General features: G+C 38.3%; 1 protein-coding gene across 2 annotated transcripts; it reads left to right on the forward strand.

Annotated features, from left to right (window-relative positions):
• Positions 1 to 36504: 36504 nt before the first annotated feature.
• On the forward strand, positions 36505 to 201825 carry PLD5 (phospholipase D family member 5). 2 transcript variants are annotated; one of them, XR_008436271.1, is made up of 11 exons: positions 36505 to 36690; positions 104352 to 104488; positions 141794 to 141962; positions 149948 to 150062; positions 171016 to 171143; positions 190053 to 190250; positions 193482 to 193621; positions 195329 to 195494; positions 198950 to 199064; positions 200364 to 200994; positions 201664 to 201825. XR_008436271.1 is itself a non-coding variant. In XM_053973550.1 (10 exons), the coding sequence occupies exons 1-10, from the start codon at positions 36505 to 36507 to the stop codon at positions 200597 to 200599; spliced, it is 1590 nt and encodes a 529-aa protein (XP_053829525.1). In that variant the 3' UTR covers positions 200600 to 201593. The 2 variants fall into 2 exon arrangements, 1 of the variants encoding a protein (XP_053829525.1); XM_053973550.1 differs by lacking the exon at positions 201664 to 201825 and having other exon boundaries at positions 200364 to 201593.
• The last annotated feature ends 47566 nt before the right edge of the window (positions 201826 to 249391 follow it).

Consider the following 249391-nt stretch of genomic DNA (forward strand, 5'->3'; position numbering starts at 1 on the left):
CCTCTTTCTTCACCTTCCTTCATATTTCTTTACATATTATTTGCCACCCTTTGAATGTGCAATAAACTTCATCTATCACTTATCCAGCAGGATATTCAAGATACATACGTCTTGTATGTGTAACTTGCACATAATAGGAATCTTCAAGCAAGACGTGCAAATACAGCTGCTGGAAGAGCTTTATTACCATTAGCAGAACATTCACAAAACAATCATTACATCTTGGACTTTAAGGAAAACTTTCAAAGTATCATTAAAAGACAAGACTAAGAATCGAAACCCACAGCTTTAATCCACAAAAAAAAAAAAATAGTATAATGAGATCAAGACTTTAGAATTTCCCTTGTGCCAAACATCGCTCCTACCTCATTGCTGCATAGGAGATAATTACTTCTTTTTCTGTATTCTCACAGGAGCTACTGAACTTCTCTCCTCCTCCCTTTGCTAACATATCACCCTATCTTACGACTACTAACTCCTACCTCTTTTTTTTTTTCATGTTGATGATTGATGATAATTAAACTGAGATCAATTTTCATAAGCTGTTTGAAGTGTTTTGCTTCTGTTATCTTACCTGAAAAAAGTCTGTGCAAAAAAGCTTGCCTATTTTTCCATCTGTATCAACTACTCTAAAAAAATACACTTTTCATTCAAACTGTGATCACCATATTTGCTGCTAATGGAGATGTTTTCACTGATTTTGGTAGCAATGAGATGACATTTTTTGCCTTCATGTAGTTATGACCATATAAACCAGGACTCTTCAGTAGGATGCCAGCAACATAATTCCACTTGGTCTGTCTTTTTCCATTAATACTTGACATAACCTCTAAAGATTTATTTGCCATCTGGTCAATGAGTAAGCTATCAGAATACAACCTGGCATCCAGTTTGTAATAAACTGGGCAGTCCTGCAATACTAAGTAGATCTTAGAGCAAGACTATGACCTAAAAAAAGGAGAGAGGTATATTGTGGGCACAGGTATGAAGCAGCAGCATCCAGTCATTACTGCTTTCAGTTGCAGAAGAAAGCCTCAATGGAAATTGAGCTCCTGGAAAATTCAGCACTTTTTTCACCCATAGGCTATACATGTATGTTTAAGCATGAATGTAGCATAGACTAATTTGACAGAAGTGTTGAATGAAAGAATGAAATGTCTGTCTTGGGGTCACTTGTAGCTTTGAGGAGCCATAAGTGTGAGAATGTATCATCATGGTGGATTAGATTATGTCTGTAAAGCACTGTGAGTCATATGAGCTGAGCTCACTCCATAGGGGAACAAATAATAAAGGCAATAATAAAAAATATCTATACAGTGAAATCCAAAAAATTCAGAATAATGTCCTTGTCCCTAAAGCTAATTTGTGCGCATGTGCCTATGCCTTCATTGCTTCTGGCTGGTTCCTTCTACAGCAGGGCAGCTATTTACCACATGGCTTACACAGTATCCTGTAGCCCTAAAACACAATTACTTTTATGTTTAAAGTGCTTGAAATATTGTGAGGAATGTTCTACATTCCACCAAAATGTCTTTATCATCTGGCACTGACTTTGTTTATGGCACTGACTTTGTTATGACAGGCCCTAGGGTTCTTTGGTTGTTAAGGATGGGGTGGTGAAGAATTGTACAGGGTGGGGAGAGCTGACAATGTTGCAGTCTTATGATCACTTTTTTTCAGTGTAATCCCTGATGTGAATCATCCCCAGATGAAGTGAGGACGCTTTGGAGAAAACTGGTATGAACCATCCAGGCAAAGCCTGGGAGAGAAGGAACAACTGAACATTGCACTCAGCCAGGGGTCAAGCACTCAGGCTTGATTCTTTTCATTTTACCATTGTGTACATCCTTGAGGTTTCACTGCTAAGCAATTTTTCAGACTAACACTTTTGAAAACAAAAGGTCACTGTGAGAAAAATCTATTGTAGTAAGGCTTTGCAAAAGAAGACAGGAAAAGGGCTGTGTTAGAAGGAAAAAAGAAGATAATCTGGAGCACAGGAAGGAGAGCCTTATTCATTTTGAAAGAGTGTAAATAGAAGGCAGGAGGAAAAGAGCTGAAGAGAGAGACAAAGGTAAAGAGAGAACCAGGCCAAATAGATTGTATAAGAGACATGTGCAAATAAGAGCACAGAAGGAGGAAATCCAGGCAAAATTAATCAAACTGGGAGCAAAGTGGAATCTAGCTGTAAAAGGTCACAGCAAAGTGTGCTCATGGGATTGAATCAGGTTTTAAAGGAGGCAGGTGAATCAATCTTTTAAAAAAGTTGCAGATGACTGCAGGAAGATGAGAATTTAATCCACAGGAGAACTGGGATAGAGTGAAAGCAGCATGTTTAGGAGCAGTAAGATAGAGGTAGCTCCGGTGTTACTTTTTTAATGACAATTAATAAAGGTATCTTGGGTTTGAAGTGGGCAAAGTGAAAATATTGGTAGTTAGCTGTAAGTAGCTATTGGCCTCATTTGGTCTTAGTACTAACCAGATGTACGTGATACATGCTGTAATGGCTTTCTTCCTCTCTTACAAGTTTTACTTTGTCTATGGAATTCAAGTTATAGCTGATGTATGAGCTTGGGAACAGAGGCACAGGGCCTACTCTCAGTATGATCTCTCTTCAGGGAGTGCCTGAAACCCAAGCTGAGGCCACTAAAAGAGCAAGGGTAGACATGAGTCTTTAATTTTAAGCATCAAACTTTCAAGTTGCAGATGAGCTAAAGTCAGAGTCCTCTGATTCAACCTGGAGATTTCCACCACTTGGATAGCTCTGGTGCTCCCCAGAGCCAACTTCTAATCACTCCGGCTGACCCTGCAGCATTTGCTAACATCCTTGAAACTAGTCCGAAGTCTCATCTGACTCTTCAAGCAAATGACAAGAAAACAAAGTTTCTACTAAAAAGATCTTCCAATAAGATGAGGGCATCAGGATGGCTGGATGACTCAGTGTAAACACACCACCCTCAGAAATAATGCTGAAATCCCAAACTCATTGTAATCTTAGAGAAACACTGTTCAGCACAGGAAATTAATAGTACAACAGAAGAGGTTTGGATTAGTCATTAACTGGCTAGACAGATATATAACTTGATGACAATCTCTTCAGTCAGAATCACAAAACATATGGTCGCTTCATTCTCTTTATTTCAACTTGTCAATCACAGTTGTGAAAGATCCCCATCTTCCACCTTTCTTCAAAATTAGTATTGGGAATAAGCATAGACACTGTGCTTTGTTTGGTCATAGAGGAGATCACCACCCCAATTCTATTACTACTAGTTCATTTTGAGGACAATTATTAAAATGTGAAAGGAAGGTGAACTAAGCTATATATAAGGAGAGGACAGACATATGGAAGTATTCCCAGGATTCACCCTGCCCACCCTATGACTGATACAATGCACATAATGCTTGTTTTGCTCCTCATATGCATTTGTCACACTAAATTGGATGACGAATCTGTTGCTATCTCACAATATACTCCAAACAGCCTTGTCTCCAACTCCTGTGCCAAGAGGCTGCATTCTTCATCACATCCTTTTATTACGAATAGAATTCAGCTATGTGTCCAAAGACACATCAAAATTGAAAAGTTGAAGGAAATGGATTATTTTGGCAAGCAAGAGATTACATTTGGCTTGTTGCTGGTTGCATGCAACTGCAGGTATTAGCAAGAAGTGCAATCCAACAAGAACCGGTGTGTAGGGAGAAGCAGTTGATGCAGGCGATGCAATGGCCAGTGCTGGGGTGCATTGGAGGGCGTATTTCAGTTCAGTTTCCAACAGGAAGTGTCTTGTACATAATACAGCTTCTCTGTGATGTGAACCAACCAATGGTACATAGAGCATGAAGAAGGGATTGATTTCAAAAGCACACTCTTAAGCCAAATTCAGATGTGAATGTGAACAGGCCCAATGTGTGCTGAGTGACTTCACAATGCCAATGAATTTACAGGACACAAGAACAAATAAGAAAATGGGATGTAGGTAATTGAAGACAGGAAGAAGAGAGCAAGCAGTTGTAATTGAGACAAGGAAAAACAAAAATTCTTAAAGAGCAGCTGTCTGATACATGATAGAAAATTTTGCCAATTGCAATTGTTATTCCTGTTCTTACACTGCTGTTATTTTTTTTTTTCTTCTGCATCTTGTGATTATATATTGTAAGCAGAGAGGAGGATCTCTGAATCTATAACATACATTGAGCCACTGCCCAGAATAAAAGGATCCATGCAGTGGTGGGATAAAAATTGTATCTGGTAAGGTTCCAAAGAGGAAATTATCTATATTCTCTTTTCAAACACTTTTGCACAGCTGTGAATGCCTTGACTCTGATGGAGTTTCTCCTGGCTTTCATTGTTTTAAGAAACAGAATATCCAAAAGTGTCTTCATGTTAATGTCAATCAAATTAATACCTATCTTCTGTCTGTTATTTTACTTAGGAGACATTGTAAACCAACATCTTATTCTGTTTATAGTATAAACAAACACTGTATGGAAGTTAACTTTAATTTTTAAAATAATTTGAATGTGTTTGGATTTTAAAATCAACTCTCCAGATTTAATAATGCATAGATTTTGTGCACAAATAAATTCTTCCACCTACTTAGAATCTGAGAATACCATTAATGAAAGAAGGTGCCATATAGGCCAAAAGTAATTATTGGAAGTTAGCTAAAATATTATTTACCATTTATGACTGAAATCACAATCATTCACAGTTTCATTTAACTTTTCTATTGCTTAAGAATTTATTTAACTCCCTTTACCATTTAATTTTGCATATGTCAAAATACTAAACACTTAGACTTCTACATATAGATGACAATACCAGCCAAATTAAAAAATCTTTTTTTAGTATATTCTCTTTCAGAGATGATAATCTTTCTTCTATATTTACATTACATATAGAGGGCAATCCAGTCAATCATTGTGAAAATGTAAGGATTTCTATACAAATTTTATGGCCAGAAGAAACAATTACTCTGATTTATGACCAGAAAAAACAGTTGCACCACTACCCTCTGGTAGGTAGCTAATTTAAGCTATTTAATACAAAGGATATTACTTACTCATTGCCTTTTTAAATACCAAAGCACAATTTTATGTGCTGCTGAATAATACCTAGTGGGAACATTGACAGACAACCTTCCAGAGCTGTTGTGAAACCTCTTTTATGTAACTGTAATATAATTTTGCAATTTTAATTTATTTTTGCTTTGGAGAGTAAGTATCCATGTGACTATACTCCATCTGAAATCTTCAATGCCTGCTTTTATGTAGAATAACACAGAGGAGAGGAAAAACTGTTCTATACAAGTACATATTTTATTTGGTCATTCTTATTTCTCATCTTCATTAATCTGAGATTTGAGTTTTTAACCAAATATATTGGTTACTTTTTGATAATACAAACCACACTAACTAGTATAAATAATGTTAAAATAAAATTTAATTCAATTTTATTGATGTCAATTTTTAATAATGCGTGCCATTTCAATAGCATTGGTGATTTTCAGACGTCTTCTGAAAAAGATTTTTTTCTGGCTTGTTTTGGCAGGTCAAAAATTCTTTGTATGAGATCAGTATTATGCCAGAAGAATTCTGACATGACTGTATTGAATTGTCAGGAGACTGTTAACAGTTTGCTGTAAGTTTTATTAATCTTCATTTTCTTCTAAGAGTTTTCTAATATCAAAAGGCCCATTCTATATGATTGAAACGAAAAGTTAGCTAATGTTTGTTAGAGGTAAGTAGTCCTTTTGCAAGCTTTACTCTTCTTTTCTGAGCAAAACTACAATGCTCTCTTTGCAATGCTCAGATTGACTTTTCTAAGCTCTGAACTGCTGATGGTTATCAGTACATTCAGGGCACTAGTAACAGTACTACTGAATGGATAAGTTACTTAATACCCAAGACACTTATCACAGAGAGGTCAAAGTCATCTTTATCAAGGTACTTTCCCCACATATTAGAGACAGCAGTAAAATGAACTGAATCATTGAATCTTCCACATGTTTCAGGTAACCTGATTATCTCCAAGTTTAAAACATGTATTTTGTTAGTGTTGGTTTTTGAGCTGTTAGTTCATTTATTTCCCTTTATCTCCCTTAGTACTCAGCTCTGAGAATTAAATTCATATTAGACATTCTCCATTCATAGGTGGTAATTCCTTCTAGTTAAGTCCAATTTCTTACTTTCTTTTTGTTTATCTCACGTATGTGTAACTAAGTACTCCAGATCCCCTGGCAGCAGCTTTCCCAGTTTTCCAGCAGACAGTTTGGAATCCAACCAAAGCAGCATTTTGTTTTATAGAGCAAAGCATAATGAGTGCACTTTAAGTCCAAAAGGTGAGTTGGGTGCAGAGTGGCCCCATGGTGCTCTGTGACTGACTGAGAGCATGGTACTGGAGCATGATTAGGCTGATGGAACTCATTAACTGTAGTAGCAGAAATGTAATAAAACAAAAAATAGTTTGCCTCAACAATAACAAGTGCTCATTTGAATGATAAAAACCTCAAATGCTCAGTGATTTGTTTTGTTCTTTATGTTAACTATTTTGACAGGTTAGGATGACTTAAGATAGCAAATAAACCAATGCTTACTGTTTTCTGAAACTTGGGATCTACTATTATTCTTAAATAAAACAACTTTCCAAATATTTGCCTGCATTATAAAAGTATAATTTTCAACAGATAACATCGATCCATGTGTTCTGAGGGACTTAGACTTGCTTATAATTGTCTAGAATCACACTAGTAATATTGATGTATTGACTTACCTATAAAATTGAATGAAATTTTATTCTAACATTATTTACACTAGAGACTGGTGTCTAGTGCACAAATGTGTACTTCCTATATGAATTAAAGATCATATATAGCAAAAAATTCACCTATTTTTGACTAGATACTCTGGTTTCTTCTAGTTCCATTCTTCTGTCATTGCAAAACAGGAGTCTCTTCTGCTTTTAGAGATAAAAGCTGCATGCATAGCGTCATCTGACATTTGCTTTAGTTCTACTAGAAGCTTTTTCATTGGTTATGGTTTTTTGCATCATCTAAGATAAAAATTCTGCTCTCTTTCTAGTTAACTGATGATGTAAAATTTCTAGGTTTTCATTAATATGGATGAATTTTTAAAGCAAATTTAGGTGTGCAGAGTTTTTTACTTATTTCACAAATATTTATAACCATATATTTCAAATACAGGGATTTACATTATATATGTTCATATTTGTGCAGTATCTAATTTTTAAAAACCCAAACCTATCCAGACTATTCATTTTATCACATATCTGGTGACACTGTTCCCAGCAGTGCTATCGCTCTTCACAGAAGATCATAAATTTGTGCAGTCATTGTATTTCTCATCATTCTGTGGTGAAATAAATCCCTCTCTTACATTGCCCATCTTCTCTAAAAATATGGAAAGATCCACTGGGGAACCAGAGAACTGCTTAAAGTATGACTCACACGTAAAGATGGGTCAGTCTTTGGTCTGACTTTGGAGGAGAGTTAGAAAAGTGAAAGAGGTGGGAATTTCACTTACTTTCATTTGCAGAGTTCTGCTTTTAAAAAATAAGAAATACTGATGTGAAACAGACAATCACTGTTTCAAGTTATGCCAGGAATTTTCAAATGAAAATAATTTTAGGATTTACTTTTATAAGCAAAAACCTTGAAGCACAAAAGTAATGTACTCGGTCTTATAATTAATTAAATAGGATTGGTTTATATGTACTCACATATTAGTATTTATATGTTTATATACATAACTGTGGAAAAACAGCTTAGTAACTATAGTAAGGATATAATTAGGTCTTAATTTCTTAAAGTTAATATTGAATATTGTTGTACTAGGGCTTGTGGAGCAAGGGAAAATCAAAGACTGCTCAGATTAAGTTTTTTACCTGGTAGAGTTTGACTCCTGCAGATAAGGTTTTGGTTAGCTGTGGGCTTGTTTCTGGACGATGATATTATGCTTTGACAGGCATCTTTAAAGAATGGATAGCACAAGTTAAATCCTTGGTGCAAAGTATCTGAAATTGATGTCGGTTTTTCTGAAAATATGCCAAATAAATAATTATCCTTTATTTTTGCTGAGTGCAAAGAGTGCAAGTCTAGGAAACCAGAAGTCTCAATCACATCTTTGTGTCTTCAAGTTGTATTATTAGGAATTAATCATTGATTTGCAATGAAATACTACAGCAGTGGTATTGTGAGCTTGGAATTTTTCCATGTTCTTCTTTAGCTTTTTCTTGGCCCTTCGCTTCATCTCTCATACACAGAATTGTATTCTACTCTAAAGACAGTGAAGAAATTCCTTAAGTGTTTCTTTTCTTACTTACATTTTCTAAGTTCTGTGGAAAACTCATGGGGTAAATATTCTGAACGCTCTCTCAGTCTTCTGATTCAGCATCACTTTGCATGCCTTCACAATTATTTGTCCTCTCTCTTCTGTATTTCAATGGCTCCACTTTCAACATATTAATTTCTACATAATATATATTGAATTCCCTTGAGGCTTCATGAATTCTGAAGGAGCTCCAACCATTACTTATTTTGACTATTGAAAAGAAGTAATTTTGTGTTTAATGTTATCCAGCTTTACCTTCCAGTCTTTGAATATTCTTATTCTGTCATCTGCTAGGGTAATGATGTCTTCAAAAGTATTTCTCAGAAATATAGTTATACATTGTATAATCATGTCATATTTTGATTGAAAATGTCAAATGCTTACAATCCCTCATTGTCTCTGGTGCCTGCTGACTTTTGTATCCCAGTTTGCACTGCACTTCAAAACCTACTACTGAGTTGCAATTTATTTAGCATATCTTTATGTCTTACTTTTTTTGTGAGACCAGGAAATCAAGATGCCTCTTTCTTTTTCCTTTTGTCCTCTAAAGGTTAAGTTAAAACACAAACAAGCTCTAGTTCTGTCAGATAATTATTGGAGCACTGCATAACCAATTAAAACACATTCTCTAATGAACACTGGTAAATATAAAGGAGATTGAGAGATTATAATATCACATAGTCCATGTCTTCACAGAGATTTATTTAAGAGATTTTTATTTCCATAAAAAAGAAAATAAAAGGTAAAAAAAAATAATTTCAGATATATGTGCAAGTTTTTCACATTTTACATGGTCTGAAACAACAAATTTTTCATTGTTGTCCTTACATACACAGAGAAGCATCTTGTTTGAGTAAAATGATTATGGGTGATACAAAATAAACATTAAAGCAACCAAGATCATATATACATGAACTCTGGAGAGCATCATCTCTCAGTGTTATGACATTTTAATGAATTACTTAAGGTAATTGATGCAATTAAAACATTTCAGCTTGCTCTTTTCTGTTCGGGTAATCTTCAGTTTAAAAATACCTAATGCAATTGGGTCATTTTTGATCAAGGGCAAGTGTTGGATTCTACCAGCATTTTGAGGTTAATCAGATGACCAAGCTTTCCTCAAAAGAGAAACACAAGTCTTGATAATTTTTTTAAACAGAAAGATTCTAGGCATATTTTTCTGCAGATCATAGAATCATAAAAACACGGAATGGCTTGTTTTGGAAGGGATCTTAAAGATTTCTAATTCCAAACCCCCTGCCATGGGCAGGGACACCTCCCACTAGTGCAGGCTGCCCAGATGCTGCAAAGGAATCACAATTTAGATTATACTGTGTTTCTATATTTTGGAAGTTGGGTGCAGATAAAGTGCCTCTTCTCAGGCTTCTGTGAAATATGCTCAACCCTGTATATTATCAGGTCCTTTGCTGCAGTTAATTAGTCTCGAAGTCCTGTCATTTTTTTGCTCTTTTGAGGATGTAAATACAGCCTGATTTACATAAAATACAGCAACATGTAAAGATGTTGATATGAATTACAGAGATTAGTCTTATCCAAACTCCAAGACTCTGTGGTTTTAGACTTTTTTTTTTTAATGTACATCTCATGTTTTAATTAACAGTATTGAACAACAAAACTGTTAATTGAAATCTGTAAATTCCCATTGGTGCCAGAAAAGATGCTGTAGTCCTGTGAATTACATTGCTATGTTGTATTTAAAAAACAAAGCATTAATATTCTGGTAAGTTTATTCTTTTCTTCGCCATTCTAACAGTTATTTTTCATTGTGCAATTATGGTTTAATTACTTTCTAACACTTTAATCTATCAGTGTTTTGGAAGGGTTTGAATTTAGTGAGGAGGAGGTACAGCTGTTAATACATTCATGGCCAGTTTCAGGGAGATCATTACATTACAAGAATAGCCTCTAATCATTTCTAAGCACTGAGTTCTCCTGGGCATGCATGGACTGCAACCACATTTTTAAATCCCTTGCTACACTTCTCAAGGAACTTGCAAGCAGCATTGCATTAGATTTTGCAAAAAAATATCCTCGTCCCTCAAATAGTATAGTTACAGAATCTTTTGGAATTTTTACTCTAAAATTGTAGTTCTTCAGTGTAGATCAACAAGCCTTTCATGGAGAATAGGACTTTCAAACACTAAGCCAGAACTGTAAGTGCTGAATAGCTTCTAACAGGTTTGCTACCAAAATCCCCCTTGTTTCTACAAGAACAATGGGACAAATTTAGCCAGAGTATAGTCTAAACTTCACAAACTTCAGAATTCAGACATTTTACAATAAGGCTGAATCTTGGTCAAAGTGGTATTTTCAGTACCTCTTCTAAGATGCTAGTTTGAAAAATGCAGAGAGAAAGTTGTGCTGAAACTGTACATGTCCTACAGGAATTTAAGCAGGATGAAATAGCAGGTTAGCAAGGTTCACAATATAAGCCACATCCTGGCTTCAGAAGTAAGAGTTTTTTACCTATTGTCAAGATTTTTGTTTTAGCAAATTGTGCCAATATTTTGGTATTAAATACATTGATAGAGTAAAGACTGTATAAAATACAAGTTCCATGCTTACAGTCAGCAAAAATCAAAGTAACTGCTTTTGCCAGCTTTCTGTGCTCAGTGATATTGCAAAGTTCAAGGAAAAGTAGGTGACAAAAAAATGCAATGAACTCTCAAAGTACTGGCCTCCACACTGCAGTATGTACTTTTCATTATGAATGTTTTATACAGGAGATGTTCAGCAGCATGGCTGCTTCATTAGCCTTGGGTTGTGCAATCCCCAAGTATAAAGTTGGCCTCATTTTCATAGGTGCTTACAGCTCATTATCAAGTCTGTGTAGTCTTACATTTGCTGTACTGCTCTGTAAATCAGGCCAGCATCTTTCAGTAGGGGTAGTAATTAAAAAGGAGATGTGATGTTCAACTTGTGCGATAAATAAGACTGAATGTAAGTAGAACTTATTTATCACACACAGTAGGGTATATTCATGTTGTTAAATGGTTCTAGCAACTGTTGACAAGCCTAGTAAAAGAAAATTATATTCTGTAGAAAACATAAGGAAAAATATATTCATGTATGTACACAAATACACATGCATATCCTCTAGCCCCAGTGCAGACTCCACCTGTTAATCCACCATCCCAGCATTTTATCTTCTCTCTCTTTAACCATTTTCCTCCAAGTTTCCACTCCATAGTCCATAGTCACTGGTAATTCCCTGTATTTCTATTGTACATCTCTGCTTTCCTTCCCCAAAATAAGACCTGACCCTCAAGTCCTTCAGCTACTTAAGGCACATAGTATCTCTACAGTCCTGTGGTGTGTACATCACTATTACCCTCCTTCTATGTCTTGAAGTCAGGCATTTTCTGAGCTGCTTATATTCCTGCAGAAGCAACACTATGAGCTCTTTAAAAGATGTGTCCCAAAGCAACAGCTGCAACTTATCACTGCATTCACAAACAGTTTTAGAATTTCCCTCCCTTACAATGACTCCAGTTCTCACATCATCCTGGCAGAATATTTCTTATTCAGTGAAAGAAGCAAACTGTTTGACTTACCCAGTCAATGAGATGTGGGTTATTACTGGGTGGGAGCTTGGTATGCAAAGTGGCTGCAGTTTTGCTCCTCAGGAAGTGCTTTGCTGCCACTGCTCCATGGGGTTTTCATTGCCAGTATTACTAGAAGAGACAACCCCAAAAGGTACCGCGATGCCTGTGTGGATTGCACTCCCCCTGCCTGGAGAGCTCTGGTATGATGGCAGTGAAGTAGCAGTAGTCAAAGTCACACTTCCATTTTCCAGTTTCACAGACACAAAGAGTATGTCTTGCTTCTAAGTGTGCTGCCAGCTGCTTCAGGAAACTTTTCCTTCAGACAGACGAAGAGTTTGTTTGTAATTGCCATTATTTTAATTGTGTGTCATTTGCTTATGTAAAATCCTAATTGGGAAAAGCTCACATTATTTTGGAAGCACTGACGATTTAAGAGTCATATATATATTTTTGATACATACATACATATATATATTTTATATATATATATATATATATATATATAGTCTTGGTTTTGAAGAGGCAGTTCTCTTAACAAGAAAATATTCTCATGATTTGTAGAGCATTATAAATAGTTGAAAAAAGAAAAAAAAAAGTGGTAAAGAGTTAGATAATAATTATTTCCTAACAGGAGCCACCATAAGTTGTATTGATAAACAGTGACCTTGTATTTGTAAAAATTCTTTAGAATTTAGAAAAAATTTAGAAAATGTTAGAAATATATTATTATAAGTGTATAAGAAAAATAGATAGTTTACATTTATTCAAACTTTGATTTCATTTTGTTCAGTTTGCTGATGTCCCAGTTATGCACTGGCAGGAGATTCAAGCCAAAAATTTAGAGATTCTGAGCTGAGACAGAACTCTACAAGGAAAGGATTCTCTCCTAATGTCCAGGTCAGACACCTCTTTGCTTCTGATCCTATTTTGTTCAACACTACCAGTGTCTGGGGGATCATCCAGTTTCATAAATTACTGTGAAAAACTCTCTGGTAGCCAACTCAGACAAACGTCTCCAAGGATCTCCCTTGTTTCCAGTCAAAGCAATGTATAATTGCAATAGTTACACACCTTTTATGAACTAGAATTTTCCTGTTGTATCCAAAAATTTGTCCACTATTCCAGAGCCAACCGTTCAGAGAGAACAAATGATCCTGCTGAAGACTGGGATCATAGAGGCCACACAATAGGAGGTGGCTCTGCCCACATGACATTGCAAATTAAAGACTTATGACATGAGTCTGGATGTCTGTCTGAAGTGGATATGGAGTGGGAGCTACCAGCCTGGAAGGAGAAGGTGGGGAGAGTTTAGGGGTCAAATGTATCTGCTAAACTCTTTTTGCTGTCTGAAAACGAAACATGGATTGGGAGGTAACAAAATGGTACACTTTTCAATACTTGAAAAGAAATTTTAATTACTGGATAGCCTGGAGCTATGCATGAAGTTGCTACCCAAATTTAATAATCTAAATTAGGAGGTTAGTGTGGAATTCATCTCACCAACTTCCGGCATTTACAACATAAGCTGAAGGCATATGCACTTAAGTAATTTGAGTCTTTTCAACAGGTAGAAGCAGAAAGTGATTCATTAGACCTATTACAGACATGCAATTTAAAGAAGCTATTTTTCCCTATTTTTCCCACTGACCTTGAAAAGAACCCTCAAGTGACGAGTACAGCTCTTCATATCTGCATTTGCTCAGGCAAATGTCATTTTTAGGCTCCCTGCATAGACAACTTCCAGTAAAAAAATTGAAGGAGAAGCCACCTTTAGGTACTTTGAACTGTCTTCTTGCTCACTACTGACCACAAAAGAACACCAGGGACAACTAGATTTAGCATTGCAGTTACATACTTACAGATTACACATCAATAATTCTTCTGCCCTCATTTTTCACTGTTTATTTTTGCCATTGGTGACAATCTGAGAATTCAGAATGTATTGCATAAGTTGGTTGAAGATGTAGATGCTGTTTACATTACTTACAGCTAGAAAGGAGAGGATTCAAAAAGATTTAAACAAAATATACAGACTGGTAGTGTGACAAGCAGAATACAAGAACCAGGAATTCTGGAGAGTTTAAACATTAACATAATAAAATATAGATTTTATTACAGGTATTAATAACTTTGAAAGAGCAAAATGTAGAGAATGGCATAAACTCCCTGTGTAACCAGTGCCATCTTCCTGTCTACGAGGTCAGCTGAGGTTAAGCACAGCTGCCTTAGTAAGAAAAACACAGATTTGGGGTTTTTTTGTAAGGATGCAAAGATTTAGGTAGAAAGGTACTCATTAGACTGTAATCTTGATATTTAAGGGTAGGTGAACTTTTAAAAGAAAATTCTTAAGATGAGAGGAGTGGTAAATTCCCAGCTTCTCTTTATGTGAAAAGGAATTTTATAAGGAGTGGAAAAGTGAAATCTAAGCCTATGGTGAATACAGTAGAAAATTCCTGTAAGCTGCTCTTCTTATATACATGAATAGGTGCCCATGGCAAAGACACCAATTTCTTTGAATTTAGAGGTGCTCTGAAAAGGTCAAAGTCATCCTCCTGAACTTGAACCTGTCAAAGGAGATAAAAGCTCTCCAATCCATAATAAGATTGAAACCTTGATGGATGCCTGTCCTTTGGGAACAGCTCACAGGAATCATGATTTTACAATGCTGTAGAATAATCTTTTTTGCTGTCAGACAAAGGGATGATAAAACAGGGTTATGCTCATATTTAGTGTATTCCCTTGATGCTTCAAATTGTCTTTGTGTACTACAGGCTGTAGAGTCTTCTAGACTAAACAAGTTGCATAAATTAGAATATAAGAATATAGAATATTTTCTCCCAACGAAAAGGCTTTTGAACTGAATCAGGCTAAATCTAGGTCAGTGCCTGAAAAGAATCTGTCAGCACTCCACATACTTCTAATAGTTATCAGCAAAAAGTGTAAAAGCTTGGCCTACAAAACCACAGTCCAGCTTCCAGCTGTGACCACAATAAAAGCACTTAGAGGTTGAAGCTTTTTTTTTTAATAGACCCATTTTGATCACATCCTCCAGATGGAGAATGTAATGTATGTGCTGCTTTTTCCTCAAGCTTGATCCAAAGTGTTTTTTAAGGATCCTTACACCTCAGCAGGTGGCTTTTGTGACTTGCATCATCTGAATAGTTCACCTGTCCCTGAGCATTTTCAGTGAGATGACAGCTTGAACTGATGTAATTTGATAAATTAATTTCCAGTTATCTCTGCTGTTCTCTACATATATTTTAAAACAGTTTATCAGACACTTTATTTTATAACCACTGGATCATGTTTACTGCAATTCTTATTAGTATAAAGATTTTTAGCCTAAATATACCTATTTTACAACATTAATTACAATTATCCAATATAATTATCTAATTTCTTTTGTTTTCTTTTTAGGGGCACGTATAAAACAAAAATCTTTAGAGCAGAAATTGATTTTGTCTTTTACTCATTCATAAATGTCCTGTTACATGAGTTAGATTTTTCTGCTATATATATATAGTAAAAATATTAAAAGAATTCAAAGTCAGAGAAATATTTAAAATGTCTGTTTGAACCCTTAGATAATATTAATATTGAATTGCTGAGAGTCATTGCTACATCTGACTTGCAAAATCCTCATTTGAGTGAATCTTTTAGAAGGACATCAATCCTAACTGAAGGTGATGAAGAATTCGTCATGTTCCATGATGTACACCCTCACTGTCTCACTACTAAATATGACATAATTTTTGCAGTTTGAAGTCTGCTAAGTTCTTTCAGTTATTCATATATTCAGATAATCAGATTAAATTCTGATTATCTGTAAAATCCCTTAATCCTTTTCTTGACATCATGATCTTGACACTTTTTAGGTGACAGAGCAGTTGAGGGAAGCAGAAGGCCACTGAAATCTGTTTGTATCTAACAGGTGATTTGATCCTAAGCATCCCTGTTTTGACTCCTGGTCTCAGTCTAAAATGAAGCCACTTCCTTCCCCTCATCTGGAAATAGCAATAACAGTGGTTTTAAGTCACTGTTTTGGCAAACCCAACTTTCTGTTTCCTCCAGGCATTTATTTGTTCCATTTTTTGATGCCATGGAAAATAATTTATCCCATTGCCATTTAATTGTTCTTCTCATGGGACTAGACATAATATAGATTGAAATTCATTCTCTGCCATGAAAATACTATTTAATAAAATAAGACTAACAAAAATAGTGACAAATTCTCATGTGGGCGTACAACTGTTCAAAATCAGATCCTAAAGTACACACTACAAATGACTAGTAGTTTTTTACATCTAAACTCCATTCGAAAATAGTATCAAAGAATTTTCCATTTATGTTCACATACTCAATGTGTGGGAGATGAAATTTTATTTCAGTATTTTAAAGTATTTTAAGCCAGTCTGTTAAAAAAACACTAACCACACAAAATCAATACAAAATCAAAACCCAGAAGAATAGCAATTATGTTCTACTATTCAAAAAGTTGCCAGTTACACCACATGCACATTTCATCATTTGCTACATGCCATATGATAGCAACTTTCTGTTTACTGTAATATCACAGAAGGCTGATAGTTTGCTGATGAGTGTTTGTCCAACTCCTAAATTCTTTAGGAAAAAACTCATGAATATAGAAAGAAACTGCCTCACTTAAATTCCACTATTGTTGTATGTCTGTTTTTTCTCTTCTTTCTCACTAAGATCTTATGTACCGTTTACATACACATACATATATATACAAATTTCACACATTCTTATTTTTTTAACTAAAAGATAAATTCAAAGAAACAATTATCACTGAAAATGGTACACCAATATGTGACTTTGTGCTTAACTGTAAACATATCCTTATGCTGCATTTCTTTCAGCGAAATGTAAGCATTGTTAAGGTGCTGTTGTAGAACAAAGATCCAGTGAGGGCAATGCTGGCCTTAGTGAGAGATTAAAATCAAGGCCTTATCTAGGTTTCAAGAAATAAGTCAATAAAGTTTCTGAAAGGAATGAAAGACACCAAGACCAAATTCTGCCTCAAATATTGTAATACTGTTACTCTGCTTTTCATACCTGAAGGAAGAAAATTCAGAATTCTAAGCAAATGCTTATAAGTTTAGACTAAATTAAGATTATTGAGCTAGCATTAAAAAAAAAAAAAAAAAATCTGAATTGCAATTCCAATAACTCTGGGTAAAACTTGGTCTTCTTCAGTGTCTCCAAATTTTGCCAGTACTCCATATATTATTCATTCTTTATTAATATTCATTTATGAATGTTTCCAATGACATTTTCATCCTACATTGCTATTAGAAGCAGCCCAGAGACTGGATAAATTTTTCAATAGAGCTGCATACACATGTTACAGAAATGCCCAGGTTTTCATCATTGTTCTTACTCATGCTTCAAAATGCAGACTTGCTTACCTCCAAGGATTGCCAGAGAGCTTCAGTTCTTGTGGATTCATGATTTTCAGAACAGACATCCTGAAAACATTAGAGTTCCTAGAAAGCACAGAGATTCTATGATTCCTTGAAGAGATGTGGCCAAACCACATTCCTTTGAGTGAAAAGTGGCTCCTGGTGAGACAAATATATTCTCAGAGCACTTGATTTTCCTCATACTCTCTAAGAGCAATGAGAAGAAGAGAAGGCATTCTTTCAATTTTTTTTTTTTTTTTTTTGAAAGAGCTGCAGAAATAGACTTCTTTTCTTCTTTTTGGCCTTCTGGCCGTGCTCAAATTTGCAGCAGCAATATTGAATAGATCTCTTTTGAGGATTAGATACTACTGCTGAGGTGACTTCTCCGATTAAACTGCCTCCTCCTTCCCTGACAACTTTGGTCTTTGAAATAAATTGTAATATTTGGGTTTGCTCCAGTTGACATTCCATTTGTATTATCACATCCCAGATTAACACTTACTCAGAAGTTATTGCTAGGAAGGGAGTTGTGACTGATAAGAAATGAAGCACGCTGATTGTAAATACAATTAATGCCAATAGAACATTAAGGAGCAAAAGGTTTTTTAAGTCCAGTTCTGTACAGTACCATTAGTGGTCATATCAGAAGAGATACAAAGAAAATCCAGATTATTAGCCATATAAAAGAGAGAGAAATACATTGAGAAAATATATCTTTAGTCACAGTGGACCAGATTTTGTTGAGTCAGAATACTTGTACTTATTCTTATGTATGCTTAGAAGATACTGGGTAAACAATCAAAATCTATTACTTATGGAGCATTTTTATTCATGGTCGAGAATATTTAATCAGTTTTAAGCAAGGAAAAACATGTTAAGAATACTCTGTAAGAGATTTATTTATGATAGCAGCATAGTATATGCAGCCTAAATAATGGTGCATATATTTTTACATCCATGTCAAAGTACTGGCATTATACTATGGATAAAAACTGATGTAATACGTTTTGGCCTTTATTTCTGAGAGTAATTTTAGTATTAGCTTTAAATAGCATCAATCTATAGGAACTCACATTGGTTATTGTGATTAATATAAATTCTTTCAAGCTATTTCTCCTGACCCTAGGGTCATGGAGCAGTTCAGAGTAGCAATAAGAAATATTTTAATGGATTTGTGTTGTTTTACATGTTTCCTGAGTGAATTTTTAAAGCCTAATGTTTTTATTTATTTTACTGATAATAGTGGCAATCTCAAAGTCTGTATTATAACAAATGTGGTAAAAATTTGTTTGGCTACACAAGAACAAAGAACTACCCAGGAAGCTTGCACAGCTTTTTGACAGTGCCCAAATGCCTCTCTCAGCTATGAAGCCTGTTGGTTTTCCTGTCTTCCTTTGTCAAAATAGATTGCAGGAAGGCAGAGAATAATCTTGAATGGTTTCTGCACTTATGCACTGATGGTATCTGCAGTCGAGAATAACCAATTAATAGACTTGAGAATTACTAAGCTCCTTATTTCCCTTGTGTAGAGGGAAGATGTAGAGATTGTCTTGTATGAATGCAAAATCCAGCCCATCACAGAATTTAACAAATTAGCAATGTCCATAGAAACAGCAAGAAACTTCCCACGTAATCCCCAATCAGATTCTATTATCTATCTTTTTGCCTGTATGACGTTTTTAGATTGATGTGGCTGCTGGCATTAATATAAACAGAAGCTTGCAATTTCTTTCTGAATTTCTCCATTATTACTTAATCTAGTATGATAAAGAATTTGTGTATCTCTGCGGACTTTGGAAAGGTTACTAAGTTACTAAACAGAGATGAAATAGCAGCAAGGGGAGATAAATTGAAGGGCCAGAACCTTGGTGTTCATTATTTTCTATTGTTTAAATGTAAGTTTCAGGTACTGAAAGAGAGCCTTCTGTCCTAGCCGATGTGATGAATAAGTGCCAATGTTGTGGCTACCACTCATCACCAAGGAGAAAACCCAGTACTATCAGATAACGATTATATACTCTACCTTCTCTGGATAAAATTTTGAAATGCTTTTGAAAATGTATTTCACACTATTGTGGAAACGTAGGTGTCAGTCTGTTGCTGATGCTTTTGTATTCTACAGCTTGCATGCTTTTTCTGACAAAAGGCACAGTTTTTCTCATTGTAGTGGCCTGTGTCTTCTGTTGTGTTGTCTGGTTTTGCAGCCAGCAGCTGGAAAAGTTGGGCTGTTCTTAGTAAAGAGTGCAATTTAGGGCATTCATTTAGTACTGTCTTGTACAACTACAGTTCTTACAGCCTTGTTCCCAGCTTGTGATAATGCCTTAAGGCTTGATTAGTGATGAAAATACCATAAGGCTTTGGAAAAATGAAAGTGACTTTACAATACGTACTCAGATGTTTTATAAACAAGGATGAGCCTCCAAACAGGAGCACTGCTGTAATTGACCATACAGGACAGAAGTAGTGAGGAAATTGGCATGCTGCCTTGATGTTCTGGGGGTGGTTTATTTGCTTTGCATTCATTTTTGTTGCTCAAAATAATAATCAGAACAGCAATGTTAGAAAAAAATCTATGCCCTGCAATTTTTATTCAGTTGTACTGTAGCAAAAATATAGAAGCATTTGCATACATAACCATCAGAAAATATGAAGAGAAAAAGTTTTTCACTGACAAAAACTCTCTTCACCTCATCATTATTGGTTTCATTTTCAGAAAATCTGGTTTTGCATCTTTTGTAACATGCTCTTTTCTCTTGGTCAAGAGAAACAAGGGGTTAATTTTACTGTGAAAGATATTTATGTGTTAATTATGTCGAGCAGGCAAAGGACTTTAAGAAGGCAGGCTATCACAAAATGCATAGTTAAATGGCTCAGTTCAGCATTTTATGTAAAATCTGTCCAAGTAAAATTGTGATATAGCTTTAGAGTTTCCTTTTTTCCCTGTGAATCTAAGAATGAGCTTCAGTACTTGTGGTGTTTCTGAATGTCATAGAAACCTATAGACAATAAAACTGAGAATCAGTTTTTTGAACTATCCGTAATTGTTGCTTTTCAGCTTGTTATGTAGATACTGTGCTCTCAGGTATGCAAAGCCAGTCAGGGAGAAATTAGCAAAAATACCATAGAATTATCCATGATCTTTCTAATGTAGCACTTCTCTGGACTTAGAGAAACCAACATGCTTTTTAAGCAGGTTTTTATAAAGTTTCATAATAATCATTAATGAGAAAGAATAAAATATCTAGTATCTAGCTCCAGAGGTACTTACAGGACTACAGAAAATACTCGGTACGTAATTTCTAATATACAAGAATTTATAAAGTAACACTAAATTTTTAACGTTCACTAAAGTAAAGCATTAATAATATGCACAAGTAATTATATCATGTCATTCTATTTTCTTCTCCATTTTTGTTGTTAATTTCTCATAAGTTTCACAAGTCAGCAATGAAATCATGCTTATTACAAATTAGTGGTAATGTGCAAGTCAGTAAATAAAGTGTTAAAGAACCTCCATGCTGTCAGCATCCTGAATTAACTAATATATCTCTTTAGTGAATATTTTGCTACCTTTTTTTTCATCCATCAGGGAAAAATGCCTAAAAACCTATTGAGATATAGTGTACTATGCATGAAAGAAATCAACAACACATTCATTGGCCTTTTAATTCAACCATGTTTATGAAGCTAGTATTACTCAATGTTGCACTTGAATGTAGTTTATTAATATTGTTTCAGCTAGCTGGAAATTGAGCTTTACCTAGTCCCATATAGAATTGGAAAAACTAGAACCGTCTTTGCAATTTACTTTTAGACAATCACCTCAGTTATGGGTTGGGTTGTTTGGGATTTTTTTGACTGGGGAACTAAAACTGTTGCCCATGCAATATTAACTACCTTTTCCAAATGCATGCTGTGATGGTGGTGGAGAGGGGAACATAAGGGACATCAACCTTTCAATGATACATGACCAGAAACACATGGGACAATGATAATGTGGAGGCTGTGGACATGTCAGCCATTCCTGGTTCCATCACTTCTTCAGCACAACTTGTGTTAAGTGGGAGAATTTTTTTTTTTTTTTTGGTGGACTTAGACATATGATTGTGAGTTAGAATAATAATTTGCCCATCATAAGAGGTGACAAAACAATTGCAGTTTTGATAGTTCCCTCAAAACCACTATTCTTTGGAAAATGTCAGGAAGAAAAAAACGAGGAGATTTAACTTTGTATATTCCCTGCTGATTAATCTAGGGAGAGACAGACTTTTAATTTTTTTGTATCTGTCTTTGGAATTGTATGGATTAAATCAGGATGCTGCCCAGCAATTCAAAGAAAATACAGGCATATTCTTTCAGAAAATTACAAAATGTGGTTAGCAGAATGCAAAACAGTTCATAAAACGTTCAACTACCTTCAGTTTAAACAACGAATATTTCTTTTGATTTTTATTGCACATGAGTCTTTTTGATGATACAAAAAATATTTGACATTTAAAAATCACATCTTCAGAGACTTTGAAGATAATATAGAAAGGCAGTAAATACCTGTTTGTACTGATCTCCATAAAAATAATCGTGCTTCATTCTCTATAGGAATTCTTTCCCTTGTGAACTGGGAGAGAATACTGTTAATCAAATATGAAAAAAAAAAAAAGTCTGGTGCTTGATGCAAATAAGATTGCATGATTTTCTCCCATTTTTTCCCACCCAGCATAATTTATATTCCTGTGCAATCTCAGTGAAAGAAGGTTAAGAAAATTTGGAGTTGAAATCTCAACTGCTCTGAGTTGTGGAAAATGTAATTTTCATTTTTATATCATGAACCAAGAGCAGACCCAGAAAAATAGATTGCTTAGAACTTAGTAATTCTAACTAACCTGCAATTGTTTGTTTGCATTTTAAAACTACCTCAGCATTTCTTTAAGTATAGTGTAGTGTGTTCATTAGTCATTGATCATCAATACTAGTTATAAAGCACCTGTTTAAAATAATTTTTGTGGAATTTATTAAGCATGAAAATAATAAGATTTCCAACACAAAGTCACTGAAGAAAACTGCAAGGACAGATCTCCACCATCTTTATTTCATTTTGCTTGCAAATTTCATTTTAAATGTGTTTATAGAGATTTCATTTACTTTAGTATAGCAATGATCACTTAGAGCATTACAAGCTCTGACTATTTAAGAAGTGGACAGAAGCTCAACTTCTGCAGAAAAACCTTTCCCCTTTCTGATTGTAAACTGAATGAAAATGAATGAAGAGAAGAATGGGAAAGTGTTGCCTTACTTGCAGGATTGTCAACAATCTATTGTTTCTGTAGAAAAATCTCACTTACTTTGAGCTTTTGCCTTTTGTCCTGTGAAACTATGTCCTACTTCCTCTTATGAGTCTTCAGGTCACCAAAAGACACCAAAAATGAGACAAGAACTTGGGTGTATACAGTAAAACCAGTGTGTTAAAATTAATGGGCTTCACAGAAAGGAAAAGTGTCACAAGCAGCAATGGGAATAAAAGGCCATTTGCTTTCCTTTTGCAGGAAGAGAAGCCCTGTAGCCTAAAAAATGTGCTGCTGCTGCTGCTTTTCTTTATATCCTTTTTTTTTCTCCTTTTTTTTCTTTGTCCTTCTCCTCTGTGGGAGGCCAAGTGGCCACAAGGTAGAATGTTGCTCCAGAGTAGAGGAGTCATGCTGGGAGTTCAAGGAGAATTCTTAGTCCATGCATAGTAGTGAGACCATCCATATTACTGTTTCTCACTGGGAGCAGCTGGAAAGGTAGACAGAACTACAGTATATAGGCCTATTTTGAGACAAGCATACAGTGCAGTGACTGCTCCTATGCTCTAGGCTATTGATTAATCCACTCTGTTCTTTGTACATGTCTAGAAATACAGAGGAGTCCAATAAATACCTGCTTGCCTTCCCTTCTTTCCCCTCTTTCCCCTTCCCTTGCTTTGCCTTCCCTGCCCTATTGTACAGAAGGAACTGGAAACATGGAAAATAATGAAAGTTATTGCTGTCCCAGACAGCAATTTGTATCAATATCCTAAATTCCAAGCTTTTCTGCCTGGTTTCTTTTCTATTTTCATGCTCTTCCTGTTTGTTTTTCAGTGTGTTGTTTTTCCTCTCTGATACCAAATGTCCAATAATACCAAGCAGAAGACTGGCAAATGTTTCAGCTTTTAAGGCAGGCTCTGTAAAAATGTATTAGCTGTTCTTGCCCCACGATACAAAACTACAGACTCTATAGTTATGTACTGCAGCCACAAATATTGTAGCTGATTTCCAAGCCCTAATGATAAGCCAATCCATGAATTACAAAAGTAACAGCATTTTTCCTCACTCCTAAAACAGACAGTCTGGGAAACCACAAATCACCTCCTCAGGAATTGCTGTCAATGGCCTAATTAGTACAAAAGCAAGCAACTGAAGTCTGTAAGGTATCCAGGAAAAAAATCCCCTTGTATAACATTATTGACACAGTCAATAATTTAAAGAGGATGAAACATGATATATCCCCAAATGCCAAAATCATTTGCAATATTGATCTTTTGTATCTGCTTTCTTTTTCTTTAAGACCATGAGGAGCAACTGGGTCATATTTTCAGGGTTTCTTCTACTAACCTAGGTTACTCCCCTCCCCTAAATATGCAACATGCAAAATTCTCGCTTCTTTGCAGAAAATATTTTGCATTGGATTCTTTGCTTGGTTGTTCTTTTTTAACTGAATATTTTTAATGGCATTAGATGGTCTTCCAAATTATCATGGGTTAACCAGCTGTTTGATGATAACCTCCTTAGGCTGAGAAATAAAGCCATGATATGACTATGGGATATGCTTGTATGAGATACAGTGGCCCCTGTAGTGTGCTCTGGGAATCAAGGACAAGCCTTTCCTTTTTTTTTAAATTAATTTTGAAATTTTTATATTTGAGTTTCAACAGTACATAGTGAATGATGGTTCTAAATAAGAGGGCTGGGTAGAGCAGCTGTTCACAAGGTAAGGAGACTGCATTCTGCAGTTCAGGTTAAGTCGTTTTGCATAAGGTCTTGGCATTTCTGCATAATCTAGCCTGAAGGTAATGGAAGATGCTCCAGATCTTCCTCACTTTTTAACTGGTACCGGGGTTATTTCACCCTGAATGTCTTCTCTGCCAAGCCCTACCCACACCAGTGTTTCTTCTTTTGTTTGTGAAAATATCTGGAGGCACATCCCACTGCTCTTTCAGATGAGCTACATCAGATATCTTTCCCAGCCAGTTATTTCAGTTCTTTAAAAGATATGTTTGGGAAGAACACTGAAGGAATATCAGTTCACAGTGACTGGCCCTTTGCTCATAAGCAGTATGTCAGGTGGTTAGTGTTTAGAGAGTAATTTTTACCTTTTCTATTATGCTTTTCTTGTCTCCATTTTGAACTGCTTTACAGCTTGTATTACAAGAAGAAATTATATAGGTTTACTGCTTTATTAGATTTGGAAGACATATTTATTATTATTAATAATCTAATTAAAAAAAAATATTCTGTAAAGAATTGTTCAAAATGGATTCCCTTAACATATTCATAAATATTAAAGTTTCCTTCCGTACATTTCTAGTAGAGAAAAGTAAATATAAAACTTTTACAGAATTTAGTTCTTCCTTTTGAGATTATAATGCTAAAGTGTATTAGAAAAGTGTTGAAGGATATTTCAAAATCAAGTGTAAGTAGTGATATTCTCATCTTGAATTGTGAATCCCTCATAGTGGACTCAAAAAAGTTTAATTACAGTTTGAATAAAGAAACTCTGCTTATGGAGATCGTTACATTGCAGGCACACAGCTAAATGCTAAACTTTTTTCCCAGCCTCTCTGTTCACTCCTTAGTCCATTCTTCTCAGAATCCAGTTACCAGGTTCTATAATGTTCAATTCTCTTCAGGCTAGTCCATCCTCTTTGTTTGTCATGCTCAGACTGGGCATTAACAGACTTGATAATGACTTCAGGCTCACTTCAGTTAAGACACACCCTCAAGGCAGGCAGCAAAGAAGGAAGTGTTGATCTCTCTCTGGTGACCAGCATTAGGACACAAAGAAATGGAATGAAGCTGCATCAGGGTAAATTCTGACTGGATATTAAGAAAATGTCTCACCCTGGCTGTGAGAGGGTGAATCACCAGGCTTCCCAGGGAAGTGGTGACAACAAGAAGCCTGCCAGAGTTCAAGGTGCAGATGGATGACACTTAGCCATACTGTTTACTTTTAGGTAGTCCTGCAAGGAGCGGGGATTTGGACTTGATGAGCCCCATGGGTCCCTTCCAACTCAAGATATTCTAATATTCTATATAATACTGAGATTAGTTTATTGATTTTGGTATGGTGCTAGCCAGTCAGTACCACATTTGCCTAAAGTTAGAGTTACAGGGAAAGCTATTGAAGAAGTAGCCATGGAATCAACAGAAGGAACTTTTGTTTGAGCAATACTTTGATGGATGTAGCATTTATGGGATAACCTCAAAACTAGGTACTGAATTGCAGAAAGACAAGCCTATCTTCTCTAAAAGCAAACTCTTGTCTCTTCTGGTGAAAGCCCAATGACTGCCCTCATTCTCAGAAAGTCAGTCCTAATTAACTCCCACTTTGCAGTTCCCATTATCAGAAATCATATTCCATTTCTAAACTTCCTTTCCTTTTTGAATGGACTCTTCTGTCTTTTATGCCTTGCTGTTAAGACAGAGGTTCTAGAAAAGAGAATCTTTTCTAGTTCTGGTTCCGAACCCCACAGAAGAAATACAGACAGAAGAAGCCTGTGAAAACTCTGCTCAGTATGTGATATTCAGGTATTCTGTACTTATCTAGCTGCTTAGAATTTCATGTGAGCTCTAAGAAGTACATAATGAGCAAACTGTGTGAATTAGAAGTACAACATGGTCAGTTGTGGATGGATTTTTACAAGAATGGAGGAAGCACAATCCTGGTACAAAATCAAACCCTTGTAAATTCTACTTCTCTACCAAAGCATGGAGCATATTAAAGCTCTTAAAAGAAGATCCCTAAAGTGGCCTTACTTTGATTTCTTATAACGTTTCAAGAATTTGAATTTGTAAATTTTAGAACACCTGATAAATTTGGTTGATTGGTTTAAGCATTTATGTAACTGCTTCAGGTTTTTCAGCTTCTAACTTTCATTACATAAGGGTAATTAAATACTTTATAGAAGGGAAGTTGAGTGCTGCAAATTAACTGGAAAACAAACAGCAATAACCCAGTATACCTACTAAATACTGAGATACATTACACTGCATCAATCTTTTCTACTTTTTCCTCAGGACTGTCACAGTTGCAAATGTTTTCTGCATGAAAAAAATCTTAGTGAGGCATTTAGGGATTATCTGAATCCTTCTTGTGCAGTATAAAAAGGGATCATATGCACCACAACAATTTTCAGGAAAGGGTAATACATACTTCAACATTCAATAGCTTGAGCATTTACAGTAATTTCTAGGCTTTGCAGATAATCAAAATTCCACTTTGAAAAAAGCTCTAATTATTTTTAATTTCCAGTCCCCTAAAGAAATCTGGATTTTTTTCCTTTCTAGAGTAGAGTACACAAACTGTGATGACTGCAGTCCCTCCTTTGCCAGTTTTCCGACTTCACAAGAGTTTTAATATTTCATTTCAAGAAGATTTGGTTTAAGCCATTGAGAGTGTTCATGAGGAAACAAACTCTTCCCTTAGAATACATTTCCTATGGATTGTATTAGAATGAAACTCATTTTGTACCAGAAGTCAGCAGAGTTCAGCAGGAGCACATCTCACATGTCTTACATGTGGCTGTGATAGGTTGGAGCTATGGCAATTCTGCCTGGCTCTGCATACAATGGCCTAACCATATGATACAATGGAGGAAGCACTGCTTGCAGAGGTAATATCCATGCTCCCTCATTCAGCTTTTGTCTTCCAGTATAACCTCCAAGTGAGGGTACAGCTAAGTGAGCATGACCTAAGACCCTTTCTTTGAAGCTGTGGCTCTAAAGGCAAATGTATTGGATCTATTTATGTTAATCTGATCCCAGAAGTTCATAAAAGGTAAGACTATCCTATATCCCAAGGATCTCAGACAGATTCAGCCCTTTCTGAATCACAGTCATCAATGATTCAGCAAAGTGTTGGTCACTTTGGTCACATTAATACAACTGCACAGTCAGTGCATATTCAGATGGGCAAAATTAGGTATGAACCAACAGATTTTCTGGCCAGCTCCAGAATGTACCCTTTTGAATATGTTAAATATAGCAGAAATATATGTATGAGGAAGAAAAATAGTTTTGGGGCAGAGAAAAAGACTACATCATTCATCTTTCCCCATTTTTCTTAAATGTAAGACACTATACACATATATGTTTCAATCTTCACATCAACTACTGCTTCTTGAGGTGAAAAAGTTTTTCAGAGACATAATATTGGCAGCTTTGACTCCTGTCCCCTAATATAATCAAGAAACAAAGCTGAGCCAGATGAGATCTACACCAAAGAAAAACCTAACCCTTACTGTTGGTATTTGTTGCCTCCTTTGAACTAATTTATCTTGGTAGAAAACCCCTCTCGTGTAAATCTTTTTGTGCTAGGAATCTGCTTCATTTTTGTTGTCAAGGTAGATGCACTTTCCTGAAAAAAAATTATTTTTGCCTTGTATTGTTACAATCCGCAAACTAGTACACATTGCTTGCTTTTTATCACCGTCTTATTACAAGTGGGTTTTTTCCTGTTAGCATTTGGCACCAATAGTTATTCATTTCCACCTCCTTCAAATAACAGTTGACATATTCTGCCTTTTTGTTTTTATGTACCTTAATTCTTTTTCACTCTGTGTTACTTTGTGAAACCTCATCAGGGTTGTAAAGTAATCAGGAGTTTGTAATGCAGCTGTCAACATCACATAATGAATTTGCCAAGTCCTGTTGAGGCTATACCTGTTTGACAGCACATCTATGGTATTTTCAGCACCCTTGCTGGTACTTATGTTAGTAAAGCCCTAGTAGAGAAACATAGTGAAATCCTTTACTGCATAACCACTGAGCTGAAATTTCCTCTGTAGTGTGTATTCATTAACATGAAACCATGGTGTATTTTCTGGCTAAAGAGTGGAACCAGTTCCAGGAGATCTTACCTCAATCTTTAGGTCTTTTACAGGCTACTTAATAATTTTGGCATGTCTTCTATGTATCTCAAATTTTATCTGCTAAAATGGAATAATTGCTTCCTTTCTTTCTCTGATCTCTGACTTGTTTATTCAGATAGAAAGCTCAAGAGGCAGGGGGTATCACTTATAATGTATCTATGCAAAACCTTGTACAAAGAATCCCAAGATCTCTTGTCACAGCAAATGTGAATGAGACAGTATTGTACCTGAGACATAATGTATGCTAGGCACTGATTAATAATAATCTTTAGAAAACTTGTCCTGAAATGTTAATCATGTAGGCAATCTTCTGGGTCAGTCAGGCTTTATACAAAATACACTTATTTGTAAGGACACGATTCTCTGTAACTCAAACCACTCTAAATCCAGGCTGCCACAGTCTATTCTTCCTCTCTCCTGCACCAACCATGTGAGAACACTATCCTACAACTCTGTTCTTCTGAGTGTAGCTGGTCTGATTCAAACACAATGACCCCAAATGCTGTCAGATCAGTTGGGCCATGGTATAAAGATAAGCTTGTAGTTAAAGAATATGTGTCATATTGCCTCATGGGTCTTATTTTATCTTGTTTTAGGTGCTGTCACACCAATAAACATCTTTCTGGTCACACAAGGAAGTCTGATGTTTGATGCAACACAACATAACTCTGGTGGGGAAAAAATGTCTTTTTGTGACATAACTTTCTGCTTTCTTTCAGTGAAAAATAGTTCAGTAAATAATGACCCTTTCACCTGTATTTCACTGGAAGCCACCATCCAAATGCTTATAAACACTTCAATGAAAAATGTTTTAAATCAACTATATCTACAGTAGAAAGGATGGTGCAAATACAAATGAATCACTTTTTCTTCTAAGTTTTATTGCAGTTAGAAAACACACTGGGTTAAAGCTTCTGATACTGTAGCTTGCAGTTTGACATTATTTAGAAAGTTTGGAGCTAATTTCTGAAAGGCAGTTATAATTTAGATAATTTTCTTAAGTTCAGAGTAATATCTTCAAAAATTAGGCAGAATATATTGAAAATTAAATTTCTATGTTAAAAAGTTAGGATTATTTGAAAGTATACTCCTTTTTATGGTAGATAAATATTTTGTAAGTAGAAAATGTCATATGTCTTTGGATAGTTCCTGTTTTAATACTTTTTGTGATTAAAATTTTGCTGAGTAAATGTAAACATACACTACAGAGCTACTCTGCTATTAAAAAGAAAAGAAAGAAGTCTTTGTGCTAATTTGTTCTTTTTGAAATACATTTCTGTCTTTGCACCATATTAATCCTTGTGAGAATATACTTATGGGAGGTTTCAGAGTGCTAATGTTAGAGTTTGTTCTTTCCTTACCAATTGCCCTACCAATCCTTCCTCAAAAGAATATTCACTAATGTTTCCTTCTCTTTGTTTTACTTCCCCCACTCCTAATTGAAGTTTCTTTATTTTCTCTATTTTTTTTTTTTTTTTGTTTATGTAGTAGCATTCAGGCATTGGAACAGACTGCTCAGGGAAGTGGCAGAATCACCATACTTGGACGTATTCAAAAGGTGTGTGGATGTGACACTTGGAGATATAGTTAAGTGGTGAAAAGCGTGTTAAAGGTTTGATTCTATTATCTTAGAGATCTTTTCCAGCCTTAATGATTCCATGATTCATGAAAGGTTGTTCAATTTTTTCTCTCCTGTTCCTCCCTACACCTCAAATTGTGCAGATGTAGAGAATATATCCCTTGTTATCAACAAAAATTTATGTATGTGTTGAAAATAGAAGTGAAAAAGCATTCCTCTATCCCTGAACAACTGTTAAAAACATTGTCCCTTACAGTGCTTTTTGTCTGCTAACTGCCACTTCTCTGGAACAATTTTAACAACTCACTTCAGAGCGAGACTCCTTGAGAGCTCCGATCTTGTCAGAAGTCTGCTTGTTGAACTTAGCTGCACCAACCAGATAAATTCAGCATGAAAAACCCAAGCTGTGATAGATGTGAACCTGCCCAGTAAACAGACAAAAAAAAGCCAGGACCCTTCACACAAATGTAAAGGCTCTCATTCTCATGGTAAATGGACACCTATTACTTGCTGCAGATTTATTTTAAAGAAATGTAGGCCAAATTTTGCCCCTTGGTCACAGGTTCATTATACAATTATTTTTCTTTCATTACTCCGGTGGGGACATAGAGGTGGAATAGAGGACAGAATTCAGCCCAATTAGTATGTGCCACTAATGAGTATTATTTTAAGGTGCAAGATGAAATCTTGTCTGGACCAGAACTGAAAATATTCTTTGGCAATGTATGGATGGGTGTGGGGGAAGGGATGAAGGAGAGTGGAAAGAGCAAAAGCAGAATTTGGTGGTGAGATAGAAGATACCATATAATATCTCACAATCCCTAGTGAAAGTGAGAGCATCCCAGTCCATGCTGGTATCCATGCAGCCCATGACAGATCGAAGGGGCCAGTTTAGCACCCTCTTAGGTTACATGGAGATAGAAAGGAGGCCACAGGAGAAACATTCTAGGCCTGGACTTCTAGGTGAAGTGGATATTTTGATGATACTTACAGAATAACATTTTATTTCAAATGGAAGATGGATTAGTTGATGTCTCAGGTATTTTTTATTTGGTTTCTAAAGGAAACAAAGTTTATATAATTATACTTTCTCTGTCAATCCCAGACTGTGTTCTGGGACATGCCTTATTTCAACCAAATCTGACAGACAAGAGATGTCTCAAGACTAATGATGTTCCTAACATGTGGTTGTTCTGTGTTAGGGTTTGTTATGTGTTTGTTTGTTTGTTTCTGGGGTTTTTGTTGTGTTTGTGGTTTTGGATTTTTTTTTGTTTGTTTCTGATTTTTGTTTATTTTGAATCAGAGATCATGAAAAGAAGAAAGAGTTTGAGGTTAAAATTTCATGCAAGAGACACAGAAGAGTTTGGTTAATAGTTGAATTCAGAAAGGGAGGGCTAAAGCAGGGAACATTATCAGTATTAGATGAGGTTTCCATGTTATTTCTGAGGTAGGTGTCTGATATGTTCATAACCTGAAATCTGAAGCACCTCCAACTCCAAAATTTCCCTTTAACTTTAGATTTGACCCTCCCATTTCATACTTATTACAGCAATTCTTGTCCAAAAATTGAAGATAAAGGTATAAAGGTGTCATATTGTGCTGCATAGGATTTGACAAAACAACAATGCACAAATTATTTATAAATCTCCATGTAGCAGTCTAGCTTTTTTCTTACTTTTTTCCTACTGCACATCTAGTGAGTTTTACTATTCTGACCTTGTGCTTGGCACTGTAGGACATTGCACTATAGGGAAAAAAAAATCTCTTTTTTCTTTCTTTATTTTTTTTCCTCTCCAGTCTTTCCCTATTGCAAACCCATGTTTCAATGATTGGCAGTTGCTTCCAGGATGTAGTAGCAGATAGGCTTGGAGACATGGCCAGCGTATCAGCATAGAGGAAACAGCCTGCTGTAATGGGTTTTTTCTCTGTAGCCTGATAGAATTTGGGGTGCTAGGAAGGAGCTGGTAATTCTAAAAATTGCTTGAAAGATGATTAATTTAATCTGGAACAGGCCAGTGTTATTGAGAGGTTAAAAAGATCTGCCCATTTGAGTGTTTTTGTCAATTCCTAGATGAGAAAGCAAGTTCAGCTGAGCTGGGTAAGCAGGTGACAGTTCCCTTCCCATCGGCTGCCAGGTCCAGCACTGCTGCTGGAGCTGGTGTCAGTCACAGCCCTCTGACTGGACAGCAGCTGAAGCCTGCAAGGCAATTGCTGCCTGCTGTTTTGGTCAGGTGTGGTACATTCTAAAAAGTGGGTCAGTACTTGTGTGCAGCCCAGCTTTGCATTAGAAATTAGTACTTTGTAAGGAGGCTTTGAATCTGTTACAGGTGCACACATGCAAGAATTGCTATGCAGCCAAAATAAAGTTTTGCTATAGGAGTTTTTATAGTTTTAGGTATATGCCATTTGCTGATAAAAGGTCTAAGGTTCTTGTAGATATGTTGAATTGCTAGAACCCCTTCATTAAAAAAGAATGTGTTTAGAAAGCTGGAGCACAGGGAGGAGGCCCTTTAAAACTTATCTAGATAAGATTTTTGGACGAAATAGAAGCTGTCTTTTTAAAAAAGTATATCTGTTGAAGCCCTACCTACATGTTTCAACTTATGTCCTATTTTTCTTTGTATTGGCCTGAGTTAACTCTGCCCCCTACAGCATTCATCCTGTTGGCATAGAAAATGGAAAATTCTGTAGATTGCTTTAAAGGAGTTCCTCTGAGTCTTGATAAGATGGGCAGCAAATTGAAGAAAATTGTAGCCTGAACCATGGTAAGGTAAAATCATATCATGATATGCATGACTTGCATCTATTGCTAATTATATAAGTGTGATGTTTGTAATTTCAGTCATCCTTGCTGCTGTAGTCATCTGGGTATGGAAGCAAGGGGCCTTGACAGGAGCAGGTGTTTGGGTAATTCTGAAAATTGCATGGAAGAGAAAGACAGCAGTTTAATCCAGCTCATACAGCCAATTGGAATTGCTGATCTACTGCAGAACTGATTGAATTTTAATGAGTTGAATTATCTTTGAATTAAGTTGGTTGATATGCTTGTGATTGTTTGAACAAAACTGGGGGGAGTTTGCATAGATCTAACCTGGAACACAAAATCTGGAAAACAGCTCTTTACTCTTTTCAAATTAGATTAATAACCATGTATTCACTAGGGACTGACATTGTATTCTTAGCTTATTACTTTGCCTGAGTAAAATTTTTAGGAAAACACAAGAATTTATAGTCATTAGATTATGTTTTCCCACTAGAAATCTTTTCTGCTTGGGGTCAGCAAGTGAGAAAGGCTTAGCAAGCATAGCTTGTTCACATGATTTTAACAGGCTTTTTCCAGGCTTCTTTTTTTGCCTTTTCTCTCTCATTCCTAGTGAGAGTAGGACTGGGATAATAATAATGTTGGCAGTAGTAGTAGTAGAAAGCAGCACACCTACATGTCAAAGAGGGTGTTTGGAAAGAGGCGCAAACTCTCTCTTTATAGCCTGGAGATTAAAAGCAGCTTTAGGACTCCATTATCTGGCTGTCCTGGATAGGCAGAAAGAAGTTCCTCTGGCAGTTGAGAAGGTCTGCTGGTAGTGTAGCTAGGGAAGGTAGAATGAATTAACCCTACCAAATAGCATATGTTTTAAGCAAATCTTAATGCAGTACGTATGGGGGAATGAGACAATGTCTTGTACTCAAGTACAGTGGCATATTGATTCTGTTACAGTGTTAAGGGATGGGGAGCAAAGCAGGTGGCAACTGCAGAGTGACACTAACAACTTTTCTTTATGAACATTTGCAAGCAGCAAAACCAAGACAGATCAGAAGGATAAAGAAAAGGTTGAAGTGCTTCATGTACTGCTAGAGAAACAAATTCTTATGCAAACACAGCATAAAGCAGGCTCTCCTGATTTATAGCACGTGCAGTTTTTCTAAGAACGCTATACACACACATATATATATATATATGTGTGTGTGTATGTATATGTACGCCTGTTGGGATATTATATATTTGAAGAAACACAAAGGCTCTTTTGTTTCCCTTCTCTTCCTTTCTTCTGACTGAATGATTGCATTTGTTCCAGTCCTTTGGGAGTAGGTGCATCTATGAGCATATAGAATTCCTAAATGGGCATTTGCAGCTAAAGTTCAGTTCAGCAGATCTCTACTCAAGTTATTCTGTGCGAGCTTAAAACTGCTGCAGCTGGGATGTGCCATAGATTAAATCTCAGTGCCTTCCAGTGTGTCCTGCATGCAGCAGGATCACATAGGTCTCATTCTTGATCCAGGTGTTTTGAGGCTGTATGGACAATCCTGGAAATACCTACATTTCCTAACTGAAGAAACTAGAAAGTTATTAGAAAGAAAACGGTAAGTCCTTTATACTGGTGAGTTAAAAGTATAAAATATTGAAGGTTCTGGTTGTTGGAATTTTGTTACACTCGTTTTTGTAGTAGTATTTAGGTAAGAATTTTGAAATTGTCTGTCTAGTTTTAGAGGAAGATGCTGTAATTTATGTTCCTACGAAACCTCTGCTACTGTTCAGTTTTTTTCCCCAGTATTTCACAAATATACTAGTATTATCTATTATAAATAATCCTCAATTATGAATTGTGATGTGAGTTTTGCCTTTATCTTCAGAATTTTGACAGGAAAAAATTAATTATCTGTCTGGTTTTTGGCCGTTATTTTCTGGCAGTAATACACCTTAAATCCAATCATGAGGATATTTCAAATTTGCCTTTTCATGGAAGTAGAGCTCACTGTAGATCAAGTGATTAGCCGAGGGCTCTTCTGTAATTTTTGCAGAAATTTGTCTGGTTGAACTTCTTTACCATTCAAAGGCTATTTTCAGTTAACTGCATTCAAGTGTAGACCTCTAGTTCAGCATCCCTTTATCAGAATAGCGACATCAGTGTAGTTGTGTAGCAGGGAAAAAAAAAAATCTGCAGATGCTGATGTATCAATCATACATGCTCATAGAGACACCTATTTCCAAAGGACTGGAATACATGCAAACACTTGCCTCATGACAAATATTGACCAGGAAACTGAAATGTTGTTCTGAGCTCCAGTAAATATTTCTTGATGCACAGTGTGAGAAAGTTTTCTTGTCTATGCCTAATATAGCTTTACAGAGTGTGTGGGCAATTAGCGAGGTGGCTTTTCATAGTGTGAAAAAGGAAAGTCCTTTTTTCTGCTGAAACACGTTTGAGCTAAATAGCAACACACATCAAGTTCTACTAAAAGAGGTGGCAGCGGACTATAGAAACCACCCTAGAAGGTCTTTTTATGAGAGAAATCCTAGATGCCAGCGATCTACGAATGTGGGCATCCCAGCGACTCTGTCCATCGGGACCACAGAAGAGAGTCGATTTCTGAGGTCTGGTGCTGGCTGAGCCGCTGCGGCGGCGGGGGCTTTCAGGCGGGACTCGGACCTGGACCGGAGCCGAGCCGCGGCTTTCGCCTCCTGGTCGGCGAGGTGCGCTCCTGGCTGCCCCGGTGAAAGGGCCGGCAGCTCGGTCTGGTTACGCTCGAGAGAACCGGGAGCCCCTGCCCAGGGAGGGAGGGAACGCGGTGACGGCGAGATGCTGCGGGAGAGGCCGGCGCGGTGGCCCCGGCGGCCGCAGCCCCGCATCCCCCGGCGGGCGCGGCGGGGCCGGGCGGGGTGAGGGGCACAGCCCACCCCGGGATGGGCTGGGCAGGGCAGCGGCGGCGGCCCCGGGAGCCTCCGCCGTGGGGAGATCGGACAAAGGCTTCCAGGAGAGGGAGTGGCAAGCGGCCGCCCAGCCCTCGGCGAGCTGCGGGTGGGTCGGTGCCGCCGGGACGAGGGGAGAGCAGACGAGACAACTTCCCCAGGGGCACGGGGGGCCCCTGGAGGGCGGCGGCGGCAGCTCCTGTCAAAAGGAAGGGGCTCTCCCGTGCCGCTGGCTGCTCCCCCGAAGGTGGCTGCGGGGAGGGGAGGCGGGGGAGGAGCCGGGCTCATCCCCGGGCGGGCGGCGGCCCCTCCACTGCGCCAACCTGCAGGCGGGCTGGAGGCGGCAGCCCCGCCCGGCCTCGGCTGCCGGGGCCGCGCCGCCCCTCGCCTCCGTCCCGGGCAGAGCCGCAGGCGGCCGCTTCCCGCTGCGTCGGTCCTGGACTGCAGCTTCCTGGCGGCCAGGGCAACAAGCAGCGGCATCTTGGAGCGTCTTCTTTCCCTAGTGCCCCTTCATCTCTCCCAGCTCTTGTACCTGCAGCCTTTCTTTCTCCCTCCACTCCTACCTTATTTCTGCTTATCCCCCCCTTCTCTTACCATTTTCTGGTTTTAGGGTTTTGTTTTTTATTATTTCCTTCTCTTTCTTCTTCCCCCGTCCTATTCCCTTTTGGACCATATTCGTTTAGTACCTCTTAATTTCTTGATTTCTTCTGATTTTTTCCCCTTGGACTTTGCCTTGTCATGTCAAGATGGAAGTCAGGCATGACTGGCTCTCCTCATCCCCCCATGAGGGCTTCGAGCAGATGAGGCTGAAGAGCAGACCCAGGGAGCCTTCCCCAAGCCTCACCAGAGTAGGTGCGAACTTCTACAGCACTGTCAAGCAGCAGGACTACAGTGCCAGTGTCTGGCTGAGGAGGAAAGACAAACTGGAGCACGTAAGCCAGCTTCTTTTTCCCTCCCCCCCACTTTTTTTTTTTTTTTTTTTTTTTTTTTTTTTTTTTTTTTAATTTCTAAACCTCTGTCTAGGTACTCTGTTAGGCTGTCTGCCAGCTGGGACTCCAGAAGAAAAGTGTTACTCCAGCAGTTGGGCATGGCATTTCCCAAATGATAGAGAAATTAGCTATTTAGAGGTCCCATGGTGGTTAGATCGTAGGTAAATGGGATGTCAGTACTGTTCCAAACTACATGCAAGTCTCCTAACTGGAAATATTTTTTAACATTCTTGGCTGATTCCTTCTTCTACTCTGGCAAATTCAGCACTGATGTGGGAGGAGAAAGATTGGGATGGTGCAGATGGACGTTAGAACATTTATCTCATGGTGATTACAATGTAGTTCTAGAGTAGCTAAAAGCAAATAGCTGGTGGATGGTTTTTTGTTTGTTTGTTTTGTTTTGTTTTTAATTTTAGATGTAATTTTCATTCTCTCTCTCCCCCATCTTTTTCTTCTCCATGCATGGGACTTTGAACATACTCTACCCTATGTGGGGGAGAGATTTCCTTCAAGACTTTTCTTGCTGCAGCAGTAGTACATGATGTAACTGTGTTTGAGACCACAATAGGACTGATACTGTGGATAGCTCTAGTGAATATTTTATGAGAATTTAAGGTGCTTCAAAGTGTTCCTATCTCAGATGATGTTTGAAAGCATTTTTCATGTTACTTGTAACAGCAAGGAAATGGATTGAGATGACCTGCATGCTATGTAAGTTTCCTGAATAGCTTATTAGGTGAAACCCATTGTTAGAGTGTACAGTACAATCAAGACAGGAAAGTAGCTGCATTTACAGAGCTGCAGAAGAATGTGGGTGAGCTTGCACAATGCAACAGTCTGCTATTCTTTACATTAGTGAGTAATTTGCAATCACAGTCACATTGACTTCAAGAGGCACAGGAAAATATTCCTTGTGGTACAGCCACCTCTTTGAATGGAAATGGTCCAATAAGAAGGGTAAATTGTCTTTATTACATGAAAATCCTAGATGGCATAGCAGAGTCCTTTGAAGATGAAACCTGAAATAAGGTCCTTTACCAAGCAGTTCTTAGACTGTAACCCTCCTTCCCTCTAACCTGCAAAGAGTATTTTATCCCTCTTAGTGAAATCTTAAACTTGAGTTGTTTATACTTACAGGGAAATGACAAGAACTGATGATCTTTTGGAAAGATCACATTCCAAATGTTGAGGCAGGTATTGAATTCTGTCTGCCTTTTAACACAATTTTGTGATTCTTCACGCTGACAACAAGGCTTCACAGTAGTAAGCTTGTAAGTGGAGTATTCTCCCATTGTCAATCAAGAATAAAGGTCAGTGCCTTATCTCAGTAGAGCTAAAACATCGAAAGCACAGAAATCTGAGCTGTGTCTTTTGTAAGAGATTTTGCTACATGTTGATATCTGTGATCAAATGAATAATTATTAATTGCAGGGGGGTTAATCTGTCAACGGTTTGATATCTGGTAGCTGAATGGTCAGATACCTGTATATTAAACCTTATCACAACATTAGCAGGAAGAAGGAAAATAGGCATTAACTTGTTTAAAGATTGAAAGTGCAAAACCTTTATTTTGTGTGTGATTTTGTTGCTGGGGTGGTTTTTTTTTTTTTTGGTTGTTGTTGTTCCTGGGGGTTTTTATTATTTTTATTAAGTCAGTATTTTGTCACAGTAGTAGTCTTCAATATCCCTGCAGCATTTGTGTGTAAAGCTTTCTCTGTAATCTGTAATGCATGTTCTTCTGGGGGTTTCCCTCTCATTTGATCCAGTTATTTTTACTCCCACAGCCTATTTGAACAATGTAAAGGGGAAAAAAAAATGGACCATTAATATCTCTTGTTTCCAATAAAATATTTATTTAATTAACATTTATTGTGACTACCCCAAAGTACAATGATATGCTAACAGTAGATACATGAAATACTTTGTTTTATGGTTTAAGGCAACTGCATTACTCATGAGTGTTGTAACAGACAGGCTATTGCATGAATATAAATAAAATGTCTATTTATTTATAAATTCTATTTTACATATACAGTTCTAGAGCAAAGATGTTCTTTTTTGTTTTCAGATGAATCTTTGAGGGTTTTGAGTGTTCTCTTGCTAAAGAAGTTATTTCCTGCACTCCACTCTTCCACTCCAAGGGACAAACCCATTACTTTGAGATGCATAATTTTGAATGGGATAGTCATTGACATATGATCACTTATGGCCAATAATGAAGATATTCATATCCTCCATCCACCTCACGAAGTTTGCATAACATTTCATTACAGCTCCCTCTGAGATAATCATGTTACTTGAAACCTGCAAAGAAAATCAAAATCCAAGGAGTGAGCATTTATGGAGGCACTGAATTTAAAAGTATATAATCACAGACTTGATGGTGTACAATGACAGGTTAGGCAGAAGAGGGGTATATAGTGAGTGCAAGTCAAGGTACACATGAACAGATTTTGAAGTTTCATATATACTCTTTCAGCATTGTGGAGGGGATTGAGTTTTGCTTCATTGAAATGATTTCTTAAATTAATTTCAGTTGTAACAGGGATAAAATTGGGCCAGCATATTTTGTTCATTACTTACAGTAAGGCTTTGTAGGCCACAGTAGGTATTTATACTGATTTTTTATTGAAGTGAATAGCCTAACTTAAGCATGTGCAACACTTACTAATCCACATAGAGTTTGATGTGTTAAAAAACATCTTGTGAAGCCAATTTGTATCAAATTTTTTATGTAAAAAGATTCTCAAATATAGAAACAGTTTGTTCTAGATGTCAAAACTGTAGCAAAGTTGTGGGTTTTGGTGTTGTGGTTTTGGTTTGTTTTAGGCTTTTTCTTATACAGATGTCAAGTTGAGGACTGTGGTAAAAAGGTTCAAGAGTATGGTAAAGAGGTTCAAAATTCAACTGTTTTATCTCTTCTGAAAGCACAGAACAAGTTCAGATGCACAAATATGATCGAGTTTCTTTAAAACTGATCAATATTTAATTATTGACTGACCACAGAGGAAGTAAAAATCTGTAACATCCTGCTGGTCTCTTGCTAATTAATTGTTCTTCAAATGGATCTTAATATAGTGTGGCTCATTGGCTAGCTGTTTTTGTAGGGTTTTCTTTTTCCAAGTGGCAGCAACACAGCTTGTACTATAAAAGATTTGAACACAACCCACCTCTGTTCTTTTGTGAACTCAGATGCTGTATTTAAGATTAAATGAATTTGCTGCAACATGTTTGAAGGCCCAGTGAGGAGTTTTTGCTGAAGTGAGGGCTCAGGGTACACGTATGCTGTACCCAGTGTGCTGAAGAGCCATACTGTTAATGGAGGAATTTTCAAGAGATACATACTCCAACACTGTAGGCCACAGTGATGTTGCAAATGCTTGCCTGAAATCCTTGCAGAGCTGAAATTGTTCCGATTCTATGCATTTGCTTCAGCTAGCTCCTGTGCCTCCTTGTGAAGTTGTTTGTCTGGTATTGGAAGTGTTGGAGAGAAAACATATGAGTGAAATATTCTTAAATTCTTCTTTGCATAGTGGTTTTTTTATTTGTTTGTTTCTTTCTCTTTGTCTTGTGTTGCCTTTTTAATTGAATGTGAATTCATTAAGAGGAAAAGGAGGAGGTAGGGATTGGGAAAAAGTAGCTAACCTGGTAAGCTTTAGCTGATAGGAGTTACTGGGTTGCAGCAGCTCTCCATCATGTCTCTGCATCCCACAGTAATGACAGTTATTGAACAGCTGCTTTCCTGGTACCTCAGTAAAGAATTCTAGAGAACTTAATTTTAAATAATGAAAGCTTCAAAACCAAACAGATTTCTTTCTAAGCTACAAGAGGTATGCTTCAAGCATAGATTTGTTTTTGATGAACAGGTATTCTGTCTCAAGGATGTAGTGGCAGTCTTTCTCTAATAACATCTAAATTTAATTATTTGCTTAATTATATTAAAAGATTTAAAAAATTCTCTTTCAATAAACTGGTTCAAAACTAAGTTTTGGGGAGACCTAACATCAGGAGGGTATTATTTCCTGGCAATCCTCAGTCTGTTATTTTTGAAGAATCATAGTTAGGAGAAGTTATTGACAATTATTGCATCATTTTTTTGATTTTTTTCTACTGAAGATCTGATCAGCAGCAAGGGCAATGTTGGGATTTTCAGATTCTGAGTGCTCTTGCTGTTACTTGACTAGTTGATGTTGTTGCTTAGCACACTGCTATGCCTTTGGCAGCATTGCTACCCAGGGAGAAAAGTGGCCATGAGGTACAGGGATAGCAGTGTCACTTGGCAGCAGAGGCAGATATCTAATATACAACTGTTAGGCTTAAGACAGTCTACAAAGGTGCCTGACAAGTGTGGCCAGAATATTTCTCTGAGCTGCATGAGCAAAACATAAATAAAATATAGCTTTAATTCACTTGTTATAATACCTTTATAAAAATAAAAAAAAAAAAGTAAAAAAGAAATTCCAAATCCCATTTTGCCAGTTCATTTTTATTATTCAAAAACTGGTAAGTCTGTTAGGCAGCTTTTGTTTTTCTCTTATTTTTTTTAAATGATATTGGAAATTCTTAACAAAAGCATTGTTGGACAGTTTCCAAGGGCATTTCTGCTCTTGCATTAAAATTAACTCTAATGTTAAAAGTCAGAAGGCAGATTTGTAATCTTCAGAAGGATGCAGAAGACACCATGTGCATAGCTATAGCCTGTGACGCCTAAACAAAGAAGGTGGACATAGCTTGATATAAAGCACGTAACAGGAGTAGAACCCTGTTCTCAAGCCAAGTCAAGCCAAATCAGTTGCTGGACAGTGGCAATGGCTTCTGTTTAAGGAAGAATAATGCAAGGATATAAATCAGAATTCAAAATCATTCCCATATTTCCAAAACAGCCCCAGTCTTGAAATAAATGCAAACACATGTCTTCTTTTGAGTTAAATCAGTTCATAGCATCACAGATTATCCTGATTTGGAAAGGGCTCACAGGAATCATGTACAAGTCCAACTCCTGGCCTGGCATAGGACACTCCAAGGATCACACCAAGTACCTGAGAGTGTTGTCCAAATGCTTCTTGAACTCCCTCAGGCTGATGCTGTGACTGCTTGTCTGGGGAGCCTGTTCCAGTGCCCAACTACCGTCTAGGTGAAGAACCTTTATCTAATATCCAACCTAAACCTCCCCTGACACAACTTCAGGACATTCCCTCAGGTCCCGTCACTGGTCACCAGAGAAAAGAGCTTGCTCCTTCCCTTTTTTTCATAAGGAAATTATAGATGGCTGTGGCATCTCCCCTCAATCTTCTCCAGGCTTAGCAATCCAAGTGACCTCAGCCACTTCTTTTATGGCTTTCCCTCCAGGCCTTTCACCATGTTCATTGCCCTCCTTTGGACTCACTTTAAGAGCTTTGTATCTTTCTTATATTGTGGCACCCAGAGCTGCACACAGCACTTGAGGTCAGGCCACAGCAGAGCAGGACAATCCCCCGCCTTCCCTGACCAGTGATGCTGTGCTTGGTGCAGTTGTCATAGTCTTTTGCACTAGGCAGGTATAAATAATTTGTCATCTGCAATAATGTTAGATACCAAAGTGAGTGGCTTGTGCCATGTAGGAAGGTACATAGATGGGGACAGTTCAGAGGGTTCTAGAGAGTTAGTTTGTAATATCTGAAGCTTTTTGATGGTTGCAGATTATAATTCCAAATATCTCTCTGGTCCTGGAGATAGATATTTGGAATATCTAGATAATAGATAATGTTTCATCATTAAAACCAAAGGAACAAACTCAATTAAATTAGAGGGATTTGGGCTTTTTCTCAACAGGAGACTGGTATGTGGATTGCCTGCCTGGAGCACTGGTACTTAGCATGAGTTATGATTCTTGCTGAAGTAGTAGCATGCAGTTTGCTTCACTGCTGACAGGCTGTCTGTGGAGGGGAATTTTTATGTCGAAATGCTGATTTCATTGCAGGTGTCTTTCTCCAATAATGTTTTGTAGACAAACATAATTAGAGAATATAAATGTTCAGAAAAGTGGAAAAAGGGGACCAAAATAATTGAGCAGCATTGGGAAAATACTGAATACAATTTTAGAGAAAAAAATATAAAATGTTTTCTTTTGAAAGCGGTATGGGGAATTTCAAATCCTGAGTAATTTATTACTGTTGTTAACATACACAAAAGTAATTTTGTATTGCAAAGCAGTGAAAATATGTTACCTAGTAGTTTTTTTTCTCCTTTTAGTTGTAGTGGGTTAACCTTGGTTTTCTGCCAGGTGCTCACCAAGCCACTCTCTCTCTCCCCCTCCTCAACAGGACAGGGGGAGAACATGAGATAAAACATATTTTAGCTTGAGGTAAAGATGGAGAGATGACCAATTACTGTCACAGGCAAAACAGACTCAACTTGGGGAAAATTAATTTCATCTCTTTCCAATTAAATATAGAATAGGATAGTGAGAAACAAGGACCAGACTAAAATCACCTTCTCCCCTCCCCCCATTTTTCTAGGCTCAGCTTCAGTCCTTTGTTCCTGAATCTTCAACCTCCTTCCCCTCAATCCCCTGAGTGGCATGGGCTATTGGTAAATGGGGGCTGCAGTGAGTTCATAACACTTTGTCATTCCTTCTTCTTCACAGTTCCCTGCTGTGGTATGGGATCCCTGCCACAGGATATAGTCTCAAACTACTCCAATGTGGGTCCTCCACACAAGCTGTAGCTCTTCAAACCTGTACCAGCATGGGTCCTCTCTATGGGGTGCACTCAGGAGTGGACTGCTCCAGCATGGGCGCCCGTGGGCTGCACTTCCTACTCCTTTGTGGGCTCTCCACAGGCTGCAGCTTCCTTCAGAGAAAATCCACCTGCTCTGGCATGGGCTGCAGTGTGGATAGCTGCTATAACTGCTCTGGCGTGGTCCTCCATGGGCTGCGAGGGGACAACCTACTCTTTTTGTGGGCAGCAGCAGAATCTCAGCTCCAGCACCTGGAATGCCTCCTTGCTGTTCTCCTTCACTGACCTTGGTGTCTGCAGGGCTGTTTCTCTTACATTTCTCTTGCTCCTCTCCCATAGCTCCTGGGCAGCAGGTTTTTTCTCCTTATATGTGTTATCGACAGAGGAACAAACCAGTCCTATTGATGGGCCCAGCTTTGGCAAAGAGCAGGTTTGTCATGGAGCCAGCTGGAACTGGCAGTGTCCAGCATGGGGCAGCCACTGGTCTCACAGAGGCCACCTCTGCAGTGGCCCCTCACCCCCCCAAAACCTAGCCATGTAAACCAAATACACTAATCCTAGGAGCAGCTCTTCTTTCTCGGGTGTGTGAGAAAATCATTGAACGTGGCATTAATCTAACACATCAGTTCTGATGATTTCAACATCAGTCACTTTCAAAGTCCAAATCTCTAAAGCTAAATTTAAAATATTTGAGAGGCATAGTCACTGTAACAAGCTTAATTTATAGTGTCTGACTTTATGTTGTTGCACAGGAATACAAAATAACTTGAAATTTCAAAGTTGCTCTAAAATTAAGTTATATATTCATATAAAAATTAATTTATAATTTAATTCAGCCCATTCAAGACTTCTTAGAAATTAAGATTTCTGGTTTCTGAAAAAAAGACATGTATCACAGTCTACATTTCTTCCAGATGTTAACTTCAGTGTAGGTATAGGAAAAGTGCTTTCCACTGCTTTGCTTGTCCTAATGCTACCAGCATTTTAAAGAAAATCCAAATTAGTTTTTTGCTACTGTCATCCTTTATTTTTAACAGCATTTACCATTCTTGTTTAAGCATTTTGAAAAAGGAGCTGCGGAAAACTTGCAACTTAATTTCCTTGTCTGTTACACAACCAAATACTCTGCAGTCTTCAGTGATTTGGTCTTGTAGCTGACCATTGACTGTAACACACTTAAGGGTAGTAGGAGTATTGAAAGCACTAGGAAGATTATGGTTCTTGACTATCTCCTCACAAACGCTATCAGTTCACTGTCTGTACACGATGCCCGAAGAAGCTAGTTGCTATGACTGGTTATGTGTTTAGCTTAGGCCTTCCATAACCAGGAATGGTAAAGTACTGAAGGTAAAATAACTTCACCAGACTATCAAAAGGATGGAAACAACTGGCCAGCTCATGCCAGTGATTAATAAACCCTGCTTTATTGCTGTTCACGACAGGAAATCAAATACTCTTCATTGTTCCTGAAAAAAAAAAGTCCTGTGCTGGCAGTAAACTCTAGATCTGTCTCCCCTGATGGAATGTGTTCTTGAGGCACAAGAGATGGGTTTCTAACAGCCCACCTCTTGCTTTGCTTTTTTTGTAACATTATTTCAGGTCTGATTTCCATGCCTTTTTATAGTTTCATTACTGAGAGGAAAAAAAATAGGCACCCTGCTAATGTCGTACAAGGTCCATATATGCATATATACCAAATAGCTCCTCTGTTGTATTGCAGAGTCTGAAAAGAGGTTTCTTAAAATGAAATTTGGATGCAATTTTTAAAGATTTTGCACTCCTAGATGACAGCTGGTAGAGCGAAAAAGTGTAACATTCATTTTCCCATGCAGTGACACTCCTCTAATGTCTGTAAAATTGTACAGTTTAGAGTGGACAATCAAGTTGTTTTCATCTTGCCCTTCACAGTTTCTGGGAACAAAAGTAGATTACCTGAGGATCTATCTCTGTTAGGCAATAAGTGTGTGCTGGGATCCATATTCCCTGAACAGCTAAATCCAGGTCGTGTGCTGCTGCTTGCTTGAGACCTGCAGGCCCGTGTGGCAGAGATGAGCTGGGTGTGTACCTAGGTGCTCCCTTGTCTGGTGGGGATGCAGTTGATCCATTCATTGAGAAATGAGGCACTTGCAGGTTCCCTGGTTATTTGTGTTTCAAGGGAAGGCAGTTAACCCACTGTCCCCTCAAGTGAGAATCACTGGGCTTCTTGCAGTTGCTTGTGGGCAAAGTGGCCACTCAGCTAAAGAAATGTATGCAGGGAGTTGGGAGAAACTCAGAAATTCAGGAGGGAGAAGAAAGGAAATGAATGATACATTGGAGCCTGTTAAGTGAACTGATTTAATTAGAAAATATTTTTTATTACATTGTAAACTTATTCCTAGGGTTTGTTTGAGTGCTTATCCATCAAAACTTAGTCTATTTTTTTTTTTCTTAATAGGATTTTCTCCTCAGAATTCTTTAACTTTTATAAAGACTTTCCAAATATAACATAGGATTTAAGTATTTTTATAGGGATTTGTCTTCTTTTGTTTTGATCAATGCGCTCTGAATTTGACTGTGTAGATAACATCTAGCCCTGGACAAAGAAATATCAGAGTGGTATTTTTAGTAATACTGCTTTGGCTTGCTCTCTGAAGATGAAATTTCCCTATTTTTCTCCACTTTTGCACAACCTGTAAAATCCTCTATGTGCAGTACTTGTAGGTGAATAAAGTGAATTTTATTAATTTCTCATCTTAAACCAAGATATTGAGAGAGCTTAGTAAGTTTCATTTTTGGCTGCATGATGTCAACACAATCAGCAGCTTGCTTTGTGACTGATAAAGTTGTTGTGGCTCATAAATAACAGTCATTCTATTTTTATTTTTGTTGCTATTCATGTATCTTTATTTGCAGTTCTAATTAAATGTTTAATGGAATAAAAAAGCTCATGTATTTGAGAATTGCTGCTAATAAAACAAATAGTGATTTAGATAATTCCTGGCATTCTGATACATTAAATAGGCTGGATTTCCCTAAGGCATTTTTAACTGTTTGGAGCAGAATCAAATATGGAGCAGTGATGAGATAGTGATAGTGACCAGCTTAAAATTTGTGATCCTGTTGTTACTGCACAAAAGGCATATGTACTTGGGGTTGTACTCTAATTTAGTTTTCTAAAAGCCAGTTTATGCTGTAAGAAGCCTGCCATAATGAGCAGATTCGTATTTGTTTTGAAATACAGGAATATGTAAAAGTTAATAAGGTCTTAAGCACTTCCAGCCACAATAAACATGCCTTACTCTGCTTGTCATATTACAGAAATTCTGCTGCTGTCCATTAAGTTTCATGACTGATCTTTTCTAGGCAGGGTTTTTTCTTGTTAAGGGAATATGCTTTGTGGGCTGAACAAACTTCAGGCGTTACCTCAGCTGAGACTGTTTGCTTCTGAGATGGTGTTTAAGGTGACACTATTTCCTAAATGCAGCTTGTGCACTTTTGTTTGATCTTGTTCCAAAACCATGATCCATTGACTTCATTACTATGGATTCAAGTTGTATATGAGCTCCTTGAGAGAAGACTGTAAAGACTTTGCATCAGCTTGGCTGTCATGGATTTGGAGCTAAAAACCAAGTTCAGTATCTCATGCTAAACAGCTGGAGGAAAAATCTGTCTTGGAATCCTCACCTTTTCTTGAGCTTTAAGTCTCTGGATCATCAGGCTGGTTGCTATGTAAATTATTTGGTTAGCACAGGGCTATCAGAAAAACAGAAGGCATCCTAATATAATAGAAGGGATGTAAGAAATTGTAATATCTATGTGAATATGAAAAAATTATATCAATCCAATTGTTCACCATTTAAGCCCACCTTAAGGTCTTTCAGAAGGGCGAATATACAAGGAAATCAGATGGGTGCAGGGTGCATTTGAAACTGCAATTATGTGCCAAGAGTAATGAATGGATATCTTAAGAAAACTCAGCAAAACAAAGCTACCTGTGAAATTATTTCTTTGTTCCCCAGTAAAATAGTTTTGTACTTCTTTAGAAAGTGTAAACGAGAAACAGTGCTGATCATGCTAAAAAGCAAATCAAACCTAAACTGAAATATAATTTCAGATTAATGATAGTAGGTATAATCTGTTTTCATGTTTTGTGCTAATTTAAGTGGAAGCAGGCACCTGCTTCAATGGTAATAATTGGGGGGAAAAAAGATAATGAAAACACCAAAACACCCTGTTGCCTCTTGGGAAAAATTACTTAGATAAGCAAATAGAAGAATGTCCATTGGAGTGGCTACAATAAAGATGGGGACTCATGTCAGGTTCTGCTATTTCCCCGTAGTTGTTTGCTGGAGAGGACCCATGAGCATTTAGAAAGGCTTGTATTTCTGGAATGTTAAAAAGAAACACAAGCGGTTTAGGGGCTTATAGGAATTCTTGTGACTTTCTGGCAGCTGCTGACATAAGTTAGCCTGTTTAGTCTCTTCCTGGGCAGTGATAAAATAGCCAACATAGAAAAGGTTGGGAAGATGAGTGAAATGGAATAAGTTAGAGCCAATGCTCTGTCAGTTTGCTCTAGGGCTGGAACAGCTCTAACAGCCTTTGCAGTACAGTGGGGATTTCTGTCTTCTGAAACAGAAGTTGATGTGCATTTGTAACCCTGTGCTGTCCATTTGCTATTACCTCATGGAACAAAGTGTTTCAAAGGTTTCAAGTCAATGGGTTGGCAGAGAGCACATTGTTTTCTTTCTTTCCCTGAATCAGTACATTCCATAACTTCCTGCTTATTAAAGAATTGCCTTAGGCCTACAGCTATGTGTTTAGTACTATCCTATAAGCTCTAATACTGAAGGCAGCTTTTTAATTACTTTTGTGATCTTGGGTGCCTTGTGGAAAAATAGTTTCCCTGAGTTTTCGACAGGATACATAGTGCTAAATTTGAGTAGGATAGTGATAGTCTTTGCATCATTTAGATGTGGCTTCAGTCATGGTTTAAAGTGTTTGCTAAACTGTACAAATTCTCTATGTATCTTTTCATGGAAAACCAGTATGTTGTGTGACATCTGACTTTTGCTATTGACTAGGTAGAGCTGCTCAGATTCATGCATGCAGTCCTGTGCATAAGTGCTGCTTAAAACAATATGGGATGAAGTATATTCAATTTGGCTTCTCTGTTGGAACTGTGCTGTTTACATCCTTGAGAAGATTTATCTTTTGAGTAACTTCTGTTACATCAATAAAGACTACATAACTCCCCTGGTTAGTGCAATGGATGACTTGAAAAGATGACTTGAAAATGAATTACTTAAAACAAGCAGACAGAAAGGTCACTGATGAATGAAACCCAAACAATTTTGAAACTATTTGCAATTTTAAACTATTTTTGAGTGACTTATTTGTAGAATGTGAACCAAATCTATGATGCTGAAGACTGATCAGTGCTTATTTGGGATGTTGTGAGCATCAAAATACATCAATACACCAAATGCTGTTTTCAGGCTTTTACAGTGTAAACAATTTATTGTTTGAATAACAATTCCTTTGTGTCTAGCATGAAACAAACCCCTTAAGTGTTTTGGAAAATGTTACCCTTTTGAACAATGCAATTTCCTTTGCCAGTGTGAGCTGCTGTCCCTGCAGACTTTTCTTTCAATTCCCCATTGGGCTTGTGGCAGGCAGCTAACCCCTTCTGTGTTACTTTATCCCATTTTCTGCAATATTGTTCTCTCTGAGCCTTTTTGTCATGGCTTAGCTGCATCAAACTCCTGCTGTGGAAAGCTGGAATGTGCCACACTGTATTCTCTGGCTCTGTGTATATGGACTTAATGCACATCAGCCTAAATCAATTTGTTTCTACTAACATATGACAGCTGAAACCTTAGTCTGCTGGAAATTTCAATTTTTAAAAATACTTTTTTTTGAGTTTGTGCACTTGTGGTAGCAGCTCTCTAGCCACAGAGAGCAGGCACAGACTTTCCCAGGCACTTTCCTGGGGCAGGCTGTGAGATCAGAAAAAAAGTATGAGAAACAATTCTTATCTTCACTTGTTGCACCTGCTGTTGTGCACATGTAGAATGTGTTATGGAGATTGGTTTACCAAAGGGTGATTTCTTAATTAGACACTGAATGGTGTTTAGATAGATTGACCAATTAAGTCAAAGCTGTATCAGACTAGCTATAAGTTACTGAGTTTCTTAATACGTATAGTATAATATAGGATAAGATGATACAATAAAGCAGTTAATCAGCCTTCAGCAATCATAGAGTCACTGCTAATTATTACCCATCTAGGAGCCTACAACAACATGCACTTTGTTCCTCTAGTGTGTGTCTGTGCTAGGGCTGTTACAGGCATTCTGTTTGTCATTAAATAATTGTTGCTCATATCCATTTTTTTGCAAGACACTGTGTTGCACAACTGTTTCCCTTTTTACTGCTTCAAGATTGGGTTTACCTACCCAAGGCTCTTGGTTTTTAATTATTTTCCTATTTATATCATCTCATCAATTCTTTCATGATGCTTTTTTTTTTTTTTTTTCTTCCCTTGTCCCCACGTTCTTGCTCTGTCATGCCAAACTCCTCTAGCAAATCCACAGCCTTGTTTTGGTATCGCATGCCATGTTCTGCAATGCACTTTGTGTGAAACACCCAGAGAAAATATGGTGAGCAAAATATATGTAGGATTTGCAAGAATGCACTTCTCTTACAAGGTTTACACATAATTTTTGTTCTGGCAGGGCAACACTTTCTGAAGTTCTTTAGTGATTTAAACTCATAATTCCCAAATATGCACTTCTGAAAACCCTGAAGTTGTAAGAAAGATGGAAGTTTCTGAGTTGTGAGTGTGAGTTGGCTGACAGCCTTGCAAGTGTGGTCTATGGATCTGGTAATGTAAAAGGCAATGATTACATGAAGAGCAATAAAACTTTTCACCACCAGTGTGACTTTGTCATGTCAGCCAACACCATGTTCTTTCAGAATGTCTTTTCTTTTAAGTAAATGAGGACTCTGAATTTTTTTTTTTCCGTGCAGAGAAATACAAGCCATTGTACTGTTGTGTCATGAAAGGGATGAAAAAACTGTTTATTTTTCTTATGGAATCTGTTTTTCAAGTGATTGCACATTCATTTCTGTTTTTCAGGAATAGATAACTGAGAGTGCATCTTTTCAAGTTAGTTTCTGCAGGTAGTAAATAGGATTTTCTCTGATCAAGTGAGAAATTTGTGGCACATGTAGAAATACCTGTTTATTGTAGAAGTACCACTTTATAGTAATACCATCTGATTTACAGGCCACAGTACCTAAGACATACATGAAGTACTTGAAATTTTTGTACGTTTTAGCTCTCAGGTTACCACTGTATGTTGTATTTTTGTTGTTTTGGGTTTTTTTAATACATTGCTTAAATAAGGGGATGAGGGGTATGGTTTTTTTGAAAGGCTGTAAGATCTCTTCCTGTTTGGACTAGATCTGGTTGTTGTATTTGAGCTGATGCTTTCTATGATTTCTTTTTTGCTAAAAGTCCCTCCCTAACAGCTGTTTGCATTTTGAATTTTTTCAATGTGTGTTTCTCCAGTATTTGCAAGATTAAAAATATTTTATAAGAACCTTTGGGAATACTTGTTGCTTTTTTTATTTACTTAATGATTCTGTGTGGCATCAGATGTCCTCAGTTTATTTCTGGCCATTATTAATTTTTGATGACATATCTGGCTAATTTATTCAGGCTAATAGTGTGGAACTCCTGACTTGAGTAGAACAGCTTGATGAGGAACCAGTTACTGATGGGTGTTGGATTGTTACCACCATGAAACACCTCCCCAAAACACCATTCTAGATAATAATTGCATGTCTAATTCGAGATACGATGATGGCAATATAGTCTGAAAACAGCAAAACTGCTGGTAGTGGCCTCTCTTCTGTGAGTTACTTTGGTTTTACAGTAGCTTGTTCTAGTGCTACTTAATTACCTTTAATGTCTATATATGTGTATACCTTTAGCTATATTATATTGTAACAGTTAGCTTTGTTTAGTTGTATTTATTGCACATTTATTATTCATTGCGTTGCTTTCTTCCTTTAAAAAGAAAAAAAAAAAAAAAAAAGGTGGCTTGGCAGCAGAGGAAAGGCTCTCTTGTTACATTGTGAAGGGAAAGATGAGTGATTTTTGAAAGCCAACTGAGCCATGAGGCCCAGAGAAGCTTTTAAGGTGGAGGTAGGACAAGCGGCGAGGGAGAGGAGCAATGAAGCTTGAAGAAAGTGAGGGAAACCATAGGCTGGAAAATTGCTGAAAGGAGCAGAGAACTTGCTTGTAGGAGTACACAGAGAGATGGAAGCTCTTTTAGGGTTCTGGAGTGGAAAACATGATTGTTGAACTCAGCCTTTGAAAGCTTTTGACTTGGGTAGCCAAATCAGAGGAGAAGACCTGCTGTGCAAGATGAAAGGGCCAGAATCTGTTTTTTTTCAGATCTTTCCATGCAGTAGGGTTGAGTTCTGGATTCTGTATTAGCTTAGTACTTTTGTGCAAGCAATTAGAAATAGAGTTCTGTAGGTTTGGTTTTTTTTCTTCCTGCTGTTTGGTTTTGTTTCTTCTTTTGCTATACTCACAATGTCAGACTTGCTGATTTCCCCTGGAGGCTCTCCCTGAAATGAAGCTCCATCACAAATCTCCACATACAAACTGGCCAAATATTGCAACAAGACAAGAATAGCAAAAGCATCTTTTGTGGTTGACTCCTTGGAATAGTGGGCTCTAAAAACATACATAAATGTTGATGCAGAGATTGATTTTCTTTTTTCACTGTAATTGGCATCATGGACACTAGCATTTTCCTGAGACATGTGGAGTCATTGGCTCATTGAACTAGCTTCTGTTGCCTACCTTTAAGTGAGGGATGTGGAAGCTACAGAAACCATCCAAAGGAGGAATATTAAGTATTTAGAGTGAATAGGAGTCACTTTTACTTTCTACAAGCTGGAGATATTCTAATTGTGAATTAATTTTATCAAAGTCGTAATGCCTTTGACAAGTTCTTTAGGATTTTCTGTTGGTTTAAATTATTTATTTGCAATTTGCTGTGTATGACTGGACACAAATAATAGTGTCTTCACCTTGCTCTCTATTTTTTATATTTATTTTCTGTTTGCAGAGAGGGCACATGAGTAATTTCTAGATGACCATATGAACGCTTTAGACATAAGTCTTTGCAAATGTACATTTGCACAAACATGTCTGAGGTGAAGTTTTTTTTCAACCCCAAAGAACCTCATTGCAATGTTTGTATGTATGGATGTCACCTGAAAACAGAGATAAAATATAATGGTCCCACCTGATTTGTTTAAACATACTTATTCTGAGATACAGGTTTTTGGTTTCTTGCTGTGGTCTTCATGTCAGGCAGGTTGCCATTTATTTATGTAAAGATTCAAGCAGTTTTCTTGCCACTTTGCAAAGAAAAACTACATTAGAAGTAGAATTCCTTCCTGAGGACTCTAAAGCTAAGATTACAGAAATGAAATAATAGTTTTTCTTTGTTATTGCCTACCATATAATCTGTAAGGTTGTGGTTCTACTTAAGCGTGTAGGAAGAACAATGCAGTCACTCCAGTCATGATTTTTTTCATGTCAATAACCCATTATATGCTATGACTAGTCTCCATTTGTCATTTGAGTGACAACATTGTCTTTCTGAGAGTTGAATTGCCTTCCTTTCTATTGTGTTTCATGAGCACTTTCACTTAATAAGGGAAACAGGAGTTGATGTTGATATTTCAGATAATCAGGAAGCTTTTATTTTCTTCTTTCGTCTCCTATATATTGTGGGACCGGAAGATATAAAGAGTACAGATAAGAACATCAGGTCTGATGGAGAAATATGTTTTATGACGTGGAGTTGCCTCCAAGTACAGTATCAATGCCAGGTATGGCAATAGCAAGAGTTTAAATTCTTACATTACTTTCACTAAGTTTGCATTTTCAATAAAATTGTTGGTTGCAGATAAAAATCATTGGATTGTTGGGAACTTGAAATAATACCAGTTCTTTCATTTCCTCTCAATCCTTAATTCCTATGTATGCATCCTAATGGACTAATTTCAGAGGGAGGGGAAGGTATTATTTAAAGTCCAACCTGTTTGCAAAAAGTTATTTAACACTCTTAGGAAGCTGCATTTTCCCTTATGTAATAAGGTTTGAGGGAATAAAGGTGTGGATTTTAAACTGGTCTTTTCCTTTTGTCTCGTCTTTTGGGATTTTAAACATAGGACTAGTTAATTTTCTTTCATATTCTAGAGGCAGTGGCAGAAATCTTATTCTTGGAGACCTCAAGAGAAGTTATATACCACTTGGAAAACCTGTTCCTGAGCTTTTTTAAAGTGTTTGTTAACTGATTTAATTTGGCATGACTTTTAGAGTCTATGGTGTTGTTACACCACTGCAACCTTTTATACTTGTAGGATTATAAGGGAGACTGCCAGAAGCCTTGCCAATGTCCAGCTATGCAATATGATTGCTTTCCTCTTGTCCACGGAGTTCACAGTCATATCACACGGAAGGTATTCAGGTTAGTTGGATACAATTTGCTCTTGGTAAATCCAGGTGATGTCCACATCATCTTCCTCACTTGTTGCCTCTGGCCTCTCAGTCTGGCCAATTCCTGAGCTTGACCTCACTTTGACTGTGGGAAATGTTTGCCATTTCCAAATCTAATAAAGAAGTGGGTGTAATTTCTGTCCTGCACCTGCTCTTGAGAGCACCTGGCTATTACATTTCTGGGATTACTCCTAAGGCAAGCTGTCTGCAGTTAGGCTGACTGTAACTTTGCTTGAGAGATTTCAGAACATATTTGTGACTAATTCTTTTTGTAGTAGATAAAAGAGTATCTAACAATAGGAGTACTTCTTTGAGAATCAAAATGTTGGCCTAGTTTCCTCATATGCCAGAAGTTTCTTATGTTGCAAAGTTAGCTTTGCTTACCTTCCCTGAATTTTCCAGGAAAATGGCTCGTCTTTGAAATACTGATGGAAATGAGCAGAGAAAGTATTACTCAATTTTCACTTCATTATGCTTTTATATTCCATTTCTAGATTCAGTCTCTTGAAGTTGGCCTAGTGTAAAGAAATGTTTTGGGCACAGACAAGGAATAAAATTCTCAGGACAGTATCTCAGGACTACTCCTTTTAAAGATAGAGTGGAAACAGGTTTTGTGTTTTTCTTGTCACCTTGGGCAAGGTACCATACTCTTACTGCAACTTGTTTCTCTCTATGTATAATGGACTAATAGCATTACTCAGCTTTCTATAAGGGTTCTGGGGATGTATCCAGTAAAGATGATAAAAGATACATGTAGACAAGCTGTAAACCATGTGTATAGTCACCAGCTCACCAGAATAAACGGTACACTGGAAATTTTAGATGCAGTTCTAAGCACATCTCCTCTGCGTGTTGATAGTGAAATGGGGTTAGTCACATTCCTTGTCTTGCTGCTGGTGATCTTGTGACCAGAGGCTAAGATGATCAATTTGCTGAGTTTTATTGGAAGTTTAAATAGTTTTCTTGCCAAACGGAATTGCTTACTTTCTTTCAGATAGATGAAATGATCTAGCATTCATGTTGCTGAAGAGTGAGCAAATTAGATGAAAAGAAGGGAGCAGGAATGTGAGAATAGGAGAGGAACCAATCATAAACCTCCCTTTTGATGGTTGGTTGAAATGCAAAGTAATTTGGCATCTTTAGAGATGTGTTTGACTTCATCTTGGCCTCATACAGAGTATGCTTTTTGGTCTCTTTTTTTCAGAGTAGGAACCTGGATGGATGGCTTTGGCAGGCTGTTGCAATACACAGTGATATTTGAGGACAAATTACTTCAATTACTTGTTTGTTCCATGTCAATATCAACATTAGCCATTAAGCAGTTAGCTTTCGTAAAGTGAAATTTGACTTACCCTAATCCAAAGCATAAATGGTAAAATATTTCCCAAAATGACAGGACTAGGTTATTTTTGTAGATCTGCCTATTGACTTTTGAGGTAGGGCTCTGATGCGCTTGAGACTTTTTGAATTTGCAAGATGTGTCCTCACTGCATTGTGGAACCTGGGGCTAAGAGCAATTTGAAGCATATAATTGTGTTCTGACAGGTGGAAACTTAAATGCTATCATAGTACATTTTAGCATTTTGCTAGGGCTCCTTCTTAGGCTTATTTATCTGAGCAAGGACTTTTGTTTGGCTTCAGGATAAAGGACAGTCTAGGTCCTAGTTTTGAAAGGCAATATTAATATGAACAATTCTTAATAACAGCTGCTTTGGAGAGCCTTAATGTGACGTTATGCAAGTTCAGATTTCTTGTCTTCTAGCATACTGATTTAGCTATTGTTTCCTGTCAGGAACGGTGAAACTTTGAGGCATGTGTAATTAGAATTTTTTGATTAAACTTGCATTGCTAGTACAAATTCATAATATTACTTGCCAGTCACTTCATTTCCCACATAAAGTGCTTCTTATCTGTCTTCTTTGAGGAGTGCACTTATTAAAACACAGGCATACAGGACACAAGGCTCCAATAACTTTTGTAGCATTTATTAGTATTTGCATATTCTTCTTCGTGGCCCTTTGCTTGACTCTCTCCAGTAGCCCCATATTTCTTGTGTACTGGGGAGCCCAGGACTGGACACAGCACTGCAGCTGTGGCCTCACCAGCGCTGTGTAGAGGGGCAAGATCCCCTCTCTTGACCTGCCAGCAATGCTCCTTCTGATGTAGCCAAGGGTACTGCTGGTCCTGTTTGCCACAAAGGCATCTTGGTGTCCATCAGCATCCCCAGGGCCTCTTCTGCAAAGCGGCTTTCCAGCTGACTGCCCCCAGCAGATACTGGCACAGGAACTGCTGAGGTTGTCCCTCTTCAGGCACAGGAATTTATTTGCAGTTCCTTTTATTGAACTTTTTGAGTTTCCTCCAGGCTGTCAGTGTTCCTCTGGATGGCAGCACAACCCTCAGGCATATCAGCCACTCTTCCCAGTTCTGTATCATCTGCAGACTTGCTGAGGCATACTCTGCCCTGTTAGCCACCACCGCTCTCTGGGCCTGACCCTTCAGCCACTTTTCAATCCTCATCCTTGTTTGCTCATCCAGCCCATATTTAATCAGATTCCCTACGAGAATTTTGCAGGAGACTGTGAAAGATCAAGCACCAAACCGTGTTTATTCTTGAACATATCTGTAAAATGGAAACAAATTACCAGCTCATTTCATTTTTCTCAAGTCATTGGAGCAATTTAAACCAACAGGTGGTCTTTGAGAGATAGTTATTAAAATATTTAGTTACATTTCTCTGTAATTTTATAAAATGCATTTTTTCATTAAATTGTAAGCTACATATGCAAACAGTGTGGCACAGAAACCTATTAACTATCAAGCTGTTGCACTGATAAAAGATCACTTAACAAAAATACATGTAATAGGTGTATTTTCTGAGAATATAGAGGTTTCTTTGCTGGGAAATGGAAAAGAAGAAAAATTGCATAATAAAATAATGTATATACTTTGTGTCAACTTTTACAATCATGTATGTTTTATAAATGGATCACTGGAAGCATGCCCAAGAAATATGTCCCTCTTTTAAGTAAATCATAAAAAACAAGACTGAAAGGAAGACCTAGAGTCACATAGTTCATGCTTATGCCTCTGGAATGCATTAGCTATAACTAAGTGTAATACTGAATGATGGATAAAATTATATTTTATCATCAGTGTAAAGACTTAATCATCAGGTTAAAGACTTAAAATAGTGGTTTCTTGTAAAAAAATATTTAGAACTTGGTATTCTTCCTTTTTTTGCCAGAGTTATGACTAATGTATCTAATCTTTTTCATTACAGTTCATATAAAAATGGTGATATTTTGTTCTTTGTTTACAAAACTACCAAGTCCCTGTAGGTTATAATACATTTATTATTTTTCATGTTTAATTTTATTGTTTTATCTTCAAATAAGCTGAAGATCTTCAGTTCAAAGAAACTGCTGCCTCTTGCACGCAAATGTAGCCTGCAGTATAATTGTATTAGGATTTTGAAATAAAGCAGGTGTGCAAATTGTTTCTCAGGAAATAAAGTAAGCTCATTCTTACTGTTAATGTGTTTTTCTGTTACCTTGTCTTATATTCCAGACTGCTTGTGCCTGCTTATTTCTCTAGGACATAACCCAAAGCCATTGAAAACTCTGCTAATTCCAATGAACTTGAGATCAAGGCCTTACAATTCTCAATTTTAAACTCTGTGGGAAGAAATTTTGATGGCTTATGTAGTGCTGATTACTGTGGAGCCTTTGTCTTGAGGGCTTTAGGCTGTGTTTCATTTCTAAGATTATATTCAGCACAGACACTGATTTGGTCTTTAATTTGTCATAGTTTGAAATGGAGTCCTCTTTGTGTGTTGCATTACAATTAGGGGTTGGAGCTTTGGTAGTGGTGTGCTTTTTGCTTTTGTTTGCTCGTTTGTTTTCTTGCTATTTGAACATGAATGAGTAACCCTGTTCTTAAAGTATACCTTTCCCCCGTCTATTAAAACACTTTAATAATAACAGAAAGCCAAATAAACACTTTAATAATAACAGAAAACCATGTTTTATGTGAGGCTGTAAACCAGAAACCTGACATACTACATTACCTATTTTAAGAAAATGAATCTTACCTTTATTTCATTTTAAAAAATGGTGCAAGTAGGGCATATAGTTTTAAGTACTTTTACACTTCTAAGAGTCTGTATGCTAAAGCAAGCAAATACTAATTTGTGATTTTAAAAAATAAAATTTAAAAAGATAACAAGATTACCTGTCCTGCCTGCCTAACACCTACCTTGAGCTCTTCAGGTGATTTATAGCCTGTTTACATTCTGCACTGTTTGCCATCTGGAGTCCCAGTGTTTCCAGTTTGGAGTACTTCAGAGTAGGGGGTTGTGGTGCAGTAGGTGAGGGACGGTATAAATCAGGCAGTATTCAAAGAACCTTTGTGATGGCTGCACTCCTATTCTTCAGAGAGATAATTCTGTTTATTCAATTTTTCAGAAAACTGAATCATTCAGTCACTTTTTAGTAAGATGGAATTTGAAAAAGCAGCTTGGTAAAAATGTATTGTTATCAATCAGCAATTGTAGTTTTTGTCTAAGTAAAAAACGGTAGAGACTAGGTAAAAATGCATGAGTACAGTAATTCAAAGAATGATTGACTGTCTTGGGTTACAGACTGCAACAAATACGCTTTGCTTACAAAATGTATCAGACAACACCTGTTTTATGTTCATTCTTATCAAACTTCTATTACAGAAATGGTGGTTTTTCACTTTTGTTGTTGGGATTTTTTTCATTGAAGACTAGTGATTTGTTTTACACCTCTGTAGACACATATGCTAGTTAAAACAAAAAACAACCATTCTTGTCTAATTTGATAATGCTGTCAGACTACTTCAGGTTACAGGCTTCCGTATTCTTCCCTGTTTTTTAAGGCTACATTTTCACTTTTATTTTTTTTAATGCCTGTTAAAGATATTTGTGCAGTAACAGAGAGTTTGACAGTTTTTTACATTGCTACAGATTTGTCTATGTTGTGGTAGATGTCCAAAGGATAATGTTACAAAAAAGGCAGAAAGGTATGAAAGCTATGCCTTTATTTTGGAAAGAAGGAGAATCTGAACAATTTCAGCTGATTGACTTTATCTTCACATTAAGAAAAGCCCCTTAGCTTGGGAGACTGTAATAGCCACTTCATACAATATTTAGTATGTATTCGGTGGTTGGAAAATGTGAAGGTTACCATTGAAGTATCTTCTTATTCTGTGATTTTTTTTCTGTTTTTTATTCAACTGCAAAAGTTGCATTGATTCAAACTGAGTGGTAAACCTGCATTTAATATACAAATTTGAAGATATGTAGACATCTGTCATCAATTTTGCAGTTCTAGTAGCAGTGAAGATGGAGGGACTTGGCTCTGAGATTATCTTTTGAACACATTCAGAGGTTTGGACTGGCTTCACAGGTCATAGCAACAAAGCTGGACAGGTTCCATGCTCACTGTATGACACAATCTTAATTTATGAATGTATGTATCCTAATCTCACAGAAATTGAATTGTGTGAAAGCATGTAGCGAAAGTTGGAGGTAACCTTTATCTTTTTAACAGCATATTGTATAATGTGGATTAGCATTCTGTACTGAGATTAGGTCCTTGTATGCAGTAATGATGTGCAAATGCCATGAGAGGACTTGTCATGAAGGCTGAGGAGGTGAAATAAAGGCAGAGAATGGCAATTTGTCTCAGTTTGTTGGTTTGGGATTTAAATTAGCTCTCTAGCTCCTAGATTAATGTCCTAGCCACTATATTTCACTTCTGGGCTTCTCTTTCTATATTGCAAGTGTCTGTAAGAAGAGGCACATTGCCCTCACTTTTCATCTGGCCCTGGCACTTGCACAGACTTATGTCTACAATCACAAATAGTACAGAGGCAATATAAAATTCTAATTAAGGTACACCCATCATTTAGCTATAAATAAACCTTCAGAAAACAAAGAGTTTGCATTTGCATAACATATCTTAAAATTTCAGTTCATGGGATTAAAGCTCTGGTCCTCGGATTGGGGGGGAATATGGTTTTGGCTTTTCCCACAGAAATATAGTCTTGTTTTCTTCCTAAATCAGGACTGAGTTAGCTGGAGACTCTCCTGTGTTCAGGGGGCTCAATAAAGTTTTGAAAGCAGCCTACTGAAAAGTGGGGAGAAGAGATTTCCACTGGGAGTATGTCCAAGTATAACTTTCTTTTCTGAGAGACTGGTTTTCATGAAGTAATGAACAACCTTGTTTTGAGAGAAAGATACAGAATGTAAAATTGGTGTCTATGACTCCCTTCAGATTATAAGAGTTCAGAATATAATCCAAATGTAGTTTGTTTAATTGTAAAGACATAGGAAAGAAAAAATTCAAATATTTAGATCTGCGGGAAGAAATTTGTAACTTAGACTAGTCTGATTTGTGGTTTTTAATAGTTCCTGTAAATTACGTGGACATGCTGTGGCTTTTTCTCCAATTAGTAGTCAAATTATTTATAGCAGATTCAAAGGCTGATAACTGTCTTAAGAAAATTTATATATACTGGAAGCTTTATTTTGTTGGCTACATAAAAATTACATATAATTCTTGTAAATAATGAAAATTATTACATTTTCCTCTCTCTCCTGCCCAAAAACAGACTTACCAAGATAGGGAGTATTATATATATCATATAGAGGGTATTAATTGATTTTAAAATTAAATCTGAGCATTGGATCTTTGAACTTCTTTATCAAGAAGATCCCTTTAGAGACAGGCTTCTCTGGGCTGTAAAGCAATGTGTGCAGCAACCAGGTGCAATGTGGATGTGTTCCCGTCACGTTTTTACTATTCAGATGTCTGACTTGTGGATTCCTCAACCCCTTGTGTGAGGTATTTGGGTCTGTTCCCATTGAAGCTTATCCAGTAGAGGCTGAAAAGACAATATTAAATAAATGTAATATTGAGAGCACTGCTGGATGCTACTTTAGTATGCTGTTAAATTTAGTAGTCATAGTTTGTGCATGTCATCAGGGCAGAATCTTCCAATACTTTGGAAGTAGTGGTGGCATTGCTCTTGCAATGTGTGGCATTCTCTCTGTATATTTCTCAGTCCTTAGTTTTTCAAAGGTTATTTTTGTTTTCCTGGCAGGTCACTCTTGATCTCACCAACCCCATATTTTTCAGTTCTGTAAACAATTGGAACATAGCAACAAGTGAAACATAGCCAGAACTACTGAGACTGTATATGCAATATGGCAGCAAAGAATTGGGCCAGGAAGAACACCTAGGCCTTAATTACCTCTGGATGCCTTAAAATCATTAGATGATTAAGCTATTAATGAACTTAAGCTGTGCCTTTGGTTCAGCTTGACCAGTAATAAGTTCATGAAGTTACTCATCACCCGACATTAAATTTCATCTACACTGCTAAAAAGTGGGTATTAATTTAAATTACTATAAATGCATATTATTCCTTTATTCCTCTGCCAGTACAGCGTAATGACTGTATGTACCAGGCACAGTATAATCTGGTTTTTATATATTCTTTATTTGTTTCATGCTGCACTGCAAATTTTTTTTTACTTTGCTACTCAACCACTATTCCACTGTCCAGTCACTTCCTGCTAGCTTGAAAAACACGGCCTTACAAGTGGTGATCACTTTTCATCTGGAAGATGTGTCCAGAGAAGTCAAGCAGCCTTGATTTTGGCTTTGGGTTTTTGCTCACTTTTCTTTCTCACTTTTCTTTGCTAACTGAAGCTCTTATGTCATCCTACCAGCTGACTCCAGAGAGCCATTAGAAATATTTCATTTGCAAAGTACACAATGCTTTGGCAACAAAGAGCAAGTCTGAGAATGTTCACGTATTAAGGTATATCTGATTTAATAATAATAATTTATTTCTCCAGAGAATCTTTTGGGTTGAACACCAACTTACTCTATTGTGGCTTCAGGCAGGTTGCAACATTCTCTCTTGTGTTAAGACCTGTTTAACACAAAGCTCTCCATATTATCCAGATTGTTCTCTTTTTCTGGTTGCCTGTCCCGACAGTCAGTTTTCTTGCAAAATAGTTTTTCTGTGTCCAGCCGGGATGTAATTATTTTTTTTTTCACAGTGCTGTGTGGTACTGTATTTTGGATACATGGTTAAAACAGTGTGGATAATGCACTAATTGGCTATTGCTGAAGAGTGCTTGCACAGCACAGAGATCTTTGTTTCTCCATCTCCCCTCAAATTCAGTAAAAAAGTAGGTGGGGAAGAGGTTGGGATGGGATACAACTATGACTGCTTTCTTGGCAATAGAAACTGGGGGTAGAAGAAGGAGAGTATGGAGGTGTGTGAGTATTTTCCATGGTGGTTGTTGCTAGAAGGGTATCCACACTTGTGGGAGGAAGTGAGTGACTTTGAGTCACTTGCTGCTTTGGGGGTGGTGTGTCCCCTCTTTCCTTAACCTGTTAAGCTGTCTTTATTTGATCCACAAGATTCCTTGCTTTGTTCTTTGTTCTGTCTCCTGTGTGCCGCTGAGGGGGAAAAGTGAGTGAGCAGCAGTATGGGTGCTGATCTTCTGACCAGGGTCATCCCCCCACAATAGTTTATGTAAGCATAAAGCAATTGCAGACCTGTGGTTGGAGCAGTGTTGCTCCCCAGGCACCTGTCTCTCGTGACTGTTAGGTCAAGAGTATCTGTGTGTAAGGAGATTGTCACTCTGATTTGTGTGTCTGTACTTTGAAGCTCTTGGCCATTGGACTGGCAGCTCTGTGCATTGTTCTCCAGAGTGAGATAACATATTCTTTCTCAGCAACTTCTTTTGTTTTAAAAACATAGATTTACAGAGTTTATTGTAAGACTCTTGACTTCACTTTTTCATAGGTCAGAGCCTCTTACCTCTCAGGACATGGAATAATCCATCTTGTGATCATATGTGAAATGGACAGGTTTTAAGTATGGTCAAATGAGTGAAAGATTTGGAATGTTGATCTCAACTGTATTTGGCCTTACTTAGTTTAGGGTAAAGCCATAACTCACTGTTCCTCTATGTTTTAAGACAGCAGTCCAATCAATTTTCTGCTTTTTGCAACATGGATAATATTTTGGTTAAAGAATTTCATTCAGAAGCTTGTGCAGAGTTTTTAGAATCTTTTCAAAGACCTTGCCACTAAAATCAGCTCTTCGCTATTCTTCTTTCTTGTATTCTTAGCACAAGTGGGCCAGATTGTCATCCACTGCTATCAGTTTTTCAAATAATCTGTCATTTCCAGAGATTGTTTCTGTTCGGCTGTCTGGCCACTTGCTGTGTCTTTTCACAAAATGCTATCAGGTAAGGGGGATATTGAGCTTGCATATGTCTTTCAGCACTGTGCAGGTCCATTTTTTGCTCAGCCTGTGCTGGAGATGCATATTGTGTACACCTACACTTCTCAAGTTTTCACAAATCTGTAGCAGTCATTTGCCTGCTTGATTTCTTCCTGATTTAAACCCACTTGCAAAGGAAGAGTCATGAGCATCACCTGCTTCTGTGTCTGGTACCTGAGCAAGTGGTGGTGCTCTTCAAAGACTTTTCATTTTTTTCTTAAGATTGGTCCCTTCCCTGAGAGCCACTTATGGAGACTCACGTGTTGCTTTTCAAAGTAGGTTTTATCTGTCACTGAGCTTTTTACACTGGAATAGTTTGGCACTCTCCTGGCCCTTTTGCTTGGGATTTGCCACGTCTCACACATACTGTGTCATACAGGAATATGAGCCTTAGACATCAAGTGCCTTTCTGAGCATTTTCTTGTCCATATGACTTTGCAGTAGTACTCTGCTGTGCCTCCCATTTAATCTGGAGTTTTCCAGAACTGTCCATCTCTAGCATGTGTGTCAGGCATTTGCTTGCTCAGGACAGTTTTGGAGAGGTGACACAGTCAAGGAAGTCCAACAGATATAGGTTGCCTTTATCTATAGTAACCCTGAGGTCACAAAAAGCCCTGAAAACCTCCTTGGGGGCTGCTCCGTTTTCTCCACTTCTGTATTTGACTGTTTCCAACTCAGTAGCACCTTTTCTCTTTCTGCCATTTCGTCCCTCTTCTACCAAAGTTTGAGACTAACGTTAGGCAGAGTATTGCAGCAGAACGAAATGTCTTTTATGGTCCAGTAAAATCATATTAAGTGTAATTTCACATGGAAACAAAAGGTAATTATATCAACACAGCTAATGCTGTTACACGGGAGGCCAAATACTAATTGGCTATTTTTAGTGTGTGCATTACGTAGGCTCTTTCCATAAAAACGCTGCCTTATGGAGCACTCGGGACAGCCTGCGTCGCGGCCGTTCTCGCTCAGGCCGCTGGAGTTCGTTCAGCAGCGCCGCGGCCCCGCGCTCGCCTCGCCCGCCGCCGGCAGCGCGCCCGCGGTGCTGCACCGCCCCCCGGTGGCCGCGCGCGGAGGCGATCGCGTCCGCTCCTGAGCTTCCCGCCTGGAATTCGGGCAAGGGCTCCTGCGGCCTTGGAAAGCTGTAAAGGGAAGCGCTGTCCTGGCAACCACATTTCTCAGGGACCGAAACGAATTGTTTGCTGAGTTACGCTGATTGTACTCTCAGTATTTAAAGGCTGTGTCCGATCTTCACTAATGATGAAAAAAAGCAATTTTTTTGTTCCCTTTTGCCTGAAATAATAGGATCATGCTCTTTGTACTTGGCTTTTTTTGTAGAAACATCTCTTGAGCTACTTTGTGATGGGAGGATTGCTGCAAAATTGCAAAATTGCAAAATAGTGATCTCTGATTAGTGCTCAAAATACCCTAAACTTCTTTAAATGGGGCTCATTCAACATCTGCTTTTGGCTTTAGAATATGATTACAGTGTGTGCTAATTTCAGTGATTAGATCAAGAAATGCTGTGCTGCTCTGAATAGTTTGGCCTGCAGAGAAAGGGTGGCATCGCCTCTGTTGACACTGATGACAGGAAGTGGAAGCTGCCCACCCTCTCAGAGCAGCTCTGCATCTTGCGCTGTGCCCCATCTCCCCCAGCATCTCCCTGGAGTGAAGTGGCTCTTATAGCCCACCTGGCTGCTCCAGGTGGAGGAGTGCTGGGAGACCGAGTCTCTGTGCAGCATTCTCAGGACCTGTGCAGAGAGAGGGTCTATTGACTCTGTTTTCCTTCATGAGATTTTGAGGGCAGGGATTCATGTGCATATGAGAGAGAGAGAGAATAATTCAGCTCTGTTTTGAAGCTGATACCTGTCTCTGCTTTTCAGGCAATACACAGGCCCGAGTTTATGTGTAACTTGAGCTGGGATGGTGTGACCCCCTCAGAACAGTGGCAGAAAGAGAATGTAGTTATTGTTTCTTGGCCCTTGGAGATTTTCTTGGCCACTGAATCACTGTAAAAATAGAAAGACTTGTTCCAGGCAGCTGGACTCTGGGAGGCAGCACTCATATGTTTTTTCAGCTGCATCTGATAGATAAGGAGGCTTTCTATTTCTCTGTCTTTTTTTGTCCTTTTTTTTTTTTTTTTTAATGCAATGGAATTTATTTTGCAACTGTTCTTACCTTTAATTCACACCTTCAGCTCCACAAAAATAAAGGGAAAATATTTCTTTGAAACATGTAAGCAATGTTCGTGCTTGATGGCAATGGCAGCACAGTATCCTCTGTGTATTGATACTGCCCATTTAAGTAGCTGCCACCTGCTCCAGTTAAGATCTGTGAGCTGGCACGTCAGTTTAGGGCTGGGTAATGTTAAACATTCAGGGCCATGTTTTAATCTTTGGTTACTGCTTGAGCAGAGTTTTAATTGGTAAGGAGCCTCTTCTATTCTGTAGATTTCATAAGATCTGAATGTATTTCTGCTGATTTGAAATTACATTCCTACTGTGTGAGGTCCAAAACTCTACAAGCAGAATTTTGCATAAAAGTTTTCTTTCCTGCAAGGCCAGTAGAATGTCTTAATCTTCTTCGTGCTCCAGAACATTATTTGAAGTATTTGAGGGTGTGCTTTTATAAGTCCTCCTGAAGAACAGGATTTTACCACTGGAAAGTTTCGTTGATATTCATATATGAATTGTGAGTGAGTGATTTCAGGATGTAGGTTATATCTGAGATTTTGGTAAAGCTTCTTGCAAGGTGAAATACTGCTGTGTTTGTGGAAGATGGTGGGGATATCAGTCTTTGATTTTTAGTGTTGTTGGTTGTTTTTTTGTGCTAGCTATTTATTTGTAGATCTAGCAAGTCTTGTAGATGGACCAGACTGAGATACTGTGAAGTTCTGTCCCTCTGTGCACCCTACACCACCTCTGCCAGCTCTCTTCTTCTGTCTTTCTGCTTTCTCTCTCTTTCTTTCCTACAACTTACATTTTTCCTGCAAATCCTATTGCTTTTCCGTGTTGCTAATGAAACTCATGAACAATGAAGAGCTGATACTGGCATTTATAATTGTGTCATTTGGTTTGGAGTTCCTGCTCTAGTTAGATTTTTGAAGGAATGGAGAATTTTTGTGTTCAGTTGACTTTTTTAGCCCTTAGAATTATGTGAATTTGCCAATTTATACTGAGTGCACTTAGGACGTATTCGCAGCAAAAAAAACCTCAAAGTCTTTTATTGATAAATTTCATGTTTTGTCTAGGTGCCTTTGAAGTTTTGTATCTGTTTTGGTTTGCTGACTTTTAGAATTCCTGCAGACATATATAATCTTGTTTGTCTTCATTGTGTGATGCCAAATAATATTGCATGGTTTTGTCTTACTACATATCAAACTGTCAACTATTTTTATCTATTTACAACAGATTGTTCATAGATACTTTCATTATTTTTTACAACTTTTGGGGAGAGAAGATGGTTCACAACTCTAGGGGCAATTTGGACAGATTTACAGAGTGCCCCAAGAGAGCCATAATTGCGTGTCCCTGAGGCTTTGTGGCATCTCAAGCAAATCCAAAACGACTCAACAATTCTGCATTTAAATTTATTAGGATTTTTCATTTAATGACTTCTCTCTGGACAACAATCAAATGCCAAAATAAGAGAAATTGTATCAGAGCAAAAATTCACTTCTTTGATCAGTTGCTTTATGTTTGGTACCAGTTAGTACAATCGTTCATTTGTTGCAGATTGAGGGCTCTAGTCTGAATGGTTACATGTTGCAAAGAACACTTGTGAAATAACTTTTATTGCCATATCTAACCTATTTTCATACAAAAGATAGATTACTTTTAATCCAACTTAAGTTTTTTCAGCTTTGTTGTGCATTCCTTGATCATTTAGAGCATTCAAGGACATCTTTATGTCATCTAAATAAGTGTTTAAATTATGTGGCCTGCTAACTACATTTCTACAGGGACCTAAAGAATGTTATTGGATGCCTTTGAGAGCTTTATTTTTATTTTTTAAATAGCCTCTGAAGCATGGAGCTCATGTTGGGAGTTAATATCCTGGGTAGAGTCTGGCAATAGGGTTGTAACCAGTCAGCAAGGATTAAATTACGGGTTTTAACTCAAATTTGGGAAGAAATTGGTTTCCTCATAAAAAGGAGAAATTCTGGACCTGTCTGGAAAATTTAAGCTCCCATTGCTTGTGGATCCTTAAACAATTGAAGGGAGAAAAAAAATAATCTTTAAGGTTTATAGAGGTAGAAGTTGGGAGTTCACATTTAAACTTTTGCAGTTATATCAGTACATAACTCCCTTGGTGGTCACTTCTTTTTCTGTATTAGAAGGAGTTCAAAGTAAAAGGAAAAGGTGGCTTTGTTTTGAAGCAGGTGTGCTAATGCTGAACTAAGCTAGTCAAGAAAAAACTTGAAATTTTTTTTCTGCCTGTATAGGTGCATGATAGCATTTTTTCTGTATAGAAATATCTTTTAGTTGAATTTAGGAGGCAATATTTGTGCTTGAATTTGGGAGGTGCATGTTTTAATTGTGAGAAGACTGTGACAGATTTCATTCTGAAATTTGTATGCATTCAATAATTGAATTACTTTTCAGTAAAAAATGGAAGTATTCTGGCTTCCTTGACTGAAAGGCAGAGTTGAAAATTGTTGCATGTATGCATAGGGCCATACTACCCTGTCCCATACATGTTTTGTTTAGAAACATGCAGGAGCACAAATTGGCTGCATGTCTCCATATTTGGCATCTGATCACTATCCCAGCAGATATCTTTGTGAGCATAAGGGTTTCATAAATTTCAAGGATTACAGGAAAGGTTTGTGTAGACTAGTAAGATGACTGAAAACTTTCTGAGGGAAAAGTTTTTACTTCTAAAAAGAGCAAGACCTCTGTAGCCAGATTGATTGCAATTGAATTGTTTTACAGAATTCTCTGCTGGGTCTCAGTGATGTTAAATGTAGAACCTCTCTGATGGGAATCCCATTAGCAGTGTGACTCATACAGCTGTGAGCTGTTTATGGACACTGCCCGAGTTCTGGTGTGGCACTGGGCACGGACCAATCTGTTCATCTTCTGCTCCTTCCATGCTGCTGATGTTGCTCAAGACAAGGTATCTGTAGACAGCTTTCTGGTCAAACAACGAAACTGGGGCTGTCTACTGATTTTCTTTGTTCTGTAAGCTATCTTTTATACTGCTGTCCATTTTTCTTCCTGAAAGTTTGTCCCTCTTGATTTCATAGAACCTGGTTTGCTTATTTTTTTACCCTTCTGTCTTCTTAATCAGCCTTTCAGGGCCTCTTTCCACTCCATCTTGCTATTTTTCTTAAGGATTGAACTGTGGTCCTTTTATTTACATCAGACAAGCTCATCTGCAAACACAAGTCAAATTCATCTTTGCCATGATGCCTTGCAGTTGAATTTTTTAGCTCTGGCTGAAGAAGAAGGGTCTGGAATTAAGAGAGCTTCTTGTGGCTGTTCAGCTAGACGTCAACAGTTCAACATGGCTAAAACAGGCCTCCTACAGACTCCCCTCCTGCTGCTTCCTTGTCATTCTAGAAAACAACCTAATCTTGCATGGTGTTCAAAACACATGTCATTTATTACTTCATTTTTCTCTAAGTTCAGAAACTACACTGTTAATGTTATTGATGATTAAATCTTATTTTTAATGTAATTTCTTAAAGTAAGTTCATTGCTGTTTCAACAAACAGTTGAATTTTCCATCCAGCTCTTCTTCACCCATTAAACAAGCTTGCCAATTAGTCTAGCATCCTTTTCCTTGCGTTCTTCAAGTCAGTCCTGCACTTTCATACCCATTCAGATTCAGTGAAAATCATTATTGTTTCATTTTGCAAACAGAATAGAAAAAACCCACAGGCATCTCTTCTGAATTTATTTTCCCCTCCTTGCACAGAACATGGTCTTCACTTTTCTAGACTTTTATAAACTCTCAGTTGTTGCAGAAGCATCACTCCATCCTCTTTCATTATTCATTAAAATTTCAGGCTCATTCTTACGCTCTCTTAGTACAGTATTATGCTATCTTCTTGAGAACATCTCCAAGGTAGTCTCCATAGCCTTTTGATAATCCTTTCTTTAAAACCCCTTTATTGTGAGGCCCAAAAAGCATGGAGATTATTCTAAGTACTTGTTAAACTAGCCAGTAATCTGACTTGGTTCCTTTTGCCTCCCTCTTTGTCACCTCTTACTGTGAGGTGTTACTTCATAACACCATGGAGTCAGTTCAGTTAGCCAGTTTAGTTAACTTTTGGGTTTGTGGTTTTTTTTGGTGTATTTTTGTTTGTTTGCTTTGGTTTTGTTTTGTTTGGACTTTTTTTTAAATTTTATTTTATCATACAAAACAGAAACATCCTGAGCTACAGTTGAGAACATTAAGATGGTTATAATGTTAACTGAGTAATTAATCATAGTTGTAGCATTGCAGGGAAATATGCTGGGAAATTTGCTGTGTGAAATTTGTTCTTGAGAGGAGTGGCAGTAGAAGTGCCAGTTGATCATTTCATCCCTTTGGAACTTACCACTTTATCTTCCCTAGGGAGAAAAGTGTTAAAAAAAAAGAAAAGAAAAGAAAAGCCAATAACAAGCAACCACGTTGCAAATAAAAGATGCTCTTAGCTAATCTGAAGGGGCATTTGGCTGCCTCACAAAAACACTGTGTATTTTGGCAGTTAGGAGCTTTGGCTTAGGAAGATCCATGTTTGGAATAACAGGGTGTGTTGCAAGTCAAAATTCAGGTATCTTGGCTGAGATGTATGCGTAATCTGGCATGATGCCCTTCTGCACTGTGCCTAGCTATAGCAAATGCCAAAGTCCCTTGTGAACAATATATGAATCTCATTTTAGGGAAAAAAAAAAAAGAGAAGGAGGGAAAAGGGAGCCAGGATTTATTTTAACATTTAGTGGATATAAAAAAACAAGTATCAAGAAGCAAAACATTTCCATGAAGCATTCACTGTGGAAATTCTGCAACTTCTTGTTGCAAACCTCTTTATCACTTGGATTGGCTGATTTCCAGAGCATCAAGGCTAGGAATTGAGGGACTGAAATATAATCAGTGGTGATACATTTTAACCACATAAAACATTCTGTGCTTCCAAAGCCTCCAGTGTCTCTAGTAAGCAGTGCAACAGCAACAGCTCCTTGCTGCTGAACATCCAGAGACGTGAAAAATACTGGATCAGGATGGTAAGAAGCTCTTTACTTTTTCACCAGATCAAGGTTATTACTCTGTAAAAAATGTTTAAAAGATGATGAAATTTGTAAAGGTCAGTATTTAAAACAAAAACAAAAAAAAACCAGTATGCAAGATGCAAAGGAATTATGATTTTTTCTGCAAGAGAACAGCAATGCAAGTTGGTGACAAATATATCTGGCACTGAACATGTTGTGCAGCTTATATAAAATCTTTTGAAACTGGGAAAGATTGCTGATGAGTATTTGATGTAAATTGTAAGTCTGTTAACTTGGTTTATTTCAGAAGGACAGCTGTATGGGCTTTTAAAATGATTTTGGATTAATAATCTCTGACATGGAGTTTATACCTAAAAATATAAATAAACCTATGCCAATCATTCATACAGGCTGTATGTTTATATGGTTTCTTTTGTAGGGATTTTCTTTTGTTTTTTAGAAAGAAGCAGATCTGCTCAGTACATGCCTTTGACTTTTAGGGAGCTATGAAGTTTTTATTTTTCTGGGTTTTCAATCCGTGAAAACCTGTTAATTACATTATTTCTCTAGTGCATTTATTTGGTGGGAAAAATAAGCAGGGAAAAGTTTTTAGAATAATGATTTTATTATTTGTACCAATTTAAATGTTCTGATCTAAACATTAAAACAATAGAATTAGAATATAAAGCACATAAATGTGGGATCTAAATATACTGTAAATTGATACCAATGCTATTAACGGTTTAAAAAATGCCTGAATAAAAATATGCATATTAGTATTTTTCTACATATTAAAGAATTTGAGGGAGGAACGTATCTTGGGAGTGTTTACTCCCAAGACTCATTGTCAAGACTGTTTTGTTGGGGTTTTTTGGGGGTTGGGGGTGGGTGTTGATTGAAATAAACATCAAACCCAATCTCCTGTATGGAAACACAGCTGTTCATTTTAAGGGCATACTAAGTCCAGGATTTTATTGATTAGGACATTACAGTACATCACAGTGAAAGGAAAACAAATCACTAAATAAGTCTGAAGAGCACTGAAATACATTAACTTGACAGTCCAGCTTAATGTGTAGGGAATTATTCTCTTTGTGATTCAAATGGAAGAGGAGATTTTTAGCAGAATAACTATGAGAGTTTGAAAAGTGTACAGCAAATATGAAACAACATTTGATTTATATTTTCTCTCTTTGTTGTGTATTTTGTTCTTCCTCAGCAGTACAAAAATTAAAAAACCTGAAACTATCACTAAATTCTTTCTGATCTTTTCATTTTCTAAGTGGATTCACTGAAATAAAAGTAATGAAGTCAATCATGTTATCATAGCTGTATGTCTCCTGTTAGACACTGCACTTTGATGTGTTAAAAATTTATGGTTTTCTTTGTCAGTATGCAGAATAGGTTGCAAAATCAATAACTGAATGGCAACCAGGCTGTAAGGTTCTTGGAAAGATGTTTAGTATGAATCTATGTGTGGTGGTTGTTGTTATTATTATCAATATTATTATTGCTTTTTTTTTTGACAAAAATCCCCTATGTTGAGTAACCATTAAACAGTACTGTTGTACTGAAGAGACTTGAATATATTGTTGTTTTTTGTCAGAGAATACTGTGCCCATAGTTACTTTTATCCTGCATCTAAATTTTCTTACAGGAAAATGCTGGAGGTAGGAGATCAGGCTGCATTTGCCTATTGTGATCACAGAACATAATTAATAGCAAATGATGTGACATATATTTCCACTTTTGTGATTGTCTAGTTCCTACATAAACCAAATGCAGATTATGCTTCTGTAACAGCAAGTTAATAAAAACATTGCCCTCTAGAAAAATAATGTTCATGTACTGCCACATACTTGGTGTTGATAAAGTTTTAGCCAAAGTAAACTTACACTGTGTCTTGCTTGACATGGATTAGTTCAGTAACTAAAGCAGTGAGTTTACAAGGGATCTATTTCTTTCCATTTGGATCGCCTGAGGAAGGATCTTGCATAAGTTGCTGAAGGAAAAAAAAAGAAAAAAAGAAAAGAAACATGCACCACACACATCCCCCAAAGGTGTACCCTTAACAGTAGTCAGCAATGTAATAAATTACATTACTAGTCCAGAGGGAACAGCCTCTCACTTAAAATTTTTAGATTATATGATGTCTTGTAGAATGTAAATAGTAAATGGTTTTAAGGAAGCCCAAATTGTAAGCTGTCAAATGCACTAGATATCAGGTTTAATTATTCAAAGTGTTTTTTCTAGTAAGTCTAAAGAACAAAAGTAAAATTGTAAATAATGTACTGACTTTACCAGAAAAACTAAGAAGTTGTAGACATGACTATTACAGTGCTAGATTCTAATAAAGTATAATTAGTGCAAGGGATATGTTTGGTATGGCAAAGTTCATTTGCAGTGTCTTCCTGTCTTTCCTGGTGCAGAATTTATTCAACAATTGGTTGTATTATTCATCCAGATGAATTTAGGCTAAACATTATTTTGTTTCGGTAACTAAATTGAAGTCTGATAATCTGCCTGAAAATGTAATCCTTATTTAAAGGGGTATATTATAAATATGTAAGCTGTGGACTTTATATGTAATATTAAATATGTTTGAGGAAAGGAAATATAGCTTTGCATCTTCTATGAACTTGATTCAAGACTTATTAATATTCTCAGGTTTTGTTCTTTTAGTACATTTTGCTTTGGTATTCTGTCAGTTTTCTGGTAAAAAATCAGTTTGTTCATTCATGCTGAAAGTAGTCAGAAGGAATCTGCTGCAGTATAGCTTTGTGTATGTGTTTGGTATTAACTTACATGTCCCAAGTAACTTTTGACACAGTTTGGCTTAGGTTAAAAAACTGCATGTCAGGCTGTTTACCACACCAGTAACTCTGGCACTCTTCTAGACTGAAATACACTCTTGCATGCTCCATAAATATTGTTTGTGAAGGATGAAAATAAACCACATTTAACTTTCATTGAAATGTAATGTTGAAATAACTCCATATATATATATATATATATATATATATATATATATATATATATGTATTAGCATTTACTTGTAATGAAATAAGTTTGTATTTTAAAATCTTAGCATCCATGTTTATGGATCCTGAATACTTTCAGTGAATAAAGTATGTCAGTAGGCAAGGTTTATGCAAGAAGAGTAGTTTTTTACGTGATGGAGGATTATGTTTTTAAGCCATTTTCCTTTTGATTTTACAATTAACCTAATATGCAGATCAGGTTTTGCTCTCTGAAATCTATCTTTTAAACTGTGCCATTACACTGGTAGTATAACTTAAAATGAGTTGCTCTCAGGAAGTTATAAATTATTTGCTGTGTTTTACATAATGTATTGCCATGCCCGCTGCATCTGTGTTCAAGACAGGGTTTTATTCCTTCAGCCATGGGATATATGAAGAAACTATTAAAAACGCTTTTAGCATTAGTCTGTCCTTTTGGCTTTGATCCTGTCATGCCATCAGAAATGAAGTTGATGAAAATGAAGGCAGGGAAAAAGGTCAGTCTGGTCTCTAGGTGAAATAATTGATGGGAGCAGCTTCCAGAGGAATACAGCTTTAGTGAGAAGGTGGCTGGATAATACATCTTTTTCTACATCTGCTTAATGTTTACATCATGGTGTTTGCAGTGTTTTGAAATATCAGGACAAAACTGTGTTTCCCATATATCTTAGGACCCTCATAGCAACATGATATTTTGCCTCACATAATTGTTCTTGTACTTCATGACTATACTGAGAATACTGAAAACAATTAAGGTTTAGACTTTCCACGGACCTTTTATGTAAAAGAAGTCTAGAGAAGATAAAAAGGTACTGACAACTTTATACCCACCTGATACTGTGCGGATGCAAGAAGAGCAAGTGATGGAGTTGTGCCCTGAAGGATGTGTTTCCAGCACTTGTACGAGGAATGAGCTCTAAGCAGAGCTGAGGATGGGTAATATGTAGTGATGGGTAATATGTAGTCATGGGAGACAGGGTGCAGTTTGGGTAGATTTCCTGGTTTGCTTCCCTACATAGAGTGCTGATGAGAAGCTGCCGAATTTTTAGTCTGCTGTTAATCTGTTGTTATGAATATTTCATTTAAATGTTTTTCAATGTACCTGGGGATACACAGCCCATAGTCAGCCCTATTATATCTTCTGATAATAAAGTTTCAGCTTGGAGGTGAGAGCTGTCTACTCCCCTGGCCCTGTGTTGGAGCACCACTTCACTCTTCTCACCAATATACACCTTGCATATCTGACTAGAGGTTTTTGGATTCATAAAGATTTTTTGAATGCACAGCAGAAGGTTGGTAATCTCTAGTGTTGATACTTATTCAGTCAAAGATGTTAGATAAATCTGCTGGTGAAACTCTCAACACTTCTGACTCCATTACCATAATAGGGTTCTTTTTTTTAATAGCCATGGCTTTAACTTTATACTGCTAACCTTTTGAATAGCTCAGAGAATTTGAGATCTTGTGTTGCAGTCTTTTTGCCCCTTTTGTGATGTGGCTTTCCTGACAGGATTTTTATGTGATAATTTTCCCTGTCACAGGACAGGAGGTGGTGCATGTGTGTCAGGCTACCAGACTAGAGGCTCTAGAGGCTGCTGACATGTTCTTCCTGTGACTGGACATACACATGTCCAGTAACAGAGAGAACTCTGTCTTAGCCATATAATGGGGATTTATTTGGTCAGGTGATGACTGAGACTACACAGTCATTTGGAAGAAATGGCAAGAAAGAGGATGTTATAAGACTACACCTCTGATTTAGCTTCTTTTCCTAGTAAATACCTACTTTTAGCAGTTTTTGTTGTGGTTTTTCCTTTTCAGAAAGAAAAAATCTGTCTAATGTGGTAGAGATTTTACCAGCCGTAATTCTAGAGATTAAGGTTTGAAAAAATATATACTTGATTTGGGACAAACACGCTGTCTGGGCCATTCGGTCTTGAGTAACTAAAGAGCTACTGCAGACCTCTAAATCATTCACATAAAAAATGATCTTCCAACAACTCAAACTGGTCTACAAAATTTATGTCAGAAAAAGAAATGTTCCTCATATAGTTTTTTTCTTTTCATTGAAGAAATAGAAGGGACTAATTTTAGAGAGTGCTTGATAACTTAAGAAAAGGTCTTTTAAGCCAAATAAACTTTTAGATTCTCTTCTGACTAAGCTTGTTGTATGCACTAATGTTAATTTTCTTATTTTTCTCTTTGAAGGATTGTTGAAAGTATTAGGCATGTTAAAAAACTTTTTTTTTCTGTCCTACTCCTCATTCCACTATTACAGAGGATCAATCACAAAATCAGCACTTGCATCTAATAATTCCTCTGCTATGGCAAAGGTAGAAGAAAAATGGTTTCCTTGTACATGCAAAGCATGAAAAAGTGAGTTCTGTGTGAAGGATGAATACAATACACTAGAGATGTTTTAGGCAGAATATATTAAGGTCTCTACTAGCATTTGTTTGCTGCAGAGATTGTTATGAAATAATGCTTGTAGCTAGCTGTTAACCTTTTTGCACACTGGGGCTGCTCATGGACTGCATTTCCTCTGCCCATCAGTGTTGGTGTGATCCTGTAGTCAGCATGTGGAGTTCCATGGTCTCCAGCTGTGCCTTGTGTTTGCCTTTTGTTTTCAAGCTTATTCATGTATTCATCATCCAAAACCAACTGCTTAGTTTGGTCTTCTAGGAAGTTGAAGAAGAGCTTAAAAGACTGAGTCCCAGAAGAGTTTTCTGTCTTAGTGATCCTGGTGAATTTGACAGGTTTGAGATTGACAGGTAATTGCAATGTTGCTAGGTTCCGAGAAAGGAGTCAGTCATAATTTTGGGTTTAAGTGTTTTAAAACAAACCAAAAAATTACTAGGAAACTGTTATTGTGGATATCGTTTTGTATATTACGGATTGAGAACATGTGCTCTGGGGTGGCAGCAGTTTAATCCTTTGGTGCTTGCAATAACAGCATTTGTTGTGTGCTGTATAACAAATGTGGTGCTTGTTCTTTCCTTTTGAAGAAAATAAAAACCAAGCACCTCCACAAGTTTAATATTTGTAACTTTCACCAAATGTGTATGTAGGTATTTTACTTCGGATAGGGAGTAATTCCACAGCCTAATAAGACACATTCCTTTAGAGTTACTTGCTTGGAAAAACATAAACAGATTTAAAAGTGTACCAGCATAAACATGAATTTTTCTACTGCATCAGTTTCAGAACTCCTTGAAGTCATGGCAAATGCAAGCCAACTGAATAAAAAAATTTTGATGTAGTGCATCATATCATAGAACATGCAATTTATAAACTGTTGTAGAAAGAAGTTTATTATACAGCATTTTAAAATTTCATATGACTTTGTGAGACATTAATTTTTGTAGCAGATTTTGGGTTGTCAGCATATCACAAGTCCCCCAAATGCTACACTTCTGTTATAAGTTTACTAATGGAGTTGGCTTCACTCTTGATTAGCGTCTCTTTTTAATAAAAAGAAATGTAAAAATACTTGTGGGAGAATCTAAAAGGTGAAAAAAAGTTAAAATAATCAATTCATATTCATGTATAGTGACCTTAATAGTTTTACCAGTTGTTTCAGCCTCATAGATTTTCTAGTCCAGGTTCATGGAAGTCGTGCATTTGCTGTGGATACTTTTAATGCTCCAGTGAAATATTCTCTCTGATCTGTGTCAGTGGGGGTAGGGAAGCACATAAAATATATGCTTCCAGTCAGTGATGAGAGAGTAGGAGGATTTTTCATGAACAATATAATTAAATTCATGCATGTAAAAGATACCTGCAAGATGCTGCTTGAGAAAGTACTTTATAGCAATAGATAATTATAGGGAAAAATTTACTTTCCTGGAATGATAGTATATAATACTAATACTAATTTATCAGTGGTATAAAGGTTTTCTAAGCAGTTTGTTTCCCATCTGTAACATAGCATTTTTTTCTAATAATCTTTGTCTTCAGCAAAGGAACTTCTGATCAAAATTTTTTTGAACATATTACACTGGAATTTTAATGCAGCCCTAATATAGGCCACCATTGTAAACATTTGTTTCATAGCTTTAAAGTTATTTGCTCTTGCAGAAGTATGAGAATCATGGAAATTCTCCAAAGTTTAGGTTTTCCTGTCTTTTTAATACAGTTTTAATTATGTGCATAGTTGCCACTGTTATGGATCATACCCATGTTTGTTTAAAGGTATCCAGAAGAGGTGATGATATTAATTCACCTGCTGCTAAATACTCCCCTACTTAGAAAGTAACTCAGCAGTGACTCAGACATAAGAAATGAAAACACAATCAGTTGCTTAGGGCTAAATCTCACAAGTGCTTACTGCTGGGTATGCTGTGTTGAGAGTTTTCTGGGATTAATCACATCCTAAGCCGACAAAAAAAAGAGTGTTCAGTTCCCCTCCTCCTCCCCACTACTTCTTTGTTTTCTGTGGGAAGAAAAAGGCTTCAGTGGATTTTGTTTTAGCTATCTCCAAACAAAGCTGTAGGCAGTGTGTGTGGTAAAGTTTGTTTGTAAGAATGGACAGCGTAGATACACCTGGAAATTCTTGGTCAAAAACATATGTTGTGGGCTGTGCTCTTAGTGTTGCCCAAAGAAATCCTTGATGTGAGGAGTTGGAGTCTGCTGGGGATGGTCTGTGATGCATTGACCCTCAGCTAGGAGCTCTGACAGGATATCAGGGGACAGGGCTGCCACTCTCTGCCCTGACCCTGCCTGGGCCCATGGCTGGGGCATCTTCACTAAGAGTTTGCTGTGGTTCTAGACCTGATTGAAGAAGTGCTGTGGAAAGTATATGGTGAAAAGTAATTGGCAGAGCAGTTAACCTTGGGGAAGATTCATTGAGAGATGTTACACTGAGTCAGCATTAATTTCAAGGAGGAATCCTGACCTGATATTTTTCAGGTATTAAGAAATTTTTCAAAACCTAAACCTATGTAACCATCTCACCTTAAAAAAGTCAGTGCTGTTGGGTTTAATGGTCAATGTGAGACCCACAGGTGAATATGGCAAACTTGGAGAATCTCTTCTATTTTCAGTAGTGACATGTGTATTTTCTCCTCAGTCTCTGATCTCAGACTACGTTGCATAAATGCAAATGTATTTTTTTAAAATCAAAAGCACAATTTCTGAATGGACAGTGTAGTCTAAGGAAATAGATATAGCAGAAGACCATGCTTAGCTTAAGATTTTTACTATCTTTAGGGTCTGGCACTCACTAGGCTGCAGTGAGAAGCATATTATTTTTTGTTATAAATACCCTTCTACATTAAATTCTAAAATAGTTGTTTTTCGGAGGAGGTTTGGAATAGAAACTGATGTACCTGATAGTTAATTAAAATTCAGTGTTGTTTGTTCTTGCTTAAATTAGTGAAAAAAACCCCAAACCTTAGAGGAAACACCACAGGAAATTACATTCTGAACATTTCAAATTATTTTTAAAGATGAGAATTCCCATGGCTCAATTCTTTAAAGAGCTGGAACATAATTCAAATGCTTCTTTGCCACCTGTCACTTTTTTTTTTTTCATTTTTAGCGTCTGTATTTTCTCTCATAGAGAAATAAAGGGAATGAACACCTCATTCCCCTTTTTACACAGGTTTTTTTCTGAATCCTAGTTACTGAACTACATGCACACATCGCTTCTATTATAACACTGTAAACCACCTGCACAAATTCATACCTAGCAGGAGACCAATTGTTTCATTAAGTTACACCAGAATCTGGCTGGTATTGTACAAACCAGAGAAAACCATGTGTAACTGGTTTTGTTTGCAATGCAATGTTACTGATTAGCCAGCTAATATCTTCTTTCCCATGCTCACAGCCTCCCACACACAGAAAGATGTGAAAAACTAGTATAAAAATAAGGTTTTAAGCTGTGACAATGAGATCTCCAGATGTCTGATTCCTTGGTTTAGAAAACTGCACAAGAGCTTATCTATTCCTGAAATAAAAATTATTTAGATAGTCCAAACCGTCTTTCACAGTTTCCCATCTGCTAGGGTGTGCATTTCATTTTCATGTAAATAAAATTTCTAAGTAATTCTTCAAATCTTTGCTGCACAGTTCATTACAAAGAGCTCATGCTTGCTAATACTTACTGCCAGAAGGCAAAAGGACTGATAAAGCATGGGGAGCACTCATAGGAGGCTTGCAAGGCAGGAATTCCCTCATGGAGAGGGGAATATTTCAGTGGATTTATGTATAGCATTAACCACTTCACCTGTATTATTCCCTGTTGTCCTTTTCAAGAAATGCAGATACCTAATGAGGGGGATGGTAAAGGAAATTTTCCAAGCTTCATTTTTGAATGTGTGCCATGAATTTCACTGCTAAATCAGACAATTGGATTTTAAGCTATCCTTTCATGTCATATACTCTCTCACAGTGGACTGGATTGATACCTGTGTTTAGGTGGGTAGACCACTAGTCTTAATACTTAAATTGAGAGTCTTAGATTGTTCAGATTTTTGAAAGGTCGCTTTAGCTTCAGTCTGACAGTTTATGGGTGCTGACATGTTGGCAAATCAAGCCCTTTTTGAACTTTATATTGAAGTCACAACCGGGGAAGAGGAAGAATCATACTGACATATTTCCAAAACCGGACTGACTGACTTACTTTGCGAGAGGTACAATTAATCAAAACAGCTGCAACTCAGAACACCTGGAAGTTGTGCAACTCTTAAATGTTTAAATGTAGATTTTAAGAATCTAATTTTAAGCAGGAAGATTTGATCAGTTTGCCCCATTGTTACCCAGGAAACCACTTAATTACTATGCCTTTGCTTCAGCCCTCTGCATGTAGCTTTTAAAAATTTTTGTTACAATTTTTCTTTTCTTTTGTCTTAAGCTAGTGTTTGTAGAAAGGGCTGGCTTGACAGCTCTGGCAAATGAAATAGTCTGCCTGCCCACGGAATACGTGCTCCCTAGGCAGTGGCAGTCCAAACTTCCACATGCTGTTTCAGTATGCTACAACTTTTCTTGAGGGAGTGGAGACAGGAAGAAGGAAGTAGGGTCCTTTTATATTCAGGTCTTTGCCACCAAAACATGCAAGTGTCATCGGGAAAAATGGCCTGCATTTTCCTTCTAGCACAGAAAACAGGCGGCTAAAAAATGGATGAGCTCAAGCATTGGAAAACCAATATGTAGTCTGTAAGCTATAGTCAAGATCACAAATTCAATCCTGCTGTGTTGCAGTTAGCGCTGATGACAGATGATCTTGTGAACTGGACAGAGTTTTCCTTGCTCAGTGCCAAGACAAAAGGATTTTTAAAGAGTTCTGAGTTCTGCTGAGCCTTCAACCAAAACTCCTGGAATGGTATTTGCATGGAAGTGGGAAATAGAGGAATTTAAAATATTAAGACTGCGTCTTCTTGTGTTTCCCTTCAAGAATGCTGATCTTAGCACATACAGTTCATTCCTTCAGTTTGTCTTGGTGATGACTTTTTTTGAGATACATGTATTAGATAAATTGTGGTAGCTGCGAATCACCTAGTGTTTCTAGAAAAATCACCCAAGACAGTCAGTCTTTTCAACACAAGACTGTGTATTTGATTTCCAAATGGTTTACAAGCCTCCTGGTTCATTTAGCTAGTAGCCTGAAAATAATGGAAGATCACTGACAGAATCATACGGATGTTCTTCAGTGATCAATGTGAATTCACAAATGTTTCAACAAAAATAGCAAGGCAGTATGAATTTAACATATCCATGACATCTTTTAATTTCAGAAATCTTTGCTCTACTATGACTGAAAATGGAAATACAGAAGGACCATTTACATCATCCAAAATAAAGCATCTGGCTTAAATAGCTGCAATACTTCATAATCACTGTTGTTCTCTGTAGTTACACAAGAGGTTATCCAGGAATTTGTCAAGACCACCTCTACTCAAAGCAGCTGAAATGATCCAATGCAGACTCATGTTGCTGCCATCCCCCAAGCCATGCAACCCCATCCTTTTCCTCCAGCCAATGCCATCGCTTGTAATGAACCAATTCCGGGAGCTGCTTGCTTGAAAACTAACCGTGAGGTTTGGACTTTTGGGGTGAAAGACATTGTCTGCTGTGAAGGGAGAGTTTTGCAGACTTTGATTTGGCAAGGAATCTCTGCTTGGGCTTGTAAAAGCGAGAGTATTGCTAAGCAGAAATGAAAATGACAGTATGTTAAGACTGTGAAAGCACAAAAGAAAACACTGGAATTTACTCTCTGATAATGAAAGCCACTTGGGGTACTTTTGTTCTCTGAATGCTGTTTTGACTTACAGAATCATTTCTCATAGTTTTTTGTGTCAGACTTTGCTAGCAGTCTGAGAAGCAGATGGACATTCTACTGGTTTTCCTTCTGCAGATGGTAAAACAAAGATGTTTAAATTACTGGTACTCTAAACTAATGAACCTTTTCAGCATCTAAGTCCAAGATTCATTGCTGCTTTTAATGTTACTCTAAGAAATTCATGGTTCATTTATATAACTCCAACTGTGCTATCAGCATTGGTCTCGCACATGCTGCTCTCCTTTAAATGAAGAGAAGTAGAAACAGTGCATAGGAGAAAATGGAACACATCTCACTCATCATCTGGATTAGAATACATAATTCCTACCTGAAGAATCAATATTTTAGAAGGCAAAGAACACTATGCTTTGCTGTCTTGATGCCTAGATATTGTTCTTAAGTTTTAGAAACCAGTAATCCAGAAAAGAACTACAGAGTGAGTTTGCATTTGAAGGTATAAAGAATATGGTTCTGTTGTGGATATGTTGGGATGTATTTATAAATAAGAATGGAGATCCTGCTTCGTAACACTAAAATTTTTCATTTTTCAAACTTAATAAACCCTTTTGTGTGTGTGTGTGTGTGTGTGTGCGCAACTGATTTTTAAATTTACATTTGTTACTTTTTTCCTGTTTAAATATCTTCATTTTTTACTGGTTCTCTGATTCTAAAATTGTGGCCATGTAAACTCTGAATTATTCACAGAATTGATGTAGATTGTGTATTTTTACTGCTGAGTGGTTTGCCTACTGTAAATACCCCTCATACCTGAACAAGGAAGAAAGAGACTAGATTTAGAGCATAGGAGTGCTGAAAAAATGCAGAATAGTCTAGAATATATTCTTTACATTGTTGAGATTGGCTTAAGAAATAGCCAGAAATTGTCCAGCTGTAGTGGATTGCCTGTATTTATTTCTCCTCTGTGTTGGTCAACCACCAGCAGACACATTTTACGGAGCCATACGATGGTGATGACAGTTTTCTTCCTTAGGCGGTTTATTAGTTGCTAATTCTGTTTAGTAGGAACTTGGATCAATTACAGCCTTGTCAAGTTTCCAGTGGGACTAGCGGATCTTTTTCATTCACTTTAATGATATTGACATAGTGAATTTTGTGCCAGTTTCATTAAATTCAGTGAAACTTGCTTTGCCCACTGACATTGAGTGTATGTTTTGTCCTATTTGCTGAGACATTTACAAGCCTTTCATAGTTATACCTGCTTAAGGAGCTTGAAACTTAGCCTTTTGAGTTTTTTTTTTCCTCGTAGAGATGAGTATCTCTTCCTTCTGTTATAATCAGAATCTATTCAAAATTAGCAAAACTGAATTCATAAAATGTGTGTTATAGGCAAAATAGAGATAATAGAGACTTCTCAGGTGACTGTGGGGTACTGCCAAAATTAATTAATCTTTTGTTATAATTTGGGAAAGAAGAGCAGGCCATATAGCCAAAGTACACATTACTTTTGTGTATGCAGTTATTGAGACTCATTTGCATTGCTGCTTGTGTTTATATGAAAGGTTAATATATGAAATCACACAAATCCATAGACATGAGAGGTGTTCTTATGGTGGACAACACTACTCTCAATAAACTTAATTCTTAAAATAGAAAGCAAGGAGAAAATCAGTCTGCTGTCTTCATGAATCTAATGTATTTGCTATCTGGAGGCTTTTGGCACAGAACACATGGCAGTGTGTGGCACTGGGGAGCTCCAAGGTCTCATAAAATAATAAAGAAAAAGTGTCCTCCTCTGAAGGCTAGGGCTAATACATTAGTAGCTGGATTTAGATTGATACCATTTCTTCTTTGATAGATGTTATCAGATGTTGTTTGCATTACATCAGACAGTGTTAATTCTAGCTTTATTTTTTAACATTTGAGCCAGTTTGTTGAATTCATGTTGGTGCTGTTTGTATGTAGTAATTACTGTTGTTTTTATTGAAGTCATAAACTTTAATGAACCCATACAACACTTGCCATAAATTAAATACAAATGGTCTTAAATTTTGACAGATTTATGTAAAGGAGTTTCTCTGTCTTCCTTGTCTTCCTATGTCACAAATAGAATTTACTGATCAGCCCTAAGTTTTAATTTTTTATGCAAGTATTACATCTCCTTTGTAATGGTGACTGGATAAAGGTGACAAGTTAAATTAATGTTCACTGTACAATGATGTGCAGGAGAAGTAATTTAAAAAATATTCTTCAGAATAGATATGCTGGAGGCTAGGAGAAGATATTTCCATGAAAACCTCCTGGACAGTGAGACTTCAGGCCCACAAAAAGCTTAACATACTGATACCTAATGAACACTCTGAAGTTGCAATAAATGCAAGAGAGTTCAACTAAACATTTTTTGCCATTTATTGCAATCTTAGGGCATAGAAGGAGTGTGACTTCATTGATGTGTTTAAGGCAAATGATTACAGAATCAGGTTGTATGGTCATTCTTCACTTGAAACGTTAGGACAGCTTACATGTCATCACTCAGCAGTGAGAACTCCGGGTCCCTAAAGCAGGAGCAGCTGAGACCTCACTGTCACTCATGACAGCCTGTGTGCAGTGCAGTGACCTCTCCCTTGTGCCTGCAAGAGAGTGTCCTCTGGTGCAGATTTTGAGGGACCAATGACTGCGTTGCCTTGCTGTGGGAGGTGTAGGCTGCTTTGTGCAGTGGGCACCACTGGCCAGGGTGCCACATACGCCAGGGGCACCCCTGGGAAGCAGAGTCCAGCAGGAGTGGGGCTCCTACTGGTGGGGTCTGTCAGGACAGGGCCTGATGACCAGACCCCGTTCCACCAGCCCAGCCAGGGAGGAGGGCACCTGGGGGGCAGCCCTGGTGCTCCACGTTGTGCTGCAGGTGGCCCTGGCTCAGCAGTGCCCCGGGCAGGGCAGGGCTGTGGGGAGCTGGAGCCCAGCCCTGCTGGGGCAGGGACTGACATCTCTGGGAGCTGGCACGGGCTTCTGGAACATGGGCTGGTAGGAGGAGCCGTGGGGTCTGGCTAGGACCTGTAATGTTCTGTTACATTCCTTGAAGCCTTTGAATGCAAACTGTAGAAAATTCAGTGTTTGTATTTTTTGCCATAAGTGACTGTGTTACTAATACTGAGCACGCAGTGTGTCTTATAACAGTATTGCCCTGAATCTTGGAATGTTAGCCAGTCTTGGAATGTTTAGCCAGAAAGAAAGTAAGTCATGGAATGTTTAGCCAGAGTTGTTCTCCAGGAAAGGAGTAACCAAGGACCTCAAGAGTAGCTGTATTGTTCAGGCTAAACATCTGACCAGCCTTGTATCCTGTCTTTGACAGAACCCTGGTAAAGTGGGGAGAAAATAGACCCAATCATGTAATTTCCAGTTCCTTGAGTTGGCATTTCTCTTTAGTAGCTCCCAGGGCTTTTCTCCATGTAGAAAACCCAAAGATACCCACTTTCAAATCTATGTAAGCTTCTATCACCTATGTGTCTCATGGTATGGGATTCTACAGCTTAACAGTGCCTTGAGTACCCTTTTTTGTTTGTTCATTCAAGCTTGCCAACAAAATTAATTTAATGCCCTCTTACGTTTTTATTGGAAGAGACAGTGAATAACTGTTTCATAGTCATCTTTTCCATGCTGCTTATGAATTTTTAGTTCTGTCACATTCCTCTCATGTCTTTTTCCAAACTGAAGATTACCAGTTTATTTAATCTTTCTTTATATAGAAACATTCTATGCTTTGATTGTCCTTTTTACCTATTTCTATATCTCTTCCAGTTGTTCTGTGATTTTTGAAATGAGTGAACCAGAACTTTGTGACTTTCAGGGTTTGGATCCACAAATGTATTAAAATTCACAATGTGAAGAAATTTTCTTTGGTGTTCTGCTCCCTTTCTAGTAAATTCAGCTTGCCTTTTTTACCTTCAGACAGTAAATTGATGTTTCCATAAGTTTAGATGCTAAATCTGTCATCTTGCTCATCGATGGTTATAGTTTAAAAATAATTTTGAGGCAAATAAAATCAGAAATGTTGTGTGCATTTTTCTGCACTGTAAGTATCATAGAGTGTTTCAATCTTGGACTGGTATTTTGGAGTTAGCTGTCACTGCTGCATAGTTTTTATATGTTATTATAGATGGAATAAATCATAATAAGAGCTATAAGAGCTGTGGTCATGGACTGGGACATGCTGAAACTATTGGAAGTTTCCAGGTGTTTATTGAAAATGACAGTCTAAAATGGTAGGTGGAAATTGCTTATGCTACTCCTCCTGTTTTGGCACTGTCCTGTATTCTTAGGGGACTTTGATGTTGTTTTCTGACACTTCTGACAGCAATCAAAAGATTTTTGTAGAACATACTGAAGCCTTCCAGGCTATTTAAGTGAAGGTGTTGAGGCATGCTACAAAGCCTCAATGCATCTTTATTCTCCTGTGCAAAGATAACTTTTCAGAGATGAGACAGGGAACTTGCTGGAATTGAGGGAGAATCAGTGAGTAGTAGCAAAAAGATAATAACATTGCAGAAGAAATAGCAAAATATACTGTGATGGTTAAATGAAAAGATTGGAATTTATTCCTTGGATGTGCCAGACACTTACCATTCTGAAGGTATATTTATAGAGGTATACCAGACACAGATAAGTGGAGGAAAATAGAAAAAAAAATTGAGCATAGCTTCTTTATGGAAGAATTCTTTGAATATCAGATGCAGCATGACAGGATTTTTTTTCCTTCATTATGCTCTATGCTCCAACATCAAGGCCATGGAGAGTGAGCACAGTTACAGTAGTTCCTGTGATAGTGCTGAAGCCCTCATCTTGGCTGTCCTTGAGGATACAAGCATGTGGCTTTACGTATTTTGCTCGATTTGCCTGCAAGACAATATATAATTTTCAGGGAAATTCAGCAACAAATACCAGTAGTATTTTTGTAGTGGTCATATTTTCACTTTTCTAAAAGTAGTTATTTAAATTACTTTTCTTATCACTGTAGTTAGTAAGCTCCAAGTTTTGTCTTCCTTTTCTTTTCTCCTCTCCTCATTCCATAGACCTGCCTCATTCTAATCCACAGGGCATTGTTCTGTCAGAGAGGCTGAAAAGGATGGTTTGGAACCTGTAATATTACATAAGGGAACCGCATTCTTGATTTTTCTGGCTGTGTGTGTACCTTGGAGAAATAAATAATAAAGATTTTTCTTTTTTTTTTTTTTCTTAGCAGCATTGGCTGTTACAGACAACCCACTGCCTCCCATCTCAGTTTTAATTGTCTTGTACAATAAGCCAAGATTATTGTTCAGAAAGATGGCCTTAAATGACTTCATTATCCTAAACTGCCTTTGGAATGCCATCATCCTAGTGAACATTAATTCTCTTTGATGGCTCTTTGGTGTTGCCCTATAGATGTTCCAGCTCTTTGAATAATGATGGGGTAGGGCTATTCACTTCCCCTGTTTTACCACAGCAGAGTGGCTTGGTTTATCTACGTATTAGGTACCCTCCTTGAAGTAGCCCTGTGAGCTTTATGACAGCTCAGCATGGAGGCTGGAGAGGAGACAGGGCTTGCTTTTCAGAAAGGGTGCCATCCAAATAATGAGTTAAATTTTAAAACAACTGTTGGACCACATGCTGTGTTCAGTCCTGTGATTAACTAAAGTAAGAAGATGACTGCAGTTTTTTTCAAACTGTTTCTTGGTTTTGTATTTTTTAAAAATTTTGTTAAAAGTTTTTTTTTAACCTTCAGACAGTTTCTTTTCTCTCTCAAATGTGTAGATTTTCATTTCAGTCAAGAAGGTTACCCAGGTGCTTTCTTTCAGCTTGTGATTCTTCAGAGTCTAATAGAGAACAGAGTACTGGAAAATTCTTGCATCAAGCCAAAAAACTTGAGATGCTTTTAGTGAAGTAATCATTTACAGTCTCTGAGCCCATTCTTACATAGCAAGGAGATAAATTGCCAGTCTTGCCATCTACAAAGCAATTTGCAGCTACAAAACATCAGAACGGGAATATATTAATTTCTGCAGATACAGCAAATAGATGCAATGTCCTTGGAGGGATCTCTGGATAAGCATGAGCATATTTATTGAATTTATAAATTGCTAGGTAATTTCCTTTAGTCTGAATTATTGTGGCTTTGATGGAAACTAATTATTTTTTCCCCTCATGTTTAATAAAATAGTTTATATGCTTCTCAGGCAGGACTGCTAAGCCTTCTAATAACCTTTTGCAAACTACTTCAGTTTATTATTAATATGTAGTTGAGATAGCAAGCTTAGTTAGCTTCCAGTTTACGATTTATTTTTTTTTTAATGTAAGAATTTAGCTGAAAGCCATGCAAGAAGCAGATAGATCAGAATGACATGTATTTGAATATTTTCATCTTTACTAAATAACTGTATAGAAGTTGCAGCCATGAAGGAACTAAGAACAAGGGCTGAATTCTGTTTATGTTTATATTAGCACAAATTTTGAAGACATTCCATGAACTTTGTAAGATTATTATAGCAGTACCTATATGATAGCAGTACACAGTTGCAAACAGGAAAAGAAGTTGCTGTAACACTTTATTGTTCATGTTGTTCACTTAGTAAAGAGCTCAGCAGCTGCATGCAAAGCTAATGTTTAGAAAGAAGTTGAGCCTTGCAGTCCTAGCAGACAAAGGGAATTGTTTAGCCATTTGGTGTTTCCCCAAGAGGAGCAAAATTATCATATGAAAAACAAAATCTAGAACTTTTGCATGTTGTGCAAAGTTCCCTAAAGAGTATAGAGAAGAAAGGGACAAAGAAAACGATAAATATGTTAAAAAAGTCTTAGCACCAAAGGAAAATGAAATTGCGATCTATTCTGGGTAATATGTCATAGGGTAAACATGTAATAGGATAGTATCTAAATATTCCATGAAATGCCAGATGCTTTGAAGCATCAATTAAATTTTGATCAAGTCTTTTGTATTCAAAGTATAAATCAAGCTGATGAATTTACACCATATCAAATAGTGTTTCTTTATATATTTAGTGTAATCTCAAAATGGGATCAAGAGGTTTGCCTAGCAGAGAGCCACATTAAACAGAAGTGTTTGAGCTATGAGTGTGCTACCTGCCTGTGTGATATGAATGTGGCAAAATGAATGTGGTAAATCATAGCCACAGTTTTGTGTCCTTGGCAAAATCTGAATTTGAGCTCAGTGACATGAATGAATTTTAGCTTGGGCATGTATCTTATTGTACATTTAGGCCCATAGGGAAAACTGGACTTTTCATAGACAGATAGAATAGACAGGAGAAAAGGCAAAGAATTTAAACAATGAATTGCATATTACTCCTGAAGAGGTTGTTTTGAATGAGTGACTTTTATGTGATCGTAGTCTGCATTTTAATGCCCCTGAAAAAGAAAAGCTACTGTTTTATTATTTGAAGGAAATTTATCACATTTTTATAGTGTATTTATGGCTTTCGCAATATAAATCCAACTGTATTCTTTCTGAAGGTTGAGCTAAGCCTTGTTCCTTTTAAAGACAGTGGCAAAATTGTTATTATACACAGAGGCTTTTTCAAAGACAATAGCAAATTCAATACAAAAGAAAGGTAGGTAGCCAAGAAAGGCAGGAGTAGGTGGGAAGTTTGCCATCAGTATAAAAATGGAGAACATGAGAAATGTCATAGATCATGGCTCATACTGTGTTAAATCTGCCTTGGGGGTGTGCTAGCAAGCATGGTGGCTGTTTAGTAGGTAAAGACAGCCTTTCAGAGCAGCCCTCTCCCCAGTGACTCCTTACTGAATGTAACAAGTGTGATGAGCTTGCTGCAAAGCAAGTGTCATTTTTAGTGGCAGAATATTTTAGTGCATTTGTGGACATTTCTGCCTGTAATGCATGCACATGCACGTCTTTAGGTCAATGCTGCTACAAAATTTTGTCCTTCAGTGTATATTTAGAATACATATTTCAAGCATCTTTACTGTATGTTTGGAGAGTTAGGTTGTAGTGAGGACTGTGCATCTTCCCCATATCTCTCTACTACAAGAAAAGGGAATTTTGACCCCAGATCATTAAGCTGTCTCTGTGAAATCTGTTAGGATGTAGTCTGGACAGCACTGATGACTTACAAAATTTATGGTAAGTGATCTCTAGCTGACCCCCTGAACTGTATTAAATGTTACTGCTTACTTGACTTTCATTGCAATTACAATTTTTTGATAAAAAAATAGTTGTGGGTTTCCATTGTAGCTCTTGATGTCTGGCAAGGTTTCAGTGACCAAGAAAGTTTGGGAACTATTACATGCTTTTGATAGACAATGACATTTGCCCAGAAATAAGCTCTGTAGGACATATATGTGTTCATGTACATATCTCTTACAAATGCCAGGAAAGATACCTATTGATTTGCATGGCTACCCGTAGTTCATTCAGTGCATGTCGGTCAACAAAATGAAACTTTTTTTTCATTTATGGGGCAAGGCTTTCTGTGTAACTCTTTTTGTGGAAATCTCTTAATAGATTAATATGGGAATAAATTCCTGTAATTAAAAAGTAATCTCTACATAGGTGTGAACATGGAGTATCAATCAGTTGATAATATGAGCACATATGGCCTTTCATATAGCTTCTGCAGTAAGTCTGTTTTTTCTTGTTCAAATGTTGTATATTATCTCAGAAAAAAATAAGAATCGTTTATTTTGAATGTGCTGTGGAAGGAGCTCGTATCTAGTGTGTCTATACCACTGGAGATTTTATTAGTTTTTTTATAAATAGCTAGGAAACTAAGAAAAGCAATTAGAGTTACATTTCCTGTACAGAGGGAATCTGCATGCGAAGAATTGTGGGAATGACTGTTGCCTCAACAAGTGTGTACAGGGACACATGGTGACACGGAATAATCTGGAAATGTTATCAGTTTATACTATCTGAGTTTGCTATTTTTGAGAAGTAGAGTATCTATGTACATTGCTTAAAATTATACTTGTTAAAATATTACACATTCAGAAAACAAATATGGACCAAATTTTATTTGAATTTCATAGGTTATTTTACCAGAATACCCAGTAAACACTATATTGATTTTTATTCATATGGAATATATTTAAGCCTTAATCAACACATGCAAAAATTATTAGGACTAAGGTTTTTTTGTAAGTACAATATGCATGTGTTGCACACAGCTACTGCTTTCAGGAAATATCTTAAAATACAAATTAATATGACAGTGTAAGATCATCTGCATATCTCAAATTACTTCCAAAATCCTTGAAATCAGTTAGCATTTTGCTGCTCTCTGAGAAATAAGGAAACTTCCTGAGAAATTTTGAGACCTCTTTGAACATTATTTTATGAACATTTCTGATAGTGTGGCAAAATAAATGCAGATGTCTGTGTAAATTTAATAGAACTTAACAAACTGACTGCTTTCTTCAGCGAGTGCTTCTAAAAAATTGTTGCTACTACTTCTAGATTGGGAATGAGTCTGTCACCCTGAGACTGAAATTTCACAGATAAATCTCTTTACCTTTCTCTGGATGCTTTGCTGTGTTAAGGCCTGATACTGTATTGAAAACTTAAGCTGCACTTTATTTTTCAGTTTAGAAAGAGCTTGTAAGGTATTGTAAGTCAAACCTGTGCCCATAATAATTTTCATCAGTTGATAGCCTGCCATAAGAGGCCTTTTTCCAGAAAATTTACTTTTCCTCCTAAGAAAGTATTCCCAAAGAAAGTTCATTGTCAAAACAGAAAGGGAGGGGAAAAAACACCTTTACCAGAGAAAAAATATTGTACTTCAGAGTAGGATGAAAGGTGATAATGGTTAGTGGCACTCTTTAGCATGCAGTCACTCTTTCCTGGAACTCTGTCTGGTCCATCATCATCTCTGTTGCTGAGGTGCAATACACCTCCTCTGCTTTCAGGAGCATTGAAACTTCACTGAGGTATTTGTACCACCACCATGTCAAATTGCAGTGTGGCTGTTTTATATTCAAGGTTCATCTTCATCTCTCTCACTATTTTTACCTTTTTGGGATTCTCTGCTACAGAACTGAGAATAAGAAGACAGAATTTCACTGTACCTTCATTTCATGTTTTATTATACAGAATGATTAAAATTCCAGATTGGCAGTCATTAAAAAAATCTGCAGTGATTGCCTACTTTAAAACAATAATAAAACTAGACACACATTCAGCTAGGCCAGAATGTTTTATGGTTTTCATGGAAACAGCCATGTCCCTGGATAGATATTTTAATTAATTTATTTGTAACCAGTCATATATGTTGGATATCATATTTCATCTCTAAGACTGTCTTCCTATTGAACTGAGACTTTTGTGGTCATGGCTGCGCATGTAAATATGTATATTCATGTGCATTCACGATTTTCCTTCTGAATAACTTCTAAATTCATAGGTTGACTTAAACCTTATGTAATACAAAGGAGGAGTTCTTCCAGATATTTTCAAGTCAGATGTCATGATATTTGAAGGTGAGACGAGGGAAAGAAATTCTCTGCCACCTAGTAATGGGAACTGTTTTACATAACTGGGCTCTGTTTTATCTTAAGTTTTTCGATTACTTCAATGCAAAAAACATTGAAGGACAAATAGAAAATACAGGAAGCCAAGTTAACATTTTCTACGTTTGCCCAGTCAGTTATGAGGTTGATAGACCATCTTTATATATCTTGTTGAGGAGATTTTTATTTATCCTATAAACAGACTAAGAAAGTAAAACTAAATATTTTGGCTAACTAGTAGAACAATAGGCAATGAGCCCAATTCAGTAGAATACTGTAGTAATATATTAAACAAAGAAAAGAGTAGGACAAAGCCTTTTCCACAAAGGTAGCAAATGAGAAAAAGAAGCTGTGAAATAAAACCTGACAAAATGCTGTAAATCAGGATACCTTGATATCTCAACATACCAGAGGGAGTCTGACCTTATTAATGTGGAGATAAAGCAGCACATGAACGGCAAACAGTGGGGAGCATTGCTGCTAGTAGAAGAAGTATCTGGTAATTCCAGTGAGAGGTGAAAAGTTAATCACAGTACAGTAGTTTTCACTCTGTTGCTGCAAGAACCTGGTTGCAGCTCTCTCTAGAAAAATAATCTCTCTGATTCTTCAAAACTAAATCCTGCTGGTACTGATTTTTTTGTTCTCCCCTCAAGATATCCATTATCTTCTGCTGGTTCTGAAACCTGGTGTCCATGTTGTGCAGCTTTTGTCTGCACTGTATGAAGGCAGAAACGTGTAAGATGGCAGAATAGAGTGGAGGTGTGTTAGCTGGAATGAGACAATGACAGTGATTAATTATTTTTTTGCTGTTTTGTGAAAAGGGAAAGGATTAATACAGTTGAAATAGTGAAAAAAGAAAACATCCAGGAACAATTTACATTGCCCAATTAACTTGATTCTCTTCCCTTTATCTCCTCCACCCATAGTGGTGTGTGTCAACTCCACTAGGAGTAGAAAAAATACTTCTACAACAATGAGGACAAATCTGGACCAGATATCACACAGAAGGAGTCTATGGTAGAGGGAAGTAGGAGATGAAGGTCTTAAATCCCTGCTGCTGTTTGTTTCTTGTCTTTATTTATCTTGGTGCTCTTTTTTGTTTGCTTGCTTGGTATATATTTGTGTGTGCTTATAAATTTATTGTATTTGTAAATATTCAAATATTTGTTCGTTTCTTGCGATTCAGGGAAGCTGAAGTCAATATGGCAGTACCATCTTTACTCATAATATTATGTATTACTCAGCCAGTAAAGAATTTTCAGTCAAGTAGAGTTACTTAAAATATAGTATGAACACTGTCATTTAATTCAAATACAGAATTCTGTAGGATAAAAACCATGGTACCTAAATTGCCTGTTGAGTCTTTCACAGGAAAGAAACCATAGATCAGATACACTTAATCACTATAATTAACTAGTTTACCTTTATATCTCTGATTAGCTGCAGATCATAAGCCTCTGTTTTCCTTTATCTCTCTTTACAGTAGAATATAATTCCTATTGTGAATGTCACATTGGTTGTGCTCTCTGTGACAATGGAATTAACTTCTTGGCCAGATGGCAAATCTATTAGTTCAACATGTACTTGCAGTGTAGTTAAAAATTCAGAATGAGCTAAAATTAAATGCTTCCCATATGAGATAATTTCTTTTCCTGAAATTGTGTTAATTTATAACAGAGGTAATAGAACTCTTTCTTTAAGTGTATCTTGTCAGAATGAATGAAAGCAAACTTTAAAAAAAAATAATTTGAAATCTTCTCAATTTGCTGTTTCCACTTTATGAAAGAGGAATGGGTAATTTGTAATTTAGGTAACAAAATTCATTAGTACATCCAGGTTCAGTTGCACCCCTGCCTTTGACTGTGGAATTACTGCTTTATATGAACTTAATGTGATAATGCTGTAATTGATGGTAGATACATTCTTAGCCTGTTCCAATCGCGGGATTAAATGCTAAAATCTCATTGAAAAGCTTTAACGTAATGTATTTTGCCTTGCTAATTTGGCTAAGAAGACACATGCTCCAGGTAGAGTGATGAATTTGTAATTCTACAGAACTGCACTTGAGCTCAAATTTGTGTCTAACAACCTTCCTGATGGAGTCTGTGTACCAGTAGCCACAACTTTTTATTTTTAGTCTTTTTTTTGGTCTTGTCTCATTTTGAAAGTATCTTAGCAAAACAAAGCTGTGTGTATGAAGCTTGAGCAGACTGTACATCTCATTTAATGTGCCAAAAAGGACGTATGCAAACACTGTGAATAAACTTACTTCATTGCTTTAAAATTTCACTTAGTTTCTCTTAAAGCTTTATTAGTAGCACTATTATATAAAACTCTTGAAAGAAAGTGACTTGTAGTTGAAGCTGTGCTGGCAGCATCTTGCATTACTTAACTAAGTACATTACTAGAATTTTTTTTCTACAATTACTAATCATACAAAAGTAAATTATAGTTAATTTTGAACCTAACAGAGACATTGCCATTTGTAAATTAGAGTATTGTAATGTAATGTAATTGTAATGTAAATTAGTGTAAATCAGCATATTCATCTGTATAGAGTCTGGTCTGCCTTTATGCTGCTGCTTCGCACTGCCTACTTCTAATTTCTCTTTGTGGTTTAGAAAGAGATTTATGTTGGATGTTAATGGTCATTATTACATGTCCGTTTGTGTGTATAAATATATATATTTAAGAATATCTAGATATACACAGACGCACACACACAAATTAGTAACTGTTCTGGAACAAGAATCTACATTACAAATGGTCACTGGAAACATGGCACACATGTGAGTAAGATGTAAAAACATACAGATGTTTTGGTGCTTTTTGGGTGCCTCAGTGATATGGAGTGATCTGTCACAGACACGTTTCCACTGGTATTGTTAGGTTTTCTGTATTTTCTTTTAAAAAGGTCCTTAGCACATAAAAAATTATTTATCCTATGCTCAGAAAATAGCTGCCCAACATTTTCCTGATCTCCTTTGTCAGGGAGTCTGAAACTCTTTGATGTTGCAATGGTAAATATCATAGTTTGCCAGAGCACACCCTTTCTTGTCCTCTGTTCCCAAATACTTCCTGTCCTGTATTCAGCCTGTTAAAATATACTGAATGTCTGGATGTTACCATCTAAACAGATTGTCTCTAGGCTGGAATGTGCCTTAATAGCATGACAGGGTTATCATTAAAATTTAGAACATTTATAGCTGTTATATATTACTCCTTTTGGAACCTTACCTGAAAAGCTAAAGCTGTCTTAGTTACTGCAGTCCTGCCTAGTTAGGTGTAGAATTATGCTGCCAGAACAACATGTATTAGACTGATGCAGTGGAATTGGGATGAAATCACTCTGGAGTTATTGTAGCCAAAGGACACTTCTGTGTTCTAGCTCACTTTTGTGTTCAAAAACGACTGGATGAAAATAAAAGCTGAAATAAAAGCATGACTTCAAGTACTTCAAATGTGGGATGTCCTCCCTTTCCTGGTGAGATATTTAGAATTAGTCTGAAATATCTAAGAGGAAAAGTTTTGAGCATGTTTAACCAGCAACTAAGAAAAAAATTACAATTTCCCCCTTCTTTTTAACTTAAAACATTCCATTTAACTTTAGTAGAAATATAATTAATCTTTAGATTAAAAGTTGAATATGTACAATAAACAATTCATTCTAGAAGAGATTTAAGAAATTCTTGAGTCAGAGTTAGTAGAAAAATGTGATTTTGATGAATGCAAGCAAAGTATGGAAAAGAGGGTATTTCTGTGGACTATTTTTTTCGCCTGTTGATTTTGAAAACAAGAGAGTTGTTGGCTAGAGACAGGTGCAATATGGCAAGTTACTGCAACTCCTTGTTTTGTGTCCATGGAAGATTCTGATTTTTAGAGATTCTGATATTTCTGTCTAGTTTTTCATTAGGCGTTAAGATTCTTAACATCAAAATTAAACTGGGTGATGAGAGAAGTAGGCCTACAATTCAGAGTAGGGCTTTCTAACTGCTTGGTTTGCATGCTGTAGTCTCCAGAAAGATACATAAAGGGTGTAAAATTTGAAAGAGCATTTTCTCCTAGAAATTGGACTTCTAGACTCTAGGCTAGCCTTTTAATCATCTGCTATATACCCCCCAGCCAGCTGTCCTCTGATGATTATAATTTATTTAAATGGACTGTTCCGCAGTACATTAATGGTTTGCATCTTCATGTAGTTATTAATTTAATTCTTTCTCAAAATACTGCCTTATGGGATCCAGCTCTTAAGGGGAAATAATAGACCAAATGTTTGTTTGCTCAGTTATTAGTGCAGTGTTTCACCTGATTTCTGAAGAGTTCAGTTTTTAATTATATTTGTGAAATAAAATAGTACATAAAAGATGTAATATATTAAAGTGCTGTATGTAAAACACAATTTTTTGGTGCTTTTTTTGTTTGGTTTTGTCCTGGTGAAGTAATAGCTTTAATGCTAGCTGTGATAGGAGTCCTTACTTAGATTTAAAGATGCACAGGTTTAAAGATGCACAAAGAGATATTGGAATATAGAAATCTTACTCGCACTGTTTGTTCATACTAATGAAGTATTAATATTCTTCTGAATTGGCTGTTCAGGCCAGGTTCAGATTGTTCAATATCTTATTTCTTTCTGTTTCTCTTTGCAGGAGACACTAGATTTGAGTAGAGTGTTATTTTTAGGGTAGACAATGGCCTTTTCTTGATGTTGCCAAATTATAATACTGCTTTGCATTATGCTGAAGGCTGAGTCGATATATCATGATGAGAAGTCAGGGCCCAATTTCAGGAAAATGGCACATGAATACTTAAATGTATTCAGGCTTTTCACCCCTTCTCTTATTCCAGTTTTGGTCGACAAATTGCATCAGAGGTTAGTTGGTTATGTGCTGGAAACCTTTTTTTCAGATGTCATGTTCTGAATGTTAATATATTTCTGCAGTATAGTACCCTGGTGTGGAGGAGGTCCAGATAAGAAACCTCTAAAGCCTTGGATTTCTTCCAAAGTGGTTTATTGGTTTTCTATTTATGGCCATGGGCCTGTCCATGTGTTATGTTCCTGAGCTCTTGGATCAAAGGTTTGTTCAGAGAGCAGTGAAGCCAAGGCAGCTGCTTCACTGGGTGTGTGCTCAGGGCACACCGCCTCCCCCCAGGGCAGGGATTCCTCCCACCCCTGTTCCACAAGGCTGCTTGCTGCTGAGCCCTGGGTGTGGGGGAAAGCAAAGCTTTGGATTGTCTTTCCCTCGGTAGAGGCACTTATTTGTGTCTTTCTGAGCCAAGTCTACCTGCATATGGATCTTCTAAAATTTTGGAGATAATTATATTATATTAATCTTTCTATCTAAATCAAATACAGATTCAAAAGAAACTGGGTAGACAGGGAGGCTGCTGGACAATGTGTCTTCTTGTTTGCTTGTAAAACACATTAAAGGATGTGTTGTTTGGAGAATTAGTTGGTGATTCTTTTGTTTCAGTGGGTAACTATGGGACTAAATATTTACTGTTGATTCTGCTTTAAACTGTCAGCATTCGGTCTTGAAAAGTAAACAAAATATGCCAACTTGAAGTAGAGGCTAAGGATTATTTTTTCCTTGCATGCAGTTCAGACATTATAGCAGGATTTAGACATCTAAGTCAATACAATGTGACATGATGTGACATGTGACAGGTTGTTCTCTGCTATCACTCTTGAGTCCTTCTGCGGAAAAATTGAACTATTTAAGAATGTAGAAAATACATTCTGCAGCTTGGACTCATGGTGTGTCTTAGTCCAGTACTGTGTGCCTACCAGTGGGCACTGGCATCTTTCCCATCGTCTCTAGCAGAGGGCACATCCCAGCCTGTTTTCTCTAGCATCTGATGAGGATGTATTTTTGAAAGCTTTGTCTAATCTCTTTTTAAACCTCCTGCTGCTGTTTGCTTTCATAGCCGTGTGTAGCAATTAATTCCAGATGCTTAATATCATAAAAAAGTACTTTATCTTTTTGAAACTTAACTCCTGAAGTTTCAATAAGCATCTACTATTTCTGGAATTGTAGTACTTGGTGGATAATTCTGCCTTCACTATACCTGATGTTAATGTGTAGATACTGTATCCCTTGGTCATATTTCTTCTCCTGTCCAAACTATGGAGTCCTACCCCTTTTTGGTCTGTCTTCCTAAAACATCTGTTCCACCCTGTTAATAGTTTTGGTTATTATTTTTTCTAGTGGTTTCTCAGTTTCTGTATATGTGCGATGGCTGGTCCTACCTGCTTGTAGCTCTTTTCCTTTATTGAAATTTATCTTATTTTTGTTGACATACTCTCTAAAGAGTCAAGAACATTTTTAAATCTTAACCTGGTCTTCAATTTGTACTGCTTTGGTTTTGATTGCAAACTTAATAAGCACCTTTCATTTCTATTCCAGAATTTAGATTATTAATGGAGACATGAGCAAAGCCAGATACAAAGCAGAAGCCTCTGAATCCATTCTCAATGCAGAATCCATTCTAAAATTTCCTCCCATTTTTTCAATGAGCTTCATTTTTCAACCAGCTTTATGCCTCTCCTGTGATAATCTGGACATAGCTGCTGTGGTTTGTAAGAAAGTTTTTAATAAGGGTGAGAGTATACATTATTTTCAGCTTCTCTGGCAGGACAATAGGGCTTGTGACTAGGAAAGATAGAAATCAGACTTGATCAATATGACTTTTGCATGACAGAGCTTCTTACCTTCTAGATATCTACATATTTTCTAGAGACTGAAGCTAGAATAACTAGCTTAGTGTTTCCCAACCTCTCCTGTCTGAGCACCATTTTTTCTTGAATATGGGTAATACTTTTGCTTTTTCCAGGCTTCTGATACTTCACGCAGGCTTGTGAGTTATTAGAGGTGAGTCCTAAAGGTTCTCTGCTAGTTTCAGCCACTGTCTTAAATGTCCAAGGATGAAACTAACTAGGTCCAGCCAATTTTAAAATATTTAACTTACCTTAGCAATCTGTTCCTTTTAAAGAGGATTTTAAATGTTGGTTGGCATTAATCATACTAGCTGAGAGATTCAAGGCTGCAGTGAAGATTATTACTGTATGCAGATTCCAGATTATAGTAATGTTTTTCTGTTACAAACACACATGACCAAGGGTAATCCAGAATGATTGCTAATTCTTGCAGTCCAGTTCCTTGCTATCTTTGCCAGGTGTATTGCAGCACCCCATAGAACCTGACTCATAAACAGCTCTTTAAGGGCTGTTGAGCAGTTACAGACATGTTGTAGACAAGTGCTTTTGTTGTCACATTTGTGTTCACGTGTGTTGCAGGAAAGAGCAGACTAATGAAATGACCAAAAATGTGGAAGCCTGCCTCTTAGAGCCTGTATTAGTGTGGTGTATAAGTATTGCCTTCTTCAGTCTGCAAATAGGTATAAAAAAAATGAAGCACAAGTTCAAAGCCTAACATGTTTTGTTATGCAGTCAGTTTTATCAGTAGATGCAGCATTGCAATTTCATGGCTCCTTTTTTGGGAGAAGACATTCTTGTACTGCATTGGAGAAAGAATAAATTCCTGATTAAAATCTCAGTCTCAAGGAAATGCCTGTTATTTATGAAAAAACTGAAAGCTTCAGGAGCCAGTAAAGTGTTCTTAGCAGCTTTTGAGCTATGTGAGTGCAGTAAAGATGGAGGACTTTTTTTTTGCTCTTATTCTCAATTCTGCATGGGTATCACAGGCTCTGATAAGCTTAATTGGCATAGGCTATCCTTTCTCATAATAATAAACAAGCAAGTCTGATTAAACTTTAGACTGAATAGTACTGTACTGAGTAACCATTGTGCAGCTTTTGACTTTTCTTCTCACTCTCTCCGTAGAGGTATAACAGCGTGAAAAAATTCCCATGCTTTGTTTTAGTAATGCAGTGTTTTCATGGATTTATTTTAACTTGGGTATTGTTTAAGCTAGTTGAACCAGGTGAAAGAAACACATTTTACTCACAGTATTTTTGATAGTCTTTGTTCCTTTAGGAGTTTCTTTCCCAATCTTCCTTAAGCCCTGAACAAATCTTTCTCTCATGCAACAGAATTTCTAGGCTTGCCCATCGGTACAGTCAAACTTGTAGGGGGTCTGGCCCCAGGCCTCTTGGCCTCTATAGCAGCCTTTAAATATGTAAAAGAGAGAATGAAATGCTCTGTTCACAGTTTTCCATGAGTACAGGAAGGAAAAAAAGAATTGTTGCAGCATAAGAGACTTAAGTTAGGCACCAATCAGGTGCTTAGATATGAGATGGGGTTGCCTGAAAAGACTACAGGATCTCTTTCAACTCTAGATTTTTGAGGACAGGCTAAACAAATATCTGTTGGGATTAATATTTGTACAAATTAACTATCTATATGGACAGATGGACTGCATAAGTTTTAGAGATGCCTGTATTCTGTAATTAAGGGTTGAAGACTGAAAGCTTGAAGGCTGAGGCATTTACTGGAGGAAACAGAAGGATGGGTCTGATAAGCTCACAGGGATCCCAGCTGCCAAGGGGATGTGCAACAAGACAGCATCAAACAAGCAGTCTGCCCAAGGCCACAGACACAGGGGTCTGAAGAGCAGCCTAGCAGGTCCCTTCTAGTCTGTCAGTGATGTGCGCTCTTTGATTTTGGATTCTTTCACAATGCCTGCTAGTACTTGCACATAGATGCACACAGAGGCATGCATGGATGGTATAATAGAACATGGATATGGTCTATCCTAGTCTGTTTCAATTAGAAAAGGTTTTTAGAAAATTGTCAGCATTATGGCTAAGTGTGTGAAAATAAAGACTTTTTACTGTTGTGAAAAGATAGGCTTAGAAGACTTATTTGATGCAAGTAGCTGTTTTTTATTCTTTCTTTTCTAGTATAAATATGAATTTCAATGTAAATAATTTCCAAACATTAATTCATAATGTAGTATATAGATTTAAAAGCAATGAAAACCCCACCACTCAGCAGGAGTAAGTTCAACTTGAACTGTGAAACTTTTTAAAATCCTCCTTACTGTCTTCATTTTTTTTTTTTTAGTGGTCTTTACTTGACCGTTCAGACCTGTGTCTGAAAATGTAGAGTTAGGAGAATCACAAACTTGGAATTTTTGCTACATTTTATTTGCTATTTTGTGCTATCCTTAGTTCAAAGATAAACTACTGTAGTCACAGGGGAGTTTTTGAATGTTGATTTAAAAGGTTCCCTATGCTATTTGTAACCATACTGTTAAGCTGGTACTTAAGAAAAAGTGAGATAATTCATCCATTATACTTGTCAAAGACAACTGCATAGAATAAAATATCTGTGAAATAAGGGTAGTAAAATAGGTTTGTGTGGTTCTGTCTTTATTTTCATGCTGGTAGAATAGCAGTGGTCTTACTAATGGTACTAAGTTTGTGCTGCCTACAGTGAGCAGTACTCACAAACTGCAGAGCTTGACAAGTTGTATCCATGAAAGAACAGGGATTTAAACTTCATACAGTTTTCAACTACAACACAGAAGTTAAGAAACCTTGAATATGTTCCCCAAAATTATGTGGAATGGAAATTAATGTTAGATTAGGAGGATCCATTCAGAATTATTTTGACTTCCCCTTTCCATAGTGCTTTAACATGAGCACCTAGAAATTGCTGCTGTAAGATTTCCTGGTATTTAACTTTAAGCATCTGTTGCAGCTGCCTTTTTTCCCCCCCATACTCCCTCCTCCTTGTGATACCATATTATTGTTGGTACTCTGTGGATTTTATATTGATTTGGCCTTCAAGCTTTAAGCAGGCTGAGAGGTTTCTAGAGGTGTGTTGTGGCTTACAACACACCTCCTTTCAGTGAAGCATCTCCTGCTGTCTCTGTGAGTACTGGCCCAGCCTCAAAGGCTGATGCAATCCCTGCTGGTCCAGTGATCCCACTACTCTCTGTGGTTGTTGTGCAGCTTGCATGGCAGCGTAATAAGAAGATGAAAGTTTCTCCCTGGAGCAATAGCATGAAGTCTTTCACACAGTGAGGCAGTAGGATGCTTGTGCTTCAAATTTATCCAGAGTAACTTAAAATTAGTCCCAGTGTGTAGAATGGTGGCAGTTAGCCTGATTTGGGAGGAAAAAGAGCCCTATGGTTGTGAGCCCTGCTGGGTCACATCCCCTGCTCCTAGGGACTAGAAAACAAGCTCAGGCTCTTTTTGGTGTGCTGGTTATGGGAGTAGTTTTGCTGCCTTGCTGCCATGGTGATACATTCAGCATCAAAGAGTTTCTGTGAATACATTTGCAGTACTGCAAAAAACTGTGTGAGACAATGGTCATCCTAACAACAGTCTGAAGTGTCCTGATGAAGAAACGGCATACAGCAGTGTCCCAGACCTGAATACCTACTTTTCTTTGGCACTTCTTAGTTTTTCTTGGTAGTAGTGTGAGGTAATGAGAATGTTTAACAATATTCTACTAAGTCCCACTGTGCAGCCTTAGTTCTGGACACCCAGGTGCAGTAATTTACAACTATTTTCAAATGTTGCCATGAGTCTACCTAGCAGCCGGAAAAAAAAAACTTTCCAAATTTATTTCTTTCATGGGTTGGCTTTGTTATGGCTGAAGAACATTTTCTTATGCTGCATTCTGGTAAGATTTTAGTTAATATAATAGAAATATGTATTTAAACATATATTTGAAATGTATAAAATTGTCTAATATGCATTATATTCAAAATAGGCTTATAACCTGAACCACACATTTGGTGTTACTGTTAAAGGCTACATTTGTCACTAAATTTCAGATGAGTTTTTCCTGTTTGTCTGAAGAAGTTGTTTGCTGTGTTTTGTATTTTCACAGAATGAAATAAAATTTTTATATCTGATTTATTCTGAAATGAAACATGAGCATGTTTCTCCTGAGAAGTGCACTAGCTGGGAAGTGTTGGATTTTTTTTAATTTAAAAAAATGTTAGACCTTTTTTTTGATGTATGGGAAAATGTTCTTATTACTCTGACACTTATTGCCTCTTAAACAAAATATCAGGAACAATGGAAATACTGTGAAATTGGTTATCAGCTGCAAGTGTGATGTTGTTTCCTTTCCCTTATATTTTTCATGCTTTCCCACTTTCCCATTCCTTTATGAGGCCTTTTCCTCCATGTGACATTGTAATTATAGAGCAATAATGAAAATTAAGAAAATTACTATTGCAACAGAAGTTAGACATTGATGTTTTTATATATGGATGTGGTCTTGTTTAAATTTACTTCAGTAGGAAAATGCACAGTATTTGAACATTTGGTTTCAGAATATAATATACTTTATGTTTATGCAGCTATGTAAATTGCATGTCAAGAGACTGTCTTTAGGAGGTTTCATATTCATCTAAGGCGCTACCAGGTGCATCTGATTTAGTACTGCAAGATTTCATAAGGTAGTGCTATGCCGTGTCATAATAATCAATCTGAGATGTGGAAGGCATTACCTGTCGTACTGAGCAACAGTCTCCCATTTTTTCCTTGACTCCCATTTATCATCTGTGAATTTGTGCTCATTATATTATAGATATTGTGGGGCAAGGACTTCCAGAGTGTCTGAGTGGCTGTGACAGTCATAGTGACAATGTCAAGTACTCTTTGTAGCGATAGAAAAAAAAAAGATTTTGCTCTTCAGTCTTCTTGCAATGACATTTTTTATTTCAACCAAACACAACAAAACTTTGTTTTAGAGCATGTACTTTACCTGTGAGCCACAATCAGAAAATATGTAGTTAATGTAGGAGTCATTATTTTAATGCATAATGCTTTCCTTGTGGTACAAACAGAAAGTAGTTTAAATTATGAATATTATTTGTGACATGAATCATTAAACAGTGTCTGAGAGATTTAAAATACATCTCAAGATGATACATGAAGGACAGTTTTGAGAGTGTTTACATCTTGAGGTATGTTTCATGTTGACAGCTATTGCAGTAAGGTCTTCAAAGAAATTTAGATCTTAAGTAAAAGTTTCAGAGTCTCAAGTCATTGACGAGAATGTGCTCATGCCATTAAAACTTTTTTAATCTTAATCTCTTTCAGTCCCAGCAAAGATGCATTGTGATCTTTGCACTGGTATGCTGCTTTGCAATTCTGGTTGCACTGATATTTTCGGCAGTGGATATTATGGGAGAAGATGAGGATGGACTCTCAGAAAAGAACTGTCAAAATAACTGTCGGTAAGAGGTAACAAACAAAACTTCTCTTTTGGGATGGAAAGGAACATATGTGTGTTATATAAGGGCATGAAGTAATTGCCATGGTCCTGTGGTGTCATTGGGAAGAGCAGCTAACACAGGAAGAAATGGTTTCTCATTTTGAATTTCTGGTTTCAGAGGTTAGTTTAACAAAGTAAAGCATACTTTCTGAAGTTATTTTTGGTGGTGTGTTTTGAGCAAGACCCTTGTGTTAGATCAATTATTTTGTAAGCCTGAGCCAAAGCCCATTAAGTTTCAGTAATTGAATAATGAGGTGGATCATGTAGTTTCCAATTCTTTCATGTCTATTTCTCATCAAGACCGCTTTTCTTTTTCCCTTCCCTTCCCTTCCCTTCCCTTCCCTTCCCTTCCCTTCCCTTCCCTTCCCTTCCCTTCCCTTCCCTTCCCTTCCCTTCCCTTCCCTTCCCTTCCCTTCCCTTCCCTTCCCTTCCCTTCCCTTCCCTTCCCTTCCCTTCCCTTCCCTTCCCTTCCCTTCCCTTCCCTTCCCTTCCCTTCCCTTCCCTTCCCTTCCCTTCCCTTCCCTTCCCTTCCCTTCCCTTCCCTTCCCTTCCCTTCCCTTCCCTTCCCTTCCCTTCCCTTCCCTTCCCTTCCCTTCCCTTCCCTTCCCTTCCCTTCCCTTCCCTTCCCTTCCCTTCCCTTCCCTTCCCTTCCCTTCCCTTCCCTTCCCTTCCCTTCCCTCCCCTCCCCTCCCCTCCCCTCCCCTCCCCTCCCCTCCCCTCCCCTCCCCTCCCCTCCCCTCCCCTCCCCTCCCCTCCCCTCCCCTCCCCTCCCCTCCCCTCCCCTCCCTCTCCTCTCCTCTCCTCTCCTCTCCTCTTTCTCCTCTTTTTCCTCTCTTTCCTTTCCTTCCCCTTCCCTTTCCTTCCCTTCCCCCTTCCCCCTTCCTTCCCCCTTCCCCTTTCAATCTAAGGGGAAGCTTTTCTATTTCCTGTCTGATGCATTCCTGTTATAGAGACAGTGGCTTACCTATGAACTGTAAAGGAAATTAGTGATACGATCAGAAAGATGAGTGTTGACAGTGCTGAATTACGATTTGCCTCAGACACCTGCCATGGTTGTATATATGTTTTAACTTTTGGTTCTATTAGTTTTAAGTAGGTGATTTGTTTTTTGGGCCTTTCATTTCTAGACTGTGAATCTCATTTTGCCGCTCCTCACTGTCAGCTTCCTCCATTAATCATTTCATTAGTGATGACCAGTGCTTCTCCTGGGTCATATTGTCCCAGGGCCTCTTCTGTCCACCAAGCTGATGTAAAAATCATTTGTAGGCTTCATTCCCAGTTGTATTCTGTTTGGGTTTTTATCAAGACTTTTAATTTTATACAGATCACCCTCTCTGATCACTGTTTGAAAAAACCCATAATTCTTAAATAACTTCACAGAAATCCTTTCTAATCTTATAATGGAATTGCTGGAGTGGAAGGGGCCTCTGGGCATCCTTCAGTCCATGACCCCAGTCAGAACAGTCAGCTCCAGCAGTTTGCTCAGGCATGTGCAGTCATGCTCTGTGTAGCTCTAAGGATGGACTCCACAGCCTTTCTGGACAGCCTGCTCCACTGTTTGTGCAGAACCTACCTGCCAATGGCTGGGTATACAGTGGGTAGGAGCTAACTGACATTTGCATTTTAGAATAATTTAATGAAAGATTAATGTTTCTTTGAACCTTTGATCCTTATTTCTGTTGTTCTTTGTTCATTTTGTGTGAAGATTCTTTTGGGACAGTACATTTTTATGCTGCACCTGTCACACTGCAGATAACACTAATTCAGAGTCCATAAAATTTTGTGGTTTTTCCATTTATAATGGGTTTTTTAAAATATTGTTTGCATGCTGCTTAAGAAACAAAAAACCAAAAAAACAAATCAAGAGGATTCTTGAAATCTGTATCTCCTTCCAAACGGAATATACTTGCAGCATCAGGTAGCTTTGTCCTGAAACCAGCTGTCCATCTGGCACTTTTTGCCATAATTGTTTTTAAGTTTGATTTTGTTCACTTCATTGTACTCCTACAGGTCTGGGCAGGCTTCTGATACCTTCTCTGAATTTTCTAGAGTTCAGCCAGCTTTCCTTTCACCATCAAAGTCTTAAGTGTCTTTCACTGTGAGGTGTTGCCTTCCAAAATTTTTGAAGATACTGCATGTGTCACCTCTACACCCACTGTCTCCATGTGTGAATCTTTGACAGAACTAGGTCAGATGAGGGGAAAATCTTTCTGCTCACTGGCTTCAGTGTGCTGCACACTACTTCAACACAGTCAGAAACTACTGCACCATGTTTCCTCTTAGTTGTATCAACTAATGGTTCCCATTCTGTTCTGTGTAGCTGTGTAGGCCTAGCTAAGGAAGGGCTTCAGCTTCTTCACATTTTATTCTTCAAAGGAGAAAAAATCAGAGTAGAAGTGATACACAGTACTAAGAAAAATGGGGATATTAATTTTTTTTCCATGTGAGAGATTGATTTCTTCTGTCTCTGTATGGGTTACAGCAATCTGCCTTTCCAAACAATGCTTACCTTTGCTCAGTGTTCTATTGGTTTACATGTGTCAGTCTTGACCCCTCCTGGATTGTGTTAGAGGAGCCTGAGACTAAAATCAGCACCTTGACTTTGAACACAGGAGTCAATTAAACTGGTCTGCGTTTACAGGGATAAAAGTGAACCCAGAGCCCAGCTCTATTTTAAGGTGCCTTTCACAGAGTGGTTCAAGTGTGTGATCTAGCTACTAATTCCTGAACCAGAAGGCACATAAATGCTGTGCGTATAAATTGCCTAAACCAGTTTTAATAACAGTATCCAAGTGCTGGCAACTGCTACCTGCTAACACTGAGTCCTTCTCTACACGATGAAACTGGGTCCTTTATGTGTTAAATACATGACAGAGTTAGCTGAAGTGTCACAAATCAATTGCTGCCAATTCCATATATTTAGTACTTGGGCTAAGCACTTTTAATAAGTAAGACAAGAGTTACTGAATTCTTATTTCTGCTGTGTGAATACTTTCCCTGACATTCAGGAAGAGGTGCTTATATTGCCAGGATGTGCTGAGACAGAATGGTAATAGATGATTTTTGAACTTTTTTCTAATGAAATGTGTGTCAAATATAAGTTTGTATGTATGCGCCTATAACTCTTTTTTGGTTTTAACTGATTGAATTTGTGAAGAATGTTGATGGGAAAGGATGCTGTGGATTTGAGAAGAACTTTGTTGATGGTTTTTAATAGCTGTTTTCTTTGGAAAATTTCATTCCTGTGTTTTTTGTTTTAAAGGAAAAAACACCTGAAATAGAACTGTGGTCTAGAAAAATTCTCTGGCTAGAAAGTTTTGGAGCTTGTGTGAAAAAATAGAATTCTTAAGAGAGAGAAAGTGAACGTAAGAAGAACTTATGTTTTAGAATCTAGAGCTTTTGCAAGTAGTGTTTTCCAGTAAAGCTTACATCTCTGTTGTTGTGATTGGATTGTTCAGGAACACAAATGCCGCTTTTTTGATCTGCTTGTAATTCATCATGAGGCTCCTCTTCTAAATCATTCCTTTAGCTCTTGTTACATGGGGAATACTTAGTGCATATGTTCCCAAAATGACCTTACTCTTTATTGATGTTTTTATTTCTCTTGGGGACTTTGTAACAAAAATAAGTCAAGGAATGGGAAATCAGGCTTTTTTGCATATCTTCTCTGATTGCTGGAGGGATTGATGCTACCCATCCTATTAAAAGGAATGTCAACTGATTGAAATTAAAGGAAAAAAAAGTAGCAGTGACTGTGAAAAGTTGAGGCTTTGCAGTTTGTGCTCGGTATGTGATGGAAATTATTCTCTTGAGACATCCACAGTAATGTTGTTTGGCAGCCCTGATGGATGAGACTGGTTAAGAGGATATGCTTAGCGGTCTGGGAATTTTGCCTGTCTTGCTGTGGGTCCATTAGACACTGAATCTATAAAATTAGATTATTTTAATTTGAAAATAGTACATTTTAATGACTGATCTATGTGGATAAGTCTTGGCTAGCCTCTGATGTAACTCTATGTCAGTTGAGAGTTACTTGACTTTGTTGGAATTGACTGATAAACTCTAAAAATGACAATTTAGGAAACAAGAAATTACAACTATCAAGAGATTGTCTCTGCTATCCAAACTATTTGAATTGAGGTTGTTTTTATTTACTAATGGTAACTTGAGCTGTTCAAGGCTCAACTTGAGCCTCTTCTCTTGCTTGTTGGTGCTGACAGCCATGCTAGGGATCCTACAGATTTTGCACATGCCCTTAGTTGTCCTTGTCTCCCTGGCTTTTCCAATATCCATTGAAGCAGTGGTAGCAGCTGGCATAGCTCCTACCTCTGGCTGTGGGTTTGGCCCTGTCTCTTGAGAGGGACTACAGAACAAGGTGGAAAGGGAAGCAATGGTAGCTACTTTCGATACTTACCAAGCTAAAACTGAAACTGTTGTCATGATATTTTTGTTCAATATTGCCCTTTCTCTGATGATAATTGGAAGGATTTTCTTGCTTTCTGTTTGTGTGTGTTTTCAAGGCAGATTCTGTCTTGCATTCTGTTCCAGTGATGCTGTTTTGATAATTTCTCTTCTCCTCAGAGTAATATATAATGAAGGGACTCGCTCTTTTGTGTTTGGATTTGTGTTGGAAGAATTTGCTGTTATTTGTGACAGGAGTAGCAAAGCTTAGGAGTAGCAAGTTCGCTTCTTGATTGTAGGGAGGCTTTGACAAGTGCTGCCCTATAACAAATAGGCAATGATATCTGAGCAGTGTTTGTGATTTCTTAGATATTGTTTGGATTGTTTGGGATAAGGATTGGTATCCTTGGAGAGGAGCTGAATCTTCCTGTTGACGTGCAAAGCTTTAGAATTCAACAGTACCCTGCAACACTGAATTTTAGAGATTAAATCTAGTTGCATACAATAATTACTTATATCGAACAATTACTGTGTGTTGCATGCATTGCTTTCCATTTCATTAGATGATTATTCTCTGGTTGTGAAAGAGGGCCCACAATTGATTTTTTTCTGTTGTTTTCTTTCAAGTACTCTGCTAATTCACTATGTAGGGTTTTGCAGCACTATTAAGTAAGCATACTGCAGCACATGCTTACATTCATTTACCTTGGAAGTGCTTTACCCCTGGTTTATTGTGGAGGAGATTTTCTCCGTGCTGCGTGGGTTCTGAACATAGCAAGGTTTATATTGACTGGTTTCTATTTAATAACAAACTATGACAAGCATAATAGTTAAATGTCTAAACAGAACAAGATGCTCAGATTTTGAAAAGCCTGTTAAAGAGCAACTGAAGATTTCTATTTACAAAACAACTACTCCACTTGGCATAAAAATGCTTTCTGTCAACATGATGGACTAGAGCATCAAGTCTACCCTCAGTCAGTTTGCAGACAGCACCAATTTGAGCAGGAGTGTTGATCTTCTGGAGGGTAGGAAGGCTCTGCAGAGGAATCTGGAGAGGCTGGATCAATGGGCCATGGCCAAAGGTATGAAGTTCACTAAGGCAAAGTGCTGGGTCCTGCCTTTGGGTCACAATAAGCCCTTGCAGCACTACAGGCTGGGGCAGAGAGGCTGGAAAGCTGCCCAGCAGAAAAGGACCTGGGAGTGCTGACTGACAGCGACTGAACATCAGCCAGTGTCTGCCCAGGGGGCCAAGAAGGCCGATGGCATCCTGGCCTGTACCAGCAGTGGTGTGGCCAGCAGGACCAGGACCGGGATCGTCCCCATTACTCAGCACAGGTGAGGCCTCACCTTGAATCCAATGCTCAGTTCTGGGCTTCTCAATTCAAGAATGACATTGAGGTGCTGGAGTGTGTCCAAAAACAGCTGGTGAAGGGTCTGGAGCACAAGTCTTGTAAGGAATGGCTGAGGGAGCTGAGGTAGCTTAGTCTGGAGAACAGGAGGCTCAGGGCTGACCTTATTGCTCTCTTCAACCACCTGAAATAGGCTATAGCCAGGTGAAGGTCAGTCTCTTCTCCCACGTGGCAAGTGGTAGAGGAAATGGTTTCAGGTTGTGTCAGGGGAGGTTCAGGTGGGATATTAAAAACTATTTCTTCCCTGAAAGGGTTATGAAGTATTGAAACAAGTTGCTTGGGAAAGTGGTAGAATCATCATCCCTGGAGGTATCTAAGAGATATAGATATGGGGCTCAGGGACATGGTTTAGTGATGAACAGGGTGGTGCTGGGTTAATGGTTGGACTTAGTGATTTTAAGATCTTTTCCAACCTTAACAATTCTAGGGTGACTGTTTTCTTCTTTATTTTGGGTGATATAGAGAATGAGCTATAAAACCTCCTATTTTTTCAGATGATCTCTATTTATGGTAATTTTTATTTTTGCATCCAAAGAAGGAATACACTTTCACTTGAAGTTTCTTGGCTGAGCACTGCAGAGGCCTGATGTACCTCCTGCAAAGTCCATTCAACATCTGAAGCCAGGGAGGGAAATCACTAATTCAACTTGCACAAGAAGTTCTACCTATCCTACCTTTTATTTTTCATTTTTTGAAATGCATTTCAATGGAAAAGATAGTGTATTAACAGTATAGTATAGTTACTCAGTACCTGTAGAGAATACAATTTTTTTCCTGTGTTTTGGTACAAAATACCAAAAGCAAAGGATAATTTTTTTTTTGTTTTGCATTTACTTTCAGCTATAGAGAGTGTGTTCACAAATAAAAAATGAGTGACAAAACTCATAATCTGTTTAGATCTTTTTCTTTCTGCATTACTCCCAGTAGATAGTTCATTGTTAATTACATTGAATCAAATAGGTCTGGGTTTCCACTCATTTATTCAAACATACAAACCTATTCTTTTTCCTACTCTTTGTTCCGTTAAATCTAATTATTTTCTGTGGAGTTTAGGACAGAGGGCTTTAGAGTCTCCTTAAGGCAGCTTTTCCTGCCATGATACGTGTTATTTAGGATGTAAGACCGAGATTGACATGTTTTGTGTTCTTGGAAGTTACCTTTTAAAGTATGTGTTTATTTCTCCTTTTATGACTTACAATTTGTGAATTGATACCAGAGAAAATGTTCCAAGCTAATACAAATCAAATACCAATTACTTTAAGGTTCCTAGATAATGCAGGTGGGATAAAGGAGCAATTCATGTGTTAGAGTATACTATCTCCTCTGTAGTTTGCTGGAGCTTCTCTGTGATAAAATCTCTTTATTTTCTCTTTTTTCCCCCCTCTCTTTCTCCCTTCTCAATTAGTTCTTTTCTCTTTTCACATTAATGTCTTCAGAAGACTGAAATTACTTCATCTGAGCAGAACTCAAAAGATTTCTGAGGTAATTTTCTATACCAGATTGTAAGGCTATACTAAACAGAGTTATTAAATCTAAAATTCCTGGTCATTCTTATGATCTTGAAAACCAATTTATGACATTTCAGAGAGGTTTTTATTCTGCCTGGTGAGAATAGCCACCCAGCTCAATAAAGCTCCCTGATAAATCGTTCTTCCTTTTGCTTGTGGGAAAGGCATTAAAAGTAGCTAAAAACCGTAGTAGAGTCTGTCTGAATTCATGCTCCATTTCAGGGTGACTTGTTCATTCACCCAGAGCTGACTTTGCCTCAGATCCTAGCAAGCACCTGTTCCAGTGACACCATTTATTTTTAATTGCTTCTCCACCCTCAGAGCAGTATTAGAAAAAGATACTTATTATCCTGTCAAGTTACATTAGATGTATTGGGTTCTGCAGCTAATCCTAGGATAGCACTGTGAGAGTCCTCTGGGCTAGCATGATTTGATACTCCTCAGGAGTGCAATTGTACGGTGCTGGATGATTTCTGTGACCTGCTGAGTAGGTGGCTGAGCCTGCTTGTCCAAGCGCCCGGGCAGTATCGCGCTTAAGAAGAAGCAGCTGTGGTGCCTGCTGAAGCCCAAAGCCTTGTGCAGAGCTGGTGGGTCTGGTGGGCTTGAGCTGACTCTCCTGTTCAGCCACGTGCAGCTCACTTGGCTCTGGTGGCCCTGAGCTTGCACCCCGAGGGCAGCGGCTCCTGGCGTTAATGCCCTGCTGGGAGGCATCAGGGAGAGCTGGTGGTTGCGGTTTGTTAGGGCTTGTTTTTCCAGATGCTCTTTACATATACAGGAAGACATCTTTTGGTGAAATGTTTGGGGTTTTTCTTTGTTATTCTGAAGATTTTATTCCTGGTTTATTTTCCTCTGAATACTTGGATGAAATCTAGGTGAAGCCAGAGTCACCTCTCAGTGGTCTCTGATAGGGTGTCCATATGTCCACATCTCTCTAGTTGGTCAGAGCATTGTTGTGAGTAACACTTCAGATACAGATTGCTCTTGCATGTTGGGCAAGATGTCAATAGCCTGTGTTAATCAGGAAAGTATGAATTTGCTTCCTTTATTCAACTTACCCACATCCAATTGTCTTGACCAAGGGTAAAAAATGCACTGGAGAAATGTTTCATTAGCATTAGTATTTTTTCATTTTATGTTTTAGGGTTTGTTTTTTTTTTCCCATAATTAATTTGCTTCCTGTCAACCAGACTGAAAAAAAAAATAATAACACGCAAAACCAGCTTTGGCATGTGCCAGATGCAGATCTATCATTTATTCTCTATTTAATGACCAGTCCTTTCCAAATAAGATTATTTCAAAATTATTATACAGTTGAGAGTTATTATGACTGACAGCATCAGTCCTACCAATGTGGTAGGTTTAAATCTGATTTCTTTACATACTAAGTGTTGAAATGGCTCTTCTGAGAACCAACCGTGATTTGCATGCCCTCTGATATGAGGGGAAGGATTCATCTTGCCTCAGACTAAACTTTTGATGGAAATTTGATAGAACATTGGAAGCACTGGCTTTGACTTTTTACTCTAGATCTGATTGTAACTCTTGGAATAAGTATGTGACACTCATATATGAGATCACATATGGTATCTGATATCTTCTGTCAGTTTGGTAGGCATAGAGTTAATTGATTTTCACTGATTTATCAAAATATTGCTTTAAAGAACCTGTTGGGGAAATAAAGTAATTTTTAAAAATTTTCTTTGTTGTCATTTATGAAATAGCTTCTCAAGTTAGCTGGGCTTGAATAAGAATAATTTTTAGAACTCTTCCACTGGCTGAGTATTGGAGAAAAATGCACTTTTACCAGTATTTTAGCAAAATATGAACATGCATAAGCTTCATTACTGATCATGACACTTTAAGGCAAGATGAATGTGTCACCAGCATCAAGCAGGCAGCCATGATTTGGATTTTGTTCAAACACTGTCAGAAACCCTAGGCCTTTTCTCAGCCAGTTTTGGGTCACTTGTATCAGCTTGGCAGTGCATGTTTTACAGTTCATTGCAGACGCTGGTGGAGAGTATGGTTCAATAAATGCATTAGAGGACACTTGAGGTGATGTATTTGGGCCAATGGAGACTGAAGTGCTGGACTAGTGGAAGTGTCCCCTCAATGACTCAGCCAGTGCCAGTGGGACAGTGACAGAATGCAAGAGCTGTCCCATCTGTGGTGTTTCATAAATGCATGTGAGCCACCTCAAAGATATCCCCATACACCTTCCAGTTTTGGGCCAAGACAGGCTGCCAAAACTGGAGGCAATCCTTCATTACAGCAGCTTTGGGGAATGGTGTGGGAAAGCAGTAGAGATGTAACCTCTGTATGACAGCAATCTATTATTTTCCCTAGTGGCACATCTGTTTGCATGTGAAAAGACTTCTTCAGGACTGACTAGAGAGGAGAAAACAGTGATTTTTTTCAGTTTGCTCTTGAGAAGAGTCACGCAAATACCTAAAATGGACAGCCAACTGATTCTGTGTCAGAGGTTCTGCTCTGGCCATGTACACATGGCAGAATTTCTACAGAAAAATGTGCTTCTGGTATTTGAGGGGGGCTTTATGTTTTGAGGCCTTTTTTGAGAGTCAGGATTTTGCTATTAAAATGTATTCCATAGGGTAAATACCAATAAGTAAGTTAATGCTTTCTATTAAGACCTAAAAAGATGTTTGGGGTTTTTTTGGGGTTTTTTTTCCCCCTTTGGTATTCTTAAAGCACTGCTTTATCAATGTAGATAGCTTGTGTCTGTTAGGGGAAGAGATTCCTGACTTTGTTCATCTTGGCCAGAAATGTACCCATCAATTTTCCTTTTTTCCCCCCGGTTTTAACTTGAATGCAACAAGTTTTAAAGATGCATTTTTAATCAGATGCAATTCTAGGTGGACCTAACTTAATTACTATTAAAAAAAACCCCAACAAACAAACAAACCCCACAACCAAAACCAAAATTAAACTAACAACAAAACAGAAATACAAATAGATACCACATAAAGCCATCTGACAGTAGTTAAACCTATCTTAGTACTCCTAAGGTGTCCTGGAATGTTTCCACAGATTTTTGCCTCTGTAATTTGAGCACTGCAGTGTCCTTTGGGAATGGATACTTTAGTTACTTTATTTTTTTTATCTGTGGATTTTTATTACCGTTCCTACCTTGACTATATCTGCTGAATTTGCAGTGCTGATTTCAAATAGTTGCTGACTAAAGTTTTTACCTTCAATTTTCCTTCGTTGTTTTGCAAAGCAGTTTTGTTTGTTCTTGCTGGACAGGAAGGACATTAATTAAGTTTAGGGTATTGTTGGATTGTATAAATGCCAACATCATAGAATATAATTTAATTTCTGTTCTGGATAAGAGATTTCTTATTTAGAAAATTCTCATTCAATAATTAACACCATAAAAGCATGCTTATTTATGAGGAAAAATAATATTTTGATTCTTGATTGGTTTCTACGACCATAAGCTAACACATTTATCCATTCCAAGTCATAGCAAGATAATCAGGGCCTTTTAGAAAGATGCAGGGCCTTTTAGGGCCAAAAGAAAAATAGTAGCAATCAAATTCCCACTTCTTGTGTATTGGTATGTGATTATTCAGTCCAAATTAATGTTGCTCTTTAAAGTACAAAGTGTTCATATGAGAAGATCGGAGGTTGTATGGAAGGAAATAAAAAGGCAACATAAATTCTGTTATTAAAACAAAAAAAAAGAAAAGGCCTAGTTTTGCCTGTAATAATTTGGCATATTCAAGCCTTCTAAAAAGGTTTAATATGAACATAGTCACAAACTAAATGTAGAAATAAAATAAAAACATCTGGTTAACTAATTAATGTGCATGAGAGGGGCTATTTATACAATATTTGTTGTTCTTCTGAGAGGCTTTTTAAAGTTGTTATATTAGGATATTTTAGTGTGTTTTACAGATGGGTGAACAGTGAATGGGCTGCTTAAAAGAGCTAAATAGGCATAACAGCTGATGAGGGGCTTGTGTGGCTGCTCTATGGCTTTGTACAGGACTGACTAAATACCTCAGCTGTTGAGTTTTACATAATTTGAAAGTCATGGTAATGGTATTTACTCAAAACTTAAACACGGTGCAAACAGAGGAAAGAGGCTGAGATTTTTTTCAGTGACTAAACAGGTACCAAGTGAGCACTTACTGTTGTGCTGGGAAGTCTCAGCTCCTGATTCCTGACTGAGGATATGCAGGGTGTTCCCTGAAGTGTGCAGCTGCGTTTCCTTAGCCATGTCAGGGGCAAGAATGGCTTCATGTAAGGAGGGCAGCGTGGCTGTCCTCATCTCTGTCAGAAGGAAGCTGCGTGCTGTGGGCTGGGGGCAGAGCTTCCCCAGCTGCTGTTTAGGTGCATTGCCTGGAGTCAGGAAACAGGCACTTCATATGGGGCAAACTGCTGTATGTTACTGTATTTGTAAGACTTTTTCTATAACATTTATAGATAATGAATCTTGAAAACATCAGCTTAGATTTAAGAATGTATGAACAAATAAAATGTTGATAAAACAAACTTGGTAGTACAAGGGGTTTTTTGCGTATAAACTGAGGATACATTAGAACTGTGGCATCAAACTGAAGATATTTAGAAGCACAGGAATAAAAACAAGGCCAGCCTTTCCATATTACTGATAAGGGGTCAAAAATCTAATGGGCAAAAAAAAATTAAATAAAATGAAAATTGGCTGGTTTTTTCTCAAAACTAAGGAGAAGGTGGGAGGGGTAAAATAGTGTGTTTGGTACCTAAAAATGGGGTTTAAAAAAAGTTTCTGTTCTGATGATGTCCTTGTCCTTTTGTGTCTAAAGATTAAACATGAACTTTTGAAAGATGTAGACAATGCAGTTGTGTGGGTTTTTCGATAAGCATATCCTGGAGATCTTCAATTACAGTATGGTAGTGAACAGAGAAAACTAAATGATGTAGTGTGTCTTGGTTAATGGTATATATGGCATTCTAGATAATAAACAGACATGATAGATAGATATCTTATTCTAAATTCAACAGAATTGGGTCACTGTTTCTTTTTTTTTTTTTTTTTTAGTAGAGGTTTTGCAAAATGTACCTTATCTTTTTTTCATTTCAATTCACCTCAGATCCTCAGGATTTTCATGTTTTTGTAGTTTATCCTTCAGTGTAGCACCTAGCTGTCTACAATGTGATAATGTGAGCTACAGATCTGCTTTTTACAAGGGTGAGGTTTTAATTTTTTTTAAGCACTGAGTGATGTAGCACCTTGATGTTATGAAAACGACAGAGGCACTGTGGCTGTCGCATAGGCAGGATACTGGCAAGCCTTAATGCAGGGAATACCATTCCTCTCATTAACATCAAACCTGAGAAGCAAGCTGGATTTCAAGAACTTTCATGTGTGTGTGGATGTTTTGAATAATGAATGGTGGTGTGTTAAATTGTTAATACTTTATCTACAAACTCTGACTTGAAGTAGTTCATCTCACTGCTTGTGTGTACTTCATTTTTCATGGCTTACACACTGATTAAATCTTGTCATGCAATAAAGATGTTTCCTTGTTGCTTTCTTATTTCTTGAGTGTTTTAAAATTTATTTTCCTTCCCCTTGACAAACATCTGTAACTTGTTTTCCTTCTCTCCTTCTTTACCTTGTTATTTGGGTTTGGCTTTGTGAGATTCTAACAGTGCTTGCCCTTCCCTTGGGCTTTTCATTACAGCCCTCTTTCTGGTCTTTCCCTATCCCCCAGTGGTTTAGAAAGTGGCATAAACTCCATTCCTTGGAATGTTTTCAGACTCCCTCCCACACACATGCATGTTCCCTGCCTAGATGAGCTATCTCGAGTCTATATTTGGAGACTGAGAGTGTCTGGAGGATAAATCTGTGTTGGCCACAGTGCTGTAAATATCAAACGAATTCACAGTTTTAAGTATTATGTTAAGACAAGAATTTGGCTAATTAGTTTTGGTGTAATTATTAGAAGACTGTGTCATAAGATAGTTAATCTAGTGAATATACTTATGTGATGCCAGCTTTATTAGACTTGAAATCAAAATATATCAGCTCTTTTTACACCTGAGAAGGATTATATTTTGTGACAGCAATTAGTAGGCTTTAATAAGGTGTACTGACTGAAACATGACAGACTCTTCTTGGCTTGGCCAAGGGATGTCTTTTGGGGTGAAATGTGTAGGATTAGTGTTTAGCTAAGAGACACTGTGGAGAAGATGTGCTATTCTGCTTTAAGCAGAGGGAAGTGTGTTTAACCCCCTACTTAGACTTGGATTCCTGAACTTAATTCACACTTTGAAACTGGGCATCCAGATGCTGGGTAACTCCCCTGTGGCATGGCAGCTCTTCTGGCTTAGCGTGAAGCTCTTCCAGAGAGATTCCATGTGCTGATTAGTTCCTGGCATTGCTACCACCTCTCACTCTGCCCCTCACGCATAAATTTAAGTAACGTCCTTTGAAGAAGCACCTTTAAGTCAGCCACACTGCTGTCCCCATCCCCAGAAGAAATTTGGGACCTGTGGGTCTCTGATTTTGCTCTTGCTTGCAGTAGTTACTGGGATCCGTGACTTAAACCCCATATAATAGGTGCAGCTTAAGGGAGTTGAAGTTGCAATTGGCTATGTTTTTGTTCTTTGATGAGTTCCTACAGAAAGCTGCTTATTTTGATAAGAGCAAGAAAAAAAAGTAAGGATTTTAATGTTCCTTGCTACATACAGCCCGTGGATCAGGAAGGGCCTTTGTTTTGGTACACTCATTGGAAGTGAAAGGTGCTGTTTGAATTTTCTGTGGAGTGTGAAGATTGGTCAGGTCAGCTGGTTTCTCCTGCCTCAGCACCCTCAGGCACTTGTCTCTCAGCAGTCTGCCATGAGAATCCGCTGACCAGCTCTCAATTCTCCCCACAGCTGCAAAACCCATTAAAATGTTGTAGTGCTGACAGGCAGAAATGCTGTAAAAATGCAAATTTTCTTGTGCTGAAGGGCAAGATGCCAAGAAATGCTTTTCAAAATGTTTCACTGCTGCATGAGGATTTAGGGTAGTTGATACAGCTGGAATGCTAAGTTTTAAGCAATGGGAGGGAAGCTTTTACCATTAGTAAGTTCACTAGTGTTTTGGATCTTAAGTCACCTGAGGACTTTGGTGCAAAGGGTTTGCTTTATGGGGATTTTTTTGGGTTTTTTTGGGGTTTTTTTGTGGTTTTTTTGTTTTGTTTTGTTTTGGTTTTTTTGGTTTTTTTTTTTTGGTTTTTTTTAATGGAGAAAATAATGGGCTAAGAGGTGATGTTCTGCTCTGTTGGTGCACAAAGGAAGGACTGCTTCCTAGGCTCACAAATGGCACTGAGGTCACCTGCCTGCATGCAGTACTTAGAAGCTCCATAGAAGAGCCCAAGATAGAAGGGTCTGCTGTGTTTCAGCAGATATTTTAGGTACTTGTACCCGCTGATGCTCTGTAGAGCAGTGGCCAAGTCAAATACACACAGTGGTGCCCATGACTCAGTAAAGTACTGAGCCAAGGATGTTGTTTTTTCTTTAAAAGCAAGATGCTTTAACTAAAATAATTATGTCTTCTGTTGCAAAAGAAAGCAGTGATGAATGCTTTGTGCAGATTTTAGAAAAAGCAGTGACAGATCAGAAAATTTAAAAATTATTTTTCCTTTATCTCTCATCTGAAATAATCAGCAGCTGTGTAACAGTTGACTATCGAGACTGTTTCAAATGATGTTACTTTCTTCCCTTAACCATGGTTAAAAAAAAGGGAAGAGTTGATGATATTTCTGCTTTTCCCCACTGTGGTAATGTACTTTGTATTGAAACAATACAATAATTTCCTCCTTTGCTAGTCCTCCTTTGCCCTGAATGAGCTGTTCAGGCATAATGTGCATGATAAATTTTCTCTGAAGTGCAGTCATCTGCATTGATGTGCTGTATCTATGTTGCTGTATTTATGTAGCTGAATTTCATCTCAGCTCTCAGTTTTACATCAGATGATGCATAACAAAGACAGGTAGGATTTGGAAAGGGCTGCTTTGCAGTTCAGCAAATTACTTTTCTGAAGATTGTCACTACCACCTTCAGAATGCTTTACACAAGTGTAAATAATAAGCCAAAATAATGTCTTTTCTGTGTACTTTCTTTTAACACTACTGAGGTGCATACTGAGTGTTTAATGAGCATTTCTTGATTCAGCAATATCAAGAAAGAGGAGCTCTTTGTAGTGAAATTTCTGTAGTGATCTCAACAGTGCACAAATATGGGATTAATGTGTATACCTCAGTATTGTCTAATTTTACTCTGAGCAGTCAGGAAAAGGACATACAAAATTTTCACAAGTTACTCAGAAAAATCTGGTTCTCATAGAGCTGTCTGCAGTGTTCCATGCACAGTGTGGAAGTCCCATTGATATGAGCAAAATATGAAGAAGGTAGAAAAAATTGTACCCTCCCACAGGGGAATGAAACTGAAAAATGTTAAATATGGGATGTTTAACACTATTTGAGAAGCTCAGTGGTGTTGGGACAAACGTACCCTGAAGGCGTGCACTAATTACAAAAGAGTAGGTTGGCTTTTTTTGATCTCAGCAACCACAGACTTGCTTATTTTTTTGTAATACTTTGGTAATCAAAGACCTATCAGCTGAATAATCTGTTGCTGTACCAAACTTGTTTATCCTTAAGCTTATATGAGAAACCATATTGCAAGATAGAGGAGTTATCAGTGGGTCTGATTGAAGTTTAATTAGCTGTCTTATGGTATTAAAGTTGTATGCATTATCTTCATTGTCACCCTGATATATTTATAGAGTATTTGTGTGTTATAATAAAAACATTCTTTACGTTTTTCCGATTTATATTGACCTATGCTAATAGATAAATAACATATGTGTACCAATTCTGAGTTAGTTGTAGATTCTTTACAAAAAACTTAGATTTTAGTTGTTTCTATGATATCTTTCATCTGGAAGTAAACCGGAACTGCTGTGTCTAGAGCTTTAACTCACAAATTCTGACTTTACTGTTTTTAGTTATAACCAAGATGAGTTTATTTTTAAAAAATACTAAAGATAATAAAAGCATTAATCAAATTCAAAGACTTATCTACAAACAACAAATGGTGTGTTTTTATTTTCTTTGGGAGGCACATAGATGCAGTGTTTAAACAGTAACAAAAATCAGAGTAAACATCCATTTTCTAAATGCAACCTTTTATTTGGAACTAATTTATTTCATATGGGAAGTAAATTGTCCTCATAACAATCTTTGTTGTTGTTGCATTTTCTCTTTTCCTCTCCTTTGCTCTCCAGATCGAGCAATCCATCATGATGATGGTATGTACCTTTTTTCCCCTTCTTCCAGGTTTCATGTAATTCCATTCTTTGAACTCATACTGTTGCTAATAATGTGACAATGAAGAGGGACATTTGTTTGACATATTCAAGTTTAATGGACTCCCTATGTGTCTTGCCATCTAGCGAGGCAAGAATGCTGATTGGCCTTTTATTAATAATGATTCTAATGTGGGATACTCTTCCTACACATAAGTGACAAATTAGGAATACAAAATAGCTGGAGTTAGAGTGCAAAAACAACTGACCTTTGGTTATTGTTCCTCAGTCCTCAGGAAATATTCTGTGTTAGGCTTTGTTCAAGGTCAAAAGCAGTGGAAAAGCATTGAGCTCTCCTATCCATCTCTCTTTTTTATAATGAGGTGTGTTGTAAATATCATTCTACAGTTTAGTGCCAGCGTTTTAGAAAGCTAATACTAAAAGGTCATCACATTGCATGCAAGGTGGCCAGCCTGGAAATTGTGCAGGATACCTGATTGCATGAATGCAGCTAAATAAAAATTACCTATCTCTGTATCAGAAAGAGAAAAAGATAAAGAATCTTTGCTTATTTCCTGAGGAACAAATTCCCAGCAGGGATTTTTTTACTATTATAATTAGTTAAAAATCCAAGAAGGCTCTTTTCTGTTGGGTAAGCAGCTCAAGTTAAGTGTTCTAAAAGCAAAGCACTGCTCACCTCACTCTGGCTTGGTGTGATGTTGGACCCATACTGGTATTAGATGAAAGTAGTTAGGATAGTAATCAATGAGAGCAGAGCACAGAGATGGAATAACTGAATTTTCTATCACATTGCTAATGAGGCAGTCATGGTTGTTTATGTCCCTGCTGAGCCTTTAAATTTTTCTACTAGGCATTTTTCTTCTTTGGGAAACTGGTCACTTCTTTCCTAAAGTACTTCTCACAAGTCCCCTCTGTCAGATCCCATGGGTAGGAAAGGAGCATGACTGTGGGAAAATGTGCTGTGACCACTGCTCACACCAGCAACGAGTTGGGGCACCTTGCCTCAATCTCCACCCTTTGGGTGCTTATTTCTTGTCTCTGAGTCTCTCTGCTGGAGTATTGCTAATTATGTGAATCTGGAATTAACATGTTTGAATGCAGTAACTCCTGAGCTGAAAATACTGCTGCAAGTCTGTACTGGAGTAAAGAGTTTCTGCTTGGTCTCTCATTTGAAGACAGAGTCTACATCACAAACTACTTCCAAATTAGTCTAAGACACCTATGTTACCAAGTGTTTTCATTGTTTGAAGAGTTAATCTCTTAAATTTACTTCTTCTCCATGCATCCCCAAATTTACCTTATTTTAAATACTTATCTGCTGCTTTTTTGGGTTTTTTTTATTAATATGGGAGTGAAATGAATATTTTTAATAACAGCATTTTTCTCATTAAGACTAAAATTCAGTTTAATTTAGAATTTATTTAATATGCAAAGCATTTCTAGTAAATTCAGCACTACTTGGAAGTCTGTATTTTGGCATGGCATTAAAGTAGTGCAACAATAACACAAATTTTCCTATTTCATTAATTATTCAGTGGGTTTTTGAAAACATATCCCATTTGCAGTGAAAAAGAACCAATTTGAGATAATAAAATAGAAAGCATTTTCAAGCTGCTGAAACTTTACTCTGCATTCGAAGACAACAGTAGGAAAAGTGATTTTCACTACAGATGCCATTATTTTGTGTATGACTACTAACTAGCAGCAGAAAGCTTCTGCTAATGCTTAGCAGTATCTTGCTGAAAAATTGCAGTAATTTTCTTTTATTCATGTGTGTTCATTCATTATTTTGTTGCTTCTTGTACTACAGTAAAGTCCAAACTCCAGGTAGTTAATAATTCAGCTATTCAGTTTTTGGAGTTTATATAAGAAGGTGCTTTGTGTATGTGGTTTCTGGTTTTGGGTCTTGATAGTTTTTGATGGAAAATGTCTTTTGATGTCTTCTGCCTACAACATTTTTTTAAATTAAATCCTCATGGAATGCTTGGGAGCGAAGGCACCGAAAAACGCTAGGTCAGTCAGTCAACCAAGTGCAGCTCAATACAGTCTTGATGTGTCACCAACACAGAATTAAACTATTAAACTGATAAAAAGTCCCCATTTTAATTTCTACAGCTTGTTGTTTTGAGGGATGGCACATGGGGGGGAGATGTTCAGTATTGATTATTATATCAGGAAGGCTTCTTAGTTTACTTTGTTGTTGATGGAGGCTTTTTTGTTTGTCTGTTTTTTAACAACAAACATCTATTTTTCTAATCCTCATTTTAGCTGCTTGTTGTCTTTTAGTTATTTGATGTGTAGTAGCAAGCTTGCAATGGCAGAACGTGTTTGATTTTCATACAGTCCCACTCTCATGGGACAGTCTGTTTATGTGCTGAGGAGAAGACAACAATGCATATTTTTGGCTTTCATATGCTTTGAAGCTGAAGTAATTTCTTTTTCATGAGATCATTCTGTTATGGCTCACTGATACCCTTCATAACAACAATGTAATTATAAGTTATGTGGCTATTGCTTCTTGGTTTTAGTAGCTGAAATGACAAAATATAATAATGAGTAAATTTTTTATGTTCCCATATTTTAACAAAGATGGATTTACACTTAGCAATGTGATTCTCATGTATTCCAGTTCAGACTCTCTAGGGCTGAAAACTTGGCTAAAACTTCCCTCTATATTATGCAAGATACGTTGTTATTTTAATTAACTAACATATTGCTTCTTTCACCAAAGCTCTGGAAATTACAATTGCAATGTCATTATTAAATACAAAATTAAAATTCAGCAATAATGGAGGAGCTAAGGAAGAACTGTCTAGAAGATATATTTATAAAGTTCATAAATGTAAAATAGTATTAGGAGCTTTAGTTGATGCTGAAAACTACTATTCCATATTAGGAGGGAATAATACATTAAAATGTAAAAACAAATTACATTTTAAAAGCCAAACTAAAATGCTTTATAATTTTTTTCATTTAATTTTCTTTTGCCACAAACACTACACCTGAGTTCTGTTACTTAATTTTTTTTCTAGATTAAATGTCATATTTTTTAAAATCAAATAATAGCCTACAATATTTGGAATTAATTTGATTAAAATATATAAAATCATTCTTTGGCCTCATGCATGAGGCCTACAGAAAATCTTGCTAAACATGCTACATTTTGTTTGAAACAAAGATGAGAATTATTGAGATTTCTTTTACATAGCAAAATTATTTTTAAACTGTCTTTTCACTATTTTATTCTGCTGTTCCCATGTCTTGTAGTATTATGCTATACTCTGCGGCGTGGGTTTTTGCTCTCCCCGGCTGCACGCGGCTCTTGGGAGCCCGGCTGTGGCGTAGCTTCCACGTGCTGCCGGGGTTTGCTGCCGCGGGTTCCCGGACACGGCTCCGTGTCTCGGGCGCGTGGGCTGGCCAGCCGCTGTTACCGTGCGCTAGGGACCCGGCAAAGAGGAAGGAATTTGTCCATTTACTCCGTGCTTGGCAGGAACGGTTTATTGGTCACACATGGCACGGATCGATGGAAAGACGCGACCGCTCCCGGCACTCACATGGGAGAAAATGGCGCCTGGGTGCCAGTGGGATAGGGTTTTATGGAGGGGCGGGGCGAGAGGATCCACAGCCTGCCACCCAACAGGGGCGGCTGACGTGGCGGTGACACCCGCAACCGCGACCAACCAGAGAACCCCGCAGGGGCGGGCACTGAGCCTCGGGCTGAGCGGGATCGTGTGGCTTGGGGTGGCCAGCACGGGGTTTCCCGGGGCCGGACGGCAGGGTGGTTACAGGAGCGGCACAGGGGTAAGATCCGGCAGCGGGCAGCGTGGGGCCAGAAACCATGGGGGGGAACAACACGGGGGGGAAACGCGGGATTACAGAACTTGACTTATTTTAACATAAATTAAAAACCCTAATCTAAACCCAAACTCCGGGATGCAACAATACTCTTAAGTTTTATGTTTGATATGGCACAGGTGTGTTGTTCCTTTTTGAGGTATCATTAGAGGTTTATTTATTGGAATCTGAGCAAGTTTAGGGATGTTCAGTGTCCATGCCAAGCTGTGCTCAGCTGTGCACAGCTAAAAGACACAACCCCACTTTCATGCTACTGAAGACCATCTCTAGTTTTTTTTTACTGGAGTTTATTTGCTACTGAAAGAGTACAGTATTTTTTAGACAAAATGTGCCCCACTGTGTCATGCTGTTCACAGTGCTGCTATCTTGAGTCTGCATCTCATATTTCTCTGCTTTCACTGACGCTGCAGAGTGGAGAGTAACAGGAGTAAGCCAAATCCATTTCCAAGTGGGACCACCTAAAAGGTCGGTCCTGAACTTGAAAGCTTGAATGTACCATGGCAATTGGGAGTGCACCTCTGGCTTCTTATGCATTCTGCCTGTGGGGTTTTTTGGAGGGGTGGAAGGGTGTTGACAGTGTTTGATTCAGATCTGTCCTGCTTGCCCTGCTTTTTGTTTTGGTAACCTCCATTGGAATTTATAACTTTTTAGTTTTCATTGATCTTATTGAACAGACATACTTACATGGTCACCTTCTTTTGAGTTTCATATTTACTTTAACTTTGTTCTTCCAGGGATCAAAGTAGTTTCTCAAAGATTTAGTAATTTTCCAGACATGCAATTTATAGACTGATAACTATTTTTGTAAGATGTCAAAAAAACTCCTTTCTGTTATAAATAGGCTTGTGGTAAAAATTGTATTTTTCTGATTGTATTTGAGCTAGTGGCAAATAAAACAGTGATTTTATTAATCTAGTTATTCTTTGAAGCCAGATAGAAGGAAACAATATAGATAGTATAAAATAAGAATAATCTAAATTGTTTATATCTGTTCTCTAAGTGACAGTAATGATTGTATTATTTTCCAAGTGCACTTTTTGTCCAGGATAGTTTTCTAAAATGAACTTTCAAAACCTGGATAATCAAATATAGCAGTGAGAATGTGCCAATGTAAACTTCTGAAACTGAGTTGGTAACTTAATGTGTATTTGAGATTCGTCAGCCAAGACCTGAAGGATTAAGGAAAATTGGGAAAGGAAGTTATATTGCAACATACTTGGGGAGAAAAGGCAAAACCATTACTTGGCAAAGAGATGTAACTTTATATTGAAAGAATTCTTTTATGAATGTATTCATATTTATGAATGTTTTATGAATGTAAGGTAAATAAAGTATTGACAAGCATTCATCATAAAAATTGTGATGAATTGAGTCAGAATACAAGTAATGGGAGAGGGTAAATAGGATGGAAACTGTCCAGATAAAGGAGTATTGTGAATTATTTATTGCTCATCTCTGCAGTACTCAGAACATGGACAACCCTAATTACCTAAGACTTGGTCATGATACTTTAAAACAAGTCAGTGGAATATTGTTATAAATTTCCCCAGGCACAAGAGTAAATCCTGTCCTGAACAACTCTTTCAGCTAAATTAGAATGTATTCTTTTCAGTATTGGTTTTTGAAGTTTTTACTCCTGTGACCAAGAAGTTTTTCACCATTTAATAATGCCAGAAAGAGACCAGACAATATGCTGTGGTGGGTTGGCCTTGGCTGGATTCCAGGTGCCCACCAAGGCTACTTTATCACTTGTCTCCTCAGCTGGGTGGGCGAGAGAGAATGTAACACTCGGGTAAGATAAGGGCCGGGAGAGATCGCTCTCCGGTTACTGTCACGGGCAAAACTGACCCTACCTGGGGGAATCAGTTTAATTTATCAACAATCAGTTTAATTTTACCACCAAAGATAATGAGAAATAAACCCAAATTTTAAGAACACCTTTCCCCCACCCCTCCCTTCTTTTCAGGCTCATCTTCACTCCCAGGTTCTCTACTTCCTTCTCCTCAGTGGTGCAGGAGAATGGGAAAGGGCTGTGGCCAGCTGATCCCCCGTTATCTCTGCCATTCATTCTTCCTCAAGGGGAGGACTCCTCACACTCTTCCCCTGCTCCAGTGTGGGTCCTGTGGGGTCATAAGTCCTGCCAGCAAACCTGCTCCAGTATGGAGCTCCTCTTTCCTCAGGTTGCAGGTCATGCAAGGAGCCTGCTCCACAGGGTAACAGCCTCCTTCAGGCACATCCACCTGCTTTTCCCTAAGGTCCTCCTGCACCTAAGCTGTCCCCCTCCACCCCCTAAGGTGGGCTGCAGGGGGTCAGCTGCCTCATCAGGGGCTGCACGGGAATCTCACCTGTGGCACTTGGAGCACCTCCTCCCACTTCATCACCAGTGACACTGGTGTCTGCAAGGCTGTTTGTCTCACATATTCTCACTCCTCTCTCCAGCTGTAATTGCTTCTGCACAACAGTTTTTGCCCCATTTCTTAATTGTGTTATCCTGGAGGTGTTACCACCATTGCCTTGACTAGTGTTGGGTCCATCTTAGCCAAGCCACACCTTGGGTGCTGAAAGGCAAATTTTGCAGAAATTAGGAGCTGAAGCGCAGAGCATAATCTATGATATTTTTTTTTAATCTAAAAAAAAATTGCTTTAATGAAAACTGTACCCCAACCAGGCAAGGTTTCTTATACTCTGCATTTCTAACACTGCTGCCTTTTTAGCAGAGTTTTCCATCTTGTCCTTCAGCCAAATTTGGTTTCACAATTAAAATATTCCTCTGGGTAATTACTGATCTGGGAGATATGCTCAGATAAAACCAAGCAGAGCTCACACCACTGAGCTCATAACCTTACCAGGTGAGGATGTGTGTGCCTGTCTTTAGAGAGTGAGCAGTAGATGGAAAGCAGAAGAGATGAGATGTAAGCTTTTCTTTGTATCTCCCCTTTTGGACAGGTGTCTTAATCACCATATCAGGGGTGTAGCCAGATGTGTGTGTTGTAGTGTGTTTTGTGCTGTCTGTGGAAACTGTGGGTAGGAAATAATGCAGAGTTCACAGGACCCATAGAATGAGCAGCTGTGTAAAGAGAAAGTGTGTGAATTATTAAATTTTGTGTGTTGTGTGCATGGGCCCACTGATGAGGCTGCTCCTAAGTGGATTCTGTCCCTTACAGCAGATATTACACAGCCTCAAATGGCTTTTTACTGCAATGCTTTTGATTATCAATAACCATTTAAACTAGATTGTTAAAAGCATTCACTTACAACTTTAATTCCTTGCAAACTGAACATTTGTAATCCTTCTACATACTAATTATTTATTCTTTTTTTTTGTATGCATAAAATCATGAGGCACATAAAATTACTGGGCCAAAATTAACTGAAGGTGATTATTAATGAGATCAAACAGTTAATGGATTTGAAAAGTGACCTACTACAGAATTATTAATGTATATTTCCTGGAGATTATTTAAAATTAGTAAATTGGAGCTAAGTTCTGTTCCAAATGAAGTGTTAGGCATTTTGAAATTCACTTTAGGGAGCCCAGATTTTAATTTGTTTTGCTTCATCACAATCCACCATCTGCCTCCTCAGGTGAGGGACACATGAGGGATCTGTGAACAGTTCCATAAACAGTTGGCTTGTACCTGGGAGGGATTAAGGAAACCTATCACTTTTGTGAGAAGTTTTTGTTTGCCAATGGACAAATAAGAGAGACAAAGAAGTGATACTGTGTTACCGTTTTTCTTTCTCCCATCACCATTACTATAAAGCTTTTTAGAGTCTCTTGTTCTCTGTCTCCATTTCTATCTTTGGAGCATCAGTAAGGAGGACTTTGTTTTGAAGGTGTTGTGCAGGTTATCAGTAATTTTGTTATTTACTGGTAGTCACTGAGACCAAGGGACAGAGTCATTATTCCTGCCATAGCATCTCCATTGATATGCATAGTTTGATTAAAGAGAGTCACCAAAACTCTTCCTTCAGAATAGATATTATTAAAACATTTATAATCAGTTATAACTGAAGTACCAGCTCACAGAAATAAACTCCCCTGCTCCTTCTCAGCCCTGAGTTTCCTCTGGATTTGGGAACAGGAATGTGAAGTCTTCAGAACAATATCCTCTTTCCAAAACAGCTTCTTCATAGTGGTAAACTGGGTAAGTAGCTTCAAAAGATTGTGTGATAAGGTGGTAGGCATTACTCTAAATTGCAGGTTGTTTGTTGAGGCTCCAGGTGTTTTTACCAGTAAGGCCTAGGAACAATAAATTAGTCTAATTGTAACCTGTTGTTTTTATCTGTCCTTTCATCTATCTTTCTATCTTGATATAGTCCTAATATGGTGTGCAATGTATTCTTGTCCAGGATATGTTAGATACTGCACAAAACCAGGAATGACACTATCTATACCTGACAGAACTTAGTCTGGAATTTGTGGGAGTGTTGGATGTAATAACACCTTTCATTATATCTCTAAAGCATCCACCAGAGGAATTATGCTTGAGTGAATGTAGCTCCTGAGAAGATTGGCATGGAGCAAGGCAATTCCTATCTCCAAAAGTTGAGTTTTCATCTGATGTTTCTATCTTACAGCAGGAAAGTAAAATTTCAGCAATATAGACTTGTCAATCTATTATTTGAGTAAGCCTGGATAAATTGTTTACTAAAAGATGCTACAGCACTCAGCTTATGATAAGTATTAGAGACAGAATGAGAGAATGAGTGGTAGTTTAGTCTCTATGGGTACTGCAGGCAGTCCTGGTGAACTTGCCTTTAGTTGTGTTAACTGAGAAACTTTAGGTCCACAAAATACCAGAAATAGCAAAATTAAATAATACTGAGGGTTTTTTATAGGAAAAGGATTAGCCTGAGTAATGAGTAACGAGTAAATGTGGAGGTTTTTTCTCTTTTTGAATCAAGGTAAGATGGTTTCATATCTAATCACTTTGTATTAGGCAACATAATAGGACATTTTGTGTTTCTCTGATCTTGAGCCTATTTTTTATGTAGAGATTTCTAGTTGTAAATGTCCAAATTAATTTATGAAGACAAATGCTGGACTAGAGTATGTTAGGGAATATTTCTGCTTTACTACTAGTGTTCCTATTGAAGTTCTTTTGAAGTAAGTTTTATTTTTGGTTTTATGTATCTACCTTTCTTGTCTTACAGTTGGTTTTGTTCTGTAATAACTTAATTCATCATCTTCATACATCTCATTTGCTGTTGCAAGTGAATTTTCTACATCCCATCTGTATTGCTTTAATTTACTGATTATAATTTGCCCATTATAATTTATGATTAAGAAAAATTCTTTCATCTGTTGTGGTGAAAGTCTGGTCTCTTTGGAATAGGTTACTTGAAATTTTGTGCTTCCCCAGGTAGTGTTTGTAAGTTAACATATCTTCTGCTTAAAAAAAACCTAATCCTGATAGTTTTAATCTGGAATATTGTGTGTAAGTGACCATCAGTAATCAAGAAAGTTGAACCCATGCTTGGTAGGGGAAGGTTCTAGAATTGAAATGTTGTGGATGTTCTCAGTTCAGTCAGAGAGAAAAGAGAGAGAAATCTTCCAGGCCTAGCCTGTGAAAGTTAGGAGAAAGAATTCAAACAATTATTATCTCTCTTTCTGTTCGTATTGTTTATAGATATGATCTACCACAGTGTGCTATTCATAGTGCACCAATGGTGGGAAAGGTTTTCACTTTGAGGCCAATCATATTTCACCTTAGCGATCCTGGTTATAAAAGAGGAACACTACTTGGTAATAAAGTTCATTCTTTGCCTTCTGAAGATGGAGTCTCTTTATTCCTGTCCCTGCCTCAACAGTGACAAAAAGTTGCTTTAATAAGAAAGATGCTAAAAACACTTGGCTGTGTGGGGTGAAAGCTAAAAAGGGAAATTATTGTCATCCATGAAAAGAGCACAGGAGAGAGAAATTACAGGGTGGGATCTCAGTTATTGAGGATAAATCTCGACCAAGTAAAAGGATATCAAATGAGGCAGGTTTCTGCCTAGGAAAGCAGCAAGATAAAAATATTCCAGTATGACAAGTGGTGATAAACACTCTTGCTTGTTCTATTATCTTTTCCTCATCTGGATGCCAAGGTCATGGATTCAATCCCTGTAGAGGCCATTCACTTGAAGAGTTGGATTTGTTGGTCCTTGTGGGTCCCTAACAACTCAGAATATTCTGGGATTCTGTGATAATGTAAGAATAAAAACATATGAAACATTGCCTGAAATAGCAAGGAGAGAGACTTGATCACCCAGAAAACCTTCTCCATTTGAGTTTGGAATACCTACTTAAGGTCCTACACACTGTCCACAGGTTCCATTTTTAAAGTGATGTATCTGGTTTCGTATTTGCTGCAGCTAAAGGAAGGTTGCAGGAAACTTCCAAAGTGTTATCATTAGAAATAGTAATTAGAAGTCTTAGTTGTTACTACTGTGCTTCTTGTAATTAGGAAGGTGCCAAGTTATCTGTAAACCCTCTTAAAAAACCAAACCAAAACAAAGAAAAAGCCATACACAAAAAACTGTCACCTGAAACTGTAAGCCAGATTAGACTTGCATGAGGCATCTTATGTAAAGAATTGAAAGATGACAATTTAGGTAACAGTATTTAAAAGTATGTCCCTAATGTTTATTGACAGCAGAGTTTTTACAGAGGCCCATGCTGCTTCTTTCTAATGTAGTAATTCCTAGGAATTTGCCAAAAATTAATCCTACTTTGTCACTACTGCTTGAGTAATAAGAAGTGCCACTAATAAGAGCTTTCAGTCTACCTGGACAAATCAGGTATGGTGGAGAAACAGAATAGAATGCACAGATCTGTCCTGGAGATTTAGTAACAATATTATGTTTTCTGCCAATTAAATAATTTGGAAGAAATCTATTGAGAGGAAGACTAACTAGATGGAGCAAAACAACAGAGGTCATCTAGACTTTAATACATAGATGAGGGAGGCAAGGGGAGAAGGAGCCATGAGAGCGTGGTAGAGTTCAAAACAGAGCACATCTAGAGCAAAAGATGGTGGAAAAAAAAAAGATGGCACATGGTTGGAACTAGCTTTTTTGATGCAGAGAATGGCCAGGAAAAAAATACAAGAGTAGGCCTATTGTCTTTAGAAAACCCAATGATCCCCACAAAAGGACTTTGCTGATTCCACTCTGGCTTTCTCCCAGCATTTTTTTTCTCAAGAGCAAGAAGAAAGAAAATTTCACAAGAATGAACAGTTCATTCAAAAGGATGCATTTTGAGCACTTACCAACAAAGTTTAAATTTCATTGTATAAAACATCATCACAGTGAAGGATAACCATGAGAGAAATTGCCTTTGTTCCCTCTCAGAAAGTACTCCACAAGGAGCTGGAATGAATAAGCATCTGGAGACAAAAATGAGGGAATTGATATGGGAGCTAAAGAATGAAATAGTCATAGAGAAGCTGGTTAAGCTACTTGAAGTTTGACAGAGCAGATCTGAGCTCCTGAAGTGCTGTTGTGACCCCAAATAAATTTCAGTCATATGCAAACGTTGATATGACAGCCTTCATTTGCGATGAATTTTTTTAATAAGATCAAAATGCAAGCTGTTTTCCCTCTGTTGTTTTTAAACACTATTGTGAAATCACAGTCTGAAAGGAAGTTATTCTGGCACGTGATAAGGTGCTGAAGAGTTTTGTAGCACGTTTTAGACGTGATGAGTATAGGAGTGTATCACAGACAAATTTTAGAGCTTCTTGTCATGATTCGTCATAGCCTAACAATAGCCTAATGGAAGTGTCTTACAGAAAGCCCAAATATACACAAGGAACAGATGGCAGTTTCTGTTCTTAGTCTGTGTCCATTAAATAGATTTCACACATATCCCCAAGGCTTATATCTGTTGTGCATAAAGAGAGCCATGAGCAGAACACTGCAGTGTTTGACCTCTGTATTGTGCCTTCTTGTATGTGAAATTCAGTTACAGCGTGCTCTGAAATAAATAATGATTAGTCTAGAGATCCTGTTGCTTTCTTTGACATAAAAGTGCCTTGGTGTTTCATTTGAAAAAATAATTCAAGTATTTCAATCAGGAGATTGTGAAATAAGATTTACTTGAACTTTAAGAATTTTTTTTCTGATGAAAATATAGGCATTATTCCATTTTAAAAGGCCGCAAATCAAAGCTCTGACAGCAACCAAAGAATTGCATGAATCTAGAAATGTGGTGTATGCTGCCTTTTCTATTGATTTGATTAAGTTTGAAAGGTCAACTTCCATCAGAACATGGGGAAAGTGTGATGATGTCTGTGCCAGTTTGGTTCAAATAATGTCTTTTTGACATTTCTTGTGGCCTTATCAAACATTCCACTTTTCATTATGATGTTTAGTAAATGTACTTATCTTTGTGCTAAACTTTTAGGTAAAGTATGAAAGTTGTGGTATGCTTCAGCTCTGATTGCTGGTTAAACGGCACAGTGGGGCTTCAAGAACTGCCAACACAGGCTGGATTTAGATAGTAATGATCAAGTGCTCATCAGTTCCTGTAAGATTTCACCTGAAGTTAAATGATTAGATACACACCTGAATGTTTCCTAAAATGGAAATCCATTCTGTGTCTTGGAAATTCAAATGTAGTTGTCACTTTTGCAGCACTTGTTGCCGCTATAACAAGTAATTCTTCCTTCATGGAATAAGGCACTGATTCTCATAGATGAAGGGAAAGCTGGGACAATAAAGCATAGCACTGGAATAGTGTAGTGATTTTCCAGTCAAACCAGCCTTAACTAAGTCTGTGGTTAATCTGTTGTTAATTTCAGGTATTAAATTTATTCTTCATGAATTTGTATGCAGAATTGAAATTAAGATCAACACTAGATCTCTATCATATAGGTTTTAGCTTTATTATATTTTTACACTTGTCTTTATTAAATGTAGCTATACGTGTTTCTGGTTTGACCGCTTGGCTGCTCAGCTTCATAATGTAATTTTCCTTAGCTGGTGTCTAAAAAATTCTATCCAGGTCATGAACAATGCAGTATTTATAATTATTCCATAAAATATTTTTATGTTCTGGTGTACTAGGTCTTTATCTGTTTGATCAGTATATATATAAATGGTTACAGAAGGTATAAAAAAGGGGATAAATTTTTCTGAGATATGTATATTCAGGACCTGTGAAAAAACTTCTTTTACTGAATGGGTGAGAAATGCCAGACTGAAGTCTAGAAGACTAAACTCTACATCCTGTCTTCTCAATAAATTGAAAGTCAGTTCAGCAAACTAAAGACTTCTTTGGTTTTCTGCATTCTTATGATGATAATTCTACCAGTTAGAGATTTCAGAGTCTCAGCTGTTAATAGTGATTAATAGTGATTACTCAGCTGTTTATTAGTGATTACTAGTTCTCAGATTTATTTTGCTCGTATATGTAGACTTCAGCAATCAGACAAGTTAATTTTCTTTTAAAGTAATTTTAAAATATCTAATTTATTTTGGTATTCTTAGACAGGAATGCTAATGCTATGGTTCAGGCATAACAGAGCTAGAAACCTGAAGCAAAACCACACAGTATTTTATTCCAAAAGGGTCTTTATATGTATTTTGTTGATCCCTTTCAATTAGATTCTAATCCTTTTTTTTCTTCTTCTATGAGGGTTTTTTTATTGAGTTCTAATGATGCTAAATAGTTTTATACAATGGAAACAACAATCGTATTTCAACATCCTTGTGTCAACATTTAGAGAGCAAAGGACAGTTGGTAAGGATTATTTTGCTATGTACCTGGATATGTGAAAGTGTAGGAAAAAGATCAGTATTGAGTGGACTGTTCTGCATAATTCACAAGAAATCCTAAGTCTGCACAAACCATATGAAAAGTCCTAAGGCTACTTAAGGCTCTGTGCTCATTGTACTTTATTCATATGTTTTTTTTGAACTGAGGCAAGTATCAGTCATGTCAGTGAAATAAATGAAGATCTTTAATGTTTGCTATTCATTCTTTCTTATGCTCCTTTTTCATTTGATGCTTTATATGACTGCTATCTTGGTTCCAGTATTAAAATTATCTTGGCAGGCTAGATTGAATTTCCAACTAAAGTTCAGATTTGCTTTGACTCCAGGGAAATACTGTCCCCAGTAGGGTGGAGTGACATTGTGAAACATCTGGTCAATTCTTTCCCTCTTTTGTGTGCAGTTTTGCCTTCGGGAACTGAAAGCTGCATCTGAAATGCAACTGTGAAAACTTCATTTTATCACCTAAAATGTGTTTAATTAGAAATCATTCACAGGTTTAAACCTTGGATGACTGGTGAATTTGTATAGTGGATCCTTCTTTTAAAACTTTTGTTCTTATGGTGTGTTATTCACCACAGAAGGATTTTATTATTGGTGCACTGTTCTGAAGATTATGGTATCAGAGGGAGGGTATCATCCTTTCTGTACCAAAGAGCCCATGGGACAATCCAAAGAGAAGAGGTATTCCGGGAGTGCTTCTAGAGAACTAGAGAACTAGAACTAGAGAATTGAGTCTAATCTTTAAGTGGTAAAAACTTAAGTGTTACAATATTGTTCCACTGACATAAGTGCTAACTGAAAAATCGTATTTTCTATATTGTACCAACCAAGAATGTGGGACATAAAATCTGCCAAGATTAATGGATGTGCTGTGTGTCTCTGCACGCTGTTTGTCTTCCAGACATCATGATGAGTGGGCATAAAAACAATTATGTGGGAATAGCAATAACAAAGTGATCTTCACGTTGATTACAAACAATATAAAAAGGCCTAAGTGGTGAGGAGTTAAAATATGTTTTGAAATATAGTTATGATACTTCAATTGCTTCTGTGGACCAGTAAGAAAAAAATGAAAAGAAAGTAAGTGCAAAGAAGAGGCAGCTGTAGAAGGGGAAAGGTATAAGTTCTAATTACAGGAATTAAGTGGTGGTCTTAAGGCTGGACTTCAGTGAATACTTGAAGTTGGAAGGGCTTTTTATTCCCACTCTTGTGCCACAGCCACTTTCTGCAGCTGCATATTTAAAAGTATCAAGTCACTCACTTGGCTGAAGAGTCCTGTGTCTTCTGAGTCCAGTTGCTTGTATAGTGCTGGGATCCTTTCTTATGTCAGGGTGCCCTGGTACCATGGTAGCCCATGTGAGCAGTGTGAGTGAGGAGTCACTGACTCATTACTGTGATGGAGAGCAGAAACCCAGGACCAGTGTGTCCTCTTTGGCTTAAGGCAGCACAGCCTTTCATTTTAAACATCACTCTAGTCTGCTCTACCACGTACTTGGAAATGTTCAAATGAAACTTTGTACCTTGCATGTCTACAGAAGAATATATTTAATATCGTAAGCCTGAATTTATCCTCATTCACCGCAGATCTACTTGAAAGAATAGTCTTGAACCAAGCATTCATCATCTCAAGATTTTGTCTCTGGACATCAAGGTCTTCATGACTAAAGTTCAAAAAGCAGACAAGTAAATGCCATAAAGGGCTTTCATAGTGTGCATGTACTCAGGCACTTGCACACATACAAATATGCACAAACACACACAAACATGTGCCTCACCAGTTGAGACTATTAGAGAATTTGTGATGTGTTCTCAGATGCTAATAGTTCAGGTGCTTTTGAGTACTGAGCTTCTGCTCACAGTCCTTTGTAAATTCAATCTTAGCTGCTTTGCATTTCACTTTTAGCTCTGGTGTTCTGTTTTGAATTCCTTATAATGGATCAAACGTATTTTATTTAAAATTGAAATTCATAGCATAAGTATGTGATAGCACATTTTGTAACTTCTCATCCTGGAAGAATTAGTTGTAATAAATTAAAAAGTAAATATTACATGCAATGCAGAGTTTGATTTTTCTTTACTGGATATACCATGTAATTATACAAATATACTGGATACCTTTATACTTTGGTTCTGATCTCAAAGCAGACTTGTTGCACTTGATCTTCCAAATCATCACCACTGTCTTTAAGTAGAATATCCAAATACAGTTGTGTTATACTTTCCCTATTTTTTTTAGGATATTTTCTCTGTGAACCTAGAAAACAGTGTTTGTTTTGCATATTTTTGAAATTGTAACTGTACCCTGTCTAGAAAGGGATTTCTTAATCACTTTCAGAATCAAGAGCTGGAGCTGTGGTTCAGTTGAGAACTGAAAAGAAGGTGCTCTTGGCCTGGATGACAGCTAATGATTAGATCTGATGGGGAATAGTGGTAGAAGGGATGTGATGAAGAAGGATGTGGAGGGTTTAAAAGAGACATGGTGAAAGCTTTAATTGAAAGCACTGAGAAAGATGGTAGGTTTGGAATAAACATTAAGATTCTGGTGTTATAAGCTGAACTGGAGCTCTGTGAGTAGATGTGTTCCTTCAGGTCAGGGAATGGTGATTCCAGGGCTTCTGGGTTAAGAAAGAAAGAAAAAGGGGTCACAAGAGGGTATCTTTAAATAGGACCATAGTGCCGGGGCAGAACTCATGTCCCTTTCTCAAGTATCTTCCTTTTTTTTCCCTCTCCCTTGTCCGAAATAGAGCAGCCTTATGTCAAAGCCTTCTTTAATATTTTATTTCTTTATTGTCTCATACAAGTCATTGCAGTATTTTCTTACTAAGTTTCTTCCCTTTAATGGTGAGTAAATTCAGATGAAGTAGAGATGCTTAAGTGCATATGACCTGGGGTTTCTTTAGTGGATGACTGTGGAGACAAACCAGAGTAAATAATGTTCCAGAGTTTATTGTTTTAATATGGTATGAACCATCAAAAAATATTCCTTTTATACTAATAGAATTGTCAGAGCTATATTTTTCAACAGAGCTACAAATTTCTGCCAATAGCCCCAGATTTTTTCAAGAGATAGACATATAGCATCTGTCTATTTTCACAAGCCTATGTTGGCATTATCAGATGAAATAGAGCACTAGGGAATCAGAGAGGGGAAGGGCATCTTCATTCAACAAGTGTAAGGTTATCTGCTAATGATTTTGAGGATAGGAAAAATCTGTTTTAATCACCATGGTACCTTTGTGTTTTGCTTCATTAATATGCCATTTTTTTAGAATAAATTATGTCACTATGTCTAACTTTCCTCAAGGTCTGTGAGTGACCTTCTCTCCTGGAAGTTTTTGTAATACTGTATTTAAAGAATCTCTTTGTGAGTCATATTGAAACAAAAATGAAAGCTAAATTTAGCTTTTATTGATGGAATTGGGGCTTGCAAACTCAAATTTTTGCATGGAAGTTTTAATGAAACTCATCTTGACTAAGCATTGGAACTTTGTTATTGTGCCAAACAAAAAGGGAATATTACAAAGGCAAAATCACTTAGTATAAAAACTTGGTGGTTGGCTTTTTGTATTACTTCTGAGCTTGGTATTGGGTTTTAACGTTGGAATTTTATGGCAGAATCAATTCATTATTAAAGAGAAATCTACACTGTGAAAACAACATTTTAACTAGTGCCTTAGCTAGATGAAATGTCTTTTTTTTTCTTTCATTTTTGCTAAAGAACACAAAGTAGAATCATAGAATATGAGGACTTGGAAGGGCCCCATCAGGATCATTGAGTCCAGATCCTGGGCCAGCATAGGACATCCCAAGAATCACATCATGTACCTGAGAACATTGTCCAAACCCTTCTCGGACACAGGCTTGCTGCTGTGACCACTTCTCTGTACTTGCTATTTGGTAAAAAGGAAGAGTAGGAAAAATATTATCAGGTAGTGTCTGTTCTGAATAACAGTTTTGTTAACTGGAATGCATTTGGCTTCTACTGGACAACCAAACCCAAATTACACAATGGCAGGAGCAGTGCAGTCATGTGCAATATTTAGTGCTGGTCCCACGGCCTGGTGAATGCTATGCAGATTTACAAGTTGGGAGATGCTCTCCCAGTGAAGAGCAAGTTTACTCCAATAGTCAGGACAAGAGGCACCTTGTCCTTGGCACGGGCCCTTTTAGGAGGAGTTGAATTCCTTATTGCTCCATAAGTTTTCCTTGCTACTTTTTTTGAAAAAATAAAAAGTTTTAACCCATGACAAATGAGGAAGAGCCCGTGTTTTGCGCATATCTTGATGGTATCTGTAACAAAACGTATGTGAACAGCAATGACCCACAACTCTTCCTGCATTATAGCTTAATGCGCACCTAATAGTGTGAAGTCAGAAACAAACATGTATGTGTTTGGCTGGGTCAGGTCTGTCATCTCAAATATGATGAGTTTTGGGTTTGGAGATATTGGAAATATGCACAAACCTGACTGGATAGTGTCCTGATCAACCTGCTGGATTGGCCCTCATTTGGCAAGGAGGATTGAGTTACATGACCTCCAGATCATCTTAGGCCTTCTGTGGCAGGGTTAGGTTTTTGGTGGCTCTCAACTTGCCAGAGAAAGAGACAGGATAAGTGGAAGTTAAGCTAATGTTTTCCAGTGAGACACAAGTTCAGTACAGCCTACAGGAAACACTATTAATAGCCACTGGAAGTGACTGTGACAGATTCAGTCCCATCAGTAGGCTCCTGTGTAATTGATTTGCATGGGTTCCACTAGAAAACACTGTGTATGTCAGGCAATATTCTAATGTTGAGAAATTTTGGTCACTGCTTGTTCAAGGGAGTGATGTGCACTTTTAAATTCTAGCTAAATCAGAACCGCATTTGACATCATTTTATTTTTGAAAAATTATTTGGTATTAAGAATGTATTTGAAGCATATTCAGAATAACTCTTTACTGTATCTAGATGTGATTGAGTTGGGGATGGAAGATTTCAGAAAGAGGTGCATTAATTTCTGATCTTTGCAGCTAGATTATGAGGCGGGTTTAATGTCCTTGTAGAGATCACTTTATCTTCTCAGCTTCAATTTCTTCCTCTTTGAAGGTGGCCATCCTACAACTCTCCATAAAAAAAGTTCTGGAAACATGGGCATGCTAAGAGCCAATGCAATATGATTTGTAATTCTAACTATTGAAAAAGAACAAGCCAGGCTTTCAAGGGATCTAACCAAAGTTTTGTGAAGTTCTGTAACAGGATTATTGGCAAAAGTAAGCCTAAACCTCTGAGTGTTAGAGTAAAATAGTTTATTTTTAAATGTTTTAAAAAGAGCACTCGATTTTTAGAGCACTAGTTATTTCATAAAGTTTGTAAACAAGGTAGGTAGAATGTTTTAGAATAGAATATGCTTCAAAGACATTTAAAAATCTAGTTGTGTTTTTAACATTTTACAGCTTATTTGCTGATTTCCAACTCCTTTACTGCCATGTAGCTAAGTTAAATGTTAATAAATAGAATAGTGTGTTCAAAGTAAATTGTGGAGAGTATCATTGGTAATTGCAACTTAGTGATACCTATGTTGTTTGACAGATTTGAGGGAATAAGAGAACATACAGGAGGAGCTGTGCCTGTTCTGGTTTGGGTGGTGGGATTTTTTGCCAGGCTAGGATATTGAGTGTGATAATGACCATGGGTTTACTTTGTCACAATTCTTGCTGGGTTTTCTTAACATTGTTTAAGAGTACCAATCTTCAGTCTTTTAATGGGTTCACTTTACAAGTATGCTCGATATTCTGAAATAGCTCTAAAAGTTTCCATTTGAACCCTCTAGGCTGAGCTGAATGAACAGTATATACTGCACTAATCTGTTTTTCTAAGAGTCAAAACATGTACTAATCTCTTTTACCCTGGAATTTTGTAATAATGATTTACTTAAAGTTTACAAATTATATTCATATTACTAGAGTTGATAATTAACACTATTGACAAGTACAAAACCAGTGTGGAAATGCTTGATGTACTTCTATATAATAGAGGAGTGTTCTCCGAGTTCCTATTACAGCTTTCCTACATCTGGTTTGTATCATTCACAGTAGAAGTGGCAGATGTTGGAGGCATTTATATGAAAATTTATTCTCTTTACCTAAAGACAGAATTGAAGAACTTGTTTGACTTTATTTCATTTTAAAATCCCTCTACTGAGTGTAGAAATAAGCTTTACCTGCTGCAATTTAAGGAAATCTAGCAGTGAGGTGCTGAATGAAACACATCATTTCTCTGAAGCAGAGGAGCATGTTTTAAGATGACAGTTTGCTACAATGCTTGTTCGGCTTCCTGGGTGTGATTGTATCCATATGAATTTGTGTACTCTAATTTGAAAATGTTTTGAATACTGTAGACAGTAAGATCAAAGAGCCTTCCAAAAAAAGCAAGAAACTAAAAGGTCATAATTCTTTTTTAAACCACTGGGTCCCAGTTAGAGCCTTACACAGGTAAACAAAAGCAGAAAAATTGGGTAGCTTAGAACACTTGGAAAGGGAGAATTCATATTTAGAGATGTCAATGTAATCAAATGTCAGCTGTAAAAGACCTAAGAGAATGCCAGGGAGTATACATCTTGCCACATTCTTTAGAGAGAAGAAAATATATTCAGAAATGAGAGTGGCAAAGCAAGAGGAGATTGTTTCATTCTTTCCATGCTCACCTTAAGGATTGGTTCCCACTTACGGTGTTGTAGGAAATAACCTTTCCCCTGTGTAAGCTAATTTTGCAGAGCTTTGAAATCTTGATTGGCTTTGCTGCATTAGCAATAGGTCACTTCTGCACTTCATTGTTCTGGGAAGTGTGGAGCATGACAGTCAGATGCTTCAGAGAGAGTTACAGGATGGCAAACTGCTGAGAGCCTCTGGGAGCAGATGTTGAACCCCAGGCCCAAAATCTGAAATTCTTTATAATTTGGAGCCTTCTAATAAAGAAAAGTGCTTTTGTTAAGTGGTTATTTTTTCCTTATCTATTCTCAGGGTTGCTCTTGTGGAAAATATTCCTGAAGGGATCAACTATTCAGACAGTGCACCATCCCATTTGTCTCTTTTCCAAGGCTGGATGAATTTGCTTAATATGGCTGAAAAGTCTGTTGACATAGTATCTTCCCAGTGGGACCTCAATCACAGTCATCCATCAGCATGCCAGGTATGTTCTAGCCTAACAAAAGAGTGGGACCTTATCAGTCTGTTCTTGTTGTCAAATTTAATTTTACAGAACTAAAACCCTTCCCTGTAGCAGAACTATTTGTTTGGGTAGTCTACAAATCATTTTCTTATGAAGATTTTCCTGCCAATACAAAAGTTTCTAAGAGCAGTGGTATGCTTGGACTAGATAACATATACTTATAGCACTTCCATCTTAGGAAGATGGAAAGGAAGACATTGTGTAGCCTTAAGAAAGCTGTCAAATTGTATCTATATTGGCATATCCACCTATTTGGTAATATTCTTAAATTTATACAGTAATTTTCTATTTGACACTACTAATGAAGTAAAAGGCAAGCATGTGGATTAATTCTCTAGCCAAATAGATGGATAGAATTACACTTACAAAGAACAGTATTGTATCAGATGATTCATAGCTTTTCCAAATTAGTCTTGGGAGGAAGCAGTGTTCAAGATTTCTGCAATTAAAAACAGCATGAAAAATCATAAATCATAGTGAATAAGGCAGACATGCATTACAGTGATGCTGTGCCAACAAACTTCATTCTTGAGAGCAATCCTCTTAGAAATATGGTCAGGAAAGGTTTCCATTTACCATCACTTGTGAAACTAAGATATCGAAGAAGGGATAGGCTGAGAGTATCTCCTCTTCTCCACTAGATAGATTGTTTGCTGAAAGGAGCCACTCAGCTGACATGAAATGGTGCTAAAATGGCAGCCAGGTAACTGTAAGGAATCGACTCTGTTTTACCGTGGCATAAACTCTTGGCTTTACTTTCTAGTTCTGTTGATACAGTGCAGTAAAAAATGCCTTTTGGTAGATGATAGGCAAATCCTGGTATTCTAACCAACTATATTCTGCTTCTTTTGAAATAGACTGTAGCCTAGTTGAGCAGCATACATTAACTTTTCTTCAGAAAAAGTTTGCTGCATGTCCATTTAAAATACTGAAAATTTAAGGTGAGTAAATAAATAGAAAATGTAATGCAAATCCTACATTTTAGAATGCTTATAAATATTGGAATGTGGGTTGTGAATAAATTTATACGGAATATCAAAATATTGACTTTTTCACAATGTAATTGTGCAGCTAAACATTATTTAAATTTATTGCCTAAGTAGCTTCAAACCCATGTACTGTCATTCACACAGATGAATTCAAGGAGATCGTGCCTTAGATGTTTCTAGGATGTGCATGAATTGATATGTGCATGAATCTTTCAAAAATATTTTGTCTGAAAAAAATTCAGCATGTCATTTGCTTCAGAATTGGCAGAGCCTAACAAATCCCAAACAGAGGATATAAAATAGCAAAATTGAAATTGGGATTCCAGTAGTTAAGCATCAAATCCATTCCCTTTTCCCATTTCCCATTCCACATTCACATTGCAAAGTAAAAACTGTAAGATACCATTCAGCAGGAAAAGGAAGAAGAGATGTCTAAGAATTGGATTTGGTCTTTTGTCCTCAAATGCACAGATAAAGCCAGAAAAATGAAACATTTTTCATAATACACTATTCTAGCTATCTTTTTCTGCCTGCTAGTAGTCTTACAAAAATGAGTAATTACTTCTGTTTAAAGGCAATTAATATTCCAGTCATTTTCTCATTTGTACAGCAGCATGGGCTGAACAGCTGATAGATCTTTCTGTCAAGCTTGTCTATTCATGCTAAAACACTATATTGTTATTGGCCAGTCTGATGGCTAAAAAATTGCCAAGAGGCAGTGTTTCTTAGCAAATTGATGCCCCAGAGAATGTACACAAAGCTCAGTCTGTGAAAGGGAAGGGAGAAATCTTGTATCGTTACATCTGCTTTCACCACTCAGTGAAGTGAAATTTCAGAGAAGCTTCAATAACTATAATCAAGTAATTGTTTGAAGAATAAGTCCAATGCCCTCAAGTCTTTACAATTTGAGTTTGGGGAAATTTGCACAGCACAGCAGAAGCATTATGAAAGGTATGGGGATGAGATGCAAAACTCCCAGGTAGTAGAGTGCTTAGTGGATGAGTTCTAGTTGTTCCTTGAATGAGTTTGTTTTTGAGAAATTAAGGACATAACTATTTTCCATACGGACCCACATCCTGCTATATAATTAGCAATTTCCATTTTATGAATATTCAAGTCATATTGGAGAGCAAGGTTCTCCACAAGAGCACTTGAACAGACATGGGTTTTTGAAGGAGAAAAGCAGAGTTGGCTAGATTTCTTTTTCTCAATTAGTTACTAGGTTTAATTACATTCTCTATATACTTCTGTGTAGTCACATGCATAGATGCATGAGTACATGTACACACACATATGGGCAATATACATATTGAAGAAAAATACAGCAGGAAATTCTGCAACTTTGTACACACACATACATATATATGCCCAATATATGTGTCATCTGTATGTATACATATTGTCTGTCTTGTCCAAATGTATATTGGACATACATAGATGTGTATACGTTTGCATATATAAAATTGCAGAACTTCCTGCTGTATGTTTCTGTATTTTTGTTTGTGGGTACATTACCTGGTGTCCTTGACTCTTGCTTGTCTGTATTTTGTTGTTATAAATCTAAATAAACATTCATTGCCAGCTGAGCTGACCAGGTCACAACAGCCATGCTCAGTCATCTGAGATGATGAGTTTTGCTAAATTGGATTCTGTAAAGACAGACACATGATGAGACAGTGTTTCTGTTCTTCAGCAGATAAAGCAGTCAAATAAACAAATATTTGCTTGGCAAAATAGTGAGTTCTCTCTATGCTGCTTTTCTCATTCAGAAGAAATCCACATATTTTGGCGAGTTTGTACTGTCATATGTGTGTTTTCAAATAGCAGGTTAGTTATCATGTAGCAGCACTGAGGTTTTTGTGGAATGTATGTGACTTTTCCTGTGGTAATCTATGTTTAGAGATAGCAGAGGAAAATGAAAACTTTTTTTTTTGAGGATGGCTTTTGATTCATTTTCAGTGAAAAGAGAGAAGTGAATACAAGATCATGCCAGTTCACAATTTTCACAGTTCATTTCCTCTGGGTCATCTTATGTTTTGAAACTTTAATTTAGAATGACTTTTTAGCTTTCCAGCAAGTCCTTCACAATCTGCAGTTTGTTTCTCACAAATCAGAATCAATGCCATCATGGCTTATTGGTATTGTCACTCGTATGTTGTCCCTGAATGCATATTTGGATAAACATAAGATGATCAAGGGTAGATCTGCATCTGATTTTTACAAGTATCACATAAAAAATAGATACTCCTGATTTTATTCACCAGCTTACTGTGCACCTCCCATATGGCTTGGTGGGAGAAGTCCCTGATCCGTCTGATACTCTGTCTCATGTAATGCAGCTGTCCAGCTTTGTAATGAATCTCTGATGAGAAGTCATGAGTCACTCACACATGCATTGCCCAAGGAGCTTAAGTGATTTGTTTGGTAACAAATGTTAGTGCAAGAGCTTAAGTTCCCTTCCTTGAAAATTATTAAAAAATGCAAATAAATACGAAGAGGATATCTCCAAATCTAGCAGCTCCCAGGGGAAATTGGATAGGATCACCTATAGAGATCTATAAGCTTATCTTTACATAAACATCTCTCCTCTTCAGGTGGTGGCATTTCACTGGTACTGACTGAGGCATAGAAAATAAATTCAATGAAAGGAGGGTTTTTAAAATGAAAGCATATTCATTTCCTTTGCATTAGCTGTTTGGTTAGAAGAATTGAGGAAAGCATTAAGGTTTCTTTGTTCTGTATTAAATAGCAGCTGTAAAAGTTGGGATTTCTTGATTTATTTGCTCTATTGGTTTCTTCCAGCATGCTATAGTTTTTAGTGATGTTTTAGAAATATACCCAGAGGCTTGATTATGGGAAAACGTTGAAAAAAATAGTAAAAATATATATGTATAAAACCAGAAGAAAAGTCTTTGAGATAACCAGTCTTTTTTCTGTGGGATTAAAAAGATAAGCATTTTCTAAGCTGTAGGAATTTATGTTACTGAGGAATACAATAATGCAATTTGAGAGTCCTTCAGTAAATACAGCATTTTCATGTTTGTATCTCCCCATTTTATTTCTCATGAGGAACCTATGCTGACAGAGACAAGAGCAGGCAAGGGAAATCAGCCAGACTACAATCAGCCTGCCTAGAGTCTGCCAATAAATTGGGGGAAATTTCAGGACCTTTTGGTAGTGACAACTTTGGGGTTATTTTAACTCACCAGTTTTCTGTGGCAGGTACAGTTGGGACTGATGTTTGAGATTTATGTTGGTTTAAAGCCACCATGCAAAAGTAATTTTTTTTCATGTTATAAATACTACATTATGTTTTGTCACTTTTGGTGTTTTTCAAATAGCCCAGCAAAAAGTGTAAGAGAATATTTTATCAGGATAAGCAGATTTCTGATGGTATTGTTTGTTAAAAGGCAGATTTTGCTATAAGGTAGCAGTTTCATAGCACTTGGCTGCTCCTATATCTCAGTCCTCACAAGCTGGCTATATAGCAATGCTTCTGATCACTGTCACGTAGTGGTGCAGCAGCCTGGTATTGTCTCACAAAGGGAATGTGGTCTGAATGACAGCATAAGGGTTTGTATTGAACAGAAGCATTTCAAATGTTCTGACAGCAGTAACAAAACATTTCAGACCTTCTGTCCCATCTTTTTTCCTTTTCATAGAACAAACCAGTAAAATTGCAAGTAAACATGTCAGAAAGTGTAGATACTGAGTTTCCAATTAATATTAATGGAGAAGAAGTCTAGGTTCTTCAGCAGTGTGGGAAGAATTTATAGTAACCCTGTTTACTGGAGTATGTACTTGCTTTTAAAAGCAAGTTGTGAATTTTTCATAGTTTGGTTCATCAAGCTTAAGCCTTGGGGGTATGAATGCCTGCTGAGGGATGATGCAGTGACAGGTGAGACAAAGGAAATTCTTCCCAATTTTGTCACCGGTGGTTGTTTTTATGTACCTGTTTAAACACAAATATTTGTGGCGAGTGCACTCCTAGTTTTAACCATAACTACCTAGAGATGCTTTAAATGTTGAATCAATCTGAGGTTTTACCATTCATAAATATAATTGGAAAAAAAATGCCATAATTGAATAGCTTGTGGTGTCCCTGATGGGAAAACAGATGCATTTTCAGAGGAGATGGTTTCATTGGAGTGCAGGGCTACACTCCAAGCAATCTATGAACACATAGGATGTGCTGTTCAGCAGGCAGCATGGCCTGTAGGAGACAGCTGTGTTGGTTACATCAGGGAAAACTCAGGGGGTGCTGCCAGGTTCTTTTTTGTCCAAACTGCAATTAATACAGAAAGTCCAGGCTTCTTTATCAAAGCTTTTATAAAGAATACGTGAATATAATCTCCTGCAGGTAGAAGTGACAATAATATCCAAAAATAACTACTATAGGAAAATAAAATTAGGAGCCATCCCCTGAAGCAATTCATTTTCTCAGTTTTAGACATTAACTTTCTAAGCATTTCTTTGTCAGAACAGTTAACACATTAATTTGTATTGATAATGATAATCATTTTCCATCGAATTTATGAATGCATTTCCCATGTTTATTTCTGTATGCCAGAATTTTCTGCTGTTCTTTTAGACAAAATCAGTTTTCACAGATAACCTAAACAAAAACGGTGTTGATCTGTCTATTTAGTAAATGGAATCAACACAGAGAACCTGAGTAGCTTTTCCTACTTACATGTGTATTAGTTATTATGCATAATGCAAACCTTTTAATCCTTGAATTTCCCTGCTGACTTTTGCAAAGGTGTAGCTAATGAAAACCAAAAGTGCTGGTGTTTCCAGTTGGGGGACCCATATGAAGCACATAAAAGGCTGGCTGAGCTCTGACATGCCAAGAGCCTGATGCTTTGGGGTAGCTGAGGGATAGGGCAAAGCAAGGATTGGGAATTCAGCAGTCAGCAGGACAGTGATGGCTCCTCCCAGATTTGGTTAGAGTCTACCAGTGCCAGACAGTAGAACTTGTATGAAAAACCCTCTTGGAGGGAGCAGGGCACCCAGCAACACCAGTCACTGCACCTCTGCTCCCCCAGAATCAGGCTGAAGCAGCTGCATAACTCTATATGCAGCATCCATCTCCTCCACACTCCTATCTCATTAATTCTTACATTCTCTGTAACATCTGCTCTTCTTCTTATTCTCTCTGTAAGAATTCAGGATTTTTTTAGGAGGTATGTGAGGGAAAGCCACTCCTTGACTTACACAGCAACTTGGGACTCTTGGGTGTGTGAGTTAAAATCATGGATGGTATTTCTTACATATGGAACCACATAATCACCTTGAGAAATGCTGAATCTGAGTAAAAAAAGCATTTAGAACTTCATACAAGGAATGTTCGTGTTTTTCTTTTCTGTTAGCTATTCTTTAATGCTTTCACTATGGCAACATTGTGTTCACTGCAAAGTCCTTGTGAGCCCTTGGGATGAGCAGGGAGCTGTACTATGGAGTTGAGTGAACAAGCAGCCATGCGTTACAAAAGTAAACAAACAGTAGTTCTGTTTCCATTGCAACCCCTGGCTGATTGATATTTTTGAGGAAGCTATATTTCAGGGAGATGAGTATTTTTATTTTGCCACATATATTCAAAATAAGTGAACATTAGAAAATAGGTCTGTACTTTAGACAGGGGAAGCACTACTTCCTGTGACTGTGTAATGCTAAAAGCCCAGCAAGGCTCAAAGTATCAATCTGTCTAGGCAATTATAGGGCAAATTTCTAGGCCTTCCCCTCACAGCTGCCAATGGGTTTTCAGTGTGTGAGGAGGGCTTTTGTCTGAGATTTTGTTGGTCCATGCTGCATCATATCAACCCAAACTGTCCTTGGTTTAGTCAATTTTGTTGAATGGAAGGATCGTTTTAATATTCTTAGTTTGTACAGAGAATTATGTAACATGTTTATGTGAAGAGCTTTATCTTCTACCTGTTTGTTTGAAAGTTGATGTATAGCTATTGCTTTTTTATTTACAGTTTACCCTGGGGCAAACATTACATTGAATCTAAAGTGAACTGTGTAGGTAGGGCAGGCCTTTTGTCAGGTGCATAAGTCCAAAGTCTTTCTATATTGGACTGCTTATTGAATGTGGTGTCTGCAATACTAGGTTAGAATAGCACCAAGGAAGTGAGCTCTGTTTGTAATTGTAGTAACATCACAGGAGTGTTACACTGGAGAGTATATTATTCACATGGTCTAGTTGGATGTTACTATTTTTTTTTTTTTTTAATTTAAGATACTGAACCTAAAATTTTACCATTTACAATGCAATCAGAAGTTTTACTTCTTGTTTGTTTCTTAGATATGGAAAAACATGGTGAATTGGAATTTTATTTTTCATATAAAATTTCTGTTTTGGCATGTATCCAGCTCACTTTACTTTTCTTGTTCTGTGTTAGAAATAGGGTTTCAGTAGTAAAATTTTGCAGCAGCATAAAAATTAAGTGCACATAAAATACCTATAGATCATTATTTTCCTTCTTGGTATAACTCATCTGAAGATAAGCATGCAACTACTTGGGAATGTGTTGTACTGTGATTAGAACCACTTGCAAAAATATCAGTCAATAGAGAAAAAATGTAAGAAACTGTTTTCCTTGAGCTTTTAATACTAAGTCAACAGACTGTGATTATTTAGAAGTTAATGTCAAAATATGCTTATGCAGCATAAAACCCCTGGACACTTCATTTTCTGCCTGACACCTGTCACCTTGTCAATATTGCACAATCTGGGAAAAGCAAGAAACATTTTTGGCCTTCAGAGCAGTATTTCTCCAAGAAAACTAATTTGAGTTGCATACCTTGAGGGTAGGTTTAATCATATCTAGGAACATAGTTACTCAGATGTTGTTTATAAAGATTTTGTTTTAACATGCTTTTTTAATTTGTCGATATGCAGTTTGATCAATTCTGTGTCTAAAAGCTCCTGCTTTCATTAAATGTCCTTCCCAGGGTCAGCGTCTTTTTGAAAAACTGCTTGAACTGGCGTCCCGAAATATTGAGATAAAGCTAGTGAGCGATAAACTGCCCGTGGAATCCAAGGTATTAAACGACTTGAAAACAAAGGGTAAGACCAAGGTCTTTATGTCGTTCTGCCATTGACTGCTGCGTGATGCTCCTGTTATTTAAAATGCAGGCTTGGGTGGTGCATAAAATGCACACTAATGCTGTTGCACTATTACCCTGTAATCCCTCAGCTTTCTCTGGTTCACAGATGTCAGAAATCTGAAACTGTTACTGTAGCTGATGTTTGCAGTTCACAAGTGAATAAAAGGCATTGCATTAGAGAGGTGTTTAAATTCCCTGTAGCCATTTAATAGTAGGCAACGTAACTGAGAGTCTGGGCTAATACCTTGTAGGACAAGATACTTTTCCTCTTCTGAGCAATAGCAAAGTAAATTAATAAAACAACATGTGTATGGTACTGATGAGCATGAAGCACTGGAAAATAGACCGTTGCTCAGATTTAACCAGCTGACAAGTTTCTTTGTGATATGTGTATTTCTTTGGTCTCTGCTTTCCTAATTGTTATTCTGAGGCTCAAAAACCCCTATCTGAAGAGGAATTGCACATTGGCACTACATGAATGAACTTGTTTTATGTAAAACTGTGTGGAAAAATAGTAAAGTGAATGTAAGAATTGCTGAAAGAAATAAGTCTCTCTTAGGAGTTCCAGCAATCTCATACACATTTATCCTCTTAGTTATCTATATCTGATAAAAGCATGATTTTAAGGGTAAAATACGCTTTTCAAAGATCAAAAAGAACTTGTATGTTTTGATTGTGATCATTTTTGACAAAGATACCTGTATGGATCACAAAGGAAACTAAAAAATTTAATTAGGCAAAGGAGTTGTTATGTGTAGAAGCACCCTTACATAGCATGACTGTTCCTGGTGAAGAATAAAGGGCACCCTCTTCCCACAAAAATCAATCTATATTTGTTTCAATTCCTTGTAATCTCCTCACTGCACAAGTAAAAGAATGTTACTAATGGAAGTCCTTATCCCTGAGGGAGATTGGCTTTTAATCAAGTTTGACATGTTATTTAAATTTAATAAACTTAAATTCAATTAAAAAATTAATGACTACAGATCCTCATAATTTCATGACACTGCCTATTCCAGGGATTTGATGATTTCTGCCACATAAGCAAAAGAGATATTGATCCTTTGACAACTAGTAAGAATATATAAAATACTTTGTCAGATATATGTGGAGTGTCTTTTTCTGATGTGCTCAAAAAGAAATAGGTATTTTAAAGTCAATGTCAGTGAAATTAAATTTTGAAAAGTTGTTTCTTTTCCTTGTGATTCTAATATCCCAAATTCCTATGAGTCAGAGAATAGGAGAGGTAGGCCTGTACATTCCTATCAATGTACTGGCAACTGATATTTTAAGTATCTTTTGTTAAAAATACCCAATACCAAAAATTATCCTCTTTCAAAAAAAAAAAAAAAGATGAGGGAAATTTTTTAGCTAGAAAAGGAGGAGAAGTGTTTAAAACTTCCTTCTATTTACGTGGAAATTAATCTAACCTGTGATCTTAAAAAAACCCCCAGAACACAGGCTTTTACAATTTTACTAGCTTCAGTTTTCCTTATGCCTTTTCTAGACTTCTGAGACAGGAAATCTTACAGTATTTAAATGAAATTATCAATATATTTGTGCTCTAAGCTACAAAGGATTGGAGAAAGTTGCTAGTAGTTCTTGTGAGTTTTGTTGTCATCATCTTTGAACCCTGAATTTGTATATATCATTGTTTACTATTGGCCTTTCTCAAACAACAATATTACAACTTGTAGATTTTCTCACTATGCTTTTTTTTAATCATTCCATGTTTTGGTCTGCCAATTTCTGCACTGATATTTTTATTAGAATGTCTTGATTATGGCAAGATGATTGCCAGCTCTGTTGCAATTCTTTCACTCATATAGGTTTGTTGTTTGGTTTTTATCTCCATGGAAGTTAGGTAAATATTTCTTTGGTTTTGCATTCCTGAAAAGAAATAAATTAGTTTTAAATTTAGTCAGATTTAGTTGTCTTAACTTTATGTTGAAATGAGCAGACCTTGTATGAGTAGTTTATGGTATGTCCTGTTTGTGTTAACTAGAAGCTAAGTATGAGACTAGCTTAAAAAAACCCAGATACTATTAATCTTTGCTATGCTATCCTGGAAAACCAATCTACTAAAATTATTAATCTTTTCGCTTGTGAGGGGCCACCTGCATCCTCTGAAATCCATCAGAGCAGATCATTGAAAGGAAACTGTGCATTATCACTTGGACTTATATCCATGAAGACAACTAATTATTTTTTTCCTACAGCTGGTCAGATTTGTCTTTAAAATATGCCATGCACCCTTTTTAACAGATACATTCCTCTCTTGGTGAAGAAAACAGTAAATAAATCAGTAGCTCAGCCAAGCTGTGAAGCATCTCAGCATGGAGTATCAGAATATATTTGTCTGAGCAGACCCAAACCCTGACTTGTGTTGTCAGTCTGAATTAGGCAGCAGAGAGACCAAGCACTACTCTGGGGTTCATCACCTGATAAATGACTCTGAGACTCTGATTGATCCTAAGCAGCAAACATGCTTGGCACCCGAGCCATAGTTGTATGGATGGAAAGCACATACACAGCCAGTGGGACTCTGGGAATTTCATGTCTTTCTGAGTCTGCCTTCACCTTGTTAGGTGGGCATAGGTTTGGCTCTTCTTTCCAAGGCAGATTGTATGCACGAGTCAGACTGTCTTCAAGCTGTTTTGCTGAATATGAGAGAGAATTGCTATTGTATGAAGAGAGTGGAAGATTGTTGCCTTTCTTTTCAGCAGACCAAGTTATCAGAACCCCTGGGCTGTGCCCTCATGTGGTGCAAACTGGTTCCTAAGGCCAGGACAAGGCATAATTTGGCTGTTGGCCATGGATGTACCTGTTAATGTATTGCCCAGTAACCATAAGGGACTCTTCTGGTAGCATGCCCTGTCTCCTTTAAGTAGCCTCAAAAAAGTAGAATCCGTTTAAACACATGGGATTGCTTGAAGACCAGTACTTGGTTATCCATGTTTTCATGTAGTTTTGGCTTTTTTGTACAAGGAACCATGGTAGGCTCCCATACTATTGCATCTTAACACAGGTATTGAGAGTATTTCTGCCAGACAGATTATTCCAGCACATCATTCCTTTTTCTAGACAGACATGCGTTGAGTCCCCTTGCCTCTTCTCCCCATTTCGGAAGAACTGTAGAAAGCCATTTTTATAGATCTTTTCCACCACAACAGTGCATCCTACCTAGAGTCCTCTCCACACATCCTTCCTCTGCAGCAGCTGTCCCTATTGATTAATAGAGGAGCAGGTTGAAATACTACTTCAAATGTGGGCTGATGGTGTAGGATAAAGCATATCTTATGTAGTCTGGGGAGCAGAACTGAACTGATGTGGAATAAAATAATGTTAGTAATTCACAGTTGCAATGCTAGTGCAGACATCTGAGCTAGCTGTGAACCTGCAGGTTTGTCATCACTCCAGTAACGTTTTTTCAGCCTTTCTATGCTATCCTGACTTACTTGAGGTAGCTGTAAAGCAGGGGAGCTTCATTACAGGAGTCCAGAGGCTGCAGGGTAGAACATGGGTTGATTCATTGTGCTAACACATACCACACTGTGTCAGCTGTGGTGGCAGGATTCTCTGACTGCTGTGATAATGTACATTTGCCAATAGTTGCTGGACTGTGGGAGTGTTATTTAGTTGCAAAACTAAGCATGGAAAAATGAGGAAATATTAACCCCATAGCATATATTTACAATAAACTTTAATTATACTGTCAGATTCTGTATTTTGCACAGAATACCTGGCTGGTACTTATTGTAATATTACTATATTAATCAGAGGGTTTTCCCTTATATTGAATGAGAATCAATCAAACATCAAACATTTAATGCCTAAGGCAGTTGATGTTCATTCAGGGGATATTATTTCTGCTGGTAATGGCTAGAATCTTTTCTTATCTTCATATTTAATGTATGTCTCTAGGCTTTCTTCATTGCACATCTGCCAGATCCTGCACTGAATGCAGAATGATTAATTTCCTCATAGGCCTGTCTGTGCTGTTTCTCACTGTGGTATCTGAGTGCTCTGCAAATACAGTATTAATGAATTTCTTTTTACACCATCCCTGTTACGTGAGGTTTCTTGCTGTTTCTATCTCTTGGGGACAACCAGTGATTATTAATGGCAAAAACACCAGAAGCCAGATACGAGCATTTGTTTCCTATAGTCACAATTAAAATTTTAAAAAGTATATTAGTAATTTAAAAAAAAAATCATATGTAAGTTTTCCCAGCTCACATTGTCAAAATTATTACTAAACAGACTATAAACTATGATGATATTTTTATAGGACATATGTATATACATACTATGCATATCTGTATATGACTGTCATGTGAAAGGTAGGTCTGTCTTTAGACAAAATTTGGCTTGTTGTGTAAACAAACATGTTCTTCTTTATCCTCTTTGTACTGGGACAGTAGCTTATTAATGCTTGTTTTCATGGTTATTGTTTTAGCCTTTCCTCAGCTGTGGCTCAGTCTACTAGAGTGAAACATTTCTTGTAACCCTCCCCCTCCTTTCACATAATTATGTACCAGTCTTTGTTCATCAGTAACATTTGAATAGCACTGTCTCCAATTAGCAGGTTGTTGTATTATTTCTCACGTGTACAGAATCTAAATCCCTTACTAATTTCTATCTTATTTTAGCTGACAGTGTTCATGCTTTTCAAGACAATGGATTTTCCTTCTTCAATTTGCATTGCTTCCTTTCTTTTCTATTTATTTTTTTCTCCAGTACTCCTTTTTCATGAAGCACTTTTCATATATTTGCAAGGAATATTTTGTCTTTTGTCAGTGGTGGCTGAGGCAGATAAGAAAAGAGGAGTCTGTCCATGTCACAGTGTGATTTTAGGAAAAAATACCCTCTAAGTCAACTAACCACTTTTGTGTATTAGCAGGAAAACCAGAGAATAATAGGAAGTCATTGTCATAGGGCAGGATCCAATCACTAGATCACATGTGCAGCTGTTATTCACTGAGCAGTTCATTCACATTTGCCCTGAATTACAGTCTTTCCTAATCAGATACAAACAAAACAAAGAAACCAAAAAGTTATATTGTTTCTGGGTGACAGATAAATGAGTAGTTAGTAAAGCTCTGGATTTTTTTATGCATTGAGTTATGCCCTTTAGGTTACAAATCCTAATTTAGAGCTGGGATGCTTGTGGGGCATGAGCTTTTACTGTTGGCCACAATCTTGTTTTCTTCTTTCCCTGTCTTCTAATGAAGGGAAGGGAAGATAGATATAAATTTTAACATACCACAGAAGAACTGAAAGGCATTCGTTATGTCATAGAAAAGATGGAGATCGTCTAGGAATAGCAGAACAATTTTTTCTTATTAAATAAATTGAGTTTGGTGCTTTTTTGTACTAGAGCCTTTGTATACTGCAAGCCCTAGGAATGTGAAATTGACCATTCTGAAGAAACTGACTTCTTTTCTGGAAAAGATAAAGCTATAAGACTAAGGGGGAGCATTTCCTGATAAGTTTCTTCAGGCCTAAAACTGTTTGGGCTTTGGGTGACTGAAGTTTTTTGGGAGTTGGTGCTAGGGTAAACCATGATGACATAGATTTATATTAAGCCCAGAATACTTGGTTTCAGTATTATAAAAAAATGTTCAAAATATGGGGGCAGTGATCTGTAAAGAGATTAGACAAGAGTTATCACTGGCAATTTTAAGAATAAAGTAGACAAGCCTCTGTGAGGAATGGCCTCATAGCTCTGGTGCATGGGAAAGGTCTAGATTGATTTCAAAGCTGGGTTTAATCATTCTGTAATGATTTGGAAGGAGAACATAAACTTATGTGCTTAAGGACATTTATTTCAAGATAAGATGGAATATTCTTTCAGTAAGAACAATCACTCACTGGAACAGCCTTCCTCAGGGACATGGTAGAGTCTCCATCACTGGATGTTTGCAAGATGTTACTGGACAGGGTGCTGAATAATCTCATATAGGCTTCCTTTCTCCACAAAAAAACTGGGTCAGATGATCTTCTGAGGGCTCTTGTAACCTGGGATTTTCTGATTCTAATTAAGTCTTTAATTTCCTCTTCACGTGAAGATAATGTAGGAAATCAATGTAAATACTCTGCAAAGATTAAGAAGAAAGTACATTCTGTTCATAGAATGGGAAGCTGGAATCCTGAAGGTGGATTTTGAAGAGATTTCTGCCTGTTCAGATGGCCAGTTCTTGCATAATGTACCATAAGAATAATGTTATCTGATGCCCGTTCCATTGGAGTGTAAAGAGTGCTCTTGACAGTTGATGTTCAGGGGATGGTTTTACATAAGGCATTAAATGGATCTATAGCTCCATTGCTTTCTTCCTGCATTTCCTAGGCTGTGTTCTCCAAGAGTGTGTGTAATGGAAGGATGTTAAGATGGAGGAAGTTCCTGCAGCAATACCAAAACCAGACTATTTTTTCCCTATGATTTGATTTTTCATGAAGAAGTAAGCAGGATTTTTTGAGGGGTGAGACTTACTGAAGAAAGCAAGTAATTTGGGTATGAGTTTCATAGAGTTAAATAAAGATGCATGTGAACAGAGGGCAAAAAATATCTTCCATTCCTTTCAAATCATAAATATTGACATTTTTCTAAAACTCTAAGTCACACTTGAAAATATGAGAGTGTACAAAAGGCAGCTAATGAAAATTCCACTGACAACACCTTTGACATCTGATTTTAAAATTCATTTTTATATTTTGATTTATTATGAATCATGCCTTGTTCAGTTTTTATTATTAATTTAGACAACTTGGGTACCACAAACAAGTAGATGCATGATTTAATTTATCTTTTATTAGTTGCTGTGGGAGAATGTTTCCTGATATTTTCTCAAAAACTTTAAGCTTATGACAAGCAATCTTAAAGCCAGTTACCAGATGGAAGATTTCATAAAGTTCTTTGCCTCTTAGAATGCATAGTAACTTTGACAGAGTTCTATGTAGTGAGAATTACCAAGCTGAATTTCCAAAGCTAGCTGCAGCCCATCTTAAAGGAAAGAAGCAGGTAGTAGTTTTGCATCAGAGATTCAAGCATTCATACCCAACATGCAGAAACTAGGTTTGTTTTTGGAGAAACATCCTTCTGTTTAGGCACTTAAACTGTCTTGCCTCAGTTTATGTTGCACAATGTGCACACATCCACAAACATCTTGATCACGAGGGAATGTTCGGCACTGGTTTTATGCCTAAATCCCATGAGAACTCATATGCAGCGTTTCTTATTTGTTTCAGCTGGGAAGCTGAGTCCTGCAATAAGCCACATCCAACCTTATGAAACATGACTGAAAAGTGAAGGTGGGGACTGTTTTTTTTTACTTCTGTCTCAATAACCAAATGTCTTCAACACAGAACATATGCCTGAGTTGCAGAAGATGATGTTGAAAATCTTGCTCTGTCTGAAAATTTCTAAACTGCCAGTTTTTACCTTTCAGCTGTCTGCCTTACCAGGCACCTGACAGAAAGCAAATCACTTAAGCTAGTGTTGAACATCTCAAATGTCTTAAAACTGAGCTTGCAATCACAAAGATTTGGGAAAAGCAGAAGGTATTTTGTAGTGGTGCTCCCTTGGTCCTTCCTATTTGAGTTTTAACAGTTTGCAGAAAATCTTTTAATCTGTTTGCATTTAAAGATGGCTGTAGTAGTCACACATTCATTTGGGGTAGAAGAAACCTGGCTTCCAGTCCCTACTCTGCTTCTGCTCCTTCTATTGCCTCCAGATACATTTTGAAAGAAATGTCTTACCCTTAATAGTAACAGAATTGATTTAAGGTTCTGATTGTAGGACAGAATTTTAAAACTTCATTGGAGAACCCATCCTTTTGTGCAATTCCAAATGAGGAACTGGCATAAACAACATATTTTCCATTAGCATTGCCTGCTGCCTAGTTTGGATGTCTTTTAGCTCAAAAAATACAATAAACTAGTGATAATCCAGTTTTTATTATAGATTCTACAGGAAACTAAATGCTTAATCTGGGAATTAAACTTCCCCTAAATATACAAATATCCTCATTTTAGGCACCATAATAGTTCATAATGTGAACAGCTTACTTTTTCTTTTGAGCCTGAAGCACACTAACTTTAAAAATATTTAGGCATAGCCTGACTTACAGAATTCTCTAGCAGGAGAGATTTAGCAGTATGAGGCTATCACATCCACAGCCAATAGAGGGAGAAAAAAAAAAACCAAAGTTCACAATAATTTAAATTTTGAAGGCAGCCAGGGCCTTGGATTGTACTTGCTTGTTTTGCAAAGAGGAAGGGGAAAAAGTTCACTTAAGCCAAAATTTCTATCTTTTAGAGCCAGATATGTAAGAATAAATTCTGATTCTAAGCTCTACAGCTTCTGTGTCTGTAGACTTAGAAATGTGTACCTTTGCTGAGAGAAATGGCTGTGCACCCAAAGACAGTACCCTCTCATTGGTAACGTGTACTTTGGCATTATAAAATACCAGTTGTGCTCTCCAGTTTCAAAGGTGCATAGGTAAATAATAACACATTCATTTAATTAATTTTCTTCATTAATCAAGGACAGATGTACTGTGAGGTGTATTTTTTAGGGACAGATGTACTGTGAGGCATATTTAAGATATTTGGTGCTCAGTAGAAACAATACCATAATTCTTCTGCTTTGAAATTTCTAATGGAAAAGGTCTTTCATGGTAGCTTGGTCAGTATTTTAGTACATCATTTCAGTTTGCAAATATTGCACTCAAGTATGGTACTAAGGCGTGTGTATTCATGGATTTGGCAGCAGTGGGCACTTTTGTATTTAATAAGCTCCAGCACAACTATGAACATTTGTAATCCAGCTATCTTGTGAACAGCCAAAGTGCTCTTGTCAGGTAGGACCTAGTAAGGTTCAACATAGGAGCTTGGGCCGCAGGGATCATCTTCAAATCTTGTTTGGTGGTTTACATGCTGGAATGGATTCTTTCCGTATGGCACTAGCTGTTTTGAATTGCTGACGCTTTTTAGCACAGAGGAACCAATAACGGATGGCATTAGCAGAAATTAGTTGTGACATTTTTAAAACATATGGATAGCGTGCAAGTTCCTACCTACAGCTACTGAAAGAGTTGGTAAGAGCTGCCAGGGCCATCTGAGCTCAGAAATCATTCATTAGGTAGCTGTGCTTCCTTTGCAGAAACTTTGGCATCTCATGCTTTCTCTTGTATGCAAAAACACTAACGTTCTCTCATCCTGTAAAGACATGAAAGGCTAATGGTTCTAAAAGGGGTCCAAGGAAAACAATTTAATTTCTTTCAATTTTGCTTTGTCCATTCATGTGATTTTCACATACTTAATATTCACTGGAAGCCTGACAGTTTTCTTAGAACTGTACCTTGGTCAGTCAAAGTAGTGCTGCTGGTATGATTTGGTATATTTTTGATTGCTACTGTTTTGCAAGCAGGCTCCAGCCTTCTCAGCAGGGCTGAATGTTTTGTCTCTCACCTTGTTCAAGTTTTGTATGTCATCTAAACTGAAGTGTAACTTCAAACCTGGGCAGCTCTGAGAAGACCATCACCTGAAGTGACATGACACAGACACTTGTATTACGTTGTTTTAGCTCCTTCACTGCTAGCTCAATTTCTGCTTCAAACCTGATTAAATACTGTGCGCTCAAAGTTATATAAGAAGCATTAACAAATGCCCAAACCCAACTGGCACTCTGACCAGCACCGCTTGGTTTTCATTTGATGAACACTTTGGAAAGGCTACTCAGCTTAGGTGGTTGTGTACAGCACAACTGTAGCATAAAATAAACCCATGCAACCAAATCTTGCTGGTTTATCCAACATTAGTTACCAAGCATGATTTTTGTAACAAGGATTTGCCACTACACTATTGATCTTTCTGATAATCTTCTATAGCAGTTTTCAAATTAACCTTTGTTTCTGCAGCACTTTGGTGTGTTATGAATTTTTACACAGCCTAATGGTTGGAAAGGAAATTACATTATGATCCTTTTGAAGTGATTCAACCGGACACTAAGTTCTCAAAGTGCTATCTCTGTGTTACTCTCCATCTTTTCTGTCTCTTCCTGAATGTCCTTATAGAGCAATTATCTCTAATGTTTATCCTTGAGAACAGAGTGATTTCAGCCCCTTTCCCATCCTTTGGACAAAATATTAACTTTTACAGTGTGTTAGTATTAGTACTTATGTAGTACAGAAGTTGACAGTCATTTCAGTGACTCAAAGCAAAACAGATGTCTGCTCTTGAAGCTTTTAATCTCAGTAGTCTTGTTAGCATTAAAGTGATGGACAAAAGTGCCAGCAGTTATAGGACTACACAATAACTATACTAAGCTTCAAAATCACTACAAAAGAACAGTGTGATGATTGCAATGGGAAGCTTTCAAAAATAACAGTTCCTAAGCAAAGGACCACAGAGTTGCTGTTCTCAGCCATAAGACTGACAAGGATTGTAACCAAGTCCATTATTTGATATTGGAAATTGAAGTGCCTGTGCTGTCTTCTGATCTTGCTTTCATAGAGATCCCAGTAGTCAACTGCAAGCAGTCCAGTTCCACAGCCCCTGTCCCGTACACTACTGCCAACTGAACTGGTCCATCTCTGTCTCTTATTGTCCTCAAGCTAATTCTGTCTGTCCTGTGTGGTCTGGAGTAGAAAAAGAAGTCCTACAGACCTGGTTATCCACGAGTTCAAAATGTCACAGGGGAGTAATATACCTATATTCCTGTCCTTCACAGGCAGTTGATGATATTTACACTAGAGATATTAAACAATATTTGTGGTCTAGTCCCTCTGTGGTGCTAAAATCCTCTTTGATTTCAGTGTGCAGTTACTTTTATTGACTGTATATTGTGTGTGTCCTTCACCCAGATAATAAGATAAAATCTGTGGAGTTGTGAATTTTGTTTTGCTTTCTACATTTCAAGTAGGCTGTTTGGAAGAAAGTCAATCCATGTTAAAAATCTGCTAACTGAAAAGCTATTGATCTGTATCCCCTAGGTATTTCCTCAAATCAATGCATTTTTTTACATTGATACACCCTGTACACCTTTCGGTTTTTTTCAGTCCACTGTCTGGATTTTTCTGATTTTGACATCAGGGCACATCCATTTTTCTCTTTAAAATGCCTCCATTTAAATGAATGAAGTATCTGAGTGACCAAGCCAGAATAATGAAGCCCTCAAAAATGCATCTGACAGACTAGTTAGAACAATAGTAAATCAAGTGTGAGACTCTTCAGTCTGCTACAGCAGAGCTGCGGTGTCTACTGTACGTGCTTACTTTGATAAAAGAAGAGGCTGTAAAAGTGCTTTGTTCTTTCAAGAACCTTAGATTCATGGTAATAAAAAGCTCAGTTTCAGTTGATATTTGGACTAAGAAAGCAAGAAGAAATTCCCAGAGTCCTAAATTGCAACAACTGTCAGAAATCTATGTTAATTTTGGGGGTGTATATAGTGAGTTAAGACCTGTAGAAGTCCTAGCACATGTAAATAAAATAAAATTAGGACCAATCTGAGTATCCCAAAGCCATGGTTAGCCTTAGAACTCTTAAGAAAATGTATTTTTTCCTTTACACAAATTTATTTGTAAAGTCTTGAAGAATATATCATACTGCTTATGTAGCTATAAAATAAAATATGTTCTTCAAGTAACTGGAGGGAGAGGGACTGAATGAATAACTGGATGAATATATAAGATAAATTAAACAATATAAGAGTAGGCAAGGGCAAGAGTGAAATTATGAACTGAGTATGAAATGGAAAAGAGCGAAAGAGAGGGAGGATGAATGATGTTGGGGGAAAGTAGTGGGGAAAATTAAATATGAGGGAGGAATGAACCAGATAAAACCAAAGGTCAGAAACTGAAAGCTGGGTAATTACTTTAGGAAAAGATCAGAACATAATGTTGTCAAAAGGTGAAGCATGTTATTGGTGGACTTGTGACAACATGGAGAGAAAAATAATTGCCATTGAGATAGGAATGACCTGAAAAAATGTAGAAAAGTCAAAGGCTGACTCAGCAAGATAACAAGATAGAATCAAAGGAAGGAGGTGGGGAAAATTGCTTAGAGGCAAGGGAGAAGTAGTGAAAGGCAATGTCTGTGCCACTGGCAGACCCAGGTTACTTCTGGCTCTGCCTCTGCTTTTCTTGTATGGCCACAGCCAGGTCAGCTGGTGCTCTTGGCTTTTGGTAGCCTGGAGATAATACTCTATTACCTCAGAGGCTACTCAGAGAATCATCTAATGAAAGTTCAGGAAAAAAAAATAGATTCTGTTATGAAGGTATTATAAAAATTAAAAGCAGTAGCCACCCAAGGAGGCAAACTCTGCCCTCAACTCTTTGCCTGCCCTGCAGTATCTCACAGTCAAGAACTGAGATTTATTCCTCCTTCAGGAGAAGGAAACTGACAGAACCCAAAGCAGAACTCCAGATGTCTGAGGAGCACATTTTGAGAATAATGCACAAGTGCTGTTACTGCTAGTCAGCATATTTAGAAGAGACTTTTGCCAATACTGATGATTTTAGAATCTATAAATATCAGAATGAGATCATGTTGCTAAGTTAAAAAGAGAGATAGGGATAAATAGTCACTGCATTTTTCTTGGTAGAGATTTAGCCTTGTTCATTCATAAAAGGTTGTGATCCTAATTCCTCATGCATTAGGATGAAAAAATGTCACTGAATTCTTGGATGTTTCATCCAAGAAGTATATAAATAAATATAGTGGTTCATAATGCTAATCCAAGTAAAGAAAAGTCTTCACAAGGAAGTGGGATAAGCAGTGTGCAAGTTTACTAATCTCTCTATTATATTTAAAATGGCTTTCTTTTATCGTAAAAACATGTGCAATTATACTTAGGCAAAGAAAGAAAGCCACAATCCAGCATTAATAGTGCTTTTACTGATTGTATTATAGTCTTCCTTTAAGTGGTAATATGCTTTGTCGCCTGAATCAACTGAGTAAGAAAATTACTTTTCCCAATCTCCAAAGCAATCACTTTTGTAGCTTTGTCTAGTAAATGAGCAGTCTGCTCTCCAATAATGAAGGGCAAAAAAAAATATGTGGAATATTTTTTTTAATATTCTAGCAAACTTTGTTTTGTATGAGTTCTCTTACAGACTCTACTGAATCATCAGGCTCTCAGAAAAGATTACTAAGAAAATGCTATTTAAAGGAATGCTGAGTTCTGCTAAGGGGAAAGAATTGAACTGATCATCAATGCTCTCATTATTCAAAATTTTGTTCAAAAATTTCAATGACTTGATATGAAATACTTCAAATAGCTCAAAAATAAGTAAAAATTGATTTTAAAATACTGATACCAGAGCCAAGGCAGTAAAAAATGAGGGTTTTCTTAGCTTAGCTACATCAGGCAGCAACACTTGTTAAAAGAGGCAGAAATGTTTGCTACTTTTGATAAAATTACTAGAAGGAAACGAAAAGCTGTTTGGAGCTTTTAAAATTACACTAAATTCTTGTGCACAGACTCAGTTTCATTTTTCTAAAGACAGACTAAAATGGGAGCCCTAAACTTTGGCCCAAACAATAAGAGATTTTTTAGCAAATACAGTACAGAAATCTCTGGTTTCGGAGGCCACGTGTAGGTTGGAAAGTGTAAAGTTGAGCATGTACTTTCCTGTCTTGTTCTATGTAGTGAGCTATATTTTACTTAACTGAGAAATCAGTGTTTTGATTACTTGGGCTACCAACAAAGGCCAACATTTGGCTTTTTCAAAGCCAGTGTAAGGATATATTTAGATAAATGTTACTTTGGGAACTAACTAGCTCCCAAGATGCCATTGAAGTTAAATCAGCAATTGCAAGAAATTAATTCTGACTTTTCCTTTGTTCTCAAAAATCTGCCATCCTGTATCCAGTCAGCAAATTCAGCACACATGAGGGGTCTTTTCTTGATTTTCTGTGTAACTGTGGGCCTCTGTGTAAGCACGTGGGTAATTCCAACCCAAGCAAATGCTAGAGTTGCCTTCTTATCTGCTTTGCACAAGACAAATGATTATGCAAGATAAAAGGCAAACAAATTCTGGAGCTTGCCACCTGAAATTACTGAGGCCTGATTTTGAGAGGAACAGAGGCTGAGACTGTGGGTGTACCCTTTAAATGGCAGCACTGCCATAAGCAGTTCCTTCATCTTGTTGCGCTCAGCCACAGCTGCTCATTCCCACACTTGCTCTGTGCCTTCAGCTGTGTTTGAAAAAAATTGTTTACTGCAATGTGGTGAGCTGGACTAGTGAATTGTTCTACATTTGAAATAACTTTCTTATTTTTATTTATGTTTAACCTGGATCCATTTTCTGATCCAACTCATTCCCTGAAAAAGCTAGTTTGGCACAGCTGAGGAGGCAGAGGAGGAATGGAGAAGGATTGCTGAAGATGAGATCTGTTCGTGCTACTGTTTTGGGGTGGAATTGGTGTTGGTTTTTTGTGTTTGGGGTTTTTTTCCCTTTTTGAAACATGCCAGTTGTAATTCTGTAATACTTTGATTTCAGTTACAGAGCTGGGTTTTGTAATGCCCATTTGTCACATTCTCTACTCTTGGCTTCCACAGCTGCGTGGCTAGAGCAGTTTCTGGAGCTGTACCACCTCACAGAAATTATTTCAACCCACTGATTTAGTAAAAAACAAAGCAAAAAAAACAATGATGAGTGTAGAGGATATTTGCTTCCCTGATCATCCAGGGCAGAGCCCATCACCATGGTGCAGTCTGCTGGGGAGGGAAGGGAGCCAGGAAGAAGCTGGCACAGGGCCTGGAGAGGGGGCTGGGAAGTCAGACAGCAGCGATGGAGACCTCTCTTCTCACATCCTCAGCTCCACAGGGAGATCCTTGACTGCAGCCTGTCTGCTTAGGAGAGCTCTCTTGTAGCAGCCTTTCTTCCAAGCTCCAGCCAGACAGGGACACGTGAGCTGGCAGGGGAGCGTGCCAGTGGAGATGAACGGCAGCAGCACACAGGAGGCAGAGTGACTGTGTGTTGTCCCTGAACCACCCACGCCACAGCCCCAAGCATGTGAGCCCATCCATTGCAATTCCAGTGAGTGCTGCAGGCACCTGTGTCTTTCCAGAGAGAGACCAGAGGGGCTCGCGGAGCTTTGGTCACAGATTCCTCTCCTGGGCTTTGATTTCCTGAAAATTATCTTTGTGTCAGTGACCTCAGATGCTGTAAAACAAGACAATAAGCATTACAGTAAATTTTTGTGAAAAATACCTACATCAAAAACAGCCCAGTTTTCCTAAAGGCAATGCACACAGCTTATGGCTGAGTGTACATTGGGAGTAAGTGTTTCTCATGCAGGTAGGTTTGAGTCTAAGACGGGCCAAGATGGCATGAATGTAAATATTATTGCAAAAGCTTTCTGGAGATTACTTGGACTTGTGCTAGAATGCAATTTCTGTGATTAATTATGATTTCATTTTTTGCATGTGTGACAGTTGAATATAGAGCTGCTAGAGAAAAGACAGCAAGGTTTTGATTCTAGGCTGCTTCTTTTTTAAATTACTGTGTCTTTAGACTGATGAATAGCACATAATCCTAGAGTGACAGGATTCAGTCCTGGTAGTTTTTAAAAAGGACAGGGGCATGTGTGTTAGAGAGAGAGTAGCAGAGGGCAATGTAAACAATACAGCTGATTCAAAGTTAAGGTATTACCACGAGAGATTTCCCTAAAAGTCCTTGAGTGTTCTCTCTTTAAAATAAATCTGAATCATTAATCTTTCTGTGCCAAGCAAACTTCTAAATTGCATTTCAAATACGATATTCCATAAAGAACACAGAAATAGTAAATAGTCTAGTTTGTCTTTTAATCATTCAGAGACTTAGTAAAAATAACTTCATTTTCAAGCTATGCATTCTTCTGCTTTCGTACTTGTCCTCTTCTGAGTGGTGGCAGGTCACACTAACAGGGCTTCTAATGGGAAGAAGCCCATACTTTTTGCAATCGGTTGAGAAAAAGCTTGAAAATTCATAGGGAGGTGATCCTCCACCTGGGTCACTTGTGTCTACCCCAAATGAGACAGCTACTCCACCACGTGTGACCATTTGTATTGAAAACTCTGAATTTTTGTCTCAGTAGAATAAAAATTATGTTTATTCATGGGTGTGCTTTGTGCTAAAGGTTATTTTCAAAAGCAAATAAATGAAGTTAAAGCATATATTGCAAAATGTAGAGAAAGAGACATTTGTATCTATACAGACTTCCCAGATAACTCTGGCTCTCCTTTTACTCCTAAAGTTCTCCCCCTTATTTTTATTTCTCTCTGATTTTAGAAACACTATAGTTAAAGTAAGAAAGTTGTGAAGACAGAAGACCAATTTTAGGTATAGTACAAGCAAATGCAGCTTCTGTTTCTTGGGCGTTATGTTTGCTAACTCCAGAGTGAGTTTAGCCTGTAACTGGTACTGCTGAAAACTGTGGCAAGTAGAATTTGCATGTTTGCTTTCAAGGCAGCTGTGATAATAGCAGCCTAAATAGTTGCTCTTTCTGGGTCTTCCTTACAAAAATTATTTACTACATCCCCAGTAAGGGGACATGGCATAATGATGTTGCTTCAGTACAAGGACAATATCCTAAGCTGCTCACAGGTGTTGGATCCAAAGCCTCAAGAAAGTGAAGGCTTCCGAAGAAGATGCACCTTCTCTAGAGTGTTGCATAAACTTGATGTGGAGGTTAAGTGGCAGCCCTGTGAGTCATGACCTCCTGCAGTCTCTCCTACTAAGAAGAATCTCCCAGTTTGTGTAGCTGGCTGGTGACCTTGCTTGAGCAGCAGTAAAATCCACAGCTACAACACAGCTGTGCCAGGAATGTGTCTGACACAGGTTTTCATGACAGCATGTATGTGATGAGCTCTCAATCAAAGGGTCCTGCTTAGAGTTTAGTGCTTTGCCTCAAATACGTAAATAATGTCCTAGCTTTTGGTTCATAGAATCATTAAATGGCTTGGGTAGAAAGGGACCTTAAAGATCCACTAGTTCCAGCCCCCCTGCCATGGGCAGGGAGAGCTTTCAGTAGACCAGGTTGCTTAGAGCCCCATCCAAACTGGCCTTGAACACTTCCAGGGACAGCACATCCACAACTTCTCTGGGCAGCCTGTTCCACTGCCTCACCACCCTCACAGTAAGGAGTTTCCTCCTAATATCTAATTTAAACTTACTCTCTTTCAGCTTGAATTCATTCCCCTTTGTCCTTCCCTCTTTCCAGCCTGCCCTTGGAAAAAGTCTACCTCCTTCCTTCTTTTAGGCTCCCTTCACGCATTGGAAGGCCAAAGTTAGGTCACCATAAAGCGTTGTCTCAAGGTTGAATAATCCCAATTCCCTTCAAATTCCTATTCTTGAAGTCAAGCTTGCCCTGTATCTTTCAGACATTGTTAGTGAAGTATCTAAGAGGAGGCAGCTAGACCAAACAGGATGTTGCAAGGCTAGAAATTGTAAATGGCATTTGCTTGGCTGTTGTAAAATGCAGGCGAACCCAATGGGAAGAATGACGATGTCCGACTCCATTTCAGAAGGCTGAATGATTTCTTTATTATAACTATGCTATAATACATTAATATACTATATAAATGAGGATACTAAAACTACATGCTACTTTCTCTAACTGCTAACAACTCATCACCCTGTTCACCAGTGTCCAGACACAGGTGGATCCGATTGGCCACCAGACTCAAACAATCCTCACCAGAATCCAATCAAGCAATCACCCCAGGTAAACAATTCTCCAAGCACATTCCACATGAGAAGAACAAAGAGTAGAAATAGAAATTGCTTTCTTTTTCTTTCTCTCTGTGCACCTTTTTGAAAAACACTGAGAGAGAGAGAAATGTGCTTGCCACACTTGGCCATCCCTCTTCTTTGGGATTACTTTGGAAGTTGGATTTTTTTTTTTTTTTAATGGATGAAAAGTCAGTCGTTCTTGCAATACTACTGATACCTTCTGTGTTCTTCCTCTGTTATGAGACAAAGCTAGAGGCTAAGTTGCTGTCTGGCACTTCCCAGGGGCTGTGTTCATATCATATGCAGAAGGTCCAGGCTCTCAATGGCTAGTCCCCCTCCATGCATCCCAGACTGCATCAGTCATCTCCTTTATACAGTGTGAAAAAATTCCCCACCTAGAAGAAAAATATTCTGATAAATGTCTGTTACATGCTTTGATCCCTACAGTGTCTTCTTTTTTTTTTCTGGGTTTTTGTTCTGCAGAAAATACGTAATCTGTCCCAGCCCTTAGAATGCACAATTTTAAGGGACAGACAAATCCACTTGAGTTTTAAGTGACGGTACTGGTTTTCTCTAAGTTCTCATCCTGAATTTTAATCTGCAGTGAAACAAAATAGTTAGATTTATTTGGCAGGTTTATTAGCAATCAAGCCTACAAATGTGCCCTTCTGGTTGAACTCAGTAGGCTCACAGCTTCGTGTAATTGAGACTGCAGCATGACAGAGAGTTCTGTTATGGCTTCACATATTGATCGGTCCAATTTAATTTCCTCATGGGACCTGAACCACACTAGGGATAGTGGATTGTGTTGAAGGCTTGATAAGCCTGTTTTAACAAAGCATCGCAAGGGCTTCTGGAACAGAGGCAATTATCAATACTGATACATGTTTCCTTTCTTCAAAAGGTAAGGCTCATTAATAGGCTGCACAACAGCTGCTGTTTGCAACAAATGACTTTTTGTTTAATTAACTTGGAAATACTGCTTCCTCACCTGTTCACTTACTAGTTGGCTGTTTCCAAAAGGAAAGGAAATTGGGTTCCAGGTTTTGATCTTACTGGTATATGTGATAGCAGTATCTTCTGTAGTGCTATAGTCACCATTTTGGTAATTGAAGCCTAGATTATATTTTAGAGTAATAGTCACATCCCACTGCTTATGCCCATGTCTGAACAACCCACACCAACAAATTCTGGTGTTTTACAACTTTTGAATTTTGTGTCAAGTTACTGATGATGTCTGCTATTTTTAATGTTAGTATTACTGGTTAAATAGTCTTCTGTTATAGCTTTGGCAGTCAACATATTTGTTTGTCATTGAATATTTCAAGAATGTTTTAAAATTGTGGGGGTTTTTAGGCTGTCAGTTATGAGAAGGAAGCTCATTGTTGCTTCCCATTGTTTTATCTTTACTATTAAAAAATCCTAACATTTCATTTATAACCTGTTTGGTGTAGGTGTGTTGTGGGTGTTAAATTCATACTGCTTTTTAATGCTGCAAATTGGATGTATGGAAAGAAAACATCATCAAGGCAAACTGCTTTGTTAAACTTGATTTTAAACACAGTTTTTGGATCAGTAGCTGGAAGTTTAGTCCCTTACAGAATGGTCCTCCTTAGCTAATAGCAGTTACTTTTGTTTTGTTTATTCACCAGGAGACAATGTAAACCATTAACAGCTGCTATAGTGTTTTCTGATTTCTTTTCCATTTCTCACTAATTTTCTCAATAATTAGCACAGTTCTGCTCGTTAATGGATGAATTGAAAGTAGCAGCAATACGTTCCAAGGAAATTGGAAAAATCTTTGTTTCTAAGCATAGATGAACGTGGGCAAGTGAAACATAAAAAATTGGAAAGGTAGCTGGCTTGCATCAGATGCAATTGACCAATGAACCAAACTCTATAATGTACTCAAAATGTTATTTTGCATGTCTGATGCATCATGATAAGTGGTACCTTTAACTGGTTTTTCTTCTTTTCTTGATGTCTGAACTTTTAGAAAAAATTTTTCAAGGAAAGTTGCTGTTTTCCTAATAATAAAGAAATACTTAGCACTGGTAACTGTTACCTAAAATTGCAAGTTAAATATTTCTTAGGAGATCAAAAATAGGAAATTTGATGAAAAGAAATACATTTTAGTTCTCTGTCTATCCTGGAATTTTTTTAAAGTTGTGAGTCATATTCAACCATTTCTGGAATTCATGGTACTGGAGGCCCCATGAATGTTTAATAGGAGATGGCTGGTACCATCACTGTCCCCCAGGCTCCTGTTTACTGTCAGTTCTTTTCCCTGGTTAATCATGACTGAAAAGAGAAGATTACTGGGTTACTGTAAAATGCCTTCAGCAATGATTAATCCAGACTAATCACCTAATTTTGTAAACACTGGAGCTCTGAAAGAACAGTAACTGTGTAAGAAATCCCATAAATTTACCTAATTAAAAATATTCTGGATTTAGTTCTACAAACATACAGATGGGGCCAATTCAGACATTCCTAGTGATGCGATGGGCCAACAAGGAGTTCCTTTGATTTCAGTGACCTATAGTCATTAATAAAACTGTGCCATTCAGAATGGTAGGTTGAATGTCACAGATTAGCAGGATTAAGAGCAGTTTCAACATAATTTATTTAGGCCTTTGCTTCCTTCCTTAATTCTCCACCCATGTTCCTCTTGTTGGGGTCTGTTATGTGCCACAACCACTGCAGCTACCTGCTCAAACCATTGCACAGGACAGAAGGAGCAGAGCAGAGTCTGCTTTTTAGGCAGGGGTTTTAATTGCGTTCATATTTTAAAGGTCATTATTGCAATATGTGGTTTGTGCCACAGAATAGAAATTTAGAAATTAACTATTTTTAGGAACATACAGTACTGGAAAAAAAAATCAATTGTTTGATTCTAAAGTGGAAGGAAATTATGTAAACATTATAACACATGGGAATGTTCCCTATACCTGGGACATGCATTACATAAATATTTCTTCATATAACTGAAATGAATGTTAATTAAAGTCTTAAATATTGGGACAGTAACAATGTTTTTCATTGCTTTTAAACCTTAATGGTATGTTTCATTATGCCCCTCACTAATTTTGGAAACTGAGGCTGTGAAATGTGAAGTAATTTCCTCTTCTAATAATGTAAATTATCTCGTATTAAGTAATGCCATTTATTATTTTATGCTTAAATCTCTAGGTGCTGAAGTGTTGTATATGAACATGTCAGCATATAATGAAGGTCGGCTTCAGTCATCGTTCTGGATTGTTGATAAACAGCACGTATACATTGGAAGTGCCAGCCTAGACTGGAGATCACTGGGACAGGTAATCTAATTGAAAAACTAATCCTAGTTTTTCAATTATATATATATATATATATATACCTTTTGAGTGTATAATGAGAAAAAAAAATAGCATTTTGAGGACACTTGGACAGCTCTATTTTCTGATAGTTTACTGGCAAAAGTGCTAGCATCAAAAACTGTACTGCCACAGTTTTGATGACTCTTCTGTGTTGGCAAGAATGTACTACTATAAATTTTGCTTCCTTTCGTTATAACAGCTGTCTTCCATGGTTATGCTTAAATTTTAAATACCTGATTGTTTTTATTGATTTCTGTGACGGTCATTGTATGTTCCAGTTTACTTACAAAAAAAAAAGGGAGCAGACCCATTGATAAACAAAGCACTATGGAAACTCTATAGCAATATCATGGGCAAGATTTAGTCCCTCTGATCTCCCATTTAAAAAAGCAAACCCCAAATTTGGTAAGACTTCCAAATGCATAGTGGGTGTTATACTGGAATACCCACTACCTTTGGGGAGGGTCAGATTTATGGGTACAGAGTGTCAAATAGCATAATGCTTTTGAAGGCTGAATGTATTAGAGAGAATTCCACATTTTTATTCCTCATAAACATGACAGTTGAAGCAACAACCAGTGCTAGGAACTCTGTGCAGTCTATGACCCTTTTGAGGAATTTGTCAGTAACACAGCTTATTTGCCTTTTTGTAGGTATGTGTGCCTTTTTTAATTTCTGCAACAGTCTCAGGATCATTAGTGGCTGTCGTGTTCATTTTTGCTATATACCACTGACTGTGTGAGGCTGCTCTCAGCCACACTTGTGGAGTGAAACCTGTACTTTGAGATCTCAGTAACTGAAAAGCACAACAGAGAGGGAAAAGCAGCAGTCCTAGATAGTTTTTAGTTGCTATAAAAAGCTTGCTTTCTAAATATGAGCAGAATCTCAGAAACATAGAAATAATTTTGAACATGATTTTGCAAAGAAGAATGTGTGTCTTGGTTGTGCTAAACTTTTTAATATTTGTTTTCAGCTAAGACTGGAAGTCTGACTAAAAGCAAATTAGCCAATTTAGTAAAGAAAGCGAATAAATGCATTTTTGCTCTTCTTATGATATTAATTTACTTAAAAGGTATGTTTACAAAGGAGTCTGGAACAGTGGTAGAAAAAACAATGTTGTTAGAGAAAGTATTGGAAAAGAAGACGTATTTTCAGTCAATGCAAGAAAATACAGTTTGGGCTTTTGGACAGCTCAGAAAATGTTTTTACATTATCTGTGCCTCATGAGCTAAACTCTTCTGTCATAACAAAATAACTCTTCATAGGATTTATTTAGCTTATAAATAGTTTGTCTTTGAAGCCTCTTCTATTTGGGGGTTTGAGTCCCAGTGAAAATAATAAATATGGGGAAAAGAAGCACATTTACCACACAGATTATTATATTATTTATATATTTCTTATGTATTTATGATCTTCATCACATATTATACAATTCCATATAGGTTTGCCCTTCTCATGCTGAAGTAAATCTTAAATCTTGTAACATACCTGCATTAAACTTTGATGCCAGTTACTTGTAGGCCAGTGTTTCAAAAGTGATTCCTTGATGTTAATTTTATCACTCTTCTCTGCATGCATTTGGACTTGTTTTAATCTTATTGTCATATAACAGATATTTTTATATGTAGTTGTAAGATGAAGTTCTGAAGAATATTTGTACAATGCAAAAAGAAATCTCTCTGCATTACAGTAAAAGAGAATCTGCTTTCAGTTAATTGAGAAATGTATGCTGGGGTTTCAGAAGAGCCAAAGGAAATTAGATGCTTGGCTCCTGTTGAGGCCAGATATGAGTGTCTGATTCCCTTACCCCCGAGTTGCAGGTTAATAAATCAGGGCAACTGTCAAAGAGATCTGATATGTCATCCTATAATAATAATAATAATAATAATAATCTGTCTTGAACTTTCCTTTTCACATCAAGAATCAAAATAAGTACAAAACTCTGTCATTTTATTCTGAGTCGTTTCCTCAAGCAAAATGCTTTCACATGTGTGGGACCTAATCTTAAAACCCACGGTGAGCTGAGCCCTCTCTGGGGAAATATATCTCCCACGGGTTCTCATTATCAGAGTCTCAATATAGCTGCAAATGAGGAAACAGCTCCCTCTCCTTCTCCCTCTCCCTCTTGTCTATTGTCCCTTTGCCTGATACTAAAAAAGTAAAAAACCAACCACGTCTGTTTAGCATCATTTGTCTCTTAGGAGGCTAAATCTAAAGCTGAAACAATAATTTAACTTTTAACAGCTCCTTGGAAAACTTCATCAGGACTTAAGTGCTTTGGTTTGCAATATTTGTGGGGAATTCTTCATGTTTATAAAGTGGATACTACAAATCAATCACATATGAAGCTTATTTAGTTTTGTTGCCATTTTCTTGACTTGCCAGCACTGACAAGAAGCAGTAAGAGTATTTTCTTAAAAGTAAATTTTCTGCATCAAGGAGAGATTTTCATATGCTGCACATACTACTTAAGAATAGCCTTTAAAGCTGCAGATATCCTGTGCCTCTGCTGGCAAAGTTTTAGTACTTGGCAGAGTCTCAGCTTTGAAATTATGAGCAGGGTTAAGAGCACATTATTACTTTTCAAGTCAAACTGTGTTCAGTTAAATTGAAAGTTTGTCAAAACTGTAGTAATTTTGGCTGAAATCATCTATGCCAGCTATCTGCTTCAGTCTGAAATCAAATCCCACAAGGAAATGTTAAGTACTGTTTAGAGTTCCTGAAAGCAGGATTTTACAAAAATAATACGGTTTTTTGTTCACAGTGGAATATTTTGAATTTTTCTTTCTACAGGTCTAGATTTTTTACATCATCTTCTATTGTTATCAAAATATCCAAATATTTACCTAATTACATAATACATTGAAAAATGAGGATTATGGACAACGAGAGTTTTGCCACATTCTTAGATATAGTAAGCTCTGTAAGATTTTACCAGTGAAATCATCTAGCTTCTTGCTGGTAAATTTGTAGATACTGAGAAACAACTAAAAAATGAGTCACTCAAACATGCCTAAAATTGTGTACGTATACTGATTAATCTTTTCCTGTGGCTTGAACTAATAGCATTCAAGATGGCCATGGTGCTGTGTTCTAGTTTCTAGTTCCTTGACCCAGTAGCTTATTATTACTTAATAAAAGAAATTGGTTATATAAAAATTGTAGTCCATAAGCTAACAAAACATTTCATATATTTCTTTTGTTCCATGACTCCCTCCAATAATTCCAGCAAAGCTTGAAATTGCATTTATCTCCTTAATTATGTTAAGGAGCATGAGGTTTGTAATAAATATGAACATTTCTGGAGCATTTTATACTAGCAACATTTTTGGAAAAGTGTGATTCATACATGAATAATTGAATCCAGTGGGCAAAAAACTGTAATGGCTTAGTTGAACCACTTCATAAAAATGCATTTATGTGCAACAAATAATCAGCTCTTGGAAAATACTATTACTGAAAATTCCTGAAACAAGTAAAATTAATCCAATTGTCTTCACTGGAAATGAAATCAGGCTAATATTAGCTAGTCTTGTTGGGAAAAAAAAAATAGTTTAAGTCATGAATACTACCAGTACCAGGTAGTTGAGTGTATGTGTGAAGGTTAGTGATCAAATTCAAATCTTCAGGGTCTCAAGTAGAAGTTTGCTGTTTGCTCCCTGGAATCATGGAGTCTGACTATAAACATCTGGACTGAAGGGAAGTGGCTTGTCTGGGGTTCCAGGAGGAAGTGGTCTTGAAACTAAGGAGGGAGACCCAAATGGGAAAAGGTGAAGTTCCTCACTGAAGGAAAAGTCCTTAAAATGGGAGAGATCCTGGAGATTAGAGAGCTGTGGGTAAGATGGAAGCCAGGGGATGCACCAAAACCACTGGCTGGTGATGCCTGAGACAGGTGAGCAGGCATGCATCAGGGATGGACCCAACTTTCTGCTCAGCATCTGGGGCCAGCAGCCCCTTCCCTGCAGGAACAGAAGATATGGATGGAAAGTGTGACATATAATCAAGTAGTTGCAAAAGCTCCCATCTTTTTGGTTCTTAAACAAATCCCAATATCTAGATCCATTTCAGGTAGTCATTTACTCTCTCTTGCCTGGCACATCTTAAAAGCATTATCTCAAAAATTCCTGCTTAAATTTTGGCTTAGATGATGTTGAGGCAAAGTTCCTAAGCATGATTTTTTCTCTTAGCTGTGTAAAAACTGCTAGCAGAGGATTTTTGTTTCTAAGACACCTCTTAAGTCCCATGTATTTTCTGGATTGTTCAATCTTCTGATTGTTTAAATTCAGATAAATTTAAGCTGAATGGCTGCTAGACTTAATTTTTTTAAGTACTGAAAACAACCAGGCTGTAAAAATCACAGGATAAATCACAGGATTTTTAAATCCTTTTAAAGGATAAAAAACCACAACCAGTCTGGGAAACATACTTCTTTAAGGACAAAAATATAACCAAGTAATCCTTTTCTCATTTTCCCATTAATTTCATGTCTCTGTTGGATTCTTTGTGTGATTTGTTTCACCAATATAAAGTAAGACTTCAGAAAGCATTTGATTTTTCTTAATCTTAAAAATCCATCACAATTTCCTTGTCAGTCAGTTTCCTCTCCATCTTCCTCTTACTCTCTTGTTGTTATAAGTTAAAAACTGCTAATTTTATCTACATAATTTAAGGTAACTGGAAAATTAGATCAACTGTCCCAACAGTTTTTGTCAGGTTGGAAACAGAGACTGTTTAATCTAACGGTTTTTATTTGATGCACCTATGTTACCCAAGAGGGCAAAAGTACTGTAGAAGGTGAGATGTGACAGTGTGTGAATGAGAGACTCTCCGTGAAAACTGTTTTTTCCGTATGGTTATTAGTATTTGAAACATACTTGTCTCATTATTATTGAGTCCTACAGCACATGAAAGTTGTAGCAAATATGAATTTTTCAGTTACATTTGAAGGATAAGGAACAAGTTGCCCAGTTCATTTATTCTGTTAATAATTCAGTTGAATCAACAGTCAAATTAGCTGAGATGGAGAGCTATGAGAATTATTCAAGAAAAGATCTATTAAGCATCGGTACATATAGTAGATAAACCAAATTTTGTCTTTTATGATAAATATGAATAATCAAGTACATACTTACAGCAAAAGTATATTGGATTCTGAAATTTGTGAAATCAATAAGCCTATACTCACTAGGAAAACAAACAAAAAGACAGGGGAAAAAAGGGAGGAAGGAAACCTCCAAAACTTCAGTTGGTCAAAAGATAGACATTTTCTGTGTGTACATTTTAAGTAAAAACTGATGAGCCAATATTTGATTTGTTTTTGTATGAGTCTGTTTTTTGAACTAAGCTGTAGGAAGGCTTGCAGCAGGATGTCTTCAAGAGTGCTTGGAATGTGTCTGCTTGTCTTGCCTGTTATCACCAGACAGGACAGAACTGGTTTGAGAAATAATGGGGGTTTCAGCTGAGTTTTTCAGGCTGTCCTTCCAGAAACATAGAAAAAAGGGGACAAAAGCAGCAGTCTGAATTCATCCGTATCATCTTCTTCTCTGATCTTTTGTGACAAAAAGACCGATAAAGCCCAAACTCCTTCCCATCCTGCTCTGAAATGACAAAAGTTGGTAAATTACGGTATTTCAGGTATTAAGAACTGCATCTGAAGGGGCAGGTTTGGGGCAATTTATGTTTCTGGGAATACTAGAGGAGCAACCCTTTCATTGATTGTGGTGGGTAAAATCAATTGGAAGCAATCCACACAGTTCTTTACTCAAAACTCTCATCCCAATTATATTGACACTACTCATAAGGAGGACATGTAGCTCAAAGACCACACTTACGAGGGACAAAACTCACCTCAGAATTATCCCTTCCCTTCGTCTTCATTTCTGGGGATATGGATTCTAATAGAAGCTTTCCGAAAATTCAGGAATCTCGCAATGCTGCCAGGAGCAAATGCAACCTGTGTTTCTTTTTATGTATCTCTCCCAGGGAAAGGGAAATGATTATTTCCGCAAATTATATCATTGAACACTGTATTTTCCATTTATTTGTGGGAAAAACATTGTCCTCCAGTAAAACCAATATGTAATAAATGCTGGATTTCTATATATCTCAAAAGCACATCATGATGATCTTATTGGTTTTCAGCTTCCCCAAAATCTTGCCATAGCAGAGCCACCTCTCAAAACTGATCACTGAGACAAGATCTGCACATTTTCAATTTCTACTGATAATCTTTACAGAACTCATAGAGCAAAAGCAGTCTATAATCAGTCAGTCGTTTCTCTGAACTTTTATCTGAGTCTCTTGAAGTTATGTAATGGTGCATCTGGTCCTTTTGAGATAAGATATTTTGTCTGACGGTAGAATTCCATCTTTTCAGTCAAGCAAAAATTAATATTGAGAGTTTCCATTTGTTACCATGTTGTGCTAGTATGAATTACAGATTTCTCCCTAATGGGCTCTTTGTCAGTTTTTCCCATCTTCTTCTAATAATTTGCTTAATTTTCTTACTATCCCAATGGTGTTCAGTATCATATTGCTATTAGTAAACTGAACACAGGCCCAAGTGTCCTATAACATGAAAAAAAGCTCTTTCAGCTTCGTTGTCCACTGAGGTTCAATCAAGCTCAGATGGGTAAATACTAGACTGAAAGTGCAGGCAAGATAATACTAATGTATTCTATCTAAATTCGTATTTCTGGGTTAATACATCTCTCTTACATAAGACAGAGAGTATCACCTTCTAAAAAGTTTTGATATGCTGTTATCCATGTGATCCAATCCTTAAAAAAAATTTTCATGGGTTTTCTGCCTATGGGATCATTTCCTGAGCTAGCTAATATTTTAAAGATAACAGAAAAGTGCAACCCAGATCTTCAAGGTAAATGAGGCAATATGTGAAGAAAGCAGGTATAAGGAGATATGACAGACCTGTATTGAAAATTACCTTTTTAGTAATTTATTACTTAAGCTATTTATTACTTTTTTTCTATTTCCTGCTGCATAGAAATCTAGTTGTATTGTCAGAACTCTGCTATGATGCTATTACAGTTTGTCCTTCAAAGGACAAGTTGAAAATACTTTTATTATTTTCACTAAGAGCTTTTGGCTAGGGTTTTTATCTTTGACCAAATCTAGAGTATTTTAGTGGATGATACATATCTCTAAAATTGCAGCTTTTCTATTTTCTTTCCTCTTTTTCTTTTTTTTTTTTTTTTATTTTTCCAAAAGTTATGGGACTGGGAGAAGGTACTCTTGTAAATGTGCAGATCTCACAGCGTGCATTTATCATGGTGTAAAGTTTACATTTTTGGAAATACACTGTTTTGTTTGATTCTTTAACTGAGACAGACTGTTTTTTCTTGGTTACATCCAGTAAATCAGGATAGTCAGTGTTGCCCACTATGCTTACTCTGCTTGAAATTTATTACCTATGCATCCAGCATTTACAAATAAATATCAGTGAAGCAAAAGGACTGTTTGTCTCTTGCTCACCATTGCTATGCATTGCTCACAGAGGGCTGGTTAAAACTGGACAGGAACGAGCTAATGTGGCTGCTCCACTTGCACCTTGTATGTGCTTCACTGCTGCCTGGTAGTGCCATTGGTTCCTCCTTACTGCTGTGGGCTTCTGGTTTTGTGATTTACTGACTGAAAACAGCATGGGATCTGTATCTTCACCTTTCAGTTGGAGCCAGAAAGTCCTCTCAGCTTGGCTAGTTTCTCTAGGTGTGGTGCTGATTCCCAGCTCTGAGGAACTCAGAAGTTACTCCCATTTGTCATACTTCTCCCACTGTTGTGTTCCATTCTCACATGCACCAATGCATCATCTGCATTATGTGTCTGTATTTAGTGTAGGAGAGGGCAAAATACATCAACAGCTTGTTGCATTTCTGTTGACTGTGAAAACGCTCATCACTTGTTTCTGACCTCTGAAATTACAGATATTTTTGATTTTTTTGTTGATTTTTTCCGTTGCTCTGAAAGTTCTTTGAAACAGGTTTACCTACTGTTGAAATAATCAATAATAAATTGTAAATCAGTAAATAATAAATCTTCAGAACAAAATGATGGAATATTTGGTTTGAAGAGATAAACTGACTTCTTTCCAAAGCAGCATGGCATATTCAGGTAGCTGGATACCTGGATATTACTGAATGCCAGGCTTAATGTGAGTAGATTTAGATTGGATTTTAGGAAGAAGTGCTGCACTGTGAGGGTTGCAAGGCACTGGAACAGGTTGGCCAAGAGAAATTGTGAATACTCCATCCCTGGAAATGTTCAAGGACAGGTTGGATGGGGCCCTGAGCACTCTGGTCCAGTGAATGGCATCCCTGCCTATAGCAGGGAGGTTGGAACTAGATGATTTTATGGACATTTTCTATGCAAACCATTCTATGATTCTATTTTCTTCTCATCTTTTTTTTTTTTTTTTTTTTTTTAGTTGCTGTGGAAGTCCTGTGAACAGGTTTACCTGCTGTTGGACTAATCAAGAGTAGATTGTAAATCAATAAATAATAAGTCTGCAGAGCAAAATTATGGAATATCCATTTTGAATTGATAGACTGACTTCTTTGCAGAACAGCATGGCATATTCAGGTAGTTGGATCTCCAAAACCCAAAGGAAAATAGAAGATTCTTTTTCCAGTAATACTAACCTCATAATCATTTGCTTGCCTTTTAATACTTGCCATGCCATTACTATGTCTTAATTAAGAGTCATAGCTGTTGCAAAGAGAGTGTGATTGGTTCTGGTTTATTACTGGTCCCTCAGATACTTGACAAATAATATCAGTTTACTAGTGTTATCAGACTTGAGAATTTTGGATGGGTTCTAGAAGTGTTTAGGGAACTGGAATCATGCAGGAATTTGCTGCCAGAACACAAACTGTACACCACTGCACACTGGATAGAAAGTCATCCATAAAAGTGCATGCAAAAAAGGAGACAGGTTTTCAAACCTCTTCTGCTATCTTGAAGCAAATACTGGTGAATAGACAGCGCTGGTGAGGTGTGTTTGCATGAGTCCACGGCCTAGGGATTAGACTCAGTAGCCTAAAAGTTAAGTTGTTAACATTTATAAAAACTGTTTGGGAGGATCTCCCTGAAACTGCATCACAAATAGCTCACCTAGCAGTTGTCTTGCCTTTAAAAAATAATAAAAAAGACATTAGTTGCAGAGATGAAAATTGTTTCTAGGCACATCTCTGTAAAGTCTGTTTGCTGCAATCTATCCAGGGTAATCTGAAATAACCAGTAAACTTACATGGATATAAAAAAAAAAAACAATAAATCCACCACTTTCCCAAAAATTTGATTTATGTTATGCTGAAAGAAAACTTGTTCATTAAACCCCAGCTGAATCTCAGATGGGGGAACTAATGCACCACCGTCTATTCTGTCATCTTCTACAAGAATTTGCTGGCAACTAATCTTGGTCAGCAATGTTAACAAATGGAGGCAGATTCCTCTCAGAGGGATTTAGTTATTAGCATACCCCATCAGATCAATCTTGTTCAACTAAACAATTAAAATAACAACATTAAAATAATCATGAAAGTGTATTCCCAATATGTGATTCCACCCACGCACACACACTTTGATATTGCACAGATGACAGTTCCCCCTTAGAAAAATGTCTTCATTCAGAACTGCCTCAACTCCAAAAGGTTCCCAGATGGAGCCCAGTCACCTTCTGCTTGAAAGTTTGAATCCTTTCATGGAAAACTGGATTTGGTATTGTCCTGTGAAAAAGACACACAGTAAATCAGGCTGAAATACCATAGCATAAATCTCCCTGAGTCAGGGTAAGGAAGGACAATCATTTCAGTCATTTTATAAAAGACAAATGATTCTGCAGTTCAGAATAAAATCTCATCTTTCTACACCCATAAGTCATCAAGCAGAACAAAATAGATTCTGACAAAGCATTCCTTCCATATGAATGTGCAGCATTAATGTCATCACTAACCTTTTCAGATTTTGATACTGTCATCATAAACATCAAAGCCTGGTTTAGAAGTCATCATGCAGTCACTTTTCTTAACTTTTCTAAGTAAACAGCAGTCATCAAAACAGTGAAGTCATTGATGTTTCCCTGGAACTGCTCAGTGGAAAACTACTAATCCCTGCATGAGGGAGGTGTATTGGGCTGGCAGCCCCTGCAAACAGAATTGTTAAGTCTGTTTTCAGAGAACTGTGGAAGTCATAGGAATCGTGATACTGGACAACTTTTTCTGATCAGTGAGATGAATTACTAGGCATTTCTTTCAAATGTAGTGCTAGAGCACCTCACAAGAAATAGCTGAGGAAAATCACCCTGTTTAGCCTGGTGAAGAGATGATTGAGAGGGGATTTCATCAATGTCTGTAATTGTCTCATGGGAGGGTGTTGAGGATGGAGCCAGGTTCTGTGTGGTGGTGCCAAGCAATAGGACAAGAGGCAATGGCCAGAAACAGATGCACAGGAAGCTCCACCTGAATATGAGGAAGAACTTTACTGTGTGGGTGTCTGTGCAGTGGAACAGATTGTTCAGAGAGGTTGCGGTGTCTCCATCACTGGACATATTCAAGAACTGTCTGGGTGCCATCCTGTGCAATGTGCTCTAGGATGACCCTGGTAAGAGGGAGGCTAGACTAGATGACCTCCAGTGGGTCCTTCCAGCCTTAGACAGTCTGTGGTTCTGTGTTCCCAATTATACTGTTAGAGTCAGGAGACAGAAATATGATGTATTAATTTTATTACAAGTTTTCTTCCTAAAGGCCTATATCGGGATCGTATCTTTACAAGAGAAATTGCTTTCATGTTGAAGCAGTCAGAAACCTCACAAATATCTAAGATGGTTACTCAAGAAAAAAGGACAGAGAGCAGAGTGGATTTCTAAAATAGATTTTCATATTGACTAGCCATTGTTCTGGGGCTGCCTGTGTACCATTTGGCTGAATTGCCTTATGTATCTAAACTGCTTGGATTTCTAGCCTACCTCAAGGTCCTGTATACAGAATTTAATCAAGGCTCAGTCAAAAATTAATTGGAGCCTGTGCCCCTCTGCTTACACCAAGAAAATAGGTTTCTAATTCTGATCAGGTAGTCTGGCAAAGCTCAACAGCTATAGCAATAATTCATATGTAATGTCATTGTCCCAGTTTGTGTCCCCAGCATGCCTGCTACCAATCTCTATTCAGTTTGCAAAAGGAAAACCCACTCTGTGTGTCAGTAATGTTATAAATAATGCATCCAATTAGTCAACTACATGCTGTTGCATTTCCCTAAAGGCCATGGATCTGAAAGCCCCAGAGAAACTGTGTGCTTTGAGAGAAATGTTTAGGCATAAATACTGCCCTTACTCTGAGATCAGCCCTTTGCACTCTCCTCTCTCTGTTGCACAGCAGAAGACGTGTGTAGGCTGCCCTTTGCAGCATTGCATAGGATGAGAACAAATACTAAGGGCTCGTGCTGTGATTTCCTGCTGCGTGAAGAGACTGCGAGAGAAGGGCCGACAGGACAGGCTCTGGTGCAGGGAAGAGGGCAAGAGGCTTCAGGGAGGTACACACATGTACGTGGTGAAGGAGAGTCCAGCCCTTTTCAGAAGCTAGCAGGGTCTTGCACTTCACCTGTTAGTTTTTTATGGTTCCACTGGAGAAGGGAATTTTTTAATGTCATGTGAATGACACCAAGACTGAAATGTGATGCAGCTTGCCAGCAGTGAGATGGGAGGCCAACAAAACATGATCCTTTTCTTTCCAGCCTGCACTTTTCTTTGAAAACTGCTTTTCTTTTTGAAAACACACTTTTCTATGAAAACTAAATATTTTCATGTTTATTCCTTTTCCTGACAAAAGAAAAACCAAATCAAAAGAGAAACCAAATCAAACATTAATTAGATTTACTGCAGTAAAATAAGAAATAAATTAAACATGATCCTGGAAAAATGTTTTCTTGCAGTTGCAAGCTTCCATTTCCCCTAAAGAAGACACTTGTGCCTGCTTTGAGGGGGTAATGAAACTATAAACTGAAAATTAATTTGAAAATTATAAATTAGGCTGTGATTATGCCAAGTGATATTAATTATGCTAATAGAGTATATGGCAACGAATTTTTAACTGATTCAGTTCTGCCTTTTGGCTTGCTCTGATAATTAGCCATGTTCAGGCTTGGTTTGTTAGTGAGCTTAAACAACAGCAGTAAAAAGTCCAAACTTGCACTCAGAATTCTGTGGTAGGGTCTATGTAAACATCATCACAAAGTGGTCCATGGTTTAAACAAACTATATTTGAATTTTTTCTACAAACAAATTTATTTTTGCTGAGTTTTTCATATCAATAAAACAGATGGCTGAAAAAGAAAAATCATAATGGGACTTCTCTCTAATGTGATGAGGATACAGGGGATTTCTGGTTTTCTGCTTTGAAGATGCATTGCTACCTCTTCATCACAAAATTCTTTTTAAACCACACCATTTTAAAACAAGCCCCACTTCTGCCTGGGTGTCTAACTTGCTTTGTGTCTCAGCAGCAGTACTTTTCAGCAGAAATGAAATGCTAAGTCTATCTTTTTTTCTCAGCATGGTTTTCTTAAGATCAGGGTGCAATGAAAAATAATGGTGTGGCTGAAATGAAGTGGAAATTAATAGAGCATCACAATGCAGTTTTGTGTTCTTTGCCACTGAAAAAAAAGAAGGGAATACAAAAATTAGCAGCTCATCAGAGGTCTTCTCTGCCTTATCATAGCAGCTTTTTGTCATTAGGTAATATTAGTAAAAATAACATATGAAGTTGTAACTTCTTGGGACTTTTATTCTGCATGGTCTACAGCTCAAAATCTATCAAATGTACTTTCTAAAGATGACAGTTAAAGACCAGTGGACTGCTGGTGGCTGACAATTCAAATTTATCAGCTTTCTTTCCTTTGGTGAAAACTTGTCATGGTTTTATAATGACATTCAGTGCCAGTGCTGGGTGCACTCTCTATCAAATGCATCACCTTTTCGTGGTCACGTGCTAAAATTTATTTCTAGCACAGTGGCTTGAGTGACAGTTTTCCATTTTCAGTGATGAGATTGAGTTCCTGGCTCAGGTTGAAATTTCATTTTTTGTCAGTGGAAGGGCTTTTTTTCTAGTTCATTAGAAATTCAACCTGGCAATTATTTTCAAATTACTTAAAACCTACATGATAGAAAATTAACCTTTAGCCTTAGATGACAGAAATGTAAAACCTACAAAACTATAGGACACAGGCCAGGCACAAGAGAGATCCAAGTGCAAGACTCACGAGGTGATTAATTTGAGAATGGTTGAGCCCTGAATGTAAGATTTTAAAAATACCATTGATTAAATAAAATTTTCTGTAGAAAACAGGAAGTTACACAACTAGTTAAACAATGTAAGTTAATCTCAATGTAATAGTTAATCTCAAAATTTAATCTGCTTGAATTCTGTAAGTAATATTCAAAAGCAATTTGTGGCCGTCAGAATAACAGGGAATGCAAGTAAAAATATTAATTGTGCCCTCGATGATTTCTGACATCTAAAGATGCTGTTAATTTAAATTTATAAACTTCCCAATAGTTTAAGCTAGACAGAGTTTTATTAACTTCCTGAGAAAATAGTGCTTTCCCATTTGTACTAATGTTTTCTGTTTAGTATTTCCCAATATCAATGTAGGTCCCATTTTCTTAGCAAAGGAAAATAAAAAATGAAACTTGGAGCAGATGCAGGACTGTGCTGGATTTAGATTTCACTGAATTACTTTTGATTTTAACAAGTGTGAAGTCTCTGTACTGTATCGCTAGCCAAGCATAGAAGGAGGATTTTTGTTTCAGGAATGTAAAGGTAGGTTGCAGTTTCAAGTGAAGTGTTAGCTGAAGCACATCCTTTCGCTGTTGTGGTGGACTGTAATACCTGCAGAGGTTTTGTGAAAGCCAGGCAGTGCTACAGCCTTCTCAGCCTGTTCAGCATCAGGTTGCACATTTGGCTTACATCAAAACAAGGTCTGCCTGAATGGGGTCATTACACTGAGTGCGTTTGTGATGAGCACTACTCCTGTCAGCCTCTTCCAGCAAAGTGTGCTACAGCAGTCACAGCAAACAACCCTGCGCAGAGAAACGCTTTTTACCTTTCTCAAATCTCTGACTCTCTGTTGATGGTCACTCCCATCAGAATGCCCTCCTCCTCCTGCACTGCTGCCACAGGCCACCCCTCAGCTGTCACCTGTGCCTGGCATGGGATGGGCACACATATCTGCTCAGCAGATGTCTTGGTATATGTTGGTATATTTGGTAAAGGGAGGTAAAGAATGGCTGCACAGAGGCGGCCTTCAGTGGTGCTATGTATGATTGGGGAATATGCACTCAGTATTAAGGGAGGTCTGCAGTAAGGATCGGGTAAGCCTGATAATGAAAATGAAAGTATGTTTGGAGTTCTGGGTAACTGGATAATTAGAGCATATTTTATGAAAAGATTAATGTACCAGTGTAAGTATCTGTGATTTGTCTTAAGCTGATAATGAATACATTGTATATTACTTTTACTTAGAAGCTATTGAAATCTTAGGCTTTAGTAATTGATTCATCAGTATGGAGTGTTTTTTGTTCCTGCATTAGTTCACCTGTTGTGATTCTGGCTTTGCTCAGTCATTCATTTAGAAACTTGTCATTTTAAAAAAATCAGAGGCTCAATTGCACAATTAAATACATTTTCAAACACAGGCAAATGACAAATGCATACACGGTCCATACACTGTATGTCAAAAGTCTACTTTTGTAAATTTCGTGTGCAATAGGCTACCTGTAGTTAATCCAGAGTTTCTGTAGCACAGGCAATGGATTCCTGGCATCTGCCAGTGGCCAGAGCTTTTGGGCAAGTGGCAATTCATGCCTGAGGAGAGCTGCTTGTTGTTTACAGGATCAGGTTTGGGTGTGAACAACTACTAAAAACTTTTTCTTTAAGCAAGGGGTTTTCTAAAGCTTCCTGCTACATTTGCCACAACTCAGATATTGCAAGCTGTGAACCAGATTGTGTCACTCTTATGTAGGTCAAGTAGTACCTTGCCTACACAGCGGGGTTGTCTCTCAGAGTGTAGCTCAAGGTAAGTATAAAACGAGCTGTCTCGTCTGCACAGTGCAGGGTAAGGACACATCGAACATCCTCTCTGGCCCGTGACCCAAACGTACCTGAAAAGTCCTGCTAACTCTGTTTCTCAGTGTAGGAATCTTACAGTGCTCTGTGTTCACAGCCTGGATTGTTCAGGTTCTTTTCCCATGTTTTTACTTTCTTTTGCATAGGATGCCTATGAATGCACATGGAAAAAGAATAAGTAAAAATTCCTGTTTGTGAAATGGTGCTTTTTGTCCAATTCAGCAAGGAATTCCTCCACTTGTCATAAAAATTACCATTTTTCTATCTAGGCCATATTTATTACTTTTCATAGCTGAGTTCTGTAGTTAGAGTATCATTGTACAGTTGGAGGAAACTACATTTCTTAAGCCAAGTATAATTATTCACTCTTATGGTGCTTGAAGAAAGCCCTTATTGGCAAGGAAGTCAAACAGAAATTTGGTAGTCTTTGGTAGTTGCTCTACACAAATGTAAATGGCATTTGGAAAAACTAGGAAAACCAGCTCCCATATTTTTCATTCTTTGATTGGAGCATACATGGTAGTTCTTAACAAAGAGGAGAAGAAACCTGCACAAGAGAGGCCACAAAATTCTCTGTGCAGATAACCATTCCTTTCCCCAGTCCCTGGCACATGCCCTGGAAATGTCACTCACAAGCAACTTTACAACTTTATCTTCCAAAAACTTTTGTTCCATTTTGAGGTAATCAGTTTGAGATTCCATATTTTCATTTCACATTTATCTTAATTTGTTTCATTAAGCTTTTGATTTTTTGAGATCTTCTTCACTTTAATTTTTAGTGACATTTTCATTACTGTATTAGTTGCTCTTAAAATGCTGGATGAAGAAATACTTCCCTTGCCTTAAGAGCTCCTGCCCTGAAGGGTTTTACCTTAACAGATACCTCAAATGATGCTTAGCTGAAGGTTTCCATGATGACAAGTCAGGAAGCAACACTCAGATTTTGATTCTTACAATATAGATTTTTTTTTTCTGCTTCTCCTCTGAGACTACTAAAAAAAAGTCTGTAATGACAACAGCTCTCAAACAGAAGAGTAAGTCTTTTCTCTTATCTAGATGTCATACCACTTCATACTAAATCTGTCGCTACCAGATTCCTGCTGCCCCCTATTCCTCCAGGATTATAAGGCTTCATGATTGATAGGAAGAAGAGCAGTTTCTCCTCACCTCAGAGTATGGGAGTTAAGCTATGCTCAGTGTAGAAGGTGCTTCTGAAACAGGCTTTTTTTTTTTTTGTCTCCATATTTACTGGGGCTGTTACACAAGAAAGGAGACAGGTGGGGTTTTACTACGTACATGTATTGTTTGTGTTTCAAGGGGATGTATCACACCTAAGCTGAGAGGGTCACAAAGTGACAGGCTGACATCTAAACCGGTTTCATAAGAAAATTCTGTTTGCACAACAAGCATCAGAGTCGCTGTCTGCCCTCTTCCTATGGCTGTGAATCTACTGTCCAGGTTGAGTTAAATTTGAACTTAAGTTTATAAAACTTAATGAAAACAGGCAGCAGAGGATGTCCGTGTTTTCCCAGCGAGGGAGAGGAGCCCTGCCTCTATCATGTATTAGGGAATCCCCGTGGGGAAAAGCTTCAGAAGCAAGAAAAGCTTTGATCAGTGCTTTGAGAAGCCAACTGCAAGACGCAGCACCTTGGGAAGGCAGCGTTCATTACTGCGCTGTAAACACATGTAATTGTGGCTTCACTGCAGCCCGTGGTTTGAGCCTATTCTCTGCGGGCGGGGGAGCGGCCGCGCCTCAGCCGGGCGGCCCCGCGGCTCCCGCAGGAGCTCCGGGGAGGGTCAGGTCCCTGCGCTCCCCGTGCGCTCCTGCTCGTGGGGAGAGGCTGGCGCTAAGGCGTGCCTAATGCTTCGTTTGGCACTCCGGCTAGGTGGTGATCTGTGAAAGCGGCATTTAACAAAACCCATTAGTGCCCCTGGCTTCCTCCCTATCTCTACATGAGGAACCACTTAGGCAGAAGGGCAATCTCTTAATTCACGGGGAGGGGACGCACTGCAGGCACTTCTGTTGCGAGGAGAGTTGCTCATGCAGATGCAATCCTGGCAGCTTCTGGTGTGCAGTGAGGAAGGACCCTTTCATCTTTACTTTTAATAGAATGGATAAAGTGGAATGGTAATAATTGGACTGATAAATGAAAGGAAAACTGTAACCACATAATTATGTCAGAATCAACTAACAGCCATGAAAAGCCGATTAAACCACATTATGCAGATAGATGTAACAGAGTACTATTAGCAAGTCCTCTGCAATGGCATGCCTGGCAATTAAGAGAGCTGTATTGGCAGCACACAGTGAAAACAGTGCTAATGTATAGTTAAAAATATTTAGAGACAAATAGTGCCCAGACTATGGGGACAGCCTAGAGATGAATACAGGAGCATCTTCAAAGATACCAGCACCCAGGGAAAAATTAAAGATGTTATTCCAAATAGATTCTTCAGCTAGGATGTTTATTTATATTTAGCATCAAAAGTAATTTACTGGCTTATCAAGAAATGAAAGGCTGCAGTGCAGTATGTCTGTTTTTTCCAACTCTCTGCAAATTTCAGGTTGTGCAGGCTAACAGATTAAAGAAGCTTGCAGAAATATTCTGATTTAGGTAGCAATAATATTAGGTCTTGTTCCTGTGGTTACAACTGTTTGGCAAATATTTAGGAACAAGATAGCTCAGTGTTGTGTATTCTTAGGGATGTGGTATTTTCAGGTCGGGGACATGAAGAACGTGTCACCCATAGAATTTCCTTCTCACTGGAGTGTTGTGCTCACCCACTACAGAAGGAGTCAAGGTTCAATTCTATCCTTTGCTTTCCCTCTGCCCACTCCTGCGGAGTGGCTCTCATCTGCAGTCAGGGAGAATTGCACTGGAACAAGCTCTGAGATATCATCAGTGTGGGGTTCAGAGTTCTCACAGGCTTTACAGAAGGATATGCTTTTACCAGAAACTAGTCTGTGTAACTGTGGAGATCACATCTAAGGGAATAACATCAGTGGGAAGGAATATTTTGGAGTGAAAGGGTAAGCATGCTGGAGAGTTCATATTACCCTTAATGTTTTCATCATGCCAGGCAGACTTCTCAGGCATTCTACCAAGAGAGTTTGCCTGTAGAAAGCCAGCATGGATCCTTTAAATATTTATCCTATATGTTTTTCCAGCAGATACATGCAGATTTTCTTCTTGCTTTGTTTAAGAAGATGACTGAACTATTATTAAATACAGGTAATGAGAGGTCAGTAGCACCCAGGCCCACACCAGTCCTTTCTTGAGCTATTCTAAAGCAAAGGAAGGGAAGAGAGTGAGCATGTGGTTACATTATGATTACAAAAGCCAGACAATATATTCAGCATGAAATTCTGTCAACAACTTAGGTACTAGGGGTGTACAGTTAATGAAATCTCTGCCAAAACAAGATTTACAATGATCAGGAGACATGCCTTTACCTAAATGAGAAGTGGGATTGTGCCTGTTGAAGGCTAAAGAATTTAATTATACTCTGTTGTCTGTATTTACTGGGAGTATTTTTCTCATAATTTATATGTGAGAATGTTGATGCTTATAGAGTACTTTCTGTGAGAGAAAAGTATCATTATCTCCCTTTTAACTTGAGAAGAAACTGACACCCAGAAAACTGGGGTACCCAAGGTGAGGTTTTTGTGTTCTTGCTGCATACTTCCAGAGATCCGCCAGCGAAAATATCACTAATAATCCAACTTTTAATCTCATAGATGAAGGAACTTGGTGTCATCGTATACAACTGTAGCTGCCTGGTCCTGGATTTACAAAGGATATTTGCCTTGTATAGCTCATTAAGATATAAGAATAAAATACCTCCGAGTTGGTCTAAGAGACTCTATGGAGTGTACGATACTCAAAATAAACTGACGCTGCAGCTGAATGAGACAAAATCGGAAGCTTTTGTGTCGGTAAGTTCTCAAATGAGTTCTAGGGGTGGGGGATGAAGGGAAGAAATGTACTTAACCTGCAAGTTCTTTGAAAGACCTGGAAATTTGAAAAATCACAATTTATTTTTTTAATTCTGGTTTCTTTGACGTGCAGTTTGCCAGGGCTTTAGATGCTGCAGGATTTCATTTGAGCATTATTCAATTTCCCTTTCTTTGCAATGTTCAACACTTTTCCAGTCATGTTCAGAAAACAATACAGAGACCCTTCAAACTAAATTATTTTAGTTATACTAATAGGTAGAATGTGAATTACTTGGGAGTAAATGAACCATTAATCAGACATAGAAAATGCTACAGAATAAGCAGAGCTTGCATTTTTATCAATGTAATTTATAAGGATTCACCCTATTGCAAAACATTCATACTTCTGTACAAGATCATCTACTTCAGCTTTATTTTTAAATGACATTTTAAAACTTCTAAAATCCAAGCAGTGATCCCCATGGAAGCACTGTCTGTGCATGTATTTTTAATGGAAAGAAATGGAGTCCTCCATCTCATCAGTGATGTAGCAAAACTGGAAATGTACCCAGTGAGATAGAGATGATGGAAGATGTGGAGTGTCATTCATTTTGGGTGTAATTACATGAGTGTAGACCACCCCTTCAAAATCAGGAATATAAATAAAGTTGCTGAGAGTAATTTTCCATACTCTCTAAAACAAGGGCAAAACTGCCATTGGTTTATAGCCATGTTGTGTTTAAAACAACATAACACACGTAGCCCACTGTTAAGTTGTACAGCCACTGGCATCAGATGGTGCAGGTGAGTGGTCATACAGGGCAGGGTTCCCCTTCACCTGCTGGGCACCAGGCAATGTTCCACTGCCCAGGATTTTTCCTACTCCTACAATCAGTGGACAGACAGAGAACTATTTTGGAGTGAAAGTGTGGACATGCCTAAGACAGCCAGAATAAATAGTGGTTTGATAAAATGGACACTTCCATTGATTCTGGAGAATCTTAAGGACTAGCTTAAATGAGAGACAGACAGTTTGCTAAGGCACTGTGAAATGAAATCCTACTCCTTTCTAAGGAATCTGTAAGAAGTGGAGAAATACTGCTGAAAGTTGATCCTGGAGGGAAACACAGAATAGAAAGCTGGTTAAGGCCCAGTTTAAGGAATCTGGGAAGGAATCTACTTTTTTTTCAGTTTGCAGAGTGTTTCCTTCCACTCTGTGATTTTTTTCCTTTCCTGTGGGCAAGGAAGCCTCTTCTCTTGGTATTTCACTTCAGAAAACAAAAGGAAGAACTCAGTGATACTCAGAAGCTTGGATCACTGAAGTCCAACTCCAAGAGCTACCTGAACTTGTATCCACACCCACTTGGGCTGGTTCTTCCTTCTGAAAACAGGCTCTTCGATAAATTTTTCACCCACTAGAAAATTCTCGGTGTTTGCCAGCAGGCCCCTGTGAAGTGCAGTCCTGGACTTGCTTGGGACTGACTTGGTGGTCAGAGTGTTAATGCTGCTGTGTGTTCCTGAGCTAATGAGCAGAAGGAAGTTCCCAGGAGCCAGGCAGTTCCCTTGCTGCTGTGGCAGTCCTGCCTGGGGCAGAGACAGGTTGCTGTCTCCCTGTGGGTTTGGGACAGCACACCCCCAAGCAGGGGCATGGAAAGCTGCTGTTCCCAGCCAGAATAAAGGCCTGTTCTGGTAGGTGAAGAGGACGAACAAGTGGGTGCTTGATCAGAACAGCAAGTGCTACACAACATGGAGACAAGTCCTAAGCCAGTCCATGGCTGCGGGGCAGGCATCAGCTGTGCCACAGAGTAACAAGTGGAATGCCGAAGCACAGTGCACAGTGAGAGTTTTTACTGAGATTTTTCTCCTAATTATCTTTGGGAAGTCTTTCACTTTCAGATATTTGTATTGAACACATCCGAAGAAGACAAGTGCATGCCAATTTCTTTCTTCAGCTGTTCTGTAATTTTAAAGTTCAAGAAAATAATACAAGTGTTAAGAATAAAATCACAGAGCAATAACCTCCAAAAAGTTTCAGATAATTGAAATAAGTTATATTTAATATTTTAACCATATTTAAACCCCTTTACACTTTTTTCTTGAGTTGAAATTATTTTTTTTAAAACTTATTTCAATGTTTGTGCTACATAAAGTAAGCACAATACACAGTCATTGAATTTTTTTGTTATACTTGGGAATCATAGCTTAGTGTTGCTTAGCAACAAACTCATCTTCCAGCCTGGATAAAATGTAAGAGGTTTTGGTTTTTTAGTGTTCAGGAATGGATCTAGAATATTGGTATTGAAATCTTGCTATGGTTAATTTTCTAGTATTTTCTGTACTTAGTTGTAGTAAATCCTTATGAACACTAGTTAGTAATAAGAAACCACTGTGACAGGCAGTGTACTGAAATTAAGGAAGACTAATAAAACCCCTGGGATCTTTCCCTAAAGATGCCCATCTGCATGTCAGCTGCAATCCAAGCAAGTAATGAAGGTGAGAAGGTGATATAGTGGCAGGAAAGCACCTGTTCCAGCTGGGTTAAAGTGCCTTCGACAACCTCTGTCCCAGGAATGAAGTTGTTGCCTGCAATCAACTTGAAAGAGGGGTTCACTTTTCTCTCCCTGCTTGTGCAGCAGATTGGAAAGTCCTGGGCACATCTGCCACAGATGAGCAATTTCCACTGGCTTCAACTTGCCTTCGACAGCCCCAGACAGAAGGCAGAAAAGCTGCAATCTGGGCTTGTACCAGCTCTGTACTGGGAAATTCATACCTGAAGCTTTGTTTTAAAGATAAGTTTCCTGCAAAACTGCAGTATCTCCCTGCAACTGACATAAAACACTTAATTCCTGCTCACAAGTGAAGGATCAGGCTCATGTGGCAAGAACATATGAACACTCCACCCAATGGAAAGCAGTCCTGGGGCTCTTTGGAACAAAATTCTCTGAAATGTAACTTCAATTACAGCTTCTTTCATGACAGTGGGTGTTTTGAAGTCTGTGTCTTTTGCATTTTACCCACAGTTACACCTAAATGGTGAGGCTTTTGAGGGCCAAGTAAGCTTTTGAGGGCCAAGTAAGCCTTTGTAGCTTTGAGTATTCTAGCAGGACAGCTGAAGGTATTAGTTAATAATTTCTGCTAAAATAATGGATACTACTTCCCATCTCAAGAAGACTTGAGGGGGAGAGAAATGAAATAATTTTTAATGCCATATTTGAACTTTTCCTTTCACAGAACTCACCTAAACTCTTCTGCCCCAAGGACAGAGTCCTGGATATTGAAGCTATCTACAGTGTTATTGACGATGCCAAACAGTTTGTGTACATTGCTGTCATGGACTACTTGCCCATTGTCATTGACACCAATGCTAAACGGTGAGTGTCCAGGTCCAGGCCCAGCTGGTTGCCATAATGCCAGTAGGGTCTGCTGGAGAAAATGAACCCACAGGAGGTTAGTTACTACTGTGCACCGATTTCTTGGGGCCCAATTCTGCTCTTATTGAAATCAGTGAGAGTCCTGCCATTGACTTAAATAGGAGCAGAATTGGGACCTAAGAGGACATTTCCAGTTCTGGGTCCTAAGCTTTGGATCTGCCTGTTGAAGGAGATCAGAAATTGTCTAGTCTGACCATCTGCACGTGACTGGGACCCAGGAATATAACAGTCTGCTTATACATGAGTCCTGTTTCTTTCACTATTATATTGACTATTGTGAGACCACAACTACTGGCATATTATGAGTATCATGCAGATATTCAACATGACAGAGTGTGTGGGTGTGTTAAAAGAGAATTAATGTGTTGTGACTTATATATAGTGTAGGAAATGTCATTGTCTTACTGGCATACACGTATAAATGAAAATTCCCAGTTCAGAACAGATTACATTTGAATGATATCACAGTTCAGTTAACTAAGAGGTGCTAAAGCCAAACAAAATCACATAATATTTGAACAGCCCATTTGTATGGACCATTAAAAAGCATTCATGGGCCCAACACTGGAGCCAGAGTGCATCAAAACCATCCCCCTCAGGAGGCAAGTAGCCACTGGTCCCTCTTACTTTTGATAATGTTCACAATGAATTTAGAATCTAGCAAAGCCTGCTGTTTCATTTATGCATTTTATTTGAGCACAGTAAAGTCAAATTAAGCATGTGGTTATGTACTCTTTTCTATTTTAGAGCTGTTCTGTTCAAAATTTTCAAAAAATAATTATCATATCACTGATATCAAGCATAAATTATTTTAAGTCTATGAGAGAGCTTTTCCAATAAACTCATTATGTACAGCCTCCATCACATGGAAGGAATCATGGGCAGTGCTGTAGGAACCTCAGTTTCATGATATGTATCCCTCCTACTTCTCCTTTGTGTTGGAAAGCAGCTTAGTATGTAGAACCACTACAGTGCTGTATGTTACCTCCTATACTCCTCCTTACTTTATTCTCATGGTGGAAGAATTCAGAAATCTACTGGATTAGGGAGATGCAGGGGAGCCACCTGTGTGAATTCTTCAATTCTTTTTCCTTCATCATGGCTTTGTGTTTGAGGTACTGCCCCAGCTTCTCTACTTTGCCAGCTCACAGTTCATGCTTCTAAGTTATTTTCTGGCATGGTAGAGCTCAGATTTCATTAGTCCAGATGTATTGATGCCGCTGGAATGTAGAAAACATGTTTCTTTGTTTAATTCTCCCTGCCCTGACTTGCTCCCACCAAATGTCAGGAATACAAAGCTAACTGTCAATTGTGAGACTAGCACCATGGAAGCCACCATCCCATTCCTGGTAGAATTGCTGCAATCCTCATCACATAACATCCTCTGTAAGCAACCCATCTCATCTGCTGCTCCTGAAGGATGCAGACACCCTGCACAGCAGCTCTGTTTCCCAAGGGGAAATTAAAGAAGGCATTCCAGTCCCCAGCCTGCGGTGTCCCAGCTCCCTGACCTGTGCCACCAGGGAAATCCTGTGTGGCCGTGTCTGGGCTGGCCAGCAGCGCCCTCTGGCTACAGCTCTCAGGCACGGGACCGGCTCTCCCAAATTTTTTAAAGTTTTCTGCAAATGTTACCTTCTTTCTCCACAGGTACTGGCCATATTTAGATGGGAAGATAAGAGAAGCATTAGTTTTACGAAGTATTAAAGTACGACTTCTCATCAGTTTCTCAAGAGACACAGATCCCCTTACTTTTAACTTTGTTTCATCTCTGAAAGCTATTTGCACTGAAGTTCCAAGCTGTAGTTTGAAAGTTGTAAGTATAATCCATATTGCTTTAAAATATAAAATAATCCCCACCCCACCAAAAAAAAGTCAAGAAAATACAACAACTAAGAATTTTTTCTGTCATTATCAAAGTCTTTAAATTCAATTAAATATCAGGAAATGTAAAATATTGAACATAATTTACTCCTAGTAGCAACAGAATTTGAAATTAAGATAGAAAAATATATTGGTGCCAAAAGGCAGCCAGTGTGGTGGACAGCCTGTGCAAAACACCACGTGGTCTTTCACAGCAAAACCAACAGAGTGAACTGTAGCTGCTGGTCGTGTTTATACTGTGAAGTAAGGGTCAATCTGACAGCACAAAAATATTATTTAGTCTGCATTCTTATAACCTTACTGTTAAGATGTGTAAGCATCTACTTTTTCTTCAGTCAAGTGAAAAGTACAAGAAAAAATAATGAAGATTTTATGTTAACTTCAGACTACAAACTCAAAATTGTGAAGACCAGAAATGCCACTCTGGGCCCACATTAGACATGCAGTATAGGAAAGTGAGAAATGCCATACAAATGTATTAGAGAACAGAATGTATGGTAAGTGCTACTTCCAGTGTGACACACTTCACTTTTATGAAGTTGAGGCACACTGGAAATCAGTCACTTTGGATCTTGACAGGGATGGGGGGTGGGTTTATTTGGTTTTGTTTTGTTTTTTTCAGGTAACAGTTCTAAATAATCTGCTGAATTATTTTGATTTCCTAAATTGATAATCCCGTAAATCCTTCTGGCTTTTTGAAAATTGACAACAATTCTAGAAAGGAAGTACTATTTCTTATACACACAATAAGTGGTATTATCCATATCTAGAAATAGGGCTTTTTGTTATAATGTATGTTGTTATTATAAGTTACCTCAGTAAAAAAGAAGCATAACATGTGGTTTTAAGTCAAAAAAACCCATACATAGCTGACTCTGTTTAAGCCACTTCAATTTTAAGTAACTTCTAGCTTGTTCCATATTTATAATTAAAATTCTATTTACGTAGTCAAAATTTTTTTGCAAGTGGTATCTAATACTCACATCCATTCCCATCTATTTACAGCAGGTAAAATCTTTTGTACAGAATTTATCTTGTCAAGAATGAAATGATAAAAGGAAAAAAAAAAAAAAACTACTCCTAAACATCTGTTCTAGGTAAATAGTCCAGCTAGAGTCTCTGTAGTTAGAAAATACAAAACCAATTTTCAGTAAAAAAATTGTCTGTAGAGAGTTGTAAAGGTACAACACTAAGTCAAGTAACCTCTGTGCTGTGCATCACATTTCTCAGTCTGGGTGAACCACTGCCTTAAATAAGTCTTGGTATGAGTAATAGCCCAAGGGTCAGAGCTTGCTGGTGTCAATTTGATTTTGGCTGAAAACTGTGCCATAGGCTCCATCTCAATACTCGTTTAATTAAAAAAGAATGGCAGATGAGCAACTGCTTTTTAAAGCTGCATTTCTTCTGTATTCATCTGTTATAGCCAGGATCAAGTGAAACAAAACTACATGTGTGTATGGAGGAGAAAGAATAGGTTAAAAAAGTAAAAAACTAAATTACCTTTTGAACTATTGAAAACACTCATTTTCCCTTTTAGTTCTGCTTTGGCTATGAGAAAACATAAACTAACCTCAGTACAAAAAATACTGTCTTGCAGACATGTATTGTGTGTGTTTATATGCAAAACCACTGAAATTTTTCGGGAAACCTGTTACAAATTCTGATTGAGATTACACTTAAAATTGCTAGGCTGCTGCAATACCTCCGTATGGTTCTGACCAAAATGCCACACACACCTGCACTACATGACCTCCTATCCCCATGTTGTTCTGTTTTTTTAGGGATAATATATCCTACAAAGCATACTCAGTAATGCCTTATTTTTCATTTAGCTTTTGATCCTTGTGATATGCCTTGCCTTGATTATTTTCTTTTTTTTTTTTTTCCTTATCCCTATTGGAAAGACCAGTTTGGCTTGAAAGTTTCCAGTGAGTGCCACTGCAGCTGTAGCTGCAGGGTGCACTGGTTTGCCAGTGGTCATCCTGGAGAAGGAGATGCAGATGTAATTTCTCTGTTGGATGGGAATCTCCTCCTGGTTTCTCCAGGTCTCTGACCAGGCTAATGCAAGTTTTGGTATTGCCTTACTGCAACTATAGAGTTAGGGCACTCTAACAACCCTGTTACACCTGGCATTTTCAGCATCTCTGAGTCCCATTCACAGAAGCATTAATAATTACTGGTTTCAAGTGAAACTGTTTTGAGAATGCAAATTCAATACAAGTACTCTGAAAGAACTGATCACTGGAAGAACTTGCACCTAGAAAGCTTTGTTTGAGGACTAACTAAATGCTATAAGCACACAGCCAAAGGGCAAGGAGTAGCCTGCATATCAAACTGATGCTGAAGTGGGGAGCTCTGTCCTATGCACATGTGGTCATGAAATTAAAGCTTGAATCAGAAAGGGCAGACTCAAGGTGAAGAGCTCACCATTATGCTTCTTGGGACCTTAATTCCTGTATTCCTTAAGTTTTGTGTTCTTGGCGCTGTAAATCCAGCCTGTGTACGTGAATGCCTGCTCTAAACTCTCAGAGGAGCAGCAGGAAGGAGCCAGCTCTGTTATGTGCAGTGCTGAACAGAGGTGTGTGCTTTGAAAGGGCCCACAGAAGTTATGACCTAGAACAAAATTGTCTCTAGACAACTGGAAAACATAAAGGAGTGGCAAGGAACCTCTCTCTACAGCAAAGTTATTCTTGAGTGTCCATATGAATCTATTTTTGAGTTGTTCAGGTGTATTCTTGCTCATTTTTGTTTGTTACTGATCAGATGAGGAGTGCATATAGCTCTAAAATTATAAATAAATAAATAAATAAACAAATCTTGCTCATACTTCACTCTCCAGGGTAAAACATTTTCCTCTTGTTGCCTGGAAAATTTGATCTCTTTATACCAAATTTAATCTTGAGAAGCTTCTAAGTTTCTGAAATGGCAAGTTACCTGTTGGAAACTATGTAATGTGTGCTTGCAGAGGTATTAATTCAGCTGTTGCTGTGTCTGCCAATCCCAGTCCTGAAGCAAACTTCAAACCCCAGTGTCCCTTGAAAAATGAGGAAATGAGTTAAAGGAAAGTTCCTGGCTCTTACCATGGAGAACAGAAAGATGGGTTTTTTTTTCATTTTACAGCCTTTACTACCTGGCACTCTATTGCTTTTAGCATGCAGTAGCCATATACTTTGTATAGTTCAGAATGCCAAGGCAGGAGTATCGCAAACTATGAGAATTTAATTAGAAATAATACAATGTGCAGCATTTTATTAAAGGTAATGCTTGGCAATAAGCTGTTCTGTAGTACCAGCTCATTTTCAATAAAGAATAGAGAATAGACTGTATTTTTTCTGTGTCTTACAGAACAACTCTCATTAACCTGTGCTTCCTTCTATTTTATGGCAGAAATTCTTTGACCTTGAGGAGGAGAGTGCCTGCTTTCTTAAAGAACAGAAGAACACTTCCCTTCCCAAATTGAATCGTAACAAATACATGGTGACTGATGGAGCTGCGTATATTGGTAAGTAACCACATCTCAAGACATTCTAGTTTGTATCCAAAAGCCTGGAATAACAACCTTTAGAGCTGTAGAGCAATCTACAGCTGATATGTTCTTTAAGTAAAGATAATAGTTCATTTCTTTGGGAACCTGGATGATGACTGAGCTTTGAGACTCTTCTCATTCAAAACCTTTTCTTCCCTTCTGAATCAGTTTCTCAAGACCAACGTTCTGCTTTCAGTATCCTAAAACAGACTGAAAGCACAAATATAACACAGAATCAGGTATAATTATTAGCATATTCTCTTGTTCTGCAATCCAATGAAGATAGAGTGTTCTCCTTTCCCCATGTTATTACTAAAGTTGTAGTCAATCCTGGCAAATACTGTACAGATGTTGTTCATCCTCATCATCCAAAGCCTTACTCCATTTACCAGAAGGACATTTCAGACACCCTCCTAACATTAGGTACATATCTAACTGGTATTTTGGGTTAGAAGTGTATTTAAGTAAAATTGCTGTGTGGCACCTCAAAAAAGTTTTTGCTTTTTTTTTTTTTTTTTTTTCTTTTCTTTTACTTGAAAGCATAGGAAAAAATGTCCCTTGTGATGAGGTTTCAATTTGCCACCCTTGGTAACTTTAGAATTCTTAACAGTTCCTGCTGAAGTAACAGTCTTGTTTGTCCAAAATACTGCATGTGTTTTAAGTGTATAATTTAAAATATTTACTGTTTCAGTATTAGTATTTAGTAAAAAGGTAGCTGAAACACTTGATTTACCCATTTTCCATTAGTCCAATTAATCTTTTTACCCTGCTATCCTCAGGATTCAAAGTGCTTATTTGTTACCTTAGATTTTCACAAAGGTAGTAACTGGCATAAACCAGTAAAATCTATTTTTCTTTCCTCAAATATTTTCTGTCAGCAGGTAAGTTGTGAGATATCTACTGGTTTGGAACTCTGAATTGTTTATTAAAAAAAAAAAATATTCTTAGCCTGAAAAGGCCAGTGAGGAAAGTAAATGGAGTAATAGTGTCATAGATGTAAAAGGAAGAACAAATTAGTTTTGAAGAAATAGAAGAACCTGTTTTCACTTCTGAAGACTTAGAGCTGTTAAAACTTCTAGAAACAATCTTCACTACACATGGTATGTATTGGAGCTTTTTTTCCTGCTGGTATTTAAAAAAACCAACTTATTTCCATCTCTGCACTGGGGAAAATGGTAGTGTTTCATTCTGGATTGCCTTTAGGGAGATTGGTTTTTTATTTGGTTCTTTTGTTAATGTTAGAAACTCACTGTTTATTCCTGCCTTTGCTTGCAGGTAATTTTGATTGGGTAGGAAATGCTTTTACGCAGAATGCTGGAGCTGGCCTTGTTATCAACCAAGCAGACGCGGGGAACAGCACAAGCATCATTAAACAACTCAAGGCTGTTTTTGAAAGGGACTGGTATTCACATTATGCCAAAAGTTTACAACCAACAAAAATCCCAAACTGCTTTAACCACAAACTCAATAAAGGAGCTTCAAATAAGACTTCCATGAGCAATGTGAATTAGAAAGACTATTTTACCATTTAGTATGGCAATGAAGAATTACGTTGGGGTGTAGCCTTCTTTCATATTTACAGACAAAAGACTTAAAGAAAAAGCAAAAAAAAAAAAAGTTTGGTTTGGGGGTATTTTTAGAAAAAAGCACACTTATATTAAATCTGTCTAACCTATATTCTCTATATGAATTAAGACTTTCAAATTTGTTACTTCTGACACTGAATGTCATTTCTGCTTCCATGTAAATTTTAATGTTCCACATTTGAATTTATCAGCATGTGTCAATGTTTCTGTTTTAGGACTTTCCCCAATTGCCAACCTGGCTAGAGCAAACCTTGAGGCAAAATGAAGATTCAAGCTATGAAATGGCATTCTAAGATCAGTTATTGACATACAGATAGATGGTAGGTTTACTGTAGTAGAAAATGTAAAGGAATAAGCGAAGTTTCACCCATATAAATAATTCCTGTTGAATAACTACCTTGTCTTAAGAATACTTACTAGTTTTGATCATTTGCTTTGAATATCACTATTCCATGTCTTCTAACTAGCCTTAAAATACATTGGAGTTACAGGACTGGTACTTCTTTCATCTCCTAACAGTATGAGAAATTTTTGAGGGGCTGGGGTTGGCCTCATCGAGTTTGTCACATTCCCTAAAGCCTCTCAGATTTTTTATCAAAGTACTGTGGGTTCCTTTCAACAGAATAGTTATTTCCAATTACATGCATTTTATCTAACAGTGAAAATCTCTAGGTTAATAGCTAAAACCTAGAACTGATTTTTTTTATGTTTTTGTAATCTGAAGAAAATTTCTTCCCCAAGTTAAATATTTATCATGTGTGAGTCAGCAGATATGTGATGACTCATTATTAAACGAATGCACATCTCAAAATCAAATACTGCTTTTTAGAAAGGCCAAGGGTTATGCAAAATCATGCAATAATTGTTGTTAAATGATCATACAGTAATGTTGTTGATTTTTGCACCTGAAGAATTTGCTTTCCTAACTTCTACTTTAAAAAGAAATAAAAATTGTGAAGTGACTTTTTTTTTAAATGTCATCCATATAGGTAAATACACCTGCATGGACAGAAAGTGATGCCTTCATTCAGACCACAGTTTTAGTTGGTGTCAAAAGTGTGCCTCTACAATCACAACTAACTTGTGCCAAGAAGCAATTGTTCTATAAAAGTGTGAATTTACTCTTTGAAGAAATACACACAAATGTTTGATGACAGATTTTTCTCCAGTCAGAGATGTTATAGCATAGTTTCATAATAAAAATGTTTCACTACTATGCCTCTGCTTCCATTGAAGAAACACAGCCATGAAAGCAAACTGCATTTTGCATTTTGTTAAATATTCACAGAACCTTTTCCAAAATGATGACTTTTCTGCTCATCTTCTGAAGGCACACTTCAAAAGCAGAGGGCAAAAAAGAGAAAGAAACCCAATTACTTTCTAATGTATTCATTTGATCTTAAGAAGAAGTTAAAAATCCACCCTGACTTTCAAAACATATCTTTTACTTATAAGGTAAAAAAATTCAAATTTATTTCACAGTGAGCACAGCTTAGAAAATTGTAATAAATTAACATATGCACAACTTCAAATTGTCGGCTAGAGATACCCCACAAGACTAATTATGACTCGAGAAGGCACACTTTTGACAAAGAATTTTTGTTTATTTTGCAGTTGCAAATATTTACATCATCTTACTGAAAATAATGATTAATCAAAAAAAAACTTTTAAGATTGTCAACTTCTACAGAAAATATTTGCACAGCTCCAATAGTCAATAACATTTTCTGATATTCAGATAAACACATGCCATGTATTAGTCTTACACACACATAGAAAAGCATATAACGTGACATACTGATAAGAAACAAGTATTTTAAAAGATAAAGTTTTCCTGTGTTGCTATGAGGAAAGATCTTTGTGAGGAGAAATGTCTGGATTTTCTTCTTCTGTATTTGAGTATGTATAGCATAGCATGTATGGGAGAGAGATTCCCAGCACTTAACTTACTTGCTGTGGATTTTTTGTTTTGTTTAAGAAGTGCATATTTGTCCAGATTAATTACTGGTGAAAATTTCAGCTGACTTATACCACCAATAACTTTAGTCTTGTGAGTCAAAAACCCACAAAATGAACAAACAAGAAGCCCACCACATTTTTAGAAGCTGGTTGAGATAGTTTTACAGTTTCTGAGGTCCCTATGGATAGGTGACCTTAAAGTCTGAGATAAACTTAATACCATGACCTTACATAAATCACAAAATAATTCATGCAAACCAAAAAAAAAAAAAAAAAAAACAAACCACTGCCTGGAGATGTTAATTGTAGCACTTAATGGCAATAATATACAGTAATCAATCAATGCAGAGGTTTTTTTCCCCTCTTGCATTATGGATACTGCAAATGTGTTAAGTTTTTAAAATTCATCTTGTATAAAAAAATGGAGGATCTGAGTGGTACACAAATTTGTCAGATGATAAAGCTAAGTTGTTTACAAAGCAGGATTTATTGATTAAATTAGACTGACTATTGACTGATTTAGTATAACAAATGAGTGGTAAAATAGTTTTACTGGACAGATCCTAGGAAAATGCAGATCATGAATATTAACAAGATCTGTTAGTTTGCAAATATTTTCTTATTGGCTAGATAAACAGATTCTTGGTGCTTCAATTATCCCCCCTTAAAGAGCAGATACATAAAAATACTTTTTAAAAGTGGCAGTATGTTTTGGTTTTATGAATGGAAGAATTTGGGTGGTTTTGAACAACTTTCAACACAAAATACAGGCCAGCTATCCTATAAATGGAATGGCAGAATCAAATTTCATTTGGTATAAACTATGGATCAATGCTGTAATAACTGTTTAGAATGGCATCAGCTCCAAAGTAGTACATAAGGCCTCGACCTATTACTTTAGCTAAAAGACAAAGTGCATCCTTGAACTTCAGCAAACAGGAAATTTAAAATACCAGATTATTTTTTGAAACCGTCTAAGGGGATTATCGCCAATTCTTGGGCCTAGGCCGGTGCTGTTGCTGTTTAGCTAGATTTGCTAAAACAGCCTCAATTTTGGCTTCAGATCCTCTATCACTGTAATAAATCGGAAGCAAATTTATAACAGTGATTTCACACTAGTTTAGCACGGATCAGAATCTAAACTAGTTTCCTCTTTCTTCCAATCTCCTGAGTATCACTGCTGCACAGGCTATTTCATAATTTAACAGGGATTTGCATTCAGGGGTTTCTCACAGACCTCAGAGGCATAACCCAAAAGATGCACTTTCTCTAGGCCCTTCTAACTGGCATTGGTAACTATCATATTAAAGGCGATTTCCTAAACAGAACGGTTTTATTCTTAAAGAATATAGACTGTACTTGTTATTTGCTGCAAACATTTACTAGTGCCTTATTCATACAAGTTTTTGTTTAACTGTTCCTCACATTAAGTCCTGCTAAAGATCTTGTATCTAGTACTGAAGCATAGAGCAAACGTTCTAAGTAAGATGACATTGTGATGTTTACAGTTTAGTACCTAAAACTAGAGTCACAAAAAGACAAAAACTGACTACAAGTTGTTGGTCCAAACCACAAGCACATCTAAACCAGAGCATTTTTATCCAATCCCAGTTCAAGAACTAAATTTCACAATTTACTCCTGGCTTCATTATAAAATAATCTACAACACAGTTGAATTATTCTGTCCTGCCAAGTTATAAAATCTGAATTCCCCCAACATCTGGCTGCTATCAAAACCATAATCACAGAAATTCCTGTAGCACAGGTTGAAGTCCAAATATCATGCAGTAGCTGCTTTCCAGATCTTGCATGTTAAGTCTCAAGTTGTTTTGGGCCAGCTACTTTTTCTGCCCAAAGTATGAACACACTGAAGCATCCACAGCTACTCTCACCTCTTGTTTGAAGACCAGAAAGGCATGGATTATGTGCTACAGCACAATGGCTATAGCTGTACACTAACAGGAACAGATTTAGGTTTTACCCAATGTAGGGCCATGTATGCCTCCCAATAAATCTAGGCTGTGCTGGTGGTTCATAAGAGAGCTTCAGAAACAAGTAGAAAAGCCTCCAAATGCTATTTTTAAGACCTACCCATTATTTGCTATACTACCAGCTACCTAAATTCTACTACTTTTTTGAGATTTGTACACATAAAAACTGAACAAGTAAGTTCTGTTACCTGCCAGTTAACCCTAATCTAAGAAAAAACCCAGAAAATTTATAGGGTTTTTTGGTGACTTTAGCATGTACTTACTGGAAGGAGTGTACGCACTCTCATCAAGATGGTAAAGACATCAGCTGGCTCTTCTAGTTCTTCAGTCTGAAGTTCTAAATATTTCTGTCTCAGATGATTATACACTTGACTCCTGAGAATGGCCTTACAGAGTGCACTAAGTTATCTTCAAATCTTTCTGGTCTTCAAAATTAACTCTTCATTTTAATAAAAATATACTGACTAAATGTCTAGTATGTTTCCAGATGGTAATTTCTGGTGCTGTGTTTTTCTTCCACTCTTACCCTTTCTCTATCTACATCTATCATATATTCATGGGTTTTCAGTCATCATTATTCCAATTTATGTAAAGAAACCAGAATGAATCCTTGGTGTGTTTAAAATTCACAATGATGCCTCCCGAGTTGAAGGTACCACTTCTAACACTGCTCCACTTCTAACACTGCAAGGTATAGCAGCTCAACTGATACTGTAGGAAATTGATTTTCTTAGCTGTAGTTTTTCACTTTAATTACTGCTGGATGTTATTTATGAATTTCTCAGTATTGAATCAGGTTGCTCTTGGATCATCACTTTGCACAAATGCCTTAGAAGCTTGCCAAACTAGCATGTAAAAGAGACCTCATTCAAAATAGTTTAGACAAGAAAAGAAGAACTCATGTGCTTTACACTCTGAAGGGTGCTGAAGTCAATGGATAAACTCCAGTCCTATAATAAAGTGGAGCTTTCTATTGTACCTCCTGTTTAGATTAATCCTGCATGGGCTTCCAAAAGTCTGTGAGAATTGTTTGTTTGGATTATCCTGCGATCAGGAATTTACAGAGAATCAGAGAATTTATTTACTGTAAATCAGAAATTTACAGAAAATAATCCAGCTGTATGGAGTAGTTCAACACAGTAACTTAAACTGGGTTTATGTGAAAACACATTTGTATTACATATCCATATGATACAAACTGCATTAACGTGCTAATGTCAGGTTTTCCCTATAGTTCAAAAACATGTAGGACAAAAATCAAGTTACTGCAGCCTATTTCTGAAAATGTTGTTAAAATAGATTTTAAGAGCATACTTCAATTCTGGCTGCAACTTATTCTGCTATAGTAATGTAGTCAGCTCTATTTTGTTCACAACAAATTCTGCACTGCGGTTTTATAGGAAGACTCTAACTTATAAACTAAAATATAACCCTATAAAATAACTGTGATCATTCTCCTTTTAAGAACAGAATGAAAGTTGATGGCCAATTCAGACTACAGAATGTAACAAAATATAATAAAATGGCTGGCAACTGCAGCATTCCAGAGGATTATTTTATGTTATTTTATGTTGCATGGCCACAAACATGAACAATATGAATTACATGTATCACAATGGTGTTGCATGAACACATGGTGGACATTGAATCTCATACAGTAAAATCCATCCCTCTTGTAACAGCCTAAAATGTAGTAAGGATAGAGAGGAAGGGGCAAAAAGAGCCAGAGGCAAACTAACTTGGATCAGCTTGAGATAATGGACTGGATGCTGACATAAAAGCTCTGGAGTGCATTTTAATCCTGTGTTTCCTATGCATCCTCATTGCATATCTTTATGAGTGAACTTCTGTGATTGTTTTCAGAATGAGGAAGGAACCTTTAACAACTATGAACTTATGTTTAACAGAGAGAAATCAGTATGAATAAAAGTCCATTGATACCTGTTTAGCAGATACCAAGTAGTAAAGCACTATTTGAAATGGGACTCCTTGGATATTAGAAGTTTATAGTGTAATATAAGCAAAAATTGACAACATAGCAGATGCCTGCAAATTTCAAATCACATGCAGCATTTGCTTGTGATTTGTTTGTTCTCTCAATGTACAAATACAGTCATCAGACAGATCCCATTCTGAACTACTGATAAAATGGTGAAAACTAAGCACAAGTATCAGGCAATCCATCTTGACACACTCAAATGAGGAAAAGGAATCCTCCCAGAAGAGCTAACTGTATAAAGTTTATGAGTCACTTAGAAGCTAGAATTATTTTCAAATGTCACTTTGAAGGACCTAACGGGGGTTTTAATGGGGAAAGAATCTTTCTATTAAAGATTAAAGGCATGCACTGTTATATGTAGTGTCTAAGCAAAACAGCATATAAAACGTAAAAGGAGAAGCTCTTCAGATGGAAGTATGTAGTCCAACTTTTTGTTGACTGACCTGCTAACAAGTATTTTCTAGTAGATTTTCTCCATGTTCAATTACTTCACAATAATCTCTTAAATTACTCTGCAAGTATTCCTTATTTGTATTTCTTCACGTGACACTGTACCTGTATTCAGTGTTTTACTTGAAACTTGACCAAAAAAAGCAGGATGCTTCTGGAAGTGATAACTGTTTCTTTCTGAAGGTCAGAGGACTTCTCATGTAACTTGTTCTCTTATTGTCTCCTACTTCTTCAACAGCCCAGTCCAGGCTTCCATTTGTCATTGCCTGAGTAGCAAAGAAAATGATTTTTAGTCACCTGCTGTTTCTGAAAACTGCTGGCTGCTCAACATGTTCTTGCCCTTTGAGAGATCCCTCATCTAATGAGATACTAAAGGTATAATAAAGGACAAGCACATCATTCCAGGTGCCTCACATAATTATTGACCTGGAAAGACACATACGCAAAATCTGGAAAAAGAGATGGAGGACGGGGGTGGGGAAAATGCTTGGCAAGCTTTAAATGAGGTAGAGGTCCTTCTGATGCTAAAAATACCTCTTCTAGTCAGCTTACTTTATTCTAGAATAAACCACTCTTTACCACACAGCCAGATTTGCAATGATGGAAATGTGTGGCTAACTTCAGCATGAAAAGGTGAGGGGTCAAATGGCCCTCATCTTTATGAATTGAACTAATTTCTTCACTGTGTAAGAGAGGTGGAAGAAGCAGGTAACATTCCCTCTTCTGAGGGAACAGGCCAGGTTGCTACTAGAAATAGAGCTGATAAGGTTTCTAAAAAAAGCAAAGATCTTATTCATCTGACTTCTATTAATTCTCACAAGATGGTGCATCTCTGTGGGAACTTGAGGCTCACAGCTTTTGTACCAATTTCTTTGTGGCAAACTGTCAGACTTCTCAGGAGAGCTCCTTTTCCTCCTTCTCACTATGCTCAAGACAGTTGTGACATCTGTTTTTAACAATCTCCAGATGCTTCAAAGACATTTCTAAACTAGGCTGTAAGAATTTTCCCTGTGAAAAGGAAAAATGAAGGGCAGGTTCAGTGAGGAATCCAAAGAACCTAATACAAATACTAAAATACTTAAGAAATCAAGATCAAAACCACAAGGCATTCTCATTTTTGCCAACAAATGACAATTGGGAAGGTAAATGAAAGGCTAATGCAGTACCTCAGATTAATGGGACTGGAATTTATAAACCAAAACTCTTACTTTTATGGACAGTTCCCACTTCTGAACTGCTGCTCTCAGTATGCAGAGATGCAGTGAAGAATCAGAGAACTGCTTTGATGTGCTGTACAAAGGTTTAAGCATTCAAAGTCTTATGTCCATTTCTCAATGTATACAGCTTAAAAAAAAGGTAGGCTAAAAAATGGGATTCTGTGTATATTTATACAGATCTTACTGCCAAATAATCATTGAAAACTAGTCACTTCTCACAGCAGTTGTGTCTTCAGATGTCACCACAGAGATCTTACTGAATACATCTGGAGAAAGGCAGAAAAGCAACATCTGTGGCTGCAAGTAAGCCAACCAAAAAAAGCTGCAAACCCATTTTCCAAGTCCTAGTTGATAAAATAAAAGCATTCAGGTGCCCCTATCCAGTTCAGATTCCAAATATCCTTGTATCAGATTCCAAATACAGACTTGAGGCTCCTCACACACATACACTCAGAGATATGTCCTCAAAGGAAAAATGAGTATCTTTGCTAGAAGAGCTTGGAACATCTCTAGCACAATTACTTGTTCCACTGCTGTCCTACTCTTAAATAAGGCTGACAGGAAATAGTACAGCTTTCTGGAAAGGGCCACATATCCTTTACTAGAAAATGCAAATATGTACACAAAGAGACTCAAAATAATGAGTTACCAAAGTGGACTCCTGGCTGCTGCAAAGAGGGACATCAGTGTCACCATTTCTGATAGCACACACCAAAGCCATCTATTCACCTTGTCATTTCCTCACTGCATGTGGGCCAAAGCTCACTTTAAAAAAAAAAAAAAAACAAAGGGCAGTGTTTCTCTCTGAATGAAACATTCCAGAGAGGATTATACCTTTCTTTTTTTTTTTTTTTTTTTTAATAGAACAGCAATCACTGCCCCACTTTTCTTCCCTTTCCATACTCCACTTTGCAAATTAGCAAATGTTTCCACCATCTCTGCCTCTGTCTTTTTTGTTTTCAAACTATTTCCTGAATGCTGTTTCTGAATCCCTTGCTGCTGCTTTGTACACAAGGATGAAGCCCTGCAACTTGCATTGTTGGTGCTGTAACATCCTGCAAGGTTACTTCCACTAGCTTTACCCGAAGTGCTCAGAAGAAGGAAGTGCATGCACACACTGTTTAAAGACACACAAATTACTGTGTATGAAGACAAGGGAAGTCAGGGCAAAAGCAGAATGCAGGCACTACTGGAAAAATACCTGGACAGGGAAAGGGTTTAAAGTCATAGTCCTCAGTCCGATTTCACCTTGGCACACCCAAAACCTGTATCAGGATCTAGAGCTCAATTTTGCAAACCTTGCACAACTAACAGAAGCCTTGCCTCCAGGTATTCTGTTTGCTGTTGGCCTGGAGTCACACTCCAGGTTAACCTGCCAAGCTAGGCAATAACAAGCGAGTCAAAACCACAGACAACTTCAAGCCGCATGACCTCAACTTTATCCTCCGGATGGCATTTGGCCAGAGGGGGTCTAACCTGGGCACTTGTCACCTTGTGACAGTTAAGATGGTCCAAGCTCACCATGATATATAACACCACCACCTTCAAAAGAGCAAATGAAGAAAGATCATCTCTCTGCAAATGTATTTTAAATCTCTGAGTGTGACTTTGGCACTGCGTTGTATTTCCCAATACAATCTAAAAGTATCAGGAGTCCTGTGTAGATTTTGCAGAGCAAAAAGGATATGTACTATATGTTTCCTACTATACCTCTTCTGATGGAATAAATATAAATTATAAAAATCTGTCTAAACTTATTTTGAAAACTGCATGGCCAGCTTATGCAGTAGCTAGATATGTGGCAAGGTTACAGTATTACTCTCTAAGGAGAATACAATTAATATGCGCATATATTTTGTTCAATTCAAGCACTGTGTAGTCTCCAAGTTCTGCTATGAGAAGTATGGATCACTTCTCATTATCCTTCCTATTCCAAAACACAGTATTTATCACAGATGTGTACAATACAGCGGCATAGCTTAGGCCTGTTATATAGGTCAGTATCTGCAATGCACATGAGAACATAGTTTGCCACTGCAAAGGAGAGTGGCTGGAAAATCTATTTTGGATAATCCAATTTATATTTGAGGAAATCAATGTGTGGTCATTTCTAGAACTGTGAATATAAGGCAACTGCTGCATGCTTGTATATTTGATAAGTTTTATTATACTATATCCTTATATGAATGCCTATGCAGTGTAAATGCTTTAATACAAGATACTGAATGTTTTTTTACACATTATTTTCTAAACAATGCTACATTTTACTGCATGTTTATTAATCTTTTTGTGTTGGTACAAAGTGCAAGCTGCAAGACACATGCTTTTAATAACTTGCACAGCAGCTATTCAAATCCATTATAAAAACATGTTCTTATGTAAAGACTTAATTTGGCAAGAAAAGTGCTTCCTTTAGACAATGGGCTTGGTTCACAGCAATACCTGTGTACTTAATGTTTATGTATAAAAAAACCCCAAAAAAACCAAAAAAAACAACAACATTATATTATCCCTGAATCCGTAAATGGGGCCATTGAGTCTGCTGCAAACCACTGTGTTGGTATGCTTTGTACCTTTGAAAATATAAATCTGCATTTACTAGGAAAAGAGATGACCTGTCATGATGAAAGCTGTAATTGAAAAAATCCAATCCTGAGCAGCCACTGTCTTTGGTGCTGCAGGATGACAATGTAGCAATCTTTTTTTTTTTTTTTTCCCTTTAAACAATACTTAAAGTTCATACTTGTGACCTTAATACAATGAGTTTGTTACTTGATTGTGAACTGGGCCCACTGTTTACAGTATTACTATTCATAACCAAAGTTCAATGTCATTAACAAAATTGATCAAATTCATTTCTTTGGAAGAAAAAAGAAAAGAGACTGATTTTGCTGATGTTTTGGAGAGCTGGCTTGGTACAGAGTGTTGCTTCTGTACCAACACAAATGGTACAATGTAAGGAAATTTTTTTTTAAATGTAAGGAAATCACTGAAAGACTGATGGCGAAGACAGCATTGTCAGTGGTAATATACTGATGGAAACTAAGTTGCCAATGATATAACATTAATCAAGGTAGTAATTCATTAATTTAAAGATATGTAAATACTGATTTTAATGCTGCAGCATCATAGAGATCATTTTTCACTGCTTTGATATCCAAGGATTCCTAGTACTACACAAACGTATTTTATCTGCTCTAGTTTTTAGGTTCGGTACTTTCATTCAAAGCAAACTCCCATTTCTTTGTACTGCACTAAAATAAAGAATCTTGTTTCAGTACATAATGCTTTTCTTATTCTCTCTGGTCTGTTTGTTTCTATAAGCACAAAATTCCAGATATTAGCCCCTACTCTCCAGCTCCCAGTCCTCTGTACATAGCCACCCCAAAGGCAGACCAGATGACACTGACAGACCACCTGGTGCGTCCGTGCAGGGCTCTGCAGAGCCTGAGCAGTGCTGGCACTGGTGCCAGACCACTAGGACTTCTTTGCAGGCCATGGGATACTCTTTCCTAATAGATTTGCATTAAAGTTCTAGTTGGAATCTGGGAAAGCAGGCACTACCCCAGATTTCTCAATTCTCAGGAGACTCCAGAGTTATTGCAATTTTCTGTTGCCAGGATTGCTGTCACATTCTGTTAAGACTACATGAGTCCTAACCAAATGAACGTAAATTCCCCTCTGATTTGCATTTGAAAACTGCTACCAGGTGTAGAATTTACCAAATTCTAAATAATTTGCTCTGTGGAGACTCATGTTCCAAGTAGTTTGGAAATGAAAACACTCAGCAGCAGATAATAGTCAAACAAAAAGGTGAAGACTGACAGGGGATGGGAGGAAGCCGAATTTCTCAAGATAAACACCAGCCTCAGTAGCTTGTTCTTTTTTAAAAGCTGTTTTATGTTGCACCAGGAAGGCAGCTTTTGACTGCACAGCTCTCAGTGGTGTGAGAGTGGTGAGCAATAGCTGCTGCCCTGTGACCCACAGAGTTTCAAATACAACACCTGAACAGGTTTCAGGTGCAGCAGGAGCAATGAGGGCAGAACAAGGAGAAGGAATCAATTCCCATGAAGAGAAGCTTTACCTTAATTCCCTACTTAGCTCCCTTAATTCCCTTAACTAACTACTTATGTCCCCATTTTTGGTTGGTTTTTTTTTTTTTTTTTTTTTTTTTTACGATATCAGAGCACCTCACTTTCACATTTTGCATGCTTTTTGCAAGACAATTATTCTACTTATTATTTTAGTGCCCATTTTCATGAAAAATGAAGTATACACTTCATAAAAATATGCATTTAGGAACTCAATATTCTTTTCATGTATGCAGCTTCACAACGATCATATGAAGCAGGAAACAAAATATTAGTCCTGTTTACAGACAATTAGCAACTATAATTGCTTACTGTGCACTGTATCACTACAATTAGTCTATAAAATACACAAAATTTAAATTCAGCTGCTGACATGTATTTTCATGTTAAATTTCCTTCCCAAATATGCATTTTCTCTGGAAATATACTTGGAAATGTTCAGATGCATTCCATAAGAAGACAAAAAATAAATTTGAATCCCAGTAGCTGAAAAGAAATAAGCTGCAACGTCACAGCTACAGTGCAGTCCACTGCCACTGGACTGATTCACAGAGAAGGAAGGGATTTTATCCTATTCCCTGCCTTTGATCACAAAGGATTTGTGCTCCTGTGGAATGAGTGGATCCCCTCTCCATTCAGAATCACACGCACTAGAAAGGCCACCTTTCAAGTAAAGCAGACAATGCTTCCTTACAATACTGTAATGTTTTTCATAGGATACATCCTTTTCATACTTGATATCCACCTCCAAGGCAGCACATACATTTTATCAATTAAAGTAGGGCACTGATCCCAAAGATGTTGACATCTCCAAGAACTTTAAAGTTTCCTACAAAAGAAAAAAAAAAAAAAAAGAAGCCCTCCCCTACCCCCTGATTATTTTTTGATTACCAATACTCATTTCTCATGGAGTGCCACATACAATGCTGCACTGAAAGAACCCAGCAAGTGACAGCACCTGCACCCCAGTAGGAGCATCACCAAATCAGCTGTGCTATGCTCTTGGACTTTGTTAACTGCTTTGGTGCCAAGTAACAAAAAGTAGAAAATCTATTTTCTTTCACATACAGGTTTCTTAACAGTACTGCCATGGTTTAATCCCAGCCAGGAGCCAGGCCCCACCCAGCCACTCACTCACTCCCCCACCAGCAGGGTCATGGAAAGAATGGGAAGGGTAAAAGCTGGAGAACTTGTGGATTGAGATAAAGAGAGTTTAATAGGGAAAGCAAAACAGGGAATTAATTCACCAGTTCCCGTGGGCAGGCAGGTGTTCAGTCATCCCCAGGAGAGCAGGGTCCCATCACAGGTGCCAGTGACCTGGGAAGACAAATGCCTTCACTGCAAATGTCTCCCTGCTTTCCTCCTCCTTCCCCCCACTTTATATGATGAGGAGGATGCCATATGGGCTGGAATATTCCTTTGGTCAGTTGGGGTCACCAGTCCCAGCTGTGTCTCCTCCCAACACCCCATGCACATCCAAATTCCTTGCCAGCCATGGAAAGCAGAAAAGGCCTCAGGTCTATGCAAGCCCTGCTCAACAATAACAAAAACATCTCTATGTTATCAGCCCTGTGTTCAGCACAAATCCAAAACATAGCTCCTGAGAAGAAAATGAACCCTACCCTGGCCACAACCAGCACAAGCATGCTCTTTAAAGTAGCTAAAGTGCATAACACACTAGTAGTGTGCTGAGACAGATTGCCCCTGGTTAAACAACTCCTGAACAGTCTATACTTGTCCCAGCACAATACTCCAGCCCACTTAGAGAATTCTGCTAAATGTAACCCAGGTTTTGGATTACCCACTTACTATGTATTATAGACAGAAGAAAAATATTCAGAACAGGTGTTAGGCTCACTGCAAGAAATCTTCCAAATCACTTCATTTCTGCTGCCCTACAACCAATGGTGAAACAGTGTCATCAAAGTGATGCACAGGAAGTCTGAAATCAGAGGGCAGAAAAATCATTGAACGGCAAACCCACTTTTCAGGCTCCCACATCTCAAATTTTTCCTCTGAACCAAGTCCTATTCTGAAACAGAGAAGGGATGTCTTTCTTCAAGCCTTGCACAGCCTTCCACAGCCTGCAGTTTAACACTCATTCATGATGCTAGAGAACACAAAGACGAAAGCACAAATCATGGCTCAGTACCAAAGAGTCATGTTCCAGTCCCTACCATGTATCCTTTTTATGGATATGGCCACTAATGAATCAATATGGCAGTAAGCCTGAGGTAGATTTTACTGCTGGTGTAACATAATATTCCCAAAGACTATGTTCAGCCTGCCAACAGCATGCCAACACATCCCCAGGCTCCCAGAAAGGTCACGTCTTCTATAGCAGAACCAGCTCAGTGAGCTCTGTTTTAAAGGCTTATTTAAAACCAAAGGATCAGCACATTCATTTCTGTTCATATTGATACAGAATTTAGAGAGTTTCAAATACTGAAAACCTCAGAGATGGCCCTTTCAAAATGGACCCTGGTTGTATTAGAACCACAGCAAATACTTTACAGATAAGCAAAGCAGCAAAGTCTACATCCAGTGATTTTCAGACCAAGAACTTCTCATCTACAAGCAGAGGAAACTTGAGTAAGGCTGTGTCATCAGCTTAATGAAAAAGAGGCAATATAGGCCTTTTTCATATAGGCAGTGAAAATAGCATCCCAAGATGTGGCTACCATGCTGGAAAGCCTGATCCCCAGCTTTAAGTACCAAACTCTCAGCAGAATAATATTTCAAAAATACCATGTTTTCAATCAGCTGACTTGGAGAAAAAAGTTGTTCTAACTCAGTACAGTGGATTCACCCATAACATGGGACACCCAAAATAGACAGAGTGCTGCAACTTGACCTCTTTAGCTCTGTACATCAATGCTTGCAAGCAAATGTTGCAGAAGAGTCAAAGTCTGTACCTCATCACTGATCCATACCCTGACCTAAGTGTACAGCAAAAGTCAGTTTTCACACTGAAGGGTGAAATATATCTCAAGGCTTCATATTTTTTGCTGTTACAACGCCTTGTCAGAATTAATGCCTGCACAATGGTTATGGTATATGTATGACGGAGGGAGGTACTTGACATGCAACCTTCTTTCTGGTGACTTGATAAAAGTCACTCATACAAGTAAAAATCCTGCAGGTTACAAGGCAAGAAACATATTACACTCTAGTGAGTGAGTAATCCAAGAAAATGAGCTGAATTTTACACTGCACCATAGGTGCAAGGGGAATGGCAGGATAACAAACAGGAAAGTGGAAAAAATAACAAAATATGAGGAAAAAGTAAAAAAGCACTTCTAGGTATTCACTCTGCCATGAGGTTTCAGTCCCAACATGCTTGGAGTCCTAAGCCTTCTCCAAGTCTGAAAGCTCCTTAACTAAAACATTTTGTGAAATGAGCCAAGTAAGAAACAGGCAACAATAGAAAACTACTTTTTGAGTATAACATTACATGCAATACAACAAAAGATAAAGTAGGAACTTAAATTTTTGATAAGGATGGAGCCCTTTGAAGATTTTGGCTTATCTACCTTTAAGCAGGCAAATGAAAAGTTCACAACAGCTGCTAAATAGTATGCTTTACAGGAAAATGTTTTCAAATTATGTTTTTCCTGTGAACTTTAGGCAAAAATACATTAGAAGAGTCTAAAAATAAAAGAATAAGGAACAAAATGGTAGGATTATCATCTTTAGTACTTAAAATCTGTGTTGTCAGGAATTCACATTGCTGCTTTTGGCACACTGTGGCCAAACACAGCACATTAATAATAAATGCCAGGACTAGAAGTTCAAACAAATTGGAACTTGATCCATTGCCATTTCTATAAGGAGGAAACAGAAAAGTAATTTGTCACAAGTTTTATTCATATATCCTATAGAACTGCTTATTTGCAATTCCACCAAGTTTTGTTAGCCTGTTTTGCATTTCATTAGGTTAATGACGTGGAAGAAGCGTTTACTATCATTATGGCTTCTGGAATGTGTACAGGAATTGAACATGAGTTACATTAAAACCAAAGAAATTAATGAGAGAATCAGGAGCTCCAGTCTGGAAGTGAGAAGCATTAATTTAAGTTACTACCCAAGTGATCCCTCTTGGTCTTCTGCCCACCTGCTGTATTCTGCTGTACACAGAAGTCTCCTTTAGAATAAAGCAGATTCTGTAACAAAACCAGGACGTGACAAAGGAAGTGCACAGATTCATTCTGACATAAGTTCGCATTCCCACAGGACCCATACAAGATTACAAGCAATGAAGGAAATTCTCTGCAAGCACCAGAAAGGTTTCACTTGCCAGAGTCAGGTATCACAGTTCAGTTTTGGATGGGTGCTGAAGAGTCCCCAGGTATGGTGGCAAAGGGTCCCAGGGGATGTGATTGCAGCCCAGCCAGTGGCCATTAGACCAGTTTTAAATGCTCAGAGTGCCATCAGACACATTTCTCTACTGGCAGAGGCCAGAAAATGCAGTCAGTAATGGCCTTTTCCAGAGGCAGAACCTTGTTCTCCTGCAGCAAAGTTGTCTGGTAACAATTTGAAACAATTTATGTACTCCACACAAACTTAATTTCCCTCTCTTTATCTCAATTAGTGATATTATTCCTCAAAACTGCATACAGGCTTCCTAACTTCACAGGCAATGTGCCCATAATTAAACCTGTCTGATTTCAGAGCTAGAAATTTGTAGCAAAAGAAACCGTTTTAACATTTTTGCCCTACTCTGAGGTCAAGCCAAAGATCTTTGGAGCACCTGTTGATCAAACTCAAGTCCCAGTTGCCCAATGACCTAAACAATGTGCACAGTAACTGCAAGCCCCAGTGAGACTGTGCATCATCCTGCTGGATTAGGAATTCTTTGATCTTACAAGTAACACTTGAGAGATTACCAAAGATCAGTTCTGTCATAGCTCAAAGGAACAGCAGCTCACATCAGGAATTTATATGTTGGTCTGCCATCAATGGAGTACTCAGTGACAAAAGTCTGAATAAATTCACTGCACATCCTTTAATTTATTTATCTGGGCTATGGTAGGTCATAAAAAGCATGAGATCAGATCCCAGACAAAAAGTACTGCATCTTAGAGTACCAGTCATTAAAGCTGTGACTGTAATTAGATAGAGAGAAATAAAGAGCAGGTTTTTACTGCTCATTTGGTCTCTCTCAAGAATACTTCAAGAAACTGTTTCTTCTTTGAAATAACAAAAAGAAATGATTGTACACTGTGAAAAGGGAACTATAAAATGGTATCATCCAAAAAATAAACAACTTTTTTTGTAGCAACAGTGTGTTTCCAAGATGTCATGGCTGATACTAACAGCTCTCTCTGGCGTGCTGAAGTATTCAGGCACTCCCAGATGGCACAAAGATATTCTTACACACTTTTCTTTGCCCTGGAACTAGATAAAGTGTTTAATCTCATTTCAATCTCTCCTCAACTTGCCATAGCAGAGGATACCAGTTTTCTGCCAGGTGTCCTAGACTTATACACAGCTGGTAAAGTTTTTTTCCTCAAATTTGCTAGTGTTCCCAGATGAGCAAACCTACAGGTAACCAGAATTACTTTGTAATGCATCATGGGTGATGAGCAGATGATGAAAGTACAAAGCCAATAAATCTATAAAGTATAAATGACCTAATGTACCATGAAGATCTTAACAGGTCTTTTTCTTGGCTCTGTGGCAGAGAAGTACCTCACTTGTACACCACTTGTCACCAGAGCTTCAATTCAAATCCTACAAGATCTGCTAAGACACTTTCAGTTTCCAAACACACATTGTCCTGCTCCAATGCTTCCCCTGCCAGAAACAACAATGGAAAATTATTGGGAATTTGACAAAAAGAAACCTGCCAATTTGAGAAGGATTATGTCACAATTAAGCTGGCACCACATATTTTAATATTGCTTTGCTTTACACAAGGTCCAAGCTTAAGCAAAGAAAAACATCTATTTGTCAGCATTGTATGGTACTTTTCAGCTCACATCCAAGCCCAACTCCACTGGCCTGCCTTAGGGGCTGGGGCCAGCATCAAAATGAACAATGTTAGTAAGCGCTGTTCCTTAACATTTTAAAACTCTTAGCTCCTGAGACAAAGAAAAGTAGCAATAAAAAAACAAAGGCATGCTCTGACTCAAGATGTTTTCTGATCACTGTTGCCACATAAGGGTACGAGGCAGGATGTGCCTAAAAACTGAAAAAGTCTGGAAGTCAGTTCATGTAGCATCATTCTCCTGAGCCTTTGTGTGTCTCCATGAAAGGGTGTTACCATTTCATTTGACTTCAAACCCATTTAAAAACCAAATAAATCTTTAGAGGAGGGGTCACACAGAAAAAGTCACAGTCCATGCTAGCATCCCACCATGTGGGGGTGCTGATAGAGGGGCAGATGAGTGCCAGCAGCTTCTCAGGTATTTCCTGGCAAAAAATGCAGGTATTCTGAGAAGTAGTTCTCAAGCCAAATGAAAAAAATAGGCAGGTGCCACCCTTCTGCCAAGCTGCTGGAAAATGGCCTTCATGGCAAAAGCGTTGTGTGGGAAATGAACGATTCTCCCAGCACAATTATTTGCTGTACAGAAGAGCAGCCTGTGCAGTCCACTGGCCTGGGTACACATCACTGTAACAAAGAAACCCATGCTGTGGGAAAGCTTGGTATCTGAAATGTAAAGAAAGGAGAAACCTAAGTAAAGCTGAACCTCCAAACGGCAGCAGCGCTTTCTGCTTGATGTCACGAGGGCCGTGGTCACACGGCTCCCGCGCTCCCTTCCGCGCCCAGCGAGGGAACAGAGAGCAAGGCCCAGCCACTTTGCCTTTCACACCTGGGTCTCCCACACTCTGGAGCTGCTCCTGGTCCTCTCAGAGAGTGACAGAACACTCTCATTTCTTTGTGAGATTGGTTCCTTTGTTTCTGGTGAAGATATATTAGTACTTCATTTCTCTGGGAATGAACAAAGACAGTTTGTCTGCAGGGTTTTAATTTTAGATCTTTTCAGTCCCCGGACTTGCTCAGGCTATTGCTCTGGGCAACAAACTAGTCTATTGAAAAGAGTGTAATGAAAAGCTGGCCTTGGTGAGGTCTGTTACAATAAGCAGGAGGCTCTGGAGGAATTTAACAAACATGAACAAAGCACAGGAGAAACACTGAAGGGAAAAAATCCTTTGCTGGCCAAGTTGACACCATATGTCATTTGCCCTTAAAAACCTATGGCCTGTGCAGACCTGAAGCCACAGGGGATAACATCACAATAAGCCTGGAAGGCGATTTAATAGGTTATCTAGGGCATTATTCTTCTCCTTAGTAGGATTAAAAGTCCCTTTAATTCACATGTGCCAGGTCAGCACTCACTACCCCTTCTTTTACCACAACAGTGACCAAAGTAATCCCTGCTTATTCACACCCCTCAGTCTTGATTGAGACAATCTGAAAGATTTAACAGAAACTGGAGTGAATTTGCTTCATTAAGTAATTGCAGAAAGTTCAAACTGAGTTTGCAAACCCCTTTAATGATGCTAATCACCTTCTTATTTCTGTCTGTGTTTACTTGTTTTGGTTATCATTTAAATGCACAGAGTGCCTTGCCTCTAGGTGAAGTTCAAGCCTGCACAGAGCATGCCTTAAACCAAAGAATGAGGCTGCAAAAATTATTAATCCTCACACATTGCTACTAACTAGGTGCAACCTTTCTGTGCATTCACTGCAGCTCTCTGGGGACAGTTCTGCTCTATGCAAGAATCTTCATGAAGCTAGACACCCTTTTTGCTATCCAAAGAAAGAATCCAGAAGCCCTGAATGTTTTTCTTTCATGTAGATGTTTTGTCCTGCTTTGAAAGTAGCTAAGTGTTAAGGTATTTGCAGAAATAACTTCAGATCATGCCATTTTTATATTTCAGAGCAAGATCACTCCAACTGACTGAGCCAACTCATATTTTGTCTTTCTCAAGCATCTGAAATGGCTTTTCTATCTGCAATGTATGCATGTCCTACAAGGGGCAAAACAAAGGCTCCTACCATTATGCAGTTTTGGGTTGGAGTTAACACATTAAAAAGAAGAAAGCTGTTCATGAGATGTAAGAGTTTTCCCTTGGCAGTAGATCTTTTCACTTAACCTTTTCTGCTTTTATGCAGTGCTTCTGTTCATACAGATGCAGGGAGACCCACAGATGGTCATAGTGCTGCTGTGGTACAGATCATAGCCAGCAGAAAAATTAGCTCTCAGAGAGTGTTCACTGCAAACCTGTGCTGTGTTATGTGTAACTCTCTGCAAATGACCCTTAATAGTCATGGAAATTAGTTCCATTTGGCATGAATCACAGAAGTTGCCAAGAGAGGGCCTCTAAAATGGGCCTGTTAGGAAAGAGAAAATACTGAGCTGTTGTACTTTTTTTTTAGCATTCATAAAGTGGGACAGCTGCTGTTTAACAGTTAACTGCAGGAAATAAATGCCAAAAGTCATAGATACTGCAGGTAAGGAAGGCTACCTGCCCTGTATCTCAGCAATTTGCATATCAGACCTGAACCACAATCAATGGTTGGTATTTTTTGTAAACTATCTCTTAGTGACAGGCATCAGGTATGGCCCTTACTAAGAAGGCAGAAAATGCATCGCATTAAAATCCCCAAAAGTTGTCATTGAGAATTTCCAGCCAGGCACAGCAGTACTAAGGAAGCATGTTGTGTGCCATTTCAGATCCAATATCCAATCACCATGGCTGGAACCTCTGGAGAGCCCTTAAAGCATATGTGACATGCAGCTCATAATCCCTTACCACACATCCCATGGTCAGGGGAAGCTTCTGCTGCAGGTGGAAAACACTGCACCTTACTGCTTTCATTGCAAGTCAGCTCTGTGTGCCATTAGGGATTGCCTCCCTTACCTTCTTGGCAAATAATGAACAGAAAGCTGATTTTTCATATATCAGCTCATAAGTCCTGCTACAGCTGAGAGGCAGGAGCTGTGATTTAAATCCTTGTGGGCAAGGGCAAGAACGAGAGCCAGATCTCAGCTGCTTATGCCCTGAACATCAGGGTCCTGGATTCCAGTGTGAGGGGAGAGGCAGCATTACCCTCCCTGCAGTTGTTAACAGAAGCAGCAGGAGCACTGTTCCATGGGAAGGCACATGCACAGGGTGTGATCTGATCATCCTTTCTAGATCAAACCTCTGAGGAGGAAGAGTACCTAGTTTGAGATGTTTGTAAGTGTGCAGTAGTGACTAAGCTACTCCTCCCTAAGAGACTCAGGCAGCTGAGGCAAGAGGTTGCCTAAAACCATGCCTCCTCAGTAAAAAAAAAAAAAAAAAAAAAGGGAGAAAAAAAGAAAAAAAAGAGAGAGAGAGAAAATTAGAAAAATACAACAACATCTGCACTCAGAGGGATTTCTTCCAAGTGTGTTGTCATCAAACAAAATATATATGAAGAAACCTCTCATGGGAACAGCTTGGGAAAGTTCCCAGTTCCTCATCTGTCATCATGTTACACGGCAGTTTTGTGTTAGGATAGGATTTAAACTCAGAGAAGTCTAACACTAGCATCTTACACTTCTAATCATATAAGTGATCTCAACTCAACCAGCAAATGCGTATCACAAACCAACATGCTTCCAGGATCATACCTTTGAGAACTGTGGTGAGTAGGAAATCCTACCTGCTAGTCAGAACATCAATTTCATGGACAAGTCTATCCTATCACTGTCTATCCAGGGCAGGAATGACACAGGAGTGAAAAATGCACTGTTTAATGCACCCTGGACTGAAAAGTGACAGAGCAGTGAATCCAGAAAATCTCAACTGCTCTTTAATGATACCACATCTTTGGTTTTCACCCCAGAGGGAAAAGATTACAGCAGTAATAGCCTGTCTGAATGTAGCACAGCATGTATATACACTGTCATACCTTATGGCAATAAGGAATGAAAAAATCTCTAAAACCTGCTTCTGTTAAACCATACATGGTAACTAACTGCAAACGTAATCTCATTCAGTCTGTGCTGACACGGCTGAGAGGCAGCAGGTGTTTTCTAGCTCTGTTGGACTTGCATCCCAAGTTCATTTGCACTGCCTCCTCTGCCAGAGCAAGGCCCAGAAGATGGCATTATTTTACAAGGAAATATTACCCTGGTGCCAGTTGCCTTCCCCTCTTCTCTACAAGTTCAGAGGGGAAATCTCTTTGCTTGGGCATATCCCTAGCTGCTTCTTGCTCAGCCTAGCATCAAGATGTGACATTTCAGCTGGATGTAAATACAGCGGAACAAAGACAGAAAGAGATAGGAAAGTTTTATGTGACTTTCACCTTCATTCTTTTAGCTCTGTTTCAAAATTGCTCATGTCTTTGTGCTGTTTGAGGCCAGAATAATCTTCAAGTCAGCCCCTGCATGGTATACAACAGGCTGATAATAACTGTTGTCTCTCTTGATATTCTGTAGTGTCTATTCTAAGCAAGAATAAACTCAATGCTGAAATGTCTCTGAATTCAGGTGCCATTGAGACATAAAAGGTTTAATCACAGGCAGGTACAGCAGCCCCTCAGAACTGTTACAACTGCTAGCACTGATACTCAGTTCATCATCATCTGCCCTTCCATTTCACCAATTCCCCGCTGATCCAGCTCTTCTTTGTCTTTGGGACTTCTGCATGGCTGGCTTTGCTCCTAAGATTAGAAACCATATCATGCAGATGGAGCAAAATGCTGTTGTGATTCAAGCTACAGAGGTTACATCAGCAGTCCTTAGCTCACTCCATGCTCCTGCCTGCTACTGAGTCACACTGAAGTGTTGTGCCCAAGCACAAGAAGCTGCACTTACCATTATGAAAACCTGGTGGTAACTCCTGTGATCCTGTATGTTCAGGGCCATACAAAGACAAAAGGGTCTGCCACTGTGAGATATAATTCCCTCATCTTTATTACACAGCTGGTGACCATAAAGGATCGAGATCCCTAAGGACTGTAAAATCAGTGAGTAGAATGCATCAGCAAAGGACTGGAATAAACAGAATAATTTAAAAAGAAGATATTTCAGTGTAATCAATCCACTCAACTGTGAAGATGCTTGGAAGCAATGAGATCAGGTTAATTCTCGTTCACTAGATGGAGCTTCCTCAGCATCCACTTTGCTTAGTACCCTACTAAGCTGTTATAAGGCCCCCAGAAACTTGCTCAATGAGGCTCTTAAAAGGGCTTATATTTTTTTATGTACTCTGAGTTAGATACAGGAGAGAAATACTGACAAGATCTTCTTAAGAGGTCAAAACAGCAAAAAACTTTACTGTCAATTTTAGAAAATCAGAGAACTTCAGCAAAAGGTTTAGAGCAGCATTCAATCAACATAAAACATTTCATAAAGTATTAAGTTAGTCCATCCAATTTAGTAAAGTACATGCCTGTCTGATTTTAACTTACTGAAAACTCTAAGAAGAAGGAATTAGAATAAAAAGACAGAAACACTATAGAAAAGAACAAGTATAGTTACCTCTCCTAGTTCCAGCAGCACTCAGCTCAGAGAAGTCCCAAGAGGAGGTAGGGCCAAGACTGGTGCTTGCCTCATGCCTCAGTTTAAGTGTCCTTTGGCTTTCCTGGGCCATTCCTTCAGGTGGGACTTGCTGTCATCTGGCCATTCTGGGGCTAGGTGGGAGCTCCAGAGGCAGGTGTGGAGCACAGCCTGAGTGTGCCAGGGATTGGCAGCCACCAGAGCAAGGCCCCTCCTGCCCCTTTCCCTCACACCCACCCACCTGAGATGTTTTGAGCAGCAATCTCCTCCAGCTGCGTGCCCAGCCAAATTAATGCCTCAGTTCAGATGCTTATCCGCTACATAATAAAACCTTCTAAGCATCAGTAATTGTAAAATGCTAAATAATCATAAGAACATACTTGAATTTACAGTAGAAGGAAACATGAATTTTAAATTTCAATAATGAGAGAAATTAACAAATTAACATTGAATTAACTGCTGCTTTTCCAATGGTTATATTCTCCTAGGAACAACCCACTTATTTTAGGCCTACAGACTTGATTTTGTAGAAAGAAAACACACACGCTCACATTACTTGAATGTCCATCACACAACTCTACTGCATTTTTTAGCCTTCCTAAATATTAAAGAATACAGTGAATTTTGCTTCCATAACTGAAGAAGTTCTACTACTTAACTTACAAAAAGAAACGTAATAAAGATGAGTTCAGTGAGCCTCTGTTTAGGGTCATGAAAATTAAACTTTCTGAGTCCTCTTATCTAGTAAAAATAAATATATTGAAAAATAAAATTATATTTCCTCCTCATCTAGGCTACACCTTCTGCATTTACGATGCATACATCAGGATGTAATCACGTAATTCAAGATCTTTAATCAAGAATAATTAGAAATAATTATATCAATTGTCAACAAGTTATTTGAATAATTGATTGCACATATAGGAGTGAGGCCTTCTGTAGAAGCAAATTGTAAATCATACTTTTTCTTTTACTTTATCTGATGAGTGGGGTTTTTTTTTCACTTCTAGTTTTACAGATTTTTGCTACAGTTGGCATTGTGATATGATAAATCTAGGACTGGTCTTCTGACCCAGAAATTTTCTCAGTATCTTATAAAACAGAAAGTCTCAGAAACCTAGAGACACAGCAGTTAAACTGAAATGTAAAAAAAAAAAAAAAAAGAAGTAAGTAAAAAAGTTTATTGTTTTGAGATAGAGCTGGCTTTTTCTGCAAGTTCTTTCATTGGGGTTATTTGGGTACATTTTTCATCTTCAGTGTCTGTAACATGCTGAGTCACTGAAGTATTTCATAACTGATTAGCAAGTTCCCAAATCAATGTGGAAAAGACAGAGAGAGGGTTGATATCAAAACCTTCTCTCCCTTCCCCAGGCTGTAATCAGGTAAGAAACACAACCTTCCAATTTGCAGCCTCCTTACCAGAAAGACAGTCACAGTAATTGAGTAGAGAAACCCTGATATTTCTTTCCTCTCCTTTCTCCTCAAAGCAATTTTTTGTCAAACTCATAAGGTCATGAGTGATTACAAGGGAACAGGTACCACATGCTCCAGATGAGGAGAGTTGCACGAAGCTTACAAGGGTTGTAACAAAGTGGTTTTCAAAAATCCTCAACAATTCCCTGACATGTCTCCCTTTCTGATATATGACAGATTGGACTGAGCTTTGAGTAACACCAAAAGACAAAATTCAGTGTTTCAGGATGTAAGAAGAGGCAATGCTACAGGAAGGGTATTACTTAAAGGAATATGCAGCAGCTGAGAGGTAACAGAAGTTCTGGTACAGTAGAGGGACAAGCTACTCTTTCTTTGAGAAGGAATTATGTACAGATAATTTTGCCCCACAATACATTCCTCCCTCCTACATACATACACACACTTATGTGATTTGAACACCTGGCACCCAGCCAAGGCCAAACCACTACAGTCCTTTTTGGCTGTAAAACTTGGAGCAGTGTGTGATTATTATGTGGTGGTGCCGTGCATTGCAAGACCACAGGTGATGCTCTTTGGAGTCCCAGCCATTCCTCCTCAGCTGCCAGACCCTGGCCAGGAGTCCGTGGCTACAACAAAGACAGCCAGGCATGGAGGAGCCTCCCCAGAGGGCTGGCCAGGCATCCCCATGGGGGCAACAACAGAGTGAGGCTGTGAGGGGTGGCAGAGCACTGGAACAGGCTGCCAAGGGAGGTCATTCATGGGGGTCTCCCTCTTTGGAGATGCTTAGAACCCCCATGGATGATTCTGTAATCCTACCACATTTCCTTGCCTTGCATTGTGGGGCCAGCACAGGTGTGCCCAGGGTTCATTACTCACGTCTGCCACAGGGTTTGGTTTTGCCCTCACTCCTGACCAATTGCTGCTGCAGTCAAGGGCTGCGCTTCCAGCCTGACACCTGCGCTCTGGCTCCTATGGCAACTAAACCTCACTGCTTTGTTCCATTCCCCCAGCCCACACCAGCTAGGGAGGCTGGGATTTGACCCCAAACCATGGACCTGAGGAGGGGTTCTGGCCCTACATGGTCCCATGGGCAGCGCTGAGGGGTGGAAGCTGCCAGGGAAGCAGGGGGTGCTACACAGCAGGGCCTGGTGCCAGCAGGAAATCCACTGAGAAATCCTTGCTGGCCTGGGAGGGCCCTGTGCTTTCCACTGTTGGAGACTGGGGATATCCAGAAAACTGCCACCATGGGCCTGGCCTCTTCTCAAATTATTCTTGAGCTTTCCCTTCTGGCCACTGACAGAGGAAGGGACTTGGCTAAAAGGACCCATTTCATGTGTGTGATACATTTGCATCCAAAATAAGGAAACTTGAAACATGAACTTGAGTAATTTTGGTGGGTTCTCTTAGGACACATTGCTGTCTCCATCTATGGAGAAGATAGGGCAATGGTAAGCCTTAGTCATAAAAATTAAATTGTGAGACTGTTTCAGATGGAAAAGATTTCTATCCATAAACTCTAAGTAATAAGGGAATCTGTGCTGCCTAATTCCTAAGTCTGAGGGTTCTGCTTTGCAGTCAGTGAGTTTTAAGGTGGAAGAAGAAAAAAAGGATTTCTTACAGGGTTTTGGATTTTTTTTTTAAGTATGTAAATAAGGATATTTTAAGGCATGTGAATATAGTCATTCTTTTTTGAAGTTGAATTGGGGACCTTGAGATCTGTGACACAAGTGGCTGTCTCTCAAACTCGAGGACTGACAAAATTACACAACCAAGGCCACTGCTGTACATTTAGATGTGCACTGTAAGGTACAATTCAATACATTTATCATCACTGTGGCTTGCTGCTATTTACCATCCATAAAATCCTGGAATTGAGACTCTTGGGTTTTTCCAGTGCTACTAAATAAGCTCAGTCTACTAGTGGTTGTGCATGATAAAGAGTTAGGACTGAAGATATTATTCATTTTCAACCACATGATGATAAAGCTAAAAATACTAATGTAAAATATATTGGAAAAAAAACAAGTAGTTTAAGATTGTGAAGTATTTTTGAAGGTTTAAAATATTGTGCTGATTAACCTGTCCCCAATATTCTGAGATAAACTGTAGCCAGGGAAATGGAATTGTTGCAATGTCTTTGCTGAGCTTCACTCCAGAAATAGCTACCTTTTACTGCAGAGGACATGATTCCTATCAGTGTGCAATGCTTGAAGTGGAGTCCCATCACCAGTGAGCTCTGTGATGATTAGGTCTTGTACTGCTGTGAATTCATATGCAGCCACTGTGCCATCAAAAAGAGCCATCAGCATGAAAAGCTTGCAAATCCTTCATCTGGTTGAAGTTCAACTTACTGCTACACTAGAGCTATTTATTATCATGGCTACTCTTTGGATTACTTAGCTTTAACACTGTATTTCCCAAACAATATTCAGCTCTCTTGAGGCTTCTTGCAAGATGGTGTCCCTGACTGCAGAGGTATTAGAGTTAGAAGACTAGAGAATTATTAGCAACTAGAGGAAAGAATTACAGCCCATGTGGAAGGTAGCTAAAGAACCTGCAAGGTGCCAAGGTACAACAGGCTGTGATATTTCCAGGAGACCACAGCAGAATTCTAATTCTTACTCAGCACTAGGAAAAAGCATAAAGGCTGGGGGAAGAAGGTCTGGCTTAAACATCTTAGAGTGAAATTATTTATACAAGGAATGTGTGAAAAGAGACAAAAGAGTTAGTTCATGCTGCAGAGAAAAGATACAGTTTGCTGCTCTCTCTCTAAAAGATTTTGAGAATCAGAAGACCTTTTACTTTAGATTTAAGGGATCACACTAAGGCCATTAATGCCCTGAGGCTACAAGGCAACAAACTGCCACTGATAAATCTGATGTAGCTGAGATGTCAGGATCCCATCTATGTACATGCAAGGAATGTGCAGGATTTTTGTGGGAGCTCTGGTGGTCAAGATCAAAGGGTCCCAGAAAAAATCCTGCTCTGGGATGCTGCAGCAGATTGTCTGGTGGAAAATAATATTTTTTTTCCCCTCTCTCTTACAACCTCTAGTGGCCAAAATGCACAAATCCAGGCAGAAACTACTTGCTGGAGTCAGCAAGGCTGCCTTTCGCTGGATTTGATGCATGTGCCAGAAGTGGAAAGGGGAATCCCACAGGAAAGGATCTGCACAAATGTCTCAGAGCATCTCCCTGTACTGGAGTAGGACCCCTTAGCAAAATACATCTCAGCAAATGTGTTTTTAAAAAGCCTCCTTGGGGCACTATTGGAGAGTTTTCTGCCTCTGTCACACTGCAGTGATTTTGCTGATGTAGCTGCTCTTCTGGCACTGGAAGACTCCAAAACCAAAAAGAACAAAATAACCAGGAGAGAGAATAATATTTTATATACTGTATCTCATGATAGCATCTCCATCTAAACTTTCAGTTGTTGCCATCCTGTAGTCTCTTTCCAAGTGCTATAATTTTATAAGGGGATGTAATGTGTTTCCACTGCACAAATCACATACTAACAGAGAGCTTGTTTGCTATGATTAGTCTCGCTCTTGTCACTGATCTGAAGGATCACCCCTGCAGCAATGATAAAAAATGCACACATGGAACTCCATAAAGTATTTTTGCAGCTGGTTTAGCAGATGGATACGAGCAGGAGGAGCCAAACACAACATAACCTGCCAGCTCTCCCAGGACCATTCACTGCTGCTGGAAAAAGCACTCAAAGGCCAAGCAGGAGTTCTGCAAAATGCTGGGTGCTCAGTAGTGGGAGAGTGGAGCTCACAGTATGCATAATTCCATTTTTTTTTTTTTTCTATTCAAGGACTTTTTTTTTTTTTGTTACTTTTCTTCTTCCTCATTTCTAGTTGCATATAATCATAATCCATAAAGCTCCATAAATACTATTAATACCAAAACCTGAGACAAAAGAAGGAAAGCTGGTGGTTTCTGGTTATGAAATGAGCTCAAAAACACGGGTAAGAGTGGACCACAAAAGCTTCAAGTACAGTTCTTTTATAACCTGAGATGCTGTTGCAACTCAGAAATTATTATTTAGACCTTTGTAGTCATTGCAATGCCCTCACTGGGTGTTATAGCCCTGGCTGTAATGTGCTGGTCTTCATCTTACAGCTCAAATGCTTTGCTGCATAATTTTATTTCTTTATGCATAAAATCAAGTTCACTGTCTTAAGAATATAACCAGAGAGCAGATGGTGCTCAGTGAGTGGCCACTACCAGTGAGCTGCTGCCCAGTGATGTTCCAGGACACAGTGATGTCTGAAAAGTTAAGATCTCCCCTCTGTTAGTCCAAGCTTCTGCAACCCTGCTTGCCTCACAATTTCACTTTGTCTTTGAACTTCACCTTCTTTCTTTGCTTTTAAGAAAGGTCCTTAAGTCTGACAAGGCTTTCCTTTGCTTCACTGGATATTTGTTCCCACAGTCCAGAGATAGCGAATGATGCATTTCTCTGCATAACATCTGAAGGGGAATGGTCCCCAAGGTCCAATGGGTCCAAGCTGGGACTGTCCATACTCCCACAGAACTCTTCTCAATTGGTATTGTATGAAAAAAGCCCTGCCCAGAAATGGAACTGCATGGGAAAAATCAGAGAGTTTACCACATGTTGCTGTGTCCTGGGGATTAAGGAATAGCCCCAGGCACATCACCATACTGTCAATGGACGAGAAAAGTGTTCCCCCTCCTTGCAAGGTCACAGGACATTCAGCTGGTTCGTGGGAGACTTGTTTTGCACCAAAGCCTACTCCAGTGCTGAATGGCAGGCTCTGTCCTCGGCCTCAGTGATCACATCCTCAGAGGAAACACTGAGCTCCTAAGCACTTCCAAGCTGATAATTCCTGAATCTTATTAACAAGAGCCAGCTCAAACATCTGAGAGCAGATCGCAGCAATGCCTTGCTCCTGTCTCCACCGGCAGCCAGCCCACGAGGCCTCTGTGCTTCTCCACGGTGTTTTATATAAAACTCAGGCTGCAGGAGCAATGGACAACTCGGATAATCACTCTAATTCCCTCCTCCCCCTTCACAAATGCTCTTTTCTTGCCTAGAAAGCCTCATAATTTCTACAGGTACCTTCCCTCCAAGTGTCTCTTCAGTCCTCTGTTCTGCGCTGTAAGTTGAATAAAAGTTAATGTTTTCCCAGCTGGTAAACGGCCCCTTCTCTGCCTCCCTTATTGTCACGAGACCTCACAAATGTTTCACTGCTACCTCCAGGACTGGCCCCTTCTGTTGCTAATTAGGGAGCTAAGAGGATCCCCCAGGCACTTCCCAGTGAAACCGAGCCCATTAAATGAATGGCAGGCAACATCTCTGGGGGTGGGGAGCCGAGTTACACAACAGCTGTTTGGAAACAGGCGGTTTGTTACGTGTGCTGGATTTAGAGACGTGGCATCATTAAAAACAAAGGCAACTTTCAAGTCCAAACCGGTGTATTTAGGTCAGTGATACCCCAGGGATAATCTCAGGGGTATTGGTGATGGGAAGCAGGCAGCAGGCATCGGGAGCTCGGACTCAGAGCCTGGGTGTGCAAAACGTGATGGTCCCAGCGTGTGCACGCAGCCATGCACTGAAAGCCGGGTGTGCAGGTCCTTTCTGTGCTCCAGGACACGGGTCCTGCTATTCTGCACACAAAGAGTGCTAATCCTAGAGCATAACGGGACACATTGCTGGCATTTTGGGAAGTGTGGTGGAGCCTTGCGGGCTTCTGCACCAGCGAACCCAGGTGCACTGCAGCTTGGACACAAGGAATTGCTTATATAGAAAGAAACTCCATCCAATCAGTAAAGAAACAAATTTAAACCCTGGTCAGTTTTGCCATTTTCATTGTCTTACCGTTTTAGCAGGGCACTATGTATCCCCTGCAACCATTGCTCCAAGCCATCTAAAAGTACCATCTTGCAAAGAAAGCAAAAATCATTCAAAACACATAATGCAACTGGTCAAATGCACTTGAGGGAAGGACTAATCCTAAGATCTGTGCAACAGTATAGCTTTAAATTTCTTATGGGAAAGAATATCCTGGGTGATTTTTTCATTATTGTAGTGACAGAAACAAAGGCTGTGTCTTCAACGAAGGGTTGCTGATAAATCAGTATGTACAGGGGGGCTATACTCAATAATTTATATAATTTACAAAATAAAGTCTAAAAAAGCAGTTATCATATTTGGCTGAGTCAAAAAGAAGTAGCAGAGAATGATTGCCATCCTTCTCAAAGGGAATTACTGCTGCTGAGGATTCTTTAATAGTAACTTATCATTGGCCAGATCCCAAGTTCCGTTTCTCCATCTTGGCAAACTCCAGGTGTGGCTTTTGGTGAGCATCAGTGGGATTTGTGGGATGTGAGGAATAGGTGCATTGCAGGAGAGAGGCAAGTTCTCCGTCCTGTTGCTGTGCCATAGCTCCGCATAGGCAGCTCTCTAAAACTAGCCCTTACAAAGAAGGGCTTTGGAGGGGAAAGGAGAAGCCCAAATTTAAGCACAGTTGTGCAGAGATATCAGCTGAGCATAAGGCACCCACAGAGCTCCCACAATTGGTTTGGGAGGCAGCCAAGGGGCTGCTGGAGCGTGAGCTCCCTTTGCAGGCCTGAAGAAATGCACAAGAGAAGACGTGTGTTTTGAGAAGTCGGTCTTATGATTTGTTAATTTCAATGGAAATTTTGGAAACTTTTCTGCTCCAGTTCTGTGCATTATTTCCTCCCCTTTTGGGAACCGCACTAGCTATCTGGAAATGCTTCTGTGGTGTCCTTTCTGAGTAATTATTTATTCTCTCTGTGGTAGCCCTGCTGTCCATTATTAGTTGTTATGCCTACATTGTGTAACAAAAACAACAACAGTAATCTGAAGAAACTCTTCAGGTCCAGAGGCATTAAGAAAATGAAGACTGAATCAGCTGAACTTCTAACATAAGGATATGATTTTCCTTTTTCATTAAAAACAGCTAGTCTGGAAAATCAGGCATGCTTGAGTATAATGTAATAACAGCACTGCAGACATCTCACCTAAAGAAAATAGGATTATGGACTCTGAGGCCTATATGAGGACCCAAAATACAGCTCAGAAAATAGTTAGGGATTGTTTTTTAACATATCTGTCTGAATACGGTAAACAAGACACTATCAACAAGTCTGTAAGCATATTTTTTCTCCTTCATCTTTACAGCATTCTTGCAAAGACTTAGCTAAGTCAAAACCCAGCATAAATAACTGACTGGCCCTTCCAAAAAGGTACAAGGATAAAGCCTTTTGCAAGTGGCTCTTAAGAAAACTTGGCAACAACAGCTTGCAGGATGATTCCTTGCCAAAGATTAATAATCAGTTCCACAAGGAGCGGAACTAATGAAGCCTCATTTTCTACATGTATTTGCAAAATGCAGCTACTATTTGCAAACACAAAGACTATGTATTTTGCAAGTACAAACAAAAAAAATTTTAACAGAGTTGTTCTAAGACTTTGTTCTCTCTAGGTGTGTTTATAAAACTCCTCCTGCGCCTCCCAAAACCATCAGTTTTCATGAAACATGTAGAAACATCTTTCAGAACTATTTTTGAAATCTCTGCTTGCTGAAGTTGTTGGAATTGGCAAACAGATCAAGATATATTACAAGGAGGACACACCTATAGACACACCAAGTTACTGTACAAGCAAAGCATTGGTTCTGTGGGAATCAAGGAACTAAAGTGAGGTTGTGAAAAAAAGTACAGAAGAAAGCATCCATTTATTAGCACTTAGGGATTTATGGGATTTGCAAGGCAACTGCCATGATCAAGGCTGAGACACAGTAGCCAAGAGTGGTCCAGTTCCTTTGGCTTCAATGGCAAAGTCTTCGGTGTCATTAGGGAAACTAGAGCTTACTTTTGTGCCATTTCCAAAGTCTGAAGTGTTCATTGAGGTGACCAAATCTATGTAAGATAAGAATGATTGGTAAAACCTTCCATAGGCCCTAGTAAATTCCACTCCTTTTAAACTGAGAGTTTTGTCATTTGCATTCAGTGGGAATGAACCAAAAGTTAGATAAGTGGGACAAAGTGATGGCTGATGGAGCTCTCTGTGTGCCAGTATAAGTTAAGGGAAGCTGGAAAAATGTATTTCAGTTACCTAATACTTAAATGAAAAAAACTGGGGTTAGAGCTGATGTGCAGGAAAAGCTCTGGGCACCTCTGTGGAGAATAGTGCAGTGTGGAGAGACGATGCTCAGTGCAGAGCAAAATAAAACCTGAACAGATTGTCATCTACTAAATGGGTCATATACTACCATAAGAATCTCTTAACAAATCAGCTGTGTATCTCTATGTTGAAATCAATGATAGGCATGATCACTTCCCTAACAAAGGGGCAGAGAGGAATAGAAAAGGTTGGAAAAAAAATAGCATCAATAATCAATGAGCTGTGATGGGAGAAGGGAATGAGTGAGAAATATGGTTTAGCTTTGTGAAGAACTGAGCCAGCATGATTAATTGCTAATTAGACCTTTAGCAAAGTCTCTTGTCACCTTCTGGCACCTTCTATGACTTTATATGAATTATCATCTAGGAATTGCACAACACCTGGTGTAATAAAGAAAGGAAATCTGATTTTATGATGCACAGAGTTTTGAGACAAAAATAATTACTGAAAAGTCTCACCAAGACAAGAAGCTGTAGTGATAAAATTAGTATTAATAAAGCTGTTGATGGTGAAAGTCTCTCAATTCTTGTGCCTCTTGTCGTAGGACTCCCTTTCAGCTTTGTGTAGCTCACCAAAGCTGAGCTTCTTCCTGATGCTCTTTAAGCACAGCAACATCCACATTAGGAAATACACTTAAAATGCAGAGACCTGGATGAGGAGCAGAAAAAGCCAGAGTAGCCCTGGTTTCTGTTGCAAAGGCACCACTTCAGAGCACAGAGCTACCCTGTCCACAGATCCCATGCCGTTACAAATCTGCCCTGAAATAGCAAAGGCTTTTCTTTAGGCTGCATTGTCTCTCTGGAGTAACCACCTGAGGGCAACATCACACACACAATGGGACATACAGGGCTCCTATATCTGGAATATTGCACTCCTTGGAATACTGCTCTCGTTTTGAGGAATCCCATTTACCAGAAAAATCATGACAAATGAGAAGCAGATCAAAGAACAGCAACAAAGATGATTAGGAGGCTGGAGATACTATGCAGAAAAACATTCCAAAAGCAAAATCTAGTTTGCCTAAGTCTAGTTTGATTAGGAGCAGAATCCTGGCCTCCAGGTATTTGAAGAGTGATGAGAAATTATTCAGCATAATAAAGGAAGAGAGAACTAAGTAATTGGTGGAAACAAAGCAAGGAAAATATGTGTGTTTTTCTCTTGTACTTTGCTATGTGAGATACGAGGCTGTGAATGGGAGGTATTCATATTCTGCTTCTCTAATGAAAGATCAAGGCTCTGTTAGCATAAGCACAGTATGGGCCAGGAATAGAAATTCTTGGTCAAGAAGAGCAGCTCATAGTGTCAGGAGGTGACTAGTGGGTAAAGCCAGCCTGTCACGTATTTCAGGGGGGAGGTTCTAGAGCAACACTGATTTCGCACAAAAGCTACTTTTCCACTTTCCAATGCCTGTGTTTGAGCCCTTAGTTGGAAGCAGTCCACAGGACACATCACCATTTGCTCTGATTCTGGAGAATTATTTTTCTGGTGAGGAGGGAAGCCGAGTTCCCTTCATGGATTTGGGATTAATTATCTTAAAAGTGTAGAGGGTGATCTAAGGCCACTGGAGAGCCCTGGAAAACCTGTCCAGTGTGCAGAATGGCACATTATACCAGGACTTTGCGGAGGGATCCACAAGATATTCCTTTTAAAACGCAGTTGGAGAAGAGAATGGTGCGCTGGCAGACTCGTCTAACTCCAAGCAGTCAGGATGTCAACAGCAGTCGAGCTGCAGCAGTGTGGTTTAACAACCTTGCTGGAGCCCCCGACTGGACTTGACAGGCCTCCCTGGATGTCTGTCTTGCTGTTACTTCATCCCCATTAGAGTTTATATGCAATTACTATGCTGCAATTAAACACTGATGCTGGAGTAGGCATGCCCTGTGTGTGACAGAACCTGAAAATTTGGGAAGCAAAGCAAGCTTAAGTAACTAAATTGCCTCCAAACAGAAAGCAATGAAAGACAGCAATGCCTCCTTCCCTTCTTAGATCCCATATTTAAGAAAGGAAATCCTAATTCTTCTAACAGTACCATTATGGGCCGGAACTATATCAATGATCACAGGTCTTAAAAAAAAGAAGAATAGAAGGAAAATCTATTGTCTTCTCTCAGAGAGATTATTTGCCAACACAGCTAACCAGACACCTTTCCTACAGTCTGAATCAATATTTCTTTTTCCCTGAGATTGAGAAGTCAACACTCAAATACATCAGCTTGTATCTCAGATCCTGGAGACACTAATGCACCATCTCTAGTACAGCATTATCACCACAGTCCACTGTTTAGAGGTTTCTGTTAAAGATTAATAATCAAAGAACAAACAGCTTTTGTTTTGACTCTAATACTGATTCAAGCCTTCTGTTTAAGCAAAAGCAAAGCAAGTGAAGGTTCACTTGTTCTGAGAACCACTGATTCCAAGGAAAGAGGACAAATTTCTCTTTATGTCTTTTGGATAGCTGGTGTGGGCAGCTCTGTGACCAAAAGGCTTTCACACCTCCATGGCACAGGAGCCAGGACCCAGAGCAAATAAGTCCATACAACATGTCCCTCACCTGCAAAGTTAGAAGCAATTGTTAGGGGAAAAAAAGGCAAAATTATTTCCCAATAGAGAGTACTAACCCATGGCCTTTCTGGTAAGTTAAAGCCTCATCTGTTCTTTATCAGCATCCTCTGCAGGTTCCCAAACTGGCTGTCTCTCAGTGGTGAACGGGAAGTGGGAAGGAACAACCAGTACTGAAGTGCTCATTTCTCTGTGTTTGTTTCTCCTACTCTTACATTCTACTCTTGCAAAGCAACATACAAAGGGTGTCTGGCACCAAGTACCTGATCTGTGTAGTGACATGGAGTAGGAGATACAAGCTGTTCTGTTATGGAAGACATGGCAGAGGTTTCCCTGGCTGGAGGGGAAGTCACTGCTAAGAGACGGTTTTGTTTTTCTTGGCAGTTCCTTCCTGGCTTTGTAGGGTCCTTGTCCATAGGCTGTTTTCCTGGAAGGAGCAATCAGAGAGGTTCATTTGATGTCACTATATCCTGTTTTCACTGGCTTCTGGAAAATGAAGCTGTCATGAGCATGAAAGAAAAAACCAAAGGGTTAAGCCCTTGAACACCACCCATGGAACAGCAATAGCTTCCATAGCTATATGTGCTCCCCAGCCATCACAACCTCCCTGCTGCATAGACCCCAAGGGAGGAGGTGTGAGGAAGTCCAGCATCCTCCTCCAGAGCAGAGATGGGGACAGGGAAAGGTGCCCAAATATCAACTGGTGCATCATCAACTGGTCACAGCCACTACTGGCTCCTGCCTCTTGGACGTGTGAGCAGGTGTCATGGTTCAACTTCATGTGGCTGAGAAACCTTGTGGGTTAAGATAAAGACAGTTTAATAGAGAAAGAAAAAGCCACACCCACAAGCAAAGTAAAACAAGGAATTAATTCACTGTTTCCCATGAGCAGGCAGGTGCTCAGCCATCCCCAGGAAAGCAGGGCTCCATTGGGCATAATGGTGCCTCGGGAAGGTAAAACACAGCAAATCCAAATGTCCCCACTTCCTCCTCTCCTTCTTCCCCCAGCTTTATATACTGAGCATGATGCTGTATGGTGTGGAATGTCCCTTTAGCCAGCTGTCCTGGCTGTGTCCCTGTCCAACTTCCTGTGTACCCCCAGCCCCACTGCTGGTGGCAGGGGATTGAGGATCGGGAAGGACCTTGATGCTGTGCAAGCCCGCAGCAATAAAGAAAATATCCCAGTGTTGTCAACAACGTTTCCATTACAAATCCAAAACATAGCCCCATACTAGTTACTATGAAGAAAATTAACTCTATCTCTGCCAAACCCAACACAGCAGGGCAAGCAGCTCAGCTTTTCAGGTATTTTCTTGCTTCCTTCCCTCTTCTGACTTCAAGAGGAGAACACATCCACCCAAGCAGACATGCTGGACTGTGTGATGTTGGTTTGGAAAATTTGGAAGCCAGCAGCTCCTTCTGCTTAGGGCCTCATGCTTTATTCATCATCCCTTGCTCTAAGTTTTGGGACTATAGATCCAGCCAGCTTTGTCTTAGAGCTGGACATGAAGAAGGGTCATTTCACAGCCCTTTGGAGCTGCTCTAGGTTCACTACTCTCCAATATCTGTCCCACTGTGTATTCCTGACATCCCTTTACCCTCTGAACTGCTCTTCCATGTGCGATACTGCCATCACTACTACTCCTGACTGCAGTGTACAGTCATGCAGAAGCTGGTGCCTCATTACTTCAGCTGAGTTCAATGCTCTGTATGTTCCTCTCTTTGGTGACTTCCTGGATGACAAACATTTGTAAAGATCCCTCATGTTTCAAAAGGCTCAGAGGTGGAAGGCAATTAATATTATCCTTATCCTTAATATCCTTAATATTATCCTTCCCAAACCGGAGGAGATGCAGGCACACCACCAAACACCAAGGCAGAAGGAAATTATCTGGAATTTCATATGTTGCTTGGAAGGAAAAGAGCCTCCCTTCCTAAGGTCTGTCTTAAACCCTTTGTTTCACAAGGAGCCATCACCCTCCAGGCTGCTGCCCTGGATGCTGCTTTGCAAGTTCCTTCAGGAGGGGGTTAAATGGAGAAATATGCCAGAGTATCTGTGACCACTCTTCTCATCAAAAAAACATCTTTAGCTCCCTTACCAGGGTCCCAGTAAACTTCCTGAAGCCATGGTGGAAGCTGAGAAAGCACAAGGCATTTGTGGAAGATGAAAATGTACTGTTAGGACATTGTTCCCCTTTCCATTTCTCCTAAAGCAACTGAGTGTGTTCAGTGGCATTCTGCATGAGACGAAAAGCATCGGTGGCTCCAGGCGAGTGGACCTTGCAGGTGCAGGCGCTCTCCTTGCAGACACTGCATAACAGGGTGTGCATGAAAGGAAGCCCTGCACACTGTCCTGACTTGCACCCCTTGTAATCAAAACAACTGGAAGCAGTGACATGAAGGGGAACCAACTTTCATGGTGCAGCCTTTTCCAGATGGGGTCTGGTGAGCCCCGGGAATCCTGACAAGTCCAGTGGGGCAGGAGGAGCTGGGCCATCAGAAACACGCTTGCACCAGCTCCTAATACATCCCAGCCTCCAAGTTCAGGCAGCACTGCCTGCCTGAGGAGCCACCACCCAGGACAGTGGCTGGGGATGTGCCAGAGCATGCAACTTATTATGCACAAAAGAACGAAACCAAAACATAAAGGAACAAGAGATTAAAGGGGAACAGATGTTGGCTGATCTTGTCCACCCTGCTCCTGGGAGGCAGCCCAGTGCAGCTGCTGGCTGCCCCAGGCTCTGCTAGATCAGGGTAGCAGGGCTGGGATCCTTGCAGTCTTGCACAGCTCCTTGAATGACAGTACTGAGTGTAGCCCTGCTGCACCCTTTTCTGGTGTGGCAGCTTGTTTAATATCCTTTTTATAAAAATTCATTTAAATGATCCCCCACAATCACTGTGGGATGTTGTGCCCCACTAAGGTGAAATGTCAAATCCATAATGGCAAAGGAAATCTGAACCTCTTGGTCACTAGTCCCACACCATGTTAAACCAGGCATGATGCAAAGCGTGGCATTAGAAAAGCCGGAAAATGCTACTGACACTGCTTGCCTGTATACACAGTTCTGCTGCCACAACTCCTATTTCTCCCTTAATGCATGAACTATTATTCCCCATTTTTGTATCATTTTTTCCTGTCTTCCTCTCATTGTTTATAGCTTTTGTTTCAATACTTGATCTATCACTGCCTCCCTTATTCTGCACTCTGCTGTTTCCATTCAGTGGTGAACTTGGCAGTGCTGGGTTAACAGTTGGTCTCAGTAATCTTAGAGGTCTTTTCCAACATAAATGATTCTGTGATTCTATATGTTTTGACTCCCTGTCCTCATATCCTCCTTGCTGACCATCTCGTTTCCTAAATCCTCAGGGAAATGCTGCCACCAACACTGACATCTCTGAGGGATTTTTGAAGGTGTCTCAGCCAAATCTGGAGAACCTATTGTGCCATCCTGTCACTTAAACTGTACAAAAAGGCGCAGTTTTCAGTCATTTAAATTTCTTTCCCTATGGTCCTGATGGAGAAGGATGAAAAAATCCTAACCTAGAAGAATCCCAAACTGAACAGCTCATCCTTTTCAGAACATTCTTCCTCAATGTCTCTAAGCCTTTTCTACTGTTTACTAATCCCTCCCTTCTGCCAGTCCCCACCACTGGGAGCTATTGTCCACCTAATGCAGAGCAGACCATGCCAGTAAGCTCCAGCCAAATTCAAACCATTAGTTGTAATGTGTCTACCACTAAAGTATCTGCAAATAGCTGTGAAAGCCCAGAAAATTAAGATTGAACACTAAACGTCAGAAACTGGCCTCTTGATTTTTATTTGCATATAATGGCTCACTCAAACACATCTGCTAACTGAGGAACTGCAGCTGTAACCGTGCAGCAAGCTCGGTGCCTTCCAGCCCCTGACAGCATCTTCCCCACAAGTGTGTCCTGCCTTCCCTATTCCCATCAGAAACAGGAGAGGGGGTCAACCTTACTGGTGCACCTCTTGTCATTTTCCCCCCAATACTGTCATTTTCCCCCCAATATTGCTCTGCTGAAAGCGCAGTGACACAGCTACAGCGCTGAGGTGGCACTGTGCCTTCTCCATGAGAGCACCTTAACAGCTCACCGTGTACCCCTGCTCACAGCTGGGCCTTCCCCAGCACCCAACACCTCCAACAGCACCTTTCCTGTGTCTCTCCTGATACAGCATCAGAAGCTACCTGATCCTTGAAAAAAAGAACATCTTTCTCAGCAGGTGTCCTGAGCCCCCCAGGAAGTGTTTGCTGTTCTCTGTTTGCAGATCTCTTCCCACTTATCAGGCCAGCCTGGTCACTCATCACCTCCTGATGTTAATGCTGGAAGATAGAGCCACTGAGTGCAAGAGCGGCAAAGCTGTCATGCTCCAGCTGGGCAAAAGTGGAGCCTCACTCAGTAAATATTGACATGTCTGCAAGCAAACAGAAAGCAGCTTTCAGCAAGCAGCTCTCAGGCTCCCTGAGCTGATGCTGGACCAGAGACGCCTGATTCTTTGTGGTTATGAGCTGCTGTTTACAGACGGCAAGATACAGGAATGGATCTCCAGTAGCTGTGATGACAGTGGCAAATTGATGGACTCACAGGAGCCACCAGCTGCATGCCCATTGCCCACCTGCAACACAACAAGTGGCTGCAACCACTTCAGCTTCTGGAAAAACAAGCTGTCCTTTCCATCCCTCAGCAACTTCCAAACAGGCTTTCTTCACGAGGATGTTCAAGACAGTCTTCATTAAAAAACAGGTAGCTTAAAACAGATTTTTGTTCCAAGTCTTTAGTTCCCCCACTTTTCTGTCCTAAAACACTGCTGTTGGTATTTAGGTGATTGCACATTCTGTAAATTGTCAGATTTAGGCAAGTCACAGGTACAAGTGAGTATAATCTGAGTCCCTCTCATAGATCTATGGAATTGAGTAACCAGTCATTAGCAGCATAAATTCTTACCCCTTACAAAAACTACAATTTAACATAATCCTAAACTGGGAGTTTTACACTCCCATTCAGACTATTGCCTGGTAGCTTTATGGCTACATTCCCTGCACAGACAGAGCAGAGTCCTTATTTAAAGAAGAGATGGGATTGCAAGCAAAGGCTAGTGATGGATTGGGTTCATTTCCTGACCCACCCTCTCTATGACTTTGAGCAAGTTATTTGATCTCTTAATGCTCTAGTTCCCATACATGAAAAGGAAGTGATAATGCTTTCTTCTCTCCAGGTCTTTTTTTTTAATCTTCTTAGACTGAAAGAAATTTTGCTTTTTTTTCTGTGCTTCTGTGTTTTCTGTTTGTTTGTATTCCTAGAACAATTACATTCTGAAACACAGAACAAGTTCCCTAGTCCGGCAATAAATGCAAATAATGATCTGCTCTCATTTGGCATCTGTGGGCACCATGAACAGCCAATAAACAAATGGATGACGCAGATCCTTAACTGACGCTGTATGGATCTTAGATAGAGGACTAAGGAGTGGAACAGTAAGTTCACAAGTAAATTCCAGGAGTCATCATGCATTTAACTCCTTTCAGCTTTTATGAATTAATTCTTTACACTCCTTTTCCATTCCCTGGTTTGTTCCTACTACCTGCTGCTTGCCTGCAGAGTAAAGACAACAGCTAATACCCAGCTCCTTTGCCCTGCATGAAATAAACACTCCAGGTAGTGCTCTGGGGAGAGGACAGGTCTCTGCCATGGAGCACATCTCTTCTCTTCTTCCTTCCATTTTTCACTTCTAAATCAAGCTGACAATTTCTTAGAGCGGGGATGTTGTCTGTGTGAGGCATTGAGCACAGTGTATCTATAGCACTGCCACATGCTTGACAGGCCATTGGTGTGGACTGCACTAGGCAGAGTTTCTCGTTTATTAATTACCTCGAATAAGTCAGTCACGGAAAGTTTTCTGCCAGATAGCTCCTTTGCTGAACCAGGTGTTGGGTGACAACAAGTACCAAAAGCATGGAAGAGGTGGGTGGAAACCACAGCCTAGGCATAGTGGAAGGGAGACCAAGGCTTTGGATGGTGCAGGACTGAATGTCTCACTGCTACAACAGCTACAGCCCCAGGCAGGGCCAGAGGGCACCTAAGTGCTGCTTCCTCAGCTCTGCTCTTCTGCTCCAAACCTCAGCTTAGACAAAGACACTGATAGCAAATCATTTCAGCTGTCCCTCTCCTTTGGTCACCCCTGCTCTGTGGGGCCTTTGCAGAGCCCTATAAGGAAACCCACATCTCCAGGTTGGGGTCAGTTCTTTCGCCAAGATCACGGAAGATCACATCAAAGTCAGTGCCAAAACTTCTGTGTGCCTCCAGGCCTGGCAAGCCCACCAGTACAAATGAATTGCAGGGAACAAGCATTATAAAGCACATTTCTGGAGAACCATGGGAAGGACAGAGAGAGAAGAGAGAAACACAGCAAAGGATGGACAGAAGAAGAAAGGGATATAGTAGACACAAAATGGAGCTATGGGTTAACAGAAGCACAAACTAGTGATACCTTTTGTCAAATATTCATTGAAGGATGGTTTGCACAATTACAGCCAGAGGCAACATTAACAGCAGGCATTGAAACACTGCTGGCAAGCTGCATTCTTCTTCTAAAAGCCACCCATCCCTACCACTGCAAAAGTATCAGCAGAGCTGTCAGCATATGCAGAAAATCATTCCAGGCAAGTTTTCCCTACAAACTGCTTCCATTATACACAGGTAGAGAAAGCACACTGTATGCCACCTATGCATTGAAGACAAAATGCACAATCCTGTTATTTGGTCGCTGGTCTCTCCCCTCAACACTGTAAGAAGTGGGCCTGGATTGCATCTTTGCCTTCAGAAGATGAGCAGTAAATAATTTATTTGGAGGCTTTTTCTGGCCCAAACAAATGTGTATAGACAGAGAAGGGAAACACTGCTTGTTGAAAGGTCAGCAGATACTGATTATGAGCAGGGGAATGTTCTCACAGGAAACACTGAAGACTGTGCAGAAGTAAACATACCTCCAGTGTGGAGTGGTGTGGCGTGGTGATCCAGCTGAGTCCCGCTCTGGGGACTAGCTTCCCAAGGATGATGCACAAGGCCCTTGGGGTATTTACACAGCCTGTTTTCTAAAGACCAGCTGCCACTCAGCACAGTTTATCTTCTTTTCCTGATTATTCAATCTGTGTTTTCTTTGCTCCTTCTGGCTGCCTCTTCCTCCAGTTCCTGGAACTGTGAGCAGCTGAGGCCTCAGTAGCACCTGTGTGCTCCAAGCACAGCAGCTGCCGCATCCACGGATGCAGAGTGCAGTCTGTCCACCACACGCATTTCCACACCTCTGGGCAACAGGCTACTTTCAGATTCTTCTCATGCAGATTTGTTTCTAACTCAGAAACTTTGTGTTTTCCTGGAGTGTGAAAACTGTTAGCTTCTGCTATGTCTGCATTTTTTCAGTGAGGAGGGCTCTCTGAAAAGAGCCATCCTCTTGTTTCTACCAAAATTAGGAGAGGAGAGACATGTCCAGCCTGTGACAAGCCTGGTTGAACTCTAGCAGAGGCAGAGAATGTAACAAGTGAGGATCTCACTGATCCTTGCATTTGGGTCCCTCAAATGCTCCAAACCCAAAGAGCCTTTCCACAGAAAGAGCGTTTGAAGCAAACACAGTGCTGGTGCTCCTACAGAGGGTCAAAGCCCCTCTTCTGCTGGCAAAGGTTTGTGTGTCCATGTTTGATAGATGTCCCTGCAGGGACACAAATGTCTAAGCTCAGAGATTTGTTGCAGTCTCCACTTTGGCCTGGAGGAGCCCTGACTTGCACAGCATTTCCAAACACAAAAAGATTAAGAAGGAGGCCAAGTTAAATGGCTGGCATCCCTTCAACATACTTCTTAGCTAGAATTTTACTTATTTCTTGCAACAAGGTTCAGAGGGATGCACTCTTCTCTGTGGTACAAAGAGGGCACTGTGTACCAAGCTTTTGCTATATAAAATCCGTTCAGTGAAATTCCCATTTGCTCTTTGCCTGCTCCTAGGCTGCTCAAAAGGCTTGCTGTCTCCACTACCTCCACTATTTTTTTGATCCAACAACTATAACAATAAAACACATCAACGAGTTACCCATAGAACACAATTCACATCTGTTTCTAAACACAGTACTTGAGAGAGGGAGACATAATTTTGCATCCACTCCAGGTCTTTTCTAGCCATAACCTTGCAAAGAAAAAGTCCTTATAAAATATGATTTTAAAAGAAACTTTAAAAAGTGCTTACTAAACAAACAAGCAAAAGCTTCCCTTGCTACCTTCAGGTTGTATTAGCATTAAAATTTCTGCTTAAAAACAGTGGAGGGAAAGAGAAATAATGTTACTTACAATTCATGATTGTTCAGAGTACCCAAGGAAGTGCTGTTTAATCTAAACAAAAAGAGATTTCTTTCATTCTGCCTCCTCCCAAACCACTTCCTATAGGGTAGGAATGACTGCTTGATGTTCCTACTACTGAGGGAGAAGGGGGCTACTCTGGTAGGTGCAAAGCCTCTGAATATTCACCAGATAGGATTTCTACAACATACAAGGGAGCTCATCATCAGCCAAGGTTACTTCTGGCTTAAGCAATCAGTTCAATGGACTTTAGTATTGTTATATAATCGTAACCAGAAGTCCTCTGGGAGTTTGAACCATGCTGTTGTGCTCTCACAAGTAATTTGTGAGGAATCTCTCCCCTTAGGAGTCTGCTTTAGTCAGTAATGTGAGACAGCTGTGAGTTTTCTTTGGGAGAGAGGATCTCCCAGTGGCCAGAGCCCAGGCCATGCTCTAATCATCTCCCATGTTACCTTACAGCTTCTCTTCAGAACAAGTAGACACCTCAAAATCACTTTTAAATTTCTCATCAAGTTCATACTGTAGGTTTGTAATTTTGTTTCTCCATATGAAAAACTGACCACAGCTGCTTTACTGCTCTTTCTGCAACTGGAGTTCCATTGACTCTGCATTTGCACTCTCCAGATGAGATCCTGATCCAGCAAAATCAATGAAAGCTTTGACACTGACTTCCACTGGACCTAGGCTTCAACCAATAGCCCCTGGCTGGTATTTTAACCTATTTCTGATTTCAGGTTTTTTTCACAGCACTATTCTTCCAACTACTCAGCAGTGCACACGTTTAACAGCATACCTGAGTTCTATTTCTCAGCCAACTCCATAGAGCTGTGGCCCATAATTTCTAAGACAAATGATCTCAAGCTGAAAGGATGTGATTCTGGGTAAATAGGGGCAAAAATAAAGCTGTAGTTAAATGAAAAGGAAACTTCAGGTGGTTTTGTATTTTAAAATTGATTAAGCATTTGCACACAGAGACCCACTGAAGTCCTAGAATTAGGCAGATTTGTCAGTATTGACCTTAACAGCCCTCTCCCAAAACAATTATATCTTAGCTCATCCCTACTGCTAATGGTAGCTGTAAAACAAAAAATGCTTGAGGACATCTTATGGTGGTTGTCTGGGAAAGGAAATTTGATTCAAAAGCACTACCACAGTCCCAGTCTGCAGGTCTTAGGTGGTCAGAAGCTGGCAACAGCCCGTCCCACAGCAATTCTACTGTGCCAGGTCAAGCTTTGCAATGTGTTGTTATTAGTCTCAGGTGAATTGTGTGAAATTCTGAGGCAGTCTAAACCAAGAGTCCACCACACCACCCACCCTCCTGCTCTCAATCCATTTTCTTTCCAATGAAAAGCTGGAAGCATGGTAGGGAGGAGAGAGAAGAGAGGGCAGACAATTACACACCCCGGCCGCATCCTGACAAACAAGCAGCATGTGACTGCAGTGCACATCTGGGCCTCCAAGCTGGAAAACAGCCCCAGACCTCACAGTTCAGATGCACCTCTATGCCTCACAAGTTGTTTTAAGCAGGAAATCACCCTGTGGCTGGCTATGAAGCCCAAATAACTGGCTGTGAGAGACCCACACCGTCTTTCATGGGCATGCTGCTGTGCTGCTGCATTGACAAACTCACAAGGGGGACTTGGGCATGTGGTTTCTCTTATTATTGTAGGGAAACTGCCTTGGCTCAGATCTGCAATGACCTCCAGACCTTGCTGGACAAGGTCACTCTGCTGCAGGAAATTCTGAGGTAGAGGCTGGTAGAAGCAAAGGCAAATGTAACAGTTTCTGCAGAAAGCAAGCTGGTACTTATTATTGTGACACCACTTGTAATCCCATAGAGACTAAAGGCCAGACTGGGAGCAGGATCCATTCTGCAAGGTGCTGAACAAAGCAGAGTGACCTCCACCCTTGCAGTTGTAAGCTGGGCTCAGGTAAAGGAAAACCTCCAAAGCTGCAGCATTTACTTGTTCATTTTTTGCTTTTTGCTATGAATTGTTTAAAGATCAAAGAACTGAAAATAGATGAAGCCAAGGAAGGCAGGAGTCTGCAAAGAATGTGGCTCAGGCCTACAAATGATGATTTTATAAAGTAGATCAGATTTTGGGAGTGATGCAGACAATGACAAACAACTCTAGACAAGAAGGAGAGAGGTAGGAAATAAATTTTAGAGGATTAGGACTCTGGAACAGGTTATTAAGAAGAGTCTTCATGCATACCCATAACACTAAAGATTGCATTTTCTCTTTAGATCAAATAGAAGCCTCTATGCAGACAAGAAGGAAAAATTACTCCCACCAGAGCTCTGTAAATAAAGAAATGTCAATGAAGGTTCAGTTGTTAAAACAATTTCCCAATGCAGAGGACAAAATACTTTTTACAGGGTGGTCTACTACTTTTTTCAGTGACAACCCTATCCTCTCAGTTACAAATTATTACTTACCTTTTCAATAACAGCTATGTTCAAGGCACATATCCATTTAACATTTGGAATTTTTCACATATAATTCCCTTATGAATGGGAAATCTGTGTTTAAGATTACTAAATGAATAAAGACAAATTCTGCCCTTTGAAAATTTGATGTAAAGTATCTGTCCTAATACAGTTTTACACTTGCAGTTACATCAGAGTAAATGAGAATAAACTTCGGCCTCATGATATTCAGCACAGTGGTAGGAATGTAACACAAGAAAGGGTTACTTTCTAACTGCTTGCAGGATTTAAGGCAGATAAATAATAATAAGCCTCTGTTTCTGAAAGAAGATATTCAGTCTACCCAAAGCACCATCCAAGTCATTAAAGGATTCCCAGGTGCCAGCATTTGGAAAGGGTATTATCTATTCAATATTATCTATTCTGCCTATTAGGCAGAGGTCTCTGCTGCTCTCTCTCCTGGGTCATCTCAGATTTCCTCAATCTCTGCCCAGAGCTGAGTTGAGGCAGGAAAGAAAAGCTGGAAATTTCAGAGGAGTAACATTTTCTCCTGAATTAGACAGAACATATTTTTCAGTCTTGCAGTAAAAATGAGGAAATCCCTCCTTTGTTAAGAGTTACAAGGCTGCCTGCGTGAGGGCCACACACTGCATGTGGAGAAACAGCCTCTGAAGCAGATGCTGTGCAAAGAACCCTCTTTTTCCTCCCCTTTTTTGATATAATTTACCTGGCTCATCTCTATTACTGAGAATAGAAACCACATATAAATGTCAGCACAATGCAGCTGGGTTTTTAAAACAAAGTAATTCAGCAGCAGATAGAAGAGTGAATCCACACAAAGGCAAAAGGCTTGCTGAGGAGATGGCTAAGCTTTGCTGGCAAGAGTCAGTGCCCCAAAGATGGGGATGCAAACACCTGTCTGGATGTTTGATGCTTGGAGGACACAGACAGTTATCTGAAGCTGCACACCCCACCTGAGCTGGTCTCAGGCTCCTGTATATTTTTAAAGGTTAAAAGACATAAGCAGGTGCCTTAGACTGAGTAGAAATTTCGTATTGGGAGGTATTTTCTGAGGGAAAAAAACCCTGTTGAAAATGGCAATCACTATAGAAAGTGACACTGAGAAAAGGTCGGTGATCTCTATCTGGCAAAGAGAGACACGCAGATGTCTCCAACAGGAATAAGCTCTGCCTGGATAAAAATCAAGACTACTAAAAGAATATTTTCTGGAAACCTTATCTTTAGTTAATGACATCTGCCTCGTCAATTGTTCTGATCCCAGAGCTCCCCTGCATGCACTACCTTACTTCTGCTCCGGGCTCTCGGTGCTAGGCCAGAAACACCAATCCCATCATCAGCCTGCCACATGCATCAGGCATCACCCCTGTCTTCATTGCTTTTTTGCTTAAACACTTTAGAGAGATTCTGCCTGGAGCCACCTGAAAGCTTCAGACTTGTTGAGCTCTCTTCCAAGGACAAGTTGATTAAACCTTGTTTCACCAAGACTGTGATTACCACTGGCTGCTGATTCATTCCACTCAGTGATGTGTAGTTTTGGTCACGGCCCTGAAAAGCCTAAATCAGTCAGGTCCCTGCATTATAAGGCATGCTCTTCTACCATTTTGCTGTAGCAACTGCAGCTTGTAGAGTTGAGTGTCAGTCCTAAAAACTGAACTTATAAAGACCAGGGAATGTCATCAGCAGATTGCTTCTAGGGAAGCACCAAAACAATTTAGCAATCTTCTATGCACTGCCCATCCTTGTAGGATGTCTGAAAAACCTTGTATTAGTTATTTGTAAATATATTAAATCCTAGTGCCAAGAAACAGAAATGATGGGCTGGATAATACCCACACCAATGGGGATAACACCTATACCAATGCATTAAATTCTCCTGAAGCCTAACCACAGTCAGAGCTACACTGACACAGCAATTTCTCCCTGTGCTATTCTGTCTTTCCCAGGATTCCTCAACAGCACTTTTCTGCTCAGGCTGTCAGCAGTCCGACTGGCAGCATGGTATGTGCAAAGTCACAGTGCTACCTCTCACCCCTCTGGGTACCTGAAAAACAACCAAGACAGACATGTGTGCTCAGCTGTCAGCTAGAAGTATCACAGCAACTCGAGTGATGCCTGCGCAGGATGATGTAATCAGCACATTGGTATTTCTTACCCCAGTAAACTCTACCTGCCCCCTGTGCCAAGAGCAGTCAGTATGATGGATGCTATTAAGGGAGTGATGAAAAGCATGAAGCAAACCTTAAAGACATAGAAAATTTTATGTCACAAAATTACAAAGCTCTTTGGCTCTTGTGCTTGTCTTTTCTGAGTAAGGCAGGATAACCACTTTTTTGGGCATGTTGCCTGCCCAGGATTATGCCAAAGAGAATCTCCAGGGAAGGCTTGTGACAGTCCTCCTGCAGATTTTCTCTGTATCTCAGCACAGCTGCTCCCATCCTGACCTACTAGCCAAATTTCTTGCTGAGTTGTTACCGAGAGTGCTACTGCAGGCATTCCAGAAGTGGAGGAGTCCAGCTCATGGCACACACTGCACTTTCACCCCTCCTCTCTGTG

Source organism: Vidua macroura, chromosome 3 (genome assembly GCF_024509145.1).
Source record: "Vidua macroura isolate BioBank_ID:100142 chromosome 3, ASM2450914v1, whole genome shotgun sequence".
Taxonomy (NCBI): Eukaryota; Metazoa; Chordata; class Aves; order Passeriformes; family Viduidae; genus Vidua; species Vidua macroura.

Bases quoted from the DNA above. Each gene is read 5' to 3' on its own strand.
- PLD5 (XM_053973550.1), top strand. From the start codon at position 36,505: ATGGAAGTCAGGCATGACTGGCTCTCCTCATCCCCCCATGAGGGCTTC. The intron at 150,063-171,015 runs GTAAGACCAAGG...TTAAATCTCTAG, and splicing joins AAACGACTTGAAAACAAAGG to GTGCTGAAGTGTTGTATATG. The intron at 193,622-195,328 runs GTGAGTGTCCAG...CTTTCTCCACAG, and splicing joins ATTGACACCAATGCTAAACG to GTACTGGCCATATTTAGATG.